We start from the raw sequence: 288,358 nt of genomic DNA, 5'->3' as shown, positions 1-288,358 counted from the left end.
AAGAAGTTTCATCATCTTAATTTTAAAAGTTCAATAAATCTTTGTTGAATGAGCAAGTCCTGTCTTTTTCATTTCATTATTTCTCAAACATTTAAATCTTGCCTCTATGTAATCCTTTAAAATTTTTCTTTAGAACACCTCAGAGTCTACTAGGAGACACTGTCAAGTGGTCACGTGTGAAAGGAGCATAAATAATCATCATGACACGGCCCCACCAGATTTTTGTCTCACCACTCCATGCTCCTGTCCTGCATGCTTGTCGGGCTTCAAAGATTCCACGCTCTTTCTTGTCTCAGGATATTGCATTTACTCCCTCGGTCTGTAATGCCCTCCGCCCTAGTCCTCAGAGATCTTTTACTGCATATGGCCCATGTCTTCAAGGTGGGTTAGTTTTCCATGTATACAACTATGCCCATAAAACCCTGTGCAATCCCTTCACTATAGCACTTAACCCACTGCATCGCCATATGCCATTTGTTTCTTTCCTTTATTAGACTGAAAGCTTATTAAAGTGGGGACCATGCCTTATTTATCATTGAACTCCCAGTGGACAGCATAGCGCCCAGCAGATAGTAGGCACTCTATACATATTTAATGACTAAATAACAATTGCACAGCAAGTTACATTTTCATGAAATTTATTTACATGTATTGCCACACTGGCTTCTCAGTGCAACTCTAGAACCTAAGTATTATTTTCCTTATTTCACAGTGGGAACCTGGGCACAGATAGGTTAAGAGATTTAGCCAAATTGTCATAGTTGCTTTATCTACAGATTCATTCAGAAATAAGTGGTTATCATGGGTAATTTAGGAAACGATTGCTTTTGGATATCCGGCTGTCTGGACTGTGGCATCTTCCAGAAAGCAAGTGTCATTTCTTTTCCCGATTATTCTAAAAATGTCAAGCATGTTATGATTTTAATTCTCTTGAGAATACTCTTAAACTGTGTCTGCTGTCAAAAGGGGAAGGATAGGAAAATCTTCTAAAGTAAAAGTATATCTCCAGCAGGCTTGTTTAAACCAAACAGTCCCAAGGCAATGAGAGTAAAACGGTGGCTAGATGTTGCCAGAAGTTGAATATTGCCTTGCCTGTGTGCCACCGGCTATGAGCAATGTTGAAAGATAAAGCAAATGCCTACCTACTAAGGTAAATAAATGCTCTAAATAGTAATAAAACAAAATAATTTGGAAAAATTATATATACTTAGTCAATCTTGTATTAGGTCCTGGATCTATTTAACTAAACCAGAAAAATTTTACTGTGCTTTAGCTAAACATATTTTGTGTCAGAAGTAGATTGACAGATGGTGGTAATTAACATAAAGGGAACTGATTTAAATTTGTCTTCAGAATTTGCCATTTTCCTTTCATACTCCCTTTGCTATTCTTTACTATCTCCTTGCCCCTACCTACGGACCATGGACAATTGATAGTCACAAGTAGCTCTGGGACATCCTATTTCTAAGGAAGATGCTGTGGTTTATTTGTTTATTGTGGGTGTAAATGGCCCAATCTATTTCATTTTTTGAGGTATTTTTAAAAAAATTTTTTTAACGTTTTTATTTATTTTTGAGACAGAGAGAGACAGAGCATGTGCAGGGGAGGGACAGAGAGAGAGAGGGCGACACAGAATCCGAAGCAGGCTCCAGGCTCTGAGCTGTCAGCACAGAGCCCGACGCGGGGCTCAAACTCAGGGACTGTGAGATCATGACCTGAGCTGAAGTCGGACGCTCAACCGACTGAGCCACCCAGGCGCCCCATCATTTTTTTGAGGTATTTTAAAGATGATTGCATAGAAAGGCCAATGTTTAACCCAGAAGAATAAATCTCACAAAAGTAGGAAGTTGATTTTCAAGCACTTGCTTTGATAGGTAAGGATATTTTGGGGTCAGGAAACTTTTTGTTGCTCTTTAATTCATACCATGTAAGTGACAGTCTATCCTGAGATAAGACAGGCCCTTTCTGGAGATATAAAATTAGGGCTAGGCCAAGGTGGGTCATAATCTGTGGAGCTGGAGGTGCCTGGGTGGCTTAGTTGGTTAAGCATTTAACTTCAGCTCATGTCATGATTTCACAGTTTGTAAGTTCAAGCCCCACATTAGGACCTCTGCTGTCAGCGCAGAGCCTGCTTCAGATCCTCTGCCTCTCTCTCTCTCTCTCTCTCTCTCAAAATAAATAAATAAAAATAAAATAAACATAAACATAATCTGTTGAGCTTCCAAAAAGCTGGAATACTTGGGGACTACATAGAATTAACTATATTGAGATTGATTCCAGTGTGGCTCAGGAGGTCTAAGATTAAATTGGTCAAGACAGAATCACTTAAATGGTTGTTGAATATGATAAGCTTTTCAGCAAAACAAGTCAGCTTGAATGGGATTGGGGGAGGGACTACCCTGGCCTTTCATTCCAGTACCATGAGCCCCTTTGAGCTGGAATTTACTTGTGGGCAAGTAAATGGTTAAGCAGCAAATCTGTAATCCATTCTCTCAAGTTATAGGAGAGATGATTTGGGGAAGAAATAGGCGACTTCATCTAAAGATAGACTTGTGCAAACAAAACAGTGGTATTTACTAGCAAGAGAGCCTTAACTATGAAATGTTTTTAGCAGAGTGAACCAGATTGTCTGGAATATCTTATGGCAAACCAACCTAGAATTTATGGATTTGGGAGCATGACTCCTGGAAAATGTTATGAGAATAATGTAACTAACATTACCATAGAAATGCTTTTTGGTCAAAATGACTCCTTCTGGGTAAGTGATATGATAATATACATAGCTTAGAGACATCACTTGGTAAATCTGAGCCTAGAGGTCATCCAATGTGGCAAAAAATATAATCTGGGGAACTGAACTGATGTGCTGAACCTGTCCCTGCTTCACTTTTGTCTCACTTGTGTCCTTCAGATTATTAGGAAAGTTTTATACATATATGTGGGTTATATATATTTCATATATGTGTGAGTCTGATTTGATAATCTGATTTTTTTGTGTTATCTCATCTTGTCACTTTTGCTGGTGTGTTACCAGCTGGTGATTTAAAAGAATTTTTTTGTTGTTTAATTGTTTTTGAGAGAGAGAGAAAGAGCATGAGTTGGGGAGGGGCAGAGATAGAGGGAGACACAGAATCTGAAGCAGGCTCCAGGCTCTGAACTGCCAGCACAGAACCCAACATGGGGCTCGAACTCAAGAACAGTGAGATCATGACCTGAGCCAAAGTCGGATGCTTAACTGACTGAGCCACCCAGACACCCTGCCAGCTGGTGATTTTTAAATTAATTTTAGCTCTATTAAGTGATTCAGCTTTTTATATCAATTTAGTATACAACTTAACCTCTGTCTCAGTTTCTCTTTTTGTGAAATGGGATTAATAAATACCTGTACTGGATTCCTCTGACTTCCCCAGGAAAAATCTGTGAAATTGATCAAATAATTATCCTTCCAGTGTTGTTTTGGGGTGGATCCTTGAAAGGAAGGAGTAATAAAAAACGAATGGAGTCGTGTTTTACTAGTGCCTAAGATATCCCCAAGAGGAAGTTGTGCCCTAAGAACTAGATCTGACTCCATTTCATCTTTAATCTTCCATGCCGGAGCTCCGTTTTGGGAAATTTCATAAAAACTGCCTGTTATAGAATAATTCATTTCTAAGAATTAGATGTCCTGAAACATTTCATATACCATTTTCTTAGAAAAGTAGGACAATAGAATTAAACAACTTTAATGGTACGAGAGTAACAGAGGTAATGTAGTTCAATATTCACCCTTTCTGGATGTTGGAGCTAAAGTTCCAAAAGGTTCTGGCACTTTCTCAAGCTTACCTAGCTATGAAAGTTATAGCTGGATTTTGAACCCTCTTTCTGATTATAGAACTCACCATCCTTTTCCCTTGAGGGAACTACCCACTTTCCATTCTCACTTTATGTGGTGCTGATGGGTTCCAAAGGTGGGTATGTGGCCAAAATCTAGCCAGTCAGAATATTTTATCATCCTGTGGGTTTAGGAACAGACTCATGACCAATGAGAGGCAGATTAGGACTTTTGCTGCAGCTGGTGTCGAAGAGGAGTTCTGTTTATGCAGGGGTTATTTGATGGGGTGGACAAGAGCCTGGAGTTTCTTGATGCTGGTCCATGGGGAGGACAGGCTTGACCATGAATGAAGAGGGAGTGACTCAAGGAGAAAGAGAGAGGTACGGTCATTGTTAAAGCAGCTGAACTCTTTGATTTCTCAGTTACATAAGGCAATTGATCCTCTTTTTGATTTGAATTTGATTTGAGTTTCTTTTCCACGTAAAAGAAGAGTTCTAACTTACGCATCATGTATTATGATCTCAAGTTTTATTATAAACATTTCTACCCTTTTGGGGCACCTGGGTGACTCAGTCAGTTAAGTGTCTGACTGTGGCTCAGGTCATGGTCTCAAGGTTCCTGAGTTCGAGCCCCACATCGGGCTCCGTGCTGACAGCTCAGAGCCTGGAGCCTGCTTCGGATTCTGTGTCTCCCTCTCTCTCTCCCCTTCCCTATTTGTGCTCAGTATCTCTCTCTCTCAAAAATAAATAAACATTAGAATTTTTTTTAAATTTCTACACTTCCTACTGGTGTGAAAATATTTCAGTTTTGCAAGGAGAAGACCCAATACAACAGCATATGTTTAACTGTAGATTCAGATATAACTGTGGAAGCACAAAATGGTTTCAGTTTTTTCAGCTGATCCTGGCAAGAGAAGGCTGCATCTCTACTCCATTATTATATAGCTTTCTCTTGTAGGAATTATGTGACTGATTTCCTCTGTTCATGTGTCCTCCTCACATTAGATTGTAAGCTTCTTGAGGACACGGGCTCTATATTTGTTTCATATCTCTAGTAACCAGTAAGAACAATATCGATAGAGCGCAACACTTGTTGAGTCTTTACTGAGTGTGCCAGGCACAGATTCACAAATTTGACTCATTTAATCCTCACACCTTAGGAGGTGGGTACCATTTTATAGATGGAGAAACATACTCATGCGCATAACTACTAAGTGGTGGAGCTGGGATTCGAACCTATACAGCATGTTCCTTAACCGGTGCCCTGAACTGCTTCTCCTGATTTATAGTAGTGCTCAGTAAATACTTGTTACATGAAATGATATAGAGCTTTGACGTTGGGATGAAAAACTTTTATGATGCCCATTTTACATTTGGGCAAACTGAGTCACTATTGAGAGAAGTGAGAGCTTACAACTCTTGCCTCCTACTGGGGCACTCTTTCCATCAGCCAGTGCTTACCTGTGAATCAAAGAGATAGGCAAGTACTTTAACTGGAAGCTCCAGGTAATATTTTGGGTCCATTAGTATAACTCATATTTTCACAAAGGGCCATCTTCTACATGAAAACATTTAAAAGAAGTATCTTCTTATTTGGTAAACAATACAAAACTAATAATGAGAAAATCAACTAAAATACAAAAAAATTTCTAAGCATCTTCCCAAAGAACGAAGAAAAAAATGAATGTGGTTGAGGGACAATCAGTTCTCCATAAATATAGCAGGTGGCATTACTTGTGTTGTTATATATCATGTTAATAACCTGAAGATAAGCTAAACTGAATATAAACTATTTCTTTTATTTGTAATTTCGAAAGCCTAGAATAAAGGGCTCTAAGACAAAGATAGGCCATGTTCTCCATGAAAGGTTCCTGGAAGCTGAAAAATAAGGTCTTTTAACATTTTGTGATATAACTGTTTTTCTTGGCTTAAGCGTAGGTTTTAAAAAATGGTGCTCATTGTTTTGCTTCTAGTTCTTTTATGCATGGACAACCGTGCTGATGATGCATTCAGTTTAGGAGAATTTTCCAATTGAAAAAGTGCTCTGGAGAAGTTTAAGCGCCATGAATCACCCAAACCTCATCTAAGTCTCGTGAAGGCAAAGGCTGTGAAAGGCAGTCACAGAGAGAAGACATATTGTAGTTGTGCTGCCTGATTCAACTAAATAGAAAAATATTTTGTAAAGACATGAGAATTTCAGGCCTCTGACAGAGTGGTAAAGATAAATGTCACATTCTGTCAGAAAGGCAAAAACGAGTGACCTGCCACTCACCCTCCTGCCTCTTCTTTTCCCCCTCGAGAGGGGCAGACCTGGAGTCCTGGTCTCACGCCTACGTAACCTACGAGAGAAACTCAAGTCTCTTGGTTGCGCTTAGGAAAGCGTTGAGAATGCAATGGGGCATTTCCCCTGAATTATTTCCTAATGGCTTTTGGACATCCAAAACGGTTTTGATCAGATGAATAAGTCAATACATTTCTCCAGTGTGAAGGAAGGAAGTAGATTGCTCATAATAATAATAATTGTAGTAGCAGCAATAGCAGCAGCAAAGATCTTCTTTTCAGAGTGTTTAGCTGTCTCTATCCCCATTTGCCCAGTTAAGATAAGGAGCAGAGAGGGGCAGGGCTTTCCTATTGGCCTGCATCTTTAAACTGGCATTGAATTCTGAACAGAATACGTATCTTACTATTTCTCCATTACGAAAACATAGTAAAAATGCCTGATGTCCGGGCCCTCTTCTTCCCAACTTTGCTAGTGCCTAATTTTTCCTTAAAAAATATTCTCCTTTAGGGATTTGAAGCCTTTACCTTCTCATGCTTCTGAGTCTTAGCTCCATCAGATGGGAATTTTCAGCCCATAAAAATATCTATAATTCTGTGGGAGCATCGATGGCCTCTTGTGTCTGCATCTCTCAATGGGGAAATACATAGCAAAGGGCTTCACTTGTTGGTCCAAATTTCTGTGTCCACTGTTCTCCCAGTTGTAAAGAAGGGAAATGTGGACAATGTGATCTCTTATGAAGGTGACCTGAGGACAGATTTGGGGGTCTTTTTTTTTTTACATTTTTCTAAGACATTGCGTTCCCTGCCTCAGCAAGGAGGCTGATGTATCCTGGGGGATACTTTTCCAAAGTGTCCAGTACATTCCCCAGAATTTGAAATGTACTGCTTTGAAGGGGTGTATGTATTACACGGCTCTTCTGAGCACCAGATCACTGGTCAGGCTGAACTCTGGCCTTTTAAAATCCTGATATCTAGTAAAGCCTTATCTCTTTAGAGGCACCTTATTTGGGGGCTGGAACAGCCAATGGAGTGGCTAATGAGTGGAGGCTGTCATACTTGGCCTTCTTCAGTATGATAGGCATGAGCTCATGTCTTTGTTTATTCCATAGGGATGCTTTTTGTTTGTCATTAATAGCTATTTTTGTATTATCATCTCTTAATTCATAGCAAGTAATTTGATCGTTTCAGAAAGGATAAAAAAAATGGCATTGCTTTAAAAGCTAAAGTAGGGACTACAAGTTCAAATGCAGGTTTGGCTGGCTATAGACAATCACTGGTCAGGTAAATGTGGTCTTAAGTCCACTCAAGGTAACTTGGCTCCCTCGGCCTACTGGGGTACCTCACTAGAACAGTTCCAAGGCCTCCTGAGGTATCTAAATGTCCGTCGATAAAGCCCTGGTTGAGTAGTGATTGTAAGCTGTGGTCACAGGCAGTAAAAATGATATTGGGACTATTTCTTGATGAGGTCTCTACTGATTTCCTTAACCCCTCCATCTTTTGGAGGGCACTTTCGGCACGATACGGTGCCATGGCTGTAGGGCATACTGATGTGTAGATGCACTCCAAACTAGAAGCTTCCTTTTCTTTTGCCAACAAACAAATCATAGCTCTCTCCAGGTTGCACTACCAGTATGCCCCAACTGAAATGATTTAAGTGGTGATGGTTTGATTACACATCAGAGTAACTAATGTCACTCAGTTTTATGTGTATGGATTTTGTTTTCCCAGATAAAATTTTCTTGACTTTCCTGTTCACGTTGTCTGGAGTTGGGCATACAACCTGCCCTTAGTAGATGCATATTGAACAACAACACATTTCTAAGTCACTGTGTGTGCAGCCAAGACAAACACATTTTAGTTTTGGGGCTTGTTTTTTAACAATGATTTAGCCTAGGGGTGCCTGGGTGGCTCAGTAGGTTAAGCATCCGATTTTGGCTCAGGTCATGATCTGCGGTTCATGTGTTCGAGACCTGCGTCAGGCTCTGTGCTGACAGCTTGGAGCCTGGAGCCTGGAGCCTGCTTCAGATTCTGTGTCTCCCTCTCTCTCTGACGCTCCCCTGCTCACACTCTATCTCTCTCTGTCTCTCTCAAAAATAAACATTAAAAAAATTAAACATCAATAATTTAGCTTAATGGATTATGAAATTGAGGGTCAGGAATATGCACTAATAAAGGAAAGAGCAAAAATCGGGTAGGAGAACCGCAGCTTGCCTGGAAAGCTGTGGTATCTTAGCAAGAGCAAGATGCATCCAAAAGTCTGGTTCAACTCTCAGTTATGCCATGGATAAGTGGAGAGACGTGCTCCGTCTGCTTCCTGTTGAAGCTTTCAATTCTTCCTTAGGAATAAGGATAATCCCACTCCTTACTTATCTCATAGTGTGGCTATAAGTGCAAAGCAAATGAAATAATGCCCATGAAAATACTTCATAAAATGTAAAGTGCACCACAAGTGAGGTGGTTGTTAAGATGATTATTACTGGAATGTTCTTAATTGTTCTGTGACTCTCATTATGCCCTGGGAGCAATATTCTGTGGTTGTATTCAGAACTTGGAAAAATTCAAAGGTGATTTATAACCATAATTTTCCCCCATTCCTCTTCACTAATATCTATTCCTTTCCCCTTATATCTGACCTCTAAAAAAAAAAAAAGAAAGAAAAAGAAAAGAAAAAAAGAAACCAATGTGAGCCTGTTTGTTTTCTCTGATAACAGATGAACAATGTACCAGCATGAAGAAGGACAGTCAATTCCCATTATTCACAATAGGTATGTTCTGTAAAGTTTCCAAGAACACTGAATTAATTAATACTGAAATCATTGCTCCTGGGGGAAATATAGGGTTAGGCTTCTGGGAGCTTCTGGTCAAAGCATATTTATCAACCAATCAACACATAACCTCATTTTATGTGTGTTTTTGTTAGACACCTTTTAAAATATATATTGTTGGGTTCATTAACATTGAACTCATGGCCAATAGTGCTATAACTCATTCCTGAACAAAGCTTCTCTAAAACACATGTTTTCTCTGTAAGGCATATCACAGCCTTCTTGCACTTTGGAACTCTGGACTGCAGTATGCTTAGGGGCCATTTTAAACAGTGACATCACCAACAAAAAGCACATAAAAATGCAAAAAAAATGTGGCATCGATAGATTGCAAAAAGGACACTTGCATATTATATGACAGCTGAAACAAGAAGGCAGAGTGTCCCCTTGTTTGTCTTTAGCTGGGAATGTGTGTGTTGGGTTACTCAAAATTTTCACCCATCTGCATGTGACCACATGTCTGCAAGTGACCACAAAAGTGTTGGGAGTACTGATTTTGGGGATACATTTTAGCATGTAGGTGAATTTGCAAATATGAATCCACAAATCACAGGGATCTGCTGTATCTCTAGGGGCAGAGTTAAGATTATCTGGTGGAAATTAAGCTTTCAAATCACTTCCAAAACAGGTTTCTTGATAATTATAATTGTCCAGCAAGAGAACAGACTGGCCAGTGAGCATCTGTCAGTAGAAAGGCCATGATTTAGACCGACTTGGGAAAAGAATACAGGTCCTAACGGGAGGCCACAGTTCTGGGATGAGCAATGATTGAAGAAAGAATAGAAAAAAAAACCCAAATATAGTTACCATTGTTATTGATTGTTCCCTAAAATCAATCTCCATTCTTTTATACCCCGAATGGGATTTCAACCAGACCAGTATCTAGTACTTTAGAAAAAGTAAAAAGCAACTCTTGATCTCAGGGTCATGAGTTCAAGCCCCAAATGGGCATAGAGCCTAATTGAAAAAAAAAGAAAAAGTAAAAAGCAGAGCTATTTTAAATGCGGATTTGTGCATAAAGTAACCTTTATTCTTGCAAGCTGTCACATGTTAGAAGCTACAAGCAGCTTTTAGTAGATTACAGAACAGTGATGAGGCAAATGCTAAGAGATAAGGTAAGGTCATTGAACTGAAAGAATATGTTTTTCAGTAAGTCATCAGAATATAAAAGACAGATCTTGGTGAGAAGTCACTTTCAGAAATGCCTAATCCAAGCGGGAAGAGAGGGTGCATCTCCATGAAGGACTGAAAGATCCAGAGATCTACATTAATAGGAAGCAATCTGTGCCCCTTTGCTTATAAATAAAAAAAAAATGGCATTACCCCTTCCAAATAACACTGATTGTTTAATAATCAGTAACTTGAAGGCCATGCAGAAAAATTCGATGCTTAGGGTTAGAATATATTTTCAGAGGCTGGGTTAGGGAGGAGAGGCCACAACCACTGTCAGGTGTCTTCCCTTCTTTAGTTCCTGCAAAGAAGCAAGGGAAATTCTAGGAACACTCAACTGGGAGCTGAGATTTTTTTTTTTTTAAGCAGAACCAAATAAAGTAGCAATAAATTCCCTTGTTTCTGCCACAGTCTGGCTTGTATTCTTGCATTGAATGGTGAAGGTTCTCCTGTGGGGCTCATTCCTAGTCCTAGTTTGCCTAGTTTGGGATTTTATAGATTCTGGACTAGTGGGGACTTGGGTCCTATGCACTCATGGGGCTGGGCTAGGGTTCTGCTTTCTTTCTCCCTTTCCCACTCACATCTCTAGACAGAGAGCTAGCAGCCATGTAGATTCTGTGAGGGTGAAGTGCTTTGTTGTTTTAATTTTAAAAATTCCACATATGGAGAGGTGCCTGGGTGGCTCCGTTGGCTAAGTGGCCAACTTCGGCTCAGGTCATGTTCTCATGGGTCGTGAGTTTGAGCCCGGCGTTGGGCTTTGCACTGACAGTGTGGAGCCTGCTTGGGATTCTCCCTCTCTGCCTCTGTCTGCCCCTTCCCTGCTTGGGAGCTCTCTGTCTCTCTCTCTTTCAGAAATAAACATAAAAAAAAATTCCATATATGAAGAGTCCTTCCTGGTTTCCCAGGAAGTTAGTTCAGCTACCCTCTTCACAGGAACGGGGGAATCATTCTCTTCAGCCTCCAACATCTATTCCTGGTTTGGATGTCCTCTGTTGTTCAGTTCGGCTTCTATTCAACATTTCCCTTTAAGTTCTGTTCACTTCTGGAACGTGAGCTTCCTTTTTCTTACTTTCAAGCCTAGCCTTGTATTCAGGGAAAAAAAATTATCCGGCATTTTTATATATTTAGAGTAGGGACTGGGAGGTCTTCTTGCTCCTGTCCCATTTGCCATTAATGAACAAAAGTCAGCAAATGGTACTTCTCAACCCAGATAAGTTAATTTTGAAAAAATGTCAAAGTTTCAAAATAGTTGAACAAATTGGTTGAATGACTACCCATCTACCTTTCACCTACATTCTCCAATCGTTAACATGTTGCCACATTTCTTCTTTCTCTGTGTTTGTATTTTGCTGAACTGTTTGAAAGTAATTTGTAAATATCACACCACAATTCATAAATACTTTAGCATATACCTACTTCATAACCACAATACTATTACCACCAATGTGACAATAATTCTATATATTCTTAGATACAATCCATCTTCTAATGTCCCCAATGATCACCCAAATATCTTTCCTTTTTAAAAGGAAATTTAGGATTCAATTAAAGTGCACATGTTGTGTTTAGTTATGCCACTGATCTAAGTCTCTACAACAATCCCTCTTTTTCTATTTTTCACAACACTGCTGTTTTTGAACACACCAGGCCCATTGTATTGTAAAATGTTCCACATCTGAAATTTCCTAATTAATTCTTCATGATGAGATTTTTTTAAATTGTCACAGAATATATATATAAAGATAAAAGTTAACATTTTAATCACTTGTGAGTTTACCACTGGGACTTTAGTGCATTAAGCACATTTACATTGCCATGAAACCGTCATCACTTTCTCCATAACTTTCTCCTCATCTTAAACTGAAGCTGGGTACCCATTAAATAATAACTCCTCATTTTGCCCCAACCCAGGCCCTGCTAACCAGCATTTTACTTTGTGCCTCCATGAATGTGATTATTCTAGCCACTTCATATAAGTGGAAACACATAATATTCAAACTTTTGTGTCTGACTTATTTCACTTAGACAATGTCTTCAAGATTCATACATGCTGATGCATGTGTCAGAATTTCATTCTTACTAAAGGCTGAATAATATTCCATTGTTTATATATACCACATTCGGTTTATCCATTTCTCCACTGATGGACATCTGGGTTGTTTCCACCCTTTGGTTATTTTGAATATGCTGTTATGAACATTGGTCTGCAAATACCTGTGTGAGTCCTGGCTTCCAATTTCCATGACTTGATCTGTATATTTATGTATTTGTTTTTGTCACAGCAGGGCTTAGGTCAGGTTGTATAATTCTTACTGCATCACATTCATGTTGGGAGGCACATAATTTCAGTTTTCCTGTATTAGCAATGCTAGCTTTGACCATGTGTTGAGGGTGGTGACTCTCCACTCTAAACGTGCTTTTGTCTTTTTATAATTTGTTGGGAATTTATGGGGTAATGCTGTGAGATGTGTCTATACTCTTCATTCACTAATTTTATCATTTACTAATGATTGTTACCAGAATTAATCAGTATAGCAGTGGTTACAAAACAGTTATTTAAAAAAATTCAATCAAGTGTGCCTGGGTAGCTTGGTTAAGCATTCAACTCCAGCTCAGGTCATGATTTCATGGTTGGTAAGTTCGAGCCCTGCGTTGGGATCCTCTGTCCCCTTCTCTCTCTATCCCTCCTCTGCTCTCTCTCTCTTCCCAAAATAAATAAACATTAAAAAGAATTTTTTAATTAAAAAATATTCAGTCATTCCTTTTACATTTATTATTGATATTTTTCTATAGGGGGAAACCATTTGAATAAGTGTACTTCTCCTCCTAATCTATGGAGGCCAGAAAAAAAAGGGGTCATTTTGAAGTGCTGAAAGAAAAGAGCTGTCAACCTACATGAAAGGAAACTAAGAAAGTTGATCACCAACAGACTGACCTTAATAGAATGGCTGAAAGGAAATTTTCTAAGCAAAAGGAAATGATAAAAGAGAATTAGAACATCAGAAAGTAGGAAAGAACAACTGAAAGAGGATAAAAGGGGGCTGTAAAACAAACCTCAACAAATTTAAATTAACTGAAATCATGCAGATAATCTGCTCTCCAATAGTAGTGGAATCAAACTGGAAATCAGTAACTGGAAGATAACAGGAAACTTTCTAAACACTTGAACACTAAACAGGTCACTTCTAAATAATCCATGAATCAAAGAGGACATCTGTAGGGAAAGAAAAACATTAACTGAATAAAAATGAAAATGTAATATACCAAAATGTGAGGAGCACAGCTAAGGTAATGCTAAAATGGAAATTAAAGATAATAAATGCATGCCTTAGGAAAGAGGAAAAGACTCAAACCAATAATCTAGTTCCCAGTTTAAGAATTTTAAAAAGGAGAGCAAAATAATCTCAAAGCAGATAGAAAGAAGGAAGTAATAAAGATAGGAGTAAAAAAATCAATGAAACTGAAAATAGAAAGTGATAGAGAAAAATCAGTGGAACAGAGTTCTGGTTTCCTGAAAGATCAGTAAAAGAGAAATCTCTAACAAGGTGGATGAAAGAAAGAAAACAAGAAAGCAAGAAAGCAAGCAAGCAAGAAAGAAAGAATGAACCAAGAGAAAAGATACAAATTATTAATATCAGGAACAAAACAGTGCATACCACTACAGACCCTGAAGATATGGAGAGGATAATAAACAAATACCACAAACAGCATGACGCACATAAACTTAACAACTTAAATGAAATGGACCAATTCCTTGAAAGCACAAACTACCACAATTCACCTACAATGAAATAGATTTTTGAGTAGCCTTGTAACTATTGGATAAATTGAATTTGTGATTTAAAAACTCCCAAAAAATAAATCTATAGACCCAGATGGTTTCACTAGAGAATTTTATAAAATATTTAAAGAAGAATTAACACCAACTCTGTACAATCTCTCTGGAAAACAGAGCTAGTATTCATACTAATTCATTTTAAGAAGCTAGTATTACCTGACACCAAATTAAAGACAGTACAAAAAACATACAGAACAATATCCCTCATGAGCATAGATACAAAAATCTTTAAAATATTAGCCAACAAATTCTGCAGTGTAAAATAGATTGTACACCATGACCAGATGGGGTCTATTTCAGGGATACTAGGTTAGTTTAATATTCAAAAGTCAATAAGTGTAATACACTGTATTAGTAAGCTAAGGAGTAAAAGACACATTATCATACATGGATGCAGAAAAAGAACTTGACAAAATTCAATACCCATTCATGATAAAAACTCTCAGAAAAATAGGAGTAACGGGAACTTCTTCAATGTGGTAAAGAGCGTCTACAAAAAACCTGCAGATAATATTATAGTTGATGGTGAAAGACTGAATGTTTTCTCCCTAAGTTTGGGAACAAAGCAAAGATATTTGCTTTTATCACTCTTACTCAACATAATGCTGGACATTCTATTCAATTCAATAAATCAAGAAAAGGAAATAAAAGGCATTTGGGTCAGAAGGGAGGAAATCTAACTGGCTTTATTTGCACGTGACATGATTGTATCAGTAGAAAATCCAAAGGAATCTAAAAAATAGCTGTAAATAATATGGCTATTAGTGAAGTCATGGAGCACAAAATAAACACACAAAAGTCAATTGTACTACAATATCTTAGCAATGAACATATGGACACCTCAATTAAAAATACCACACCATTAACAATCACTCAAAACAACAACAACAACAACAAAACAACCCATGAAATCCTAAGATGTATCTCTTTTAAAACATGTACAGGGTTTGTTTCCTAAAAACTGCAAAATGCTAAGAAGAAAATCAAAGTAGATCTAAATAAATGGAGAAATAGATTATCATGTTCATAAATTGGAAGACTAAACATAATAAAGACGTCAGTCTCCCTAAATTGATATACATGTTTGATGCAATTCATATTCAAAAGCCCAGCAATATCTTTTTTGTAGATATAAACAAGATTATTCTAATTTTTACATGGAAAGAGAAAGGAACTGGAATAGCCAAAACAGTTCTGGAAGAGAAGAATGAAGTGGGAGGAACCATTCTATATAATTTCAAGACTCACTATAGGGCTATAGTAATAAAGACTATATTGGTAGAGGGAGAGACACTTAGACCAATGGAACAGAATAGAGAATCCAGAAATAGACCCACACAAATACGCTCATCTGATTTTTGACAAAAGTGCCAAAGCAATTCCATGGTTGATGCAGCTGTACATCTGTAGGCAAAGAAATAAATCTTGACCTAAAACTCAGACCTTATCCAAGAATTAAGTTACAGTGCATGACTGACTAAATATAAAACATAAAACCTTAAAACTTTTAGAAAAATCATAGAATAAAAATTTCAGCATCTTTAGGAAAAGTGTTGTTAGACTTGACATTAATAGCAGAATCCAAAAAGGGAAAAGTAGATAAATTGGACTTACCAAAACTAAAACCTTTTGCTCTGCAAAAGACCATGTAAAGAGAATGAAACGGCAAGATACAGGCTGGGAGAAAATATTTACAAACACCATTTCTGACAAAGAGCTAGTATTTGGAAGTATACAAAGAATTCTCACAACTCAACAGTTAAGTAAAAAATGCTTTCTTAAAAAATCCGTAAAATAAAATGGGGAAAATATATGAAGAGACATTTCACTGAAGAGGATATATATATGGTAAGTACATGAAAAAATATTCATGTACTAATATTCATTAGTCATTAGAGATATGCAAATTAAAACCACAATGACTATCAGAAGGGTTTTTTCACTAGAAAATAGTGCTTTCAATAACACCAAGTGCTTTCAAGGGTGTGGAGACACTGGATCACGTACATTGTTGGTGAGAACATAAAAAGAATACAGTCTCTCTGGAAAACAGTTTTTGGTTTTTTTTAATTAAACATGGGCATATATCCAAGAAATTACACTTATGTCCACACAAAAACGTGTACATTGGGGCGCCTGGGTGGCGCAGTCGGTTGGGCGTCCGACTTCAGCCAGGTCACGATCTCGCGGTCCGTGAGTTCGAGCCCCGCGTCGGGCTCTGGGCTGATGGCTCAGAGCCTGGAGCCTGTTTCCGATTCTGTGTCTCTCTCTCTCTCTGCCCCTCCCCCGTTCATGCTCTGTCTCTCTCTGTCCCAAAAATAAATAAACGTTGAAAAAAAAAAATTAAAAAAAAAAACAAAAAACAAAAAAAAAAAAAAAAAAAAAAAAAAAACGTGTACATCAATGTTTATAGTAGCTTTATTGTTAATAACTTCCAACAGGAAACAACTTAGATGTTTTCAAGGGGTAAGTGTTTAAACACACTTTGGTACATCCACGCCATACGCTATTACTTAGCAATAAAAAAGAATGAACTATTAGTACATATAGCAACATGGATAAATCTCCAAAGAATTATGCTAACTGGAAAAAGCCCATTCCAAAAGGTCATAATACTGTATGAATTTGTTTCTAGAACGTTCTTGAAATCACAAAATTATGGAAACACAGAACAGAGTAAGGGTTGCCAGAGGTTAGCAAAGGGGGAGAGTTAGGGATGGGGGGAAGAGAACAGGACGCAAGTGGGTGTGGCCATGAGGAACCCTGGAAATGATGTAAATATTTTGTATTTTGCCTGTATCAATGTCAGTGTCCTGCTTGTGACACTGTATTATGGTTTTGTAAGATGTTAGCATTGGGGAAACTGGGTAAAGGGTACGTGGGATCTCTTATTCCTTACAATTGTGTGTGAATGTATAATTATCTCAATATCAAAAGTTTAATTAAAAATTTATTTTTTCAGATTCTACTCTCAGTGATTCTAAGTAAATCTGTCAGTAGGCTTAGAAATATGCATTTCCAAAAAGTACCTTATATGATTCTAACATAGGGAAACAGAGCTCACTCTGTGAAACACTATTCTATATCACTTTAATGGAAGTAGGTAAGAAATATCCTTGTGAAATTTCGAATTTGCATTTAACACACAGTATCATATTCTTTACCATCTTTTAAGTTTGTACAGCAAAAATCTGTATTCCTGATAACATTAATGGATTTCCTTATTTGCTTTCTTATAATATACATAAAATGATTAGAAAATTACAATACCAATATCACTCTAAATCCACAAGTAAATCATAAGATTACTTTGTAGTTTTTTGTCTTTATAATATATCCCACAAAAATTTATCGTCGGTACACTATGTTTAAAAGTTATTTGAATTAATTCTTTTCTCTGTGATGTTTGTTTATTTTACTATTTCATCAATTTGATGAGCATTTGCTTCTTTTGTTTTTGTTTATATTCCAGCACTTTTTCATACTTTTTGATTTAATTTTAGTTTTTGAGTATGTAAAATATTTACATAATTGAAAATCCAATATAATATAAAAAGGTATACTGAGTGAAGTCTCATTCCCATTCCTTTCCCTGACACATCCTGTCCCCCACCATTATTATGTCATAAAATTTATTAGTTTCTGATTTATAATTTCTGTGTTTCTTTTTGGCAAAAAAATTATATATTCTTATTTTCTCTTTTTATCACACAAAGGTAACATACTATATGCATTCTTTTGTATCTTGGTTTTTAAACTTAAAAATATATCCTGAAAAATCACTCTGTTTCACTTCATAGAAAATACTCTTTTTTTTAAATATAATTTATTGTCAAATTGGCTTACATACAACACCCAGTGCTCATCCCAACAAGTGCCCTCCTCTATGCCCATCACCCACTTTCCTTTCTCCCCCACCCTCCCATCAATCCTCAGTCTGTTCTCTGTATTTAAGTCTCTTATGGTTTGCCTCCCTCCCTGTTTGTAACTATTTTTTTCCCCTTCTCTTCCCGCACGGTTTTTCTGTTAAGTTTCTCAAGATCCACATATGAGTGAAAACATATGATTTCTGACTTTTTCTAAAAAGATATAGTCCTCATAAATATTTGATGATTGAAATCTGAGTGAACATTATCACTCAGCGACTTAAGCCAAAAAATAATAATAATAATAATAAAGAAGGATGAAATCCAAACATCTTTCATTGGCACTCTGGAGTACATTTGCTTATTCTCTTCTCTAGTCCATAAAAATTTTAAGGCAGTTAACACTATGGGATAAATTTTAAGGAAAATGCAGTGTCTCCTAAGCTATGGGGTATCCTTTGCTCAAAGAAGCTTTCATTTTAAGGCAAATGAGGTTTACACAATTTGGGTTTCATTATTTCTTAAAGATCTAGGTTTTTTTGTTCAGAATGTTCAGGCAAATTCTGGAAAATAACTTTCAGCCTATTATGGATAGTTTTTCGGTTTCTGTTTAACTTGCATCTTTAGGAGTATCTATTCCTGAGCAGTGAAATCCTCCCTCTTGGTGCAAACCCTAGGCTGATCTCAAAACTCTTTTCATGGCTGGCTTGCCTACTCTGGGGACTCTGCAGAGAGAATTGCTTCACAAAAGCCTCTCCCTGCATGAGATCTCCTGGGAAAACTGGATACCACTCACAGTGGGGGTGGTTACAAAAGTAGTGGTAAAACTTGTATAGGATCAGTTTTGATTGTGCTTGCTTTGCTTCAGCTTTTAAAGCATAAGAGCCAGATCTTGCCAGTGGATGTAAATATGTGTCCATTCATAGGAGTATGCTAATTGATCACAGTAGCTTTCAAAAACCCTTGTACAAAACAAGACATGTATCCAAAGTTCTAAAATTACATCTTCAATTGAATTTAGCCAGATAAACACGAAAATTTTTAAAAGATAGTTAAAATCAGGAATATTTTTCTATCTTGAACATCACTTGGTCAATCACAGGACCTTGTTGCTTATGTAATGTGAGGATTCTGTTGTGCTTGCAGAGTCCAGATGCAGTGCTGAAAACTTTTGAGTAGATGTTTATGAACAAATGCATGTGATAGTTAAACAATTATAATCAGGAACAATTTTTCTAGTAGCTATTTTATATTGATGGTAGGGGTACCTGGGTGGCTCGGTCGGTGGAGTGTTCATATTTGGCTCAGGTCATGATCTCATGGTTCGTGGGTGTGAGCCCCGCGTCGAGCTCTGTGCAGACAGCTCGGAGCCTGGAACCTGCTTCAGATTCTGTCTCTCTCTCTCTGCCCCTTCCCCTCTCACACTCTGTCTCTCTCAAAAATAAATAAATATTAAAAATTTTTTATATTGATGGTCAATACAAACTTCTATTTATCTCATATATTTTCTCTAGGATTTTACACTTTGATCCTTTCCTTCACTAGTATGTTTTGGCTTTGCATACACGTGGAGCTAAAATCCATAGTCCCACATTTAAATTGTGCAAATTTGTCCAGCTGCAGCCAGAATAAAGATATTTATTTGATAGGCATTTAAGTCAACCTATAAAGCAGTGGGGTGTGTGTGTGTGTGTGTGTGTGTGTGTGTGTGTGTTTAGCCAAGGGCAGAAAGGTTAATAGTAATAAAAACAAAATTTAACAAACTCTGCATTAAGTGCTTTATATTCATCTTATTTAATCTCAAGTTTACCCTCAGATGAGCAAAGAGGCTCAGAGAGGTGAAATAACATGTCCAAGAAGTTGAACACATTCACATGGCTGTAAGAGTCTGCACTGAGATTCCAAATGCCTGAAGACAGACAACTATCTGAGAGCTCCAGACAGGTGAAGTTGACATATTCTTTAGAATAGTCATTCTTTACTATGCATACTCATTACCATTATACAGTTTAAAGGATAATTGTTTCTCAAAAATGTTTTAATATAAAGATAGCTGGTTCCAAGGAGTAAGCTGTGGGAGACCTGATCTCAATCAGTATATCATTTAGCTCAATTCGCTGACCAAGCCTGGGAGAAGGGGCCAATGCAATGACCAAATTTATGAAAAAGCCCATAGGCAAAAGCAGAAGTGATTTTCAGCTTTTTTTAACTAGAAAACTTCTCCAAACTGAAAAAAATATATATATTCCAGACAGGATGGAGTCACTTCCCCAATTACTGTCATGCTTGTTCGCATTCCAGTCACATTACAATAACTACCACAAATTATTCTGGTAGTTGTTCTAGTCATCTCCTCTCTCTCTTATGTTGTGATATTATTTGCTGTGAATAATGAATGGATAGAAAATAGTGCTTAGTACAATGTCTGAGACACACACCTAAAAAAATATCTTCATCAGGCTAGAGCTTGTGCTTAGGGAATTGAAAAATGGATTCAAGAATTGAGAGCAGGAAATCCAGGCAGGTGATAAAGTTATTTAAGGCATGTGATGGGCAGCAGGTACGAGTCCTAGAAGTTGGTATCCATCAGAGTTGACCAGAAAGGAGTCATAAGTAAGCTGAACAGAGCATGATGTCTGCGAGTTTTGAAACAGGAAGTGTCAGACCTAGAATCATTTATTTACTCATTCATTAAGCATTAATTAAGTGCCTTCTATGGGACAACACTATACTATGTGCTATGAATATAAATGAATAAAACATGGCCTCTTCCTCACAATCCTGTGATGGAAGCAAAATCTAAACGATTATAATATAATGGGTTGTATTAGAATATAGGTAAAGAAAAAGTTTTATGAATCCAGTAGAAACAAATGACAAAATCATATTGGGAAGCCGGCACAAATAAGGTAAATGAGGTAGAAGTTGCCTGTTCCTTGAAAGGTTAAGGTTGAGGCCAGGTTAAGAAGGCAAAACATTACAGATACAGGAACAGCTTGTAGAAAAGTATTGGGGGATGAAAAGTCATCTTGTATTTAGAGAATGGTAACACTCTTAAGAGATTGGAATGCAGGATATGTCACAGGAAGTGAAAAGATATACAACTGTAGTGATAACCAGATAGGTGTTTGCAAAATACTTTGAATACCATCCCTTTGCTACTGGGGAGCCTCTGAATGTTTTCATCGTAGGATTGGCATTTGCTGGACATACATGCATTTATCATGAAGGTAATGATGTTAAATCTTCAGAGCTCCTCATCTGCATAGACCTTTCCAAGACCCTGGGAAGGTCCTGAGCAATGTGCCCAAGCCCATATGTTTTGGTCAAGTTTAAGAAAGAAATACTTTATTTTATGGAGGGCGCTCTTAACTGGAAAATCTTCAGCCTCCCCAAAACGTGGATCTTCCTGTGGCATGACCTGTGACATATGACTCTGACAACAAGATGGAGGATGAAATGGGGCGGGGGGGAAGAGGCTGGTAGGAAGCTCTTGCAAAAGTCTAAGAACTGAAATAAGGCAATGGAGGAGATGATCAAGAGAAGGGGCGGGCTCCCAGGAGTTAAAATCAACAGGATTTGTGACGGATTAATATGGGGATGGACTGGATGGAAGGAATTCTTGGAAGACTCAGATTTTTAATGAGTGCCTAAGAGGATGGTGTCACTATAATTGCAAAATGAAATATATATTTGAGAGCTGGAAAGACAGTGAATTGTCTACGGTAGGAAAGAAGATCACAGAAGAGGGGTGTTCAACAATGTTAGATACTGAAAAAAAGACAGAGGAAGATGAGAACTAAGGTTTGTCTGTGAGTTTGGTAAATAGGGAGACACTGGTTTCTCTAAAACAAAACAAAGGATGGATCCATTGGGTGGTGTGGGGGAGCTCAGCAAACAGATTGTAGCCCTCCAACCTCTCACCACTTACAAGTGTCCAAGGCAGAACAGCAGTGGCTTTTGGGGAGTGGATGAGAGATGAGTTACAGAATGAAAGACAATCCCAGTCAAGAGGGACCAAGAAGGTGGTCAGGCTGTGAGGAAAGGGATTCAGACACAGGGGAACCAAACAGACTCTAGCATAGCTTGGGACTTTTGGAATCAGAAGCCAACATACTGGGACACACGGCGCTGGGAAGACTGGAAGTTAGGCTGTGTTAATGCTGAAGAATTGCAGTATTGCCCTAAAATGCCCCAAATCCCCAGGATGAAGATAAGGTTGTCTCCAGAGTCCAGGGAATATCTGAGCCAGCAATTATCAGGCACGAGAGCTCAATGATACAGCAGGCAGGATGTGGGGGATCAGGGAATCAGGAAGAGCACAACCAGAAGCACGAATTTATGGTTGGGGAAGGGATGCGAGGCAGCTTCTCTTGCCTCGGGCTCTAGAATCTGAAGTCAGCGCTTCCTAAACTCAGAAGGGAGATCCAGGCCCATTGCCCTTTGTATTTCTAACAATAGCGCTACAGTCTTTTGAATTTATCACGTGATCCCTCTGAAGTTTCAGAGAGGAAAAACTGGAGATTTTGCTATAAAGATTCCTAAGGGGAATCAAGAAAGACATAGTATAGGTCTGGGACTATTCACTGAAGTACTCCTAGCAGCAAAAACTAAAAGAAACACAGCTGGAATCATTTTATGAATTGCAGGGAAATAGTAAGATTGAATTTAGTCAAGATAATTGGTTTTTAAGTATGTCCTTTTCTCTCTTTCCTATTTGATATTATTAACATGAAGTCTTTTTAAATGTCAATAATTTAAATGTAATTTAATTTCTTTAATGAAATTGTTTAATAATTGGAGAATATAAGAATGGCTTTTGAGCAGCATCAGCAGGGGAGGTTGGTGAGGACAAGGGAGAGCGCTCAGCCTTGGAGGGGAAGGAAGGTGCCTTCCATCCCTCCAGGGTGACTCTGGTTGATACCAGTGGAATCTCTTTGAAAGGCCTTCTGTTTCAAGTTCCCCTAGCTGAATGCAAGGGGACTGCTTGCCAAATGCCACTCAGGAAATGTAAAGTGTATTAAAATAGGCAGCAATCGAATAGTATTAGATATGGTTCCCCTGCACAAAAAATTTCTAGGATTTAAGTAAAGTTGGAATCTGGAAAACAGATTGGACTGTCACAGCCCCGTAGCCTGGTATTTAAAGACTTCCACAGTTTACTTTTTGCAAAAACACTGAATCGTATTCAACTCTGAGTCATATTCTACTTTTTTTTTTTTTTTTAACACAAATCTGAGTTTCTCTATCATGTAATTTGTAGAGTTAAGCTTTTGGAACCTGGAACCAAGTAGAGGACTTTATATTTATCTCTATTTAATGTTATCTTGTGATTTTGAAATAGGCCAAATTTCCGACGCTGTTCAGAGTTCTTGATACTAATTTAGCCATCCAGAGTATTACCTGTTTCGCCCAGCTTTGTGCCACTGACGCCTTCATCCAAATAATTGATTGGAAATGTGGAGAGGATGGGGCTGAGAACAAAGCTCTCAAGCCTTGAAGAATTTCCCGTGGGATGATATGGATCACTTAATGGGGGAAATAGAAGGAAAACAACTTATGGAACATCTACCAGGTACCTGGTATTACAAATGATTCTTTGAATGTATTACCACATTTAACCTTTAATGACGGAAACACAGCTAGCAAGTGATGGTCTTCATTTTTAATTCCACATCTAACTCTATGCTCTTACCCAGTAAGAGCCTCTAATTACTTGAATGGCAGTACCAGTAACCCAGTTGCCTCTAATTACTTGAAGTTCTTTGCTTGAATGTTCAGCCTCCCACAAAGCTACCAACCTGCTTTTTCTTCTGGGCCAGATTTCTTTCTAGACAAGACTTCTGCATCTTGTCCATAAGGACACCAGGACAGAACCCTACTGAGTACTTGGCTGAAATTCAAATACACTATGTGAGTTTCTCTCAGTCTTAGTATTGGGTGTGGTGGCAGAGGAGGAGAAAACGTGATAGGGTTTGGTTTTTCTACAAGATGGTACTTACTTTGGGTTGGTTCCTTTTTGATAAGAAATATATTGTATATGACACTTAAATGTTATAATAAATTGAACTGGTTTTTTCATAATTCATGTAGATCATGTATCATGTTCTGTAATTTTTTTTATAGTTGCATTTTTTTTAGGGTCTGGAAAATTTAGGGGCCTATTATAATGGGGAATTCTGTGACATCTGAGGATATTCCCCTCAATACTCCTGGCCGTGGTGATAACAGAAATGTAATAATAACATTTAAATGCTTACTCTGAACCAGGCATTATATAAAATGTTTTACATGTATTAGGTATTATGTCATTTATTTTGCACATCAACCCTCTGAAAGGCTTCCTATCATTATCTCCATTGTATGGATTAAGAAACAGGTGAAAAGGTTAAGTAATGTACCTAAGAACTGTGGTTTGAACCTGGAAAGACAGTCTCTTCCACTGCCTGTAGCCCTAGTTATTGTTGGGAGAGAATCCTCCAAGGATCTCTTGCGTTTCCGTTTGTCTTGTGAGCAGAGGCACTGACTACCTTGTTCTGAATTATCTTTTCAAGAAGTTTATATAATGGTGCACCTGGGTGGCTCAGTCAGTTGAGCATCCGATTCCTGATTTCAGCTTAGGTCATGATCCCAGGGTCATGGGATGGAGCCCCGACACAAGCCCCGCATTGAGCCCAGTGCTGGGCTCCTCATTGAGTATTGTGGAGCCTGGTTGGAATTCTCTCTCTCCCTTAGCCCCTCTTCCCCACTCTCTCTCTCTCTCTAAAATAAAAATAAAAATTTTAATAAAAAATAAAATAAAAGAAGTTTAATGAATAGCCTTAGAAGATGGTAGTGTATCTCTGTTAGATAGCAACTAAAATGTATACATGATAGCCTAGAAATGTAGTTCTGATGAGGTTTTGGAATGGTGGGGGTCTGGAGCTGACAGCCAAGCCAAGAAAGAATTCTTGAAGAAATCTTTGGTGTAACAAGGTGATTTTATTAAAGCACTGGGACGGGACCCGTGGGCAGAAAGAGCTGCACTGGGGTTGTGAAGAGTGACTGGTTATATACTATGGAACTGGGGGAGGTAAAGGCAAAAGGGAGGCCTCCAGAAGGACTTTGATATGCTAATGAGGACTCATAAGATGCCTGGGGTCTTGCTATTATCCAGTAAGGTTGTTTCCCCCCCCCCCCCCCCCCCCCCCGCTCTAGTAAGGCATTAGCGTTAGGACAGTAGAAGGGTCCTGCAGAAATGTTATACTCTGTATTTGACTCAAGTATTTGTCAATGGGCTGCAGGTTATAAAGAAACTTAATGGTAACTGCCATTTCCTTCTTGCTTTTGTTCCCCACATCACTGTGGAGGTGAAGGTGATATTGGGGCTCCAGGAACTGAGTCTATAGGTTTCCAGAGATTAGGCTATTGATAAGATTGCCTTTTTCTTGTAATTTACTAAGACATCTGTAAACCAATACTCATGTCCTGCATGACTGTGATGTCTATCAGTTTAACCATTTGTTTTCTTTCCTTTCCTTTGTTCTGGGCAGCTGGGAGTGTCCGAGAAATGTCATGAGGAATATAACGCATATCCCACCTGCAGGGGTTGGAGGGAGGTGTTGTTAGCTTGTGAGTTGCTCTCAGCTTGCCTTATGGTCCCTCATCAGTTCTTTTTTCTCATTTTTCTTTTCTTTCTTTTAAAATGTTTTATTTATTTCTGAGAGAGAGTGCACGCGAGCTGGGGACGGGCAGAGAGAGAAGGGGACAGAGGATCCAAAGTGAAGCTGGCTCCGTGCTGACAACCAGCCTGATGTGAGGCTTGATCTCATGAACCGTGAGATCATGCCCTGAGCCAAAGTCGATGCGCCCCTAGAAACTGGTTCTGATTAAGAATACCTTGAAGTAGGGCTTCCAACTTAAGTTTGCAAAATAGAAGGGCACTTTGCTGGGTTGTCTTGGTTGGTGCCCTTAAGGGATGTGGATTCATTTTAATGGATACAATAAACACAGGGCAAGTTCACTCACTCTGAGTTTGTTGTTACTTTCGTGCTTGACATGTGTCTATTAACACCAGAACCTATCTAGTGTCAAAAGTTATGGGATTTGAGAAGAGGAGCCATTCTGGAATAAGTGACACTTGTTTGGGAGAATCTTAGAAGTCTATTGGGGAAACCAAGCTTTTAGTTTTTTAAGAAAAAGTGATTATTAGAACGTACAAAGGGTAGTAATTTTACTTAAATAAAATGATTCTGAATACTATGTGTTCTCAGAGTTCAAAGAATTTGGGTTTTCCACAATTTTCAGTAGATTTTAGGAATGTTTACCTAATTTCATGCAACAGGCATACACTCGAAAGGTTGAACCCAAGGTTTTATTCAAACTATTTAAAATTTCAGGCACATATTTAATCTCTCCCTAAATTTTCTGCTTAGCAGCTCAGGCACAGGGCTTACTCAGGACACTGTGTGAAAAAGTAGCCAAAATATGCAGGCTCCCAGGCAGGGTCTGGTCAGTGGCGCATTAGAGCACAGATTTCAAATATGAGTGCATGGATTTCCTTCTTTTTAATTTTGCAATTGGATTAATGGTAACGGTTGCAGAGAACGAGGTAGCTGGTTTCAAATAACGGCAATATTGGCTTCAGCTGGGCCAGTCCTGGCGAATTTACTATAGACTTCCATAGACCAGTAGTTCTCAAACTTTGGTGAACATCTGAATCCCCTGAAAGGGTTTGCTCTTTTAGTCTCACAAGCCACCCCAAGAGTGTCAGGTTCATTTGGTCTGGAGTGTGGCTGAAAATCTGCACTTCTGTTTCCAGATAACACTGATACTGCTGGTGTGAGGAGTGCACTTTGTTACCCACTGCCCTAAACCTGTTCTGTGGGATTAAATAGGCCTCTGACTGGGGAGGGAGAGCTCATTAGAAAGGTAAATATTTAGGCTATTTTCTGTATTTGCCTTAGGGAAGGTAAGAACTTTTATTTCCCAGGGGACCTCCTTCCACTTGCTGATTTTTTTTTTTCTAGTGTATTCCTACTTTACATAAGTTAAAATGAAACCCTGCCTTAGCCTGTAGTGAAGTCAGGTGCAGACCTCCCTTCCTTCCCACCTTCCTTCCTTCCTTTTTGTTTTTCTTGCATCATCTTTTTTCTTTCAAGTGTGAAGCAACACCCACTGATTTTTAGGTGATTTTTCTGGGCAAAATAATGCATATTATGCAGTCCTCTTCTAAACTGCAACAAATGACCATTATGTTCCTTCTGGAATGGGAAGGAGCCAATTTTCTTTTCCTTTTAGATTTTACCTATTGAATTTCTGAGTGTCGTACATCATCAAATTGCATAACCTTTAAGGCCAAGAGACAGGGATACTGAAGGGACCCCATGAGAGAAAAAGCTGGGGTTTTTTTTCCCTTTGCTTCTTCTCTGGCTTCTATTCTTGTTAAGACCTGCACCCCCACCCCGTTCTACACAGGCCTCAGAATGCAAATAGTGTATGTCCTCCTTATAAGAGACAAAGAGTTAATGATTTCTCTAGAGTAGATAATGTACATCTAAGGAAGGCCCAGGTGAGAATGGCCAAATGAAGCTGTCATATGCATATTTTGGACCACTGGTACTAGACATCTCGTTACCAAGACCCCTGGTGTCAGTGACTTATGATTGACAGTTTGACCTTGTCCTCATTCTGACCACTTCCTGGGTGCCTAAGAGGGCATGTGCCCCAGACCACAATCGTCAATAAAAACCTCCGGACCCTGAACAAAGATGAGACTCCCTCTTTTCCTTTCTGAGTCTCCTGATTGCTATGTCCGTATCTCTATATCTTTAGTAAACTCTGCTGTCACCTCCTGCTGGCTCACGTTTGATTTCCATCCTGCATGAAGCCAAGGACCTTCTTTTTTTTTTTTTAATTTTATTTTTAATCTTTTAAAATTTACGTCCAAATTAGTTAGCATTTGGTGCAATAATGATTTCAGGAGTAGATTCCTTAGTGCCCCTTACCCATTTAGCCCATCCTCCCTCCCACAGCCCCTCCAGCAACCCTCAGTTTGTTCTCCATATTTATGAGTCTCTTCTGTTTTGTCCCCCTCCCTGTTTTTATATTATTTTTGTTTCCCTTCCCTTATGTTCATCTGTTTTGTCTCTTAAAGTCCTCATATGAGTGAAGTCATATGATTTTTGTCTTTCTCTGACTAATTTCACTTAGCATAATACCCTCCAGTTCCATCGACGTAGTTGCAAATGGCAAGATTTCATTCATTTTGATTGCCGTGTAATACTCCATTGTATATGTATGCCACATTTTCTTTATCCATTCATCCATAGATGGACATTTGAAGCCAAGGACCTTCTTGACTAGTCCTGTGGGAACCCCCTCTGGGTCCTCAGACCCTACCTGCCAGCATCAACCCCACCTGGACTTATACTTTCAGTAGATGTTTACTTTTTGTATAATAATGGTGTTTTACTTGGTTGTTGCACATTTTTTCTCTTCATAGATCCTTTGTCAGTTTATTCATTCTAACTTAACTGTATTCATCACATCTGAAATTTGTCATATGCAGTTCAGTGTATGATTAATATAAACAGATTAGTAACCAAAGTTGGTTACTAGGATGACAAATTGGGCTATTCTTTTGGTCAATTGATAGGTATACAAGGGCTGCCTAGAGTCCTAAATTGAAATGAATCTTGACTGCATCTGCGCTCAGTGGGGAAAAATGCCATCCTCAGTTATGTCTATGTTGGGCCTTGTGGGGGAACGTGGCTGCATGTGAGTCCCACACTAGTGGACTATGTTTGCGTAATCTTCCTGAGTTTTAATTTCCTAATTTGTGAAATAGCAATAAAATGACTACTTCATGGGGTTTTGATAATTAAATGAGTTAACACATGTAAAGAGCATGGCTCATAATAGGTATGCAATAGAGGAGGCCATTACGAATGAACTGCTGGCATTTGGGTGAAGTGGGTGAAAAATATGATGGACGAGAGGATGTGAAAAACATAAGACAAATGAGAGGATGGACATTTTCTGTGCAATAAGTGAATTAGGGCCAGAGGACAAATATTATACAAAGGAGAATTACCCTGAATACAACAAAGAACCTGCTAAGAAGCAAACCTAGGCAAGTAATGGAACGGGTTCCTGTGTGAGGCAGTGAGTTGCCTAACTCAGAAAGTATTCAAATGACTCCCTCCTTAGGTGGGAGGTTGGAGTCTATGATGTTGGAAATTTCTCAAATTCAATTATACTGTGAATTTGCCCCAGCGACTTTGGAAAATCACCCTCTCTCCTGTTTTACATTGTCCCCAGTGATGACCAGATATTCCAAAGAATTTAGATTTCCATAAGGACTCATGGGATTTGAGAGATTACTATAAGGAAAACTCATCAATCCCAGTGTTTAAAATCCAACAAACAAAAGGAAACAACAGCAGATATCCATTTCTTTTCTTTGTTTTAAATGGATTAATAGGTGCTTTGCTTACCCAAGGGCTCAAGTACTGAATATACCCATTTAAACAGTCGAAGGTTGACATTACTAACAAGAGGACATTCTGAAAAAGCACATCAGGGCATGGCAATTGAGTCCGGCAGCCCCAGGAAGAAGCATATTACTGTGGCTGGATGTTTCTGGTACAGTGATCAGCAGTGAAATGATTAACAGTGTTGGCATTTAAGTGATCATAATTAGGTTTCAAAGTTAACAGCCCATTGAGATAAATAGTGGAAGTTCACACCTCTCTCAGTGCTATTGTTTATCAGACTGTCAAGTTGCAGATTCAGGAAGACAACATTAATGTGGCTTTGGACACTAATTGCCCAGAGCCAAGTTACATCCACCTGGGAGGGTCCTGTGGGTATTTGTTCAACTAAAATGTCAGGGACTATGCAGTGCTGGGATTCTGCATTGCCTAACAGCATACAGCATTGCACTGATATTTCGATGCAGAGAAGGCAAATGATACAGGAATATGTTGTAATGTTTGGTACAAAGCTCCTGGCTTAATAGTACATTTGCCTCAGTTTATCCTCTCGAATGGCAATGAAACCGCTGACGTGGACAGCATGGTTTCTGACAGGGGTAAAAAATTAAATGATTTAAACGACAACAACCAAGAACTTTTTGCTCCCATGACTTAGACTTCACAACTCCTGTTATTATCCTAAAGAACTTATGTACACATTCCGTCAATAGAAGAACATTGAGAGCATAATTAAATTAATTTTAATAGAATTCTGAATTATTTGTTCACAATTAAGTTTACACGCATGACTGCATGCTGTCTGATGCTCAATAAGGGTGGAGATTGTACAGTTTCAGTTTGCAAATTATTGATTTTTTTCAAAGACATTCGATAATTAAAGGCAGCAAAAATGGGGAAAAGGAACTCGTAAGCTTTAAAAAAATATGCTGCAACATTATAGTAGTGGTTGTCTTTTCATGAAGTTTCTTAAAAGAATGAAGTCATTGGTGGTTTGTGATTACATTATTGAACATCACTAAAAAATTACACCACCAAACTAAAGGAAAACTGAACTTTAGGACTTCCCATTTCTTACCACGTCACCTTGAAGAGCGTTTTTCTTTCCTTTTCTTTGCTTTTTTTTTTTTTTTTTTGATTTTCTTTCCTTTACCCTTCAGGTTAGAGAATGAATGTGGCATTCTCTTTAACAAGGAGTGTGACGGGGAGGTTTAACAATGACCACAGAGAGATGAGGGGCCCCAAGGCATGAAAAGGCAGGAGGAAAGGAAAAGAGGAGAGGAAAAGAGAGGTATAAAAGAAGGGAAAAGAAGCACAGGAACAAGAATGTACGGAAAGGTATGAAATGCAGCCAAGGAGATAAATAGGTCGGTATCATCAGTTACCCCAGGTGTCGGGACCATTGTTTTCTTACATCTCAATTAGAAACAGATGTCTAGCTTCTGCTTCTTTGAAGGAGTTCTGCCTTGGGAAGCTTTTCATGGGAAGAATTATACCAGAAAGAAATGGCTGTAATCTTTCTGAAAGGGTAAGATTTCCATTTCTTACTATTGAGTTTTCCAACTCGTATACCCTGATGCCTAAGGTTCGGAAGCCAATGGGTACAAGCTGCATCACAGACATCTGAACCCGGGTGGACTGTAGGGCAGACCCGGTCAATGGAGTCCAGCCTCTACTGACTAAGAAAGAATTGCGTTTCACTGTTACTGAAATAGGAGTAAACTCTCTGAGGGCAAGTGTTGTGCCTTATTAATTTTAATATCCTCAACAGAAGCTCAAAGCCTGGTACAGAGACTTTATTTTAAGGGCAAATGAAGAATTTATGGCAGACACTTTAAAATACATTAGTTCACATCTTTTGTCAGGGGACATTAAAAGCCACTGGGTAATTATACTAATAATTTTCATATCACATGTTAAAAATCATTTTATATTTTTCAAAATGCTTCCATAGTACTTTTGGATTCTATTGAACCCTGTTGAGCTTGCAATTTGAATGCACATCGGTGTCAAGGACAGGAGGGAGATGTACCCATAACGTAAACCACGATACCATGGTCATTTACATCTGTCAACTTGGCTAGGCTACAGGCAGTTATTCAGCTCAAACAGTAATCTGGTGTTGGTGTGAGTGGTGTTTTGTAGATGTGACTAAAATCTATAATCATGTTACTTCAAGTAAGGAAGACTGTCTTATATAATCTTCTGGGTGGGCCTGGTCCAATAAAGTGAAAAGCTTTAAGAGCAGAACAGGCTTCCCTGGAAAAAAAAGGAAATCCCTTTCCCCTCCCCCTATGGATAGTGGCATCAGCCCTTGGCTGGGAGTTCCAAGCTGCCCTTCGGAAGGGCCTGCACCCCATTCCAAACTTGCCCAGTCAGCCTCCACAAGTGCACAAGCCAATATCTTCAATAAATCTCTTAAAACCACCAGCTTTAATGAGATATAATTCACATACCAAATAATTTCCCTCATTTAAAAGTATATAGTTCAATGATTTTTATTATATTATGAATTTTTAAAACTGTGTAAAATACATATAACAAAATTTGCTGTTTTAATAATTTTAAATGTATGATTCAGTGGCATTAACTGCACTCACAGTGCTGTGAGACCATCGTCACTGGCCATTTCCAAAACTTTTTCACCGCTACCAACAGAAACGAACCATTAAGCAATAACTTCTCTTTCCCCCTCCTCCCCAACTCCTGGTAACATCTAATCTTTTTGTCTATGAATTTGCCTATTCTAGATATTTCACCTAAGTGGAATCATATATTTGTCCTTTTGTGTCTATCTTGTTTCATTTAGCATAAATTTTCAAATTTCATCCATGTTATAGTATGTATCATTACTTCATTCCCTTTCATGGCTGAATAATATTCCAAAGTGTGGATGCAGCATGTTTTTTTTTTTTAAATGTTTATTTATTTTTGAGAGAGAGAGGATGTCAGTAGGGGAGGGGCAGAGAGAGGGGGGGACAGAGGATCCAAAGCGGGGGTCCTCTGTGCTAACAGCAGCAAGCCCCATGTGGGGCTCAAACTCACGAACCACAAGAGTGTGACCTGAACCAAAGTTGTATGTTCAACTGAATGAGCCACCCAGGCGCCCTGGATACAGTATATTCTGTTTGTCTAGTCATCCAGTGATGGACACAGGTTGTTTCCATCTTCTAGCTATGGTGCATAATGCTGCAATGTACATTGGCATACTAGCTGCCTGACTCCTGCTTTCAATTCCTATGGGTATATACCTAGGAATGAAATTACTGGGTCATACGGTCAATAAAAAATACATATTCTATTGGCTCTCCTTCTCTGGGTGAACACTGGCCGATGCAAAAGCATGGGACAGGGGAAGGGAGAGGAAGACCCTGACACGTTTGCAGAACTGAAAGTAATCTCTGGAGAATGTTTGCTATATTTGCACCATTTAAAAACTTTTTGTTATAAAGTATTGTTGATACCGTTGAAGCTCTTACAATCCTAGTCTTCACTCCCCCATTCCCTGCCGCTCCTCTCCTAGGGTAAGGAGCATTCTGCAGCTGGTGCATAGCCTTCTGATCTATGTTTACACATTTTCAATATATGTAAATGAACAAACTGCTGAGTGTTGTATTTTGAGTTTTAGAAATTTACATAAATGGCATAATACTTCATCTTTTTTGTAACTTATGTTTTTCACTACTTAATGTATTAAACATTCATACAAATTTGTAGATGTAAATCTGGTTCATTTATTTTAACTTCTGAATAGTATTTTACTGTAAAAATACACCGTTATATTTCATACACTTGCTATTGATTCTAGTGTTTCACTATTTCGAACAGTGTTGCAGTGGATCTTTTTGCATGTTTCCTTATAAAAAGGTACAAAAATTTAAGATGGAATTAAAAATGGAATCTTTCTTTTTCTGTGTCTAAGCTGATGTTTATGATATCTATTGAGTTTTTAATTCCAAGACAGTTTTTGAGGTTTTATTGGCTCTTTTTTCAAATGGACCTGTTCTTTTTATGTATTTTCCTATCATTTCATTATATTTCCTCCACTCTGTATAAAGGCAGTGATGTGAAAAAAAAGATAGTTAAGTAAAGAAAGAAGGTGGGTGTGCCTGGCTGGATCAGTCAGTGGAGCACGTGACTCTCAATCTTGGGGTTGTAAGTTTGAGCCCCAAGTGGGGTGTAGTGATTACTTAAAAATCTTTAAAAGAAAAGAAAGTTAAAAAAAAAGAAAGAAAGGAAAGAAGGTAGTGTTGTCAGGACTTGGGAACTAACTGAACATGGGAAGTAAAGAAGAAAGAACACAAGATGAGGGGCTCCTGGGTGGCTCAGTCGCTTAAGCGTCCGACTCTTGATTTTGGCCTGGGTCATGATCTCACAGTTCGTGAGTTGGAGGCCCGAGTAGGGCCCTGTGCTGACAGTGTGGAGCCTGCTTGGGATTCTCTCTCTCCTCTCTCTCCATCCCTCCCTCCCCCCGCCTCAAAAATAAAATAAACATTAAAAAAAAAGGAACATAAGATAAAACTATTAACAGCTAACATTATTGAGCACTTAGCATGGTTGGGCATTGTGCTAAACATGTTATATGCACGAACTCATTAATTTTTACAATGAGAGATTTGGCCCACAGTAGTTCCTGGTAGTAAACCTATAGGCCTGATAAGAATAGCTTTGTTTAGGAGAACCTAGATGGCTCACTCGGTTAAGCTTCCGACTGGCTCAGGTCATGATCTCGTGGTTCATGAGTTTGAGTCCTGCATCAGGCTTTTCTGCTGTCAGTGCAGAACCTGCTTTGGATCCTCTGTCCCCCTCTCTCTCTTCCCCTTCCCTTCTCGTGACCCCCCCTTCTTAAAAATAAAAAATAAAACACTAAAAAAAAAAGAATATCTTTGTTTAATGAAAGGCCTTGGGCCATGCCAGATAGTCTATGCTAACAGAGTGATTTGTGGTGAGGCTTTGAGCCACACAGCATCAGCCTGACTCTGGACGGACAGCTGACAAAAATCAGCCACATGGGTGGTCAGCCATGTCTTTGTGACCAAGGCCATTAAAAACTCTGGACACCAAGGCTCGCAAAAACTTTTCCAGTTGGCAATACCCTATGCGTGTTGCCATGTGTTGCTAGTGAGAGAAGTTAAGTGCTGTCTGCATGACTCTGCTGGGGGAGGACAACTGGAAGCTCTGTGCCTGTCTTTCCTGGACTGTGCCCTATGAACCTTTTCCTTTTGTTGATTTTAGTCTGTGTCTTTCACTGTAACAAACTGTAATTGTTAGTATAATGGCTTTTCTGAGTTCTGTGAGTTTTAGCCAATTCTTGAACCTGAATGTGGTCTTGGGGGACTCTTGAATTGCAGCCTCGCAAAAGTCTTTTCAGGTAGATATTATGATTTTTTTCCCATTTTTAGGGATGAAGACATTGAAGTTCAAAGAAATTAAGAGATGATGAAACTTGACCTCTGTGATTTCTGTTGCTGCAATCCTGAACTTCCCAAACCAATGCATCCTATGCTTCTGGCTTAAGTGACTGGATACAGTTCACCAAGAGTGGGAATTGAGAAGGAATAGACTAGGGGGAAAATGCTAACTTTATTTCTGTGGCAGTTGGATATGTGTTTAGAGTCCAGAAACCAGGTATATTCGTTTACTAGTGCTGTCATAACAAAATACCACATACTGGGTGGTCTTAGGCAACAGGAATTTATTTTCTCTTGTCAACGTTCTTCTGAGACAACACAGTGACTCATTTTTGTCTTTCATTTTTACTGTATAAAATAAATGAGGATTTAAGAATACTAAAAACCGCTATGATTCTTGGGTAATTTGAATCTGCTTTTATTCAGTGAAGTTGCTGCTTAAGTTTCCCCCCTTTGAGTAAGGGAAAACCTGATAAATTTGCATGGTATGCGATCCACGCACGGTTATGCTTCCTCAATATTTAGCTAGCTTTCTCTTTCTCTCTCCCCACTGCCCTGGAGCAAATGCTGAATTTTAATTTTGTAATTTTATATCTAAATTTTAGCTATAGCCCATTCACAGTTATGAATATGTGAATTCTCCCCCAAGCCCACCTCCAGAAAAGAAACATCAAAAGTCAAAACAAGCTTTATGTAAATTTGCCTTCTCAACTTTATGCACCTGAGTTAAATGAGGCTCTTAAGAACGGTTGCAATTTGGTTAATGTTTTCCTCCTGACGCAGAATTTTAATTTGGAATTGTATTTCTGAAAAGGTGGTACAATTTAGGAGGCTAACAATTTAGGAGGCCATTTAAAATGATGCCTTCTCTATTAAGGATAGTAGGAGAGCTTCTTTTGGGGTATTAACTGGGCCAAAAGGTCACCAAGGTCAGGGAGCAACAAATGTCCTTGACACTGAGAAGGTCTGTTTGGAAATCCAGGAAGTATTTAAAGCCCTAGTTGTTGTTTTTAATGTTGTTAATGGGTGACAGAATGCTAATTAGTCAGATTAACTAAGTGGCTGAGTCATACAGTAACCCTTCTCAAAAAAGAAGTGCCCATTTTGAGATGCTAAATGAGGCCATAAAGGCAGCCAACCATACCATTCTTGAAAGATAAGAGAGTACCAGTGAGGCTGTTAACATAGCAAGTGAATTAAGTTTCATGAGTGTTGTGTGTGCATGTGTACCTGTATTTATATACCTGTATACATTAATATACATATATAGAGAGGGGATAGTTTTCATATCTAATAATCACTTAAATAAATGCTGCAATAAGCTTAGGTTTCCAAGATATTTAATCAGATCAATTTACTCTTTAAGGAAAATATATTCACAATGTTCATCTGAAATAAAAACTCTAAAACATAAAAACTGAATGATTTTCTTGAAAATCGTGCTTTTGGGATTTTCAGTAGAGGGGCCAGAATGGTAGAAGCGGGTTCTGAGGCAGGGCTGGGTCTCAGATAAGGGAATTTTAGGGGTTGGCCACACCTTCTTGGGAAGGTTACCTTTGCAAGGATTTCTTAGACTTCTTCAGGAGAATCCAAACTACTTAATTGTTTATTTTACAGTTTGCCCCCCACCTTCTCTTAGATGTTTCGGTGGTTACCCAAACAAAAGGTCTTTAGCTAGAATTTTTTCTGGAGGCATTTGGTGGACAACCCTGAGGTCATGTTTGTTCTCCACAGGTGGGGCTAGGTTTCAGTTTCTCCTACTCCTTGCAAGGTAGGGGGGTTAACGGGACCACAAATGGAGACTTACCGATGTCTCCCGACTGGAAAAAAAAAAAGAGGGAGAATAAAAGCCGAGCTTTGAAAGGAAGACCACGTGATCAAGTGTTCCCAATCCTCCTTGTCTACTGACAAGCAACACTGGGGAACAAATATTTTTGCTTAGGATGACCTAGGCTAAAGGTATGCTTAATAAATACTTTTCCTTCTTTTCCCCTCCATAGCTCTAGCACCCTCTTGGGAAAGGAAATGCTTTCATTTTATCAAAAGCGAGTGAGAAAAGGAGAAATCATGGAGCAAGGACATACTAGTTTTTGGGTTTTTTAAAATTTTTTTTCAATATTTATTTTTGAGAGAGAGAGAGAAAGAGAGAGAGAATGCGAGCTGGGTAGGGACAGAGAGAGGGGGCAACATAGAATCTGAAGCAGGCTCCAGACTCTGAGCTGTCACCACAGAGCCCGAGGCAGGGCCTGAACCCATGGGTCTGTGAGATCATGACCTGAGCCGAAGTTGGACACTTAGCCGCCTGAAACCACCAGGTGCCCCAAGGGCATGCTAGTTTTGGTGAGAGGAAGACAGTAGCGTGTGCCGTGGGAGGGCGTCTTAGTGAAAGGTGAACCAGTAGACAGAGTGTGGTTGGCAGTGTCGACTCATTGACTTCCTGATAGGACTGGCGTGCCCCGGATCATCTTTAAGTCTCCTCTGATAGGTGGAAAATGAAGGCCTGGAGAGAAGGTGTGCACTCGCCTGCATTGATGCAACTGGGGGCTAAAAACAAAACAAGACAAAACAAAAAACCAAAACAAACTAAACCAATGTGGCCTGCTATACTATGTGTTTCTTGTGCCATGTTAAGCCATTTGGATTCTGCTGTTTGAGGCCAACGTGATTTTGAATAAGGAAATGATATGCTCTGGTTTTAAAAAGATCATTCTGGGGGCGCCTGGGTGGCTCAGTCGGTTGGGCGGCCGACTTCGGCTCAGGTCATGATCTCGCGGTCCGTGAGTTCGAGCCCCGCGTCGGGCTCTGTGCTGACAGCTCAGAGCCTGGAGCCCATTTCAGATTCTGTGTCTCCCTCTCTCTGACCCTCCCCCATTCATGCTCTGTCTCTCTCTGTCTCAAAAATAAATAAACATTAAAAAAAAAAAAAAAAAAAGATCATTCTAGCAGCCAGCAGAGTAAAGGAGCTGAAGCAGAGAGCACTGAGGGAGAGAGAGACAAGTGGGGAGGAGATTAATATTGCATAGGTCAGGGGTCTCTGACCACAGTGTCTGCTGGTACTCAAAGGGTGATGGTCGCTGCCAGCAGCACAGAAATTCCTGGAAGCTTGTTAGAAATGCACATTCATAGGCCCTGCCCTGCCTGTGACATCCAAATCTCTCCAGATGGGGTCCAGGAAACTTTTCACATGCCCTCCAGTAGATTCTTAGGCACATTCAAGTTTGTGGACGTTGCTCTAAGATGCTCATGGGGAACTGCTGTGTTCTTCTCTGGTCACCTGCGTGGGCTCCTCGTTCCATCCCTGTGCTCGGGTTCCACAGAAGTGTACTCTTCAGGGTTAACTTTCCATTCTCATGCGATGAGGGAATGCTTTTCAACGATCAGGGTTCCACTTGGAAAACCACAACTTCCGGGGAATAAATCAGGCCACCTGGGAATAGTTTAGTCTCTTTACTTGAGAGGAGTGTTTCATCAGCTTTGATTCATCAGAGGATCTGGCCTGCATAGTAATAATCATCATTTCGATGACAACCAGCATTTGTTTAAGGGGGAATGGATGATGGCAGGGCATGGAGGCCTTAAGTGTTGAGCAGCAATAACTCCTTTCTCTTTGTCTTTGTGGGCTAGGATAATACTAATCCTTCTCTTCTTCCTTCCCTCAGGGCTCTGCCTAGGCAGTAAAAAAGCAGACAGCAGCCCAGGGAGGGTGATTTCAAGGGTACTACAAAGACCTCCAGGAAGGCCTAAAATCTCTCCTGTCTGCCAGTGTTCATCATATACTGGTTACTCTGAAATTCTAGTACTTTCCTTTATTATTTAAACCCTAGTTACTTAAAATATGAATTTCCTCTGAAGAGGTTTGTAATTTTATGGTGCCTTTCAATGAATTTGAAGATGACCCCAAAATATGTGTCTTGACCTTAAAATATGCATAAACGATTATACCAACATTATATATATTATACTAATGCAAAAATAACAATAAAACATAAATGTGTACAAATTTTACATTTTTTCCCAATCCCCAGTGGATTGGGTGATAGATCCTGCTTCATAGATTCCAGCTCTAAACCTGGGAAAATCCATGGGTAGGCTCCAAATGGTCAGTTGGTCCCCTGAAATTCTATGTGAAATTGATAAGCATTTTCTGGAGAGGGGTTTTCAGCTCAAAAGCTATTGTATCATTACAGGTAAGGGAAAGAAGGATCTACAGATAGGATTTTGCATGGGAGTAGGAGAGAAAGACACGAATGAAAGAAATGAAGTTAATGAGAAGGTAATGCAAATTAGACATTGTCTCTGAGATTCTGACTTACCTTCTCTCACTTGACTTGCACAAGTCTTACTGAGCTAGGCATTACTATCTCTATTTTATAAATAGGCAAACTGCGACTCAGGAAAGTTAGATGATTTCCTAAGATTTACTCTGCAGGAATGGGATGTATCTGGTTTTGTAGAGAAAGAGCAGTGGGCCCCTGGAGCTAAAGGGCTTTGAAGTGGAGAGGGGAGGGATTAAGGCCCTTCCTTGCTCAGGTCTCCAGGAATATGGAGGCCCTGCACTTACCCAAAGCTAACCCCTCCAAGTATGCCATTTATTCTTCCTCCTCTTGCTTCTCCTGTGACCATCTCTCTAAAATATTCCCCTCTCTCACTTACAGCTTCAGTCTCTCCTGTTGCACCCGTGGTCCTCAACGGAGCTCACTCTCAACACAGAGGGTCAGCAAGGAGCATGGGATGTGTGGTTAAAACAAAGCCAAAACTTCTCTAGGTGATTCTACCACATCCACTTCATTCTCTCCTCCCCAACTGCAAACTATTCTCTTTTCTCTGCATTTATTCTCCATCCTTCTGCCTGTGAGCATCTTTAGCGTTCCCTATTATAAAAAAAAACATTGTCAGGAAACTGACCCCATGCTTCTCTTTCTCTCAGTCTCCCTCCCCTGCATTGGATTCTTAATACTCCTAAAGCACAACCCTTTTCCTCTAACTCTGGCGCAGAAGCACCTTCCATTAAAGTGCATAGCATATAATGAGATAATTTGTTGTCTGCCTCTCTTTCTCCTTCAATAGACCATGAGGATCCGGAGTGGGATGTTGTTCGGTCTCCTTGGGCCTGACATAGTGCTGAGAATGAAGCATGATAACACATATACAGTGAAGGAATAGCTGGACTCTATTGTTTACAGTTGCAAATCAAACTCCGTAGGGTATAAGATGAACAGCTATTCTGGTTTGCCCAGAGCTGAGGTGTGGCACTCTTAGTGCTAACACTGGGCTGAGTTGGTCACCCTATGCCTTACCCTGATACTCTAGACTTAGTGTGATCTGGCCCCCAGAGACTTTTCCAAGGTCAACTTGCATTACTTCCTCTCAGACATCCTATGTTTCAAAAAAGAAAAGAAAACGGAATATGTCCTGGTAGTTCCCTGAAGGTGGATCATTTGCTAAGCCTGTGATGAGAATGTGGGGCCCCCGCTGAGTAGCGTGAGAAGATGGGGTGCTACTTTGAGTGCATTTGGTTCAGGTTGCAGATGGAGGTCATGTAAGTGGAGCCGACCCAGACTGTACAGAAACTGGTATAGCTGGATGGAGTAGAGGGGAGTGTGGGATGATGAAAAAGACAGGAGTCTGGTGTAGTGCTGGGGTTCTCAAACTGTGGTTCTTGGACCAGCAATGCTAGCATCACCTGGAAAATTATTAGAGAGAGATGCAGATTCTCAGTTCCTATCCCAGATCTATTGCATCAGGCATTCTGGGGTACATCCAGCAATCTGTGTTTTAATAAGCCATCCAGGGGATTGTGATGCACGCACCAGTTTGAGGGCCATTGTCTGGTGAAATGGACACCTTACCAAGAGTCAAAAAACCTGGATTGTAGCACTGGTTCTCATGGATTATGAGTGAGATTATGAAGGCCCTGTTTCTCTATTAACTGAGGAGGTTGGTAGAGATCATCTCTGAACTGTCATCCTCTTTACAGAAAGTCTTTCATCACGAGTACCCAAGGATACATTAACGAAATATTCTTCATGAAATAAAGGCTTTCACGAAAATGTGAAGGCCAGGGTATAATTCTATTGTGCCAAACCTGATCAAGACTGGGATTCAGTCTCATTATGGCTCCAAAGACTGCTTGGAGAAGACAGTGGCTGTTCTCTCTACTGTTTGGGGGAACAGAAGTACCTTTCCCCAAAAGTCTCTAACTTCCTCTTATTAACCTGTATGCACCTATAATCCTTTATCTTACTTTGTGTCAAAACATTAATTTAATTAACAATTCGACTGTCTACCCACTGCATGTCTATTGCTCTGCTGGCACGATGCTGGAGGGGTGTTGTGAACTGACTTCCGCCAATATAATCATCCACATTAAGCTTTTGGGGAAGGATATTGGCAGCCTCCATTAGCCGAAAGTTGGGAGGGTGATAGATGTCTTAGAGTAGGACAACCATGACATCAGGTTTTAAGGATGGGGCTTAGATCGAATTCTGCTGAATATACAAACATTTTTTAGCCAGGAGACACAAAAGGAGTCCTATAACCTGTTCTATAAGCTTGATAAAGTCCCAGCTCTAGGTCCCTTTGAGTGTTGCAACTGCTCCTTGCATGGATGGTTCACTAGAGGCAAAGAGGCAGTAATTTAGCAGCAGGATTCAGCTAACATTCCAGCCAGATTCAGACAAGGCGAATCCTCTCAGTCAGCAGCTGGACCCAGGACAATTTCCGAATCAAGCCTCGGGCACCGCTCCTAATTGCATAGGCTGTTGGGCTCGTTGGATTCTTACGCCCTGTTCACGCATGAGCGGGAATGCCTGTACAATATTTCGGTCGATACACACATCTTGATCACCACTCATTTCACCAATGAGAAATCATTTCTCACATCCATTACCCTAACAAAGAAAGTCTCTGGAGCTGATCATCCTAGAGCCTCACATAGAAGGTGAGGTGTCCGTTACAGTCTTTCAAATTCCGACCGCCTCCAGAATGAGTATTCTCAGGCCTCCATCCTTGGAGCTAGATGGAAACTACCTTATAAACCCTGTTTATGGGAAAGTATTTTAAAGTAAATCATAGGTCACATGCCTGGGAAATAGAAAGAAAGGTAGTATTACAAATTTCACTGTTGTATGAAAATGATGTATTTTTAGGTCAGAAATTTCTGGTTGAAGGTTGGTAATCTCATAGGCTTCATCCTCGAATGTCTCTAAGTACATTGTGCTGTCTCTTTGTTTCTCTGCTCCATCTTTGCTGCTATCCTTGAATGCCTCACCTCCCCATAGACATTGACCTTTGTGCTCTGCCTGAGATGGTTCTGTCCCAGTCCTTTTCCTGCTAACTGCTAGTCATACTGTTCATCCTGAGATATTGTTACAGGGAGCTCTGGGCTCTCCAAATAAGCCAGGTGTTCCCCTAGGACACCTTAACATCCTCTGCTATCTGCCTTCTGAGCAGTATGTTGTGGATCCTCTGTTAACTCCTTCTTCCTGGCCCCTAGGTCTTGAGCTCCCTGAGAGCTGGGCTAGACCTTCTTAAGTGACTGATAAGAGCAGAAGGCAGCAGACAGTGCCATATGCTCGGCAACATGCATCCGTGAGAAGTTGTCTTGGGAGGTGATAAGGTTAACCTGTGAGAGAATAATGTCTGCAGTGGAAAATACAGGACACAGTACTGTTAGGTGCTACATGTTGAGATACAGTCTGTAAGGGTCATGAGCAGTTAGGGATGGAAAAATGAAGGTGAGGCTGATAGAAAGCCAATGAAAGACATTTCAAGGATGGGGAGATGAGCCCCTGTCCTAAGTCTCCCAGTCCTAAGGGACTGTGATTCACCCACTGGGCTCCAGGGGCCAGTCTCTGCAGGACAGTGGTGCTCCAACTGACCTCAGAGAGAGCTCTGGGCATCACCAGAACTGTGCAAGGGTGACAAACAGAGGGATGAGGGAGGAATAACAATAGCAGTTACACCAATTAAAATAGAAATGATATCAGCTGGGATCACTCAACCAATTAGCATACAATTTAGTGTAATAAGAAATCAGAGATAGGGAGAAAGAGAGAGAATGAGAACAAGAACACATACGCCTACCAAGAGGAAGAGAGGAAGCAAAAGACCGAAACTGCTGGATTTCAATGTTGGGTAGATCTCTCTCATTTGCCAGCAAGAATTGCCCCCAAGAAGGAAGATAACTGCTTCTCTGCCATTTTGGAGTCCAGCATATTATCTATCGGAGATTTTGACATCTTACTTAGACCTGTGTCAGTCTGATTTTAGGAAGAGTGTACATTATTTACATGAAAACAAATATGAGCATTAGGAGGCATTTTTCCCCTGCGTGCAATTCCTACTAAAGAATTTACATTCTTCTAATTTGCTGCTTTACTGCACCACTTAGTACCCGCCTGAGATGAGCACAATGTCCTCAGTGAGGAAGGTGCTGAGGAAATTTACCCTTTTTGCACTGAATCACTCGCTCTCCTCCTTGAAGCCACCAAACTCTCACTCACTTGAAATTCCCCTGCCTAAGCATCTCTTTTGTTTTGTAGGTATCAGCTGATCCCCTAGTCATGATGCAGCCTTGGGTACATGCTTGATTTTGACGTTTAATTCTGAGCTTACTGTTGCAGTATTTCTACTCTGATTGAAAATGGCCTTTGCAATAACAAATGCAGAGGCATGTGTTTTATTTACGTTGCAATTGATGAATTCTTCTTTAAAATGGGGACTCTGAATGTATTTTAGCGACACACAAACATGAATACCATATGGTGAGCTGCTTCCCGCAGAGTTAGGATAAACATCATGAATAGCATTAATGTAAACCACATGTATTAGTTGTACCCACCCTACCAGCTCGATACACTTATAGACCGAAACCGAACCAGGAAAGTGTCTTAGAAAGCCAAGCAGTGAACTTCTGTGGGGTCTGGAGACTGTAGTGTGTTTTCCTCTAGGAAAAGGAAGACAAATCTAGTCTTGCTTTAAGCACACAGGAATACTAACGTCTATGCTTTTGTTTGTTGCGTTTAGATTTTTAGGAGTATGAATGCTCCAAGAGGCAAACTTTGAAGGAGGCTTTCGATGTGATTGTGGACTTGTGTCACTCACAAATTCTATTACATTGAGAGAAATACAGAAAACCTTTGAAGGTCTCTCAGGCACCGTAGGCCTGTGCATTGGTAGCTGTGTTCATTGCACTCAACCTGAAAGAGTAACTCACTGGCTCATGAAGGGTTTTTGTGCTTATTGAGGACGAATTGTAGAGGCGGTGCTGATCTTCATCAGGACGGAGCATGGGGTGATGAAGAGCCGGCCGGGGTCCCATTAATGGAGACTGATCTTTGTAGCTGAGCTTTATTTTCAAATGCCAGCAGGGAGCAAACTTCTCTGCTGTGTTGCTTTTGCTCAACATTTTATGGATCTAATGTGGCTTGGCCAGATTATTATAATCTATGGGGGCTGTATCCGTTACTGCAACCTAGATTTTCTAAAGCGGGAAGTCTTCTCTGTGGTGTTTGTTCTTTCACTGTGTCTGTCTCCTGCTGGGTAAAATCCCCCACAGACATAGGGAGATGGGAATAGGATATCCCTTGCCCTCTACTGTCTATTCCTCTCTGCCTTCTTATTTATCGAGTCTCTACTACATGCCAGATGTTGTGTTGGCTGATTCCCATTGTTCCTGCGTTAGCACCATCCTTGTTTTGAATTTCACCTCTTGTATTTAGTTGCACTGTTGCCCATGGGGAGGAGGCTTCCCATCCTTTTTTTTGTTTTGGCCACCTGCTCCCACTTTCCTGTCTCTACACTAAGACCTCCCAATGTCTTGGTGATGTTAAAATTCATGAGTTACTAACTGTTGGTGCTGGGTTAAAGGTATATTGGGATCCATTATACCATATTTCTACTTTTATGTAAGCTTGAGATTTTTCATAATAAGAAGTTAAAATAATCCATGTTGAGGACCCTTCCTGAATTCTGGTTTTACAATTCCTGAATATGATCTTTATCTTCACTTCTGGACTTCAACATCACTCAGATTATTTCTCCCTCAAGATCTCAGACCATGACATTTCCTTATCTGGACTCACTTTCCACATTCCCTTCTCCAATCCATTCACTGACTGAATTCGTTACTGACCAACATCCAGATCTCACACCCCTTTAACACACTCAGTTCTCAAAATCCATTTGTTTTCCTTTTGGCTTTAGTTAAGTTCCTGCCCAGCCTAGTTCCCTTGGATTGGGCAACGAAATGATTCTCATAACAGCATACTTAATTCCCTACCCACCTATCTTTATATGGCACCTGCTCTTCCAATCTTCATTCCGTGGAAGCCCCACTACACATTTTTCTCTTGTTTACTTGCATAGCAAATATACCCTAGGCCACATTACCTGAGTGCAGTCTTTATGCCAGAAAATAACAAATTCCTTCAGGGAATATTTTATGAGTTGTCATCATTCCATTATTTTAACTCACATCTTAGCCATTTACAGCAGCACTGCCCACTAGAACTTTCTATGATGACTGAAATGTTCTGTGAATCTCTACTGTTCAAAAAAATGGTAGTCACAGGCCACATGTGCTGTGGGACACTTGAAAGGTGACTAGTAAGACTGAGAAACTGAAATTTAATCTTATTACATGTTCATTGATTTAAATTTAAATAGCCACATGTAGCTAGTGGCTACAATGCTGGACAGTGCAGCTTTAGAGCTGGGGCATTGCCCTCATTCCAGCATCATTGCTGCTACCTGGAGAGTCTTCCTGCCAAAGTGGTATGTATCCTTCTCTCCATGGGACCAGCCCTTCTGTATTGTGCATACTTTCTCTCTCTGTGCTGCCTTTGTTGTCTTTGTGATAGGCCGACTTGATTCTGGGTACAAAGATTGAAAAGTCTGGGTTGTTTGCCCTTGCTCAACTCTCTCCTTCTGCCAGGCCATCTTTTATGCTTTATTTCAACACCAAATGCTTGGAACTCCATCCTTTCTTTCCTGAACCCCTGCAGTGGCCTCTGGCTAGCTTCCTTGCTGCGATTTTTGTTCCCCTACTGTCCATTCTTCATCCAGCACGTAGAATGAATGCATTAAAATGAAATTCAGAGTTCTTCTCCTCTTGCCATTTCAGGGATGTTACAAATGGTTTAGCCCAGGGTGTTCCCCTTCTGCTCTTTTGCACAGCTAGCTTTCTATCCTTTCTCCTTAGAGAGGTCTTCTCTGACCAGGCTAAAGACCATCCTCATTTCATTTCCTGTCTCTGTTTTTTTTTTTTTTTTTTTTGGCCTGCCTTGTTTTTTTATTTTCTCATGTGCAGTGTTTGTTGCTGTTTTATTTGTTTAATTGTCCTCTTCTATAGAATGTCCAAGATATCAAGGATTGCAGTGGTTTTTGCTCTCTCTTCATTGGATTTCTAGTATTTAGCAAATAATAATCACTCATAAAGAATTGTTGGGTGAATTATTGAATCATTGACATTTTCTTTCTTTTTTTTTTTTTTTTGATTTTTTTTTATTTATTTTTGAGACAGAGAGAGACAGAGCATGAACGGGGGAGGGCCAGAGAGAGAGGGAGACACAGAATCCGAAGCAGGCTCCAGGCTCTGAGCTGTCAGCACAGAGCCCAACGCGGGGCTCGAACTCACGGACCGTGAGATCACGACCTGAGCCGAAGTCGGATGCTCAACCGACTGAGCCACCCAGGCGGCCCAAATAATTGACATTTTCTAAGAGAGTCTGATAGGCTGGTCTCTTCCTTTTCAAAGTCTGGTCAATGGACCAGCAGCATGACACCATCTGAAATTTTGTTAGAAAGGCAGAGTTTTGTTAGAAATGCAGGCCAATTATATCACTGTATGAGTCTGAGCAGCCCTGCTCCAGCAGACTGAGAGAAAGAATGGGTGCCTCTGTGAGTGCCCTCTGTGTTCTACCCAGTAGTGGTTGTCTCTCTATGCAAGGGGAATAAGAATTTCTCCCCAACAACAAAAATGTCCAGTCTACTGACAATTCCCTGGAAGTGAGGCTGTGTTTTTCATGTCTTAGTGTGTTAGCCAGCTACATGGGCTCATCCAGGCTGGACTACAGGAGTGCTGATGAGGGAATCACGAGTTAATGTCCTGACTAGTTACTTATTGGCCATATAGGGTTGGGCATATTATTACCTCTCTGTGTCTGTTTGACATGTGCATTAAAAATATAGCCAGGTGGCACAGCCAGGCAATAGTATATTATTCAACACCAAAAAGAAATGGGCCCTCAATCCATGAAAAAATATGGAAGAAACGTACATTAATAACTGAAAGAAGCCAGTCTGAAAAGGCTACCTACTGTGTGATTCCAACTACATGATATCCTGGAAAAGGCAAAACTATGGAGGCGGTAAAAATATCCATGATTATTAGGGTTGGGGTGGAGGCAAGGGATGAATGGATGAAGCACAGAGGATTTTTAGGGCAGTTAAAATACTATGTATGATCCATGATGGGTACATGCCATTCATCCAAATCCATAGACTTTGCAAACACTAAGAGGGAGCCATAATGTAAACCGTGGACTTTGAGTGATTATGAGATGTCCTTGTGGGTTCATCAATTGTAACAAATGTACCACTTTGATGAGGAGTGTTGATCATGAGGGAGACCCTGTGTGTGGCGGGTCAGTGTGGTGGGGGCAAGGGATATATGGAAAATCTATGTGCCTTCCCCTGAATTTTCCTGTGAATCTAAAACTGCTCTAAAAGTTGTTTTAATAGCAACAAACAAACTTAGCCAGCATTTATGGAGTACTTACAGTGAATGAGGCACTACACTAAATGCCTTACTTAAATTCAAACTTAATACTCACAGTGCCCTATTAGATCCCCTTTTGTGACCCTTATACTGTAGACAGAGATTTGGGGTTTAGAGATGTGGAGTACTCTGCACAAGGTCACACAGTTGGCAAATGGTTAAGTTGGAATTCTAACCTAGGAATGCCTGTCTCTAGACTCCGGTCCCCCAGTGCTATGCAGTTCTTAGATGATAGTGCTTGAGGTTCATGTGATAGCCCAGGGGAATAAAACAGTGTTTATAAATGATTAAGCCCTGTGTGAATGCTAGTTAACATAATTGGGAGCAGGGACAAATGGCCGAGTCCCTCAGCACATGGCCATCTTGTACATATGGTCCCAGACCGGGCAGGGCTCCCCTGGCTACACCCTATCTGCTGGTGTCCAGAGACCCCAGCTTCTCCTGGGGAGGTACAGCTCAATAACTGCAGGGATGTTAGTCCTCCCCCTGTGCTAGGTTAGAAGCAAAGGGAGAATTGATGTCCTCTGGGTGCTGCATACAAGTTCGAGATTGGACCAGTGCAGAATGCTGGCTGCTCTGTTGATCTGCACCTTGTCAATGGGAGGAGAGAAACCAGCGTCAGCAACCAAAGTGCTCAGGCCCCTACAAACAAGGTCTCAAAATGCTCATTGTGTATATATTCTATGCACTTCTGTCATCTCTGGAATCAGCACAGTATCAAAAATTTATCCCCTTTCCACACCTGGGGAAACAAGTAGAAAGAGGTAAAATCATTTGCCTAAGGTCACGGACTTCGTCATTGCTAAGAACAAGGACCAGGCATTCAAATATTTCTATACTCCAAATTCAGAATTTTATCTAGTAGATGCTTCTGCAAAAGGAAAAAAAAAGCTGGTGTTTCAGTTCTTTTATGCTAAGCTCCATTTCAGCGTTTCTTCTGATGTATGGCTCAAATTCTGCTTCAGTGGGTCTTGTTCAAAACTCATTTCTTTGGTGAACCAGCCTCTAATCTCATATGACCACAGGCTCTCCTTAGACCGAAGCTCCCGGACATGGTCTTTGAAAAATGACATCATAATCCTAAAAAGAAATGAAGGAAATTGAAACCACTCTTTTCGACACACTATTTTTATTTGGTTGCTTGTGCTATTTAGATGAAGAGGGTACTGGATAGGGACTATATCTTTTCCATGTTTTATACCATGCTTAATAAGTTCTCAGAATATAACAAATGTTTCACAGGCCAATGAAAAATTCCAAAGCACATAACCTACTGGGGAGGTTGTAAAATTATTCATGGCTGACACTGATGAGATCAGAGTTTTTACCCTACAGGGAGAAGACACTGTGACACCCAGAGAAGCCAGGAGTTATTCTTGGGAAAACCAGATGTATACAGTATTTCAATGCAACCTGTTTTCAGAAGGAATGTTAATAAGGCATATACAAGTGTACATAATAACAATGTACTAATTTATGTTACTCTAGGATCAAACTATAATTGGTGCTGGTTATTTATCATGCGATGCACTGATTTTAATATGGATTTTATTTATTTATTTAGTTAGTTATTTATATTTTTTTACATGTGTATTTATTTTTGAAAGAGAGGGTTAGAGAGCGGCAGAGAGAGAGGAGGGGGGGAGAAAGGATCTGAAGTGGGCTCTGCAGGGCTCAAACTCACAGACTGTGAGATCATGACTTGTACCAAAGTCAGACGCTCAACCAACTGAGCCACCCAGGCACTCCTTCACGTAGGTTTTATTTTTTTTTTTATTTTTTTTTTCCACGTTTATTTATTTTTGGGACAGAGAGAGAGCATGAACGGGGGAGGGGCAGAGAGAGGGAGGCACAGAATCGGAAACAGGCTCCAGGCTCTGAGCCATCAGCCCAGAGCCCGACGCGGGGCTCGAACTCACGGACCGTGAGATCGTGACCTGGCTGAAGTCGGACGCTTAACCGACTGCGCCACCCAGGCGCCCCATCACGTAGGTTTTAAAAGAGGACCTTTAAAATGCTATATTGCTGATCAAATGAGATCATATATGTATAGGAGAGCATATGTATATGATCTGTTATATAAATCTAAATTATTATTCCTAATGATGGAATCATTTCAGTTGTCTGAATAAGTGAATGTGCTTTGTGAAATTATTGGGAAATAAATGTGCAAAGCTGTTGGACCAATACACTTTGAAATGGAACCATCCACACTGTGTGACAGTTACGTGGGATGTTGGAGATAAGATTACCTGGAACAAGAGGTAGGAGAAAAGATTATCTGGAGTAAGAGAGAGGAGAAAGTACGTTAGTATAGTACATGGATGTTGACAGCCACCATTTTTGAACATTTGAACATATCTGTTGTAATGTCCTGGTATCGATATGCACTGCAAATAGAACGTTGTACTAATGTGTATGTGTGTTACAGGAAGTCGTAGTACTTATGTATATTGTAACACTTTAAGCACAACCATGGTAGAAAGTCACTGTCTAGAAATTTTGAAGTCAGTGAAGGAGTGGGTACCTGGAACCACTAGGAAGCAGAGGCTATGACGCACTCAAGTCCAGGTCACTGGTCAAGGCCGGTGGTCAAGGCTGGTAGGAGCTGGGTGGCAGCAGAGTGACCTGAGTAGGTTGCGTCCTGTGTCCTTAAGCAAGAATGGGGCAAGAGGATGGGATCTCAGTCTTGTAAAGAGATTGCTAAATTAACAGATGTGAAGAGTTAGGTGCTATGATGATGATGTGTTTTGAGCACTTATCGGGTGTCAAGAGTATATTACATGCATTTACATGTGCCAAACATTTTATCTTTATGTGAACACTCTGATAGATAGGAGTAATTTGATATGCTATGAAATAGCAAGATACACAAGAGGGGTATCTAACCTGGTCTAGGAGGATTATTTTAGGTTTCGAGGAGAAGGTGCATTTCTTAAATGAGGAGGGGTGAGCTGCAGTGTGAGAGGAGGGCATGCAGGTGACACATCACAATGGTAAGAAGAGGCAGCCGATTTCCATGCCTCCACACTCTAGTGCTATTCGTCAGGTTATGTATGAAGTAATCCCTGGCAGGAGAGCTGGCCTAGATGTAATCAGAAAAATGAAATCCCTCCACTCCATAACCTGATTTTACTATTTGTGGTTGATATTGTTCATGTTCACCAATATATCTGGTGCCCTCTCCAGTCACATAGAAGATTAAATTTCCCTTGTCCCCAAAGACACAGCCGTGGAATTTGCTTTGGCCAATGACATGTGAGCAGAAGTGAATTGGGTGGAGGCGCATAAATGTTAGCGCGCTAATCTCCACACTCTGCGTTGTTCCACCGGACTGGAAGATCATGTGTTCCAGAAGGTACGAATGTAGGAAGGTGGAGCTTTGGCCAGCCCGGATTAGTGGATTGTTTCACTGAGTTTCCTCACTCAGTGTCTGAGAGAGATTCCTGAGGGTCACATTCAGCAAGTTTTGAGTGACAAATAAATTTCTGTTCTGTTAAGCCACTAAAATTTGGGGAGGGGGGTGCTTATGACTGCGACATAACACTGTCTGTTCTGTTTGCTTTTATTTCAGTTGAAAACTTTTTTGTTTTTAGATTTGGGTCTTTTTGTAACTTTTGACTTATTTTTACCATAAAGTGTTGTCTATGGACTCTTCATGGCATCTACCTTTTTGCTGAAATAAAATGACTTTTTAAAATAACATTATTATTTATGAATCTTATGAATTTCAGATGAGAGCTGAATTCAAAATATAAGAAATGCCTCTATTAAAATCCTATATGGGTAATATTCTGTAAGACATACCCAGTACCGTATTACCGTCAATGCTCCAATGCTTTTTATTTCTTTTTACTGGCAAAATACAGTCTACAGTTTTCCTGTTGTCCCTAATTAAAGTAAATTTGATTTTCAGGTAACATGACATTTGTATATTTATTAGGAATTTTTTTTTAATTATAGGTGTGAGTTAAAATTATATATTCTTCTGGAACTATTTTTCTTTTCTTTCTTTCTTTTTATTTTAGAGAGAGAGAGAGAGAGACTGAGCGGTGACAGGGGCAGAAGGAGAGGGAGAGGTAGGGAGAGAATCTTAAGCCTCCATGCAGGGCTTGATCTCACAACCCTGGGATCATGACCTGAGCTGAAATCAAGAGTTGGACTCTCAACCAACTGAGCCACCCAGGTGCCCCATCTCTCTTTTAAGTAGGCTGCATGCCCAATATGGGGCTCAAACTCATGATCCTGAGATCAAGTCACATGTTCTACCAACTGAGTCAGACAGGCACCCCACTATTTTTCTTTTTAAAGGGCTTATTTCCACTAAATTGCTAAATCTCAAGGTTTGCATTAATTACAATATGCATTAATACATTCACTGTAGCTGGAATTTCAATGTTAGACCCTTTTGGATGGTAAGGAAGTTGGACCAAAACTCACAGATTTGGACCAGTTTATTGCTTATAATCTACTGTCTGTTTTGTTTCTGTGAGTAATTCACATGCTAAGTAAAAACAGATTAATAAAAATTCAGGTTCCACTATATCATCAGTAGACTGGATGACTAAGATGAAAGGCTGACCCACAACAAGAGCCAAAATTTCCAATGAGATTCTGTTTATTATGTAATTTACAAAGAGTAAGAGGAGCAGAGTCTTTTCTGGGGTGTTTTTATTTGGAGACCCAGAGAAGGAGGGTAGGAGATTGTTAAGATTTTTCCTGTAGAAGAGCTCCCCTCCCACCAAACACAGAAAAGATGGGTCATTCAACAAGTCTTTCTTTCCTCCCTCCCCCCCTCCCTCCCTTCTTTCTTTCCTCCCTCCCTCCCTCCCTCCCTCCCTCCCTTCCTTCCTTATTTCCTTCCTTCCTTCCTTCCTTCCTTCCTTCCTTCCTTCCTTCCTTCTCCCTCCCTCCCTCTCTTTTTCTTTCTTGCACTTGTCAATGAGTAAGCACAATGCTATGCTCTGCACAAAACCGTAGAAGTTAATGTTGAGATTACCCAAATGGGGAAGAAATTGGTTTTATCTCATAGTCATGATGACCAAAAGAATGGTCTTTGTCCTGATTCTGTTTACACTTTCTTCTTCCAGGTTCTGTCTCTTTATTGCATTAGTCCTCCTTCTTATTTCTGTCCTGCTCTTTCCCCTTCCTTTTTCTTCCCAATGCAGCTCTGCCTGACATTCACTTTCATGCTCTTCCTACCTCTTAGTTTCTTGGGGGAAATAGGATGAGAAGTTTTAAACTTCTCTTTGGCAGAAAGAAGCATGCTTTCTGAGCACCCTTTCCCACCCTTTGACATAGCAGCTTGTTGGGGGCTCTGAACAAAGAGATATATTTTAAAAATGGGAATGATAAAACATACCCCAGCAAAATAATTTAGCAACAGACTAGTTTATGTAAGCATATCTTACTGCTGTACACAAAGGTCTACATTACATGGTAAGAAAATTAGAAATTAAAAATTGTTCCTTCAAGATAGTATGTACAAAATAAAATGGAATAAAGAGTGATTCGCTTGAGAGCAGAATTACACCATTACCAGAAAAATTAAATTCTAAACCTTTCAGCTTTCCCTTGGGTTCATCCTGAGTACACTTTTTCTCTTTCAGCTGATTTCTCTTTCCTGCTCAGTGTCCTCTGAGAAATCACTTTCTTCAGGTAGTTTGCTAGTACAGCCATTGACGCTTAAAGCAGGAAGTCAAAGTCAAGTGTAGAAGTTGGGTTGTCAAAGATGGGGCTTGTGGATGGTCTCCAAAATTCCCCTCCAGTGTTCTTTCCAGTACATCATGTGGTCTATAATGTCTACTTGGTTTGGAATATAATTAAAAGCTTTAGGCTTCTCCACAGGTGCAGGTATGCACCCACACACAAACAACAATCTTTTGTATACACATGCACATATTCCATTACTTCAGGGTATACACATGTTCACACACACACAGGATACACACACACACACACACACACACACACACACAGTATTTTGTTACAAGGCCTCTGTGTAGGGGCATAATTGAATCAGGCAAGGAAGGACAGAAGGTCCCAGGTGATCATAAACACTACTTTCAAAACATGGGCAACCCACTTACTATTAGGTAGGATTAACATCAATTTTTCAACTATTGGGTTAAGTCCCCAAATGAGAATAACTTATATGTTTTCGCCTTTGCAGATTAGTTGCTTCATTAATGGTTTCTTTCTATCAGTTTAATATGCATCAAGATAACAGAGCAAGAATTCTCTCAGACAGCTTACATTTGGATTTAGAATGTACTATAAAAGTGTACTTATTTTGTAAAACCTGTGTAGCATGTTTCCCATTCTAGTTATACATCATTTTCACCGACGTGAAAATCAGATTATATTTCCTGAGCACAATTACCACCTGAAATTGGAGAGAGGTGGTCCAGGATTGTATTGAGTGCAATGGGAAAACAAAGGGGATAAAAACATTGCCTCAAACAGAAATTTCCTCTTTTTGTGGTGGTTGGAAGGGTACTGAGGAGGACTATGGGAACACTGATAACTTTTTTAAAATTATAAAATATGTACTTGTTTAACTGATTTTTTATTATAGGAACACTAACTTATTTTCAACAACTTATTTTCATTAGAAAAGTAGCATGTATCGTATAGAAAAAAATATAGTATATATGCTGCCGAAGCAAGCACTAGAAAAAATATAAATAAGCACATCTAAAAACTCACCTCAGTTAAAAATATACTGGAATTAGGTATGCAGTGAAGGATTTGTACCATGTATTAAAAGTAACTGTCCTGGTGGAGGGATTGCTAGTATGGTCTCTCTTTGGAGAGATCCAAAGAGTTGCTTTCAAAGTGCTATTGAATTAGACCTCTGTGGGGCATAACTAGAAAACACTTTAAAAAGAAGAAAAAACAAAACACAACACAAAACTGAAAGCCTAGCAGTGAAGTACTTGGATCGTGTCTGAAATTCTTTAAAAAAATGTTTTTTAATGTTTATTTATTTTTGAGAAAGAGAGAGAGAGACAGAGTGTGAGCAGGGAAGGGGTGGAAAGAGAGGGAGACCCAGAATCTGAAGCAGGCTCCAGGCTCTGAGCTGTCAGCACAGAGCCCCACGCGGAGCTTGAACCCATGAAGTGTGAGATCATGACCTGAGCCAAAGTGAGACGCTCAACTGACTGAGCCACTCAGGTGCCCCATCATGTCCCAAATTCTTTAAGCTTTTTTTTTTTTTTTTTTTGCTTTAATGAAGTGACCTGGTGATGGTAGAGAGCACATTGTAAGTGCCTGCTGCCACACGGAGCTCTGCCAGGTCCTGATACTCAAAGAACAGACTGTGATGTCATGACAGCAGATTATCAAATAAATGTAGGTGTGTATTTGAGTTAGGATAAAATCTTTAAGATAGTTTTGTGTTATCCTTTTTTTTTTTTAAAGCTTTAACTGACTTTTTCAACAACTCATCCTAAACTTTCTTTCCACTTTTATTCTATCGAATGGTAAGAAAAGAACTCTAATCAACTCCAGGCAAACTTCACACCCTGGTTTTCTTACACTATCAGATTTTTGTCAGTGAAATGTTTTATGGTGAGGTAATTGTAGACTTACACGGAGTTGTAAGAAATAATGCAGAGAGATCCTGGGTAAAGTATCCTGGGTATCCTTTACCCAGTTTCCCAGCAATGGTAACATCTTGTGAAAGTAAAATATCACGGCCAGGATACTGACAATGATATAGTCGAGGTACAGAATATTTCATCACCACAAGGCTCCCTCATGTTATGTTGCCCTCTCTCCTCCTTCTCCCACCTTCTCCTTAACCCCTGACAACCACTCCTCTGTTCTCTAGTCTTTAATTTTGCCATTTAAAAAGTGTTCTATAAATAGATTCACATAGTACCTAACCTTTTGAGACAACTTCTTTCACTCAGCCCAATTCAGTGGAGATTTATGCAGGCTGTCACATGTACCAATAGTTCATTCCTCTTTGTTGATTCCAAGGCATGGATGTACCACAGTTTATTTAACATTACCTCCTGTGAGACATTTTGGCTGTTTCCAGTACTGGGTTATTATGCATTATGATGCTGTAAACATCAAATTTCAATGAACAGAGACAACACAAAGGCTAACTTTTGTTGAACACCTAAAATATTCTAGGCAATGTTCCAGGAGCTGACCCAGTGTCTTGGTTTGCTTATGCACTTGCGGTGGTAAAACTGTAAAGATCCCAGGGAAATTGGGACACTTGGTCACCCTGTCACATCATCAAGTCCAAGCAATCTCTAAAGTAATTTACAGCCATTAAATATAAAACACTGGGACTTATTAAAATATTGTCCTCAAATAATAAGAGTACTTAAGAAAGTTCATTAGCTCTCTTTAATACCACTGAGTCCCCAGGTCTTCATAAATTCCTTTTAGGGCAGCACGTTCTTTAAAGGTGCTATTTATTTATTTATTTAAAGTTTATTTATTTATTTTGAGAGAGACAGAAAGAGTGCGAGCAGGGGAGGGGCAGAGAGAGAGGGAGAGAGAGAGAGAATCCCAAGTAGGCTCTGTGCTGCTGGCACAGAGCCAGACGCAGGGCTCGAACTCACGAACCATGAGATCATGACCTGAGCCAAAACCAACAGTTGGGTGCTTAACTGACTGAGTCACCCTGGCATCCCAAAAGGTGCTATTTAAATGACAAAATCTGTGTTTTCTTAAACTGTACAATAGGTCAGGATTACAGAGCGCTAAATTTACTTCTTTACTTGGGAATAGAGTTACTATTTGTTGAGGTTTCTCAGGCTATTAAATACATCACCTCATTTAATTTTGACAACAAACTTTTGGAGTAGAAATTGCTATTCTCATCTGTAGATGAGGAAATTGAGGCTCAGGAGAGTGAAATAATCTACTTCAATTCACAAATAAGGGGTAAGGCAATGAACAGTGCGATTGCATTTCCTTTGCCCTTTGTGAGGCTGTATTAAAGGTGTCTCTCAGTAGAGCGATCTGATGTGAGGAAGGTGTGTCTAAAACATATATGTCATGGTTCTTCAACCAGAATCCTACCTTCAGGCTTCCCCAGGTTGAGGGAAGGTATCGTTGCTCTCTGTGGTCCCTATCTCAATGGTGACATGCATTAGGTTCTCCCAAGGATGTTCTTGCTTTCTGCTCTGGAAGCAGTGTTTTACAGCAGGCACGATAGCTTGGGGTAGGAGGTAGGGATCTCAGCTTCTACTCAATCAGATGATTCCAATTTCCATGAATGTCCGAGGGGAGATGAAATGCCTCAGCACTCTCTTGCCTACAAATTCCCTTTGAAGATCTCCCTCTAATTAATTTATAGTCCTTGCTTTCAGAAGTGCTTGAAGGTTATAGTCACTGGATCAGTAAGCCTCCTTCTGAGTAAGTCCTCTGGGGATATGACACGCACATATAGAAAATGTGGTGCAGCGGCCATAAAAATGAGCCACTCAGATCCTCCCCTGTAGGGAGCATACTTGACTGACAGGCCCAGCTGCTGCGCTCTGAATCTATCACTGAGTTTATGCCAGAGCCACACTTCCCACAGATTGCTTCCAGCCAATGACCAAGTGTGTCAGGGATGCTCATATAGCCTTGTTCCTATGAGGCGGAGAACTTTTCTACAGTAATTTTTGGCTCCAGAACTTCCCGTTGGCCTTCCTCAAACCTTAGACCTTTGCTGTGGCCGAGGATCTTCCTGCCCAGCCCTCCTTTCTTCCCTCGCTCCTTCACGGGAGTTAGATCTGAACTGTAGTCTCAAGTCCTGTCTTCATTGGTGCTCTCCCCTTTTCCCTAATAGGCATTTACCTCAATACATCTCTTTCATGTCTACACCTGTCTTGGTGTTTTCTTCTTAGAGAACCTAAACTAACACGTATTTGTACTAAATACCCACTGTCTTCAGTTTTGAGGATTTAGCCGAAATTTTCATTTGAAACACCAGAAAAAAATCCATTTAATATCCCGCTACATATCCCATGGGTTCGAATTATAGAAGATTTGATTTAATGCCAGATATCTGAAACTCAAACTTTTTTGGGGGGGGTGGGAGAGGAGGTAGATTTGAATCAACAGAACGTTTGAAGAAAAATCACTTTAGTCTAGATTCCTGGGATAATTTCGTAGGTTTCTAGCTCAGTTTACATGTCTAAATGGAAACAGAGTAGTAATAGAAAAGGATTGATTTGAGGCTCTGAGCCCAGTTATGTGACTCCTAAATTTATCTCTATCTCTTACTAATGCCGGTCCTGAATACAATACTTCATCACTGTAAAAATAATGTTATTACTCCCATTTTGCAGGTAATAAAACTAAGACTAAGAGAGAAGAATTCAACTGGCCCAAGTCAACCTAGTTAGGCAACAACAGAATCTAGATCTGGATAGGACGGTCAATGGCTACAGTCTTGACTCTTTTCATCTAGTTAAAACTGCATCCAGTCATCTTTAAGATGTCTCCAATTATTAACTCGATGGATTTATACACTTGAAATTAAAAGATAACACTTTGTCTAAATTCATATTTTAACTGCATGGATTTTCTGTCAGCGAACAACCCTACCTTATTGGGTGATTTTAGTTTATTTTTCATTGGCTGCTTTACTGAGCTTCATCAAATGTATTTGCTTTGCAGAGCTGCAGTGGATTAATTCTGAATAAGTAATTTGGAAATGTTTTTATTCATTTCTGTGGAAACCATCTATTTGGATTTTCATATATCAAGATCATAGAGATTTGTCCCAGTCCAATTGCAATCTTAGTTACAGCAGTGCCGGCTTACATATTAAGGGCATAGATTTGCTCTGATGGCCCTTCAGAAATCTGTAATTGGTGTGGAACACTGACACTAACAGAATGTGTCTTATGAGGTCCTATGAGTTCGGCTTCTGCGGATTAAAGGAATCTTTCTTGATGGAACAAGCCCTTTGGAATTTATTAACACTATCTGCCTCTCCCATTAACTACTCACTTCTCACACAATTCATTTGATCTGCTTCTCGTGGCATTTTAGAGTCAAACCTGAATCTGAGAGTCTAACTGATATTCGAAGTAATATATACCAGACACATTCCTTGACTTTTTACCCCCAAACAGGACTTTTGTTTGTTTGTTTGTTTTTGTTTTTGTTTTGGGATGAATAATGCTTCCTTATATATTTCCTTTGTACAGAACAAGATTCTTTTTATTCTCAGGAAATGTCATCCTGTCTCCATCATTACTTTATGCCCGCCACCTCTACACTCAGTTTTGGGATTTTGGGGGGCACATGGTACCTTTTTTTCCTAAACATTACTGAGAGGGCTGTGTTTGTATGTGGGTAGATATTGGGGAACAGGCAGTGCAGACCGTCTGGAGACTAGGAACCATGTTTAAAAAAAACAATGCTGTGGGGATGGTCTAAAGATCTAAATATCATGTTAGAAATTTAAGTTGCAGATATAAATTCTGAGACAGCTTATAATAAATATTTAGGATCTCTTTCTCTCTCTCCCTATTTATCTATCATCTATCTTTTTTCCTGTCTCTTTCTTTCCTTTTTTCTTTCATGTTAAATAATTTTTGTACACAAATTGTTTCTTAAAACACTGATTAGTTACAATTAATTAATACTATGTAAAACCATTTATCTAATATGGCAAATATCACTAACCCAGAGGTGCTAGGCTTACCCATTTTGATGAACTTTTAAAATTCTGCTTATGTTTATATTATACCTAGTGGTATTACAGCTATACCAGCTTTCTTTTGGTATATTCTTACATTTAAATTTTATCTCTTGTAAGCGTTATGACAGTCATATTCTTTTACTTAGAGTAAATTTAGTCCATTTACCTTTAATGAGATTACTGATATATTTCATTTTTTATCTCCCATCTTACTATTTACTTTTTATTTCTTGTTTTCTATCCACTTTTCTCTCCTTTCTTGCTTTTTCTTGAATTAAATATTTTCACTATACCATTTTTTGCCTATTCATTTGTTATTTTACATTTTTTCTTATTCTTTTGATGGTTAACCCAGAGAGACCACATGTCTCCTTGACTTATTATAAATGATTACTTTTATCTCTTCCCTAATACTGCTAGAAACTTAGAACATTTGAACTGTATTTACCATTCCTTTTTGTCTTTCAAATTATTCTTATTTTACAATTTAGTTATCTATATATTCTAAATTTCCTAAGAATTCACAATTTTTTTTGTATGGTCAACATTCATTTATAGTTACCTGCATATTTATCAATACATATGTATATTACCCGTATATAAACTTTTTTCTATTCTTTTTTTCTTTCTTCTCTCTGTGCTTCATTTGGATATTTTCTTTTTTTTAAGTTTATTTATTTATTTTGAGAGAGAGAGAGAGTGGAGGAGTGGCAGAAAGCGAGGGAGAGAGAGAATCTCAAGCAGGTTCTCTACTGTCAGTGCAGAGCCTGATGCAGGGCTCGAACTCACAAACTGTGAGATCATGACCTGAGCCGAAATCAAGAGTCAGATGCTCAACTGATTGAGCCATCCAGGCACCCCCATTTGTATATTTTCTATTAATCTTTCAGTTTACCAATCTTGTATTCTGCCAAATCTAATTTGCTAATTAGAAAATTATCTAATTAACTCCATTCATTGGGTTAATTTAAGATACTGTATCTTTTTTTCTTTTTAGTTTTAGACTAGCTATTTGATTCTTTTAAAATACAGATTCTAATATTTTGGTGAATTTTCCATCCTTTCATTTATATTGTCTACATTTTCCTACACATTCTTTAATATATTGATCAAAGTTATTAGTTTGGTAACTCAAAAATCTGGATCAATAGTGCATTTATTTGTATTCTCTTTTTGTCTTTTTTGTTCTATTGATTATAGATTATATGGTCTTGTACTTTTTCTCCTGTATAGTAATTTTTGACTTAATATTGCTTTTTTGTATAAAAGAACTGTAGTGGCTCCATATAACTTTATTTTCCATTAGGAAAAGTTTCCTCTGAACTATTTTGTGCAGACAAAGTGAGGAGGTGATTGTCTCAATTCATTCAGGAATTGAGGTTGGCTGGGGCTCATTTCAGGATTTTTTTTTTAATGTGTACTGATTTTTGAGAGAGAGAGAGAGAGAGAGAGATTGGGGCAGAGAGAGGAAGACACAGAATCTGAAGCAGGCTCCAGGCTCTGAGCTGTCAACACAGAGCCCATTGTGGGATTTGAACTCACGAACCAGGAGATCATGACCTGAGCTGAAGCTGGATGCTCAAACAACTGAGCCACCAGGCACCCTCCACTTCAGGATTTCTTAGTCTACCCTTAGTTCCTGTTCCTAGGGCAGTGTCTCCCAAACTCTTGGCTGAGAGTCTGGTCTTCGTATCCTCAGTCTGAAGTCTGATGAAGATTCAGTTCTTTCTTCTAGTGGCTTTCGGCTTTATTTTTTAATCTTCTTGACTCGTATACCTTTAAAATTCACAAATGTCTTAAGGGAATGAGGAGTCATATATTTTAGACAGTTCTCTTTACCTGGCAAATCTTTAATTCCTAAGCACCGTGAGATTGTGGAAACTTTTTCCTGTCTTCTAGAAGTTTTTGGCCTAGTTCCCTATTCTCCTGAACTCCAAACATTTCCTGTCAAGGAAAACTGGTTGTGCGTTTAGGGTTAGGGTTGTGCGTTAGTGATAAAAGTTTTCATTTTGTCACTTCAGTTCTGTATGACAGCTAAAAGCTTGCTTGTTTCTCTTTCCCACAGCGGATTCTCTGCCTGGGCCAAGGTTGATCAACCTGTGTCCAGGACTTGAAAATGTCCCAGGGAAAAAATTTACTGGTCATCATCAGCTCACTTTAGAACACTGTTCCCCTCTTTGGAACTTTAGTTCATTTAGTCTTAATTGCTTTTAGTGTTCTCTGATGCCTCACAAAATATTTTAAAAAATTACCTGATTCATTTTTTGTTAGTTGCCACAGTGAGCGTCTTGGATACTGTGGATTACTTCATTCTATGTAAACATTAAAAGTCCTTGCCCTCACACTTTTTCATTTTCTTCATAATTTATGCCACCATTCAGTACTCTACTCTGGAGAGGATTATAATATATTTTATCTAGCAGTTTTCCATATGAAACTAAATTAGTTGTTATTTACCATATTTTCAAGAGTTACCTCACAAGCATTAATCGAAGAAAAAAATTCAATTTATTTTCTACCTGTTCTTTGGACTGACTTTATATATTCCCTCTGCCCTGTCCTTCCCTGATACCCCTAGTTGGACATAAACTCTTCCTTCCAGGAACTCTCACATCACCTTATTTATGTGTCTTTATTGCACATATATCTTGCATCATAGTTATATATATATTCTTTATAGGGCACATCACACAGCTTTGTCCATCCCAAAAGGAATAAATGAGGAAAAAAACTGACAGCATAATACTGGAGATGCTCTCTGGTATACCAAGAGAATTATTACCTATCCATCCTCATAATTTGTGAAGAGATCCCCTAAGAAGCAATATTTGTGAATGTTTTCTGAACAGAGGCCAGAATTGCACCAGCACTATCTTATTTGTGTACCGGGGCAAAGATTTTTATAAAAGTAAGGGTTTAATGCAACTGAACAAGGGTTTTTTCATTAAAATTCTGGCTTTCACAGTCATTAAATAGAGGAAACATGGTTAATATGACAAAGGCAATTAGCTCGCCCACACTTACAAACAGAGGCCATCGTGGAGTTTGTCATAGTGAAAGCAGTCAGAATTGTCCTTGAGAAAATCATGTACAACTTACATTTTCAAGATTATGACCATAAAATTTCGGAGTCAGAAATGACTTTACTACTCCACAGATTCTAATACCTCAAAAATCAACCTCTTCCCATTTATTGAGCACAACTGTGGGCAAAACACTGTGGGGAAACACAATATTTCAGGCATTGTCCTTTCTGCACCAAGGAGATTAATTAAAACAAGGCATAAGTATGTCATATAACACCATCAATATAATAAAATATACGATGGATGCTATATGAATGTATGTATAGGTAGTAAATATTCTAAGGATTTAAAGGATATGATGACCAGCCTATGAATGGTTTAGTCAGAGACTTGAATTATATTTTCTCATCGGACATGTAGCCCCAAGGGCCTTTGGTTTTAAAGTTCTTTCTTTTCCTTTCATTTTTTTTTCTTTCCTGTGAGTTGGATTAACATGGCCAATCATGTTGGAAAATAAACAAATACATTTAATATGGCACCCTATCTCAGCTGGTTTTAATAGTCTGAATTGCTTTTAAGAAGTACTTGTGAGACAAGTAAAGATCTTCCTGCCAAACTATATGAATACCATGTGTCCTGAATTGGGATGTTGGTGGCTTAAGTCCATTTGCAAGGAAAGTATAAGTTACCACAACTATTCTGGAAGAGCCTGGAGGTGGGGGGGTGGCTGGGTGGGGGGCGGGCAGCAGCATTTCTCACTAGAAATGTTACATGAAGAAAAGGAGCAGAGATGAGCTGAATAAACAAGATCTCTGGAGAGCCAGGGCTTTTATGTATTTCAAAGTGTTTGTTATAGTGAAACAATATTAGCAGTGGGTGGAACTGAACTGAGGAGTGAAATTGGTGGGAGGGAACCAGAAAGAACACATAAGAATGCTGGTTGAGGATCCTGTGGCACCAGTACCTAAATTGAAACTTGCCAATGCTTGAATGTTCTTCTAGCATACTATGACCTTATTAAAAATTACCATAAAGACCACTTAGTCACATGGAAACGGGCTTGTGAAATGCTAAAAATTTAAGGCATCAAGATGTAAATTTAGTTGCATAGAATGCAAAATGTCAAATGAAAAAGACATGGGTAAGAGTTCAGACCCCAAAAGATAACAATTATTGTGTTGTACGGTGGACTAAAGGTAATCTTTTTTCCTCCTGTATTTCCCCAAATGTCCATAATTTGGTTATATTACATTGATAATTAAAGAAATACTACCTTTCTTCAAAAAGTATTTTATGGCATTATGTTTTTTCAAAGGCACATTGTATATTATCTCTACCCTCAAGGAACCCCGAATCTAGTAAAAACCTCACAAATAGTATGGAATAGATAAAGTAAGAAAGCCATAGTAAGTCAGATGAAAAATATCACACAAGACTGTTGTGATCATGAAGGCTTAATGAAAGCAGTAGAGGTTGAACGGGACCTTGAAGGACATGATTTTAATAGATAGTGTTGAGCATGAAATGGCATTCTCTGTGGAGAAAACGCACAAGCGAAAGGGCAAAGATGGAAAAGCATAGCTGTGTTTGTGGAAAAGCAAGGATTCACACTGCTTAATGGACACCGTAGTAAAGAAAAATGTGACCTGAAAGTGAGGCTGAGGCCAGATTTTGAGGTATCCTGCAAGGCAAGTTGAAAAGTTGGACTTTGTCCTTGCATCCTGATAGTTGATCTGCGTATTTTACTTTGGAGTTTACCAGATGCAAAGCATTTTCACATTCTTTATCTATGATTTTCACGATAATGCTTTGAAGGAGAGATTGTATCACCCTAAGTACAGATGACAAAGTGGAAATTGGAGAAGCTAAATGACCCTCCCAGGTCACAGAGCAAGTTCCTTTTTCCCATTCTTGCACTTCCCTGTAGTTAATTGACACCAGTAATGTGGCATTTGTCATGCTGCATCACCATTAATTGTTCCCTTTCCCCTCTAGCACAGCCTCTTCTTATATGGCAAATGCAGACCATTCACCTGGAGTTTCTACATGATTTCAAATGGTCGACTTAAGAAGTTTCTTTGTTGTCAGGAGAAAATGGTGGTTAGAGGATGACTATTCTATTCTAATTGATCAATTAATTAATTATTTTTAAGTAGGCTCCATGCCCAGCGGTGTGGGGCTTGAACTCATGACCCTGAGTCAAGACCGGAGCTGAGACCAAGAGTGGGAGGCTTAACCGACTAAGCCACCCATGCACTGCAGATGATGACTGTTTTAAAGCTTTGGTTTGAATCCTAGCTCCACTACCTATCGGCTGTCTAACCTTATCAAATAGTTTACCCTTTCTGAGCATAAGTGTCCTTACCTTTAATATGTGAACAATATTTACCTCATAGAACTTCTCAGAAGAATAAATGAGAAAATATGTATAAAGTATCAGCATAATACCTGATTCATAATAAGCATTACATTACTGGAAGTGTTATGTTGTTATGTTATAATATTGTTGACATAATAATTTTGAATTAATAATTAAATCCTATTTCTTTTATTCCTTCTTCCTAATTTAATTCAATCAGTTCCCAAATGTCTTGAATTTGAGTGACTTGATTGGAAGCCAGAAGCCTGCCGTCTCTCTAAATGTAGGACGACTTTGTCCTGCAGTCAAATGTTTACCTCCCCCTATCCTCCCCACCCCCTGCCTGCCTAACCCTGTGTGTCATTTTGTTGTACATGGGGGTTTGGAAGGTCAGAGAGGAAGAGTCAGCCCAATACATAAAAACAAAACAAAACAAAACAAAACAAAACAAAACAAAACAAAACAAAACCAGAAGGGGAGGTTAGAATCAAGGATCACTTTACCTGAAGTTATATAATTCTTCTTAGACTGAGGAGTAGACAGTTCTACTGTCTACATGTTAACTCCCTCCAGTAATCTTGTTTTTAGCATCATTAGTGAGCCAAAACACTAAAGTAATATTACTCCTGCTAATGTTAAGAATCGACATTTAGTGAGTCCTTAATATATGCTGGGCAATAACCTGGAATAAAATAAGCCACTCAAACTTCAATTTGTAGAAACTTTTTTTTTAACGTTTATTTATTTTGAGGGAGAGAGAAAGCATGAGCAGGGGTGGGCAGAGAGGGAGGGAGAGAGAGAATTCCAAGCAAACTCCATGCTCAGTGCAGAGCCCAGTTTGGGGCTCTGTCTCACCACTGTGAGATCATGACCTGAGCCTAAATCCAGAGTTGGACACTTAACCAACGGAGCCTCCCAGGCACCAGAACACTTTTGTCTTATTCTTATGCCATTGTGTTGCATTCTTGAAGCACGTTTTTCGTATGCATCTGTAGAACTGAACCTTTTGTTATTGCACCATGCCTGAAAACGCAACAAATGTAGAATACTCCATCAAGAAACCCCATCCACTACTTGGCCCATGTTTATTGTACTAGCCAGGGCAGCCCTATACAGCTATAGCTACACAAAGCAAACATACTATTTAGATTTTTTTTTTTATTGACCTTTCTGTTTCTTATTGCCATTTTATTTTCTATCACAGTTTCAACATCCTCTAGGTCAGGTGCTTCTAGGAAGTCAGGCTTGATCAGTCATGATCTTCCTGCTACCTCATCTATGGGAACTCAATCTATCAAGGGCTGCTTTACCAAACTTATTTTAGCTCATTTGCTATTTCACCTAAAAAATGCTTTGACCTAGAGAACCGAGTTTAATAAGAACTCTGGCATTTATAGTGATGCCTTTTGGGATATGTTCAATAAATACTTGATACTTACAATGTCAATAATGATGACAATTTTTTAAGTGATGTGAGTGTCATGCAGCTGGGAAAATATAAATTTGGCCCTAACCGGGAAGCACAAATGCAGGCACTAATTTTTAGCCTATAGACACAGCTTAACTGAAAAACCTGGTCCCTACGCTCACTCTCCCAGTTTTTGCCAGTCTAGTTATGGACTTAAGTAGGTGGTTTCATGGGATTAAGAAAAAGACAAATTTTGTTTAACTGCCCATGATATTTGGTTAGTACTGGAGCTTTTGGGGATTCAGGCCATTTGGAAGAATCCCTACAGCAACTAGCCAATTGGCTCAGGAGAAGATGGTAACAGAGGCTACCTCACAGCAAGCATGGAGAGGTGAAGATTCAGTAGACGAACACAGAAACCCCATTTCTGTTGCTTTCATGGAATACTAGGAGGGATCAAATGACCCCCAATTGTGAGTTTAGTCATCAACAAAGGTACATTTGGCTGGGAAAAATTAAAGTAGGTTCTTCTAACTTGCAGGTTTCAGGAAATAGCTTCCAACCCTTCATACCTCTTTGCCTAGAAGGTTGACCAACTTCTACCTTCAGTGACATGCCTCAGTTTCCCCTACTGTCTCCCACACCCTTTCTTTGCACTGCACTTCTTTCTCAGATTTTAAAAAATAAAACACAACTAGATACTATGTATTTAGATAATTGTTCTAATTAGCGTGTGATTCACTTATTCTTTAGAAAGCGTGACAGTGCTGTTTAATACATATGGTACTTCTAGTAATTTACACAAAGTGTTATTAGATCTTAGATAACTTATGCCACTCTTGCAGTGGACAAATCAGATTCTAATCATGATTTTTTAAAAACGTTTTTTTTAAGTCAGCTCTACACCCAACATAGGGCTTGAACTCACAATCCCAAGATCAATAGTCACATGTTTTACTGACCAAGCCAGCCGAGCCACCCCTCTACTCGTAATTTTTAACACAACATTTTTTTCAGAAGCATTCCATAATTTTTTGCATTGTCCATACTGTATACATTTATATATTCCAGGAAGCTAAATGAACGTATAAAATGTATCAGCAGAATAAAAATATTTAGGTATTTACATATTGTAAACCTTTAAACAATTCAGTGTAGAGATTTATACATATGCCTTATAAGTAGGAGTATGAGACAGTTGAATTAGTACATAAAGTTTTTATTTAAAGTTTTCCCCTTTCAAGCAAGCTTCATTTACACATTCTAATACTGTACAAAATTTACAATCTCTGTGACTTACTTACTCACTATTCACTTCTAATAGTTTGTGCCTTTCTGAAATACAGAAAGCTTTACTTACAGTTCTCATAAATGCTCTTATTTATTTTGGCTAGAAATAAAAAATAAATGAAGAACAAGTCTAAGGAAAGTGAATATCCTTGTATAAACTGTGACTTTCAGAAGAAATGGTGACAGTTGACAAAAAAGGTTCTGAAGCAGACCTTGTTCTCTTCGTGACGTCAGCTGGGATTTTTTCCCAAGTACTGTAACTTTTCTTTCCTATATATATGTTTTCAAGGAAAAAGAAATGAAAGTTGATTGCACTGAATATATATATATATTTATATATATATTTTTACAACGGATCCTTTGGATCTGAACATACAAATAAATACAAAAACAACAAAGATTGCACTTTACTGTAGAAACGGCATTGGATTCCAGTACACCCATCTATCTCGACATGCTCCACGGTGAAAGTTTATCACCAAGGCATTTTTAGTCTGTGGCTTCCCCATGTTGTTGTTTTGAATGACACTTTTGTGGAGGGATTCAACAACACCTCTGGGTGATTAAAAAATATTTTAGGCTACAATTTAGTATTAACTGTTGTTTCAGCTCTGAAGCGCTTGAAAATCAAATTCATGTTCCTTCCAGTTTTGCTCTTTTGATTGTTCACATTGAAAACTATCTCATGCTCTCCTGACCTTCTGCTCCTACATTCCTCATGCTTCTAAAGACAACTAGCAATTGTTCAGCTAACTGATCTCAGGCATCTTTGGTGATAACAAACAAATATGATGAGTTGGAGAATAATCAGGGTAAGTCATGTGCTTTCCTAGAGCCAAATCCAGAGCCATTTCTAGAGCCAAAGGTGAGGAAGAGGGAGACATATTTGTTAAGAGCTAGAATTCGTTCTTGTGGCTCTTTTAAGTGGTGTGTTTTAGGGACAGAGAGACAACTGGGATGGCACTTAAAAGAAATTTTTTCTTTCTTTTCATCCCTGAACTCCTGAAAACAATCTCCCAGTTTCATCATAGGTTAAGTTTGGGTCAGACGTGTTATCCAACAGAATCTCTTCAATATTGTACGAAAACTTTGTCAGTCCTACCTTTTGAAGGAAATAACAGATGTGTTCACTACTTTTTTATATACTGTAAAAAAAAAAAAGACAAAACATGAGCTTCTGTGGAATGAATAGTGACATAGTATGTTTTGTCTTAATCTTTCATATAAAATTGAGGACACAAATTATGACTGGCTAGCCTAGAGCCCACAGGGCAGAAACCAATTGCTACGAGAGCCAACATCTTCCTCTTCTGTGATCCCGTGAGGTGCTGTAAGGGGCAGGCGGCACGTGAAATGAAGTTATATAGAAACAAACATGTTCCCCTTTAATCTTATATGATTTTCTATAACTGTGTTGCCTATGGAGTCTGTGAAGGAGCCACAGGTTAGGAATATAGAATCGAGTGGCAATTTCTGTAATGCAGTGTAAGTATTTCAGTGGGTCGAATTCTGGATCGTTCATGAACACAATATCCCCAAAACTTCAACATAGGTCACATGCAGGTAGACTACAATGCACAATACTGATCTTAGGTCTGTCTGGGGCACTCTTCTGTATTGTATCTTTCTCCTTTTGAACGTTAAGATCCACATGAGGAGTTTTCGTAAAGCTGGGACAAGTTAAAACCAGTCTGAAATGGAAGAGTCTGTCACCACAGGAAGTTTGGTGTGATCCGAGTTGCAGACACAGTATCTGTTCAAGAACAGGTCTTTTTCTTTTGTCATTACTTGTAAATCATTAGAAACCAAGGGCGGGTTTCGGCAGTTGTGCCATTAGATGCACTGTTCCTAGTACAATAGTGATGTCAGCTGTCATTGTTTCCTAGAATGTGAGAGTGTTCATTCCAGGGTTCCCTGGCGTTATTTGTTGTAAGGTACACAGGCGGGCAAGATAACCGGTGCGCAGGCGGGACCTGCCAGTGGCTCTGCTACATCCCCTTCCAGTTCTGTCCAGGTGCCTTTTTCCGGGCAGTAGCATATTGTGGATGACTTGTACGCCCCCTGTAATGGCAGAGGGGGGGCGTTTAGGGAAGAATGTTCTGAGAAGTGCAATGGCAATCCTACTTCTCACATTTACATTGGAAAGAAAATGTCAATTCTCTGCTCTTGCTAAAAAGTTCCAAATGAAAGCGGTGGATTTGAAACTGTTTTTTCTACAGGAAAATCTGAGATTCACAAGATTGCAAAATCTGTGTGTGTGTCTGTGATTAATAATAAAAGTCGAGCGCCTTCAACACCTAGATGATCAGCAAAATCCTTTAATGGACCAAAAATTGGAATTTATCCAGCTGGTTTCAGTTAAAAAAAATTCATCTTAGATTTTCAAATAATATGGGTCAAACAATTTGGTCAATTTTAAATCATTGCCTCACTTTTCCGGTTTTATTTTACTACTGTAGGGAATAAGAGATAAGATTCAAAACTAGTTCAAAATAAGCCGGACAAGAGGGCTTGTCAAATTCTTTGCACATTGATTTATTTTCAAGTGGCCACGTGAGAAATTAAACAAAAAATGTCTTTAATCTCGTTACCTTTGTCAACCTCTGGGGGTAGTGCTTGTATGACATTTCGCTTCTAAAACCAAAGCAATTTGGCTTTTAGCATAGGCAAAACCCCCAAATTCCAACCAACCTGGTCATCATTTTTTGAAAGTGTCCTCCTGGTACCTGGTTCTAAATGTGCCCACTCTTGCAGCTAGTAATGTGTACCAGTGAACAAACCCCTTATGAATATGTAGTTCAATGTATATTTGCCTACATATAACTAATACCTTTTTAAAACTCCCCCCAAACGTTATACAAGAACCTCGTTTGATGCAAAAGAAATAAGCTAATATTATTAATACCCCAAATTAATATTAAGAAACCAACACCTATAAATCAACAGTCATCATTTAAAAAGTGACCGTGTAGACCATGAGGCCATACGTGTCTATGTGATGTAATGTGATGTAATTCGAACTGCATGGCCACCTCCTCAAGTGTTCTTAACAAAAGAGAAGAAATAAGGAACACAATACATTTAAAAAAGAAACAGGCCGAACTTGTGTTAAGTCCTTATGTCTAACTTCCAGTTTTAGAGAAAATATGGAGACAGAGACTGTATTAAATGATATTGCAAGGTAATCATTAGCTAATTCCAGAATGTCAGCTTTTCTCTCTAATAACTGACCCTGTTTTTTTCAACAAGTTAATGGCATGGACGAAGAAGTGGAGTGGGGTGATTTTCCAGATTGCAAGAGATGGATGAGATATAATAACCAAATACAAGTGAGGGTATTGGATTCTGACTTGAACATATCAACTTAAAAAATATATATATATATATTTAAAAATTTTTTTAAAAATGTTTATTTATTATTGAGAGACAGAGAGAGGCAGAGCATGAGCATGGGAGGGCCAGAGAGAGAGGGAGACACAGAATCCGAAGCAGGCTCCAGGCTCCGAGCTGTCAGCACAGAGCCTGATGTGGGGCTCGAACTCACAAACCACGAGATCATGACCTGAGCTGAAGTCAGACGCTTAACTGACTGAGCCACTCAGGCACCCCGAAATATATATATATTTTTACAAGTGAATAGGAAAACTTTGAATGTAGAATAAGGGAATTATAGTTAATTTTGTTGGGTGAGATGACAGTGTGTTTACATAAACGAATACTTTTTTATTTTTTTAATTTTTTTTTTTTTAATTTTTTTCAATGTTTATTTATTTTTGACAGAGAGAGACAGAGCATGAATGGGGGAGGGGCAGAGAGAGAGGGAGACACAGAATCGGAAACAGGCTCCAGGCTCTGAGCCATCAGCCCAGAGCCTGACGCGGGGCTCGAACTCACGGACCGCGAGATCGTGACCTGGCTGAAGTCGGACGCTTATCCGACTGCGCCACCCAGGCGCCCCTAATTTTTTTTTTTAACATTTATTCATCTTTGAGAGAGAGAGAGAGACAGAGCATGAGCGGGGAAGGGGTAGAGAGAGGGAGACACAGAACCCGAAGCAGGCTCCAGGCTCCAAGCTGTCAGCACAGAGCCCAACGCGGGGCTCGAAGTCACAAACTGTGAGATCATGACTTGAGCTGAAGTCGGACACTCAACCGACTGAGCCTCCCAGGCACCCCCATAAACGAATACTTTTTTAAAGATAAATACTGAAGCATGTAGGATGAAATACTTCAGCCAAAAGTTTTTAAGGGTGAATAGATGAAGTATGCCAAAATTTTGATGGATGTTGAAGCTGGATGCTAGGTTAACAAGAGTCCATTGTACTCTCAATTTTTGTGTAACCTTGGAAATTTTCCTGATAAAGATGGGGGAAAGTGAAAAGCCATGGAAAATTATATATCCTAAAGGGAATTTGTGGATATTTAACAGGTTCCAGTGTTTATGCCTTACTGGTCAGAAACTTTTCAGACAATTCAAACAGTTCAACAAACTATTCAAACAATTTCAACGCAATATTTGTAAAACCACTTCAGTATCTTTACTTCAGTTGGAAAGCCAGAATCCCAAAAGCATGGCGAGAAGAGAGAAGCAGAGACCTACTGCATTTGGGGATATAGTTGATCAGACAGCAAGACAGCTCAATAGCAACCACACCAATTCTATTTTATTACTTAAAGTAACTTACTCCTAGCATACAAGCATGATACTCTTAAAAGGTTTATGTGTGAAAATAAATTCAAAATGGATGAAAGACCTAAATGTGAGACAGGAAACCATTAAAATCCTACAGGAGAACATAGGCAGCAACCTCTTTGACCTTGGCTAGAGCAACTTCTTACTAGACACATCGCTAAAGGCAAGGGAAACAAAAGCAAACATGAACTATAGAGACGTCATCAAGATAAAAACTTCTGCACAGTGAAGGAAACAACAAAACTGAAAGGCAGACTATGGAATGGGAGAAGATATTTGCAAACAACATACTGATAAGAGTCAGTATCCAAAATCTATAAAGAACTTATCAAACACAACATCAAAAAAACAGACAACCCAGTTAAGAAATGGGCAGAAGATATGAATAGATCCTTATCCAAAGAAGACATCCAGATGGCTAACAGGCACATGAAAAGATGCTCAACATCACTGACCATAAGGGAAATCAAGATGAAAAACATGATGAGATATCACCTCAGACCTGTCAGAATGGCTAAAATAGACAACAGGTGTTGGAGGGTGCTGAGAAAGGGGAACTCTCTTGCACTGTTCATGGGAATGGAAACTGGTAGAGCCACTCTAGAGAACAGTATGGAGGTTCCTCAAAAAAGTGAAAATAGAATTACCCTATGATCCAGCTACTGCACTATTAGGTGTTTACCCAAAGGATACTAAAATACAGATTCAAAGGAGTACCTGCACTGTTTATAGCAACATTATCAACAATAACCAAACTATGGAGAAAGCCCAAATGTCCACTGACTGATGAATAGATAAAGAAGTTGTGGTATGTATATACAATAGAATGTTACTCAGCTATCAAAAAGAATGAAATCTTCCCATTTGGAATGATGTGGACGGAGCTAGAATGTATTATGCTAAGTGAAATAAGTCGATCAGAGAAAAAGAAATACTATATGATTCACTTATATCTGGAATTTAAGAAACAAAACAGATGAACATATCGGGGTGGGGGTGGTGGAAAGAGGAGAGAGGAAAAGATACCACAGAAGACTTTTAATGATAGAGAACAAACTGAGGGTTGATTGAGGGAGGTGGGTGAGGGATGGGCTAGATGGGTGATGGGTAGTAAGGAGGACACTTGTTGTAATGAGCACTGGGTGTTGTATGTACGTGATCAATCACTGAATTCTACTCCTGAAACCAATATTGCACTGTATGTTAACTAAATACAATTTAAGTGAAAAAAAAAAAAAAAGGTTTATGTGTAGGTGGTAACATTTAGAGGGAAACACAAAGTAAGCACAAACAGAAGGAGAGGATGAGGAAATGTGGACACATACCATACTCCAGCTGTAGCCACCCACAAGGTAGATGCTGTCATCAAGCACTGCACAGCCAGGGCCACTTCGACCTTCCAAAATGGGAGTTTGGAGAATATTCCACTGGTCACCTTTTGGGTCATAGCATTCCACAAGCATTACGTCAAGGTGGGAGAAACCTAAGTGACATAGCAAAATGGAACCACATAAGAATAAACTCTCAGGGTGGCTGCCTGAGTGGTTCAGTCGGTTAGGCATCCGACTTTGGCTCAGGTCATGATCTCATGGTTGGTGAATTTGAGCCCCACATCAGGCTCTTTGCTGTCAGCACAGAGCCTGCTTCAGATCCTCTGTCCCCCTTTCTCTGCCTCTCCCCCACTTCCTCTCACATGCTCTCTCTCTAAAATAAGTAAACATAAAAAAAATAAAAAAGAATAAACTCTCAGGGTCCCAATTCAGGGCTAGGGCTTCTCCTTCTCCTCCTCCTCCTCCTCCTCCTCCTCCTACTCCTTCATCTTCTTCTTCTTCTTCAAGTTTATTTACTTATTTTGAGACAGAGAGAGAGAGAGCACAAGCTGGGAGGGGCAGAGAGAGAGGGAGAGAGAGAGAATCCCAAGCAGGCTCTACACTGTCAGCACGGATTTCCGACACATGACTTGAACTCACAAACTGTGAGATCATGACCTGAGCTGAAACCAACTGAGCCACTCAGGTGCCCCAAGGCTAGGAGTTCTTTTAAAAATAGCTCTAGGGCTACAAAATCGATAATTGTGTTTTTAAAGAGACAAAGGTATAAGTTTACTAGTGAAATAGGGAGACATGTTACGAGAGACCTAAAACAAACTCTGGGTATGTCCAATTCATTCAAAGCAAGAATGTCTGACTCAATGTCATTGGTAAATGTTGATTATATGGGGGTATATCTTATTTTAAAATGTTTATTAAAACCTTATTTAAAAAGTTTAAAATAATTAAACGTAAGCATTTTATAGAGTGCTTACAATAAGCTGGTTGTCTTCCAAATGCTTTCTTTCTGTAGATGAATTCACTTAATTCCTCTCAACCACCCCATGAGATAGTTATGCCATTATTTTCATTTTAGAGAGGAGAAAACTGAGAGCAAGAGAGAAATAATGACGAGTAAGTCACACAACCAGTAAGTAGATAGGTTGAGGTTTAAACTCAGGCAAACAGGCTTCTGAGCTCATATTATTACAGGCTAAACTGTATTGCTTTTCCTAAACGAATATTTAACTCTCAAAATGTTTAAAAAAATTTTTTTAATGTTTATTTATTTTTGAGAAAGAGAGAGAGAGAGAGTGTGCAAGCTGGGATGGGACAGAGAGAGGGACACAGAATCCGAAGCAGGTTCCAGGCTCTGAGCTGTCAGCACAGAGCCTGATGTGGGGCTCAAACTCACACACTGTGAGATCATAACCTGAGCCAAAGTCAGATGCTTAACCAACTCAGCCATCCAGGTGCCCAATCAAACTGTTTTAATTAAATGGTGTTCAGAATCTTTTACCTTTTTCAACAGTTTATGTTTATAAGCAACTATGATGAAGTGAATAGTTTCCAATATCTACTAAGGATCAAGGTCAAGTAGGGGGCTAACTTTCACTGAGGGCTTCTTCTCTCACCTCTGATGCAGTTTTTCAGTGACTGGGGCAGTAAGTGGGTTGCAGAGAACAACTTAAATTCTTAGACTCCACTGGGGCCCTGCCTTTAATTTAGAAAGTCAAAAATCTGGAGGGGGAGTGCTTCCTGGTCACTGAACAGACCAAATCCTTGATAATATTTTTCTTCTCTTTACATGTGTGCAATGGGTATTTGCTAGCTGACAATTACAATGCATACACTCAATCAAAATCAACCTACTGGACTCTTCAAAGTAATTAAAAAGATAGACCAAAAAGTAGAATAATTTTCATTCTTGAAGAAGCGGACAAATTATTTCAGGCCACTAACTTCTTACATAAAATAAATCACATAGATCTGAGAACAGTAGAGTGAAGGATTTACTGGAGTTCTGTGGTATATTCCTTTCCTGTAAGATTATTGATGATAATTTCTGAAGCATGGATAACTGGAATGAGGACTGGGGAAAATTTCCAGTTCTGAAGTTCTAGTGGCATCATAGGAGGATATGTATGTCTTCTTGGTGCCCACTACACATATGACATATGTTGATGATAAGCCTCAAAAACTATAAGGAAAAGATAATTACCCCTCTTTTATAGACATGGGATTAAGGGTCTTGAGTAAGACCACACAACTACAAGTGCATAACTGGAACCCAGATCCATACCCTTCTCTCTACACCATAATGCCTTCCTGAGCTGACCTAACTTTGATGTGTGTGTGTTCTCATTTAGGTTGTCATTACCCTGTCCAAGTATAACCTGAAATATTAAAGCTTCCTAGAATGTGGGGCAACTGGGTGGCTCAGTTTGTTGAGCATCTGACTCTTGATTGCGGCTCAGGTCATAGTCTCATGGTTCATGGGGTGGAGCCCCATGTTGAGCTCTGTGCTGACAGTGTGGAGCCTGCTTAGGATTCTCTGTCTCCCTCTTTCTCTCTGCCCCTCCTTCACTCGCATTCTCTCTCTCTCTCTCTCAAAACTAAATAAACATTTTTTAAAAATTCCTAGAATGTTTAGTCATCATTATGCAAAAGAAATTAGTAGAAATCACATTTTAATGTAGAAAGCTACAAAGTTAATACTGCATACAAATATTTTTATGAGAAGGAATGGTGTATGGCTTGAGATGAAAGAGAAGCAATGAAAGAGAAAAAGAATAAAAAGGGAAAAGTTGCAGCAGCAAAGGTAATCAATCCCTTCCCACTGGGGAGAGTACAAAGATGAGCAGCATAGACTAGGGTATTGACGTTTCTGATTGAATACGAACTTGGAAATATTTACATAAAAATTACACCTGTGTGGTCTTGATTATGTTAGAGGTATATATGTATTGGGAGAACCAGAAGGGAATGTCTACATCTATCATTTTTTAGATGGTTGTATGATGGAAAAATAAATGCATAGAAGGCCTTATCTACCATACTTGGATGGCCTGTTTCACATTTGGTTCAATTTCAAGGATCATGGCAGGTCAGAGCTAGAGGAGATTTTAGACATCATCTATACCAGTTTCTTCATTTTTAGGTAAGAAAACTGAGGCCCAATGCAGTTCAGGAATCTTAACAACACAGTTCTCTCTGCTTTCCTGTCAAATTCAGTGTGATATGCATGTAGATAGTTATACACATGCACGTAAACTACAAAAAGTTGTAGTCAGGGGCAGCTGGGTGGCTCAGTGGGTTAAGCATCTGATGTGGGCTCAGGTCATGATCTACAGTTCGTGAGATCGAACCCCACGTTGGGCTCTGTACTGACAACTCAGAGCCTGGAGCCTGATTTAGATTTTGTGTCTTCCTCTCTCTCTCTCTGCCCCTCCCCCACTTGCGTGCTCACTTTCTCTCTCTCTCTCTCTCTCTCTCTCTCTCTCTCAAATGAGTAAACTAAAAAAAAAAGGTTGTAGTCATACAGATATATGGAGAGGAGAGGAGCCCAAACAAAACTCTAAAAATATCATGTGGTTTTTTTTTTTTTTTTTTTTTATTAAAAAAGCAAGTAGAATTTGAGAAGCATAGGTTTGGTGTTCAACTCTTAAAAGAAATAATTCCAAATTTAGACATGAAATTCTACTAAATGTTTTCTTTAAGAAAAATCACGTATTAGCTTCTTTGTGCAGCTATGACTGAAGTTCTTTATGATCACTACAAAAAACAATTTTCTGGAAAAAATTTATTGCTATAACTTTGGAGATAGGGTATAATTTATTTTACTGAATTCATTGTTACAACAAATTGTTTGTGCTTTCAGTTATTAATGCTTCCGTTTTTTACTTTCTGTTGACATCATTATTCATTTCTTTAATGTGTGTGGTAACTTAAAAATAATCCTATCTGCAGAGGAGCCAAAATAAATGCCTGCCCAAGGGTACAGCTAATTTACACAGAGTAGATTTTATTTGGTCAACATGTTTTTTACTTGGTTAACTATGATTATCTAACGAGAAACCCCCTTAGCAAGAAACATGAGATGCAAATGATATTGTGATTAAAAAAAAAAAAAAAGAAAGAAAAAGACCTTTCAAATGATTTCCTCCAATTGCATACAAGCGATCATTCATTACAGCCAAAGTGTGGATGGCGCGTTTTGTGTTCATATCTTGTTTTCGAGCCCAGACATCCATTACAGGGTCATAGCAATATAGCCATGGGACATATTCTCCATTGTGTACACCCCCTGTGAATTAAACATATACATACAAGTCAAGAAAGTGCCTTGGAACTGAAGTTTGGAACAGAAAGTGGAGGAATGACTTGCCTGAAATGTATATCTTCCCATTGTGCACTGCTCCTGCGTGAGCAGCCAGAGGCTGGGGCAAAGAGGACACATAACGCCATTCGTTCGTTTCTAGGTTATAGCTCTCCACGCTGGACAAATAGCCGGTTTCGTTCCTTCCACCAATAACGTATAAATGCTTGTCCAACCGGCATGCATAGAAACTGGCTCTTCTACAATGAAAACAACAACCCACCATAAATCACAAAAGGGGCTCCGTCAGTCAGGGAAAAGGAGGTACATCCCGCTCTAGAAAGGGTTGCAGAAATTTGGAAATAACACACACAGCTCCCTTCTAAATCTGAGACCTTTACAGTAATTGTACGCATTGCCTGTTCTGGTTAGCAATTTCATATTAAAGTAACAGGAGAGGAGAAAGTCACCAACCCTGTTTCAGCTTCTTTTATTTTGCTTTTTTATACACTGTTAAAGTGTTCACTAATGTTTGGGATATTTGGTACCTTGTACAGATATCACAGCTCAGTAAGACAAAGTGAAAAATGAGGTAGATAATGTAACAATAATAAATTATCTTGACATTCACTTTTTTCATGGTCCTTCAAGGGTCATTGTTCCCAATTTATAAGAGAACTACATCATCAAAATTTTTCTTCAATTATCATTTTTTTTTCTTCCCAGTACTACCACAAATAGAGAAACTTTTGTGAACTGAATAGAGTGCTGAAATTTTGCTCTTATACAAACCAATCGTAGGAATTTCACTGATAGAGCTTTTAGTGTTGTTTCTTACAAAGCTACAGGATATTTTTTAGTCTCTTTTCAAGAGAGGCAATTCATTAAATTATCCCATTATGCCTTCAAAGGTAAAAGACACAAGCTGTGTTGAAAGGGAGACCAATCCTGAGGTAGACCATAGAATAAGAGTAAGATATTGAGGACCTGAAGTAGAGTTTTATGGAAGACACAGAAGAGCTGAGCAAAAGATATTTTAAAGGACGATGTAAGACTCAGTAACTAGTAAGACATGAGAGCTGAGGGAGAATAAATGTTCAAAGGGGACCTGAAAATTTGGAGTTAGGATGACTAGGTTGATATATTAAGCAAGTCCTTGACCCTTTGCTTCTTTTTTTCTCATTGATGCTACTGGAATAAGACACTTTATGAGGATAAGATACGAATAAGTACGATTGTTAAGTGCCAGGCCCCTCAGAGGATATAATTTATGTTTGATAAATGTATGGTCTTCATAAAAATAAGGGCCAAGACTCTTGGGCAATGTCAGTAGCAAGATCAAGAGTCCTAAAGATTTTTATCAGGAGATTTTCCAAGTTGTGTTTACAAAGTGCCAAAACCTCTAGGAAGCAGGAGACGGCGTCTTGATTAACAGTTTGGTCTCTGGAACAGATTGCGTGGCTACGTGATTTATTGGATGTGTGACCTTTGACACATTAGTTAACCCCTCTCAGCCTCAGGTTGCTCATTTGTAACAGGGGGATGCTAATGGTACCTTTTTTTACAGGGTTATTTGCAAATGCATATGTAAAGTGCTGTCATAGTGTCCAGCTTTTTGTTCATGTGTCAGAATCATCAGTTACCATGACCCGGGTAAAAATGTTATTAAAAATCAGCCATCAAGATGTTTGCATATAAACTTTGCCTAGCCATATTTTAAATGACAGTGAAATTTTTTAATGTTTGTGTAGGTGATTTATTACCAGTAGGTATGGTATATGTTATAGATGTTGATGTATTCAGTTTTATTTTTTTCTAGCTTTTTTGAGGCATAATTGGCAAATAAAGTTGTAATATATTTAAAGTCACAATGCAATAATTTGATATATAGATACATTGTGGAAGGATTCCCACAATCAAGTTAATTAACACATGTATCACCTCACATAGCTATTTTTTTTGTTTTTTTGTTTTTGTTTTTTGTGTTTTTTTTTTTTTTTTTTTTTTTGGTTTTCTACTCTCTTAGCAAATTTCAAGTATACGCTACAATATTAACTACAGTCACTATGTTATATATTAGATACACAGAACTTCTGCATCTTATAATTGAACGTTTATACCTTTTGACCAGCCTCTCCTCATTTCCCTCATCTCCTGGCCCCTAGCAACCACCATCCATTGTTTCTTTAAGTTTGACTTTTTTCTTTTTTTTTTTCCAGATTCTACATATAAGTAACTGTGTTTCTCCTTCTCTGTTTGGTTTATTTCACTTTGGAAAACGACCCTTAATTTCATCCATGTGGTCACAAATGGCAGGATTTCCTTTTGTTATGGCTAAATAATACTCCATTGTAAAGATATGCCCCCTTTTCTTTATCTGTTCATCTGATGACAGACACTTAGGTTGTTTCTGTATCTTGGCTTTTGTGAATAATGGTGCAATGAACATGAGAGTGCAGATACCTCTTCAAGATATTGATTTCATTTTCTTTGGGTATAAAACAGAAGTGGGATTGGTGGATCATATGGTTTTTTATTTTTTTTTTTAATAGTCCTGAAAATCATGGATAATTTTAGAGCAAAATTTTGGCTCTGTTTGTATTTTTTCCTGTATTTTCCTGATGCTTTTGAAAGAAATATGTGCTGTAGAAAATTCAGAAGGACAATGAAGAACAGCAATGATGGAAAAAGAGGAAGGAGGAAAGGAGGAAGGAAAATAAAGAGTAGGTGTGGCAGATTTCATAGAGTGAGTCTGGTTAACCTGGGTCTTCTGAGGGGTTCATGAAGCTCTGAAATTGTAATAAAATTGTAATGAAATGTTGCATATATAGGTCTTGCACGTATGCATTGTTTGGAGAATATGTTTGGAGAAAGGTATTAGGAAGAAGCTTTTTAATCAGATTAATCTAAAAATTTTGAGATTTCCTGTTACAGAGAAGTAAAACCCATTTAAATATAAAATCAGATTAAAAACAGTTGCAAAATTAAGTGCCTGCAGATGTCCATTGCTTCCTTCTATTTCTCTAACCAGATTTCAATTGCTTTCTCATTGAATAAGATAGGTCAAGGTTGTCTTAATAGTGCTTTTACCTTCTCAGTTAAAATGTGTCATTGAAAAGCCTGACATTCTATAAAAATAGATGAAAGTAACAGATATTTCTTCGCGCCATCGACACAATCCCTCTTCCATATGATGATTCTATAACAAGTCTTAGAGCCTCTGAAATAATTAATTTACCAATCCTACTAATGGGCCATCTTTAAATAATTTGGACTATGTGAGCCATAAGGTGTTCAGTTCTTCTATGCGCTAGATACTGGTCTACAAGAGAAAATGCCTACTAGTCATGACAAGTATGAAAACCCTCCACCAAATAAGTGTAGATAATGGAGAATAAGAGGAAAATCTCCTTGTAGTAGTGTGCACTCCTTTCATCTAGTCTAAATTTCAGTTTTCTCACTTTTTTCTATCCTGGTTCCTTCCTTCCTTACTGACACTGAGTGAGCCTGTCAGAACTTGCTATCTTTCTAGCCAAGATTTTCTTAATTTGATGCTTCGTGTGTACTCCTAGCTTTATCCACACAGTGTCACTGTTAGGATCTAAATGGAAAAAAAAAAAAAAAATCAGTAGGTTCCGCTTCCTGACTAAAACTGCATTTTTATGTAGAAATTCCAATAGTGAAGATTCTGAGCCTATGACTTATTCCCTTGCATGTCCAAAGTGAGAATTCATGAGATACATTATAGGAACACTGGATAGTTAATGGTCTGTCAGCAACTGTGAACATTTGCTCCAGGCTAAAATTTTACCATACCAGGTCTCTCTTGGGAGTGCTCCCTGCCCCTCCTCCCCACATGAAGAGCACACATAATTAGGCTATTTGGGTGTTTTGTTTTGGTTTTTTTTTGGAAAGTAAGTTCAAGATTACTGAAAATTTTTAAATGGGATTACACTATTTGTGTTGCAAATTGTTCATCTCTCCCTCCTCCAGCCCCTCCTCCCCCAATGCCAGAGGCAATAATAGTCAACGTATTGTGAGAAGTTAAAAAAGACTACCAGTTGCTGGTAGTCAACTTCCACAAACACATTGTGAACATTGCATATTGTACAGGTCTTTCCTAGTTCTTTCTGACCCTTTGGGTGGTCAGTTTATATCCTAGAGCATGAGATTGAATTACTATAACCTTATCTCAGCTTGAAATCTTGACTTTCACCATCATGTTAAAAACAACAAAAGATTTTTTCAGACAGAATATTGTCTCACATTGTTTCTTAAGGCTTGTAGTAACCATTACAATTTGGAAACATTTTTTACGTATTGCTTCTAGCTTTTGTCTTACTCTGTGATATAGAAGCTTTGCTGTCCGTGCTTTCCAAACTGCTTTTTCTTTTTCTTTTTCTTTTTCTTTTCTTTTCTTTTTTTTTTCTAGACTAGCTAGGGGTAAGAGCTCCAGATGAATCACACCTACAATGTTTATTTTTACTGAAGAAAAATGTAAAGTTACCAAAGCATTTCTATTGATCTTAGTTTTAATTTTTACCCTCTTCTTTTTCCTGAAGAATCAAATCCTACATCTGAGACCACAACAACTCAGTAGCATTACATTTAAGCGTGTATTTTCCTGTAATCATTTCACAGATAGTAGGGATGCATTTCATGAGTCGGTTGAGTAAGCCTAGAAGCAGTGTGCCCATTTCCCTGCTGAACTGGGGGATAGTCTGCGCTTTGATTATAGCACTCCTTTAGAAGCTCTGATTAGGTGAGATATCCTAAGAATCTGTCCAGCCGGCTCGAAGAGTGGGTTATCCTAGAGGTGGTTTTCAACAGGCTTCTATTATTCTCGGTTTGGTAACTTCTCAGCAGTTTGGTACCAAGAATGGAAGGAGAGAGGTGGGGGAACTTCTGGTGAGCCTGATTCATGATCTATACAATGTACAATTAATTCAATTAAATGTTTCAAGAAACTTCAGATCTGAAGGGTGTCTCATATATATTTTTTTTCTTTTTTTCTTCTTCTTTGTGTGCTCACCAATTAAGCCACGATGGTAACTGACTGTATTTGCTACTTAGAATGGAGGCTTGGCAATGACAGAAAAATTTCATTTTAGGTTATGGATTGTTGCCAGGGTCAACCAACCCATAGGAGATAGGGAGCTAGAAGATTGACTGGGCATTTGTGAGATCTGCCTTTTCCCACTCAGCTCTGTAAGGAGCTCTTTATTTGGTCTATCGAGTTGATTGTTCTAAATCTAAAAAAAAACTTCTTTTACTAGGGACCTGACATGATATACCATAATGACTTAGAAAGAAACGTTAAACAGTCCATCCTGTCAACGGTGGCTGCCGGGCGCCGACAGACCATGGCAGGTCTTTTTATCAGGTCAATGAGCTGCTAAAAATTGTCTAAGTAGGACCCTGCCATGATAGGCCATAGTGCCTCAGAGGAAGTCATTATAGAATATCAAGTAAACAATACACATTTAAAAAAATTACTAATTAGGTTTTGCAGCAATACTTCTCATCCTTAGGGGCTCTAGAGTGAGATAATTGACCGCGACGTGAGTTATGCCTCCCAAACGGAAGGCGTGAAGGTTAATTATCGTGGTGTGCAGCCCCCCAGCAAAGGGGACCGCGGTGATGAGATGCTGACATTTCCGATAGATTATTGATATTCATTTTTTAAATATGTTTCTTAAAGAAAACTTTTTGGAATGGTTTTGATTAAAGGGTAGAGTGACGCAGCCACAATAGGAGCAACCAGGAAATAACCCCAAAGGGAGAGAAACAAGGTGCAGTGGAGAGGACATCAGGCGGCTTTTATGCAGGCATGTATGCATGAGAGGAGGACTGAGAACTTTGTCTGGATATTAACTGACTTAGAATCATTTCTTCAGGTACCTTGGAACTGCACATTCCCAAAAGTGTCTGTGGTTCTTACATTGTGCCTCATCGTTTCCAGTGTATAGCTTTTAGTCTCCCGAAAGAGGGTTTTAATATATTTATAGAGAAGAGAGGGTTAGATAGGGAGTTTTCTCATACCATAGATTCATACTGTCCTGCTGCAGGAATGCACATTTTTGAATAAATGATATTATCCGAAAACTTCCTTTTAACTTGGAATTTATGAAGGACCCGATTGGATCTTAGTGATGTAATTCAATCTAATCGAATGTTTATAAACGAGATGTTAAGGTGACGAATCGTGAGGGAAACAGGAAAGAAAGGTATTTCTTAAATACTTCAGTTGAGAAAAAGCAATAGGTTGCAGCTTATTGTAATTATATCGGATACTTTGCTCAAGAGGATGCTGAAGTATTATTTGAAAAGAATCAAGGGCTCAGAATTTAGCCTGAGAATTTGCATATGCATATTAAGGTGTGGCCTTATGCAGGTAACAACCAGGAGAGGCAAAATATGTATAAATATAGTTAATAGTCACTCGTCCCTTGGCCGCTAGGAGACTGGGGTGAGATGAACACCAAATATGTAAAAAACTGAGATGATACTTTGCAAAACTCTTTTTTTTTTTTTTAAAGCTAACAAATGACCTGTTCTTGAATGTATAATGGGAGGATAGTTGAGAGGGCAAATGTACAAGATTTGAGTTAGTGAGACTTGAAAATTTAAGACTGAAATTTCTGCAAAAAATGCATACCATTGTAAGAATGGTGTTTTTTTTTTTTTTCCAATTATAGGATTTAAATATATTATCACCAAGAAAAGTAGGATAGGCAGTGAGATTTTAGCTCCACTTGCCAACAAACCAAAGTAATGTAATAATGGAAGACAATCATACATTTTTTCCTCTTCCTACATTAGGACCAATAATTGATTTACTTGATTAGTTTTCCCCATTGAGTTAACAAAGGAGTTATTCCAAATGGGCCAGGCCAAATTTTGTATTTTGACTCGTATATCTTTCCTTGGCTCCATTTAGCATAATTTGTGATAGGAAACCATTCAGCATCTGTGCTTCCTGTAAAGTAGCCACAAATGTTTCAGACATAAGAAACAAACACTTACCTCTCTTGCATGGGTGGAAGTTGTATCCAGCTATTAAATCGAGGATCATATCGACTGACAAAATTTGTACTGTGTTTTCCTGTAAAAATATATGTGAGACATTTAAAACTTAGTTTCCTTTGTTGTTTTGAACATCTAATAGTGTTTGTAAGATGTGTCTGTTTTCAGGTTTAACACACACATGAATTAAGTAGGGGGACTAGTTAGCCCAGTCTGAGAAGCAGTAAGTCAGTAGAAGAATAAATGTGCCACCTCAAATATTTTTCCTTTTTCTTCTTTTCCACTCCATCTTTTCTTTCTTTCATTTTTTGGAATGAGTCAGAACAAAACTAAATCAGCCATTATGATAAAAGCAAGTATGTTTACCAAACCAGTTTTACCACAAAGTTAGGGGGAAATTTTCTGAATTTTGGTATTTTTGTGTTTTAAAAATAGGAACTTATTGTCTGTAAATAATCAGTTCCAGAGACTTTTTAAGAAGTTTTTTTTTCCCACATTTATTTATTTTTGAGAGACAGAGCATGAGCAGGGGAGGGGCAGAGAGAGAGGGAGACACAGAATCAGAAGCAGGCTCCTGGCTCTGAGCTGTCAGCACAGAGCCTGATGTGGGGCTCGAACCCATGAACCGTGAGATCATGACCTGAGCCGAAGTTGGACACTTAACTGACTGAGCCATCCAGGCACCCCTGTTCTAGACACTAACTTGTGTAATATCTGTGGTTAGAGCCTTTTTTTTTTTTTAAATGATCCAAGAACCTAGCAGTGGTTGAGTCAGCCCTCTCCCCATGGAAATAACAACCAATCACTTCAGTGAGAGTTTGCATTAGGAAATCAGTTATAGTCCATTCACATCACGTAAGTTCTGTGTGTGTGTATTTGGGGGAAGCATGGTTGCAGGTACATGTGCTGAAGTGGGAAACATGAGTCCTCAGAGCTGGTGAACCAGCTTTTCCCCTCTGTTGTGCCTAGGAAGCACAGCAGTGCCTTTAAGGTATTAAAATGAATCCTATTTTACATATAGATTGATACCAAAGCAAGAAATGGAAGTGAAAGACTGTATTCCATTTTCTGTGTAGCACCTGAGATGACAATCATCTATAACACTTGAAGGTTTAACTCTGAAAATGTTTTTGTTCATATATGTAAAACTAAACATTGAAATACAGGTACTAAACTTCACAGGAATAAACAGATAGGAGAGTGTGTGTGTGTACATGCTTGTGTCTATCCAACACAATTATTAATTGCATAAATATATTTTGAGCATTTATTGTATGTCTTATGTGCTCTAGGTTCTGAGAATATATTGGTGAACAAAAAAGGAAAAGTCCCTGTTCTTGTAAATGAATAAAGAAATATATATTTTCAAGTAGAGACAAATGTTATAAAGCAAGGATTGATAGGGGGCAGGCTAGTTTAAATAGAGTGGTTACCTGCCTACAGATGTTTTCTGCAGAATGAGCCTCTCACACAGTGGGCTTGGTGAGTAGAAAGTCCCAGGGGTTGGCCATGAGTTCAAATCCAGCAAGAATACTGGGGTGACTTAGACAGAAGTCAGAAGCATATCAAGGACCAGAATACAGTGTGCCTTGTGGACTGGTACAGGATTGTGTCTTCTGTTATAAGAATAGCAGGAAGTCGCTGGAGGGTTTTGAGCAAATAAAAAACATGGCCTAATTTATCTCTTACAAAGATCACGCTGGCTATTGTGTGAAGAACAGACTGTAAAGGGGCCACTCTGAAAGCAAGGGAGCTATCAGGAGGCCATTATAAAAGTCAAGGCAAGGGGTGCCTGGGTGGCTCAGTTGGTTGAGCGGCCGACTTTGGCTCAGGTCATGATCTCGCGGTCCGTGAGTTCGAGCCCCGAGTCGGGCTCTGTGCTGACTGCTCAGAGCCTGGAACCTGTTTCAGATTCTGTGTCTCCCTCTCTCTCTGACCCTCCCCCGTGCATGCTCTGTCTCTGTCTCAAAAATAAATAAACGTTAAAAAAAATTTAAAAAAAAAGTCAAGGCAAGAGCTGATGGAGGCTTGAATGAAGGTGGAGGCATTAAGATATGTTGGGATCTATTGTATGGCCAGTGCTGACAAAATTTTCAGATAGACTGAATATTGGCATGAGAAAAAGTAAGCAATTAAGGATGGCTGCCAGATGTTGAGCCTGAGTAACTAGATGGAAGGTCATGACATTTGCTGAAGTACAGAAGACCAGGCAAGAGGAGTTTGAGGATTAGGAAGAGAAACCATTAGTTCCGTTGTGGACTTAACCTTGAGAGACCTATAGGGTCTCAAAGTAGAAGTATATGGTAGGCCACTGGCTCAATGAGGCTGCAGATGCAAATTTTGGAGTCATTAGTCTAGAGATATTACTTAAAATCATAGAACAAAATAAAACCCTTTAGACAGAGGGTATGGGCATGGAAAATAAGAGTCCTGAGAAAGAGCCCTGGAGTACAAGAAGAAAAACCAGCAAAGGAAAGGAACTGTCAGAGCCAGGAGCGAAAAGTATGATATTTTGGAAGCCATGTCAAATAGTACTTCAAAAAGAGGAGCGAACAACTGACAATTGAGCATAGTATTTGGCAACATGGAGGCTGATGGTAGTCTTGACAAGATTGACTAAGATCTAAGAAAACAGATGCAAGAGGAGGGCAATGCTTCTTAGGATTTGGCCACGAGAAGGAGTAGATTATAGCTGGAGGATGCAGCATCAAAAGTAGGTTTTTTTGGTAGTTTGATTGTATTTTTAAGTCCAGAAATACTGGAAAGTCCTTGAGGGAAAAGACAAGAGGGAATGAGAAATAGACCTTAGGATGGAGCAGAAACAAAAATAGGAGGGAAGATAAATTACATGGGTAGCAATGGTGGTAAGTGAACAGATTTGGTAGTAGCAAGATGAAGATTTTATCTTCTGATTGCTTCTATTTTCTTTGAATTAAGAGGCAAGGCCATCAGCTGAGAGTGCAGAGAGAGGTTTTGGAGAAAGAGGCATTTGAAGAGAGAGAAAGTGTGAGAGAGTTAACTTGGAGGGTGGAAGAGTATATTGACCAGGGAAGTTTGGTGGAGTTGGCCAGTAGTGAGCATGGTTCATTAGTAGCCAGTGTGGCTCTGTGGTTTTCTACATCCAGATTTAGTTGCTCAGGAGAGGGAAGAGGTGGAAGGGAGTTGGGTTTAACCAGGGCCAGGGCTTTACCAGGAGAGTATAATGAAAGGAGAGGTGGATGCAAGGACTGCAGGCACACACGCTAAGGTGATCATAGGAATGGGCACTAGACTATAAACCCAGTAAGGAGGGAGGTAAGGACATCAGGGGAATGACGGACAGTGAAAAAGTAGTAGGGTAGAGTGAAGGAGGTGTCATTTCCAGGATAACTGTGGCTAGCTGCCACATGAGAGGGCAGAAGGTAAAAAAAAAACCCTGAAGATATTCTTTACAGTGATGGATTTTAAGGTTATGGGAGTGACAATAAAGAGATAGTAGAAAAGCTACCTGCCTCCAATAAGAAGAAGTTCTGGGCTCAGGTGGTGGAGCCATGCAGTCCCCATTAGAGAGGGTGGCTGGGAAAAGAGTATTCTCAGAAGATAGCCAGGTTTTGATTAGAAAAGAATGGAAGTGATCATTAAGAGGAGAGTTGAAGGATTCTGAGGATTTTGTGGACGTGATATTATGAGTTCTAAGGATCTTGTGAGAGTCTGGATAGTGTGATTGGATGGTAAATTAAGTTTGATTTGGAGGTATACAGAAAGAGTTAAGAGTGAATGACCCCCAAAATTTGGATTCCACAAAGAGAGGCTCCAGCTCAAGGAAGAATTATGTCTAGAGTTGGTTTATAAGGGAGTTTTTGCAGAATTTGTAATCACTTTATTCTAGAAAAAAATATTCTTAGTAGGTTTCAAGGTTCCAAAAGAATCTGAAGATAAATGCTGTTAATAGGAATGTAGAGCATACCCGCCATATATAAGAATGTTTCTTTTTGAAGTTTGGTTTAGAATTTCCACTTAGAGGAAGACATCTGCCTCCTTTTAGCAATGGGGCAGAGTGCCTTCACATGCTGAGCAGTGGTGGCAGAAATTAGCAATTGTGCTTTGGTTGTATTGGTAGTGGCCTTCACTCAGAGAAAAGGCTAAGCAGGGACTGGTGTGATATGGATGTGGATGTGGATGAAGAATTTCCAGGGGCAGAGTCATTGGTGTGAAGGAGAGGTAAGGATGGAGGACTGGGGACGGAAAAGAAGGAAGGCATTCTGGAGATGGCAAAGGATGTGGTGAGGGGTAATGAACCTCAGAAGAAATGAATGTGGTAGAGTGAGGAAGGTGAGCTCAAAAAAAATTACTTGTTCTTTCTTATGGCTTCTATTGGACTCTACCAGCAGCTTAAGAATTTTTGGTTACTTCACTCCTTTAGTTCCTTCTCATCTTTTCTACTTTTTCCTAATTATTCCCCCAATTCTTCTCTTTTTTTTGGTGATGCCCTGTCACCAGACAGGTTTGTTGACTACCCCTTAGGTGATAGGTAAAATGGAGCATGGGTGGCAGTTTTCAGACATGGGGGAAAAAGAAGGAGGGGGGAGGGAAGGAAGTTCCCTACAGGCAGTGTTTTTGGGAGCCAATCATCAGTAAGTGACAAATGTAAATTGGTTTTCTGTAAGCTGGGGCAGTGAGAGGATAGATGCAGATGTATTAAAATATTATAATGCATTCCTACCACTAATGATGTGAAGGGAGTTAATAGGAGTTAATATCTCTAGCTGAGTAGAAAAAAAAATGGGAGCACCTGGGTGGCTCAGTCAGTTAAGTGTCAGACTCTTGATTTCGGCTCAGGTCATGATATCACGGTTCGTGATTTTGAGCTCTGCACTGATAGTGTAGAGCCTGCTTGGGATTCTCTCTCTCTTCGCCTCTCTGCCCCTACCCACCCCTGTCAGAATAAATAAACTTAAAAACTTATGTATCCTGCTTAAACTTCTAGTAACTAATATGTTTTATGATTTCAAATTGTCTTGTAATCAAGACAATAGATAAATGAAATTATATTTGTATTTTATGAGTACATACGTATTTTATGAGCATGTGTTAAATTTAACAATTTTGAATTTCATTCAAAGACATGCATCTCAGGCACCATTTTTGTAAGAACTGAAGTTTAACTTAAGATTTCATCTTTGGAACTGACATCCAGAATATTTGAATTCATGGATTTTTAATTTTTCCTCCCTGGTAGCAATGAAATTAAAGCATGTTATATATTATCATCGGATTGTTATTCTTTATAAATTTTGGTATTAACTGCTTACTTTTTAATTGCAAGATGTATTATAGTATGAAAATCCTATTTTTTTGAGATGATTGAGCCCCTTCGTGGTTCTTTAAATCAGAAGTGATGAAGATTCTTTGAGAATAAGGGCCCTTTCCACTGCGATACAATACTGACTTTATTTCAAAATATCAAAGGCAGAAACATGATTGTTCTTTAATATTAAACAAAATCCGTATGTTTGCGTGAGGGGGAATTGTCATGCAATATGGCTCTGGAGTCAGACAGACCTACACTGGAATCAGCCCATCTTCGTTCAAACTGTACGTGCTGGCCAGTTATTTCCCCTCTTCAGGCTTAGACTCCTCATAGTAACACTAGAACAATCATGGGACAGACCTCTTGGGATGGTTGTGAGATTCGGTAAAATGGTGCAGGGGAGTGCTTAGCAAATTTCTGGGAAATAATTAGTACTCAACAAATACTACTGCTAATGGTTTAAAAAGAAAAAAAAGAAAAAGAAAAAAGAGTTGGCTATGGTTGACCAGACGGTTGTCGTCCAGGTTGCTCATTGTCACCGCCGTTCCCTCTCTGGAGAACCGCTCTCAGCTGTACAGGCCATGTCCCTGCCTGCCCTCCTCCCTGACGTGGGGGGAAGGCCCCCGCCAATGACTGAATGATTGACGGGAAGGCTTGCCTGCTTGCCTCCTGATGTGACCAATTCTCCTCTGTTTAGGGGAGCCAAATCAGTGGTTCATCAGCATTTGCCCAGCTCTATACAAGTGACTTCACATGCCACACATAGCAGGGACAGAATGACTCAACTTTGCAGGTAGGACTCCCACAGCTCTAAAAGGGGGTCTTACAGACACAGAGTTAGCTGCTAGGCCCATATTGAGAGTAAACATAAAATTAAAATACAGTAATGAAAGTTTTACTAAAATTCAATTCTGAGTCTCCTAGTGGCTAAAGCAAAAGAGGAGGGACACGGTAAACCATACAAATGCATTAGTGGTAATTTTCAAAAGCACACAGTGACTCGGTATTGTGGTCTGGCAAGAATTTGTCACATGGGTCTCCACATGGGACACGCCGAGTGGTGAGTGACAGATGTCCCTGCAGTAAATGCGATGCTGTGTTTTCTACAGTATTTTGTCACAGCATATTCACTGAGGCCTTTAAAATGAATTCCTGTTCATCTCAGGCATGGGGGGAGGCAAGTCAGTGAAGTCCAATGGCACAGTTTTGTGGGACTCTGAATTAGTTCAGAGATAACACCTGGACTCTCCAGCCTAGAGGAAGGAATATGTCCATGGTGCTATTTCTTATCACCCCACCCAACCTCTCAGCTATGTTTGATAGAAAGTTGAACAGTAAGCAGTTATAGGTTATTCTGAGGAGGAGAGAGCATAACCCGGGGAGCAGATTTTCTGTGTTGCTGAAAAAGTCTGTCTTAGAGGAGTGGGAAGTTCATAGTGTTTTGTGAAAACTAAATGGTCGCACCAAGACTGGTACCTTTTAATTTAATTTAATTTAATTTAATTTAATTTTATTTATTTTATTTTATTTCATTTCATTTCATTATTTTATTTTACTTTATTTTTATTTTTTGAGAGACAGAGAGAGAGAGAGGGAGCAAGTGCGTGAGGGGCAGAGAAAGAGAGAGAAGTGGGGCTCCCCCAAAGTGGGGCTCGTGTTCACCCGAAGCAGGGCTTCGATGTGGGACTCGAACTCACGAACCGTGAGATCGTGACCTGAGCCAAAATCAGATGCTTAACCCACTGAGCCACACAGGCACCCAAGACTGGCATTTTAAAAGAGACCTACAGGGTCTGGGAAGGGAGATGGGCTAAGAGAACATTGTCACCAGAAAGAGGACTTTGCAGCCTTCTCTTGTCATGTGTTCGTTTTAATCTGGCCTTCAAAAAGAATGTTCTGTAGATACTTTGCTTAGATAAACCTGATGGCTGTGCACTGTTGACTTACAAAGACTCTATTCAGTTCAAATTACGTTGGAGGGAGAACAGGTGAAATAGTTATGGGGAGTTACAGTGGATTGTATATATGCCAGTGGTGTTTTGGGGGCGGGGAACGCATCAAGCCTGTCATTGCAAAGGTAAGTTAGAGGAGAGATATTAAATATCATTTTTGCTCCTGTTCTAAACCTGTGTCTCACAAAGCCCAGGAACTGTCCTCTTTGGATAGGAACCAATAAAGCTGCAGGTTTTGGGAAAGAACGTCCTGCTCTCTTCAAAGAAATGTTCTTGGAGGGTGGCCGGGTTGTTTTCCTTTAAGATTTTCTAGAGTGAACAGATGTAACAATTTTCTATAATTTGCCTTGGTGCAGATGCTGAAAGAGAGCATTCACAATAAAATATATGCAGTATATGTAATTTCACTTGGATGTTCTGGGGTTTTAAAGTAAAAATGTGTACCTGCAAGCTGTTTTACGGTTTCTCAGTCATAATAATCTCTGTTACACAGAAGGCTACAACTGCAACCCCTCCTTCACGTGCAGGAGTTCCAAAAATATCTTGATAATTTTGCGCATTTGTCAAGGCACGGTGTTCTCCCTGGGCTGGCTTGGGAGTGGTGCTAAACGTGTTCAATTTCTCTTTGCGAGGAATTTATCAAGTAACCACATCCACAGGGAGGATGGTGGATAGTCTTCGAAAGGAGCCCCAACTAGAATGGGTCTCAAGTAAGAAATGCTGCAAGAGAACTTGAGCTGTGAAGTTCACTTCAGTTCGGACTGCACATGACGCTTATCTACTGAAACTGCGTTATTACACTGATAAAACGGGAGGAAAGTGGTGGAGAAGGTGGTGAGAATTCTTAATAGCTGCAGCTTGCTACCTGCCTCTGGGGAGTCTGTGCTTATGTTTGTGACGTTCCTCAGGGGACGGATAAGGAGAGGGGCCGGGGCGTCACTGCAAAGCCAAATCCCCAGACGGTCCATGAGCGAATGCTCCACTGCGCGCGTCCTCTGCCAGCTCAACGGTTGACCCTCCCTCCAATCGTCAGCCCAATTTACCGACTGCTTCGTGTGTCCCTGCGCACAGAAGTGCATTTCCCACAGTAATCACAAAACAGGCTGCCACCAGTGCCTTCCACGACGCACATGCTCGTTGCGCACCTACTATTGAGCAGTTCAATAGTTACCATTGGGGTTCCATTGGTCCTCTCCACCCAGCACAAACAAGAAGTTTTCTACCTCCACAACGCAGTGGTGGGCACTGTTGTACGGCATAACTGGAATGGAGGGGGGAGAAAAGAAAAGACGCATGAAATTCTCCACCTTAGGACTTGAGACCTTGGCTCACTAGTTATTTGCTTCCACCAAAGGGTGTCAAATGTGAGAGTAAGTCGGAAGGAAGAAGACAGCAGCAGCCGCAGAGGGGACACCCGCCGGTCTCCAGTGGTTCAGCCGTGTGTTCACAGCAATTTCAAACCCAGCCCCTTTTGATTAATTTTACATAATGTTATTCCACAAATTAGTCAAGAACAACCTGTCTTGCGGCTTTCGAGTCTTAAGTTGTCCTCACCTGCCTGATGATGGGGATCGAATTCTAAAGCAATGACTGATAGTCCCAAATGGTCAGGGCTGGGGGTTACTTCTTGGAAGAAATAACCCTGCACGCGCTTGGAGCCGTTAAGATGCTCTGCCCAAACTTGGTTTGCTGGCAATCTTTCCATAAACAGACTCAGGGTGCTTGGTAGCTTTCTATTCCACAGCAATGAGCAAGCTGAATTTCCATACAGTTTTAAGTTTTTAAATTAAGGTCCTGCTGATTTAATGCCTTCTCCAAATGTATACGCTTAATTTCCTGTACAATGTCATTAGCAGCACAATCACACATTTTCTATCTATCTGCTTAGGAGCTCTTCTGTGACGAAGATAAAAACTGTCAGGAACATCACAAATATCCATCCGTTCCCCTGGTCTCGCCCTTCGCCCTGCCCCAGTGTGGTTGGTGTCAGGAGGGGGGTGTTATTGAGAAACCCACCAAAGCCCCGGTTGCTCTGTGTTTGTTTGTTCTCATTTACATTTTCTTTTGGGAGACACACACAGTATGAATAGGACAGCCCTGTCACCCCATGTGCTGTGCAGTGTTGGTGGCTGCTATTGTAATATCATATGGCAAATGTAAACTCGAGCAGAATTAGTTATCACATCACATGCAGTGGTTTGGACCCAGTGACACCCAGTAGGAAAAATGATGTCCTTGTTCGGCTCATCATATGGGCACCTTAAATCTAGGTGAGGACAAATGGGGAGGTGATGTGCATGTTCAGGCAGAGAACTTATTGCTTGACACGGATCAACAGAGCACTTAAGAAACCAGTGCAGTGGGAAATCAATATGAGTCAGGGCCAGCTCTTCCTCTGTGCTCTTTTGCCAATGCCGAAAGAGACAGAGCCTATCCTAGACCCAACTTATTTGGGATGATATATATCTCTCATTTCATTTTGTGTTCATCATCTTTTCTTTTTCTCAGAATGCACTTATGCTGGCTAACATATGTAAATAAAATTAACAAGGGACAGGCACAGCTTCGAAATCTATAATACAGCTTCGGAAAGAGCGAATCAGATCATTTAAGCTTCTTACTAAAGGATTTTAGGTGTTTGGGCTATTTTGAGTTATTTATTTTTTACTGTGCGTATTCATTGTTTTTAAACTTATATTTCTAATGCTAGAGGCCTTGGTATGGAAACCCCTGATTTCTGGGACAATGTAGAAATTGGATGTGCTATGGATTTGTGTGGTCTATTAATTAGGTCATTGACGTAGGGAGTCATCTTGGGGATGCCCTTTTGCCCCTCAACCCTCAGTTATCTCTTTGGAAAATGCTTTTAACCACATAGCTCTGCAGAGATACCATATAGTTTCTCAGAATCTACTGGGGCAGAATATATGTTGAGTTCACTGGCCAACTAAAATCAAATACATTTTGAACACCTTTTTTTTTTTTTTTTTAAGTTAAACATCATTGTTTGGATTATGATGCTGGTTCCAGAATAGCAAATACAAAACTATGCTGCTCATGTATGATGTATATTGTGTATATTGTGAACAGCCTGGTGCCACTCCAGTTCACCATCATGTCAGCTGGGCAGTGTAAACTCACAGCATGGGTTATCATCTGCATGTGTCTATTCACATGGGACCTGAGGATAGGAATAGGGCCATTGACTATCACCAATGACTTTATGACTGCCACTCTTTCAATATTTAAATTTTTGGTCAGTTCAAGCCCCAAACCTTATAAAAATGAAAAACTGCATTATCATCTGTTCCACCAGAAGTCCTGCTTGGTAATGAAGCACAATCTCTGAGAATATAACAACACTTGTGTTTTGTTCTTGCCATTTATTTGCTCCCATTCAGGCAAGCAGAAATTAAGTGAAGGAAATAATACATGATTTATTCTTAAGCCTCTTTCTCATTTGATTACCCCTATTGTTATGCTTTATGCAAACAAATGAAACTATTGCACTAAACTAACTATTGGAACCTTCAAAATAAGAGAGAAGGTCTTTGCAGTCCTAATATAAAGGCTGTTGAAGGCATCCTCATTTTTTACTCTTGTTTTTAAACCTTGTATGCTGTATTTCTTGGCTGCGTATTTTAGTATTCTCGTTCCTGAATTATTGTCTTTTCTAAATTATTACCGTGAATCGAGGCTATAAATACACACAAATAACTCTTTGAAATGATTCTGAATGTGAAACGTTCCAAATTTATTAGAAAAAATCTATATTAAATCAATGTTTGAGTTTTGTAAAAGACCTCATTTGACTTCGGATTAAACCTGAAGGAAAGCAAAATAAATAGGGCAGTAAGCATGAGCAAACATCTGTTTAAAATGGCGCTGGTACTGCACGTATATGATTACCTTTTAAATAACAAGGGATACATGCATGACCCTTTCCAGATTTCTCGAGAGGTGGACACCAGCCTCGCCCTCACAAGCAGGAATTGGAGGAGAAGTTTGTACTCATGTTCATATACAGCCCAGTGCGAGTTTTTAGCGTGTCAGTCAGTGAGTTAGAGGGAAAGGGTAAAGAGAAGCTAATCAGGATGAAATGAGATTAAAGGCTGTCTAATTTTACAGCAACTGTGATCCATCAGCCACTGTGAAAGTGACAGTGGAAATGAATGATGGAGACAGACAGGTGGGGCTGTACATTTCACTGATTTATCCTCAAATGCACTGGGCCTTATTTTATTGAGTGAACATGACCGCATTTATCATGACTGTCATCTAAACCCACTTCCCTCCATTTAAAAAGGTCACTTTACTCGGAGGGAGTAGGAGAGAGGCACTTTCAAATCAAATTTAAAATCTCATAACACGTGTTTATAAGGCCCTTTGTGAGAATTCTAAACTTTATTAAACAAACTTGAAATGCCAGAAGGAAAAGGAAGGAAAAAAAGTCAGAAAACTGAAAAAGAAGAAACCTTTGGTCACCTGAAGGGACACGTTCATTTAGTCTCTAAATTGGAAGCAATTTGTATCATTTTCCCCTTTCCCGCTCCAAACACGTGATACTCTATTCTAGTCTGGGGAGTTAAATAAAACATTTACATTTAGTATTTTTAATTAAGAAAGTAGGAAGCAGGTAGTACTATAAAATTAACTTGGAGAGGATATTAAGTCACAGTATTTACTCTGCAGAATGATTAATCATCACCCACACAGTAGATGTTAGCAATTGTTACAAGCTGTCACAATTTACTTATGTACCTGTTAATTGTTTCCCCATAATTTTAAGGCCATAAAAAAAAATCTCAGTTACACAGATTCTTTTACCCTTCCTTGTACCAGTGCAGTAAAATGTCCTGGAGTGTTATGTACAGAGTTGGTCTTTGTGGATATGAAAATGGAGAGTCAAACCCTCAGAGTATTTTGTGTTACCTTTCATAATACTAACCACCATTTACCAAACATTTACCATGTGCCAAGCATGGTTCAGGTGCTATAGATATAGATAAAGAAATGAAATATGTTATGATATTCATGTATAGTTACCTATATTGTATCTCCAAAATATAACACTTGTGTTTTGTTTTTGCCATTCCCTTGTGTCCACTCAGGCAAGCAGAAATTAGGTAAATGAAATCATATCTGATATTATAATGCATGATAAAATATAATTCCTGATAAAATGTACCAACATTTTATTTACTGATATCTTTGATTTAATAAAACTAACTCCAAGGGAGGCATTACTCATTCACTTTATGAAAAATACTGAGGCCTTGAGAGGTTAAGTCACTTGTTGAAGGTCATACTCAGCTAATGAACAGCACAGAGAGAATCCAAACACAGGGATAACTGGATCCCAACCCACGTTCTTGTCCATTTCACTCTACTGATTTTCAATAGGTATGTTCATCCAACCAGCAAGTAATTACTGAGTACCTGTGTGTTCAATGATGGTGTTCCTGAAATTTCTGCATAATTTTTTGCATTGAATCATGTCTTAAAAGTTTATTATTTTCGTATTGGAAGGAACCCTTAATTAGAGCAAGTGGATACTCCTACAAAATTTTCTTTTTATAAATCCAGATATTCAAATAGTTGGTTTTCTTAAAATAAGATATCGTTGTTTGATAAAGCCAAGAAAACACTGAACAAGTTAGCCAGTTAAGGATTGGTAGAGTCTACTGGCAGAGAGCTTTTATTTTTTTAAAAAACAATGAGGTCATAGTTTAACCCTGTAAGCAGATTCAAAGTATCTTGGGCACACAGGCCCTTTTCCTGACATGCAAAACATGTAGGGGGCTTGTATTTATGAAGGTCTTATTCTGTTAAGAGATCCACACTACTCTGTTTTCTCACATATATGTCAAAGCAATATCTATCTCTTCCAGCAGAAAGTATAGGTATCATTCTCAACCACAGATGTTCATGAACATCCAAAGAGATTGCATATGGCTAAGCCAAGTTTAAAGGATTGCTAAATAAATAGTTACTGAATGCTTATCATTTTGCTGTAACATTTATGGGGGCCTTGGTTTTCTGTTGGCCTCAAATATATAGACTTGCAAAACTGTCAACTATGACATACTTCTTAGGTAAAAAAAAATTAATGCCCATGGTAAAAATACAATCTTATAAAAAGTAAAGATATGCAGGACCAGTAAGTTTTCCTCCTATGCCTGTGCTTCCGGTTTTCAGTTCCTACCAGAGAGACTATCACCATTACTATGTTCTTGGATTTTCCTTTCAGAGAGTTTATATAGATAGGAGTCATTTCCTTTAATACAAATGGCTGCAGCATACAATGGACATACTGTTTAGTACCCTTCTTTTTGCACTCAAGAATGCATTCACTTACTCTTTCTCCGCCAATCAAATATTTGTCCAGTTGCTACTCTATGCCAGGCAATGTCCTACCTGCTGGGGTGGTCGTAGCGGAAAACAGTATCAAGGAACATGCTAGTCAGGGGAAGCACATAGTGAACAAGTACACAAATAAACAGACACTTTTGTTTCAGATGATAGGTGCAATGAAGACAAGTAACGCAGGGTCAGAAGAGAGAGAGTGACAGGGTGGGGGGATGGTGATAGTGGTTAAGGAAGGCCTTTGTGAGGAGACTTTTGACTCATCTCAAACTGCCTGAGGAGAGCCAGGAAACCATGCAGGGTAAAGGTGCAGGAATAACAAACACAAAGGCCTTGAGGCATGGGCGTGGAATGATTCCAGAACACAAGACCAGATCAGAGAGGCATTCAGTAACTATTTATTTAGCAATCCTATATACTTGGTTTAGCCGTATGCTATCTCTTCTTTGGATATTCATGAAAATCTGTGGTTGAGAATGATACCTACTTTCTACTGGAAGAGATAGATATTGCTTTGACATATATGTGAGAACACAGAGTAGTGTGGATCTCTTAACAGATCAGACCAAGATGAGGTCTAGGTGGGAGACCAAGGGCAGGCCAGGTGCAAGGATGCAGGCCCCCTCTGAAGAGAATACTTGGGTTGTCCACCACTGCATTCTTTTTTTTTTAATGGCCGCACAGTGTTCCGTTTGATGGGGATCCTATAATGTATTCCATTCTTAATTCATTCACCAAGCATTTATTCAACACTCATTATGTGCAGACACTTTTCTGGTTGCTGATAATGCAGCAGGGAACTAAGCTCGCATAGAGCTTACATTACAGGGGAAAGAAGTATGTAAACAAATACATAATGAACAGGAACACGGCCAAATGAAAACAGATGACATCAGGAGAAAGAAAATGGGATGATGTGTTACAGAAGGAGTGCCTGGTTATTGTTCCACCCGGGGTGGCTGGGGAATGGCATTTAAGATAGAGTATGAAAGGTGACAGGGAGGCGCCACTATAACACAAGGGCCAGGAGTCCATGCAGAGACCCCGAAGCACAAATGAGCTGGATGTGCCTGAGAGGCCCACAGAAGCCTCTGTGTCTGGAACTCTGAGGTTATGGGATGGAGTCAGGAGGCAGGCAGAGGCTGGGTAGATAGGTCTTCATAGGCCAAGGTAAGTGGTGTGGATTTCATTCTTAGCATGATGGAAAGGCATTGGGGGGTGGGGGCGGTTTAAGCAGCTGAATGACATAATCTGGTGTATGTTTATAAACATTACTCTGGCTCCTGTAGATATGGGAGTGAAAGAGGGGAAAGAGGGAGACTGGGTAGGGCACCCTGTCTGTCATCGGGGTGAGAGATGACAGACACCTGATTGGGAAGCAGTGCTAGGGATGGAGAGAAGGGACATGTATTGAAGGGTTTTGCTCCAATGGTGCCCTGCTATGTCCTTGTAGGTACACAGCATGCATACACAGGGGTTCATCTGTAGGACTGATTTTCTTCCATGGAAATTTCTGGGCCAAACTATGGCTGCATTTTAGATTTTGTTGGATATTGTTACACTGTACCCCTTTTTACATTTGTATCTTTGCCAATATGGTAGGTGAACAATTGATACCAAGTTAAAATGTAAATATGTACATATTTCATTATGCTAGAGGTTGAACATCTTTTCATAAATTTAAAATCTGTTTTTCATATATTATTTTTTCTGCTGAGTTTTCCATTTCATGATATCAGAATTTATGTTACTTACAATTATGTGATTTGTGTTTTTGATGTGTTCTTTTCTATGGAGCTATCTAGACTGGCAAAATAAATGATATTCTGGAAGGATGATGTTGCTAGAATATATATTTGTAAAATATTTATTCCTTGAAGCAAATTCAAATAGCAATTACATGCTGTTGAAAACAAATACAACATAAAAGAAAGATGCCCCACTTTAATAATATTGAATGAGTATTCCTTCCTTGCCATAGGATCATATAGGAATTTTTAAAAACAATTTCTTCAACTTTATCATAAATGTAATTGGGAAACATAAATAATTTAAAATCTTATTAGTTTAATCCTACCCTCTGTGAAGAGTTAGCAACTTGGCCAATGACTCCCTGGTGACAGAGAGAGATACATAATAAAACATCTTGGATGAAGCAGGTGTTTGATAGATACTATTGAATAAATAATCCACAGAAAAGGCTCTATTACTTTTTTTTATGTCATATTCGGACTGTTCTATTTCTGTAAACTACCAACAGTAGTTTGTGAATTTGGGGAACACTTGATCACTGTGGACAACTAATCTGGAAAATTAAGCCCCGTAAGAAGTCTACATGGTCTGAGTTCAGTGGTGAGTTGGTCGATGCTCTGAATTAACCCAAAGGTTACCAACACTTTCTCCCTCATCCCCAACTTGTTCTGCACACCCTGAGCCAGGATCCCATAGTCCCATAGGAAACAAAATTATTGGAGTGAGTTATTTATATTTATACATACTTTTTTTTTTCTGAAGAAAGTATATGTGTATTAGGTTTTGGAAGTTGTGCAGGAACCAAGAGAGGCTGTTTTCTGTCTTACAGTTCAAAATTATAGCTCAGGTAAGAGTTTTCCTGACAGTGAGCATTGCTTTGTTACTTCCCATACCTTGCAACAATGGTGCTAAACGCATGCCTTTATTGTACACTCGACAAGTCATGACACAGTATATTAAAATTGCCTGTCTTTTGTTTGTTACCACTAAAGGATCTGTGAGCAACTTGAGGCCAGACTGTGTCATCTTTATAGCTTTATGCCCAATACATAGTACCCAGGCATTGCTATAGCTTTTATACCTAACACATTAATTAGAAACGCTGGTTAATCAATAAATGTTAGCAGCATGAATGAATGGATGCTAACTAAAGGAGATGGTGAAATTTACTTCTTTGGTGGATGTGAAAAATGTGAGTCCCAGAAGATGTGGAGGAGAGAGGGGTTGAAGGAAGAAAGGGAAGAGAGAGAGGAAGAGGTGCCTTAGATCACTTTTAGAAGAGATGTCACCCTATAAGTAATACTTATGTTTTACACAAAGAAGGTTCGTAAGTTCCTCAAAAACTGTGACATATTTCTTTAGGAGCTATCATAGATTTAATTGTGCCAAGGTCAAAGGTTTTCAATAAATCCTTGTTGATTTACGGTTTTAGTTCTGAGCTCTGGGGACACACTAACAACCAGCTTAAAATAAGACTTCTATTATCTATTTAAGCAAAACTGACTTTCAAAGCCTTATTTTTATTTTAATTAGAATATTTTCACTAATTTGTTCCTAAATTATGACTGTGTTTTACCATATCAACTATTCAATTTTGGATACTTCCTGGCATGTTAGTTAGAAATTAAATGTAGTTTGATTTTCTCTTTTTGGAAAATAAAAATATCTTTGGGAATAAAAGTTGCAATCTCTTCCAATAGTTTTGTGGGTTTTTTTTTTCTGTTTTATAAAGTGTCGTGTTTTCAGGGACAGGTTGATGAAACATGTGTGTGCCTTGATGTTTACCCCTTCCTATGAGCCAATGCAATGGTTTCCTGATCTTATCTTTCGGGGTGGGGGGAGTGAGAAATTGCATTTTTCATTCTACACCTAAAAAGTCTCACTAAAAAATTAGTAAACTCTTTAAATGAATTAAAGTAGCAGAGCACCACATATTATTTCAAGCTGTGAATATAAGACCTTTGATAAAAATCAAGGGAGCCACAACTAATTACTTTGGACAGTATGACAATAGGGTAGCAAATATGATTGTCAAATAATTTGAAGTCTTTTAGATGATGGCCCCCTTGTCCCAAATTACTGAGGGCAGGAGGAAGGGAATGGGTGTGGTCTGTATGATGAGGATTTACAAAGAAGAGTGTTTTTGGTGTAGATCACATAAACTCAATATTGGAAAGTGAGCACTAGTGGTTCGCATTAAAACCCATGAGATATCAAGATCACTTGTCTATCAACTATTTTTTCGTTGATTTGATTCAAAAACATGTATTAAAGAACTAGCAGTTACTGTGCTAAACTCTGGGACGCCATTCCTGTATTCCAGATCTCACAGTGTAAGAGAACATACGAACAGGGAAACAGGACACACGGTGCTCTTGGAGAAGAGCAATAGAAGTTCCAGGGAGGAAATGACTAAAACTTCAGGGAGAAAGAGAGGCTTAAGCTAAATCATAAGGCTAAAAATGCATTTTCCAAGTTGTCACAGCAGCCAAAGTCATTGTCAGAAAAAGGAACATCGATTCAAGAAATATTTATTGAGCTCTTCCCATGTGCCAGAACTTGGACTAGACGCCGGTGACATTATTTTTATTTTTGTTAGAGTATTTTATAAAAACTGATTATTAAAATTAGATCAATTTCCAAATTGAGGAAACGTGTTTGGGGAATGTGGGAACAAATAAAAGGGATGGACCATTATCTGTGCTGTCTTTTTAGGCAGCTGTCCTATGGCCCAACTCAGATTCCCTCTGCAGCACTCTCTCCTTAGACAATCGGCAGTAATGGTCTCTGCTCTAATTAAGTCTCTCCCAACATTTGCAGTCACCTGCTAGTTCCAGAAGCAGTTGGTAGGATTATCAGGACAGCCAACAATACTTTTGTTTCTTGCAGACCATCCTTCACTGCATTTGCTCTTGTGTTATTATGCTATTGCACTTATTTGACTTCAAAGGAAATTTCACTGCAAGGATTCAGAAGGATTTGCTATACATTCCTTCCATGGCCATTTCATGGTGTGTGTCTGTGTACATTCACACAAGGTTGTGTGTGTCAAATCTGGGAAATACTAGGGCAGTTGAGCCTAGCAGTGACAATTATACAAAGTCAATAGCTTATGACACACAAAAGAAATTAAAGTGCAGCCCATGGTCTTAGGAGATGAGCCCAAGTTGGGAGGTATTTGCCATGGAAAGGTACCTAGAACTGTCTTGAGAAAGTTCTGAAATCTTTATCTCTGGGGAAAAGTGGAGAATTGTAACAGTGTGGATCTAAAGAGAGAGACAGGTAGGGAAAAACTATGAATACTGAAGTTGCCTTTTCACCTTTTTTTGGCACCATTTTTTACTGGCAAAACTAGACAGTCATTGGATGCTAAGTGATATTTACTTATAAATATATTTATGAATGTGCATGAATATTTGGCACCTTTCCTGTCTTGGAATTTAGGCTGATACCCTAAGGCTAATCTAAAGATATATTCCAGGCCATCTATGCAGGACTAAACTTGTTCTGTCTGGTTACATGTGTATATACACACACACACATGCACACAGACACACACATGCACACTTGGACACCCCTATTTAGCCTGCATGTACAATGACGTGGAAGACTGTTATCAAGTGGGGAGTTTTCCTTGAGAGAATGTTGTGGGAATTTGTGGGAACCTTGGACATTTTCCATCTGCAGGGGAACAGAATACTCCTCCCACCTCCACCCCAAACACAAATCAAAGACTGGTGGAAGATTCTTGGGCCAGATGTTTCTTTGTGTCTTGGGGTTTGGCAGGCACAAGGAGAAGTCTGAAGGCAAGAAGCTGGTAGGAGCCATCTGGGATGGGAATGTGGCGGGAGAGAGCTGGGTCAGAAGGGGCCTGCATTTGTGGATTTGGGGGGGCAACAGTACGTACTACCTGCCTGTGCACTGAGCTGGTGCTTGGGAAGCTTGCTTGGCTAAAATTGCCATGCAAGGATCCAAGAATATTAATTTCCAGGTCAAGGTGACCCTAATAGAAGCTGTGTGGTGGACAGCTCATGGTATAGTGGAAAGTCTTCAGAAAGAGGTTTATAACAGAACCCATAAAGACAGCTCATCAAAAACAAAGTCAGCTTAAAGCATTTGTCTCCTGAAAGCCAAGTTCTAAAAACACTAGGCAAATAAGAGCTTTTCTCCCTGTGCCTTCCCCTCTGCCAGATCTATTCCTGGTAGAACCAGGTTACTCAGGATGGCCGAGTTTTCCTCCAGGGCTGGTCAGCCTTTCTCACCCTCATGTCAACGTTGGTACAGGAAAGGGCTAACCCAGCAGACCTGAGACTGCTACCCATAGAAAAGCCTGGCCTTTCTTAGAAAAGTTGACCTTTGGCTGATATCAGGGAATTTAGATTTTAGGGTTGTTCCCACTACCTTAACTAAGAGTGGCTATTTGTGCCCAAATTGAAAAACAAAGTGGTTTATCCTTAACACCTGCCTTTTTTCTGGGAGTATGGAATTTTGGAAGTCTAGCTGACCAGCACTGAGTCTCTAATGAGCTTCACTGGTAGACAACATTTCACCGTATTACTGTAATTGGATGCTGGAGGAAATAAGTGTGTCCAGGGGGACTTTACTGGGAGAGGACTCTTGGAAGCTTGCACCTGGTTTCCTCCAGACTTTGCCACGTGCACCTTTTTCCTTTGCTGGTTTTGCTTTATATGTTTTCACTGTAATAAATCACAGCTGTGGGTACAACTATATGCTGACCCTGTTAGTTCTTCTAGTGAATCACTGAACCCAAGGGTGGTCCTGGAAATATCTGATACAATAGGAGACATAGAATCTTCAAGTGTATTTAAAGAATAAGGTTTTGATTTAACATCCGGTATAACTGAGGAGGCTTTAAGAATGTCTTGGGGCGCCTGGGTGGCTCAGTCGGTTGAGTGTCCGACTTCGGCTCAGGTCATGATCTCACGGTTCGTGGGTTCGAGCCCCATGTCGGGCTCTGTACTGCCAGCTCGGAGCCTGGAGCCTGCTTCGGATTCTGTGTCTCCCTCTCTCTCTGACCCTCCCCCGTTCATGCTGTCTCTCTCTTTCTCTCAAAAATAAATAAACATTCAAAAAAAAAGAATGTCCTGAGGTTGAAGCCCAAGGGAGGGGTGTGACATCCAACAGAGAGGTTTTGAAAAATCAGTGGTTGGGAAAAATCAAGCTGCTTTTAGCGAAGTTCTTTCAATAAACTGATTACGGATGCATATGTTTATGATAAGACTGCTTCTGGACTTCTGAGGATCCCTCTTGGCTGGAGAGGCATGGGTTCCATATTTCCTCTGGTTGGAATCAATGTGTAAATCTCTCCTGAGGATCTACTAGTGGCCAACTCTGTCCTGTCAGAGGTGCTGGAGGATTTGTCAAAGAAATCGACACTATGGCCCTTCTTAATTTCCTCAGAAAATTTACAGTCGAGTTGAAACACTGCATAGACATATTTGAGACCACTTGGAAGGAATAATGCAGTGGTGAAGGAGCTTTATGTCAAAGAAATATGAAGAGGGAAGAAGTCCCTGAGCCTTGGCTTAGGTGGTGATGTGCTTCTGCCTTCCATGTCTCTCTAGCCATCACTTCCTTCTACATCTTCACAGGGTGCCTTTCATATCTTTAAAAAAAATCCAGAAATGGGCACCTGGGTGGCTCGGTTGGGTAAGCATCTGACTCTTGATTTTGCCTCAGATCATAATCTCATGGTTTGTGAGTTTGAGCCCCATGTCGGGCTCCTTGCTGACAGCCTGGAGCCTGCTTGGGATTCTCTCTCTCCCTCTCTCTCTCTTTCTCCATCCCTCCCCTACTTACACGTGCGCATGCATTTGTGCTCTCTCTCATGATAAATAAATAAACTTAAAAAAAAAAAAGAAAAAAACCCAGAAAATGCAAACTTCTTTCATCCTGCTGGCCCTTCCAGCTCTCCTTAGAGCAACCCAACTCCCTGGACCACAAAGCTGGTGAATGAACACAGTGAATGATTGGTCCCCTGTTGGTCCCACGACTCAGCCAGTCCCTTCAGAGGGGTTTTCGAACTGGAGCTGACAAGAGGAAACCTTTTCTTACTGACCACGGATCCTGGAGCTGCTTGTGGCAACAGAGAAGCAGTTCTGAACAAACGAGCTTGTGCAGTGAGGAGGAAAGAGACTTACAGAGAAAGAATCCTGATAAGATGTCAAAGTTTTGTTTCTGAGTCATGTGTAAGGCCATGTGCTTCCCTGCCCTCCTGGTGATGTGGACCCATGTGGTCTCTTTCCCCTGGGCTTTTCCAGCATCCTCCTGCCTCCCTGCTTTTGCTGTTGTTCCTTTTTGGCTTAGTCTTTCCAGAACACTCACAATGATCCTTGCATCTGAGTCAAGTCAGATGATGACACTCATTTCTATTAGGTCTTTTCCTTACATCTTGTCACCCTTAGAATAAACGTTCGAGTTTTCAGAATGGCCTACAAGGACCATATGGCTGCTGGCCACCTTCCTAACCTTCTTTTCTCTCACTCTCCCCTCCCAGGGGTGCTCCAGCCATACTGCTTCCCTGTGGTCTCCCCACCACCACAAACACATTCCTGTTTGAGGGTCTTTGCACTCTGTTCTCTCTGCCTCTATGTTCTTCCTTTGTGTATTCTCACGGCTCGCTCTGTCACTTTATTCAGGTGACTGCTAGAAAGAGAGACCTTCCCTGACAATCCCATTACAAAAGGACTCCCTTGTTGTTCACCACTTCTTTACCCGGCTGTAATGATCCTGATAGCACTCGTTAATGCCTACCATGATATAGGTTTTTTGTTTGTTTCTAAACCATTTCTATACCAACAAGTAGGCCATATACTAATATACTAACTGCATGCTGCATGACTGTCATACTCATCACCAAATCCCCAGTGCCTAGAACAATGTCTGGCACATTGTAGGCATCCGGTAAATATTTGTTAATGATGAAACAGTTTAAGTTATGCTGAACTGTATTTCTGTGACTCACAACCAATACTTCTAAATTTCAGATGGAGAACGTAAAGCAATATGGTTAAGGTGAAATAGTAATTCAATAAGCATGTGGCTTTAGCTACTGGGTTCAGTAGTGGAGACTTATGTGCAATTTACATTTTAAAAGGGAAGATGGTACATTGTCACACAGATAGGTTTTATATCATTTAACCGTGTGAGCTTAGGTGGCTTGATTTCTCCATCAGTAAGATGTAGATTATAATATCTACCTCAAAGGGCTATTGTGAGGATTCAATTCAGTTGGATAACTTACGTAAAGCGCCAGGCTCATTATCAACAAGCTATAAAAGTTAGTTCTTTTATTGTCCCCTTTCCACTACCAAGTATCTGTACATTGTTTAATTTTACAAAAGACAAAGCATTTCCAGACAAGCAAAATTCCATTACTTGTGATATTAGCTACCTAATAAAAGTATGGAATTGTTAAAGCATAGATTTGATATAGAATTGACTTAAAATGTAGTTTTGACATATGGGAGTCAGAATGTGTGGTTCTCAGAAAATCACATCTGGATATGTGGATAGGATGAAATGGTCCAGGTCTCCACATTTTCAAGAGTCATATCGGTATGCTTACAGTGGTTTAAACTAACTTCCTAAAAACACACAGTGCATGAGGGTAAGAGATTTCAGTTAGTTTTTACTTAACATGTATCACACACCTACTATGTGCTGTGTGTGAAACAGAGAAGAACATGAGCACAGACCCTGATCACACCCATCAGAGGAAAAATTTACACACATATGTACATTTAGTGCAAAGCAGACTATAGTTAATGATATGACAGAGGTCCAAAATTCAGGGAAAGACAAGACAAATGAAGAGTAATTATTTTAGTTGTCCTGGAAAATCCACGCAGGTGGATGTGTGTTGGGTCTGTGCAGGAAGAGTGGGAAATGAACCGGTGGCGAGGGGCTCAAGGAATTCCAGTCAATGCCATCCGTGTGCAGAGAGGCATGGTGGCTGGGGAACCGTTAGGCAGTTTTGTGTGGCTAGAGTGTAAAGTTTGAGCAGCAATGGGATGTCAAGTTGAAAACTTAGCAAGAGACAAGGTCATAGAGTTCCCCAAATACCAAAGAGTCTACCACTCTTACCAGGGAAGCACGGAAGGTTTAGGGAGGGGAGTAAAGCCTGAAGTGTGTGAACAGGTAATAGATCCTCTCTTTCAATCTTGCTAACATCCTTGCCCCACTTGGGTATATATCTGCTAAAATAAAAACAGTCATCATCTTAAATCTCATAAATCCAACGAAAGAGAGAAGGTTCTATAGGGGAAAAAACATGAAGAGTAGGAACACTTTCAAGTGTCTACCCAGAAAAAGTAAAACATAATCACATGTAAAGGCTAAGAGGCAAAGCGAGACATCAAAAGAAAAAAAAAAGAAAGACCACTAACGATATAAGCATTATTTGTGGAGAAAGATGAGGCAAGAAAATTTTTATACAATAAAGGAGAAGAAGAGAGGAAATAGTTCTAATAACTAAGAAACTAGGCATAACGGTAAGCAAGGTTGTCATTCAAACACTACTTCCAAATTGGATTTGCATTATCTTTCCCCTCATGTTGATACAATAGGGAGTAATATTACATCTACCCTACAGAATGATGACTGCTCTGTGCATTGTGACCCAACAAAGTTTGAATCACTATTTAGCTCTGACTCTTCACTAAAATAGCTAATGAATTGTCCTCTTTCCTCAGAAGGAATATCTCAGCATCAAAGATTAATAGAATGGCCTAAATCCATTAAGCCCACCTCCTTCTCACTGTCCTTCGGAGCCCGTTCCCCTCATGTCCGCACCTCCCCCCTGACTCAGCTTAGACTTCATTGCTCACCTCCATAGTCATTTTCTGGCTTATGTACTCAACTCTCTTGTTCATACTCGCGGTGCCAAACCAGATCTTGGTTATATCCAGCCCTATGTCAACACCCACACAACTGAATGTGACTGGAGGTATTTATACCACCACGTGAACAGTCCTCATTTTATTAATTAATTTATTTTTTTCTTTGCTTAATTCACCCTTTGTCTTAGAAACTTAAAAAAGATATACAGGAAGGGTATGTAAAAGGAGAGGCCTCCTTTCCCCTTCCCCCAACCCTCCCTCTCCAGAGGTGGTATCCAGACCAGCCCTCCCACCATCCATTTTCAAACGTATACATAAGTAAGAGGCCAAGTTTGGGTTTGTTTCTTTTAGTAACCAAAACCATGCTATATGTATTGTTCTTCAATGTGCTTGTTGAAGATGTTCCCAACCCAGCACACTCCTTTTTTTTTGTTTTTTTTTTTTACTTTTTTTAATGTTTATTTATTTAGAGAGAGAGAGTGTGTATGAGCAGGGGTGAAGCAGAGAGAGAAAGGAACAGAGAGAGTTAGCAAGAGAGAGAATCCCAAGCAGGCTCCTTGCTGTCAGCACAGAGCCCGACTTGGGGCTTGACGTCATGAATCATGAGATCATGACCTGAGCCGAAATCAGGAGTCAGATGCCTAACCCACTGGGCCACCCAGGCGCCCTTCCCAACCCAACACACTCCTTTCATCCATTACATGTTCCCCCAAATTTGTGTCACCATTGGGGTTGCTTCATTCTGTGGTTTAAATTATGCCCACTTTTCTGCACACATTTAAGTACAGGGGCTGGAATCTGAGGGAGAGTCTCAGTTTGAGCCTCTGTTGATCTGAGGTGAAGGCATGTTGACTTGACGTTAAGTAGGTGGCAGGCAGTGCACACTGACTTGGGCAGGAGGGTGGCTGGACTGTAGATTTGGGACCGATAGGCTGATGGCACCATGTGTGACAGGGAAGTGGCTGGTTTTGCTCTGGGTTTAGAACCGGCCTTATTTTATATATATGTAGATATATACACACATATCTATATCTATATATATATAAGTTTTTATTTAAAACGTTTATATATATATATAAATAAAACTTGTTTATATATATATATATAAGTTTTATTTAAGTTTTTATTTATTTCATGAGAGACAGAGGGAGTGAGTGGGGGAGGGGCAGAGATCGAAGGAGATCATGAATCCCAGGCAGACCACACAGTCAGCATGGAGCCCTACAGGGGTGGGGGGTTCACATTCACAAATCCAAGAGTTAACTGACTGAGCCACCCAGGTGCCCCAGAACAGACCTCATTTTAAATTCATGATACTGTTGCCTGAAATTCCTACCATGTTTCTCTAGACTATTCATGATCTCATTCTTTTAGGTCAAGGGTTAACAAACTATGGCCCTTGTGCCAAATCTGGCCTACAGCCTCTTATTGTAAATAAAGTTTATTGAAACACAGTCACACCCATCAGTTTATATATTGTCTATGGTGGCTTTCCTGTTGCAATGGCAGAGGTGAATAGTTGTGACAGCTACCTAACGGCCTGCAGATGATAAAATATTTATTCTCTTGCCCTTTACAGAAAAAGTTTTCTGACCTCTGTCCTAAATGATGATTGCACATCTTGTTCTCTCTCCAACTCTTTAACATCTGCTCCTTGACTTGCTTTTAGCTGATAACCTTGTTTTCTATTTCGCTAAGAAAATAGAAACATTTAGAAAAGAACTCCCACAGGCTCCCAGCATCATACCTACCAAATTACCTATACACTGCCTTTGCTTTTGTTTCCTTTTGTTATTAAGGATGGATGGGCTGTCGCTGCTCCTTTCTAAAGTCAAGCCCTCTTTTCGTGTAGTGAGTTCCATTCTCTCTCAACTACTCAAGGATATTTTCCCAGCAAGATTATCATGTCTCATATCATCGGTCTTTTCCTGTTTATCAGATCTCTCCTGGCAGCAGAGAAACATACTGGTAAATTGCCACCTTAAAAATTTTCCTTGGATCAGTATCCTCTTCTTCCTACCCATCCCATTTCTCCGTTTCTCTTTACATAAACAGTGCCTGAAAGAGTTGTCTTTACTCAAAGTTTCCAATTTCCCCCTTCCATTTCTACCTAAACACTTTCCAGTTAGGCTTTTAGCTTCATCATTCCCCTGAAACAGCTGTTTTTGCGTTAACATCCAGTGCTCATCTCACAGGATCGATCTGCAGCATCTGACACAGTAGATCACTGCCTCTTCCCCATGTATCCTTCTGGGAGACTATTCTCTCTGGATCCTCCTTCTACCCTCTCTGCCATTCTTTGGTCCTACTCCTTACTGCTTTCTTCTCATCTTCTCAGTGTGTAAACGTTGGCATGCCCCAAAAGTATGCCCTTTAAATCTCCTCTCACCTCTACCCATACTCACTACCTCGGTGGTCTTCCAGCCACATGACTTTATAGCTCCACGTGGGTATCAGATGGGCTCTCCAACGTCACACGCTCCCAAACAAATCCCTGGTTTTCCCCTCCAAACACTCTGCTTTCCAACTAAGTCAATGTCAACTCTGTCCTTCTACTTGCTCAGGTCAAAAAACTAAGCGGGCATTTTTGACTTCTTTCTCTCATATTATGCTTGATAAAATACAGTATTTATTCCCCTTGGGATTAAAAATATCCTTTTAGACTTTTTCTTTGCCTACTCACAAATAGATAAAGGTGGATCATGACATATATGCTTTTCTAATCTGCTCTTTTTCACCGTGAATATATGGTAAACTATTTTCATTTCAAAAAATATAGATCTTCATTAATAGTTTTTAATAAACTATTGGTAACTGGTAAACTAATGGTAAGCTATTGGGGGGGGGGAACAAATAAACTAAAATTTATTCAACAAACCCTAACTGTCAAGCAGAATTTTGAGCCCAGTTAATTGCTGTGATAAACAACACTGAAGTGACTATCTTTGAACATGAATAATTATCTCCTTAGAACAAATTTTTAGAAGTAGGACTGCTGAAATCAGGACCATTATATTTCTTTAAAAAAATCTATCTTTTTTTATGTAAATTACATATAAATATAAATATTTTTTCAAGGTCCCTAGGTGAGAGTGATATACCTGTATTTATTGGTGAAAACTGTATAACACCATAAGCAATTGATAATTTAGTAATGCTCTTTTACTAATTACATTTGAATTGCAATTATGAGTCCAATGTATGCAGATGACATCACAGATTCAGTCTACAGAGAAAAGCCTTGTGAGGTGAATTCAAGGACCCTCTGCAATGATTCCGTGGCTCTCCAGGAGTTCACAGACTGGCAACCACAGCTTTGGTTGATGATGATTTAGACACGCGATTCACTTAGCATATGATCACAAATGGAACCTATTTCCTCTTTCATCCAAGTTGCTTACTTCATGCTGTAACAAAGTATTACAGGAGTAATATTAATTCCAGTACTAAGCAGGCAAGAAAAAGTTCTCATTAAAGCAGAGTAATTATAGATACATATCGGAGTAAAGTAGGATTTTAACTGTGGGCTATTTAAATTAACTTCCTAGATTGAATCTTTTTATGTGCGGTGAGGGCTTCCCCCTGGAATTCACGGCAACCACTTCGGTGTTCTTCAGGCTCTCGGAAATGCTGAAGAAGAACTGCCTGTCAATTGCCATGGCTGCAGACACTGCTGCTTCCTGCTCAAATTCCCCTTCGACTGTTGCAATTTTGAGCGGAGCCACTAGATGGCGTACACTGTTCTTTGCTTGCCCCCCCGAAAAAGCACCAAGAACTATGCTCAGATATGGGGCTCTAAGTAAGGCCAACAAAACAAAGAGGGAAACTACAACAGTAAGCTGAAAATGCAGAGAAAATTCTGGCGTTCAGAGTAATCCATCTTTAAACTTCATACACCTCAGTGCTGAAGATAATGTGGTTTACGTCCTCTTTCAGAAACTTACAAGGACAAATACTTAGCAGTGATACTCTATGGTAATAGTATTAAAAGGGGATATTAAAAGTAGGCCAGATTCTCCAATAATTAAAAGATCTGCAGATAAGTCCTGCGATGTTTATGTGGCACAGATGTAATGAATTAGAATTTACTGCTGTCCTTTGGTCTCCAAGAAACTTTGATCCATGCATCAGTATAAACTTGTATTTCTGTATATGGTGTACACATGATTGGGGAAATGATCTGATTTTCTTTGATTTTTAGGGAATAAATCCATACAACATTTTTAAATGGTAAATTGCTGTAAGAAGGAAACTTTTTAGAGAAAGTGAAGGAATAAATAAAGTCCTTTGCCTTACCTTAAAATTCTCTCTTGAGCTTCTACAAATACACAGGCATTTAACTATGGATGACATTTTTTTTTAAGTAGCTTCAATATTTATTTTACTCTTTTAAAACATATGTTTATTTATTTATTTTGAGAAGGGGGAGGGGCAGAGAGAGAAGGAGGGCAAGAATCCCAAGCAGGCTCCACACTACCAGTAGAGCTGACAGAGCTCCTGATGTGGGGCTTGAACACAAGAACCATGAGATCATGACTTGAGCTGAAATCGAAAGTCAGGGGCTTAACCGACTGAGCCACCCAGGCGCCCCTCCTTTACTCTTTATTGAATTCATTAAAAAAATTTTTTTTTAATGTTTACTTATTTTTGTGAGAGAGAGGCAGAGTGGGAATGGGGGAAAGGCAGAGACAGAGGGGGAGACACAGAGTCCAAAGCAGGCTCCAGGCTCTGAGCTATTAGCATGGAGACCCACGCGGGGCTTGCACGCATGAACCGTGAGATCATGACCTGAGCCAAAGTCAAGCGCTCAACTGATTGAGCCACGTAGGCGCCCCTATTGAATTCATTTTTTAAAAATAGTAAATTGCTTTCAGTTAGGAAGCAAACATTCTAGGGGTGCTTGGGTGGCTCCGTCGGTTAAGCCCCCGACTCTTGATCTCAACTCAAGTCATGATCTTGCAGGTTTGTGAGGTCTGCACTGTTAGTTAGCGTGGAGCCTGGTTGTGATTCTTTCCCCCTCTTTCTGCCCCTCCCCCGCTCACGCTCTCACTCAAAATAAATAAACAGACTTAAAAAAAAGAAGCAAACATTTTCGTGAAGAAAACAAACAGGGTTGCTAGGGGGGAGGTGGGTAGGGAGATGGGCGAAATGGGTGATGGGCAGTAAGGAGGACACTTGTGATGCGCACTGGGTGTTGGTATGTAAGTGATGAATCACTAAATTCTACTCCTGAAACCAGTATTACACTATATGTTAGCTAACTGGAATTTAAATGAAAACTTAAAATATTAAAAAAAAGAAAGAGTAAAAAAAAAAAGTCCTCCCCCTCACCTTAAAATACTCTCTCAGATTTTTACAAATAACACATGCATTTAAACTATGTTTGATCCTTTTCTGATTAAGTCGTTTCAACATATCTCCTACTCTTTCTTGTCGTATTAACCTAGGTCCTCTATGAATTATAGCTCCTCATCTCAGTAGCAGTTAACTTTCTGAATCCTTAATAGTCACAGATGACTATAGCAAATCAGTAGGGGCATCCTTTGTGGGGAAAATAGTCTTCAAACCAATCAGGGCCCCTGAGCTGACAAGAGCTGCTCAAAGTTCATTTCCTCCACACAGTAATGAGATGAAAAGAAAGGTCTATAGGTGGATCTTCACTTGGAAAATCTAAAAAGTCAGTGAAATTACTAAAAGGCCTTAATGGTGCTTCTGAAAACAGATACTAATTTTATGTTCTCATCTTTTGAATTACAGTCATCTGACATTTAGAAGTAATTTTAAGGAAAATTTTTTTATTAGCTGAGAGACGAGATTTCTTGGACTATAATGATAAACGATGACTGCATTTTAGGAATATGGTCAACTCATGATTATTCAGTGACCGGTGGTCTGGTTCATATATTATTCCAGTATTATTATTTCTTCTGTTACCTCCTTTCAGCCTGTCCTTTGGTCATTTAATTCTTCAGAGAGTGGGTAAAGCCAAAGGGCAGTGGTAAATGCAAATAAATTGATCATGTATTAGCTATGAAAGACTTTGCTCTTGGGCGGGGGCGTGTGGTGAAAAAATAGGATAAGGTTAACATTTTATAAACTGTGAAGTTTTTAGTTTGCTGGAATTTTAACAATCAATTTTAGACTTTTATTTCATATAATTAGTATTTAGAAATTATTTTTTCATGTTGTTTTGTATCTAGTTTGTACTTTAATTTTTTTTAAATGTTACTTTTATAGATATGAACCTTTTACATTATAACTCCTGAAAGCTTTAGGTCTAATTTATTATTTACATATAGTTTGTCCCGCTGTCCTCATCTGCCAGTCTATGCTGAGCCTATAAGAGCAAAATCAACTCAGATTGAGATTGAAATGTCCTCTTTCTCCAAACTGGCCTTCCCTGTGATGGTCAAGGTATTGGACCAATAACTCCAAAACCTCTTATGCATCATGTTGCATATACGAGTCATAGTAAATGAAGTGAGTGGAGTGAATATTTTGGTTCTATTTGGCCCACTTTTAGTGCATGGAAAACTGTTATGAAAAGTTCCTGTCACTGGTGTAGTCTTAAGGAAATAATAATCTGTTACAACTGCAGTTTGATGATAGATTTCAGTAACTGGAAAGAAAACATGTGGAAGTGAGAAGGACAAGGGGAAGAAATTCCTCATGGTGGCCTGAAATTTAGGCATTACAGTTCATGGTTCCTCATGGAGCCAGAGGATGAATTACAGAATTAGTCTATGGGATTCAGACAAAACACTTCAGACCAAACAAAGGGCTATTACAAGACTCCTAACTGTACTTCCTTTACTCCTGAAAAGTTGGTATTCATTCATTCCTCCATTCATGCATTCAACAGATAGCTCTTTATTGAGCCCTACTCTATATGCATTGGACACACATAATCCTATTTTCTTAGAGTTGAGTAATTAATTCTCTTTTGCCTCCAACTCTTCTCCCTTTCAGATCTCAGTGATGCTATTTGCTTAATGCTGACTTCAGAATTTGTATTTCTAGCATTCTCTTCTCTGTCATATAGACCAATTCCAGTCCTCTCTGGATACCTCCCCTTGAATATCTCCCAGTCTTTAATTCTCCCATTCTTCATTGATATATTCACCAAAAATGTATTGAACATCTATAATTGTACAGGCACAGGTCTGGATATGATAAATATAGACACCACAACATGGATGTTCAAGACCGCACTGATTCTCCTGTAAACTTGCATCTTCTTGGTTTCCTCTTTTGACCAAAGGCATCAGCTCAATTTGAGCAAGCCCCACCATCTCTTATCTCCTATTGCCCAGCATTACCAAACGATGTTTAACTCTATTTATAAAATGAGTTCTAATTTTACCATTCTTTCATTGTTTCCATAGCCATTGCTGTAAATCAGGCCCTTATTATGTCCTGCTTGGGTTATGCATAAATGATTAGCTTGTCTCCAATCTCTCCTTTTCCAATTCGCCCCAAATTAGCTTTTAAAATACAGGTTTAATTATGTTATTTCCCTGCTCAAAGATTTTTGGTGACTCCCCACTGACTGTAGAATAAGATCTAAATGGTTTCCACTTGACCCTTTACACCTGTTCTCAACCCACCTTTCAGCAGTTCCCAACTCTTTGCAGTTTCCTCAATTTAAAATGAAGTGTCACACACCTTTGTTCATGTTGCTCTCCCTCTGGCCAGAATAAGAACTCATCACCTTTGTAGGTTACTTGACAGTTTACAAGGGACTTTCCCAGGCACCTTCTGTGAGGTAAGGCAGGGATTATTTTCTAGAATTTAAAATGGGAAGAACTGAGACAATGAACACGTAAATCGTTTACTGACGGTCATATGATTAGCAAGAAAGCCCAGATACTAAACATCAATGGACACTAGCACCAAAAAAAAAAAAAAAAAAAACAAAAAACAAAAAACCAGATTAGATTCAGGTGTAGCATTTTACTGAACAGAATGAATTTGGAATATAGGTTTCCATCAGTTTTGGGTGTCATGTATTTTATCTAAGAGCTTCTTTTACACAGAAAGCCAATTCTCACATTCCGTACTATATCTTTGGATTTATTACACTAATCAGAGCTAAAAAATAGTTTCAGTATTTTATAGTCACTGTAATGAGCTCCCGTCTATTTTCATCTTTGTGTATTTTTACAGTGATATAGATATACTCGACAACATTCCTAGAGTTTAGCTTTCTTGAACATTTTGTAAAGATAGCACTTGCCAGTTTCATCAAAATTGATAATACCTGGTGCTACAATTTGTTGGAAACACACTATTTCAACAAATATTTAGCTAGTACCTGTTTTGTGCAACTATGGTAGGCACTTAGTACACAGTCCATAGGAAAGAACACATTTTCTTTTTTTTTTTTTTTTAATTTTTTTTTTTCAACGTTTATTTAGTTTTGGGACAGAGAGAGACAGAGCATGAACGGGGGAGGGGCAGAGAGAGGGAGACACAGAATCGGAAACAGGCTCCAGGCTCTGAGCCATCAGCCCAGAGCCCGACGCGGGGCTCGAACTCACGGACCGCAAGATCGTGACCTGGCTGAAGTCGGACGCTTAACCGACTGCGCCACCCAGGCGCCCCAAGAACACATTTTCAAAGCTTGCCCACAATTTTTGAACTTGAGCTATAAACAAGGTATCTGTATCCCTTAAGTCCCTGTTCAAAGATCTGGATAAATGAGATATTTTTGTCTTCATTAACAACTATAAGCCCTTTGGGGCCTCACTGTATAGCATTATATATATGAATATATACGTATATAACATTATATACAAATGTATGCATGTGTGTGTGTCTGTGTGTGGGTATGTGCGCGTAGCTCAAACAATTTGATGTAACGCTCCTCCAGATTGATCACTGTAGAAATAAGATGTGAAGGTACAACTGGCTTTGATGTCTGTGAGTTTATTGGCTGCCGGGGTTGCTTAAGCTGCTATTGTTGTTCAGGCACTACTCACTCATTTCTTCAATAATCACTACATGTGCTTGACATGGTGGCTATCAGATAAATAAGGCACAATATTCTTGCTTTCAATATAGGAAGGCAGATATTTAAACACCGACAACACAAAACAATAAGCTTCCTAAGGTAAGCGTGGGCAGCGTTCTGTGACAACACAGAGGAGACAGCAATTATTTGTCAGAGGTAGATCAGGGGTGACTCTGGCACATGGTCAGAAGGAGGTGCAGGGCCAAGTAGTTGTGACTCTGTATGCTCCCTTAACACCCTGTACTTCCTTGTATCTTGGCCTATCATATTATATAGAACTATTTCACTGTGTTTCGTATGAAGATTGTGGAGACTTTCAGAATATGGTGTCTTATTTGTATCCCAAATTCCTAGCACAAAGCTTGAAATGCTGGAACAAGTGTTGCACAAATTATGTGTGGAATTAGAACTGAAGAGCATCCGACTCAGAAGAGAGGGCAGGAGCGACGGTCTGGGTGTCAGAAGGATGACATTTCAGGGGTCTGCATGTAATCTGGAAAAGCTGGAGGAAAAGGTGTGGGATGGGAGAAAGAACAGAAATGAATCTGGGAAGGCAGGATTTAGAAGCCGTGGCGAGGAGGTAGATTTCACCGGGTGTGTTCTGGGGATTCATCAAAGATTTTATACGAGGGACTGACAACGTGAGTGGAGAGCAAGAGATGGGTTAAAACAAGATAATAATGACAGCGCTTATTCACAGGATGAAGGAGGGCTTAGAGGAGAGGGACAGGACTTCAGTTTTCAGGTTGGGGAGACGAAGATGCCATTTACTGCAAGAGAGAACAGCCAAGATGAGTCTGAAGGCAAGACAGTGGTTCGAAGGCCAAGTGGAGATGTTCAGGAGGCAGGTGGAAATACAGTCTGGGAAGGAAACAGAGCTTAGTAGTCTGTCACCATCTAGTACGGATGCCACAGAGCAGGAAGGGTGCTCAAGATGAGAAGAGGGCTGGCATGATGTTTTGCCAAACACTAGTACTTAAAGGGTAACTAGAAAAGAGGCATCTAGGAAGGTACCCTAGACATTACATTCTTCCCAAAGCTACATTTTCAGAGTAAGAAGATGACTTAGCCAGATAGATACAACCTTCACTGAGGCGAAGGATATATTAGAAGTGCTAGAAGTGCAGAATGGATACTCTGTGGACCAGAACTCACGGCCAAATAAAACCCTCCTTGTTCTTCGTGATTTCAATACCAGGCCCACCAAGCTTCCTCACATATTAACAATTTAAAAATTGTCATTCCCGGGGCGCCTGGGTGGCTCAGTCGGTTAAGGGTCTGACTTCAGCTCAGGTCATGATCTCGCAGTTCCTGAGTTCGAGCCCCGTATTGGGCTCTGTGCTAAAAACAGCTCAGAGCCTGAAGCAGCTTCAGATTCTGCGTCTCCCTCTCTCTCTGTCCTTCCCCCATTCATGCTCTGTCTCTGTCTCTGTCTCTCTGTCTCTCTCAAAAATACATTTAAAATGTTAAAAAAAATTAAAAAATGTCCTTCCTTTCCTATTCCTCAAGTTCTTCTCCTTTCCTTTGGAAACACAGGTACTTTAAGATGATCTTCTTCACATTGGTTTTACTACATGGAAATATGGGAGACGGGCGATGGCACATTGGCAAGGTGAACCGTAGGGTTGTGGAGAACAGGGTGTGTTCTCTAAAGAGAGGGCTCTTTGCCCCCACGTTGGCCATCAGGGTGCTGGGGCTCTGAGGCTGGTGAGTTTTGAGCCACTCTGACAGTTACGTCCTCAATTCCATGCCTCTAGACATTTTGGTAACATTTGTGGGCAGGGGACAACAAAAGTGGCCAAGTCATATTTAAAGTCCTATTCACAGAAAACTTGGGCATTTCTCAGTAGTCCGGTGTGGCGCCCACCTTTGGGAAGTTTTGGAGAGATCTAGGCCAGCCCTGACGCCCTGTGCCGTGCATCACAAGAACAGGTAGAGATAAAAGGTAAAAGGTAAGCTCCTCCTAAGGGGACCCATCTATGTAAGGGATAAAAGAAAGGAAAAGAATGACTTTCAAACTAGATCTTTATTGAAGTTAATAATACTCATTAAGAATGATTCCTTATTGACATCTACATTCACTGAGCATTTGTTCAGACTTGAGTCCCATAACATTTACATTTTTACCTGTTTTTTGGTCCACTCAGGGAAGGCCTCCTCTCCCCCAACCTTGACATATTTGTTTTAAATGGCTAATTAATCAAGCTCTTCTTTTTCCCATGACTGGCCTTCCTTAGTTACCAATCTAAAAATCTTTATGTGGTGAAAAATGTTAGAACGCTTCATTCTCACCCAAGTTTGGGGAAGCCTTCTCCAGTAGCCTCTGTCTTCAGATCACAAGCACAGTGAACTCACTTGCCTGACTCACCCATTGAAATCTGCAATTACACATCTGACCTTGAAAGATAGCCGGCGTGACTCTCCCACAGGACCCTCCCAGGAATGGCTTTTCCTTCGGCATTTAGTGACAATCAGGAGGCCCCAGCTCAAACCTACGCTGTCCCTCAGACACATAGTGCCTTTTCTTTATCAGAAACAGAGCCTCCAGTCTAACATGATAGGACCGACAATGACAAAAAAAAGAGAGAAAAGTGTAAAGGAACCTGGGGAAATGGAAAGAGGCAATACAGCAGCAGAGCTGTGCTCTGTAAATAAGGGACCCACAGAGCCCTACAGGAATCCACACTGTTGAAGACAGCGGTCTCAGGTCTCACGACAAACACCAATAGTGCTTTCTGATAAAGGTGAGTCAGACCACGAATTTTTACTTTGTAACTTTAAGATGTGAAAAGCGCAATGCTGTACCATGCAGAATGTCTTCGATTTGCAAAGAGAATCATAGGGAAAAAGAAAAAGTAATCCATCTTTTAGAAGTCAAACAAACATTCACGGTTATTCTTACTGTGAGCGACGGGCCTGGGATAATACTGGTTACAGGCTTGAGCTGTTAGTTGTTCCTGGTGGACAGGCTTGCTGGTGTCGTGTCGCTGTCCCTTTGTTACCTGCCTCCACTCCAGATTGTTAATTTGGTAGTGAGCCAGTTAGATCCAGTAGAAACTATAAAACAGCTCAGGTTTAAAGGAACTTGGGTAAGCCAAAGTAGATATTACAGTTCCAGAGAGCTGAAAATGTATCTGCATTTTGCCATTTTCAATCATCAAGTTTGGTGGTAAAAAAAGGCAGCTTATGAACAGCCGGGGGGGGGGGCCTTCTGATTGTCCCTGCAGATCTGCCCCCCACCCCCAGTTCTTCAAAGGGCTGATGGTACTGCGCACATCTAGCCTCCCTCTCCTCTGGCTTCTGCCCGGATTCGGTTTCAGAAGACTGAGGGGAGGAGGAGAGGAAGGTCAGGGTATTTCTTCCCCTGGCTTCCTTCCTGTGGGTCAGTGTGGGCCGCTTCCCTTGTATGAATGAAGGTCCTGTTAGATGATCTTCTCAGCACAGCCCCTCTGTCCCTGGTTCTGCTAACTTCTCCCTCTCCCTGCTTTTTTCAGGCCTGGGTGGGAACAGTGCCCCACCGTATCGGCACCAGGGTGTGGGAAAGAGGGGTGCTCCACTCTTAGCCCTTGCCCATGTCTCTCCAAGAAGCTCTTATATCTGCTTCCTGTTGGAACCCTGTGTCATTCATCAAGTATGCTTCAGCTTTGATAGGGCATCTTGTGAGTTCCCAGGTCTGCATTGTTTGCAACAAGGAGTTAATTATTTTCCATTCAAAATGGCTCAAGTGAGTTAAAGGCTTCTGATACATACTTTACTAAATAATCCAGTTGGAAAAAAAAATACCATGTTAGAGAGAGATCAAATAATGTCAGTTACAGGTCAAAGAACTCCTAATAAGGTTTCATAGAACATGGCTGAATAGAAAGAACACTGAACGAAATTAGGTCAGAAGCCATGGGTTTGAGTCACAAAGTCATCAATTATTGCATGACCTTGACAAGTCACTTAACCACTCTGAACTTTAGTTTCCTCATATGTCAAACAGTAATAATAATGCCTGACCTGTTTATCCCACATGATTATTATGGGGGACCCAATGAATGGCAGACTGGAAAGTGCTTTACAAATGTGAGGACTGGATAGAGATATTACCCAGGGTTGTTACGAGAATAAAATGCATCCAATAGATACACTTGTAAAGTTCCATTATCCTGGAGAGCCCTTCATACATGTCTACTTTTATCCTTAAAATAGTACCGACAAGATGAAGGCGGTAGTGTTGAGTTTAAGAGGTAGAGGCCACTGCTTGGGGGGACCTGGGTGGCTCAGTCAGTTAAACGTCTGACTTTTGATTTCGGTTCAGGTCGTGATCTCATGGTTCGTGACATAGGGCCTTGCGTCTGGCTCTGTGCAAACAGCATGGAGCCTGATTGGGATTTTCTCTCTTCCTCTCTGTCTGTTTTTACCCCGCTCACGTGCGTGCGTGTGCTCATGCTCTCCTTCCCTCCCCCCACCTCTCTCAAAATAAATAAATGAACTTAAAAAAAAGACAGCTGCTTGGGTTCATAATCTGGCTCCACCCTGAACTTTCTTAGAAACAGTCCTTGACCTTGGTTTCCTCATTTTTTAAAATGTTTATTTATTTTCAGAGAGACAGAGAGAGAGTGAACAAGCAGGGGAGGAGCAGAGAAAGGGCGACAGAAAGAGAGAATTCCAAGCAGGCTCTACACTGGCAGGGAGCCCAATGCAGGGCTCAAACCCACGAACTGTGAAATCTGAGCCAAAACCAGGAGTTGGATGCCCAGCCGACAGAGCTACCCAGGCGCCCTGACCCTCATTAATAAATGGAGAAAGTAATGATCTCAACCTCACATCGTTACTCTGAGTATTTAATGAGATAATCCATGTAAGGCATGCAGCACACTGTGTTACACAAACAAGTTCCCCATCTATGTTAGCTTCAAGCCGTGGAGCATCTCAGCGAAGGCAGTGTCATACAGTGGTTAAGCATCCAGATTTTGAAGTAAAAAATTTGTACCTTGGAATATTAACTATAATTTTCAACAAGTTATTTAGTCATCCTAAGCCTTTGTTTCCTGAATCCTTATCAGGGTAGTTGTCTCTGCCTTAAAATGTGATCTAAATAAGAAGATGTATGTCGTCTGTTCAACACGGTGCTGGGCACATAATAAATGCTCATTAAAATGTTCATTATCGTTTTGGTGTTGCTAAAATCAAAACTCTCTTCCTTATCCTTTTCTCCTTTACTTCTTTTGCATAGATAGTCTGCAAAGAGGCTGGTTTTCATAACAGATACTTGCAAGTTCAAAGACAGAATAAAGACAAGCAAAAAATATAACCATATACATGCTGGACATGTCCTTGAGAGGCCGACACTGTGTCAGCCTAAGCAGTATACGACTTTCTGGAGGACCCCATGACTACTGAGTCAATGTTTAGCTACTTTGGGGACTGGCCTGTGGCCCTGGCAAGCGTGAGAGTTAATCCCCTGATGCAACATTTGCCCAGTGTCTGTTGGCTATGTCCGGTGAGCCAGGCAGGGGAGTGGAGCGAGTCAACAAGGTAGATGGAATGTCTGCCCTCATGGTGCTGGCGGAGAAAGTATCTCATTCATGTTCACAACAGAGTCTGTCTCCAAAGTTAAAGAGGAAGATCACAAAATATTCCCTGGGAGTCAGTATGGCTTGTGACTTAAGAGCATGATCTCTGGACCAAGACTACTTGAGTTTGAATCTTGGCTTTGCTTCTTACTCAGGGCATCGAACAAGTTATTTTATCTCTTAACGCCTTGGTTCCTCTTCTATAAAATGGGAGTCGTGATAGATCTTGCACCATGGGATTGTCGTGAGGGTTAGATGAGCTAATGCATGTAAAGGGTTTTGCCAGTGTCATAAATGTTAGTTATGAGACCGTAAGTATTGTTTTACTACCGAGAGGTGTGATTGATGAATAAAATAAATAGATCCTTAGATTAGAGTGCAAAGGTTGGCCAATTACGCGCTGCAGGTCAAATCTAGCTCTTCCCCTAGTTTTATAAATAAAGCGTTCCCAGAACACAGCCACACATACTCATTTATGTATTGTCTATGGCTACTTTCATGCAACAACAGCAGAGCTGAGTAGTTGTGACAGAGACCTCATGGCTGCAAAACCCAGAAGATTTACTATTTGGCCCTTTACAGAAAAAGTTGGCTGACCCCTGGATAGACAACTTCTACTAACAATATTTCTTCTCAAAAGGAAAAGGTGCCGCAGGAATTTTTTATTCTGGGAAACATGTTCATTTTCATGTGTTTGCATTCTGGCAACTGACACATTATACACTGCAAACAAGTGAAACTCAGAAGACCTCAGAAGGTACTGCTCTGTGCCCTCCCTGCCTTCATCAGTTCTGCTTAAGGAAGCAACATGCATGAGGATGATGCTACTAACCTACTTTCAGCAGAATAAATGTCCTGTTATTTTCCAGTAGTGTTAATGGATTTGCACTGTTCCATCTCTCTTTCAGTGGGCTGGCATTACCAGCGGTCACATATGCCCCTATGAAGCCGGTGGGGCACAGCTTGTGGCTTGGGAAAAGAATTCCTTCTATATGAGGCCAGCTGGGCTGTAAAGAGAATTGGACTCTTATCCTTGGTTTTCCTCCAACCATGATAGACTAGGGATTGGCCATTATATTTGTAAGTGACTACAGTTTACTTGGTAAAAAGAACAAAAGTTGCTTCTTAAAAAGATATGTGTTTGATGTTTCTGTTTTCTTTTTGAAAACGGAGTCTGGGAAACGTCACAATTTTCCAAAGGTCAAGAAAGGTTACTCTGTCCAGTGAAAGCGCTTGGTAGTGCTACCCTTCTGGCCTCATCTTCTCCTCGGGTCTACCAAAGCTTTTCAGTTCAGGGCTGAGACCAGCTGGCGATGAAACCCTAATGCTGCGGTTAGCAAATGAACTGGACAGTAGAAATATATATACACAAAATATGAGAACCATCTTGGATTATTTTCTGAATTAGATCTAGAAACCCACTAACATGTATTTGTTACAAACACAATGTAAGATATCCGACCTTGCAAATTAAAAAAAATTTTTTTAAATGTTTATTTATTTTTGAGACAGAGAAAGACAAAGCATGAGTGGAGGAGGGGTAGAGAGAGAAAGGGAGACACAAAATCCGAAGCAGGCTCCAGGCTCTGAGCTGTCAGCACAGATCCCGATGCGGGGCTCGAACTCATGAGCTGTGAGATCCATGACCTCAGCCAAAGTCGGACACCCAACCGACTGAGCCATCCAGGCGCCCCCCACCTTGAATTTAATAATAAGATTGAAAGCACAAAACCATTACACTTCTCCTTAATTCATCTGCACATAGATCTTTTGATTATCACTCAGGTGGGAAAAAGGACTTGGGTTTTTGACAAGAATAAAGACAAAAAAGGAAGCTCTATCATTTTTTTTTTTAAATGGAAGCTCTAAAGTGGAAGAAGTAATTTAATCCTAGGAAATATTTATGCACACACAAGAGCAGCTACTGGTATTTGGTAAACTTAGTGATTACAGTAATGAAATACTTCAGACAAATTTATGAATGGACAGGGAACGAAGATCTGAGATTTACCGATACACTACAGACGAAGGAGGCCCTCTGTGTTACTAATACAAGATAAAACAGACAAGCAAGGAAGCATACATGCACAGTTTTTCCCTCGTTAGCGAATCACGTGTCGGCACACAGATCTTACATGGATCTTTCTGCAAGTGAGGAGGTACACACAAAGCAATGGCAGGAGTTGCAAGTCCCTTAGAAGGGAAGATCACCTCATTTCTAGGATGACGTTCCCCTAAGAATAACTCAATCCAACATTCTTTAATTAATAACAAAGGAAATACTGGAAAGTTCAACAAATAGATATGCATGATATCAATGATATTAATATATTCAATTTGTGCAGAGAACATTCCATTCTATTCTGCATAAAATGCTGAAGTGACCCGTCCAGTGTTGGTTCACCTTGAACTTTTTTTTATGATATGCACTTGGCTATTACTTGAGTAATGAGAAACAGAAGAGTGTAGACTCTCGAGCTTTATTTGGGTACACATTTTGGCTCTGCCATTTACCATCTGTGTGATCTTGAGCGAATTACTTGATGTCTCTGTGCCTCCATTTCTTCATCTCAAGTAGGGATCATCATGGCGCCTAATACCATTGTGTAAGAATTAATGTATAAATGCAAGTGCATACATGCATAGCTGTAAGAATTAAATGAATAAATGCAAGTGAAGTGACTAGGATGTGTGCCTTCCACACAGTAAGTGTCTAACAGCTGTCTGTCTGGTTGTATGTTTTCCTTATGTGTATCGTTTGCTAGGGGTTGTGAGGTAATTGTGTCTCCCGATAAGATATGTTTAAATCCTAACCCCCAGGACCTGTGAACATAAACCTATTTGGAAATAGGGTCTTTGTGAATGTAATCAAGTTAAGATCGGGTCAGACTGGATTAGGGTGGGCCCTAGAGACAATGACAGCTGTTTTTATGAAGGAAAGGGAAGAAAGATTTGGATACAGAGGAGTGTCACGAAGAAGGAATCTGTGTAAAGACAAAACAGATTAAAGTGATGGAAGCTACAGACCAAGGAATACTGAGGATTTCCAGGAGCCACCAGAAGCCAGGAAGAAGCAAGGAAGCATTCTCCCCTACAGTCTTTGCAGGGACCCGTGGCTCTGCTGATACCTTGATTTTAGACCTCTAACCTCCAGCGATGTGAGAGGGTACATTTTTTGTCAGTTTAAAAAAAAAAATTTAATGTCTTTATTTTTGAGAGAGAGCAGGGGGAGGGGCAGACACACACACACACACACACACACACACACACTCACACACACAGCATCTGAACCAGTCTCCAGGCTCCGAGCTGTCAGCACAGAACTCGACACGGGGCTCGAACTCATGAACCACAAGATCATGATCTGAGCTTAAGTCAGATGCTTAACCAACTGAGCCACCCAGGAGCCCCCAAATTTTGTTGTTTTAAGTCACCTAGTTTTTGGTATTTTGTGACGGCAGCTCCAGGAAATGAATACACCAGACTTAGAGAGAATGTGAAATTAAAAGGTGAAACTCTAGTACCTAGAAAAGAGCTCACATGTGGTTCATTGGGTGTTCTTTGGATTTACTTATTTCACGGGGTCACCTATTTTTTTCTTTGCACAGAGGGGACTAGGTTTGGGCCAGCAAGGTTGGGGTGGCAGACAGCTCTCCAAAGTAAAGCTGGGTATCGCAAAGCTGTCATCTAGAGCTTGCTGTTGGTGCAGAAGCCACTTACTATGGGAGGTGACTTAAATGTAAATTTATTAAAATTAAATAAAATTGGAAACTCATTTTCTCTGTTTTAGCCAACGTGTAAAGTGCTCAATAGCCACATGTGGCTAGTGGCTGCTGTATTGGACTTTGATGTTAGAAAGAATGTTTCCATCACTGCATTAAATTCTATTGGATAGCACTAGATGATATTTTTGTTGTTTAAGATTATTTAGGAGGTAGTAAAACAAGCATACAGGTTATGTAGCAAAAAGGAAAGTGGCAGGGGCGCCTGGGTGGCTCCGTCGGTTAAGCCTCCAATTTAGGCTCAGGTCACGATCTCACGGTCCATGAGTTCCAGCCCCACGTCGGGCTCTATGCCGACAGCTCAAAGCCTGCAGCCTGCTTCGGATTCTGTGTCTCCCTCTCTCTCTCTGTCCCTCCCTGGCTCATGCTCTATCTCTCTCTGTCTCTCAAAATTAAATAAATGTTAAAAAAAAAAAAAAAGGAAAGTAGCATACTCTTGTAATAAGGGTAAACAACTCCATCATTTATTAAGGAAAAAAAGAAAAAGTGAATATGGTAAAATTGATACTTGGGCAGCTGTTCACAAGGCAAGTCTCACTTGTTGAATGAGCTATTGTTTCCTTCATAAAGTCACTTATATCACTGCTTTTCTGTAACTTGGACAAAGGGTATCTTTTAGACTGAAAATTAGTATAGCCGAAAACTATCCTATATCCAATGCCAGGCATCACCAAGGCAAGGTATGGCCTGTTTTTATCTTCATCTCTGGTTGAGATACACCTTGTATAAAATTGGTTAATATTTTGGTCCCTTAATACTGTGAAGGAAGTAAATGCCATAAGGCGACAAATGAGATCAAAATCTGTGAGCCACAGTCTCTCTCCTCCTCTTCAGATCTAATCATACAGATGAATAAATTGCTATAAAAATACCAAAAATAAAACTAAAAACAATGACTGAATCATTTTTTTAAAATCTCATGTACTCTGTGTTCAGGTAGCAAGAAATTTAATTCCAGTCAGACCAGTCTCCTGTGATTTTTTTTTTCCTTTTCATCTAAGATATTTTTAATGCTCAGAGGCATTATAATAGAAAAGCATGTATTTTTGCTTGGTTTATACCCATCATCCTTACCATTACAACAAGACAAAAGCATTAAAGTAAAATTAATCATGTCAAAAGATTTTAGCAAAAACAAGTGAGACCATGCATAAAGCATCGCTTTGTCTAGTGTGAAGTCATGCTCTGATTAAAAACATATAATGAAAGCAAAAGCGATACATCATTGCCTTAGCAGTAGGGTTTTCTGAAAGTGCTTTGCGGTTCTCAACATAAAAATGTGGGAAGATTTTGGTCTTTGAAATTCACAATGATTATTGTTCTAGCTAAATAACTGGAGTTCAATCTTATTTTTTTTTTAGAGAAATTAAGACTTAATGACAAAACAAGGCATGCCAGTAGGATTAATAATTAGCACCCGCTATAAGGAGCAATTGTTTGCCTTGGCATCCAGACACAGAGGTAAGAACATGTCTGCTCAACAGTCCCCTTTCGGCAAAACCATTGTTGAAGCCAGCTAAATGTGGCCAGGCTCTTAAGGTATCTTCTAGGAAGCATGACTGTTTGTTCCATCAAAAACAATATAATTAACAAGTACAAAGGTGTGGTCAGAGAGTGATCATTTGTATATGACACACAAAACCAATTTCTAACTGGCCACAGAGTCATGAAATACACATTTACTTCCTAACTCCAGCACAAAGTGATCTTGAGAATCTGAAAAGAAACAGTTTGCTTATTTGCACTTTGCCTTAATTACTGCTTTATTTTGACGGAGGTATTTGCATAGAATAATCACTCACCCCAATTATCTTTCCATTTTTTGTTGTAATTTTGAAAGTCATTTTAAGCCTTTTTTTAATGAGTTCTTTTAAATGATAAACACCATTCTGGTCTATGGGAATTCTGTGGATCAATGCAATTTTTATCTATATACATGTTTGCATATCTATATTATAGTTGTGTAGTAGTTTACATATAACAAGCAGTAGAAATAGTTAAAATTACATAAACTCAGACATAATTAAACTATTTGAGGGGAGTCAAAATTTTATTTGTTATTATTATTTTAATGTTTATTTTTGAGAGAGAGAGAGAGACAGAATGTGAGCGAGGGAGGGCCAGAAAGGGAGGGAGCCACAGAATCCAAAGCAGGCTCCAGTTTCCCAGCTGTCAGCACAGAGCCTGAAGTGGGGCTTGAACCCACAAACCTCGAAATCATGACCTGAGCCAAAGTCAGACACTCAACTGACATAGCCACTCAGGTGCCCTGAGGGGAGTCAAAATTTTAAAAATTCCACCCCAGGGGCACCTGGGTGGCTCAGTTAGTTAAGCGTCCAACTTTGGCTCAGGTCATGATCTTGTAGTCTATGAGTTCAAGCCCCACCTTGGGCTCTATGCTGACCCCTCAGAGCCTGAAGCCTGGTTCAGATTCTGTGTCTCCCTCTCTCTCTGCCCCCTCCCGCTCGTACTCTCTCTCTCTGTCAAAAATAAATAAACATTAAAAAAAATAAAGATGATAAAAATTCTATCCCAAATGCATTGTAATATTTGGGATTTATTTATTTATTTATTTACTTACTTATTTATAATACCTTTCTTCCAAAAAAATTTTTTAAATCCTTATTTATTTTTGAGAGAGAGGGAGAGAGAGAGAGAGAGCACGAGTGAGCAGGGAGGGGCAGAGAGAGAGGGAGACACAAAATCCAAAGTAGGATCCAGGCTCTGAGCTGTCAGCACAGAGCCCAATGTGGGGCTCGAACTCATGAACCGCGAGATCAACTGAGCTGAAGTTAGATGCTCAACTGACTGAGCCACCCAGGTGTCCCTCTTTCTTTTTTTAAAAGTTTATTTATTTATTTTGAGAGACACACAGAGAGAGCAGGGGAGGGGCAGAGAGAGAGGGAGAGAGAGAGAGAGAGAGAGAGAATCCCAAGCAGGTTCTGCACTGCCAGGGTGGGAGCTTGACGTGGGGCCTGAACTCAAAACCACGAGATCACAAGCTGAGCTGAAATGAAGAGTTGGACGCTTAACTGACTGAGCCACCCAGGTACCCCTGGAATGTATTTTTAAACATTTCCTTTAATACAGAGGTGTCTAATCTTCTGTGAATAAATATCAGTCCTGTCAGCAAAGTCACACTGATGCAGGAACAGATAGAAAGATGCATGAAGCAGCTCTCTCTTCTAACTCATCACTGTTCACAGAAGGAAAGAGGATAGTTTGCATGTGACAAGAGAGGTTCAAATATTCACTGAACATAGGGTGCACGGTTTGTAATCATCAGGGATATTCGAGAAATATTTTGATAATCCTGAGAGCTTGGGAGGATTATATTTTTCCACCCACTTTGAAGTTAGGTGTGGCCAAGTGACTTATTTTGCCAATAAAATGTGCTAAATTCAGAGCAGGAGCTTAAAGAGTCCGTACAAAATTGTCCTCTATCTTGCCATGGCAACAGCGACAAGTTGAATCATGGAGCTATCATGAGCCTGAGAACTGGAATAAGAAGTGCAACAGAGATTCCAGCAAACCTACCAGAGACAGGTGACTTGAAGAGAAATGAGCCAGTGAGATTTTGGGATTGTCTTTATGACTCCTTAGTCTAGCCTAACATCGGGTTTGCTATCAGTGGCTGATGACAATGAAGTTGAGACTGGAGGGTGGAAAGATGAAAATGCGTGTTATGGCATGGAAAACCACTTGGTAAAACTGCTGTTTGGTCTTATTTAGATAGCTGATTCGTTATTTAATAATCTTTCACCTCTGGGCGCCTGGGTGGCTCAGTCGTTAAGCGTCAGACTTCGGCTCTGGTCATGACCTCACAGTTTGTGAGTTCAGGTCCCACATCGGGTGAGCATAAGCCCCACTTTGGGTGAGTTCGTGCCCTGCTTTGGGTGAATACAAGCCCCAGCTGAGCCCCACTTCTTTCTCTCTCTCTTTCTGTCTCTCTCTCTGCCCCTCACTCTCTTGCACCTCCCCCTCCCCCCCCCCCAAATCTTCCACTTCCAAGGCTGGAAAACAGAATGTTCACAATGTTCACAATTGTTTACTGTTGGTAGCACTTGGCAAGATCTACAAAAAAAGAGGTGATCTCACCAACAAAATTGGCTTATTTATTTATTTATTTATTTAAAGTTTATTTATTTTGAGAGAGGGAGAGAAAGAATCCCAAATAGGTTCTGTGCTGTTAGCACAGAGCCTGACGTGGGGCTCAATCTCAGGAATCATGAGATCATGACCTGAGCTGAGATCATGAGGCAGACGCTTAGCTGACTGAACCACACAGGTAACCCCAAATTGGCCCATTTATGAGCAGGATTAAGGAAATGGAGTCCAGAAATTTAGGAGTGTGCAGCATTGAAAGAAGTAATTTTTTTTTTAAATCTCATCTGGTAAGAGCTTTTGGTTTTGTGTATCATACACAAAATGAAGTGAATCTTGAGCAAAAAGTGTAAATTAAAACTCAGCTGACAGAGACAAAGTTAAAGATATGGTTTTCACAGTAATTCCACCACATTAGAGTATCTCAGAAGAAAGTTTGAGTGAAGGGCGAGATCCCCAGTAAATTCTTTTAACTCAGGGAAAAGAATAAAAAGGGAGCTTTCCCATTAAAGACTGATAAGTATACAAATAGAGAGAGTATTAGAGTGTGTGTGTATGTGTTTGTGTGTGTGTGTGTATGCGTGCATGGATGTGTGAAAAAGAGAGGAAAAATGAAAATTGAAAAAAAAAGAAGGAAAAAGCAATCTAAGAAGTATATCGGAAAAGAACTGTGGGCATGGTCACTGGCCATGGAGTGGATGTAAACATAAGAAGATAGCTAAGTTTTCTAGGGAATTAACTGCCAAAAAAGCCACCAGCCTGGATTAAAAGAGGCTGTGAAAATTAGAGACTTAAAATAACCACCGTCACCTAAATGTCTACAGACATGGAAGATACTTAAAAACTCTTCGGCTTCCAGGAAGAGCATAGTCTCAGGTTCACTTCAGATATGTCCAAGGAAGATAATGGAAAAAGATAATGGGATCTCCCATAAGGTGGAACCAGGGGCTGTGGGGGACAAAGGACAAGGAACAGAACTAGGGAGGTCCCTAATCAAGGAACACAAACTTGGATAGGCACCCTTCAAAATGTCTGTTTGGTGGGATTGCTAAATTGTGATGCTCTTTCCAGATGAAGATGTTGATTGTGCTGATCCTGTTCCTAATCCATCACTGTGCACGATGTGGGAGGAGACTACATAATTTGATTTTTTAGTTTGTTTCCAGATCCAGATCAAGAACAAATGAACCTGATATTGAGATGATTGTCCATCACCCAGAGATCATCACTGAGCTTGATGATTTAGGGTGATCTCCCCTTGTGGGGAGGAGTGAATGTGCTTCGAGCATGGCAAGGAGGGTACATGGAATATTTAATGTCCAGTAGGACAGATTATAGTGGACACATTGCATTGTTCACCAGGTACTTGGATTCTCTTCTTCCTGAACCCTGGTAAGATTGCACTTCCCTGCCCACTTAAAATGGGGCGTGGTCTTGAGACCTAGCATAAATGCTAAATGTCACTTTTAATTGCCAATGCAAGACATTGCAGCACATTCTTCCCCCATTGCATTGATGACAGAAATACACGTTAAGATGCAGCCCCATATGCCTGGATCCTTAATGACTGATGAACAGTTGCTCTCTGCCAACCCGTGTTGGACACATAGCATGAGTGAGAAATAAATTTTTTGTTGAGATCTTGGAGTTGTTTCTTACCACAGCGTAATCTAGTCCATCTTGATTGACACACATCGTTTCATGCTAGAAACAGAAATTTCGTTCTGAATCAAAGGTGTATCTTATTTCTCAAACCCTCGATGAAAGACAAGATTCAACCTTTTGGCTTTCTCTGTTTGATTATATGCAAAACTAACTAAATAGACTAAAAATTTATTAAGGAACAGCTATCTTCCAGATACTGAGCCTAGAGCTTGATTTCTATGATTTGACTTAATTCTCACAATAACTAAAAAGGTGGGTATAATTATATTCACTTTGCAGATGAGAAGGATCAGTGAAAGCAGCATTCCAAGATCTCACAGTCAGCAAATGTCTGGGGATATATTTCAATTCAGATCTACCTGTCCTGAAAGATGTCACTCTGTGGTGTGCGCGCGCGCACGCATGTGTGTGTGTGTGTGTGTGTGTGTCTGTGTTTGTGTGTGTTTTGTTGTTTCATTTTTGATACTGCTTCAAAGACAGAGTGAAAATGTTAAGAAACCTGCATTGAATTATGGCTTGTCCAGTAATATGAAATGCAAATTTTCATAATTTGCAGTTTAGTCCATAAACCAAGATAATATTCTTAACCTCTAGGAGTAGAATATTCATTCAATTAACCTATACCCGTTTTAGTCTCTGAATGAGGTACTACGACAAGTACGTTGGATCCATTTAGATTTTCATGGGTGAAATGGGTCAGCACAGATTAAATCTCATTCATCTGCTTGGGCTCTTGACTAATGGCACTTGTTGGTGAGACAGATTGGTGTGGTACATGAGGCAGCACTGTTTGATGGAAATACAGAGGCCAGTGTTCTCTTCCTCATCCTGCCACTAAATCATCGTGTGACTCTGGGTATGACACCTTCTCTCTTTCAGTCACTTAAAGTAAAAGCCAAATTTGTGAACCTGCCATAGAAGTGCCTCCATGGTCTGGTTTCTGCTAATGTCTTTTGCCATATGTCATATCTTTCTCCCCTTCACTCTTTGATTTCAGCCATGCATCTTCTTTCTGTGGGGTCTAAGTACTATTAATTTATCATTAACTAACTTGGAACAATCTTCTTTTCACATCTTTACCTGGCGAACTCTGTCTCATCCTTCAGTTCTTAGCTCAAATGCCTCTTCTTTGGTGACATTCTCTAGGAAAGCTAAACTAGATCAGCCGTCTCTGTTACAGATCTCATACACCTTTTACACCTTTACGCTCTTCCTTCAGAACACTATCACATTTTATTATTATATATTGCTATCTGGGATTATTATTATTTTCTATAAATTAAAAAAAAATAATTTTTTTTTTTTTTTGAGAGAAGGAAGAGAGAGAAAGACAGAGCACGAGTCGGGGAAGGACAGAGTGAGAGGGAGACACAGAATCCGAAGCAGGCTCCAGGCTCTGAGCTGTCAGAACAGGGCCCGACGCGGGGCTCGAACTCACGAACCGTGAGATCATGACCTGAGTCGAAGCTGGACCCTCAGCTGACTGAGCCACTCAGGCGCCCCTATCTGGGCTTATTATTAATGCTGCCCCCCCACCCCCCGCACCACCAAAATCTAGGATTGGTGTGATAATATTTGCTTTGACTCAGCACTGTTTTCTCTGTATTGAGAACAATGCCTGCTGCATAGAAGATCTCAATTACATTTGTTGAATGAATGAAATTAATGTGTAAAATGAGAGGGCTGGGCAAGGAGATCATCTAATCTTTTAGTATTCACATTCATTGGCTTGCCAGACTTAGTCTGCAATTTGCCTAGGAATGACACAGAACAAATTTAAGCAGCCCATGTGACTCATACCTCCTTTCTACCAGACTCAGTAGCAAATACTACAGCTTGTGTGCAAAGAAAGCATCAAAATTATTCGTACACATGCTGTTCTCTGGAGAAAAAGCAATTGCTATATTCAAGGGAGGTATAAACCAGAAATAAAGTCAACTACTTTTTCCAGGCACCCAACTTTCTTGAAATACAGTATTTTGGAGTGACCATCACACATATTTTTTAAAAAAAAAATCTATGAAAAATCCACTAATGCACTGGGGCATGAATACACAGTAGCAAATAATTCAAGATATATAGCAATGTGCAGCCAAGTATCTCAAATTAGAATTGAGCTCATTGAAGGTAAAATTAGATGCTAACATATTTAAAAAGTCCAAACACAATTCTCTCTCCTTCTTCTTGTCCAGAGTCATGGAAACAACCACTCCATGACCTGAAATAAGTTCCAAGCTAAGAGACGACTGCCATGCTATTATATAAAGTCTTTAGATCACTACGTTTTCACTAACACTGAAAACTAAAATTAGAAGAGTATTTCTCCTCAGTTCTTGCTTCTTAAACCTATCTTAACAATTCCTTGAAATAGTCCCATATAATATGGTTCGTGGTTAACCCTCCAGCCCCACCATATACTTTCCTAGCCTCAGACTCTCCAAAAGATGGATAAATTCATTTCAGTTTCTAGAAGGCACCAGCTCTCTCTTGCCTTTTGGCATTCCTAGTCCTAGACCCTCCTACTAAAATACCTCCTCATCCACTTCTTTGCCTTAATAATTCCTACCCATTTTTTTCAACTTCACAGAAAGTCATTTTGAGGAAATCTTCCCTAACCTCTCTCTCCTCTTTATTTATTTTATTATTTCTTTAAACACTTATTTATTTTTTTTTAACGTTTATTTTATTTTTGAGACAGAGAGAGACAGAGCATGAACGGGGGAAGGTCAGAGAGAGGGAGACACAGCATCTGAAACAGGCTCCAGGCTCCGAGCTGTCAGCACAGAGCCTGACGTGGGGCTCGAACTCACGGACCATGAGATCATGACCTGAGCCGAAGTCGGCCGCTTAACCGACTGAGCCACCCAGGCGCCCCAATACTTATTTATTTTTAAGAGACAGAGAGAGACAGAGTGCGAGTGGGGGAGGGACAGAGAGAGAGGGAGACACAGAATCCGAAGCAGGCTCCAGGCTCTGAGCTGTCAGCACAGAGTCCAACATGGGGCTCAAACCCACTAACCGTGAGATCATAGCCTGAGTTGAAGTCAGACGCTCAACTGACTGAGCCACCCAGGCAGGCGCCCCATCCTCTCCTCTTTAGACTAAGAGCCCCTTCTGTGTTCTTCTCTAGCACCCTGAGGATTCCTTCTCTATCCCTTAGCACATTCTATTATAATTGCCTCCTTAGGTTCTCAAGAGATTATCTTATCTACATTCTATCCTCCCACCCAGCACAGAGTGGGTATTTAATAATTGCTTGTTACATGAAGGAACAAAGTCTGTAAACAAGTCTAAATTTTTCCCAGACAGCTTCAGAGTCGTTCTGGAAGCACCTAATTGTTTTCTGAGGTTCTTCTGCAATGAGAAATGCACTATCTATAGAGTCTACCTACCTGTCTAGAAATGAAATGAAATGAAATAAAATTAAATACTTTGTGGGGTTTGGGTCTAAAGATAATGTAAATAAAGGAAACCCTCAGGTATAAAACCCTCAATTTAACTTACTTTTTATTTCTTGCTAAATAAACAATCATAAGAAATGAATATTAGCTTTTGACTAACTTGACTTTCCCTCCAACACATCCTCGAAGAACAGAAATAAACTGAGGTCAAGAAACAGAAGGGCTAAGGAAAGAAGTCCAGATGAAAGTATCAATACACAGGTTTACGATTTTCTGAATAATCAGCAATTATTGGATATTGGATATGATCAACCCTGTGTTTATCTTTTGGGACTGAAGTTCAATGTCTTTTATAAAATTTGTTTTCTTGGTACTATTCCTTCAACCTTTATGGAAAGTATAGTTAGCCTCTGATCTTTGTGACGTTCCTAAAATTAATCGCTGACACCCTGCCCAGGGCTGCCCCTGTGTGGATGGAATCAAGTTCAGTGTCCTCCAGGGATCAGAGGAGACAACCCAGGAAACCTGGGCACGGGGGTTTCTTTTATTTCCCGTGACTAAAAAACACAAGGCCCCAAAGCCTTGCATTACCAGGTAGAGTCCAGAGCTGCAAATCAACCGAAAGGGAGGGGGCAGAATACGCATTTCTTCCTACCTCTGACAAAGGGAACCCAGTGGCCGAAAGAACGAAGAAACCTTGCTAACTTAATTCTTCTAATTTTCATTCTAACGTTATGAAAGGGGAGTCGTCTTTGACACATGGAAGGACAGATCTGTGTTTTGAACTCCTTTCCGTCTCGTTGCTTACAGAAGGCACCTAATAAGTAGACTCTCTCATCCAAAATGTAGGAAAAAGGAAGCCAGTCCCCAGGAAACAGCTTTCCCCACCAGTGAAGGACTTGGCCAATGAAGAAGACAAATAAAATAGACGGCTCCTTAGTGCTGTCTCTCAGGGTGGGGGTGGGGGAATGCAAACCACTTCTACGTGTGGGCTTCATAAAAACTTTGATCTGTAAGCAATGTGCTATCAAAAGTACAGAGTAACCACAGGAATTATTTTGTGTGATCTCTGCACCAAGGATTTGGGGCCTGCAAAGTACAGGAGGCATGTTTTTTTGCACTGGCCATTTTAGTATTCATGTCTCCTGTACTGCTTTCTAATAAGTTAAGAATGAAACGGGAGACTGCGTGCAGGAGTGAGAAATGCAGGAAGAGCAGAACTGTAAAATAAAAATGAACAAAAGTGCATCTCAACCTCCCGTCCGTTATTAACAATCAAGAGGACAACAATGCCAATTTTACTGTTACTACTTAACATTTTGCACTGACAAAGGGACTTTATAGTCATTTTTGCCTGCTATTTCTCGATACTTTTTTAAGAGAGACCACGGAGGTCTGTCACCATTCTCAACGTTAATTATATAATGCTATATTAAATGATTTTTCCGAAGGGGAGGATGAAAACGCAATCTGTGCCAGCATGTTCCCAAAAAACAGTCTTTTCAGCGAGAATAATTGTTCCCTTTGCTGTTCAGGTAGACCAGGCTGCTGACTGGCTGATGGTTGGATTTTGTTTTCTTTATGTTCTGTAGATCCACTCTCTCACTTTTACTCACCCCTCCTCCATTCAACTTATTATTTGTGCACCCCTTCAACTGTGATTCTAAAACGTAACATAACAGGGTGAGAAAAGAGAGAGAGGATGACTGCCTTTCCTCTTAATTCTTCTTTGTTATATAATTCATGTAAGCCATGGCTCCCACAGCGGTGGTCATGCTCCTGTCTGTGGAATGGCATCTTTCTCAAAGGAGCGTATTTGGGAGACAGGCTGAGAAATGCGTGCTCGAGCCAAGTGGGCGAAGGAGTCTTAAGATTCAGAGGCTTTGGCTAGCCTCAAGTTTGCTAGTTAAGCTTGTTAGTGTGTTTGTATGGAGACAGCCATTTAATAAATAAGCAGACCCCAAACCAGGCACCGTCTCCTAGCCTTAATTGTCGTCCTGGTCCCCCTGCCAGAAACTTCAGCAGTTCATCTGGGTCAAAAGAACGTCAGTGGGCAGCTTTGAAATCCATAATGCTTCATTGGATTTGGGGAGAATGTGGATTTTTGGTTTTTTTATTCCACTGAGAAACATTTCTTCCTTTATTGTTAGATGGCCCAAATAGTGTGGAAATCTTTTAGTGACCTGACTTATTTATTAGTCAAATAAGATGCCTGGATTAAAAAATACAGACCAACAGCAGAAATCATCCAGGTAAGCTGTCTATATCTCTCCAACCAACCTGAAAAATATGCCCTCACTTGGGGCCACGCGGTCACAGCCCAACAGGTAATAAACTCTATTTTTTAAAGTACAGGTTCCAGTGAAATGAAGAGTGTAAGTGGAGTAGACATTATTTCAGAGCTAGGAGTGTGCCTGACTATAGAAAAAAGGTTCAAGGTCTTGGAGTATTCTCCCATTATAAGAAGTCTATACATTAATGTCTTTGTTTCTTTCCGTGTCAAACCTGGTGAATGGAGTCAACAGATAGATACCCATTTATCTTTACTTCTTGGTCTGTGGATTGCCACATCCAACATATGAAAACCATGGAACACAGGCTCCTGACTCGGGCGCAGCGGGTCCAAGTGTTGTACCTGTGGCAGTGCAATCTGTCTCTCCTCTGCATGGAGAGCCTGAGTTGACCGATACCTCTAGGGTACAAAACTACACACAGTCCTATACACAAAACTGTACACAAACTGCTAATATTGATAGTGATGTTACAATACTAGTCATGATACCTGCAATTTGTGGAGCTCACACAATGTCAGATGACTTATAAACACTTTATTTTAAAAATACTCAAATGGTGCTGACAAGAATGAAGAAGCCATGAATTGGGATATTTACATGCCTCGCTCAAGATCATAGACATGGATTTCAATCAGGTCTGACAGATTCAAGTTCATGCCTTCTTACCAGTTCCTTCTAAGTAAAGAGCTAAATCAGGCAACGTGAAAGATTTGAGTAGGGTGACCTTATGTTTCAGTGTATACCTATTGTCCCATCAGTAGGTCCCCATTTCATGCTCTAAAGTGTCCCAATTTGGAGAATAAATTGGATGACCACCCTGTCTCCGAACAAGGTTTAAAACGAACATAAGACTTTTCTTAGGTATTACTCATGATGCTTTAGTGAATCTTTTTGCCTTTAATGAAGGGCTTCAAACCAATAACAAATTGGACCTTGCCTGGTGTGTCTGGGAAAACAGACGGATTTGTGAACGAATATCACTTATTGCTTGAGTGTGATATCCTTTTGCCTCTGTCTATCTCCGTCTGTCATCGCTCTTCAAGAATCTTTGTCTTTCCTTTTTCTCTCCTCCCCCTAGTATCCTTGTCTTATGCTGCCTAGGCTTTCTCTATTGATCAAGTGTCAGATAATTGATTCTTTGGTTTTACTTTAAAAATACCAGTTGGCAACTCGTTGTTAACAGTACTTTTGTCAAAAAGAGAATAAAAACCATTTGAAGACATCTCTAACTTCTTTTTCTTTCTTCCTTCTCCTTAAGCTTGCGGCTATTATCCCCTCACTTCTTTACTATAACCGTGGTGTATAGGCGTCCAGGGAGCTTCCGCGTTGTGCTCGCGGACAACGCTACTGGTAGTTTCGCTGGGGTAAGCCAGCTCCGAAATGTATTATTTCAAGCACCACCTCACATGTCTGTGCTCCTCTTCTGCTCTTATGGGCAAACTGTTGTCCTGTTTCTATTCTTTTAAAGGGCTTTAGTAAGAGGAAAGGAACTGATTTAAAAAAAAAAAAAAACAAGCTGATAAAATATATAACTGCTTCAAAGACACAATGCTGTAAGAAAATGTAACTTTTTCTTTTGTCGGTTTTAAATGTATGGCTTTGATTTATGGATCAAAATTACTCATTTATTATTTTATCTATACAGCTCTGGGCAATTTTGACAGTTAAAATTTAGTTTTATTGACCAGTGCAGCCACTGTGCCCATGAGGGGCCTGGTGCACACAGCCTGCTGCACTCAAGAAATGATGATTTTTGATTCCATGACTGAGTCAGATTGGGAATCATAACCAATATAACAATAAGTTCCAAATCTCGGTGCCCAAGGCAAGAGGTTTGCTGTAAAACACAATCACCCTGTAAGGAGGGGAGGAAGAGAATCTTGGGCCGAAGTCTGCAAGCACAATTTAATGCAGCTGGGACAGGCCCTGGGTATCTGTCCACCCAAACTGTGGAGCAACAGAAGGGAGTGCTTCTCTAAGACCCAGTTCCACAGACTAAAGATTAACGAGCAGAAATGCTTAAAAGGCACAATACATGTTAGTTACACAGAAATGAACTAAACAACCATCAGGATATGAGAAAATTTAGTGCTATTCACCAACCTTTCACTTTTCAAGAAACCAAAAAAAAAAAAAAAAAAAAAAAAAAGAAGAAGAAAGAAAAGAAAAAAGAACGGAAGAATTTCTTTTGGAACATCTCAGTTACTACCCCCTCTCTGTCACAGAATCACAAACTCATGCAGTGGTTAGGCCAGTTTAATTTAGGCCTATTCCACGACCAAATTGGCCACCTCTGCAATGTTAATTTAGTCTTTTACTCTAAATCCCCTGGGATACATAAACAGACCTCCAAAGGGTAACAAATCAATAAAATGTCTAATTTGATTAACCACGTTTTCGCATCCATCAGGACAGCTCTGCGCGGAAATAAATAGGTGGGTAAATGAATAAAGAAGGGCACTCACTTGTGAGTATTTTCCACGTCTTCTTGTCATCATCATAGTACTGGACCAAATTGCTGGGGAGCCGGTCCGGCCCGGGAGGCAAGCCTCCAACCAGTAACAGCATTTTCTTGTTAGAGCGAATTCTTCACCCAAAACAAAAGAGGAGATGGAGAACCACATTATTGTAGAGCCTCTTTAGTGGCAACGAAATCATAACCATCAAAAGAATGTTCCTTGCTTGCAGATTTCTATTTCATTTTTTCCTGTTTCTTTTCCCATTCATGTCTCAACAATTTTTTTTTTGAACCAAGCAGAAAAATGATCAGAAGAGCAGCATATCCCCATACTCATGGAATAATAAGCTCCCTTTATGCAATTTGTTAGAGGTTCATTCTAGAACGACCTTTTTCTTATATTATCCCTTTAAATCATCACTCTTTACAGCTGAGTACACATGAAATGCTCTGGAGTTGTACTAAGGTTAAGCATTAAAGTTGCATGTCAAAAATCGTATTAGTCAAAATCATTATTATAAGCCATTCTCCACTCAAAGAACCTTGAAAAAATTAAGGTTATGCAGAGAGTTTGTGAGCCAACTCTTTAATCACCCAGGGAACTTCCAATACCAGTTTGGTACAATTAGTAGCACGGGGCTAACTGGGGTAGGTTAACCGGTATCGAGGAGACTTTTTGTTTGTTTAATTTAGCTGAGACTTCTGCCTTCATCTCCTTCCCAGCGCCCCCTCCCTCCCCAGCCTCCCCCCGCCCCCCACCCCATCCCTGGGCACCACTGGCGACACAGCAGCACCAATTGGTAAAAATGAGACTGTGAGGTTGTTTTGAGCCTCCCCAGAGTGGAGCCCTGCCAATGCTTGCCACTGATCCAGCGGCATGAACCTGCTCGACTGTGCAAAGTCACTCTAATTCCCTCCCTCTGTTTTTCTACCTTCTCCCCCAGGGGGCAACCACTGAAAGGAGTGACTACCCACCCATCAAGAGCTGGCAATTCGCTGCTATTAACCGTGACTGTGATTCCCAGTCTGCCTGGCAGTTCCTGAGAACAGGCCTGCAACGTCTCATATGCAGTAAAAGCTATAAGATGCACCCTGGCCAGCACACTCGACCTGATGGATGTGCGATCCTCAGGAAGGGTAATGGATTGAGCACACTTGCGATTGGAGCAGGGAGGGGAGGCCCAGACCCCCACAAGGGGCCTGCTGATTTAACGGTCGCTTTACATATAATTGAACTTTTCATTTACCTGAAAGGCTGAAGGTGGTGGTGGCAGAAAGGGAACAACCATGACTGAAGGAAAACGTCAATAAATACGAAAGGGTTCCCCTTAAATATGATCACAACCCGCGGTGGTGGCTCTGAATCTATTATTACATATTCAGCCTGTCGTTCTGATTCAAGGACGCTTGGCAAAGTACGCCCTTGTGGAGAAGCACTGTTTGTTGGTTAAGAACCTAACATTCGGAGAGTTAACTTAATACAGTTAATGACATTTCCATGTGAAGGAAGGGAACAAGAGAATTCCTTTAATGAAACTCTGGTGCCATTGAATGCATTGTATATGCCTCAGTAGAAAAAAATACCTTCTGGAGAAACTCCTATCGGGGAATCGTGGATAGTAAGTATAGCCATACTTACAGAAGAATGCATACTGTGATAGCAGCTTGCAATATTAATTTTGTCACAAACAAAGAAAACCCCTCACTTCTTTGAATTCACAGTACTTTGGAACTGTACCCATATGCCTCATAGACCTGTAGTTGTGAAACAAAAACACAATATGATAGCAAAGAGCTCCATACTTTGAGGATTTCAGTGATCGGGGTGGTTGGTAAGAGGGGTTATGGGAACTCAGTGCAGTAAGTACCTTTCTTTTATTTTGAAATGAGAGCATACATGACTGATGTGCTATATAATCTCTTAAATGCATGGTTACAGAACTATTATAAGAGGATTTTATTATTGTAGTTTTTGGGTCCAAATAATCAGCCAGCCTGTGAGTATAAGAGGAATCAAGATGAGAGCAGATACTCTTTTTTAGGTTTCTATCAGTTACCACGTGTCGACATTGCTGTTCAACTGGAAGGCACCATTCTGTGGTTTTCACGATGTGACACGCCTACCTGCTGCCAGACCTCTGGTGGTGGCAGATAGACCACTATCTACGGTTAGAGGTAAGAGGAAAGGACTCAGTGAGGTGGTAGTGTGACCAAAGCAATATAATTAAATTTCTGTTATGATATTTAAATAAAGGTACTCCTTTTAAAATGTGTTTCACGAATGACACATGGAGATAAATGAATGGCTTACATTCATTTGTAAGGTTGTTGCATTAATTGATAAAGCCCGCCTCCCTGGACCAATCCACATTGGTGATTTTCAACAGCGATTTAGATGGACCATCTCTGCAGATGAGGAGGGGATCTAGAGTCTTTGTTCTCTCTGCCTAAAGAGACGCTTGCTGCCATCTGTCCCCTGAGAACTGGCCTGAGACTACCGATCCTAAGCCACTGAATAGCTGGCAAATGACAACAACCCTCACCCCCGCCAAGGATGACACGATTCAAAGCTAGCACAGCAGCAGCGACGGCCTCCACAGAAACTAAGACGAATCTCTAAACCAGCCAGCCTCCGCAGGGAATGTGACCAGGAATTCCTCGGAAGGAAAGGAAATCCCACCTACCCTCAGCGGCTGCGTGTTTCCTGTGAAGGCGAAGTGTTTGAAGTTCATCATGCGCGGCCTTCTTAGTGAGTGAAGACACATTTTAAATCCCGTATCACTACATTCATATCATCATCTATTTCACTTATTATGGCATTGCGCTTGGAGCATCTTGTTTCTAAAGCTTGTCGTCACTCACTTCTCCAAACCAGTATCGATATTATTTAAGTCTAAACAAAGTTTAAAACTCTACCTGGTGAGGGTGAATCACACAGAAGCCAAAAATAGGATAAAGCGTGTGAGAAGTAACAGAGTGCAGACGAAAGAACACATAGACTAACAAAACACGTTGGAGTGGTTCCTCACCATTTTCTCCATGGACTGTCAAAACAGCCTTACGTCCCAGATAGAGATTCATTTTACAGGGAGGTGAGAAAGTTCCCATAGTCAAAGCATACACTGTGTTGAGACCTAGGCCTTCATATGCTACCACGCCTGTGATCTTTTTACAATTCAAATTTGTTTTTTTTTTAATTTTTATTTTACCATAACTTCTGACTAAGACCCAGATGACCTGGATTCTAGGGCTAATTTTGCCATTCGACAGAGTAACTTTGTATAAATTACTTGGCTTTTTGGAGCCTCTGATTTCTCATAATAGATGAATAGTATCTGACTTGCCTCTTGAAGGGATTGCCATGAGGATTATCCAAAATGAAGTGAAAAGTTCTACATAAACTCTAAGGTAAGTGATTATTGATCTGTAGATATTGGCAACACAACGTGGGCTTCATTTCAACATACCAAGCCCGATTAAATAGTTAAAAAAGAAAAATAATATTTTTCTCTGAGATTCTTGTTGAGTTCATGTATATAAATACAAGCTAATGAAGAGGACTTCACTACCCAGCTCTTATCTTATGTGTTCTTAGAAAATTATCACTTTAATTACATTGGATATCTTTTGAGCCTTGTTATAAGAAAACATACATTTGGACAGTACATAAAACTGAACCTTTCTGGATCCAAATAAAGGACCCTAATAGAGATCACTCTACACTTCTTATTTCATAAGAATAAAACAAATGAGACAAACCATCACATATTTTACTTTGATTTAAATGCAATGTCAACTATTCAATTACTCCTAGAAAGTAATACACGTGAATAATTCCTGTGGAAAAGCTTCCATTCTTTTTACAATGTGCAATTATAATAGTGACAGTGACAATAATGACAGATAATAATGCATGTGTATCGGATATTGAAACCTCTGATTATCATGCTATTTATTTGATGTGTGTGAACTTCAATTTGAAAACACCATGATAAAAAAGATACCTTGTGAACCAGAAAAGTAAAATTAGGAGAATCTGAATTAACTTGCTGAAGGGGGTTTCAATTACTCTTTTCTAAATAATTCCAACAGAGCCTTACAGGTTTCATTTTAGATTAGCAAAATCTACAAATGTAGCCCTTTTGCAGAGATTAGAGTTCCTTCATATGGCTACCTGTATACCTGTTAGAAGCCCTTTATATAGGGAACCAATTTAGCCAAAATTAATATGTTCTCTTCAAATTTGTTAATATTTTTAAAATACATGTACTCCTTTTTACTCTTCAACTTGACACCACCTAGATCAAACTAATGTGTTTAAAAGACATGGAATTAGAGACAAAGAGCTTAGTATGTCATGATTAATAATATTATTTCGATGCCTTTGATTTGGGCTCCTAGATTCTTGCATAGAAAAATATAAGGTTAAAAAGGCGATGGAATTTGAAGGTCCCCTTTGTTCCATCTCAGTAATTGCCCAACATTTACCATGTGTCATATTTGTGTGTGTGTGTGTGTGTGTGTGTGTGTGTATACGCATGTGCTCGCGCGCATATGTAGTTTGGTTACGGGGATGAATGATTGAAGGATGACCTAAAACCTCCTGGTGTAAACAAATTTTTCATCATACTGGTGCTATAAGTACAGTAAAGTCTCATTTATTTATATTTCAGTGATTTGGAACTTTAATTATTGGGAAACAGGCCAGATAAAGTTTACCTTTCCATGATACATGAAAAAAGTTTTCATTAACTAAATTGCAAGAAGAATTTTAACCTGTTTAACATCAGGAGGTCTGCTGGCATTTTAGAGCTACCTATGTCCATTTAGACCAAATTCATTTTACAGACTACAAATCTTTCTCATTTATGTGGTAAAGAAAATATTCTATAATCTTCTAAGACTCATTAAATGAGGGAGTTAGAAGACAACTTTGAAGTAATCTAGTTCAGTGATCCCCAAGCCTGGTGAGTCACCAGAATCGTCTGAGGGGATTACAAGATTTAGATTCTTGATACGGAATCTCCAGGCTCCACTCCCAGAGATGATGATTCAATTGGGATGAGGCCTTAAAAATCAGTAATGTTTCACAGTCTTCCAATTGATTCTAACTAACGTAGAGCCAGATTTGAGGTCACTGATTTGGTCCTGCTCTCTACCTGAAGTAGAAATCTTTTCAGTAGTTTTTTTTTTTTTTTTTTTTTGTAGGTAATTATTCTTATCAATTATGCGATTTATTTTATATTTAAAAAAAATTTAATGTTTATTTTTGAAAGACAGAGAGAGAGAGAGAGAGAGAGAGAGAGACAGCGAGTGGGGGAGGGGCAGAGAGCGAGGGAGACACAGGATCTGAAGCAGGCTCTGGGATTTGAACCCTCAGTACAGAGCCGGATGCGGGGCTCGAACTCATTAACCTGTGAGATCATGACCTGAGCTGAAGGCAGATGCTCAGCCGACTGAGCCACCCAGGAGCCTCTCAATTACGCAATTTATAACAAAATGGACCTTCGTTTTTCAAAACTGCTTTATTGTGGAAAGATGTCGGACAGTTGTGTTAAATATCTGTTCTTCTCCTTATGCTGAGCTGAAAATCTACCCAAGTCTTTTAGAGAAAAAAGAGCAAGCACTTGTGTCTGTTCTGGCAGGCTCCAAATATCGCAAGATAGTTGCCATGAGTCTTTTCTTTTCTGTGTTAAAAATCCTTTCTTTCTGAGAAAGTTTCCGTTTTCCCGAGCATCACACTCACCTCCTTAAAATATTTCTGCACCATCATTGTCCCCTTTTAAATATGTGATCAGAATTGTATACAATATAACAAATGTGGTATGTGATATGATGTATACATATGCATATATGTAAAAATACATGCTATAAGGTTTTCTAAAATTACAGTAGTCTTTTAGCAGCCACAGTGCAGTGGTGGATTCCTGTTAAGCTTCCAGAGGACTACAAATATAAAATTTTTTTTAAAACCAAGAGTTTTCAAGTCAGGTTTTTCCTATCCTATACTTCTTCTAGTTAAATATTTTAAACATCAACACGTGATTATTTTTAAATGTTTTTGTATCTTCTACTGATTTAGGTATTTTGTTTCAACTCACTTATTTTTTTTAATTAAAAAATGTTTATTTATTTTTGAGACAGAGAGAGAGAGAGAGAGAGACAGAACATGAGTGGGGGAAGGGCAGAGAGAGAGGGAGACACCAAACTTGAAGTGGAGTCCAAACCTGGAGCTGTCAGCACAGGACCCCACGTGGGGCTCGAACTCACTAACTATGAAACCATGACCTGAGCTGAAGTCAGATGTTTAACCAACTGAGCCACCCACGCACCCTTGTTTCATTTCCCTTATTATTTAGCAGTTATTAATTGAGTTTGTACTATGTTCCAGGCACCATTCTAAACACTAGAGCTAATGATGGGAATGAGAGGTATAAATTCCTTGTTCCTCATGGCACTTACTTCCATCCTAGAGGGAACATCTATTGAAAATATCATGGTTCTTGAAGTAGAGAGCCTGCTTGTTAAGGGCATAAGCCTTACAACTTGGGCGAGACCCCTGCTTTCAGTTCTTTCAAGATGAGTGACCTTGGGCTCTTTTCCCCTTTTAACCTTATTTATAAAAGAGTGATAACAACAGACGTAAGGCATAGTTTTTTTTTTTTCAGGAATAAATTAAACAATATATGCACAACATTTATAAAGTGCTAGATAAATTCTATCATTGCCATCCTCCTCTTCTTCCTCATCACCATCATCATCAGTATTAGCTATTTCTTTGTGTAACTTGCAGATTTGACAAGGTAGTGTGGCCTATGTCCCCATCCAAGTTTTATTACCTAAAAATAATAGTGTTGTATTTCTTTTGTTCAGGTGTTTTAATTATCGTTACTTGTTCACAATACTAACTCATTGGGGTTTGACTCTGGAGTTCCTCATATATAGCCTTTAGGAGTATATAGCTTTTTTTTTTTTTTTTTTTTTTTTTGAAACATAGAGATTTGACGGAAAAACTAGGCAGTTACAAAGTAGCAAAGTAAACTGGGATAGATAATCATCTTCCCATCCTCTTAAGGCCAACTTAGTTTTAATGTAAGAGTCAGTCACACATGAATTTAAATTCTCTTTCTACCACTTCATAGGTTCATACCCTTGGGTATATTCAATCTCTTTACACCTCAGTTGCTTCATCTGTAAAGTGGGGGTGCTGTGAGGGTTAAGTGTAATGGGAAAATAAATGGTTGTGAATAAAATCACCTTCTAGAGCCAGTCCCTTTAACAAATGAAAAGTACTTTGTGCTGCTGATGCCTTGAAAAATAAGTGTCTCTGCATAGTGAAGGAAGAGAAAAACTGATACCTCCAACATAATCCAGTAGGGAGAGGCTGGAGAAGATTGGAAGAAGTTTTGACTCATTCCCATTACTTTCCAATTTCAATGGACTTTACTAAACCTATGACGGCTTGGTATTTTCTACTAGCAGGGAGAAAGGACAATTTCACATCTGGTGGTACAGCAGGGATGTACAGTGTTGGTCTGGAAGGCAGGAAAAGCCAGAATGAGGCAAGCCCCCAGGGATTCACAGAAGTGACGATGGTTTTGGGTTTCCACCGGCCATGAGATTGGTGGGGTTTCCAACAATTTTACCAGATCTGGGAAGCCACCAGCTGACATTTGGCTCACATGTGGAAAATATTTATGTCGTTCCCATGGTAATCAATTGATTAATGATAACAATTATTATTATGCATGATTATTAACTTTACAAATCACTCATGTGAAAATCAATCATTGGCATTTGACTTTTTCTTCTATTGCTTAGAAGCCTTTCAGAAACCATAGGTCGTGCTGTTTATAAATAGCCAGAATCTTTACTGCATAAGCAAGTTTCACAAAAATATAAAACCACTGGGCTTCCTACAGTGGTGTGGATCCAGATCTCATTAACAAATTCAACCTGCTCACCCTTTGGTCTGCCATCTCTCTCTGTTAAAGATGTCACCAAACCCTATCAAAGTCACCAATTAAAAAAATTTTTTTTTGATGTTTATTTTTGAGGGAGAGAGAGAGGGAGAGAGAGAGAGAGAGAGAGAGAGAGAGAGAGAATCTGAAGCAGGCTCCAAGCTCTGAGCTGTCAGCACAGAGCCCCTGGCAGGGCTTGAACCCATGAACTGTGAGATCATGACCTGAGCCAAGGGCGATGCCTAACCAACTGAGCCACCCAGGCACACCTCAAGTTACCAAGTTTTATGATAATCGTGACCCTTCTGCCATTTTCTTGCTATAGTCGATTTTTTGCCAAGTCCTATAGATTCTAGAGCCGTAAAGTTTCTTCGGCCTGTCTCTTCATCCCAGTCAGACCACTATTAGCCTGATTCAGCTGGGTTGGCTCTCTCCCGAGCTGATGTAGCAGTGGTGTCTCTCCTTTCTGCACTCCCATTGAATCTCCCCTCAAATTTGAATAAATTTGTCAAATTAATTTCAGCAAAGCCTGATGTTAACTATCAACTACTTCAGTCTTCTTTTGAAAAACTATCAAACAATTCCCCATTGCCTATCATCTACAGGGGGCACATTTCCCCCACATTGTAACTTCCCTTTTCTCTTTCACAGGTAAATGCCTTCCCTGAGATTCTTTTCAGGGATAAAAGAGTTTCTGAGTTAAGGTCTGAAAAAACTTGAAAGAGGAATTTCAGCTGGAAATTGCTTAGACCATGGGGAAAAGTAAGCAGAGGAAGATCCAGAGTGATTGGCCAGGAGGAGACTTTGAAAATCAGCTAGCCTTCCCCAAACTTCCAGCTAGAACAGTTCCCAAAAGTCCCCAGAGGACAGCTGCTACCCTTTTCTTAAATTTTTCCAGAGAAGTAAACTCCCTTGAGAATTTGTTCCAGCTGATTTGCTGTTGTATTTAGGTTTCTTTATCATAGCTGTTCTTGGTAATTACACAGCAGCTTTCATCGGAAGAGCCTTTAAATAGACCTGATAATGCCTCTCTGAGGTAGGTAAACACAAAGTATCATTATCCCCATTTAACAGATGAAAGAATAGAGGAAAAAGGGCTTGGGCATCTTTTCCAGTGCCTCGGGATGGGTTTTATTTCCTCTATTTCACAGAGGAAATGTCTCTAGGGTTTTCTCACACCACCCTTCTGTGATTCTCAGGGTCAAGTGTAATTGAAAATGCCTTAGCTTCCCATCTTCTGACATTGGTGCTGCCCCTCTTCCTACCACCGTGAGTCTGGCTGCATGATGACAGGGGACTGGTCAGTTGTACACATTATTCAGTTTTTCTAAGATGGAAGTAACTTTAAGATTTGCTTGATCATATCATAAAGACAATTCATGCTTGCTGAGAAAAATTCTGTCTATACTTATAAGCAAAAAGGACTTAGTATCTAATAGGTGGTCAATAAATACTTCTTGTGTGAATGAGAAAATGATAAATTAAAGAACGAATGCGTGAAAAGAGTCACTGGTAATCCCACCTTTGAGATACACATCATTACAGATTCTTTATCATCTTTTTTCCCCCTCTCATCTGTTTTAACTTCCAGTCAGTGAGTGTGGTGGTGAGGACATGAGAAGGCAGAAGGGGATGAGGAAAAGTCATGTTTCTGAACTATAAGGTGGGAGAGTCAGAGAGTAATACTTTGGGGTACAGTCTTATTAACACACACCCAGATCTAACCTGCCACCTTTACTCTGCACTGCCCCAAACCCTTTTGTTTTTTACGCCTACTTGCACATGTCCAAATAATCAGTCTTATCGTTACCACACATCCATGAGTGTTAGTGGATACCTCTGTCTTTCTCTTTGTTCTTTGAGATTATTATTGTCTCATAGAAGGGGAGCTACCCCGATAGAGAAATGTTACCAAATTTCAGTTATTAGCACAATATTGAACCTTCATGATATTTGCTATCTTCACACACTGATATTATTTAATATTTTATTTAAAACTGCTCACTAAAAAAAGAAAAAAAAAACCGAAAAACAAAAAACATAAAACTGCTCACTTAAAAAAATGTGTAATACCATTCTACTCTAAGGTTCCCAGGGCTGGTTGCTCCCAGAATCACCTGGGAAAGCTTTTACAAAGTATCAAGAATGGGGGCAACCTCTCAGAGATTCTGGTTTAACAACCCAGGGTGGGACCCAGCACTGGTTTTTGTTTGTTTGTTTAAAGCTTTCTGTGGGATTCAATTGCACAGGTAATACTGAGAATTACTGCTCTAAGCAATTGTATTTATGAATTATGGGCTTCATGGGTTAATTGTTTATTTCCAATACATGCTCAAATCTAGTAATACCTCAAAAATAAATAACCATTTAAAAATTTTTAGAAACGGGGGCGCCTGGGTGGCTCAGTCGGTTAAGCGTCCGACTTCGGCTCAGGTCATGACCTCACGGTTTGTGGGTTCAAGCCCCGCGTCGGGCTCTGTGCTGACAGGGCCTGGAGCCTGCTTCAGGTTCTGTGTCTCCCTCTCTCACTGTCCCTTTCCCGCTCATGCTCTGTGTGTGTGTCTCTCTCAAAAATAAATACACGTTAAAAAAAATTGAAACGCAGTATTACCTAACTTGCTACGAGAAATTTAGAAAGGGCTTTTTGTGTACCGTCTGAAATTGCCTCACGTCCTCCCGGTGGTAGGTCATCATAGTTGAGGACACGCTATAATAAATGGAAGAAACCGGGACTTTAAAATTTGAATCTCTAAACATTGGGTTACATTCCACCCCTGCCACTAGTTACGTGTTTGGCCGTGAGAAGATCAACCTCTTTGCTGACTATGGCTTTGCACTTCGCAATCCCAGATGACCACCTTCACACCCCTCACCTCAGCCACTGTAGCTCGCCAGGGTCTCCCCCAATTCTTCCCTGGCACATACGAATTCTGGGTGAGTTGGGAATGTGACCATGTCTTCCTGTGTGTGGATGGGGTAGTTTGCTCGTGCCTTTGCCTCTTTCCTCTGGAACCAAACCTGTAGACTGGTTAATGGTGGTAGAGGTAGATGCGACAAAAAAGCGTTCATCTGAACCCATGAAATGCAGGCCTCCCCGGGGCTTAGCGCATAAGCCTGAAGGGCCAGAACAGGGCCATGTTTACGCTGTACAGAGCACTTCACACTCCATCCCTGGTCCTTTACTTCACGAGGGACCATGGCTTCCGGCCAACTTGACACCCGCTGCATGCCCTGCCCTGCTCCTTCCACACCTCCCAGATTAAAGCTTCCTTTAGCAACTAGAAGCAGCTGAATATCTTCTTTGCTTGATTACCTATATAATCCCTAATTCTAATACCTAGTACTTAGTGCCTTTCTTCTGAAGAGCATAAATTGCAATGGAAATGGCATCTCATTAATCCTCCTCACATCCCTGTGAGGAAGTTGAGTGGCAAGTATTACCTCCTAGACTAATCCTCGTGCCTGCGCGTGGGACACCGGGTCTCACTGCTCACTAGCACGGATGCTTGCTACCGAACGAGCTGGCAGGGACAACCAACGTTTGTGTGATAGGAGAAAGCTCTTCTCCTTGTTCAAGGGAGAAGTGGTTCTATGCAGCCTGTCACAGAGGAGCCATTCGAGCTCTGTGTAGCTCGGTGACAGGGGGAGATAGAGCATTACTCACGCTAGTGATGGACTCATAAGTAATGCCTGCTCTTAAACTCCTAATAAAGCTCAATTTTTAGACTCTGCTGCCTCCTGAGAACCAGTCTCATTATTGAGACTTCTCTTTCTTTCTTTCTTTCTCTCTCCAGCCCATCTGGCCCGCTTTTTGAAGAGATAAAGTGACTTCCTGACCTGAGGAAACTGGTACCTGCTCACTGCCCAAGAAGAAGTGCAGAAAGACACAAGGATACTGTTGAAAATTCACGTTCGGGATATAACAGACCTGGCTACAATTCCTTGTCTCTGAGAGTCTGGGACGCAACGGTCAAAACGAATAGATTAACAAAATCAGCATTCCGAAGGAATCAGCGTTCCTGATGCTGAGGGGGACCATGGCTAGATCCTACCTCATGATCTAGAGCCTGATTTTATCCATTACTCTAACTCCAGGGAGAGATTTCTCTTGGGGAAGCTAGGAAGCTTGTTCTGAGGAACTGGAGCCAGCCTCCCGCCAAGCGGGCTGTTTCCAGTTGGAGAGTCACTGCAGGAGTGGCCATACAGGAAGACAGTGAGAAAAGTTAGTTAGGAGCCGAATATATTACTCCAGGCTTCTCTTGGAATATTCATGGCAACACATAGGTGTCCATCTTCAATTCAAGAAAAGGGAGTTTCGGCTGATACCTTCTAAACGGGCCCAGAATTTGAGTTTAGGGGAAGAATAATTCTATGAAACCATCCTGGGGTTAAGACAAATGAAGAAGGTTGCCCTTACTTTTGGGTAGACACATAGCAAGGGACTGAGGCAGGCCTGGGGTGTATCTGTGTGTGTGTGTGTGTGTGTGTGTGTGTATGCTGTGGAGACAATGAGGTGTGGCTTGTGGGATCCAGCTTAGGGACACCCTGCTGCTGTGGGTGAAATAGGAATCTCTTATCCTCCTCCTCTTTTCCTCTCCCTCCCTGTGGGGAGCCAGTTCTTTCTGTTCTTTGCTGCTTCACCAACCCTGGAGGGCCTAATGCTAAAGTAAACCCTAGCTCCAGGGCTCTGTGAGGCTGAGAGACTCTCCAGCGTTCCCCCTGCAAAGGGCATCTGTGTGGAAGGCTCACAGACCCTCCCAGTCGGCCAACGCATGACACTGCCCTCTTCAGTTATCAGATCTTTGCCAGGCGGAAACAAATTATCTTGGGAAAATTGACCACATTCTCTAAAACTGAATTGTGAACACTGTACTGTGTGGCTTGACTTATTCTGAAAATTCTCTGGTGCAGTAGGTACCCCAGTCTCATCATGAGGACATAAATCCCTTAGAGTCTGGTAATTCCAATAACCTTCTCTATCACCCATTTCCCCTCTCCTCATGTTAGTTTACCAGAGTACTTTGAATTTTGCAACACATTTCCCTCAGACGTATCTTTCAGTAAATTACTGTTCGCATTTTCTCCCTTCTTCTATCATAGATATGTAGCAAATTGGAAAACAGAAGCAATTTTTTGTTTAGTCTTATGATTTTCGAAGTGTGGTCCAAAAGCCACCAGTAGCAAAACCACCTGGGATGTTGCTAAATATGTAGGTTCCTGGGTCCACATTCCTGATCAGTTCATGAAGAATCTCTGAGGTAGGGCTAGGGAAGATATATTTATTTAAAAATCTCTATTGTTGATTCTTAAGAGAACTACTGACTCACGCAAGACTTTCTGAGGTCGAGGAAAGAGGATATTTTTCTCTTATAAAGGCTTTGTATTGCTGGAAGAGCTATTAATATATTGCTGACTTGGATCACTGCTCAATTGCCTATATAACTTTGCCGTACAGACTTAGTTGAAAAGTAACAATTCAGTTAGCGTCCCTAACCTGCTTTCAGATGCCTGCATCCTATCACTGGCTCTTGTTATAAACCGAATTGTTTCTGCCAAATTTATATGTTGAGGGTCTAACCCCCAATGTGACTGTACTTGAAGACAGGGTCTTTGGGAGGTAATTAAGGTTAAATGAGGTCATAAGGATAGGGCACTAATCCGATAGGACTGATGTCCTTATAAGAAGAGGAAGAGACACCAGAAATCTCTGTCCCACTCTCTCTGCCAGTACACCCACAGAAAAGGCCATGTGAGAACATGGTGAGAAGGCTGCTGTCGGTAAGCCAGGAAGAGAGGCATCACCAGAAACCAATCCTTCCGGCAACTTGACCTCGGACTTCCAGCCTCACAGAACTATGAGAAAACAAAGTCCTGTTATTAAGCTACCCAGTCTGTGTGGCAGCTCAACCAGGCTAATACAGACTTCCTTACAACTGTCCAACCAACAGGACCACAGGGCAGAAGAGACCAATGAGGCTCACACTCACTTTTGGGAACTAAGCCTCGAGAAGGGGCCTTCTATGGTCAAACTTGCACAACTACCTCGAGAAAGGATCTTTCTAATTTCACCACAAAATAACCATACCTTATAGCAGCCTACCAGCTACACTCTATATGGAGAATTTGGAATATGGGGAGGCAGGCTCCTTATCTAGTCCTGTTTGGTGCCCAAGCACCGTACATATGCAGTAAATGTTAATGGATAACAATGTTCCAGTAGAGGAAGGGCAGCTAGTAGGGATAATAACAAATACGGCTAATGGAGAGAAGTGATTCGTATAAGCTTTTGTGGCGGACTCTAATTAGTGGCTATAAAGCCATAGACACGAATTTCTTTGTGCTTTCAGAAATTCTAAATGCTTCTTACGCTCTGAGACCCTATAGTTTCCTTGCCATAAAAAAAGTGAAACATTTTCCAGAAAAATCTTTCAGAGTTGAGAATTATTCTTTCTAGGTCAAAAAGACTGTTGTTTTCTGGAGCTCGGGCTCTCAGTTTGACTAGGCTGATGGAAGGCTTGAGGGGCTCCTGTCTGTACAGGGGGTGCTTCTTCCCTGGAATAGAGTTTTACTTAGACTACCTGCTGCTGGTTTCGTTTGCTGTGTCCTAAGTCTGGAGAAATCACAAGCCTTGACTTCATGTGAGTGCATTACAGTGATGTTGACATAATTCCATTTTGCTTCATCTGCTTTTGTCTCTTCCCAAGTGTTTACTCTCAGAATGTCTGAGTGACAGCTGAAGTTTGTTAGGCTTCTAAGGATACTGAAGTGACTGCCTAGAATGAGTACCTTCTCTCCGTGAGTAAGACCTCCACAGACAGAAGAAGATGCCTGCCTTCTAAACACACACGCGAGTGACCGATTTGGAGAGGTTACCTGCTTTCTTGGGATCTGTTGGCAGTGCATACTAAGAACTGTAAAGTTATCATATTTTCTGAAAACATTTTGTCCCCTTGAGTATCCAGCTAAAGAAATCCACGTTAAAATTCCTACCACTTTGCACCCAGATCTGTGATGGCCTGGAGTCTTCTTTGTTATGTAATGGAGACATAAACCTTTACAGAAAGCAAAAATTTGATTGCTCAAACAGATGCATAATCAAAATAGAAACCGTCCACCCAGAAGCATAAACACTCAGTTTAGGAAACAATGTGCTGAACATACTTCCGTATCCACACGCTCAAAGCAACAGTTAGTGAAGTAACATGCCTAACCTACTAAGAGTAGTAAACGTAATTTCTTGTCAAGAGTACCAGGTATTTTTTGTCCCCGAGGAAAACTGCCAGGAGACTGTAGCAAAGGAAGATGGAAGAGGACAAGTTACTCTCATGCTGAATTTAGCTTTTCCACGTCAGAAACTGCCTCGGTGATATGTGTGTAGTGAAGCCCTCAGCTGAAACCCAGCCATGACTGAAAATTCTGGGCTGTACTATTTCCTGCCGATCCCCATAAGGAACACTTTTGCCTCCCCTTCCAATGGAGAGCACTTGTTTAGCAGTTTTGTTTTCTTTTTACATATGTCTTCTTCTTCTGCAGTGGCTCTTCTGCATTAGCATTGTCTTGGCAACCAAAAAATTTCACCTCATGTCATTGTCTCGGCAACCAAAGAGTTTCCCCACGTTTCCCTAAAATAATTATTGTGTAAACAGAGTTTGAATAAAAATGTCTTATGTACCTCTAAGAAAATTTAAATAAATAAATAAATAAAGTACGTAACAGATAGTTTTTTGAATACAATTTTTGCTTCACCAAGTCCAAACTATTGGTTGAGAAATACAATGCCTAAGTAAATATAAAGCCAAAATCATCACACGAAGAAGAAAACAAACAACAAAGTCAACCACAGATATTTTCTCCTGTCGTACCCAACACCAGGAGTTTTAGTAATAGACATATGTGTCATACCAGCTTATCTTGAGAGTTTTCCACTGTACGTCAGCATGCATTTTCTTTGCATTCTCATCGGCTGCAACACCCAATTCCTGCAGAAGGTGGGCCCTGGGGGTGATGCAGGAGCCCTAAGAAACACTACTAAAGATGCTTCAAAGGCTCATAACTCAATAAGAAGGAGACAACCCAGCTAAAAAATGGCCAAAGGCTTTGAATAGACATTTTTCAAAACAAAAGGAACACGTGGCCAATACGCATGTGAAAAGAGGCTCAACATTGTTAGCCATTAGGGAGATGCAGACCACAGTGAGCTAGAACTTCACAGCCACAAGGACGGCTATGGTCAAGAAGATGACAACAAGCATTGGTGAGGATGTGGAGAAATTGGAACCTTTACACCCCGTTGGTGAGAATGCAAAGTGGCACGGCTGCTTTGGAAAACAACCTGACAGCTCCCCAAAAGGTGAAACATTTGTTCCTTGTTTTCTAAATACCATATGAGCACTTCCACTCCCCAGTATACATATATATACACATCCACAAGAAATGGAAACATAGGTCCATACACAAACTTGTACACAAATTGCCCATAGCAGCATCATTTATAACAGCAAAAAGTGGAAACAACTCAAATGCCCACCAACTGATGGGTGAATAAAATGTGTTATAACCAAACAATGAAACACTATTCAGCCATAAAAAGGAATGGAGTACTATTCCGTGCTTCAATGTGGATGAACTTTGAAAACATTTTGTTACATGAAAGAAGCTGGTCGAAAAGACCACGTATTGTGTGATTCCACTTATCGGAAGTGTCCAGAAAAGCAACACTATGGATCTCCGGAGCCAAGAAAGTGGATTGATGGTTGTCTAGGGCTGAGGGGAGCAGGGGAGAGATGGGGGCTGATTGCTAACAGATATAGGGTCTTTTGGAGGGGGGTGATAAATGTTCTAAAATTAATTATGGTGATGGCCGCACAACTCCAAAACTACTGGGTTTTACACTTCAAATGAACGAATTGTATGCTATGTAAATTACATCTCAAGAAAGCCATTCGACATGAATCCACCATGGTTTTTCTAATGTTTCCAATTGCTGACATGGATGGATGAGGAGGACAGAACAGACTCCAAGCCTGGCCTAAGCTCTGTAGTTCACTCGAAGGTGGATAAAACGGACACTTTTAGCAGAAACGTTATCACTATCAGAGCAACACTTGGGATTCATGCCATGAGAATCCAGCTCTAGAAAGAACATATCGTATGGTATTAGGAGTCCTAACAAGTAAACAGAAGAGCAAATTAGATATAAATAGAACTACTCTTGTGAAAATAAAATCTATCAATTATTAAGTGTTCATAGCCAGGCACTATGTTTAGTGTTGTACCTACATTCTTCCAACATTCAGAATTGCCCAGATGAAGTGGGTATTAGTATGTAAACTTTCTAGGTAAGCAATCTGAAAACAAGTAAATTACCTAAAGAAAGCCAGCTTATAAGTGGTCCAGGTAGGATCTGACCCACGTCTGTGTGACTTTTGGGTCTTAATTACTATGCCATAGAACTGTTTAAGATATTTTCATTATAACATAACCATTTCATTGGTACCTCCTCTTATGCCATACTCTCTCCCTTATTCATATATGTGTATTTCCTAGCTTTACTTTGTAGTCCCTAACTACAAATGTCATTTTGGATGAACACTCGGGAAAACCTTCAAATAGGGAGATTACAGGGATTGCCACTGACAGTCGTGGTGTAGTTGTCATAGTTACCAACCCACCCAATTGGTCTTTGCTATGAGGCACACACTTCTGCCTCTATATAATACACCAATATTGGCTGGGTTCCATCACAGTATCACTGAACCCTGTTAATGCATACGAAGTAGAAAGTGCTGAGGTTCTAGTGTGCATAGTAAAGCATTAAAGTTTTTCCTTCAAAGTTTCCCTCTCGGACTCACAGGTATTACATTCTCTCTTCTAACCCCTTCCATTTGCCCAGGACGTTCTGGTGTGGTTGGTCTTGAGGGGTGCTGAAAATCAGGGCCACACAGCGGTCTGCTGCTTTGTTCTAAGCGGGATTTACATACACAGTTATTTTCTTTTGGTGAAAAACTGATTCTCCCAACCCAGTAATTCCTCACTCAGAGCCAGACTGTGAGTTGTTGACTGAGCTGCATCCACTCCCACATACAAAATAGACCTTCCGCTGCTAAAAACACATGTCGAAAATCTCTGTACAGAAAAACTTAAAGCTGGCAGCCGGCAATGCGCACTCTGGCTGTGGATACGCACACAGACACGCACACACATCCATCTATCCGCATTTTTCCACAATGCCTTTACATTTGCAAGGACTCTTTCTTCTCTAATATTGGTGCTGTCTCTCTTCCTCCTCCTCTCCATTTCACCGGCCTCGCCTGTCTTCAGAGGCACCTGAAGGCACATAAGGCAGGGAAGTGAAACCGACTGTAATTCTTCAGTTCACTTCTCTGCAGCCTCCAGTGAGCCAGTCTCCATACGGTGGCCCAGCTGAGCTCTGAGGAAGTTCAGAGTCCCTGCGCAGGTGCAATTTACCAACCGCTCACAGGCGCGCTGGGAGCCCAGGACCTGACATATGCATGTGAGGGGCTCAGGGACAGCAGAAAACGAAGCCTCCAAGCTTGACTTTATGAGATTAAAAAGAAAACGGACTCTCCTCTATGAATGGAAGAAACCGAAGGCTTTTATACCTAAAAAGGCCATCATTTTCCCTTTGAAGAATTATATATAAATTACTGAGAGTAATCAGAAAGTCTAATCTTCCCACTTCCTTCTGATGCCCTTGTGTTCACCTTCGGGTTCCCTCTACTTCATTCTTCTGGTCTTAAGAGTCTCTGACTAATTCTGTGCTCCAGTGAAATCACAGATATGTTCGAGAGGTTTCTTGACAGGCAAAAATGTATTCGAGTAAATTTTGCTTAATGTATCTTTTAAAATTAGTAAGTTAATTTTAAAGAGCATTTTCTGTTTATATATGTATAACACACATATGTGTGTTATATGCATGCACATATACATATATGTATATATACACACACATATATCTATATCTGTATATATCTATATATCTATGTTTTTGTTTGTTTGTTTGTTTGTTTGTTTTCCTTCATTGTCTCAGCCTATCTTCACCAAAACCCTGGCAGGTAGAACTATAATTATTAACCCATTTTACTGATGTGGGGTTCAGCTAAAGTGGAGCTAGGACACATATTTAGGTTTATGACTTCAAAGGCAATGTTTCTACCATATTATTGCTTATTGTCTCAGTTCAAATTAACAACAACAACAAAAAATGCTGATTTTTTCCACTGTGGAATTCAGCCATGTACTTGATAATCCTTGACAGGTCCTTCCTCTATGATTTGGACAATACTTCCCACATAACCCCTAGCTACACACACTTTCTTTCTGGCTCTGGAAGGTACCAAACTTTTCTCTGCCTGGTGCTCACGTGTGTTCTCTTCTCCCAGCACGTTCTTTCCCTGGGAGGCACACCTTGCCTTCCTCCAGACCCATCACTCTGGATATCTTATCTTTCAAGGCTCATCTTAAACTTCTTTGTAGAGAAAGTCTTCTGTGGCCACCCCGATGAGGTTATAGCACTTGGTTATGTTGTCCCACTACATGGCAGTTGGCTACTCTATAGCATGTATTACCGGTATGACTGATTTATGTAATTCTTTATTCATTTTCCTTACACTGTAAACTACACAGAGTCAGCAATATGCCAATACCTACTTGGGGGATAGTCCACATCAGAACTTCTTGTTGGTGGTTTATTGCAACGCATGATCCCAAGTTCCCACTGTCGGGGTCGGTTGGTCATAGGCATGGGTTTAGAAAAGCTGCCCAAGGTTGTGAAGGTCCCCTCGCTTCTCAGGTCTCCTGCCAGTTCCAATTATACTGAATTATCAAGATGATTTTCCAAAGAATGCGCTATATTTTCATCTCCTCCTTTGGCATAACAGACTGTCCCCTTTGAACTCTGACACTTCTGAAAGTACTGCATTAACTAGCACAAGAACACAGAGGTTTTTGTTTTTAAGTAGGCTCCACGCCCAATGTGGGGCTTGAACTCATGACCCTGAGATCAAGAGTTGGATGCTCTACCAACTGAACCACTCATGCACCCAAAGAACACAGAGTTTTTAATAAAATGTCTTGATTAACTCAGATTACAAATATATGATTACTGAACTGAACTGAATCATTAAGAGTGAAATACCACGATTGACCTTTTTTTCTTGGGGAAACATTCTTTTTTTTTTGTTTCTTTTAAGGACTGACTTTTTTCTTTTCAATGGAACACCATCTATAACCTTGTAAACTATATAAGTTGGGTATGTAGTGACTTAAATGCTTCTAAATTTGTACTTCTTTGTCCAATAAATATTGAACACTTACTTACTCTCCAAGCTCTAGAATTTCCTTGCCCATCTTTCTATACTGCTAGTCCTTTTTTTCTTTCTTTTTCAGATGCTTTATCTTTTAATAATTTCTTTGATTTCCCATATTGCCTTATATTTTCCTTACTGCTTCTTTTTCTTCTTTTTCACTTCCCTAGGATTTATCTTCTCTCTTTGCATCATAAGTATTCACTACTTTCATTTCCCCACTATTGTAGGCTTTCTATACTACCTTTCTGCCTTAATTCTGATTTTGCAAATAGTCCTAACCCTATTTTCATTAATATTATTTGTGACTAGATAGACTGTTTTAATATTCACAGTGAAACAGACATATTCACTGGTTCATCTGTGTTACAACTGAGAGTCCTTCTTCTGGTTAAACTCATTCTCCTGCCTATATCATAATAGTGTTTCTTTTTTTAAAGAAATCATCATTAGTAATTCATGCATCATGAATTATCTTGGAAGTTAATGGAAAGGACATAACAATGAATATATTTTCTGAAAGTCTAAGTGAATGACAGAAGGTATAAACATTTATGGCATAACAATTGTTAAAATGGTTTTCTTGAAACAAAATATAAACAGAATAAATTTCCAATTAGAGTAATCTTATTTTATGTTATTAGAATATACAGGCTTTTTTTTTTTTTTTTATAATTCTGGCTTCTACCTGTTGTATTCATCACCTATAAATATCACCAGTGTGAATAGCTCTCTATTGTCCTCACAGAAACAAAGCGATACCACTCTAGTACTCAGTGCACAGAAACCTAGAGGAAAAAACCTCTTGGTTCTAATTCAAGCACCTAGGCTTTGTTTTAGTTTGTTCCATTTTCACAGTTATTTTTCATAGTTAAATTTAAAGTTCTTATATTTATTAATTTATTTAAAATATATTGGCTTATTGTATTTTTAGTACGTTCGTTTCATAGTGATAAATCCCAGCAAACCCATTACATAGCTTTTTAATCTCAGAACTGATAATTAGGTATGGTAGACCAATGGTAAAAGATTTCAGCTTTCCAATATATTCCTCTCACTCCTTTTCATTGTTTGGGTGGGTTGAAGAAGCATTAGGAAGTTGTAACTTTTAATCTCTTCTGTGGTGTGATAAAACAAAGATATGGAAGGCTTGGATTAGAGTTTGCTTTCTGTCCAAGCCATATTTATAATATACACTCATAACAGGGGAGTATTCTTCAAATGATGATGACCGACTTCCAACTCAACCCTATCTAGATAATTAGACAAAATTATCTAGCCTCAATTCTGAGCCTCAATTTTCTAATAGCTAAAAAGATGAAAAGAATGTTACAAGGACTAGAAAGAATGTAAGTAATATGTCAAACTCATGGTACGTACTCAATAATGATAGCTACTATCACTGTTGGTAAACAGCAGTGTGTGTGTGTGTGTGTGTGTGTGTGTGTGTGTGTGTGTCTAATAATCTTCAAAACAACCTTCATTTTTAGTTCAGCATCAGCTTTGTCAATTCACACTTAACTGAACCAAATCCTAAGTGTTCACTTCAATTATATTTAAGGCCAATATCAATTCCAATTGAACTCACATTTCTAGATCAAGGTCAGGTGCTTGATCTACTGAGGGAGACAGACACATGAACCAAACCTACAAACCTACAACAGTGCTTCTTCAGAGAGTAGTCATTTTTGAGAAGGCAGGGAGGTTCTATAGGCATACTCAATCCAGTAAATTCACTCCAAAGTCAAGAGTCCTGACACCACTTACCATTTGATCAAAGCAGCTGGAGATCTGGGATGGCACTTAGAGAAACAATTGTTCATGTACTCATTTATGTGCCTTGATTAGCCTGCTGGATATGTGCACGTCAATCTGAGCAATGTGTTAAATGTATCTAATTTCCTACTGGAAATCATTTAAATATCATATAAATGATATTTAAACCTCTTCTGAATAATGACTATGTTAGTTGGTTCTATATATAATATGCTTGATAAAAATGAGCAGCTCATTCACTTTTTAAATTAATTACTATTTACCTTCTTAAGATTGCTACTTAAATTCTTAAGTTTTATTATGGAAAATTGAAACTAATTTGGCATTGGTAGCATTATTGAGACTTGTATTCTTTCCAAGCAGAGAAAGAAAGATCAGTTGGATTCTTTCCACTAGAAGAAGGACAAAATTTTGTGTCCATTTTGGTCACCGATGTATCCCAGGTGCCTAAGACAGAGGTTTCTAACTATGACTCACAGAGCAAATCCAGCCTGCCTCCTGTTTCTAAATAGCCTCCCCTCCACTCCCCCTGCCCGCCAAATGGTTTTTACATTTTTAAATGGTGGGGAAAATATTTTAAAAAGAAGAATATTTCTTAAGATGTGAAAATGATATGAAATTTCAGTGCCCACAAGTGACATTCTAATGTAACACAGCAATGCCCATTCATTTACATATTGTCGTTGGCTGTTTTGTGCTACAAGGGAAGAGTGGAGTAGCTTCAACAAAGATCGTGTGACTTCCAAAGCCAAAAATAATTACTGTTTGGTCTTTTACAGAAAAAAAAAAAAATTCTGACCCCAGAACTAGAACAACATCTTTCCTTAATTTTTTAAAAAGTGAGATCTATTAATACTTAACCCTCACATGTTTCTTTCCACAAGGAAAGTCTTGAGTCTATGTATAACTCTAAGAATGATCACTAGATCATATCCTCGCATGGAGAGGCTCATAGCAAGAAGCAGAACACTGTGGATGAGAACAGTGCCATAGTGCCAGGGCTCAGACTTTGGCTCCATCACTTACCAGCTGTGCAAGCCTGGGCAAAATGCTTAACTTCTCTGTGTCTCGGTTTATCCATCTATAGAATGAGGTTAATTATGGTACCCATCCCTTAGGGCTGTTTTGAGCATTAAATAAGTTCATGTTTGTAAAATGCTTAGAACGTCCTCGGGTATGAAGTGGCTGTTGTAAATAAAGGAACTTTTTTTTTTCTTACTGTATTTTTAAGTTAAGAAAATAGAGATACTTAGAAATCAGCTAAGGTAATGAGTAAACCTCCACATGTTCATAAATATGGAATAAATACAAGTATGAATTAAAATTTAAACATGTCCACTTTTTGTCAGTAAATCCTCTAAGCCAATACAACACATTAATATCTACTCTAATTGCCTTTTGATTGTAGGATATAACTATTTGGCTCCCATACCTGTGGTATAATTTTGTAATCAATGGTCCTGTTTCACATAATAAACAAATTGTGTTCTGAATGGTTGAGTAACTTCTGATACAAAAATCTAACTACCTAACAACTTCTAATTCGAGGGCATCAAATTGATATAAAAGGAAGTAACAATTTAGAGAATACATGGATAAAAGATTAGTTTGCTTTGCTCAGGTTGTTTTTCAGGCCTTATGAGGAGACCCAATCGAAAATATTGTCCTACATTTAAAGAGACACTTTTTAAGCACCAAAGCCAGGAATCAAAAAACTGTGTATTAGGAAAGCTAATGGCTTTTTAATCATTACAAGTCATTTTAGCCAATAGATAATTGTCCTTCTGATGTTTAAATAGTTTTTCAAATTAATTTATGTGAAATCTTTAAATAGACTTTTTTAGAGAGTGAAATCTTTATAAGGTAGGCTTCTGTCTTCTATAAAATATAATCTCTGAAAAAGTACACTTCAGTACAGGACTGTAAAAGGGACTGTAATAGCTGATGGTTAAATGTTTTACAAAATATGGTTATTTTCACTAATGCTTTTCTATGACAGGTGTTTTCCTGTAGGTTCAATAGGCTTTTGTTATGTGCGTTAGTAATGTAGATTGAGGAACACATTGGTGAAGTGCGACACTGAAGCTTTCTTATTTTATAATCTTAATTCTTTCAACTTTCAATGAGCATTTACTTATACATCGTGTGAGATGCAATGAAAATGTGAACAGGAAGGTAATGAATGCAGTCCAAATGGACTTATTTGAACGACTACTAAATTATGCATTCAATTTTTAAAAATACAAGGAAAAAAGAAACTTTGGGGATTACTTAAGCTAAACTTAGACTATATGTCTTCTGATATTTACTTTTTAATGCCTTAAACATTGCATATTATGTCACTTATTAAATTAAATTTTCATGCTTTAGAAGCTTTCAATAATGACTTTCCCAGAAACTTTTTCAAGAACTTATTTTTTAAGTTTTATATTTCTTGAAAAAAAAAAAAACAAAAAGAAAATAAGAAATAAGACTTCAAATGTCTTAAGTTTTGTCTACCCAAGTCCTTTTCTCTTAAATTAGTTATGCATATATTTGCATATAAGATAATAAGTCTCTTATTTTTAATTTATCATTCTCAATGCTTAATTTGCTAAGATAAAATACAAATTTGAGCATAAATGGCATATTTGGAAAGACTAAGCAACTAAAACAAAGATTAAAAATTAATTTGGGTATTTATAAGGTCTGTAGGCTTGGGTTGCTTTATTTTTCTAGATGTAATAAAAATTCAAAATTACTTAATAATCTTTAAAAATATTAAAAATATTGTTATTACACTAATAGCCTTACTTTCTATAGAGAAAACGTATTCTTAAACAAGTAAATTCTTTGTGAAGTCATTCTATTTCCTTATATTTTGTACTTTTTCTAACAGAGGAGTCAATTTTAATTTTTCAACCCCTTGCCTAAATTTGAGGATTTCTTTCATATTTAGACCTTAAGAAATTTAGGTGGATAAAAAGTAATAAATATTGTGCATCTCTAGTCAATTGTTTTCAATAAGTGATGCGTTTGCAAAAGCAATTGTTCAACACATTTATCCTTCTGTTAAACTACATGTAAGTCTAAGAGAACATTTTTATATTACGCTGACGCTATAATAAATGGGCCAATGTGATACTATTGGTCGCAACTTATAGCATCTTTGTCTACATTGAAGTTAAGATCCTGATGGGTAGCCTTACATTCTTTCTGCACATTAAAATGAGAATAATGTAATTAATCCCGAAAAATTAAAATGCCACAGTTATCAATAATGGAACAAAATCGAACTTGTATTACTTTGAGATCATCAATAGGCTCACATGAACTGTTTTCTTCTCTGCATCTTCCGCTTTTAAGGAAAAATACAGTTTCTCTTCCTACCGCAGAAGTATCAGATTCTTGCAGCATCCATGACACTTGTAAGCATTTAGTGGTCAGACGCCACTACATATCCTTCAAATGATATGGCCCAGTGAAGCTGGAAGGTGTCGTCACGGAGCCGGGAAGCCTGCTATCTTAGCCACCCGCCAGGGCAGAGCCAGCAGGCCCCAGCTGGTTACTGAAGCCAGGCTAAGGTGGAAAATGGATTTTGCATTTTGACAGTCAACTGTCCTAACACTGGACCCTGGAAGATACTTATTAGACAGAAGTGCATCAAGGGCTTGAGAAATTCTTTATGAGATCAGATCTGTAATGCTCCTATCCTCCAATCATTCTTAAAACAAGTTAAGCCTTGATCTTATTATCCCTCTGGATTTCTGAACTTATGCTAGATTTTACATGCTTTTAAAAATATGAACAAATACATGTTCAGGACTATAGCTGTGTTGTCTGTGAATTCTTTGAATATGTATAATATATGCTAAATTAAGTATACTTGTAGGTCATTTAGAAGTGATAAAAGTTAAGATTACAGAATATTAATCAGCAGTGCCCATTGGTGTGGTGACATCTGCCCATCACATTAAGTTTTGATCTTTAGACGAATGAAGAACTCTTACAAAATAAAAATACATTTCATGTTCTTGTCCATACTTAGACTCCTGTGCTCACTATTCAAGTACCCAAGGGTTTGGGTTCTTGCTTGTGTTATTGTCCTACTGTCATTTCTTGACACATTTCATTAACTCATCTCTCACAAATACTAGAAAATCAACTTAGAAGGTTTGTAAGTCCAAGGTTTCCCATACCCCTGTGGGCCTCACCTGAACCCCAGTGCTGTCTAAACTGTCTTCCTTCTCTTAAAACGTTTCTAGACGTTTTAGAAACATCCTGACTAAAAATAAATATTTAATTCCATAAAACTGCACATAGTGACCCCCCCCTCTTTAGATATCCTTCGGAATGGGAAAATGCCAAGATGGATTTTTAAACCATGTAACACTTTGCTGGATTAGGCTGGGGTCGCCTGACCTCTGAAATCATGATGTTTTATCATGAGAAACTGAGACGATACTGCTTCTCTTTTCTAAAAAGAGAAAGAAACCCTCTGCTAGGGCTCACTAAAAGGGGTTTTAAAATTGGAGCCAACGAAACACGACTGTCAATGCCTACAGTTAAAACAAACCAACAAACAACTCAGCAACATTTTAAGCAGGCGTCATTTCTCTCTCCCCTTTGATGTGAAGCCCTGTTTACAGCACACACAGACACATTGCAAAGAGCAACAACAAGTCCCCAACTTCTTTGTGACTTCAGAGCAGGCACGAGGACCTAACTGGAGCCAGATGACAGCCCTCCTCCCAGTTTTCAGCTGTTTCCCCTTAGAGATGGGAGCTACAAGGCATGATTCACTCCGACACCCTGCAACCTCTTGCTTTGCTCTCCTTTAAAAGTGAAAAGGAAGGGCTTTTTCCTCAAGATAGAAAAGTTTGCCTGGGTAGGTGATGCCAGAATTTCCAGTAGTGACCCTAATAGACAAAACCCTTGGGAGCTCTAACTTCCAAAGGGAGCAGACCTCAGTCACTAAACAACAACAACAACAACAACAACAGCAGCAGCAGCAGCAGCAAACCTTGAGTGTCTGACAGAAAGAATGAAAGCTCTCCTCATGGAGCATCCCCAGGGCGCTCGTGCTCACCCAAGGCAGGGAAGAGGCGGAGTGGGCTGGGGACTTGTCATCGCAGGATCCTTTTCCTTAAGCAAGCTCATTTTGAGATTTGGAGGGAGGATTGGTTAGAGAGGGTTGCAAAGCTGCACTTCTAACTGCCCCGGCCTGTGGCCCCACCTGCCTGTCAATTTCAGTCCACAAGTCCCGCATTTCTTGCTCTGGGGATGTTGAGAGAACACAGGCTTTCTAGCGCTCAGGGATGCTCTCAGGCCAGTTCCCTGCTGACCTTTAATGGACTCAGAAATCAACTTTCCCCACAGTCTAAATTGTTTGTTTGCGTTTGTTTTCAGCTTGCCGGAGCCTCCCACACAGCCCACCCCTCTCCCCCTCCCCTCTGCCCCCTCCCCTCCCTCCGGCCTTTCGCGCTCACCAGCCCCCCCCCCACACCCGCCCCCCCGTCCTCCTCTTTGTTGTCTCCTACCTGCTGGCCAGGCTCTGCCTGCAGTGCTGCCTGAAGGGCATCAGGTGGTAGTTCATGGCGTCCAGCAGCAGCTTCTGGCAGACCGGGTCGGTGCGCATGAAATCCACTGACTGGACCCGCTCCACCAGCTCCGGGGCCGGGATGAGCGCGAAGCGGAGGCGCTTCATGAGGTCGGGCGCGTACTGCATGCGGGTCTCGCGGTCGTGCTCCAGCCACAGCACGGACATCTGGAAGAGCGCCAGCTCCGACTCCACGGGGGGCGGCAGCGAGTCCAGCAGGGCGCGCATCTCCTCGAAGTTGAGCAGCAGCACATCCTCCACCAGGTACTTGTTGGCCAGCTTCTTGGTCTCCTCCAGGCCGTGCAGCGCGGCGATCTTGCACACCTGCTTGTAGTTCTGCACCGAGATCTGGTCGTTGAGGAACTGCACGCAGAGCTTGGTGACCTGGGGGATGTGCAAGATCTTGCTGACCGACAGCACCTCCTCCACCGTGTCCAGGGAGAGGGTCACGTTGGCCGTGTAGAGGTACTCGAGCACCAGGCGCAGCCCGATGGACGAGCAGCCCTGCAGCACCAGGTTGTTGATGGCCCGGGGACTGGTCAGCAGCTTGTCGTCGGGGGAGGAGGAAGGAGTCCCGGGCTCCTCCTGCGGCGGCGGCGGCTGCTGCTGTGGCGGCTGCTGCTGCGGCTGCTGCTGCTGCTGGTCCTTGGGGGCCCCCAGGCCGTCCTGGCCGCCGACCCCTCCCCCGAGAGGGGGGTGGCTGGAGAAGAGCGATCGGAAGTACTGCGAGCAGGAGGCCAGCACGGCCTTGTGGCAGTGGAACTGCTGGCCCTGGGCCGTCAGGGTCACGTCGCAAAACAGCTGCTTCCTCCACAGCAGGTTGAGGCCGTGCAGCAGGTTGTCGCTGTGGCTGGGGTCGAAGGTGGAGGTCCTGTCCCCGGATCTGGACATGGCGAGCTGACTCGGCGCACCTGGCTTTAAACCCTCCTCCAACCTGGCACACAGGGGTGGGGGATGGGAGGGAGGGGAGAAGGGTAGTGGAGGGGATGGGGTGTGGTCAGGGTGGGGAAGGGTGTGGAGGGGAGGGGAGGGTGAAGAACAACAATCAGTGCTCAGCTCGGCTCCTGCCCGGCGCGCCCCAGGACCCAGACCCTAGGAGTAAGGTCGGAAGGCAAGGAATCCGTGAGCGCCACCAAATGGGCCCTGTCTGGGGTCGGGGCGCGGGTTCAGCTCCCTGCTACTCCTCTCGCCACCGCCCACACACTTCGTCCCTCACTTTCCTAAAACCACCCCGGCTCGGCTCTTGGCAGCGACAGCGGTGGCAGCAGCGACGGCAAAGTGGCGGCGGAGGCCGAGACACCTCGTGGGCTTGTGTCCATGCCGGGCCTGAGGAAGGGAGAGGCCAGGGAGTGGGGACCCGGGGGTTCCCCGAGAGCGCAGAGGCGACCGTCGGCGGAGGTTCCAGGTCAACTTGTGCCTGCAGCTTTGCTCTTCGCAGTTGGTCCAGTTTGGGGGGGGGGGAGCGAAGGGGACCCGACAAGCGTGCGGGTGGGCGATTCTCAGCCCTCCGAAAGCTGGGAACCCCCTCGATTATCCGTGCTGCCCCGAGAAACTCCTAGGCTAACAGTGTGAGGTAGCAGATAAAGCCCTTTCTTCTCCCGGGAAAGTGCAGCGGAGCGCGGTGAGGACCAGCTCAGTGGACTCGGCAGAGGCGGGAGCTGTCCTTATCAATTCTAGCTCATTTCCCTCACCCCGGCCCTGCCTGCTTCCCTGCTTCGCAAACTGTTGGCTTCCCCGTCACCGCTCAGTTTTGCTCATTTTCCAGAGACGCCTTCAGACCTGGCAGGAGAATCCTTTCAGCCCCCCACCCCCGGCCTCCTCTCTCCCGCGCCCCCCCCCCCCCCCGCATCTCAAAGCGCGGAAGTTCAGACGTGTATCTCCCCTTCCCTCGCGGGGCGGCAGCGGGGAAGGCGAGGAGGGAGCCGGTGGGGCCACTGGGGCGGCTTTAGAGCCGGAGCCCGGAGGCCCCGAGGGATTCACGTGAAAGGCTGCGTCTCCCAGGGCAGCAGGAACACAGGCTTTAACTCCAGCAACTGTGAGAAGTTCAAGTTAACTGGCAGGTGTTGGGGGAGGGGGTGGGGGCTGGCCAACGTTGGGGGTGGGGTGGGGTGGGGTGGGAGGTGGAGGTTCCGTGCGGGGTCTCCGCATCCCACCCCGCGTCGCCGCGCGAAGCCGCAGCTTCCTTCCGAGCCCCTCCGTACAAGCCCCAGCGGCCCCCCACTCGGGCACCCCCACTCTCCTGGCCCTGGAACTACTTCTGTAAAAAAAAGTCTGAGCCGCCCGCATCCAGGCGGAGGACGGCAGGCCGGGGGAGGCGAGGCGAAATCGATCCGCCGGGTCCTTAACCTGTAATTGCACCTTCCAGGGCCGAGCAGAAAGGGACCCTCTGCCCACATCCCGCCCGCGCGCCCGCCCGCACGCCCGGGAGAGCCGCCGCCGCCGCCGCCGCCGCCGCCGCCCGGCTCCGAGGGATCCCGCCGGACCTGCCCCTTCCACTGCGGCTCACTCTCTGCCCTGCCTGGCGCCAGTCCTGGATCGCCGGCTTCCTATTTATATCACACTGGGCTCCTCTCGACTCACTTTACCATCCCGTTCCAGGTGGACCCTAACCTCCCTCGAGCTCCCTCCCCCGGCAGGACCCCCTCCCCCAACGGCCCCCCAAAGCTCGGGCTTTCCTGAAACATCTCCCAGAGTCTCTCCCTTTAACTGGACCCGGTCATACCTCTCTCTCGCTCTCCCCGCTTCGTTGTCTCGCTCCCCACCCCCCCCCCCCCCGCCCCATTTTCCTGTTCCCCTTCCTTCTTGCTCTCCTCCTTTGCCTTTCCCCCTCATCTGCTTTTTTCTTGCCATAGGAGTTTTATTCTTTATGAGCGTTTGCCACACAACCCCCCCCACCCCCACCCCGAAACACTCCCTCCCCGTCCCTTCCCCCGCCAACAACCCAAAAGACAGAACAAAATACACACAAGGCAGACACAAGGCCAGAAACTTACCTGCTTTCAACCAGCTGCAAAGTCAAGGCTCACTTAAGCTCCCCCCCAAAAATCAATTGTCCTTCCTTTTTAAAGGTTTGCTCTCTCCTTGGGAGGGGGAAAACACCTTCTGGATCCCAACTCCAGGCAATCACTCTTTACAATTTATTTTGTCGTACATCATTTGATCACCATGAATTAGCAACAGCAAGAAAATGTAGGAGAGGGAGAAAAGAGAGAAAGAGAGAGGGAGAGAGAGGGAGAGAGAGGGAGAGAGAGAGAGGGAGCAGAGCTTTCTGCAAGAGAAGAAGAAGAAAAAATGTACGTGTGACAAATTATGCTACCAAGAAACAACACATCATTATCCTTGGGCCTGGGGCTCAGTGAGTCGTAACGAGAGTAATAGGAAATCCACGGTTGGGGAGAGAAACGGTCGTGCTTGGCCAGTAGAGAGAGACCATACAGGGGGATGGATGCTGGAGAGACTCGCAAAATTATGGCTCAAGGCTATTGTAAAAATTGTCGAGCGTAAATGACTGCGATTTCAAACATCTTTGGAAGAAAGAAGGGGAAAAAGCGAGCCCCCCCTTCCTCCCTCTCCCTCTCTCTCCCTCTCTCTTCTCTCTCTCTATAAAGAACCGTCAAGTTTTAGTGCGCATTGCTAATTAGTCAATTTCTCTCTGCCTTCACAGGCTGGCGACTTCGCTGCTGAGCTGAAACTGCTAATTTCTGTGACCAGCTTTTTTCTTAGCTGTGATCTGGATGAATGAGTAGCTGTCTCACAGAGATGACAAAAATAAACTCTAATCCCCCCCAAAATTTCCACTACATCTTTCTCATGCATAGATTTATGATCTTCAAGCGCTCTGTGCAATATGCAAACTTTTTTTTGTGTCTGTATATATGCTGTTGTTTCCAGATTTCACTACATTGGTATGCTGCTCCCCCACCCCCACCCCCACCCCATGAAATGCAGAAACCGTCTGATCTCAAAGTATGCCAGGATGCCACTTTCTAGTGTCTTGATATTTGGGGTTTGTGTCTGATTTGAAAGACACTAGCCCTCGCCTAAGAGGTGAGTGGCTGAGTGTACAAACTGGGGGGGGGGGGGGGGGGGGGTGGGAAATTAGAACTAGTAGGACGGAATAGAGGACAGCCCTTCTCTTTACGTGTGTTTCCCTGTACTATTCAAGCTTTCTGATCTTGTTGGAAAACATATTTTCTCTATTATTTTGTCTGGTTAAGCAACCATCTCGGAACTTCTGTGTCAGCTCTTCAACAGATAAGGGTTCAGAAGTCACTTTTTTTTTTTAATTGAAAGATTATCATATTGTCAGATATGTCTTTCAATTAGGAGTGTTTGATTTGCAGGAGCTAGAGAGTCAAGTGCTAGGAAGCCCAGCTGCAATTTCACAAATGTAACCTTTAAACTTTGGACCTCATCTGGTATATAAGGATGACCACATAAAGCTCACATTTTTGACCCTGCTTAGCATGCAGAACGAAGCCCAGAATGATTCTGGAATTTCAGCTGTACCAGAGATTCATGTGTATTTTGGTAGAGGACACGTTCTCTAGACTCATTTCATGATGTATTGCGCCCTTACATTTATAGCCCTGCATTTTGGTTGTCAATGGGGGTTGGGGTTGGAGGTGTCCAAGAAAGAAAGAAGGGGGGTGGAGGGAAGAAGAAGAAGAAGAAGAAGAAGAAGAAGAAGAAGAAGAAGAAGAAGGCATGCCCTTGAATAAAAGGAACATGAAAGAAAGCTGGATATGAGTTAAATTGAGTTTTCTTTGCCATTAAAGATATGAATATGATTCATTCTAATTCATATGTGCTCTGATTAGTAAACTTATTAAAATACACGTCAGGGCACCACTGAAAGGCTGTCTTTCCACCTTCCCTTTTGATTTGTGAGAGATGGAAAGAAACCTGCTTAAGGGGGGGGGGGAGAAACTGAAAATTCTTTGGTTTAGAAATAGGGAATTCCCCATTTAGAATAATAAACATTAACATGCATGTGGGATATTTGCTCTTCAATAAATGGAGAAAGATCCAACTGAAGAATTTTACTCCTCACAAAGGCCCTTCTCCATCAAGGTCCTAGGTTGTCTGAGAGTAAGATACTTTATTCAGATCTTGTTGAGATGCTGCATTTGATATTCGTATGCATAACAAAAAGCTCAAATACATGGTAAAGTAATAGAAAAGGATTTTTTGTTTAGAGCAGGGGAAAGAAAGAGAATAGATTATCCAAATATTCTGGCCCTACTATTTGTTTTGAATTTTTCCTTTTTGAATTTCCCCTATTTAGGTCCTGAACAAGAAGATTGTGTAAATGTAATATACAGTCTTTTTGTTGAGGGCGGGGGGGGGGGGGCGGTCTGTGTCATTAGCAATTAAAGCTATCAAGTATGTGGAGTATCACCAAATTCTCATACATTGAGAATATAATTTGTATAGTATGCTTTTGATGTTTATCTTGTATGAGCTTCCATTAAAGTATTTGGAACTAAATTCAAAGGTCAATAAGAGTATTGATCATTAAGCTATTGTCATCTTCCCATTTTATCAAAAAGGAAGTAAGATGTGCTTTGTAGATCTCAAAATATCTTGATTTTGAATTTATATGTGTTTTTTACTGATAAGATATGTTGACCACTAGTTATGATTACAAGGATCTTTGCTGCTCCCAAACAATATGAAAGGGACATTTCAAAAATTTTAACTATCTATAATTTTGATGCCTATTTAACAACCAGAGTGGAAGGGAAAAAGAAGAATTGGGGTTCTTGCAATTCTAAAGCAGCTGTTGAAATCAGTGGCTAGCCTGTTTTCTCCTGGGTTTTAAAGTTACACAATTTGAGAATGTGTAAAATTTCAGAGAAAAAATTACAATTGTGGCCGTTTTGTAAGCAATTAAAAATAATGTTGATAATAAAAAATCTCTTCATAATCTATGTGTAAACTAGCATATCCATCATGTAAGACTCACACCTCCAATATCTCGTACTGGCTCTGAATGAAATTGTTGCAGAACTCACAAATGATATGACACTATTTACAATAAATCCTGTTATGAAAGATTCAATTTGCAGCAATCAGATGCTAGCTACTAAGCGATTGTAAGTATTTGAATTTTATCCTACTTCGCTGTTCAACGTACGGCAATTGCATCTGTGTGTTTGATCTGTCCTGCTGAGCACTATCAGCCGTTTGCTTCTCTGCCACTATTGTTTTTAAAATGGCAGGAAGGACGTGACTAGTCAAGAGCACTCAGCAGGATGGATTTCACATGGCATAAGAGAAGCCAGAATTGTCTTATCAAAAAAAAAAAAAAAACAACAACTAAATATGATCATGTAGTCATGTAATTCAAGCAGTCTTCATACTTCGGCAGAATTATCAAAATTATTCATCGGTGAATCGGCATTGAAACCACGTACAGTGGAGAGATTCTGAAGCTAGTGCCACTGAGCAGTCCACTAGAGCAGCCACCAGCTCTGAGCAGTCTGGTCAGCCTTCAGGGTGGCAGGCACCCGGGCGAATCGGTGGGTCTGGTAGCTTAGGACCATCTCGCTGGACTGGATGAACTTAAGATTCTCTTCAGAACAGTTCCAGAAGTCTTTCGCTGCTTCACATGAAGGGGCAGCCACACCGAAACCTTATTTTCCTCATTCTTGACTCTTCTGCTTAAGATGTATGATTATCACCAAGTTATATAAACATCACAGCCTGGCGTCTCCTGTGTTTCTTTGGCTTCGTGAATACTACTTCCTGTGGCCTGACCTTTCTGATTGCCACCATTTGTAAAATGGATGAGGGGAAAAATTTTCCATTTTTACCATAAAACTGAACAAAGAAGGACCTCCTAGATCCCCAAAGCCAGGGAGAGGCATGACCCAGACAAAAATCATAAGTTTCTATTTTACATCGTGAGTAGATATGGCCAGAAATATCACAAAACCATCAGCATCAAGAAACTTATTGAGGGACAACAACAAAAAATAATAATAAATAACTGAAGTAGAAGTAAAAGATAAGAAATGGCGCTGTTGGCTAGCATTTAGTCAAAAGCCAGTGGTTTACTGTTACCCCAGGGTCAAGCCCAACTCCTCGGCCAGTGTTCCAGGTTCCTAGGCTCCTGTTCTAGCTCTTCTGGGAAGTCTGCCGTTAGCTGCTTTCTGAATACATCCCACTTTCATACCACACATTCAAGTTGTCTCCCTACGGGAAGCCTTGGCTCTCTACATATAGAAATCCTACCTATTTCACAAGATTAAACTCATTCCTTTCCACACTGAAACTCTTCTTGGCAACCTTGAACAGAATGATCATAGCTAATTCTTACTGAACTCATTACTTGTTTGGTGCACACTAGCCGAAATCCTTTAGATGTTTTATTTTCTTAATCCTTTTGCTAATCCCATGACAGAGTATGGTAGATGGTAAGAATGATTCCAACTCTTCATCCTTCCTGGTATAAATACCCGATTATAAAGTGGCTTTGCTGTTCTCCCCATCAAGAGTGAAGTCTATTTCCCCACTCCTTGAATGTGAGCTGGCCTTAGGACTTGTTTGATCAATAGAATGTGCCAGAAGTGACTGTGTGTCAATTCCAAGTCTGAGCCTCAAAAGGCCTTGTATGCTTCAACTTGCCCTCTTTGAGTCCTGCCAGCTGCCATGTGAAAAGTCCACGTTAGCCTGTTGGCAGATGAGATCCCATGTGGTCCCAGCTGACCTGATAACTGAACTCAGATGTATGAATGAGCCAGCCAAGATAGGGGAACCAATATAGCCCAAATTTACTGACACGCAGAACTCTTAAGGAAATAAATGGCTGCTGTTTGAAGCCATTCATTTTTGGGGTGACTTGTTCCATAGTAAAGTTAGCTAATAAAGAAAGGGATCATTATTTTAATCTTACCAATGAGCAAAAGGAAGTGCAGAGAAATCAAGTAAAATTTTCAGGGCCATACAGCTTTTTAAAGGTAGAGCCAAGATCCAAATCAGTACAACCTGACTCCAAGATTAACCATTCTGCTACACTAGCCACAAAAGAAGTGCCTGCCTTCTATGAACGTCATTCGTTTATTCACCAAGCATATGCTGAGCATTTATTATATACCAGACGATGTGCTGAACATTGAAGATACAATGAGGACTAAAACTGCATCCTTGCCCTCAAGGGGCTAACATTCTAGTGGAGGAGACAGGCAGGTAAATTAGACACAGCATGTGAATAATTACAAGGTGATAATTGCTCTAATAAGGGTATGTGTAATGAACTACTGGAGCAGAAAGAACAGGCTCCTACCTTCCTTATAGAACTTATTACCTGTAATACTCTTTTGACATTTATTATTTACTGCTTTGCATTGTTAGTTGCTTGTTTAGGTAAATATATTTTAGGATGTCAACTAGATTATAAGCTTCTAGAGGAGAAAAAGCCTTGTATCTGACAAAATCTCCCATGGTCCGTAGCTCTGTACCTTGTCCATAATAGTTATTCAATAAATATATTGATGGACTATGAAAGATGAATTTCAAATTTATCAGGGGAACAGCAGAAAGAACAAGGATGTATTTTATAATCAGGGACTGTGCTGGGCATATAACTAAAGTGACGTTACTCAATTTCTTGATTTTACTCATCTACTGCCTAAAAATTAATAAAATCTTCATAACATTGTTAAGTAAACATTTATTGTTCATAGCACATAGGTAAGAGTCTGATAGAACCTTATGAACGCTTCCTTCAAATCCTTCACTTACGGCAACCATCACCAACAAAGTGCTCTAAAAATTTGAAGAGAATAGGTACTTTTATGAAAATACTGATTAAACTAGTAAACAAAGGTAGCAGAGAGCCGTGATTCTCAGCCTGCATTCCGGAAGGAGACCACTGACATTTGAATCCCAGCTTTGCAATACTTCCCTTCTTTGGACTTTGGATAAATAACATTTCTCTGCCCAGTCTCTGCATCTGAGAATGGGGATAATTATAGTGATTTCTCCTAGGGTTTTATAATGCTTAAAATTTTGGAAATATTTGTAAACGTGCTTAGAACAGTACTAGATACCTAGTGAGCACCATGTCAATGCTTGCTACATAAAAAATGCACATATGTAGCTAAAGACTTCTTAGCTTTCCTTTTATTTTTTTTCTTTTCTGCACATTATATCTAGTCCTCAACAACTATGGGACAGAAGGAATAAAGAAATCTATATTTCTCAGGTTTGCAATAATCCGTAATGCTGTTGAAGAGATAACTCGCCACTTTAATAACAGAACAATGATTTTTTTTTTTTTACTTTGTTCTTTAGATATTTTGTGTTTCAGTTTGTTTTCCTATAGTTTTAAAAACCACCATTCTTTTACCTTGGGGAACATTTGGTCTTTGATGTGTGTGTCTTGGGTAACTGAGATTCTAAAAATGAAGGGCATTTATTATTAATAATGGTTTAACGATAGGTTGCCAAATATATACCCGACTCTGAAAAGTGCCTTTTTGGCAATAGGCCTTCATGCCAACGACTGAGCAGAGAGAGGATGTTGTTGGGCTACAGCTTTTGCCTTTGACATTACTTGTGACCCTGGACAAATCACTTTTATTCTCCAGGTCTCAGTTTCCCCATATTTGGGGAAAAAGAGGATTTTATTCATTTAACTAGTATGAAGCTGCACTGAGACAAGATTAGAGTGAACATTTCCCAAAGACCAATTGGGAATTTTCTTCGTGACTTGTAGACTAAAATGAAGGTTTAAACAATACAAGAAGAAAAAAAATTCTTCTTCCCCTGAAAACTGGTCAGAGGCTTGAAGACAGAGTATTTACTCAGTCATCTTTGTACAAATAGTCAGATACAAACACATAAAAAATTGGAAGGATTTTAAGTGTATCAACAGAGACACTCACAAATAAATTATTTTATATGCATCAAAGTTTTTGAGGAGTTGGGTTTAAGGGAAAGTATTTGCTTTACTATGGAAATGCCATATTCTGAATGGTGAGTAAAGGAAGGCCTGGAAATCATTCCCTGTTAGCAAGACAATGCATCTTTACCACGAAGGGTTGTCACCCAGATTTGCAAATTATCCTAACCACCTTCTCCACCCTCAAAGTTTTCTCTATTTGTGGCATTTTTTTTTTGTGCTCTTACTAATTCTTAAAAATAAAAATACGTATTGCTGTGTTGGAAGATTCACCAGCTCACTGAAATTTTTTATAGTTAAATAGAAGGATGTAAGTTTGTTAGTCAAATACTTAGATGCTTTTTTTAAATTAAAAATTTTTTATTTTATTTTTGTTTTTTTGAGAGAGAGAGCGCGCGCGCGAGCATGAGCCGGGGAGCGGGAGCCAGAGGCGAGGCTGAATGCGAGGGATATGACACTCCATGATGTGGGGCCCGATCCCAGGACTCTGGGATCAGGACCTGAGCTGAAATCAGTAGTCGTGTGCTCAACCAACTGAGCCAACCATGCCCCCCAAATACCTATGTGCTTAATCAGTAAATATTATTGTATCATTACAAGGGCATACCATCTTGAATGAGGTCTAATTTCCTTTACAGATAACCTGTTTATATGTTGAAATATCTATTTATTTCCATTCCCTACTTCTTTGATATTAGTGCAAGTTTCTCCAATTGTCCATTTTCAGAATAGCCTTTCTCCATTGCTCTCTTATCTTTTTCACCATACGCTTTCTACTCCTCTATCCCACACCAGTACACTCAATCCTATTTTTACATATGTTTGTTTAAAATACAGTGTTTCATAATATTTCAGAAAAGTTGTTCAAATTGTTCAAATTCTATTAATTGATATGGTTATATTGTTAAAGTATCATCTGACAGTTTGGATACGTTTTGGGATTTGGTTGGCTGAGGTGACAAAGAATTCTGTTGGGGATTTCACTGCATTTTATTTTTTAAAAGACAACTGCTCAACTAAAGGATATGTTTTCTCAAAATCTGATGTAACATGCAGCCACTGCTAATACAACATAGTAAATCTAGATTGGAAACTTTCACTTTGTCTTTATATATTATTGAACTCAACATTAAAGTAACTTGGGTCAAGATAAGGACTGATTTAAGTTCTCGGTGGGGACTTGAATTTCATCTGCAAGAATATTTTGTCCGGTTTTATCTTGTTTTATATCAATATCAATCAATGTGTATCAACTGGCTTTCTAACAACAGTCAAAGGAAACCAAATGCTTCAAGAGAAAAGTGTCAAGAAATGCTCTTATTGTATAAGTTTAAGATGGAGCTCTTAGGAGTTCTCATCTTTTAAAAAAAATTTTTTTTTCAACGTTTATTTATTTTTGGGACAGAGAGAGACAGAGCATGAATGGGGGAGGGGCAGAGAGAAAGGGAGACACAGAATCGGAAACAGGCTCCAGGCTCTGAGCCATCAGCCCAGAGCCCGACACGGGGCTCAAACTCCCGGACCGCGAGATCGTGACCTGGATGAAGTCGGACGCTTAACCGACTGCGCCACCCAGGCGCCCCAGGAGTTCTCATCTTTAAGAAGGGCTGTCGGGGGCGCCTGAATGGCTCAGTCAGTTGAGCGACCGACTTCCGCTCAGGTCATGATATTTCGGTCTGTGGGTTCGTGTCCCGCGTTAGGGCTCTGTGCTGACAGCGCGTGCCTGGAGCCCGCTTCAGATGGTGTGTCTCCCTCTCTCTCTGCCCCTGCCTTGCTCACACACTCTCTCTCAAAAATAAAATTAAAACATAAAAGAAAAAAGAAGGGCTTTCAATTGTAACTGTTTTTGCAAACCTAAAATGCATATGCTCTTGACACAAAATTGTACAGCATCTCTAAAGTGGGTAAGAATTGTCAGTTGAATCTCAAATGTAAATGCTTATTTGCCCATTTAATGGACATGTGCTATAGATGCTTGGGAAAAACTCAAATATAATGATTTTAGGTAACATGTGCAGTATTTAATTTTGAAGGTAAAATTTTAAATGTGTGTGTATATTTGTTCTTGTTCTCCAAAGTTACTACTCTTACATGGGTAGCTGTCAGTACTTGCCAAGTGTATTTTCTCTTGAAACTATTATTAATGTAATATTTTATTTAGTTTCTTTCTAAGCTACAGAGGTACTTTTAAAATAACATTTTTATTTTAAAATAGATTTAGATTTACAGAAAAATGGAAAAGATAGTACAGAGAGTTCTCATATACCTGGCACCCAGTGTCACTTATTATTAACATCTTACGTTAGTATGGTACATTTGTTACAATTACCGAACAATGATTTAAAAAAATTTTTTTAATGTTTATTTATTTTTGAGAGAGAGAGAAAGAGAGAGAGAGAGAGAGAGAGAGACAGAGTGTGTGCAGGGGAGAAGCAGAGAGAGAGGTAGACACAGAATCCAAAGCAGGTTCCAGGCTCTGAGCCGTCAGCACAGACCAAGCCACCTAGACTCTCCTTAACGAACAATATTGGTGCATTATTATTATTAACTAAAGTCTATAGTTTTTTACAATTTACTTCATTTTTACCTAATTTATTTTCCAGGATCCCGTTCACGATATCACATTACATTTGGTTGTCATATTTCCCTAGTCTCCTTTTGGCTTTATGGTCTCTCATACTTGTGTTTTTGTTTTGTTTTGTTTGTTGTTGCCGTTGTTTAAATAGATTCCACACCCAGCACAGAGCCCAACGTGGGGCTTAAACTCATGACCCTGAGATCAAGATCTGAACTGAGATCAAAAGTCAGATGCTCAACCAACTAAGCTACCCAGGTGCCCCAGACTTTCCTTGTTTTGGATGACCTTGAGGTTTTAGGGATATTGAAATGATAACTTGTAAAATGTCTGTCAATTGGCACTTGTATGATATTTTTCTCATGATGAGACTGGGTTTATAGGTTTTTAGGTGGAGACCACAAAAGTGAAGAAAGTGCCGTTTAAATCTCATTGTATCAAGGGTACATGTGATCAATATGACTTATCATTGTTGATGTTAAACTTGATCACCTGGCTGAAGTAGTATTTGCCAGGTTTCTGCACGCTAAGGGTACCCCCCCTCCCCGCCCCCCGCCTTTCCCCCTTAAATTGTACTCTTCGGAAAGAATTCATTATTCACAGGCCACACTTAAGGAGAGCAGAGTTAGGATCCAACTAGTTGGGGTTAAAGTATGTACATAAAGTACAATGTCTTTAAAGGAGATTTATCTATTCTCCCCTATGTATTTATTTAATCATTTCTCTATATCAGTTTGGATCCATGGATATTTATTTTTGTTCTTTGGGTTATAATCCAGGACTACTTTATTTTGTTGCTTGAACTGCTCCTATATCCCCTTGACATACTTCTATCATTACTGTCCTCCTTTCCTTCCTCCATTTTATTCCCTCCCTCCCTTCCTTCCATCCTTCCTTCCCTCCTTGGCACGGCAAGATATTGCATGCTCACGTTATATATTTAATGCCTCAGTCCTAGAATCAACCATTTCTCTATGGTATCTTCCTTCCTTTTATTGGAGGCAGGATTAGAAATGAAGATCCGAGCATTAGGTGTGCTAGCTGCTGCTGGGGTGCTTCCGTTAGAGCTGACAGCTGACGGACAAGGAAATATACGTATGTATAGTATCCCGTATGTACACACGTCTATACATGTTTCTATATGGAGCCATCTGTATCTGCATTAAGCTAACCACAAGTTCATGTTGAAGTCTCCAACTCTAATCCATTATTAACCTACTTTATTTTAACTGAAATGGCTTACATGGGAAAAACATGAAGAGAAGGAAGAACAGGCAAAACAATGTCCCTACTTTGGGGTTGAGGAGGCCATAGAGCACACTGGGCTCTTGCAGAATGTAAACAAGTGCTCTTGTGCAGGAATAAACTACATACTTGAGTAACAGTCTTTAGATTTATCATCTAATAAGGTTATACTTTAAATGTGTAACATGCAGAAAATGAATATTTGCAATTGAAGCCAAATAAGTTTTTTAACTGAACTTTTCCAAGGCCAATATTTTGTCAATAACTTTTCAATAAGAAAGGTGTCAGAATTCTGTAACTGTAGAGGAAGAATTCTAACACAGGCCTATTGAGAAGAACGTTAAGAAGGCCTATTAAGAAAAACATTCTGGCTCTAGCTTGGTCTTGTTTCTATAGATCTGATTTTGCTTCTATTGATTCTGATGAGCACTAGAAGTTCCATAACAGGATGGTTGTAGATATAGTTGGTCTAATGGTTCAAAGTCCAAGGGGAGTAAGAGAAAAGAACACAGAATTTAGGATCGAAAGAAATGGATTTGAGGATCACCTGCATCATTCATTGACAACATAAATATCCTGATGCCTCTAACCTTTAATTTTCTCATTTGTAAAATGGGATAATAATAATTTGTATAACATTTATTTCTAAGAGCAGTATAACAGTAAAGAAAACAAATATATGTGAAAATAATTTTTGAACTGAGAAAAACAATGTAAAACTATTATGGGAGGAAATCGTACCCATGTAGGTAGTTGGAGGTGATACTGCATAGTGATCAAGGATGTTGGTTTTGGAAAGAGATTGTTTGAGTTAAGACCCCAGCTATACAGTTTACCAAGAAACCTAATGTCTCAAAGGATCAGTTTTCTTATGGGTAGGATGGGATTCATTTGGATTTCAGTTTAATCATCTATGGAAGAGAGAAGGGCATTATGTGGTTGATAATATCCTTTTAAGCTCTAAATATCTAAATTATTTCCTTGCAATGCTGATTGAGGCATTGGATATGGGATCCCAGCTCATAATGCAGAGTGTAGGTAAATTCTCTTGAAGTAAGCAGGAAGATTGGGCCTCCAAAGCAAGCCTGAGGGACCTCAGATAAATGATGCCTGCATTCGATGATCAGAGGAGGCTATACTCTGGGCAGCCTCCTCACTTGCAAGGGCCCCTTCCAAGCCTCTGGGAGTGGCCCTTGCAGTGTGCAAAAAAATTTTTTTAAAAAGGATGTTTTAATTGCAACCAATTAAAATTTCTCTCTATTTTCACTTTGAATTTCCCTCATGTCAGATGGTATTGGGGGAGCCATAAACGTTTTTGAGATGTGATGGAAGGGAAGTTGAACAGAGAGTGTAGTGTGAATTGAGTAGGGTGTATTTATGTGTTCACAATTACTTTCGTGTAGAATTAGGTTATTATTAGCTGCCTCAGTGAAAAAATGACTACCAGGAATATTCTGGCTTTCCATTGTAATGACTCATACAGCGTCAAGGAAAAAAAAAAGTGTAGGATTGGAAGTTCTATTGTGATAGGAATGTGTACACTTGAAACAGTCCTTAAAGAATATGGGGGTATTTAAGATGATTCCCTGCACAAGAAAAGTGAAATCTCATAGCTTGTAGATGAAAGAAACTTAAGAGTTTTCCCCAAAACATATCATACATGTTGGGAAACTGAAAGAAATGTGCTATGCTATCAATAATATTTAAAAAAAATTGATCAATCATGGTAGAAGAAAGACTAGAAAGACGGCTCTTTTGTCCTCTAAACAACTATTACAAAATTTTTGCCATCGTGCAATTGAAGACTATGAAGTCAAAATTTCATGGAAAAGAGCATTATAAAGGTATGTATTAGTTAATTAGTTAAAGTTATGTTATTTTTGTGGATTTTGCAATGTTTGTAGTAATGCTGCCTTTTAAAAATTTGTCATTTTAGGCACCAGAGAATGTGTATCTACTCATGTTTCCTTCTTTAGGAATTCTGCCAAGTCTGTGCAAATAGCTGTGGTGGTAGATGGATTTCTCTGATGCACAAAGATATAGGCTGAATGTACATTTCCTTTTAGATCTTTTGTATTTCAGGAATTCCCACGAAATGAACAGTTGAAGTTCCTGGAGTTTTCTTCTGTTTTTATGGCCTCTCCCTGCCGATCTGGAAGAATCCTATGGCTTCTGAAGGCCCAACTTGCTACCTGGAGGCGGTTAGGCAGTTAACTGATCACCACTGGGGATAGAAGCACCAGACTTGTTTGTTTCAGTTGTGCTGTATACAGATGGGTCTCACTATGTATTCATTCGTTCATTCAACAAATATTTGATGCTATTTGTGAGGTGACTTTTGCATTCACATGTTGTTTCGTAGAATAAATGCTTTGAGGTTCGTGCAACAGAAGAATTGGTACTGTGAGATCATCTAAGCACACCGTCACTTATCAATACGGTTCTGAAATCTGTAGAAACCTAAAAACTCTTCTGGGATCCCAATCTGGATTTTTTTGAACTCATACAGATACGTGGTGGCAATTCAGCAGCTTTCATCCTCAGTTGCTTTATTCTAATGGCCAACATGTCAGAATCTGATAGAGTATTTGTGCTAAATAAATTTCTTAATAAAAACGCAATGATTTAAAAACAGCAAATTATTTGGGAAAATAATGCGTTGTTGATTAAAACATCTAAATAACAATTTAAGTAGTCAGTTCTCTATCCCAGGGTGATTTTGCGTGTAGGTTTATATGCATTCATGAATGTATCCATGTGTGCACACACACATATGTGTGTGCACACATGAATTATACTTTTCCATAGATGCACATCTACATACACGTCCATAGATACTCATAGTGTATATAATGTCTGCGTGTGTGCACTTTGTAAAGCTTAAGAATTGCTTTACCCATTCTTGGAGGGTATGGTCTATTAAAATATTGTTTTAAGACCAATGTAATACCTTTAGTGTAGTAAGAAATATTACCTGTTTCCTATGACCCATGTGGATTCTGCCATATAAGAGTATATACATGTTTGCTCAGTGGCCTTGTATATTTCCCAAGAGTGGGGCACCAGGTGGCAGATGCCAACATTAAGCAACTAAAAAAATTTCGCTCTATTCTCTAAATATTTCAAAGTCCCCAGAATCTAAATTTTTGTACAGCTCAGCCCCACAGCATGGACTGAATGGAAGGCATATGTTTTAAGTGAAGGACTTTCTGAGCCCATTTCTGGCACCCAAGCAGCAAATACTGGCACATGAATCTGAGCTATAGATCATTCAGAGTGGAGTTGGTCATTTTACCCTCTACTATCTGCAGAAAACACCAACCTGTTATCACAATATCCTAGTCAGCAATTAACTGGAGGCTGTGCCCATCCTCCAGGGTCCCCTTCACATTGGAGACACTCTCCTATTTGCTCTCTTCCATACCCTACTGAGAAGATATGTGGTTCCACTATGAGGGCCCAGGGGTAGCTTAAATAATTTCTGAAGTTATAGCTTACTGTAAGCTTTCATGCACTTACTCTGCTGAAGAAAATGAATTTACTACATGGAATCACACTTCTCCCACAATATCCCTGGGTCTCCACAACCTACAGACATATAACAGGCAAAAGAGTGCTTCTGGACACTCATCTATTAAACCATTTTCCTAAAATACCTACAATCTTTTCATATGAAACAGAAAAATACAATCATTAAACCTATGGTTTGTCAATCACTTTGTCAAATCTCAAGAAATTGCATAATAAATTGCATACCTGCATCAAACACGAACACCAGAGGAGTCTAACAAGCTATGTATTTCCAATCTGCTTGTTCTTGTATCCAAACGGTAGCTTTTGTTTTCAAGAGCAAGTCTACATCCTTTTGGAAGGCTTTTACAAAATATGGACATACATTTATCTATCAAACTAAGTAGAAATAATTGAAACACTTAACATGCACAGTAATGGGGAAATGCACGAATAACTTCATTATTAATGTCTATTGATTATTTATGTTTTCAAACAGGCAAATGTGCTGCTAGTATTTTTATCATGTAAATCTATATGTGCATTTTGGTTTTACCTGTTTATTGGCAAATTTACAATCCACATTATGGGCATTTTTATTGCTTTACACACTTATTTGGTATGCACATAACCAAGGTCAGTTTACAAACTGACTGGTGTTTACTCAATTTGATTACTATGTTACATTTCTGAGCAAATTTTCCCTTTGGAAAATTAACTGTACAAGGAAGCCCAGTAAATCTTTACTTAAAAATTCCAAACTTTAGATTGATTTCAGCAGTGAGTTTGTATTGATCTCAAAAGCTTTGCGTTCCTAACTAAAAACTAATCTTTATTTCACCCTTTAGTGACTGCAGCCATAAATATGCTCACTCCTACCAGTGTAGAGTGGATTAATGGTTATTGGAGATTGGGGCTTCCAACTGAGTCTGGGAAACCTTAACCTTTGGAGGACAACATGAAGGCATTTACCCCTTGTCAGCTATAATCCCTAGGTCCACTTTTGACATTTACCTGAGTGTTAAAGAGGAAGCAGAGCAGGGACTGGGGAATAAAGCTCCAGAGATTCTGCGTGGCTATTAATCACTCACAGTTAGATTGACTGCCGTGCCTGAAGCGGCTGCTTCCGGCCATCAGAGTCACGGGAAGGCAAGGCCCCCCGGCTCCACTCTGGAACCTGGGTTAACTCCTCCTGGGAAGACTTGTACCGCGTGCCTGCAAGGAGGGGCTCCCTGCAACGCTGAAACCCATCTGTCACTATCCTTCCTACTTTGCTGTATTGATGGAACTAATATTCTGGGGAGTGTGTCCAACCCATTTGTATGATCTAATTATAGAGAGTTAAAGAGTTAAAAAGGAACAAAACAGGATTTGTTATCGAGGGATGATCAATAACATTCCGGGCAGCAGCAGATGAAAGGCTGACAAATGGTAATGAAGCTGTAAAGCAATGTTTCTCAAAGCGTGGTCCTGGGTACCTCCTGGATCACAATAACTGGATGAGATTGTCAACGTAGAACCTTCTGGCACCAGTGTTCCGAACTTCAACAAGCACTCCAAGGAGTTCTTATGTCCCACAAAGTGTGAGACACACAGTCACCCTTTTCCACTTTATTTTTATTAAAAATTTTTTCTTAAATGTTTATTTTTGAGAAAGACACAGAGGGCAAGCAGGGGAGGGGCAGAGAGAGCGGAGACACAGAATCCGAGGAAGGCTCCAGGCTCTGTGTCAGCACAGAGCCCTACGCTGGGCTCGAGCTCACCAACCGTGAGATCATGACCTGAGCCCAAGCTGGACGCCCAACTGACTGAGCCACCCAAGCGCCCCATCCCTTTCTGCTTTCTACGGTGGAAAGTAAAAGTTTTAATTTTCTTGGAAATGATGGCAGAAATTACTATTAGCTAACTCCGTACCCATATTTGTCTTTCTTTTTTATAATGCAACCTTAATTTTCACCTGAGCTCCTTGTTGCACAGTTATTATTTTCCAGCCTTCCTGACAGCTAGATATAAGAGGGGCTTTTGTGTAGGCCTCATAAAATGGCTCCTTTAAAGGGTTGGGGCATGCCCTTTATCTTCCTTTTCTTCAGTGTGCTGCCTAAATGTGTGTCCATATTAACTGGAACCTCAGCAGCTCATCCTGGACCACGAGGACAAGGCTGACACCTGAGATAGGTGGGTCAGAGAACTTGAAGGGGCTTGGGTCCCTGATGATTTCATGACAATGCCACCCTGGTCCTGGGCTGCCTATGACTGGATCTCTTTTACATGGCAGAATGAAACCTGTGTGTTTAACCCTTTACTGGGGGAGGGATTCACTATAGTTCATAGCTGAATGAGATTAGTAACTGCTACAGATCCCTTGACGATTATGGGTTAACTTCAGGCAAAATCCTCCCACTTTGGATGACCCAACTTTTCCCAAGCTTTATTATTGCCCGTGACAGTGAGAGTGCATCTGAATATTAATCGTCATTTTGTTACATTTCTGTGGGCTCAGGAGTCGGGAAGGTACTCCTAGAATTTCAGAAAGGTCTGTGTGCTGTTAAAAAAGCTGAGAAGCTGTTACAAATGTAAAGTCTTGGACCCGGTCCTGGATCTACTGATCTGTTGTCCACAGAAAGGTGATAGGTTTGCAGTGGCTAGGTGGCTGGCCATGGGGGTTCTAGGGAGGGCGGCAGCCCCAAGGACAGAGGAGCATGCAGGAATCTAGATTGTCTGTTAGAGCAATTGATCACTTAGTGGTGCCCTCCATGCTCCATGAAGTTAACCTTTATCAGACTTAAGGCTAGGCCTGTTACATATGGATGAAATGCAGTGTCTTAAAGACATTCGAAGCTTACTTAAAGTGTTCCTTTTACCTTGAGGAAGAAAAGATTGTATTTCTTTTCTCCCATTAGTATTTTTACTTCTTCTGTTTCCAAATCTGATGCTCTCAAGTCGTTATCTTTGCGTAGGGATAACACTTCCAACCCTTACCGTCATGACTCTTAAGACAATGTGCAAATACAGCAAGCAAAGATTCTCTATTTCCGTCACTGCTGCTGGCGCAGTTATTGAAGTCATTTATTAGAGGCTTTGTCCTTTTTTTCTTTTCACCTTCATTCTGCCACAGATGCAGTTACAACCTTTAACATGATTATCTTTATTGATACATTGATTAATGAAATGGCTACAGATTCACTTGCCCAAATTCATTATTAAATATCATAGTCCAACATCTCATATGACTCTAGTTATATTAGAACAGGGACAAAGTGTGGTCCCCGGACCAGCAGCAGTAGCATCACCTGAGAAGCTGTTAGAAATGCAAATTCTTGGACCCAGACCTAGATCCATGGAATCAGTCTTACTTCCTCTGGAAGTAGGGTCCAGAAATCGGTGTTTTTACAAGCCTTCTAGATGATTGAGATGCCTGTTCAATTTTGAGAACCAGCGTTCCAGAGTGAGTCCAGTCATGTCTTCAACCTAACCCACCAAGAATAATTAAAGGTATATTCCTCAACGTTTCCATACAAGTGAAATCTTAGATTCCTATATATGGGAATTGAACATTTAATTATATTGCTTTCATCTCATCTATCTTCAGTCTACAAATAACTGGGCCAGGCAATAAGATGGTTCACTTTGTGCTAAAATAACACAAATAATAATAACAACTTACAACGTATAGTATTTTTTCAGTCTTCAAAGTGCTGGCACATTTAAAATTTCATTTGATTGTGCAGCAGATTCAGATATACCGTCTGAGTTAATGCAATTTAATTGTGGGACAAAACTATAAAAACAAACCGTTGCAGGGCCATGTTTTATTTTTTTCTTTGTCCCTATCGCTGAGCTTTATGGCATTAGAAACTATACTTGGTAAAATAAATATTACTTAGTGAATGATCACCTAAATGAACAATTTTTAATAATACTATTTGATTGGTATTTGCTAATGAATAAGAGGGAAAATCTATGGAGCTTTAGGTCAAGTCCATTTGGAAGGAGAGATAATTTATGAAAAACATTTCAATTTTGTAACCATGTATTTGACACTAAGACCTTTGACAGAGGTTAATACTCACTGACCTACAGATTACACTGGAAAGCTTGACTTACTGTCCTCATTTCAATGGAAAACACAAGCTCAAGATGGCTATTGGATCACACTCATGGGGCAAATATTCTTTTTGTGTTATTATGAAATATTGTTAGATGGGAGAATATAATTTTTCAAGAACATAAATAAAATATTTAGGAATTTGTTTTAAATCATTCTTAAATCCATTTTCCTTATACCTATAATATAAATTGTGCTTTTATGCTCCATTAGTTTACTAAGTATGGCTTAAATAGTATTTTTAAAAATTATATTAAAGATAAAAGTTAAAAATTGCCTTTGAAAATGGGGAGAAATAAAGCAAAGAACTTTAAAAAAAAAAAGCCCAGCTTCTAGCTAAGTGCTGAGTTTATTTAAAGGCATTAACCAAGTACTTTTACTAATATTCCAGGATTGTCATCCCAACCAAATATTTCAGGGTTTGATAATATTCTCTCTTAGCTCTGAGACTCTTAAAAAGTAATATCAATCCTAAAACCCTTAATCTTTTCGTAAGCTTTCCAAAAACAGCAAATCCCAAACCACAGTGTTTTGAAGCAAACTTCTGATAAAGAATTTGGAGTATTTTCAATAAGAATAACAAAATTAAATTTCCAGGAGCGTGCTTTAGTGGAAAAGATTCAAGCTTTGGAGTTAAAAAACTGAGCTCAATTTCCACCTCTTTGACTTACTAGCCCTAAGTCCCAAGTTAGTTATCCCACTGAACATCAGTTTCCTCATCTATAAATTGGGACTTATAATAATATCTCTCTCATGGAATTTTTGTTAGCATCAACCAGAATTATGTGTGTTGATTTTCCAGCCTACAGACTGTCAAATAGAAAGTCCTCGATATACAATAGCTCCCGTTATGTGAAAAAACAATGCAAATGTACATGAGATAATTTGTAAATGTAAAAGGATTCATCCATGTTGGTTTGATATATTAGTTTTTGCGGAAACAAAGTGAAACAGTTATAGTTGGGGAATCACTATTTCTAAACACACACTTGGAAAATTCAAACCTGTTTGATTTCATGACTTTGTTCAGTTAGTGCACTAAGGACTCACGTAAAATCTGAGGAAATAGCAAAGTCTTCTATCAACGTGTATGAGGGAAAGCTATGCCCAATTTCCTAGTAATTCAAAAAGAAAGCTGATCTGGAATTCTGGTATGCTGAAAGGCAGGGAACTCAATAGACACATTCGGATAACCTGCATGCTTTTTTAGTAACAAGAATATAGCGCTGAATTTTTAAAGAGAAAAATAAAGATGACAAAGTGACTGACAGCATCCAGAAATGATCCTATCCCGTCTTCCATTCTTAAATAATTTTCACATCGCCATCTACCACTTACCCTAAATGTACAGTAATAAAATAAGGGTGAACAATATTACGCAGGAAGACAACTACCCTGTTGTCTTTTAATTCACTGAACCCCCAGCCTCTCCTGAACACTTACAAAGCGTCATGTGTTATGAATTCCAAAATGAAAGAGATACAATACCTGCTCTCGAACAGTTCAGCAGTCCAGCTCCGCAGAACGTAAGTGAAGGACAGATATCTCAAAGAACCTTAGTAATTGTCGAATATGGGGGTAAAATCAGATGAGTGAAAATAGCCAACAGACGAAGCACTAACTAAAACCCACTCATTTTGAGGAACTTTCATGATAACGCATACATAGTTATGCACACCTTACAAATAATACCACAGATAAACCAGTGAGAAAAGGCCTGAAGGCGAAGATACAGAGTTTCTCATAGCTCTAGGATGCTCCATTTTTTTCAGTCCTAAGCACAAGATTATTTATACAGAGCAACAGTTCTTAAAGTGTGGTCCATAGACCCCTGATGGTGCCTGAAATCCTTTTAAAGGGCGCACGAGGCCAAAACTATTTTTAGAATAAACCAAGACGTTATTTAAACTTTTTAGCATGTTGACATGTCTCCTTAAGTAGAAAAGCCGTGTGATAAAATTGCTGGTGCCTTAGTAAAAATCAGGGCAGCAGCACCAAACGAAACAAGCAGTCATTGCATTCTTAAATGCTACACCCTTTCAGGTTAAAAAAAATTGCCAGTTTCATTTAAGAATGTCTTTTTTTTAACGTTTTTATTTTTTTATTTTTGAGACAGAGAGAGACAGAGCATGAACAGGGGAGAGGCAGAGAGAGAGAGGGAGACACAGAATCTGATTCCACGTTGCAACTGATTCAAAGGTAACTACTATTTGTTGAATTGATGTAATATCCAAAAAGAATATCAAAGTTATCTGAAATGGGTACACAAATGCCCTCCCTTTTCTCTCTACCTCTCTGTGTGAGTCTGGATTTTCTTCACATGCCTCTGCCAGAGCAACATATCATAGCAAATTGAATGCAAACGTAGACATAAGAATCCAGTTGTCATCTATTAATCCAGGCATTAAAATGATTTGTAAACATATTTTTTAAATGACAGGCTGTTCACTAATGTCTGTTTGTTTAGGACAATATAGTTACTTTTCATAAAATTATGATTTATAAACAGGTTTGTCATTTTCAAATGAATGAATATACATTTGAAACGTCTGCCTTTTCATTTCTAGCAAGGTAAATATCAATAGGTATGATTCATGTAGTTAAAATCTCTTTGGACTATTACATATTTTTCAAGAGTGTAAAAGTTTCCTGACACAAAGGGTATGAGAATCACCAGTGTGGATTATAAAAAAAATAAGTCTTGGTAAGGTTTTGATTTCGTAAACATACTCAATTTGGAAGATCTCAACAACCTTGGTCAAATGCAACATTTGAGCATGAAAGGCCAAAGTTAAAACTGCTGTGTTAATGCCATAGAGGGATTCTTGTGGGGGCTGGGAGTTGTTAATGGACTTCCAGAAGAACCACAGGAAGTGACTCTCCCTTATAAGCAAGTCCCCCTGGTAAGATCCTCAGGGCATTTATTCTCTGAAGGCCAAAATACTTCTAGCACTGGAGCATATGGTACTTTGATTTTGTGATACCCCAGGATGTAAAAAATAATCTCAAGGGATGATTATAAAAAACCTTCAGTGTCAAATAATTTTCATTTGCTTTAATTTTTAAAAGCCTTATAAATATTGAACTTATGATTGCTTTTTAGAGATATGTTGTATGTGTGTATACCTATGTATGTGTGTGTATGTATGTAAGTGTGTGTGTGTGTGTGTGTGTGTATGTGTGTGTGTGCTAAACTTGGAGTCTAACATTTACTACCTGAGGGATATGGATATTAAAACACTAAATGGCATCCATGGCTATGATGACAATGCTTGTGATATGAACTAATATAACCATGACTGAAACTCACCTGTTAAACTTTTCCTTCAACTCTAGCCACTTCAGTCTTTTGTTTTTCCTCTTCCTTCCCAACGAGGTTCTAGCTCAGTACCCTCATTGTAATTGACTCCCCCAGGCTCTGTCCATTTTTATTAAGCACCAAAATGTCAGCTAGTTAGCCAAAAGATGTTGCTGAACTCTGCATGGTGCATTGCACACACTCATATTTAAAGATATACATGAGCAGGGGAGGCCTTCTGCAGAGCCAGAAGCAGGTCACAGGAAAAGGAAAGCCTCTTCTGCAGTCACTCCTGCCTGCCGGAATTTCCTCTTGGAACAGAATCCCTTCCGTTTAAAGCTGAAAATATGGGGGAGATCCAGATACCTCCGATGTTGTACCTTACTGCGAATGAAGAACTCCAGAATCTGTTCAGCAGGTATCTGGAAGGAGAGGCTAGCGGAGGGCCTTCCTGTGGGGGAGGAGAGCTGAAGGGTGCGGGGGCCAGAGACACCAACGTTAGTTTCCGCGGGAGTCCAGGTGGCGTGGTGTCAAGACCATGAAGGCTGGTGCCAGCCAGACCTGAGTTTGAATCCCTGTTCACCCACTCATTTACCAGCGGAGTGACTTAGGGCTATCTGCTTAATCTCATGGAGAATCAGCCTCCTCATGTGGTAAATGAGGACCGCCGTATCTACCTTGCAGGGCTGAGTGAAGATTCAATGAGAGCAAGCGCATGACATGCCTGGAACACAGTAGGTGTCCCATAAATGCCTATTTTCTGTTTCTGTTTTAGAGGTTTTCACATACATTTTGGTAATTCGTTACCTTTTGAATGGGCGAAGGGGCGCATTTTTCAGGGAATAGCTTGACATATCTTAACGTCTTCCCCATGTCCTAATGAGTTTACCTGTTTTAAAACTTTTCAAAGTATTTAACACAGACCAATATCAAAAGCTTTCTTTAAAAAAATGCAAAGAATAGGGTGTTCATTCTATTCTCTCGGTCTTCATGGTCAGTTGTGTCTTCCAGAAATTCCAAGAAGTTAGTGAGGCCCGACCTTCCTCTTTTTCTTCTTTTCTTTTTGTAAAGCATGCCAGCAATCTTTAATCATGCTGTGATTTTCTAAATGCCACCCAGGTTAGCTTCTGAAATAGTTTCAAAGAAAGATCTAACCCACAGACACACAAATAGCTCATTTGCAATTTTTAGAGAGGACTCAGAAACATCTTTTTTTAAATAGTACATTTGTCAGTTTTCTCCCTTTATTTTCCTATTCATTTCTAGAGGGAAGCATTTCCTTTGTCATATAAATTTTACTAAAAATTCAAGCCTGATTACAGTTTGGTGTGTGTTATGTGTGCTTTTTGTCAGGGTGATTAACATGAAACTGCTTTATAATGTCTTTTTCTTTTAAAAGAAGAAAAGTGGGTATGTAAGGTGGATGGAGTTGATCTATTAGCTGCTTCCCAGGTCACCTAGTTTCTGATTGTTAAAAACTAATTTGATCAATAGAATTTACTGTTCAAAATGGGAGGCTTTGGAAAGGAAGATTAGTATAGAGAGAATAGGCTAGAAGGAGGTCGAACCAAGCATAGCAAGTGCTCTATGTATTAATAGAGAGTGTGCTGTTGACCTGTCTTATTACAGGCCAAAAATTAGCCATCCAATCACTCTGATGGAAGAGGAGAACAGTTTAAAAGTTGGTGTGAGACGAGTACAAAGGGACAGAGGCAAGACACAAACAGCCGGAAAGTCCAGTGGGAGGAATTTCATCAGAGATGTGAGTACACCTTACAGAAGCAAAGCTCACATCAAATGGTTTCTTTGAAGCAAATGTTTCTCTGCCTGCTTTGACATGGCAGTGACCATACCTGAAGTCACGGTTCAAAGGGACAATCTCAGAATGAGGAAAATGGTAAACCGGACTTAAAAAAAAAATACGGTGATCTCCGAGATGTATAAGAAGCACACAATGGCAAAAGCTTCCTTTAAAGGAGCTATTTTTCAATGGTATTCTTTTCACTGATGACAGACAAATCAGGATCCTTTCACTTGATGAAGTGTTATTGCCAACAGGAAACTCTTTAAAAAAATTTTTTTTAATGTTTATTGTTTTGAGAGAGAGAGACAGAGTGTGAGTGGGGGAGGAGCAGAGAGAGAGGGAGACACAGAATCCGAAGCAGGCTTCAGACTCCGAGCTGTCAGCACAGAGCCCGAAGCGGGGCTCGAACCCACCAACTGTGAGATTATGACCTGAGCTGAAGTCAGATGCTCAACCGACTGAGCCACCCAGGCGCCCCCAAGAAACTCTTTAGTGTCGACACCCAGGGATAGCTTGTCCGCCTGGGGTTACCTACCCCTCCTATGCTGAGCAATGATCAGATGAAAATGTTGGAGCTAGTTTTTGGAGTGAACTGAAGCGTATGGTGTGTGATAAGCCAAAAACATCAGTGGCATGCAGGGATGAAGGCATAATCAACTGGACTTGGGGCCTGATGTGGTATGCCTTCTTGCATTTCCTTCTACCTTACATTTCTGTTTGAGAGATTTGCTTTCATTCTTTTCAGACCTCCAGTGCGTGCAGTGGAAATCCTCCTCAAGCATTCCTCTCTCGATTTTGTTTTCTCTCCCGATAGATTGCATGCTTCCTTCCCCCTGTGAGAAATAGGTCTGGCAGCTTCGAGGCGGGTTTCTTAAAGTGTAGTGGGAATGCCTTGCGCTATTTGTTGAACTTCTTACAACGGTTCTCCTACATCATGCCCAATGTGCTATTTGCAAAATGCACGGCAAATAACCATTCATCACTTGACATCACTGTAGCACGCCACCGCTTTATTTCTTCTCTAGGTGAGGGGAAATGATGATCTAACTGAGATCACAATCATTGCTGATCAGTACCCGGCCTCCTGCAAAGGCCCGTGTGAGCACACAGACTTTTTGTAAGACGCCAGCCTCTGAGCAGATATCACATGGAGAACCCTCCCCCATCACCTTCTCGCTGCTGAGAAACTTACTAACTTGGTATTGTTCAGGGAGTCACTCAAGCGAGGAGAGTGGAATTCTACCTGTTCCTCAAGGTAGAGTATCTGGTAAGCTGCTGCAGAGACTGTAAGGCACTTACAGCTCTTTCTACGTATAAAGAGCTCATGGTTAGGTGAATGCAAACCTTGAGTGAGAGCTTTGTAACTTCCTGTGTTTGTCTGAAGTCATGCACAAATTAAGCCAGTGTTGTAAAACAGAGCCCAACAAATATAGTCCCCTTTTTCAGGGGCTGTATATTTTTTAAAGCTGTATTTCCCCCCTCCACACACACACACACACACACACGCACACACACACACACCGGGGAAAGGTGTCCTAGAAACAGATCAGAAACACACGGAGCTGAAAACTTTAAAGAAAACTTTCATAAATGCCAGAAATGCTCATGTAAAGGTTTTTTTTTGTTAAAACATTGGTTGTAATTTCTACTAGGTGTCACAACTCAGTGAACCATTAAAAGTGAACCGGCTCACTGAACCGAACTGAACAGATGGAATCCCACCCTCGCAATGCTTGAAAGAGTCTGTGAACAATGCGAAGTCTTCTCTTAAGCTCCCTCCTTGCAGGTGCTTACCTCACTAGTGCACACGTGTGGGGGGATCTAAGGCTAGAACACAGCCCCTCCGCCCTTTGTTTGGTTGTATGGTGCCCTTGTTCAAGTGGCAGGGAGGGCGGTTCATTTGAAATCCTCAGGGCCACCCCCATCATTTTCAAAGTCCCAGTGTTATTTTCCATTTGTTTCCATGTGTAAGTTTTAGGAGGATGTTTGGTTCTCTTTTCATTTTGCCTTCAGTTGTAATTTGCTCTAATCTGTCTGGATACAGATATACCTCAAAATATTTTTTGAAATATTTTTTCTTTTGCTAAATTGGCCTGAACGACACGGACTACTGTTGTTATTATTATTATTATTATTATTATTTGCTAGTCTTTGGTTTATTATTTAAATATTCTTTCTTTTCAGAAAATGCAGTTGAATGCCAGACCATGACACAGGCAATTTTAGGCTGTTCTTGACTTCTTTTTTTTACGTTTGTTTATTTTTGACAGAGAGAGAGAGAGAGAGAGAGAGCGCATAAATGGGGAAGGGGCTGAGAGAGAAGGAGACGCAATCTGAAGCAGGCTCCAGGCTCTGAGCTGTCAGCACAGAGCCCGACGCGGGGCTCGACTCCCAAACAGTGAGATCTTGAACCAAAGACAGACGCTCAACCGGCTGAGCCTCCCACATGGCCCTGTTCTCGATTTCTAAAATCCTCATGACAACATGGGGGAGGTAAACTGATCAACACAGTTATAAACGTGTGTACTGAAGTGCCAAAGGTAGTCTTACAGGACCAAGAGATCAAAGGGCTGTTTTTAGTCAATTCGTTAAGCATTAGTTATTCAATTGATTAGTTCAATATGTACCTATGAGGGCTAACGAGGCCCAGGCATTATACTGAACATTGTGTGGGATCTAAAGTGGAATGATGTTCAGCTTCTGCTTTTAAAGAGACGTAATTTAAAAGAGAGAAGCTAGACAACAATTGTGCATTTGAAAATTCGTACCCTCAAGTGACTCCTTCATTTTTATATTTTTTCCTGCTCTCCTTCTTTTCTGGGCTCATGACTGGTGCAATGTTCTGCTGCCGTGTGATCAGCCCATCAAAATGTTCACTTTCGGGGTTTTGTAGATACGTTTATTTTCAAGGCTCGTGTTTTGTAAGGCTTCAAGATGATTTTGCTTCTTTGAAAGTCAGACTGTTCCTTCAAAGCATGTTCTAACAGGGTTTGGGAGACAATGGGCCAGAGAGAAAGCCGGAGACCCAAGACTGGGAGCTTGGTTAGGCACAAAGGTTACTGGCAGGTGGATCATTGATTAATTCCAGAGAGGTCAGTTGAGGGAGAGATTAGCAAGTAAGAGGACAAGAACCAGGGAGAGCGGCGTCAGGGATCGGATACCAAGGTTAGGATTCTGCAACACACAAGGTCAGAGGGTGAAAAAGAAGTTTTTGGCAACATTGGGTCATGAGTCCAGGTCACAACCCCTCAACAACAAGAGATTAGGAGCCGTTCAAAAGGTCTGAATAATAGGCATAGGATGTAAACAGAAAGCACAAGCTTGATGCTGACGGATCCTGTGGCTCTCAGCCGTTTGATGTGGCTCTTGAACTCAGGCTGGAGCTGGTTACAGGGGCAGGCATGTCTGTCTGAGTCTACAAGCAGACAGTTTTTTGATTCGACGAAGGATGGGGCAAAGAAGTAAGTATTTTGTGAGAGCATTAAAATATTATATTTGGAATCTGTCGGTGAACCTGGATTTCTGAGTTTACATACTCCTTCAGGATTAAATCTGCCATCTAATTTTTACACAGTAAAACATAACAGTGAAGTTCAGCCTTTCACATTGTAGATTTGAGCTTGGGTCCATGTCGTACATTATGAACTTATGTAGGGTACTTAACCTCTCAGAGACAGGGTTCCTTCAAATGTGAGATACAAATGACACCTATCTAAGAGTGTGAAATATTCTCAACATTTAAAAATAATAGATATAAAATTATTAGTTGCAGACATTCTTATTATCATAGTCCTCATTATTACAAACCTGGATTTTTTTACTCAGGAATCTTATCCTTTTCCCTTTCAGAATGCAAATATTATGTTCTATGAAATTAATAGTTTGGTTATTCTCATTGATTTTTTTTAAGCCAGTGACTCAATCTTCTTTTAAAAAGTCTTTGCCTATTTTTTATGGGTCCTGATAAGCAGCAATAACATAAGCTTATGAGGAAATGTAGTTTAAACCCTCCTGCCTGCCCTTAAATTTTCCAAGTTTACATCCAGAGGTGCCCATCTAGGAACATGGATCGTAACACCAGGAGAAGGACTGAAAAGCCTAGGAAGAGCAAATATAAGTCCTTCTCTATCTTGTTCTCATGAGGCAAACATTTTACAGTGTCACTACCCCAAAATCACACAAAAATGAGTTCCTATGTGATTCCTTGGATTTCCCACATAGGAATCGAGTTAATAAGGTTTTCTTTTGCGTGTGTGGTCAGTACTTAAACCAAATGGATACTCAACTGTGGAATAGTTCAGAATGTGTTTAATTTAAATCCTTTTTTAACGACTCCCCATGAATTACCATAGAGGGGAAAATACCCGCCATAAATGGAAGACTCCCAAAGCGGAAACCGATGGGTGTCATTACAAAGGAAAAAACAGTTTTCTTCCATTCTTCACATTGATCTTTCATACACGTTATTTAAAAATATTAAACTAACATCAAATAAAGGGCAAGAATTTTGCTTTTTTTAGGCTAGGTCGATCCGAACCTGGATTATCATAGGCTCTTGAGAAATGTTTTTGAGGGGAATTTTTTCTTTGTCCCTGATGCCTGCTTGCGTTCTCATTCTTGCTACTTACTCCCTCCCATCATTTTATCTTCAGTAGTGTTTTCACATCCATTTCTGAACCTTAACTCATGTGTGTTGCCTGAATGTTGGTGTCACACGCAGTGTGGCATCAGTTTGGATGTTGGGGACAAGAAGGCCATTGTCCTAAAAGCAACCATCAGTCTGTGGCTGATTCCACAGTCAGACAGAATTCACTCATCTATAAATTAAGCATACCTCAGAATTTTATGCTTTCACTTGGGGAACAAACTGGTCACTTGGACTTTTTGCTTGATAGGAAGTTGGCAATATCTTTGCAGCTGTAGATTCTCACTACCCCACGGGCTTTGGGCAGGAGGACAGAGGAGTGAGAAGGCTATGTCCACATTCAGATTCTGTGGAGCCATTGAAAGATCTAGGAGCGGATGGATCCCTAGGAAGGAAGAAGCCAACTGTACTACGCTCAAGCCACACTGTGAGGGTTCTTTCCCCTGTACATCTTCCAGATTACAGGGTCTTAGCTCCATGCTTCTGCCTCTGGAATGCCTGTCTCCATCCCTTGTTTGCTTCCAAGTTCATATGTTGTCTCTTTTGCGACACTTCCTCACACACTTGTGTCCTCTGGCCCCAAACAAATTTAACTGCACATTTCTCTTTACTTCCATAGCAGTTATTTATGAATCTTCTTCCTCCATTCACCCATGAACTTCTTCACAGGAGGTTCCATCTAATCTCATTCATCTTTGGAAGGCAGAGTAAGTTAGTGGTTAAGAATATGGACCCTGGACTTAGAAGGTTTGGGTGAAACTTTTGTTTCTTCCACTTACTAGCTGTGTGATCTTAGAAAAGATGTATGGCCACTCTGAGCCTTAGTTTTATCATCTGTAAAATGGCTGTTTGTTACGCCAGAGGGGTTGCTTTTATAACTAAAAGAAAAATCCACAGAAAGCACTTGGTACAAAGTAAGCCCTAAATAGCTATGAACCCTGATTGATCATGCTGTTTAATATGCTTAGTGCCGAGCAGTGTCTGGCTCATAGCAGGGCCTCAGCACCTGTTTTGTTTCATTCAGCCCATGTCATCATTAAATTCTGTGGTAAAAAAAATATATGGCTTCAAGAGGTAGCCTATACATTTCTTTCACTACAGGATAGGAAAGAGTCAGGATAGAACCTTTCCATGAAAGACGGTAGAATGGAGATGGAAACTGAACCAACTAAAACCTATTGAACATTGTGAAGACTATTGCTCAAGCAAGAGATTGGGGAGTTAGAGATCACTTTTATATCACTTCTCATTTACTATATGAATATAGAAATATCTTTGGATTTTTTTTTTGGTAGCTCAGTTTCAATATCCACAAAACAGATATCGTAGTGCTAACTTGCCTTCTCCAGATGTAAAGAAAACAGAGCACAACACTCAACCAATTTTATTACAAGCCCCCTCCTGCTCTTACAGCAGGGAAACTGAGATACAAGTCTGGGGACTTGATCAAGGTCACAGTCAGTGGCAGAACCAAATTAAAATTCATGTTCCCAGAGTCCTTTCCATGCCATTGCTTCACCTACTGACCCATGGTGCTCTACCAAGAAGTACTTCTGATTAAGTGAACTTTCAGGTTTCAATAACACAAAATCTTGGCAAGGACTTGAGGTAACAATCTCATATCATACACCCTGGTCACTTTTTGGCGAGAACCAGCTGTCTCATATATATGTTGACTTAATTGCCTTGTACAGGCTGACATTGACAAAAGGGGTGCATTTGCAACGTTGAACCAAGAGTATAAGAGTTTATTAAAGTCTCTATTTGAAAAATAAAAAAGGGCAAATAAAAAAGGGGACAGATGCCTTCCTTGTAGACTGCATAGTCCATTATCAGGGACCATGACTTTTTTGGTTCTCTATTGTGGTTTCAGACCCAAGCACGGTGCTCACATATTATGCTTATTCAGTTAATACTGAAAAATGAATGAACGAGTGCATGGAAGCCTCAATATTTCAGGTGTGGTTAAATGGTCACCCAGACTTTGGTGTAATATTGCCCTGATACTAAAATGCTGGATATTTCCCTTTATCTAATGTTTAAAAAAATTTGTTTGCGTATATGTATTATCATGGTAAAATCTAACACCATACAATAGATGTGGCCCACCAAAGTGAGGCCTGGATCAAAATGCGCATATTTTAAAGCAAAAGGTTAAGAGCTGGTTTTGCAAATTTGGAGCTTGACACTAGGGGAACACTGACCCAAATGGAGGGTGTGAAAATGTTAAGAAAGGAAAGGGGAAAGCGTTTGAGAACCATTTCACAAGGAAAGCTGCATTGAGAACTTCCTCTTTCCCTAAGGGACGAGGGCTGGAGACACAGCTGTCCTCTGTCCAAGAGATTAAGGGAGAACTTCAACAACTGTCCAGAGAGCTTGTCATTCCTCCTCTGGGTTTGAGCCCAGAGTGAACTGAGTCTGACTTCCTTTCAGGAAGAGTAGAGATGTGTTGGAAAGCTGGTTTGGCAGCTATGCGGAGGTGAGTCACCCCTGCATCCTGAAGGTAACTGCTCTCTCTTGCCAGGTTGGAGACTGAGAAGCAAAACCCCAGGTACCAGAGAGGGATTGATGTAGGAATGAATGGCCTGAAGCTATTTTATGTCCTACCTGAGAAGCTGGCCTGGAAGAGACAATGGGACTCCCGCAGAGAAAAATCTCCATAGAATGGGTTGTCTAAGAACCAGGGCCTGAGAGGGGAGGTGGACCAGTGAAAGGAGAAACACAAGCTAGACCTGTAGTTGGAGGGGACCAGCAAGGGACCTCCAAATTTAGCTACTAAAACTTCCATGAGAGAAACAATCAGCTTAACCAATATTCTCTGCCCAGGTAGCATAAAGTCAGCTTAGAACAATACCAATTCCCTGCCTGCCTTTCTGCTTCTAAGCTGCCTGTGTTTCAACCCAGGAAGAGTTAAAGACCACAGATAATGAGTAGGGTAGAAGAAAGAGAAGAAATAGGACAAAGAAGATGAGTGTCCTGCCTTCCAGGTGGCAGGAACTCTCCTGAGACTGGGAGGCTGGTGGATAGAGGAGGATTTAACTCCAAACCAAGTTCAAATATTTCATAATTGCTAGCAATGGGCATATGACTATTGATTTGACACTGTTTTGAACCTAAGGAGAATTTGGGATCATTTATTACTAAACAGTAAACAAAGAACCTGTTGAAAAGGTGTTTGATTTTTTAATTTCTTTTTTAATCTTTATTTATTTTTGAGGGAGAGAGAGAGAGACAGACAGACTGTGAGCAGGGGAGGAGCAGAGAGAGAGGGAGACACAGAATCTGAAGCAGGCTCCAGGCTCTGTGCATAGAGCCTGACACTGGGTTCGAACCCATGAGCTGTGAGATCACGACCTGAGCTGAAGTCGGGCGCTCAACTGACTGAGCCACCCAGGAGCCAATGGGGCGTTTTAATGGCAGGGGAAAACCTTCTCCATGGAATACATTTTTTTAAAAAGTTTAATCAATTTATTTTTGAGAGAGAGAGGGAGGGAGGGAGGGAGGGAGAATGAATGGGGAGGGGGCAGACAGAGAAGGGGACAGAGAATCCCAAGAAGGCAAGGAACCCGGAAGCCAGGCTTGAGCCTACAAACTGTGGGTTCATGACCTGAGCTGAAACCCAGAACTGGACGCTTAACTGACTGAGCCACTCAGGTGCCCCATCCACCGAGTACATTTTAAAGGAGGAGACACTGAAGTAAAATTACATTTTGAGGATGTCTCATAAACTGAGCTTAGCCCAAATAGCAGATAGATAGATTTCCCTTGATTTCATATGTACATTCTTTTGTAAATATGGACAGAGCTCTCATATGAAAGATGCATAATTTTCATAGTTTTCGAGAACAATTTCTGTGTGTTACCTCTGTGTACCCAAGGGTGCACTGCCTACTTTTAGGGGGTGCAGATCTGAGGAGGCCATGGGTCACCAAGCCTGCTCCTTGGAAGCCAGATTACAAACATGTCAGTCTGACTAGGATCAGAAGAAAGGGCTTGAAAGAGACTTGAAAGTATTTGGTTTCATCCATCTAATGTCTGCATTGTCTCCATTTTACCCTGAAAAAAACAAGTCCATTCTCTGCTGATCTGCCATACTTAGTTCATATTTTAGAGCTACCTTAATCCAGGTCAAGGTTTACCGGCTGGTGAAAAGCACTTCCTATAATGTGGTTCCTCTATATGTTTCATTCTCTCAAGACCTCTCAGACCATTTCTACTCTTCCATTTTTTTCCCACTGGCCCAGTAGACTTAGAGAGTTGGCCTGGAAATGGGGATATGAGCACCTTGGTGGAAGAAGGAAGAAAATGAGAAAGGGGAGCTAATGACCGGTAGGTTGTTGCCCTGGAAATGAAGGGGGATGAGGAGGCGACATTTACTGAGCAACTACCCGATGCCATACGCCGCGGGAGGGCTTTCACATGACTGATCTGACTTTCCGGGAACAATAGCTCTTTTAAAGCAGGTATTCCTGTACCCTTTGTGCAGCAGAGGAAATGAGAGAAGTGACTCGCCTAGCATCATGAATTCAGGCCAGTCAGGCTCCAAAATCCCTGTTCTTTCTGCAATTCCACACAGCTTCCTTTGAAACTGTGTTTTAAATACATTTTGAAGCTTGCTTGTGACTTCTCTCATTCTTTTTAATCTCCAGAATCTAATCCCATATCACAGCTGATAGTATTTTTAAATAAGGAAATTGTTTTTGATTTCCATTACTACATTTTTATGAGACTACATTGACTTCTGTTATTAGAATTGAATTTCAGGATAGCAAATGTCATATGTTCTTAGCACTGTATACCTTTCCATTATAGTGCACAACAGTTGATTCCAATCAACTTTTTTTTTTTTAACTCATTCCACATTTCCAATATTTTTGTACTTCTATTACCATTCACAAATATTCTCAGAAGTGTGTTCCAATCTGGTGATATTATAACTTTCCCCTAGGGGTTTATTAGCTTCCATGTTACAGTATTCATTTCACCTACTTTCATTTCCTTGGACTAAGTCCAGAATAGCCCCTGGTCCTGTTGATTGCTTCACAAGCTGTGTGAGGGAACATTTTCGTAATGCACTCAGAGACAAGCATCCATCTGACTCCATTCCTGCGATCTATCCGTCATTGTCAGGGGATTGAAATTATATCGCGTTGACTACTTTTATTTCTCTAATGCCTTCACATTTTTTTCCCTGTTCATTGCCTAGTTTTCTGTTACAGAAAAACACATCTCCTCACATTAATATTTGTTTTTATGAATTTGGTTCTTTTCCGAAAAGTGGTCTTTCTATGCGGCCTTGCTTTTTTTTTTTAAAAAAACCAAGTAGACAAGGGGTTTCAATTTGAACCCATGTTGCCTTTACCAGGAGCCCCTAGAAGTCAGGCTATTGCCCTCTGGGATCAAGTAACCTCTTAGGAAAGACCCTTTCGAAGGAAGTTCAAAGGCAAAATGTACATTTCAAGTTGGAGAGGGGATTCTAAGTACGGCGTGGTGCTTCTCAAGTGGAGGGTCCAACAGCCTAATTGTAGGATGTCAACTTGAGTCCTTAGGATAAAGCACATGGAAAAAAGCAGGCCAAGTGAAGATAAAATGAGCAATTTCTCCACCTCTGAGGGACAATAAGAACACAAGGTATAAGCAGCATTGACATCAGTGGCCAGGTGTGGATGGCCTTACGTTGCCCTGGAAGGGGCAGAGCTGGAGACAGCCGTACAGCTGGGGTTGGCAGTGGTGACACTGGTAATGGTATGTCCGTGGTGTGTTTTGGGGCCCTCGAAATTCGATATTAGAAGTATCGTTGTGTGTATAGGCATCAGCAACGACAGAGCTTCTGATAGGCAGCAGTGAAGACCGCTTACATCATAAGACTTTGAGAAAGGGGCAGGATTGGACATCCTGATAGCCCAAGGAGACAGTACGTGGTGATTTCCAGAATCGTTTGGCAGCTTGAGGAGGCCTGTCGAAATTCCTGCAACGTAAGCTGGAGATGGAGTCACAGAAATACCGTTTTGTAGCTTGTATGTCCATTTTCTTAGCCTCAGGTTGACATGATGCGGGAAACACAAGAAACAACAAGGCCAAGAATGACCTGAATGACAGCTGACGCCATGTACCAGGTGCCTTCTCATTCCTCACTGCCACGTGATACTATGACTGCCCCCATTTTGCAGATAGTGAAATCGAGGCACTGAGAAACCACGTCTTGTCCAAGGTGGTATGACTCCTAAATGCTGAAGGAACTCAGGAAGGCTAGTGCCGGAGGCCGTGCTGGTAGCTGTCGCACAACAGACTGGAACCTCATTCCTTTGGTCTCAAGATTTAAGTAGACTCTTACTTACGATCTACTTACTTAGGATCTTAAGATCTTACTTAGGATCTTTCGGAGAATTTTCTGAGGCTGGCGGAATTCTGTTGAGAAAAACCACTGAATACATGAACGCAAGATTGGAAAAGGAATATTAAGCTTACTTGAAAAAGAAATCTTGCTTTTGATAACTAAAATATCTGTGTTCCAGAATAAAACTCCTTCTCCTGATTTTCCTATTTCTCTTGGTATTTCAATTATCTTGCATTTCTCTTACATTTTTCTTTCGATTACAGTTACCATTGCCCTCGACCAGACCCTCATCACATCATGCCTGGACAATTACAACGGCGCCCCAAGGAGATGCCCCGACTCTTGTCTGTCATTGAATATATTGCATTAGACAAACGTCACTAAAAAAGCAACCACTTGTAACCTGTTCAAAGCGTTTATTGGCTCTACATATCTATAATATAAATCCTGTTCTCTTTAGCCTGGAGTACAAGGCTATTCATGTATACATACACTCATATAATGTCTTCCCCATAAGTTTCCTTATCTGTAAGCACTCCCCTTGTAAACACTTCACTCTCCCCACACTGGTGGCTCCTAAACATACTTTTCACCTGCTGGATTTGCAGCAAATGACACTAGTTCTCCAAGACCTTGTTTAAATCTTACAGCTTCCATAAAATTCCTCAGTTCTTGGCATAAATAATATCTTTGTGTGAATCATAAAAAGGCCCCTCCTATCCTGTCTGAAGCAGGCTGTATCTGCGGAGATGGCTTGAGTGGAATTGGGGTTGAATTTCAGCTGCTTCACTTCCACCCCACCAGGGTTTGTGTGCGGAACACGTATGTTCTTCTGCTGGCGACAGCCCCGTTCATGCCACCCCGGTGCTCACACTGCGTCCACTTCCTAATGCAATGCTTGCCTCTTTAATTCATTAGGCAATTCATCATGTAATGCTTGGTGACATTCCTTCAACTTGGTTTTTAAAATTATTTTATCCATATTTTTATTGTTAACGTATTACTGTCTTAAATTCTCAGAATGTACCTTAACGAGGGCAGGGTTAACATATTATACTTTTTTGTCATTCTCAGAATGCACAACACAGTGCTTTTCATTGTAGAAATGCAACGAAGATGTTTGTTGATTTGAATTGTTTTTGCGCAAATAAACATAACTAACTACAAATGAAGGATGAATTTGTTGGAATTAATGATCAACAGTTGGCTGTCCATTGCTAGCTGGACAAGATAACGTTTCCACCACCACACAAACGCACACACACACACACACACACAGACTCATACACACACATACACACATGACAACTTTAGTGTGATTATACTTTACCTTAATTGTTATTATATATCTTTCACATTCTGGTATATTGTACTACCCACAACTATAGGGGAGAGGATTTTCTGGTACTTTGATTTACACTGAATGCTATATAGCCCTTCATTAAAGCAAGGCCGTTATTCTCAATGTCGTTATTTTGCCAACAACTATTTATAAGTACAAAGTAGTTCAGGGGAAACGATGGAGACATTTCAGTCTCTGTCATGACTGAGATTTAATTCTGAGTGGGAGAAGACATTCATTAATAAACACAATGTTAGCAAGACCAGTGGAAATTCCATAAAAGCACCCTAAGAAACGTGGATTAGGTGTCTGGAGGACTGAAGAATCTCTAACATTTACAGTTGAGCTGGAACTTGCAGCAGGGCACATACGTCACATAGTCGTGTTGATGTGAAAAGAATACTCGCGGCACAGGCGAAGACTGGAAAAGGGTACATCGAAGAACCAACCTTGAAATCACAACACTTTTTTTCCTCTGGTGCAAAGTTTCCTCGTCTAGCACCTTCCCCATACCGCATCCAAACTCCTCCCAGTCACTACCGATCTAATGTATGAGGTCTGCCGGGGCAGACTTCACAGCATTATCACAGCATTACCTGTTTCAGTCCTCAGCAATGATACCCGTACAGTGAGAAGCATTACGTGCTAGCATATGTTTTCTAATACTCATTACGCTCTAGAAGGAAAATTTCTCAGGGGAAAGAGATGGCTGTAAGACTCACGACACTCAAGTTTTCCTTAAGAGTTTCCTTTCAGGGTTTTCTTACTTGAACCAAATTTTTCATCACCTCAGTAAGACGTGGGAATATTCTGCAATACTCTTGGGGGAAAAAAACCCCAAACAGTCCTTTTGTATTTTCCATTCACCTTGGCACAGTTAAGAGAGATTAGAATTTTCTAGAGGAATGTTATTTCAGAAGCGTGTGAATGGAATTTCTACCTCTGGTTATGACAGACTTGTGTGAAAATAATTCTCCTTCCAAGTACAAGTAGGAAAGCTGGAAGAAGCTTTAGAAATCTCTGGTTAGAGGCAATACCCCTCTGACTTGAGGGTTGGAATTAAGGGCTAGCATTAGGGCTAGCAGGGGCTTTGAATACTCGAGACGCCATGAATTCAGGGAGAAGTGTATTGAGGTTATCCCAATACCTTAGGCCACATTTATCCTCAATGCATATGCTGATTCATAGGTGCGCAGGCTTGAGAGCAGAGAGAGAGTTTTTGGCAGTTCTACAATGTGGGGAGATGAAAATTGGAATTTAGGGATATGAGGGCAGCCAGAATTTTAGGAGTCAAAGTCCTGAAGAGAAGTGGCATTTGTTCATTTATAAGCATCAACTAAGAGGATGGCAAGCCCAATAAACTTTTATCAGTCTTGTGGTCCTGGGGAAACAAATTAAAATTCAGGGCCCTTCAAGAAAGCAGGATGTAGGAACATGACAGTTTTTCAGCTGTGACCCCTGAAGTCTACACTCGATCGGTAGAGGTAGACAAAAATTAGCTGTCACAAAAATAGAAATTCAGCTTCAATTCAGTTCAATCCAAATTTGTACTAGTTAATACAACTCCTATTCTCACTTCTTGCCAGAAGCGAAAATAAATAATCTCTCCAGGAGGACAACATCGTTCAGAGCTTCAGACTATCATGCACAATGTCTGGTATTCACCACCAATGACAACAAGTTACAAAGAAGGAAAACACCAGGAGAAACCATCAAGTTGCAGAAAGCCAAGAGAAGACAGCAAACACAGTAGAGACTGACAGGTGAGTCAGATAATGGAAACAAAGTACACGGACTTTAAAATAACCGTGATTATAACACTGTGCCAATGTTAACCAAAAAGAACAAACAGCTGGAGTGGCTATACTCATATGAGACAAAGTGAACTTTAAGACAAAGTACTTTTAAGATAAAAGTACTGCGAGACTTCATGCTTGAGGGTTGGTTCACCAGGAAGAAGTAAGAGTCCCAAATCTATATGCACCAGATAGCAAATCCTCAAACTGTGTAAAACCCATTTGATGGAATTAAATGGAGAAACTGACATGTGTATAATGATAGTGATAGATTCAAACACATTTATTTTAATAACTGAAGGCGAGCATAAACAAAACTTAGTGAGGATGTAGAGAGTTTGAATAACACAAAAACGTTCTTAACCTAGTTGACTTGTATAGAACATTGCTCAAAGCAATCACAGAATATGCATTCTTTGAAGTGCCTGTAGAACATATCCCCAAATGAAACATATGTTGGACCATAAAGCAAACCACTACTAAATTGAAAGGTTGAAAACATACAGAATACATTTCATAGTTAATACTTTGCTGTTGTACACAAATATTCATTAAGAGCGTAGATCTTATGTTAAGTGTTCTTACCACAAAAAACAAAGGGCAGCAGGAAACTTTTGGAGGTGATGGATATATTTCTTTTTCTTTTTAATTTTTTAATTTTTTGTTCTTTAGAGAGAGAGAGAGTGGGGAGAGAGAGAGAAAGAGAGAGAGAGAGAATCATAAGCATGCTCTATGCTCAGCATGGAGCCCCGTGTAGGGCTCAGTCCCACCACCCTGGGATCATGACATGAGCTGAAATCAAGAGTCAGACACTTAACCAACTAAGACACCCAGGAACCCCATTTATTTTATTTTCTATTTTTTGGAGGTGATGGCTACATTTCTAACTTTGACTGTGGTGATGGTTTCTTTCACAGGTATATGCATATACCCAAACACATTAAATTGTTTACATTAAATATGCCCATTTCTTTTGTATATCAAGTAGGACTCAAAAAAGTTGCTAAAGAAAAGAAAATTTCCAATTATTTAGAAATTAAGAAAGTGTCTTGTGTAATTCACAAGGAAATGCTTGCAGTGGAAATGAAAAACGTTTTTAACTTGATAATAAAAACGTGATATTCAAAACTGGATTGTAGCTACAGCTGCAATGAGAGAGAAGTTTTTAGTCTTAAGTGCATGTATAGAAAAGAGGAAAGATTACAAATTAATGATCTGAGCACTCATATAAAGAAGTTTAGAAAAGACTGGCAAACAAAACACAAAAAATAATATGGAGAGGATAAAGGTGACAGACAGAAAACAAATGTACAGAGAAAATCAAAGAAGCAAAAAGTTGGATGTTTGAAAGATTAATAAATTCATACAACCCTAGCAAGACTAATCAAGGGAACGAAAAGGAGGATAAATACAGAATATCAAAATGGCAATGCAGCAATTCCTCCAGATCCTTCAAACAGTAAACATATAATAAAAATATGTTAAGAAAAATTTAAAGCTATGAATTTGAGGATTCAGAGAAAATGGACAAATCCCTCTGAGAAATACAACCTAATACACCCTATATAAGAAGAAATAGAAACGCCAAACAGTCCTATACCTATTAAAGCTATTAAACCTTCAAAAAACAGCTTTTCACACACACAAAAAATGCAACGATGAGATGGCTTTATCAGTAAATAATTCTTTCAAATAATTACAGAAAAAGTCTTTAGAACATATCTCTGTGACTTAGCAATTCCACTCCAACAGAAATACATACATGCACTCACCAAAAGATGTGTGTGTGTGGGGGGGGGGGGGGGGGCGTGAGTGCATGTATATTTGTATGAATGTTCACAGCAGACACTTCAAACCATAGCAGATGGTTCAACACTGGTAACGACCCAATTGTCTATCATCGATAGAATGGATAAATTCTAGTATGTTCACACAATGGAATTCCTCATAGAAGTAAAATTAATAAACCATTGCTATATGCAATAACATGAATAAATCTCATAAATAATGTTGACTGAAAGAAGTCAGACACAAAAGGTTACATACTATATCATTGCATTTATACAGAGTTAAAAATCAGGCACAGCTAATCTCTGACATTACATGTCACCAGAGTATTACCTTTGGAAAAGGTGATAGAGAGGGTCCATGGAAGGCCTCCGGGGGGGGTGGGGTGGGTGGGTGACATTTATTTCTCTCTCTGAGTGGTGGTTATAAAGGTGTGTTCATTGTGTAAAAATTAATTGAGCTGCACACTTACGATCTTTGCATTTTTTTAAAAAAATTTTGTTTTAATGTTTATTTATTTTTGAGAGAGAGAGAGAAAGAGTGTGAGCAGGGGAGGGGCAGAGAGAGAGGGAGACACAGAATCAGAAGCAGGCTCCAGGCTCTGAGCTGTCAGCACAGAGCCCGACACGGGGCTCGAACTCACGGACCGTGATATCATGACCTGAGCCGAAGTTGGACGCTTAACTGACTGACCCATTCAGGTGCCCCTGTGCACTTTTCTTATATTTGTATTGATAAAAATCTTTATTTGAAAAAAACAACGTGTAGGAGTGGGATAGGGAGAAGGCAAATTGATGCAGAAATAACAAAATATACTTTTTAAAATGCATATTAGTGTTTCCAAGATAAAGATTTCTGACCCTAAGTTTCCTGTACAAAATACTAGAGAATTACATAACAAGTTTTCTCAAATTCCCTTATAAAATAAGTTGACACAAACTGCTAGGTTTCTTATCAGGTTTCCCTAGTTGTGTGTTTGTGTTTGTGTTTGTTTTTTATTATTAGTGTAGGAATGAATTAGACAAACGTTCTCCTTTCCCTCTCTCACCTTGTTCCATCCTGCCCTCAGGGCTGAGTTATAGCTGTTGAAACAGTCTTGGACCTCTCTTGTCTTCGCCAATATTTTCCTCCTGAAAGAGCTGTTGGAAAAGCAGGGGCCACTGAGTAGCAAGGGAAACTCACATCCTCATTTTTCAGGACTACAATTTGGCATCTGTTTGTCACTTCAGACAGCCTAAAAACAGATGACTTTTTATATATTTTTTGACCAGTTGTGTTGATAATGCATTATTTTTTTAAGTTTATTTATTTTGAAAGAGAGAGAGAGAGAGAGAGAGAGAGAGAGAGAGAGAGAGCAGGGCAGCAACAGAAAGAGAGGGAAAGAGAATCCCAAGCAGGGTCTGCACTGCCAGCACAGAGCTCGATGCAGGGCTGGAATTCACAAACCGTGAGATCATGACCTGAGCCGAAGTCTGATGCATAACCGACTGAGCCACCCAGTTGCCCATATTGATAATTTTTTTAAATCGACACACATATAAGTGACCTCCACAAAGTAAATTTGCTGCTCAATCTGTAACCTGTTCATTGAAAATTGTTTTATATTTGGTTTCCTTCTATACCATAGCTATATTATTTCAAGATACGTTCAAACACAGCGTTTCATCTTCACTAAGGGAGCTCACTATTTAAGAGAATGTAATATTTTGAAATTAACGAAGCTTCTAACTGATCTCGATAATACACTCAAATTAAATTCCATGCATTTCCCTAAACTGTTGGACAGCAAAATTTGGAGTTGATATGGTCTATTGCAGTTATCCACGGACTCAAATTCAGTTTTCAAAACTATTCTACAGGTTAAAATATTCTCACTTTAAAATTCTACTTCTAGGATCCAAGGCACCTTTCTGATAGTTTATTGACAAAAGTGATTCCAGAGAGAAAAATGGAGGGGAGACCATGTGAGGGCCCTTCATGCCCCGAAAGAGCCTCTTTGAAAAACTCGTATCTCGCCATGACATACTGTTGTTTTAAACAAGTCCTGCTGGAATTATTGCTGCTGTGGGGCGGATGGCAGAGAAGGACTGTCCCTGAGGATGAAATAGAGCTGAAATTCTGCACTGCGGATGGAGCTGTGAATGCTGTGGGAACAGGACACAGAGGGACTGAGAAATAAAGGGGAGTGAAAATCCACCCTTCGTATAAATGCTGTATTTCTGGATGTCTGAACTGTGATTGCTGAAGGATTCGATAAAGGTATTACTTAATTGCATACACTTAATACTGTGAATACTGTGAATACGGAAGAGCTTGGAAATAAGGGAAATCGGATCACGCTGTGAGGGTCAAGCTGTAAAATCGGCACGCCTAGAATGAATCACACGCAGTCATCTGAATGAGACCAGTTCTCACTTCCGAAGGAGCACCCTAAATGCTGCTCTACCTGTTCTCTGAGAGTGTATTCCAGATGCTTCTACCCCAGCCTTCTCAGTTGCTGCCATGCAGGTACTTCTTACTCCGTGTTCCTTCATGAGACCGTGGATGCTCTAACGACTATTAAGTTCACTCGTGGCGGCTACACCTGCCATCCTTAGCCCATCCTCAGGGGAGGACCACTGTTTTTCCTGTATCGTATTTGCCCAGACCCTGCCCCACTTACAGTATAGCGCTTACAAATATCATGCTGTAAATTGAACAAGGTTTTACTTAAGGCTTGGGTACAAAGGAATGGATGTGAAATATGGAGAAGTCATAACTTGTTCCTAAGCCCAGACTCTTAGATGCAGTTGAGGTCTCTCCCAGGCTCCTGCAGGGTGGCTCGCGTCCACCTACTTTCACTTTCAGATTTCTCCATGCACCTGAACTCCACAAGAGCCTGTCTCTGGCTCCAGAGAGAAACTGTTGCTTTCTCCCATCCCTTCTACGGCTCTTTGTATAAAGAAATGCGTCTGTCTTGATTCTAGTTGCACCTTCGGCCTAAGACATAATGGGTCTTCAATAAATATCGTGTGAATTTAAAATAATGGTCACTTAGCCATTGTTTATTGTCCTGTGGAGATTTGACAAATATGATTGTATCATGCAAATTAGCTAGCGTTTCCAGATAACCTATTGAAAGTTAGCAGGACCCCCCCCCCCTGAGATCTTTGAGGACATACTTTGTAACTGACATAATTTATAGACCAGATGACAGCTATCATTTCTTTGTCTTCTTTTGGATTAGGAGTTTGATAACACACATTCTTCAAAGTCAGCCTTGAAACTCCTGCCTTCTTAAGTAAGCAGTTAAGTGAATTTTGATCCTAGGGTTCAGTGTACTGATTTTTAAGATGGTTTTGTAAACTGTTCGTCTATGACAGAGCAAGATTTGTAGTTAGTTTTCTTAAAGCCTTGCTTGAGTGTGACAGCCCCAGACGGAGTCCCCGCATCACCTGGGAGTTGGAAATGCAGAATCTTAGGCCCTATGACTTCTGAATCAGAATCTACATTCTAATAAGCTCTGCAGGAGACTCCTATGCGTATTAAAATTTGAGAGCACTTCTCCAAGGGGTCATGGTTCTTGCTTCTCTTGTTTTAAGTGGTCTGTACTGAGCGGAGTTCATCTTCACTGAGGAAGAAAAAGTTCCTCTTGCTTTGGGTTTTCCTCCTCCGCGTCCTTCCTATTCAGATAGCACAACTCTCTTAATCTAAGAGACTGGCGTAGGAGATGGTGAAACATTTGCTTCTTGCCTGCCTCTATCTTCTGGTAAACTTCTACACATAAGACATGGATAGGAAGAATATCCATCTGGATGTCGTGTCTGCAGCATCAGCTAATTCCTCTGAAGAGACTGGAGTTTATTGCCATCAACTCAACCACTGCTGTACCCGTCTCCTCTTGAACCTGTCCAGCCTTTAAGAAGATTCCAACTTTAAAATCACTTATCTAAGATAACTGCAGGTTCCTGCGCCCAAGCAGCACAATTGTAGTCCATTAAACTCTTATTAAGAAGATGGCTCTGTTTTTCTTCATTGTAGAAAACTTTAAAATTAAGACCACTTCTAACCCTCTATCCAGACCCTGAATATAACATCTATTTTATTAGGATTGCCACCCCAAGCTCCATGCAACAAACATTAGAGATGATATGTTCGGGATAGTTTAAGTTCCTGGTCTGTCTTTAACCTCGAGAATGGTACAAATGGGCTTTCTTCTTGGCAACAATCTTTGCGCTTATGGCTGTGTGTGTGCGTGTGTGTGTACACATAAAATTTAGTTCTATTACATTCTGCCTCGTCTCACATCATCTATATTATTTCAGTGGGTAAATTTCCTTTTTAATCCCCTTTCTCCACCAATACTCAGGGCTATAATTTGCTGTTACATGCTTATGTTTTCTTTTGCTCCTTGTGGTTATGTCAGATGTTCTAGAGTCCTCCTTCTGATGAGGGAGCCTTGACCCCTTGGTTTTCGTTTCTCTATTAGAATAACTAAAAGAACCTGGACGGTTATCTTTGAAGTGGTAGCTGCAACTTGGACTGGAAAGTTCTCCCTGGGATAACACTGGCCTTCCTCGACCTAGTGGGCTTCTCTTTGTATGACCTTCCTTGACAGGTTTCCAGATTGCAGTACATGGGTCAAAACCATTTCTCCTGTTGCTTTCTGCTACACGGTAAGTTATCTGGCTCCCAGAGTCTCGGGTTTCCAGAAATTTTTATCTCTAAAGGCGGCTTTGAAATTCTTCAAAGTCTAGATGTTAGATAATAACCTTGCCTACATCAAGAGTATAGTGTGGAAAAGTAACAATGAAAGGAAGGATATAAAACTGTTAATGCAGTTAAGTGGAATGCTCCATATGACATACTTTAAGCGGAAAATATAAAATTTTACTCATAATGTTCTGGAAAATATATACAATTTGAACATGTTGCTGTATGTGAGCAAACGATTTTTATCGAGAACAGCAGCATAATTATGGAAGATAGTTTTCCTGGATATCTGCTTTATTTTGAACTCAGTAAAGTGTTTCTTAAGGGTCTCAAACATTTGTCATTATAACTAAAGAATTATTAGGGTTGAGAATGTAAGTGATGAAATGCCTGGTGTCTAAGGTTCTGTATTACCTGGTCCCTCTTCTGTCTGTAATAGCTGCTGTTCTTGAACTTCCTAGTGGTATTCTTCTGATCAGAGTTCTAATGCCTCCCAGAGAATGCTTTCACCTTCTGGAACCTTATGATTCCCATCATATAGTCTCCCCTACCCGCTGGCTCAGTAACTGGCCAGGTTGGGCTCTAACCCATCCTGACACCCAACACTCTGACACTTCCAACAACTATCATTTCTTGTGCAGTTTTTGAGAAACTCCATGTTTAAAAGGCAGGGCTTAAAAGCAACCACATTTCACACACTTTTCTCTCTGGACACTTTCTGGAAGATTGCAGAGCAGCATTTTCACTGCATTCTAACGTTCTTTCCTCAAACATGTCCATTTTGCTCCTGTCAGTTTTGAGTCGTGTTTATGTTTGCTGCTTCTAATGATCTTTCATCTCTGTATGTTCTTCATTTTCTTTTCTATTTCTGATTCTTCCACCAGCTCAGTTTTAGCTTATCCGTTTCTCTTAGTTTTGAATCTCTTGTGTAATTACTACAGATAATACAGAACCTGTAGGTTTTCTTTGACTGCTCTTTTTACTATTTATTTATTTATTTATTTATTTATTTATTTTTGAGAGAGAGAGACAAAGGATGAGTGGGGGAGGAGCAGAGAGAGGGAGACACAGAATCCGAAGCAGCTTCAGGCTCGGAGCTATCAGCACAGAGCCCCACATGGCTCTCTGAGAGATCACGACCTGAGCCAAAGTCGGATGCTTAACCGACTGAGCCACCTAGGTGCCCCTTGTTTGGTTTCCATGCACATGTTCCATAGTGTCTCTAGTCTTATAATTAGCTTATAGTTGTATGTGCTATACAATATTCGAAAGAGGGCAGAGATTTGGGATGGGATAAAGGTAAGGGGGCAGGGGAACACGAGGTGAGATTTACCAGGTCTGTCTGATTCACTGAATCAGTTACATCCTCTTCTGGTGCCGTGTCTCTCATCTGATCGTTAGCATTCATAACATTGGCTCATCATGTTTCACTTGACATTATCCTGTGGATGGGTGTCCAGGTTGTAGACCATAAAAATGATGGCTAAGATAATTCTTCCTTTAGTATGGTCCTCCTGTTGCTCCATGACACCTCTATGGGGGGTACCCTGGTCTCCTAGATCACATCTCTCTCTTCAAATACCCACTTGCTTAGCACTTAGGGAAGTGATCACTTTCATTACTTTAATTAATTGAATAATTTAGTAAAACTCTGTATTTTGATACAATATTTGGCAGGGACACTTCATATTTTGGGCTTTGGCACTGTGACTATTTTCTTGTTTCAGTGAAGATTAATTCCTCTCCTTGTGTTTCTTAGATTTTGGTGAGTGCCTTTACTCTGCCATCTCTCCCTATATCCCCAGACTATACGTTTTAAAATTAGGCCTCCTTGATGTCTTAGAAAAAAGCCAAACGGAAGATCAGCACGGAGCATAGGCTGTGCCTCCTAAACGTAAACTTAGTTTCTTGGCGCTGGCTGCCCTGTGCCTCACTCCCATCCTGTCTCCTGGACAGCATGTTCCTTGTATTGGGAAAACTGTTTTCACTCCTGATCTTTCTCCTGAGTTTGTAGGGGGAAACCCAGTTCTTCCTCGCTGTGTGTTTCTTCCCTGTGTGTCTCCTTTCCTCTCACAGAGAACACTTCCCTTCTGGTCACCAAAGGTATAGTGTTTTGTCCCCACACGTAGCAATTCTCCACATCAGCTGGGCATCCTACAGTTTAACTCAGTTCTGACGCTGTCTACCTGGAGATAGTGTCAGATCCCAGAAGTTAAAAGCTCAGTCCCTCAGGACTGCTTCCATCCCACTTCAGATGCTAATCTCAAGTCGTAGGTCCCCAGGTTACCCACAACTTCTGACCTTGGCTACCAGCTGGAGATTCCCATGACCCCCACTTTGGGTTTGATTAATTTGCTGGAGCAGATCACAGAACTCAGGGACATACTTCTTATATTGACCAGCTTTTTAAAGGCTCTGATACAGAATATCGATGAATGGCCAGATGAAGATATACATAGAGCAAGAGTCCCAAGAGCAGAGGCTCCTTTCCAGCAGAGTTAGTATACGTCACCCTCCCAGAATGGGGTTGTATTCACCAACCTGAAAGCTTCCCGGGCCCTATTCCTATGTGAGGAGACTTCCTCACACAGGTGTGATCAATTATTAGCTCACTTTCCGGCATCTCCCCGCTCTCTGGAGGACGGAGGTCGGGTCTAATCATGGCTTGGTCTTTCTGGTGACCGGCCGTCATCCAGGAGCCCACCCAGAGTTACCTCATCAGAACAAAACATGCTCCTAATGCTCTTATCGCTTAGGAGCTCACAAGGGTTTCAGGAGCTCTGTCGTTGGGGGGGTGGGGAGGGGGGGTGGCAAAGGCCAATATATATTTTTTTCTGTTGTCTCACAGCCATCCACAGAAAGGAGCTCACTCGGTCCTCTTCACCACCCCCAGGACTTACTCCAAACCTTTCCAGGCCTTGTAGTCTGGGCCGAAGCAACCCTGCTCTCCATGGTTATTCTTCAGCTTCCATTCGGGAACTCTCCCTCCCAGTGCTCACTTCTGTGGCGGCATATTGAATGCCTCTTAGAACGAATAACAAAAGAGACATCCATACCTTTCAGATGGTAGTTTTTTCATACATATAGGTTTGTGGTTTAGACTGACAGTCAACAAGATGAACATAAAATAGTGTAGTGTTGGTACGCTTCCAGATTTCTTGGTTATTCATTTATTTCCCAATTTCTATATTACACAAGGAAGAGATGTGGCAAATAGAAGCAATGTTTTTCCAGCAATCGAAGGGCAGAGAGAGGCTACTTAGAAGGGCGACTTTAATTAGGGCACCCCAGGTCTTGTCCCTAGGAGATGTATTCTTCAGTTAAGTAGTTATTTTGTCTGTCTATTGAAGAGCCAGCTGCAACCCCCTGTCAGAACCGATGCTATTAAATACAAGAATCACATAACTTCCTTATTCTGATTTCATTCTGATCCTTTCATAATTTGATTTTCTATAAGCTTGTCTGTAGGGAAAATATATGCTCATTTAATCTGTCGATTAAAGTTCTCCTCAGCAGTGAAACGTCTCCTTATGAAACAAAAATGAAAATTCTGAATTTACAGGTGAGTCTGTTGTCAGGATTGATAGCAGAGTTCAGTATTCCTAAGTCAGACGGTCTTCAGAACAAAGATGAGGTGGAATTCTGGAATATGCAAGGCTTATGGCGGCCCCTGGGCTGTGGTCAATATTCCAGTAAATGCGCCTGATGGGGGAGGGGGGTCAGCCTTGGAAACAAAATACTTCCCTGAAAAGGCTGCTTTAGAAGGACAGAGTCTGCTTCCTTTCGAACCTCCATAGTATGGACACTGCCTAACTAGAGAAAACATCAATCTGATACCCAAACACTCGTAAAATTAGACTTATTTAATGAATCTATTGTCACAGGTCAGCCCTAAAAACAACCCCAGGAAAGTTTCAAGCCCAAAATAATTTTAACCAATATACCATCCCTTGCAGAAGTCAAAGCTTTAAAAAATTACATCAGAGTTCACCGAGCGGAAATAATTTCTCATCCTGGGAAGGTAAATACATGTTTATAGTCAAGATTAGTTTCACTTATTTAGGTGAGTGTCAAATGTAAGATACCTTGGGATATTTTAAATTTAAGCAAAACTTGAAGTGATTTCCTGGTTTTTGTAAAAATAATTTTTTATCCTCACTGAGATAAGAAGGAAACCCATATGCTGAGCATCTTCTTTGCTCAAGGCAGTGTAATCAGTGATTGCTAGACATTATCTCATTTAATTCTTACAACTGCCTGATTGGTTATGATATTGTCCTATCTTTTTTTTTGTTTTAATTTTTTTTAACGTTTATTTATTTTTGAGACAAAGACAGAGCATGAACGGGGGAGGGTCAGAGAGAGGGAGACACAGAATCCGAAACAGGCTCCAGGCTCTCAGCTGTCAGCACAGAGCCCGACGCGGGGCTGGAACTCATGGACCGCGAGATCATGACCTGAGCGGAAGTCGGCCGCTTAACCGACTGAGCCACCCAGGTGCCCCGATATTGTCCTATCTTAAAGATGAGGAAATTGAGACATTGAGAATTTGTTTCTTAGCCAAAGTCATACAACTCATAAAGAGCCAGAATTATAACCTAGGTCTGTGTCCCTACTGGAAAAGAAAAAAACAAAAGATAATTATTACTATGCCCATGCTTTCCAGCCAGAGCCCATCAGAAACACATCTGGGGCTGGGTTTGGGGATTATTACCCATCGCAGAGAGGGACAACACATACCATGTGGAAATGTGTGGCATCTGAGTGTGTTAGAAAGACCCTATACGGGATTTGGGGGTTTGGTTGGGTGATTTGGGGAGGGGTCTGAGGGAGTGGGGGTTTACTCCAGATTGGATAGAAAGCAAGAGTAATTCTAAAAAAAAAAAAAAAAAAAAAAAAAAAAAAAAAAAAAAGAAAGCAAGAGTAATTCTATAATTAGGTATCTCAATTAATCTTAACGACAGGAAATGTAACCTTCAGTATAAGGCATAATGGTAAAGAAGTAGCACTCATTCATATTAGCCTATAGAGACGCAGGTTTGGTGTTTTGTGGGTGGCACAGAGACTCTGTTTTTGTCTGTGTTCAGGTGACACTATGAAGTGACCTTGTCTGGCGTTGGTGTTCTGCGAGATTTTTTATGTTTAACAGAGGAATGTACATGGCCTAGTTGTGCACACCATGCCAGCTTCCTGGTGTCAGACCAGTTCCTGGCTCTCAGGGGCTGCTTTCTGTTTCTCAGCTAGAGCCGTGAAATGACAGCAGAGAAGTAACAGTAGCTGAGCTTTGAAATGATGAAACTAAGGATTCTCTATTGGTCAGAATGGTTTGTAGGATTTGGATGAGTCTAAGTCATGATATGACACCAGAGAAGGGTCTAAGTTTGAAGTTGAGGGATAGATTATGCAGTTTCCATAGGATCATTCCCAGGACACGGTTTGTGAGAAAGAAATGGAAGAAGGAAAGAAAAAAGTGATAGATTAGAGAAAGAGAGAGAGAGACTGCATCCAAGATGGAAGCTGCAATCTGTTAAAAGCACACCATCCTGTTTGCCATATGATATTCATTACAAATGTGTCACTAAGCCCAGACCACACTTTACCTCCTGAAAGGAGATGAATCAGAAAATTTGTGTACATATTTTCTAAACCGCCAAAAGTACATTTGTTTTAGTTATTGTGATCCCATGAAGTTTTTTATACTATGCTTTATTTAAAACTATATCATGTTTTTAAAAATTATCATTAATTAAAACAAATTGCATATTGCACATTTTAACTTCATAAAATTTACTTAAACACAATCCATATGAGAGACAGACATGAAGAGAGAGAGAGAGAGAGAATACCTATTTAAATAGTGCTGGGGAAGGGAAGCACAGTGCATGCGACTTAATTGGATTCCAGTTGAATTAACTAGCTACAAAAGGTATTCTGAGGAATACTACAGGAAATTTGAATACGCACTGAATATTAGATGATATTAAGAAGTTACAAATTCTGTTATGTGTGATAATGACATTAGGCCATGAAAGGAAATGTCCTCTTTGGAATGAGGTACTTATATTCAAGTTTTTCAGGTGAAATGTAATACCTGTGTTTTATAATTTCAATCATTCCCCCAAAAGGTAAAGCAAATAACGCCCAAATTAATATTTTCACAACTTAGTAAAGGTGTATGAATGTTCCATATACCATTCTTTGTACTCTTCTGTGTTTGAATTTTTTTTATATAACAATTAAAAAAAAAAACAAACCCAGTGCAGGTGAGTCAGAGCACAGGCAGAGAGTGAGGAGAAGGTAGGTGGGTGGGCTTTCCATAATGTGAGTTTTGTGCCACATGGAGAGAAGATCTATCACAGAATGGTGTTTTATATGGAAATACTTGTTTATAGACTGTGTATTATAAGTTTGTGTACAAAAAATTGCTTATATCATACCCCACGGGCTATTTTAATATTTTGAAAAACTACTTTGACATCGTCTGACTTTTGCCTGTTGTGATGTTGTTACGACTGAGACTGGGGGGATTGTTTTTTTTTTTAACTTATATTTATTTGTTTATTTGCTTATTTTTTAATTTATTTTTTAAATTTACATCCAAGTTAGTTAGCATATAGTGCAACAATGATCTCAGGAGTAGATTCCTTAATGCTCCTTACCCATTTAGCCCATCCCCCCTCCCACAACCCCTCCAGTTTGTTCTCCATATTTAAGAGTCTCTTATGTTTTTGTCCCCCTCCACGTTTTTATATTATTTTTGCTTCCCTTCCCTTATGTTCATCTGTTCTGTGTCTTGAAGTCCTCATATGGGGTGATTGTTTTAATAAGGGTGTTTAAGCATGTTTTTGTCTGTACGTTCCAGGCAATGGCAACCCAGGATTCCCTCTGGTTCTCTGCTCATGGCCCAATATGGTGCCGTGGGTCGAATGTGCGAACAAGGGCAGCCTCCAAGTTGGGCGATTGTCTATCACGATTCATCTTTCCCAAAATGAGACAGTTTCAAAGTAGTAGCTTGGGTTTTGCAGTGCTTGTAGCTTACATCTCCCACGTTGAAGATTTCACGTTGAATCCTTCCAGCTATGAGAGTCGATCTGCCAGAAATCAGTGTCTGACACTGCAGTTTGGGTGGGAGAGGCTGCGAATACTGTGGAAGAGGAGAGCCTGCCAGAGAAAAGTGTGACAGAGGGAGAGGGGAGCCAGCAGTGAGGAGACCCGGATGGCAGAGGCCAAGGTCTGGAAGAGAGCAGGGAAGAAAGGTCTATTGCAATTGAGGACGGAGCCAGAGACCATTGTTGGATTTAGGGTCAGAAAAATCTGTTGTCTCGGTGAAGAATTAAATAGAGCAAAGACAATTGTTGCTCCAACTCCAGGTTTCACTCATAAAACAACGTGGGGTAGGTCTGCAGTTACCGAGTGGTGGAAACCTTGTGTCTAATTGATCCTTTTGAACATTTACCTGTAATGATGGAATTAAAACATGATCTGTGCAGCACTCCTGCCGAAATGCTTCAAGCGTACAGCGCACGGGGGGCCAATCAGATCTTGTGCACCCTCCCACTAAGGCGACATTCAAATCTGTCATAACCACCCTCTGAATTCCGTCGTGGAGGGAGCTCATTCCATCTGTCTGCCACGATGGCCCGTTTGCAGCCACGTGGATTGCAGCCCTTAAAAATGATTTCCCCTCCAAAGCCCTTCCTTTGTGTGTGCTTGTGTGAGATTTCCTGTCTCGGATCAAAGTTCACCTCGCCAACATTACCACGTAGTAACAAATGTTATTTAAACATAGTCCCCCTCACGCCTGCTCGTGACAAAGTTGGTTCTCATTCATCTCCCAAAACGCCGTCATATTCACCAGCGTCTTACAGTGGCCTTGCCCGCTCGGCAGTGTGCGCCTCGTATTTTTATCTGTGTCTGTCGGAGACCCAGGGTTCAAACTATTGGAGGTCCAGATGACATCTGGCTTCCCAGCTCCCCCGGAATCCTGGCTGCAGTGCTTATCAGTGCATTATTCATCAAAACTGATGATGCAAGGTACAACATGCTGTCTGCAGTTCAGTGTATGAGTAGAAAGGAGTTGGCAGAAACGCCTGGTGTTCTGTGAGCAGCATGTAATCAATAGTCTGGGTGCTTGTTCACTTCGTGTTGATGACTATTCCCTCTGGTACATTTCTGTATATTTTTGGGTTCACTCTACTACCAGCTGTGCCATTTTTCTTCCTCCTCCATTCCTCATCTCAGCCCTGATAGAGCAGAAGGAACAACCTTCCTGTGTGGTGAGTGTCAAATCAAATAATCTAATGACCAAAAAGAGGGCAGCAGGCATAGGCAAAAAAGAGACAGCTCTAATAATTTTCAAGTGTACTTGGTAATAAAATCAAATGAGCTGCGTTTAAATTCAGACTTTCTGCTACTTGACTCAAATTAAACAATACCAATCCTCCCCTGTGCTTCATCTTAAATGACAAACAAATCATTGGTTCCCCCCTCCCATTTTCTCCTTTAAGTGTGTGTGTGTGTGTGCGTGCGCGCGCGTGCACGCGCACTACTGTTTGTAAATCTGTTTCCTCTGAGAGGGAACTTAGTCCCTCTGTTAAGGACAAATGCTCAACATTGTCACCAACTTGAAGAGTGTGAGAGTTAATACCCCAGCCCCTCCATCACCGATGAAGATCTCAGGCATTGTGTAAGATATTCTGGAATCAATACTGAAATCCATTCAGTTACCTCTGAGGTGAAGAATTTAATTTTCACTTGCAAGTTAAGCAGTTATCCATCTTGTACAGTTTTAAAAATGTGATTATTTATTATTGAGAGAAAGATATATATCCTTTATAAGACAGAAAAAAAATAGAAATCCAAGTGCAAAAATCTGGTTTTAACTGTTTCTAATCAGTCTCAAATTTTAGTCAACTTAAACTTAGCAATTATCCTAGAATATATTTAAGATTTTAATATCCTCTGCAAGTCAGAGTTTTAAAGAGCTCGGTCAGGGTCCCCATGGTTTCAGGCAGGGTCCCCATGATCTCAGACTTTACTAAGTATGTTTTCTGGGACGGGATTTGAAGGCTGGGAGGTCGTGGCCAATGTGTACCCTGATGTTGGTCCCATGTCCGTGGTTTAATAGCTGTCTCCATCGTTTTTGTTAGGCCAGATGGTAATTATAGGACAAAACCATGATCACTAGAAGACATTAACTGGTCTCCCAGGTCTCCACACATCTTCAGCATTAAAAAAAAAGTTCTTTATTTTTATAGTAAGTCTGGTTAGACTGATTCCTAGTTGGCAGTGGTATTACGTGGATGCAGTGAAGACCTCAAGTAGGAATTCCAAGTTCTGAGATGTGTTCTGGATGCAGCCCAGCCAGCCACTCTGAACAGATATGACGTTCATCTCCTGATAAAAATGAATCTCTGGCTTCTGGGTCTTGCCCAGAAACACAGCTTAAAGTGGACACCCACACAGACAATATCGTAGGATGTCGCCAGCTGTAGACAGGATTGGAGTGAAAGAAACAGCCATTACGGTGGTTATCAAAGTCACAAAATTCAGGTTTGGATAGTGTTGCAGTTCAGTCATGGGGGGCCGGGGGGGAGGTCTCCATGCCTGGGTTCCTATCTTGCCATTTCCTAGCTCTGAGGCCACCAGTTAATTAACTTGTCTGTCATTCTGTTTTGTTCCATGTTAAATGTGAGTAATATTACCCAGGTCATAGGGTTATTGTGAGGAATAAATTGAGATATATCATGTAAAGGATTAGCAAGCTCCTGTCACTGGGTAAGTGATCAGTGAAAGCCATTATTATTACTGATGGCTAGCTACTAGGACTTTGTAGCATTATTTCCATTCACTTCTCTTCAACTGCACTAGTGTCTGAGCATCTAAAGGCACTATCCTACGTGTTGAAGAGTAAAAATATGATGAAAATATGGCTTGGACCTTAAGTTGCTTAGAATTGATGGGTGGAGTTAGACATGCATACGCCTAACAACAATAAATGTACAGAAATGCCAGCGTAGAGGCACAAATCATGTCCAAAGCCACGAGGCTGAGAGGGAGGACAGAGTCTCTGATTCTTACTTGAGGTGGGGAGGAGGGTGGCTAAGGAGAGCCAGGGGATCATTTGAGCTAGCCCTGGAAGTATAAATCAGAATGTAAAAAAGTAATTGGGAATGTGAGAGGATATTCCACAGGAATATCAGAAGCAAGAATGTGGAAAGTTGCGGCGATTGTAGCAAATGGCCTGGTGCACGTCAGGTATCTATCTTGTTTCATCGGGAACCCACGTGAGGTGAAGAAGAAAGTATGAGCTTTAGCGTCAGGTTGACCCGTGACTGGATCTTGGATCTTTATGCCCTGGTTGTGTGACAAGAAACCTCACCATACGTGAGCCATAGTGACCTCATTTATATGTACAACAGTGATGATAATAACCACATATATCCCATAGTACTGTTGTGGGGACCTACAAGAATAACATATGTAAAACACCTGGTTTATGATAACCACCAATAAATATTTCCTTTGAGGGGTAGAGAGTGGGAGGTTTGTTCAAGCCCAAAATGCACTTTCTGGTGTGTCTGTGCATCTCTAGGGCACTCCTGGTTCTAAGCCCCCCAGGCCGCCTCTAACTCTCCTTTGTGCTCTTGCTTGCCTTCCAGAAGCTGCCGTTGTCCTTTTCTGAATAGCTGTGTGGACATTAGTCCAGGAAGAATGGATAGTACATGCATAGACCGTGAAGTAAGAGTGTGCGTGCCTTACTCAAAGAAGAGCAGGGAAGTCCTAGGGCCAGAGCAGAGGAGAAAAAGAGACCGTGACAGGAGATGAGGTCAGAACAATAGTCAGGGAGAGATCATGTAAAGCCCATAGACTATGGCAAGGACTTCAGATTTTATCCTGAATAAGATGACAAGTCTTTGAAGGGTTTTAGTAAAGGGAGTAAGATGATCTATTTTATGCTTAATGGGGACCATTCTGACAGTAAAAGGGAAAATAGACTACCGAGGCGAAAGAAGCAGGGAAACCGCTTAGGTGGTTTTCAAGAGCTGACAGTGACCTGGGCTAGGGTTGTAACAGTGGGAGTGGTTAGAAATGCTCTAGGGGGAGGGGACATGATCCATCCATGGTTCAGATACCAAGATGAGAAAAAGAGGAGTCAAGGGTGAGTCCAGAGGTTTTGGCCAGATCAACCAAGGGTTAGTGTTATATGCCAAGTGGAGACAGATTGTAGGAGGAGCACGTTTTGGGAGGGAAAACCAAAAGTTCTGCTTGGGACATATTAAGTCTGAGACATCTTTTCCTATTAATCGTCTACCAAGTGGAAATGCAAGCAAATAGTTTGAATACATAATTTTGGAATTCAGGGGAGATCTTAAGGCTAAAGATTAAATTTGGAAATGCATTATCCTCCATTGTTAGATGAGAACATTGCACTCATAGCTCAGAACTAACATGGATTTTAATTTTGACCAGAGATATGAGTTTTGTTCCAAATCGGTTTGCCTAAAACACCATCAAGTACCTTGCAGTGCCTAGGAGGTAGGGTGCTGGGAGCAAGGCCAGTTTCCTGCATTGGCTTGTGTGGGGTTGCACAGTGAGGGCACTGGTGAGCCAACAACAATGAATGTTGCACACAGAAACCTAACAGGGGGAGAGGGAAGCAGAAATCCAAATTGTTCTAGAACACATCCAGAGTAAACAAGTAAAACTCATCGTCCTTTATTTTGTGTTTTATATCACTGAGCAATTTGATTAAAACAAATCAGCAGGACAAAAAATGAAGTTGCTTTTCTGTGGGGAGAGAAAATCAATGAGAAGAATCAAGGTTGAGTAAATGTCCTATGGATACTCAGGGGAGAGAATAAGTTTTCCAGAATAAGAAGGGAATTCTTCAGAATTAGTTTTCTAAAAGACAAGGTTGTTTTCATTTAGTGCTTTAAATGGGGTCGGGGGCAAGGGGCATATCTAAGGATAAATATCCCATGACCTGAGAGAATTTCAAAAGTGTTCATGATACATTTTTGACTTGATGTGGAAAATTTTCACAAAGGAATTTCTTTATGAAAGTAATTGGGAAAGTCATTTGGATAGAGTATCCGTGCACATTAAATCTGGCAACACTGATGTAATGACCTGGTTGGCTGTCATAAATTTCAGCCCATGCAACCACACTGGAAGGGAATCTGTGTCTGCAAGTGGATCGCCATTTAGCGATTGCTACAAGATGCGCGTATAGCCTACAGACTTTGGCTATAGGTGACGTGGGGATCTGTCCCAGCTGACGACTAAGCAAAGCTTCCGTACAAAGGCTTGTAATTCTGGACAGTGGGGGACTGCTCTCTGGGAGCTCATTATGCTGCAGCTCCTCATTGGCTGATTGAGCCTTTCCTGCCCAATTCCTTCCTTCCCTAGTACTTTTGCAGGTGTCAGACCTACATCAGAGTCTGAAAGTCTCCCCCAACTGCTCTTCTTCCTTTTCCCTTTTATCTTTCATAGGCACTATCTCCAATTAATATCTTGCACTTCTAGCTCTGTCTGGGCATCTTCTTCTGGGAAGACTCAACTGACATATGCTGCATTAACTTTCACTTTGTAGTTTTGGGGAGCTCACAGATAAGATACAGGAAAACAATAAATAAGCCTACTTTTATAACTTCTCATTTATTCATATTTTCCCCACTTATTTATTTATTTAATAATTTTTAACATTTATTCGTTTTTGAGAGACAGAGAGAGACGCAATGTGAGTAAGCGTGGGGGAGGGGCAGAGAGAGAGAGGGAGACACAGAATCTGAAGCAGGCTCCAGGCTCCGAGCTGTCAGCACAGAGCCAGATGTGGGGCTTGAAGTCACTGATTGCAAGATCATGACCTGAGCTGAAGTTGGACACCTAACCGACTGAGCCACCCAGGCACCCCATATTTTCCCCATTTATATCAATTTTTAAAAAATGTGTATTTATTTATTTTGAGAGAGAGAGTAGGGAAGGGGCAGAGGGAGAGAGAGAGAATCCCAAGCAGTCTCCACACTCAGTGTGAAGCCCAACATGAGGCTTGATCTCATGACTGTGAGATTGCGACCTGAACGGAAATCAAGAGTCAGACACTTAACGGACTAAGCCACCCAGGCATCCCTATACCAATTTTTGATGTACTCTGAGACATTCCTTGCCTCTAATGCCTGATTTTCAAGTTTCTGCTCTGATTAGGCCTCCGGGACTCTTTGTCAGAGAGAATTTGGCATTTTTTTGAAAGAACACTAACATTTTGGAAAAATTAACGTTAAAAAAGTATACATCATTTAAAAGATAAATTTTTCTCTTGACAACTAAAAAATTGGAAACTGTTACCAAGTATTTTCCAATCTTCTTTGGAGTTCTCTGACACAGAATTTATTCCCATCAAGTATAAATGCTTATTCTCTAACTCTAGCAGGTTTAGGGAGGAAAGGCTATGATGGCAAATCTGAAAACAGTTGGAAGAAAGTTGGGATGGGTTGACTTCCAATGAGTGTCTCAATGGAGGGTTTCTTTTGAGTAGTTTGCCTGTTTTCAATATATCCTCACCATCCTTAACCCTGTAGTGCCATGCATGATTCCTGTATGAGAAAGCCTGTAAGATCAATTATCTTTCTTTCTTTTTACTGCCGAAAAGAACCCTGCCATGGGTTTTGGATCACGAACCCATGACATCAACATAGACAGGCCAGGTATGAAGAACACTTCACTGCGGAGGCAGAGCCTGGTTTCTTACTCTGGTTCAGCCGTAACTCCCTGTGTGACCTAGGCCAGTTCACCCAAGCTTTCAGAGGCTCCCCTTCCACGTGCGTGGAATGAAGGGCTAAGACAGCAACCTCATGTATGACCGCCTTTAGCTCTTACTGTCTATAATTTGATGAATTTGAAAAGGAATAAAATGTACTTAGAGTCATAGTGTTGCACTGTTTCTTCTTCTCTGAAAAACAAAACACTAAAACATGTTTGGTTTTGCCAAGACCATTTTTGCCATATTTAAACCCCTTCCCCTGCTTTGTGGGATAATCTCGACAAACTTAGAGGAATCGACAAGCCCAATTTCCAAATCATCTGGAGTAATTAATTCCAGTGGTTGGAGTTAATTATGATGAGGCAATTCATAAAGTATACAGTAGAAAAAAAAAGCAGCAATTGATGAGACTTCATCAGCAGTGGGATTTTTTTCAAAGGCATTCTTCTGGCAATGCATTGCAAAGTTAAACATATGTGTGCTTCAATGGCGGGAAAATAGTTTATGAGGTTATCATTAGGTATGGGTATGAATTATGTGCACATGGCCCAGTGTATATTTTTGCAGATAAGATACAATTTAATTGGTGTGTAACATGGGAGAATGAATGACTATAGCAGAGACCATAACTCCATCATAGTTTTTATGTATAAACTATAGTATATTTACCAAAAAAATCCATTAGTAAAATGGCATGATATTATGAAATAATATTAATATCAATATGAAAAATTAACAGGAACATATTGAGTATAAAAAGGGCAATTTGGGAAACACTCTCAAATCTGTATTATCAAAATAAAGAATTTGCAATAATGCAATAACAGACTATATTTCTGTTTTATGATTCTGATAATAAAGCACTTAGGTTCCACTTTCATGGTTTATGCTGTTATCAGAACCCCCCGATATAATTAGATGGCCTTATTTTAGATAATTACTTATATTTTCTTATTGCATAGTGAAAATCCCACTGGTAACAAAACCTCTATATCTTAAATCTAAGAGCTATGTTGCTAAAATAAGCCAGGAGAGCCCTGCGATCAAGTTCACTCACAGTAAAGGAGCCAGGATTTTTGTAAGCTCATTAATAATGATAATATCACTCCCTTGCATTTTACATTTTTTTTTATAGTTCACAAATTGATTTTACTTTTGTGATCTCTTTCGTTTTGTTTTCTTAGCACCCTGTGAGGCAGGTGTTATTATTCCCATTTTATAGATGGAGAAGTTCATGTTAAGGAGTTATGGGCATGTTAAATGGCAGAGCAGAGACCCACACATTTATCATCCTGCTCTTTTTTTAAAGCCATTCTACTCACAACCTTTTTAACGCCATTCTGCTCACAACCTTGGAAATTACAAGAAAAACCATCTAATTATGAAGCCTCACGTATATGGTGTGCTTTGCAATGTTGCGTTTAAAAGCTGATGATTAAATTATTATTAAATCTATTCCTGACCCTTTCTCAGAGGTGCCAATAGTTCTACCTTGGAGCTGGATGCCTGAGTTTTTCATTTTAATTTTTATTATTGAAGTATAATTGGCATACGGTATTATATGAGTTTCAGGTGTACAATGTAATGATGCGACAATTCCATAATGTTTACATTATGCGGTGCTTATCATGGTAAATGTAGTCACCACCAGCCACTACACATCGATACAGTTATTATTGACTATATTCCCTATGCTGTACTTTTTATCCCCATGACCTATAAATGGAAGTTTGTACATCTTAATCCCCTTCACTTCTTTCGCCCAACCCCCCCGCCACCCCCCATCCTGTCTAGTCTGGCAACCACCAGTTTGTTGTCAGTATTTATGAGTCTGTCTCTGTCTTGTTTCTTTGTTCATGAGTTTTAAACCAGGCTTTGTTGTTAACTGGCTTTGAATCCTTAGCCACATAGTTTGCCCTCTCTGTAATGGTTATAGGATGTAATCATTGGCTCAGAAAGTTTGCTTCTATAAGAACAAGCTAAAATAAAGCTTGTGTAAGATATTTCCTTTGAAAATTATTATATCTGAAAAGTTTTTTCCTCTAACTTACATAAATCAGGCAAACAGCCTATTTTGTTGAGGTAAGGAGAAAAAAAAAAAAAAAGCAAAAGCCTCAAACTGAGATTAGCTTAACAATGTCTTACTAATTTTCTTATTCTTTATTTAGGAACCAGAGCTACAGAAATGTTTTATTTATTGTGAGCAGGGAAACAATAAGTGTGTTTGTTCACATATACTATGCTAAATTTATAGAATTACTTACAAATGGTACAAATATACATACTTACCACTAAGAATGTGAATGGAGCTAAAAGAAACAAAATAATTGTTACAATGCTGGCCACCCCTCATGAAAATATGGATTCAAAATAAATTTCAAACTTTCTTATGAACATAAGCATTCACAATTTGCTTTTGATTTTTGTCACATTTCAGATAAGAAGTTGTCAGTAAAAACGTCGCTACTGTAATGATGTATTTCAGCTCAAGTACATACATATCTTCTTATATATTTACACAAGCCTTCCCCAATTTTGCCCCCCAAAAATCCATGTCTTAAAGATAGCTATTGTTTATTATGGATCGGGAACTTGTGTATATTATTTACTTTTGTCTTGTAAACAAACTTGCAACTGATATATTCTTATCTCAGTTTTGCATATAAGGAAAACAAGATCAGTAGTAAATCCAAGTATACCCGCTTCTCCAGAGAAGCTGGTTTCATTAACCCAAAACCTTTGGTCCAATTTGCAGTCTATTGCTGTAGCCTAGCCTAGTTCTAGATAGAGAAATATCGATGCGCTAGGAAATAGGAACACTAGTGTGGTAGAAATTTCTATGTAATGGTTCTTTCTGGAGAATAGGAAAATCCTGGGAGTGTTCATGAATAGTCCTCAGAAATGACAATTTTCCCCCTAAGAAGACAATTTCTTTTATGGTTGGGGACAGGCATCAGTTTTCTAAACTGATGCGCCTTTGTGTTTGTTTATGTATTCTGTATCTCCGTCCATTGGCAGACACTTCTGGGCTTCCCTTCACCCCCCAGCACATGATCAATTTTTCATGGGAAGAGGCATGACCTAGGACACTTGCCTATTTTATATATAGAACTATAAAGATAACGATACCCTCCAGCAAATGAGGAAACCTGTGAGCTGTAAATGCCTGTGTCTCCAACTAATTCACAGAATTCCCTCCAAGGGAGGGACTTATTTTGCATTTGAACTCCAAAACACCTTTCAAGATTGTTAAACTTAACACCAGCCTGAAAATCCCAGTCATGCTGGAGATCAATTAACTGCATCTAGTGCTCGACTAGCTCCCCCTTAAGATGTTTGCATTTTAGAGTAAGTAATTTGGCCATTATCACATTTGCACCGAATAAAAACACATTATTATTTTGTATGATAGAAAGGTCATTTTTAATATTCAAATCACCAGAAGCTTGCTCCTTTACTTTCTAACCTGATCTACTAGTCAGATATCATCATATTTTTCCTCTTTATCAGTTTCAAATCTCAGCCTGTCTTCCTCTCCACACTTGTTTTATTTGATTTCATTCTTTCCATTACACAATTGCTTTCCTCATTCCCACATTGGGATTTAAATGCTCTGATACTCCCCTTTTACATATATCAAGCCAACTTTCTCAAATTGCATCAAAATTCATTACTTCACTACTTGATTACCTAATTATTTGCCATTAACTTTAATATTTTAAAATAATAATCTCTTATGACAACAATTGATGTTCATTGTGGAAGATTTATACAATTACATAAGGGAAAAAGAGAAAATAAGAAACACTGCAGTATCATCAACCAGAAATAACCACTGTTGTGGTATGTAGTTTTTCTTTATTTCCATGGATACTCTTATTTACAAATAGTATAATAATGAATCAGGCTATATAAACTATTGTGTAACCTTTTCCCACAATATCACGTGAATATATTTCTATCATCCTAGATATTATTTTTCAATCTCATTCGTAATGGGTTTATAATTTCCCATTATATGGATATATACAGTTTATTCAATCATTTCCCTATTGTGGGTTTGAGGGTATTTCCATGTTTTTGGCTATTTTAAATAAGCCTATGATAAACAATCTTGATAGATAAATCTTTGGCACGCCTATAATCATTTGTACATAGTTTTAGGATTACAAGAATTGATATATTTTTCCAAAGTTTCATCTAGCATAGTTGTACCAGTTTATACTCATTGAGAGTGTTGATGGTTCCTTTAATACTATTTCTTCATCATCCCCCCAAATTATCAATTTTAAAATAAATCTGCTAAGTAAAACTCATTGATTAAATCAGGATCTATTTCACTAGCTGAAAAAATAGAACTGAAAACATTTTCTTGGTCTATCTTTAGTTTGTGTGTGTGTGTGTATTTTATTGCCTGTTCATATTCTTTGCTCATTTGTTTATTGGAATACTTCCTTTTTTTAAAAAGTAACTTGTAAGAAACGTCCATGTATTAAAAATAGTAAAAATTTGATGTCATATATGTTATACTTTTTCCAGCTTTTTAATTTATTTTATTATTTTATTTTCAAATTTTAATTAAATCATTAATTAAAATTTAAATCCAAATTAGTTAATATACAGTGTAATAGTAATTTCAGGAATAGAATTAGTGATTCATCACTCACATGTAACATCCAGTGCTCATCTCAACAAGTGTCCTCCTTAATGACCTTCACCCCTTTAGCCCTTCCCCCCACCCAACAGCCCTCCAGCAACCCTCAGTTTCTTCTTTGTATTTAAGAGTCTCTTATGGTTTCTCTCTCTCTCTCTCTCTCTGTCTCTGTTTTTATATTATTTTTGTTTCCTTTCCCTTATGTTCATCTGTTTTGTATCTTAAATTCCTCATATGAGTGAAGTCATATGATATTTGTCTTTCTCTGATTGACTAATTTCACTTAGCGTAATACCCTCTGGTTCCATCCATGTAGTTGCAAATGGCAAGATTTCATTCTTTTTGATCACTGAGTAATATTTCATGGTAGGTATATGTGTGTAGGTATATATCTTCTTTATCCATTCATCAGTCAATGGACATTTGGGCTCTTTCCATACTTTGGCTATTATCGATAGTGTTACTATAAACATGGGGGTGCATGTGCCCCTTCGAATCAGCACTCCTGTATCCTTTGGATAAATACCTAGTAATACAATTGCTGTGTCACAGGGTAATTCCATTTTTTTATTTTTTGAGGAGCCTGCATACTATTTTTCAGAGTGGCTGCACCAGTTCGCATTCCCAGCAGCAGTTCAAAAGGTTTCCTTTTTCTCTGCATCCTCACCAACCTCTGTTGTTGCCTGAGTTGTTAATTTTGCCATTCTGACAGGCGTGTGGTGGTATCTCATTGTGGTTTTGATTTGTGTTTCCCTGATGATGAATGATGTTGAGCATCTTTTCATGTGTCTGTTAGCCATCTGCATGGCTTCTTTGGAGAAGTGTCTCTTCTTGTCTTTTGCCCATTTCTTCACTGGATTATTTGTTTTTTGGGTGTTGAGTTTGATAAGTTTTTTGTAGATTTTGGATACTAACCCTTTATCTGATATGTCATTTGCAAATATCTTTCCCATTCTGTCCGTTACCTTTTAGTTTTGCTGATTGTTCCCTTCACTGTGCAGAAGCTTTTTATCTTGATGAGGTCCCAAAGTTCATTTTTGCTTTTGTTTCCCTTGCGTCCAGAGACATGTCAAGTAACAAGTTGCTACAGTCGAGGTAAAAAGCTGACCTGATTTCTCCTCCGGGATTTTGATGTCTCCCTGTCTTCATCCATTTTGAGTTTATTTTTGTGTATGGTTTAAGAAAATGGTCCAGGTTCATCCTTCTGCATGTCACTGCCCAGTTTTCCCAATACCATGTGCTGAAGAGACTGTCTTTTCCAGCTTTTTTTTTAAAGGCTTTCAATCATTTTGTTTCACACAGTCCAGAAAATATGTGGAGTTCATATTTTCTTTTGAAGTGTCTTTGATGTCACAGTTGCTAACACATTTCAACCCTAATATTATATACCTTTTCAGCTATAGGACAGTTTCTAGCATTTTTATGATTTTATTTTAAAATTTAGATTTGCATTATTTGAAAGAGTGCAGGGACTAATAATAGATTCAAAAGAAAACAGAGGGAGAGACACAAGAATCCCCCTTAGTCCCCTCCATCCCACAAGGATCAAGGCTGATAGGTAGGGTTTGATGGTGAAGGGACATGACCTTAGAGAAGGTCAGGGTTAGAGACTCATATTGTGGAGTCATATGGAGAGAAATTGCATCAGTACCAAGGGAGGACGTGCCAAGGAAGGGCGGTGAGAGCCTGGTGAACACCACTTTGCCTATTCCCCTGACTGAAGTTCATTGCATGGGTGTTGTCCATCAACAACACTCATTTTAGGATCATTTCACGTGCTCCAGATTTTGCTGAGTTCCATCCAGCTGAGAAGACTATATTTTGCAAAGGCATTCTTTTCTTCTTGGAAAAGAGGAAGGTGCCTGATAGCTAGAGGCACAGAACAGTATGGAAAGAATAACAAGATGTGATTGTGCCAGGGTAAAATCCACCCTAGACCATTTATTGGCAGCATATGTCCCCCTCAATAACTTCTCAGGCAAGAACCGGTCTTAGTCATGATTGTATCTTCAATGCCCAAAATGCGGTAGGCACTCAATTTTCATCCAAATATATGAAAAATGGTGTATGAAGGAATTGTGTTGCTTTAATACCTGTAGTCATGTTTTATTTAATTAATTTCTGCTAAATTAAAAATGATGGAAGTCACTGACTATAAAAATAGCATGCTATTTACTTATTTTTAAAAAATAAGTGTAACATTATAATTGAGACAGTGATATAATTTCAGTGTATCATCTCAACCTCTTAATGAGCAAAGATGAGCATATTACTTTAAATCAAGTGGAAGAGGCCAGAGGAAAATCATAGTTATAAAAGTTATATATAAGTATAAAATTATATCAAATAATTATTGGATATTTACTATGTACCAAATACTATCTTATATGCTTTATGCATAATATTTCATTTTTCTTTATTACTATTATTTTAGTTCATATTAAAATTATCAGTTTGCAGATGGGGAACCTGGGGTATGAAAAAGTTCAGAGAAGCATAATAAAATGAAGGGAGTGGATCAGAATTTGTGCTTTAAAAGTGATATGAGACCACCTAGACATAGAAATCAAAGCAGTGGTATCATTCTATTCAATTACACTTTGCACTAAAGTATTTATTGATTATCTGCTATGTGGCTAGAACTGTACTTTGTAGTGAGCAGGGACAACATGATAGGCTGCTATACAGAAGTACTTATGCCATGATTTAAAAGAGCACCACTGTTCTACCCCACCATTCGATAATCAAAAGTTAATGTAGGACAAGCTTGTTCCGATAATCAACAAGAAAGTTAGTGTATATAAGAGTTTGCAATCTGTTTGTGGAGAGTGTATAAAACACACACACACACACACACACACACACACACACAGTTTCCACGTGCAAAAGCCTCCAGTTATTGTTTAGGGAAACTTAAAAAAACCCATAAATCAATGCAACAGTACAGGAAAATCAGTAATGTGATAAGCAAAAGGTACTGGACTGACATGAAATGTTCTAGGCCATCAGGCAAAAACGATGGGGAAATGTTTAAGGGAAGGCTGGGTCTTTAGGGTCTTTGTGGAATTTTAGACATTTCAATAGCAGACAGAAGTTGAAAGAAGCCCTCATCACGTTTACTCTTAGGAAGTTGGAGGGAGATTACTGTTCTGATATGTTGACTGCTTTTATACATACAAGTCCCCCCTTTCTTTATTTCTGCAAAGGTTTCTAAAGTTTGATACCACACTTTAATGTGCTGCATATAATAGGGAAAAAACCAGTAAAGAGTGGCTTAAACAAGTAACAGGGTTTATTTTCCCTCATGTAATGAGAACTCCAGAGGTAGAAGTCCATTGCTGGTGAGGAGGTCTCCGCATATCATCAGGGGCCAAAACTTTTCTACATTGCTACTCTACCATCCTTATAGGGTGGCTTCATTCTAATACGTGAAAAAAAAAAAAAGGCAGCTGGTTGTCAAATCTTCGAGGCAGAAAGAAGGGGGAAGGATAAAGGACAAAATCACAAAGGGAACAAGCTGGCGAAGACTGTCCTATTTAAAAAGACCTGCCCAGAATCCCTACCCAGAAATTTCTGTTTAATTATTACTGGCCAGGAGTATGTAGCAGGAACACCTCTCACCACAGGAGAGACTGGAGTGCAGATTTTTGGATGGGCACCCTCAACACAATGAAGGTTGGCTTTGTAAAGAAAGAAGGGGAGACTAAGTATTGGATGGGCAAATAGCAGTCTCTGTTATTCACTGGGGAGGAATTGGAGGGTCACCGTTTAAGTAAAATGTGCAGATTCCAAATAATAATAATATGTTGAGTAGCATATTAATGATCTACTTCATTACTTCATAGGGTTATTGTTGAGTATTAAATGAGGGAATGCTCAAGAAGTCTTAGCCATGATTGTTAGTTACTATGAATACATTTAATTTAAATGAGGGAATGCCTATAAAGTGTTGGACAGAGCAAATGCTCAAGAAATATGAACCATGATTCTTTGCTCTCCTGAATTCTTATGTAATTCCTTACTTCTGCTTCACAAATGATCTGAGTACAAAGCTAGGCAGAGGTTCTTATTTCCCATCTCCATAGTTATGACAGGTTGAACCTTAAGGAAGATGGCAGTGCTTTCTAATCACGTAGCATAAAACATCACTTACGAAGAATGCTTTGGGAAGCTGTAGCAGGTGATAGTATATATCTGCCTTACTGGGATGTTCTGTTTTATAACAGGTTGATTCAGGAAGGTTTGTTGGAGTAAAAATTGCTATAATGAACACCCAATGTATATGAGACTATTTGAGAATACTTGGTTAATATTAACTGTCTTACATTCTGAAAGACATAAAAAGAATAATGAATATAAAAGAAAACATGCTTTCAAAAACTGATGGGACTTGGAATGATTGAATCATTGAATTTTAGTGCTGGAAGGATTTTAGAGGGGAGACTGAAATTTGGAATGTATGGAGTGAATAAGTGAATTGCAAAAGTTGGCAAATAGATAATGGCATTTATTATATCTTGTCTCATGAAGTCATATCAAAGTAGAACATAAAAACCCTTTGCAAGAGATAGTGTTATGGTTTATTTTTCTCATGTAATTGGCATTATAATAGTTTAGTTGTGATCTCAACTATAACAATGAAAAATATGGATAGTCTTTGTTAGGTAAATTGATAAAAAATAGTGATATGATATCAATAGCTAGGATACAGGCTTGATTTTGCATTTGTTGTTTGTTTGATCTCTGACTTTGTGAGATTTTACTCTTCACTTTTCTTTCAGTTAAAAAGTACGAAAAGTAAGAGTCAAGAATGATCTCATTGTGACTTCATCTTAGAATCTAAGGCACTTTGCAAATGACTATGTGACATTAGCAGGTAATTTTAACCACTCCAAACTTTGGTTTGGCTCACCTTATATGGGAATAAATGTAGTACCCACCTCATTGTGTTGTTGAGACTTACATAAGATAACACGTTTAAATACATTACGGAATATGCACTGTGTGCATTCACTATTATTCGTATGAATGGTAGCGTTATGAGTATAATAAGTGGCATATGCCTGACACATCCAAGAGATTTTGTTGCATTGAAAAGCAATAGATTTTTCCACGGAGGTCCTCATGTTCTGTGAAAGTAGCCATTTTATTACTGTCTAATCTTTAAAAGAAATCCTCTTGACTTAAAGCACAATTTATCTCTTGAATCTATTTTTATGTGGGGATTCTCGATATGTGAGTGTTAGTAGAACACACTCTAATGGCATTTGCAAGAGCACAACTTACAAAGGACCACCTTAGCCTGCAGATCACAGATAAAAACAGCTGGAGCTAACATCTGTGCCTTACAAATCTTTCAAAGTCATGACAAAACCAGCCTGATTTCATACCACAGTATGAATTTCAAGTGGTGGATAGGAAAGATGCCTGGGAACCCCCACAATGCTGAGCACACAAGACCAAGGCCTGCCCCTTTCCCTCCACACTGGGAAGCTCTGATGAGGAGAGACTAAACGGAAATAAAGTGTGCACTTGACAGCTCCCTAAGTAAGCATGAATTTCACCATCCCACCTTGATATAATTTGACAAGTTTGTGCCCTTTTAATGATTCTCACCACTTTCGAATTGTAAGTGGGAGTATGTCTGGCATCGATTACTCTGATTCATAGCCATAAGAGTAACAGGATGAATCAGAAGACCCAAAACAGGATGCTTTTCCAAAAATGCAATTTGTCTCCAGTTCCTTTGGCCACCCTGTAATTGCTAATGAGCTCTTCTGCCAGTTATAAGTCACATGTGCCATGACAGGTTTTCCTATATGATTTTCATTAAATGCTTTGGAATCCTGGGGCTGAAGGAAATTATGCAAATATAAGTTTTTATTACTGTTTTGTTTTTATTACTTTTCTCCTCTGGTTTTTATTGCCTCATATAATACAGGTAAATATGGTGATCACACATTGAGACAGGGGTTTCTGTTCTAATGTCTCTGCTCTCATGCTTTGTATTCAACCCATGTTAATTTAATTATCATGATTTCTTAGGCAAAGAGAGGAATGTAGACTCCATGCTGTCTGCAACTACTTCAGTCATTCCTTTACTGCCCGTGACACCATGTGAGACCTGCAGATGCTAAACAATCCCTCCCTGCACCAGCTCAAACAAAAAATGTTAACCATATGCAACTCCAACCTGTTTATCCTTAAGCAATGCAAAGCCATGCAGTGCTACAGACGGGCAGTGGGGGAGGGCGCGGGGCTGACACTTCATACAGGGTTGCTTTGTGAAAAAGCAGAGCACGGAATGGTGAGAATTTAGGGCAGGGAGAGTTGAGCTGGGCTCCTTTCTTCCAACTCTTCTTAACGATAAACGTAAGGGCTGCTCTGAAATTCTATTCATACGAGTAGAATTGATGAATTGCTTCTTAAATATTAGCCCCCGGATTTCAGATTTGGAGTCTGAGGTACTTTGGGAGGACCATGCATTCTGAATGCCTATGTACCTTGAGACATGATCTATTAGCTACAGGTAAGAACTGAGACATCAGGAAAAAATTGCAAACTTTAATTCATTTTAGCTCATGTTTAATTTGAATGTAATTTTCTGTAGAACGTTATTTTGGGGTACAAGTCTTTTCAAAGCTCTCTTCTGGGCAGCTGAGATTTCTGAGAAACTTCTGAGAAAAAAACCCAGGAGATTATTAGTAACAGGAAATTTAAAGGGCATGGGAAATATGTTAGAAAATAGGAAAGAATAGAACAAAGATTCAAAATGATATTAGAATATAGAGTTATAATCATAGTCTCTTTTTTCCTTCAAAATAGGCTTATTTATTCACAATATTTCTCCCCCTTTGAATTATAAAACAATCTGATCGTACTCAAGAGTATTCTGGAAAAAGAAAACAATGTTCCCTGAATCCAACATGTTATTTCCATTTCTTTTTAAGGCTATTCAAGTCTTGCATATTCCCTTTAAGACTTTGTTCCTCTACAAGTGTGATGCTAAGTGAAATAAGCCATACAGAGAAAGACAGATACCATATGTTTTCACTCTTATGTGGATCCTGAGAAACTTAACAGAAACCCATGGGGGAGGGGAAGGGGGAAAAAAAGAGAGGTTAGAGTGGGAGAGAGCCAAAGCATAAGAGACTCTTAAAAACTGAGAACAAACTGAGGGTTGATGGGGGGTGGGAGGGAGGGGAGGGTGGGTGATGGGCATTGAGGAGGGCACCTTTTGGGATGAGCACTGGGTGTTGTATGGAAACCAATTTGACAATCAATTTCATATATTGAAAAAAAAGACTTTGTTCCTCTACAAACTCTTTATCCTTAATATATCCATTACTTGAGGGACCCAAACAGATCTGGTAAGACAATCTTAGGGAAATTTTCTTTCTAAACACCTGGAACAAACAATCCTACAAATGCTAAAGACAGTGAATACGATATCATTAATTCTGCATTTTAGTAAAATGGATTTGTACATTTTCTAGTTGAATTCAGGGTGTATTTGTGATTTATTTTCAGTCATCCTATAGGCTGTCATCTTTACAAATCATGGTGTATGAGTGACAAACTGAATCTAGATTGAATGAACTTATATACTTCTGTCCAAGAAACAACTCCATCAGTCAGCACTATTTATTCATCTTTATGGCCTGAACCCTGAAAATGACAGACAGATGGAAGCAAAAATATAAAGAAAAGATACAGAAGTATCCATACTTCAATGTATATTCTTAGAATGTGGTGGTTAAAACTCAGTTATGGAGTTAGACTGGTTTAGAATACCAGCATCTCCACTCACTAGTACTGTGACCTTGTGAAAGTTACATAACTTCTCTGAGAATCAGGTTTATAATCTATAAAGTTAGGATAATATTAGCATCTAATTCATTGGGTCAGTACAGGGACTAAATGAGCCAATGGACATCAAAATGCCTAGCACAGAGCCAGACAGGCATATTATTATTGTTGTTATACTTAAGTGTTTCACATTAAATCACGACATTTCCAATAGTGTGCAAAATATTTGATCACAACTAAAATACAAACTGTTAGCCAGCAACATATAAACAAGTTTATACACTATGGCCAAATGGAGTTTATCTCAGGAATGCATGATTGGCTTACCACCTGAAAATCAATCAATGTAATATATCTTAGTGGTAGAATAGAGAATTAAAACTACATGATTATCTCAATAGATGCAGGAGAAGCATCCATTAATGCTTCATCATAAAAACACTCAACTAACAATTAAAAGGACCTTCCTCAATCTGATAAAATGTGTCCAGGAAAAACCCACTGCTGATATTACACTTCTGGTGATGGATAGAACCAACAAGACTACAATATCTACTCTTACACTTCAACACTGTGCTGGAGGTCTCAGGGCAATTAGGCAAAAACAAGAATTGAAAGGCATAGAGATTTTTGTTGTTGTTGTTTTAAAAGGCATAGAGATTTTAAAGGAAGAAGCAAAACTATCTTTGTTCATAGATGACAAAATCTTACTGAAAATTTCCCAAGAAATCCACATGAAAAATATTAGAATAAGTGAATTCAGCAAAGTTGCAGGACAAAAGATTACTATGCAAAAATCAGTTGTCCAACTATCTGAAAGTGAAATTAAGAAAATAATTCCACTTATAATGATATCATAAATAATAAAATATTTAGGAATAAATTTAACAGGGGCGCCTGGGTGGCGCAGTCGGTTAAGCATCCGACTTCAGCCAGGTCACGATCTCGGGGTCCGGGAGTTCGAGCCCCGCGTCAGGCTCTGGGCTGATGGCTCAGAGCCTGGAGCCTGTTTCAATTCTGTGTCTCCCTCTCTCTCTGCCCCTCCCCCGTTCATGCTCTGTCTCTCTCTGTCCCAAAAATAAATAAACGTTGAAAAAAAAAATTAAAAAAAAAAAGGAATAAATTTAACAAAAGAAGTGTAAGACTTGCACCCTGAAAGCTGAAAAATGTTGTTTCAATAAATAAAAGCAGACCTACATAAATGGAAGGACATCCCATATTCATGTATTAGAAGACTTAACATTGTTAAAATGGCAATACTCCCCAATTGATCTACATATTCAACACAATCCCAATCAAAATCCAAGCTGCTTTTTTGTTTTACTTCAGAATTTGACAAGTGGATCTTTAAATTCATGCGGCAGCACAAGGGATTCAAAATAGCCACAAACAATCTTGAAAATCGAGAACAAAATTGGAGGACTCACACTTTCAAAAGTTAGCTCAAAGCTAATCAAGACAGTGTAGTACTGGCAGAGGAAAGACATATAGATCAATGGAATAGAATTGAAAGCCAAGAAATAGTCCCTATTTATAAAAAGATTTGTACAGACATTTCTTCAACGAAGATATACAAATGGCCAATAAGCACAGGAGGACATGCTCGACATAATTATTCATTAGGGAACTGCAAATAAAAATCATAATAAGATGCCACTCCATGTCCACTAAGGCAGCTTTAAAAAAAGGCAAGAAAAAGTGTTGGTGAGGATACGGAGAAACCAAAGCCCCAATACACTGATGGTGTTGTAACATAGTGCAGCTAGTTCAGAAAATGGTTTGGCATTTTCTCAATAATTTAAACCTCTGACTTGCCATTTCACTCTTTGGAATATACCCATGAGAAATGAATACTTCTGTCTAGAAAATACTTGTACATGAATGTTCATTAAAGTATTTATTATACTCCAAATGTTGAAGGGGTCCAGAAGGGGTCCTTCAACTAATGAGTGGATAAAGTAAAAGAGATATATTTGTTTAATATCACCATATAATAGAATATTACCGGTGACAGAAAGGAATGAAATATTGATCCATGCTGCAACATGGATAAACCGTGAAAACATTATACTAAGTGAGAGAAGTCAGACACAAAAGACCAAATATTCCATTTATATGAAATGTCCAGAATAGGCAAATCGATAAAGACAGGAAGTAGATTAGTGGTTGCCAGCAGCTGAGGGAAGGGAGAAAGGAGAGTGACCGCTAAGAGGTATGATGTTTCTTTTTGAGATGATAAAAATGTCCTAAAAGTAGAGTGATGGTGGCTACACCACTCTGAATACACTACAAACCCCTGAATTGTATACTTTAATAGGGTGAATTTTATTTCATTTGAATTATATCTCAATAAAGCTGTTATAAAATTTAAAAAAAACTGATCATAAGTTTTCCTTTATTTTTTCCTTTGCCCTTCTTTTTTTTTTTTTTTTTTAAATTTTTTTTTTTTTACGTTTATTTATTTTTGGGACAGAGAGAGACAGAGCATGAACGGGGGAGGGGCAGAGAGAGAGGGAGACACAGAATCGGAAACAGGCTCCAGGCTCCGAGCCATCAGCCCAGAGCCTGACGCGGGGCTCGAACTCACGGACCGCGAGATCGTGACCTGGCTGAAGTCGGACGCTTAACCGACTGCGCCACCCAGGCGCCCCTTTCCTTTGCCCTTCTATTTTGTTTTTTCCAAGAGTTTTTGTTCAGTCTGCAGAGTCCTGGGGAAATCTCCAGTGACTACTCCTTAAGAGTAGTGTAACATCCTCCAGTGAATTCGTTCCCAAGAGCCAACAGTTTCATTTGGCTTTTGAAATTTATCAAGGCAACCTGTCAGCGTTATTGCTTATCCTGCTTAATCACAGATCTAAGGGCACGCTGAGACTTACCATATTAGTGCTTTTGTTTTTATTTTTTAAAACAATCTGTGGTCAGTTGGAGAAAAAAATCCAGGAGGAAATCTTTCTTTTGATGGTAAGATCTTAGCATGGAAACTTCAGTGCCTTGAACTTCAGGGAACATAGGCTAGGCTGACCAAAGCAGGATATAGGTTCCATGGGGGACCCAATATTATACAGTGTGATATGACCTGGTGGTAGCTAGTCCTGAATCCATTCAGGGTCTTTCAGTAGAAAACTCAAAGCAGTCTCCTATTAGAATGTTTATTTACATTATTTTAATATGGCTTTTTAGAACTAAGGAAATTAATATTAATGAGGCTAAAATATTAACTAGAAGCACTCCCCACAAGAAAAGAAAGCTCAATCATTTTATAGAATGAAGAGGAGAGTTCTTCATATAGACAAGGTAAAATATTTACTTGATGCTATAAGTAAGCTCTAATTCACTAATTGATGAATCAATAACTTATATTGTAATCATTAAATTACAGAATACTTTCATTATATTCACTACTGCAAATAAATGTTTATAAGTAGCTGCTCTGTTAGACATTATTTAATCTGAAACCAAATCAAAACAACATATTCTCAGATTTGTTATTTTTTAGCAAGAAAGTTAGAAAACAAATTTAAATGTTAAAAATAAAAATCACAGGTAAAAATCGGAGAAGGTTGTATGATCATACCATCTCCTCTTCCTCTAGGTCACTTCTAAAAAGATAATAAAAGGATAAAATAGACTTGTAAGAACAAAGATAAAAGGACAGAAGAAAGTAGCAGATAAGGGATTTTAATATATTTTGGAAAATGACGTTTGATGGGGTCATAAATGTGGAGAAGGCTAATCCAAAGGTCTTGTGACAAAAAGTGAGCTGATTTGCACCTGCAAACCTCTAATTACTTGGGATTTGGAGTTCTCAGTCTAGTGCAGGAAATGGTTGAAGATACTCTGAAAATCAGGGCTGGCTAGAAATACATTAACACACACACACACACACACACACACACACACACAGAAATGCATTAATGGTATCAGATTCCAGGAGTCTCTACTTGCCCAGTAAAGTCGGCTTCCTTCACCTTCCCCTTGACCAGGTGGAAGGCTTTGAGCTATTCTCTGAATAAACTAGCAGGTGGAGTCTCAGGGCTCAAGAACATTGCTTGCCAATCAACAACCAGCCTTGTCTAATGACATGGATGTTCAAACATACTTTCCTACCGTGAATCTTAAATGGAAACAGAAACTGAGATAAGTGTAACCCTATTTTTGGTGAAAGTCGAAAAGAGAAATTTAAAAAATAAAACCAAAAATAAACTTTAAAGAAATAGAGATAACGCTTGGGACAGAAGAAAATACTAAAAATCAACCAACCAACAAACTGAACTCCACCATCACCACCACCACCACCACCATTACCATAAAGATAAAATTATGAAAATACTTCAAAAGTAAGATAAAAAGATAAAAAATGGGAAAATATGAGAAAAATCTCTCTCTATAAAGGATCAGTCCAAAAGATCTAACACTCAATCAATAAGACTTGTAGAAAAAGATGGCACAGAAAACAGAGTGAAATAATTGATTAATGAAAAGGCAATTTCTCTGCCCTGAAGAATATGAGATTTGAGATTCAAGACATCACAATGAATTGAACTGAAATTACCATATTCAGGCAAAACATTGGGAATGGCAGACACCCAGGGGGTAAAAGGCTTCAAATTCTTTGCACAATTTCATTTTCAATCCAGAATTCTCTACCTAATCAAACCATCAATCAAGAGCTTGAACATGGAATAAAGCCATTTCTCATTCATCTCCTGTGTACCTTATTTAAAAATCAATTAATTAATTCGTTTTAAACAAATTATCAGAGGATATACTTTGGCAGAACTAAGAAGCAAAGAAAAGGAAGATGAGGGCCCAGGGACAAAAAAAAAAAAAAAAAAAAAAAAAAAAAAAAAAAGAAGACTGAGAAGTCAAATTCCAGGATGCTTTCTTTGTCATAGGCTTAATGAGAAACAAGTCTTGGGATGAAGAAGAAAAACTGAGGGTTCTAGGAAGAAAATTCCCAGAAAAAAAATGGGGCAGGTGAAAAAGGGATTGGTAGAGTTTCAGTTATGTTTAAGCATTTGAAAAAAATACATAACTAGTTTTAAATGTATGGTGACCTCAAAGGAGTAGTTGGAAAAAGTTAAGAATTTGCTTCTACAAAGCCATTCAGGTAAAGGACAAAGGCAAAAATAAGTTCTAGAAGGGGAAATTGTACTAGAAAGAAAATATAATTATAGTAATTATTTCAATCTATAGTACACAGTAATGTGAACACTGATTTTTTTTATTTAGCTATGTTTTTGTTTTAATTATATTAAAATGGGGAAAAGTGGCAGGTATCAGAAAGTGAGAACACATAGACAAAGATAGCAACCTAAGAAAAAAATTATTTTTTTTGTTTATTTACTTTTGAGAGAGGAGAGACAGAGTGTGATCAGGGGAGGGGTAGAGAGAGAAACACAGAATCTGAAGCAGGCTCAAGGCTCTGAGCTGTCAGCACAGAGCCCGACGTGGGGCTCGAACTCATGAATCGTGAGATCATGACCTGAACTGAAGTTGGACACTTAACCGACTGAGCCACCCAGGAGCCCTCCTGGACTCCTCAGAAAACTTTTTACAAATATGGAGGTAAATGCCAAGAGAAGCTGGTAAAAGAGAGAATGTTTGCTTTTAAGGAGAAATGGAGAGAGGGAGGGCAAGTCTTTATTAAAACTCAGTTAGCATTATTATTGGATTAAAATTTATAACAATCCCAAAGGCTTTGGGGGCAATGCAAAAATAAAAGATCATACAAAATCTAAAAAGCCATGAAGAAAAATTTAATTTGCAAAGCTACAGAGAATTACGGTGAAGAAAAAAATAACCGATTAGACCGATTTCATTTCAAGCTGATCATGTCCTTTTCATCTGATATATGATGCACAGTCATATTTTCCTGGCTGTACCTAACAGACCCGATCACATAAGAAACAGAGTAAAAAGATATATAATAACCAAAGGATGACCATAGGTTGTTTGTTTGTTTTTTTCAAGCCCTAGTTCTATAACAGTATTTTAAGCCAAGGTTATCTCAAAAGCTTTCAAGGTGCTCCCTGCCCAGGCTGTCTCTGTTACCTCAGGGATCTTACATTCAGCTATAGTCCTTCTCCCTTGCTTACTCAGCTCCAGTGATCTCCATGCTGATTCTTGAGAATGCCAGTCATGCTGCTGCCCCAGGGCCTTTGCATTTGCCAATGCCTTCTGCCTGAAATACTTTTGGATATCCACAGAGCTGGCACCTCACTACCTTCAGGTCATTATCCAAGTGCCATTTTTTTAAATTTTTTTTTTCAACGTTTATTTATTTTTGGGACAGAGAGAGACAGAGCGTGAACGGGGGAGGGGCAGAGAGAGAGGGAGACACAGAATCGGAAACAGGCTCCAGGCTCTGAGCCATCAGCCCAGAGCCCGACGCGGGGCTCGAACTCACGGACCGCGAGATCGTGACCTGGCTGAAGTCGGACGCTTAACCGACTGTGCCACCCAGGCGCCCCTAAGTGCCATTTTTTTGTGAGCTTCCTATTTAAATTCACACACCCTCTTCTCAGAGTCATTCCCCATTCTCCATTCCTGCTCTATTTTCTTTATATCACTTATAATTATCACTACTTTTACTTATTTTTGTTTGTTAATTATCTGTCTCCTTCAACTAGAATGTCTGCTCCATATGGACAGGCATTTTTGTCTGTTTCATTTAGTGTTATGTCCCTAGTATAGCGCCTGCTACATAACAGAAACTCTGTACATATTTGTTGAATGAATGATGGTGAATCCTACTCCCCATCTTTTTTTTTTTTAATGAAGAAGAGGTGGGAAAGCATCCACCCAAAGTTTGTTTGGCATCTATTCAATTTAATATTAAGAAATTTCTGTTTGATTGTCTGAAGAAATTGAAGGGAAAGATATGGAATGTTGTATGAATCTGTCCTCATAAAAGCCACCACAAAATGGCTTCAATTAAAAATAAGGTTGACAAGTGATTAGTTCTACATTATGGCTTTTTTACGTTTACATCACATTTATTTTTTTCAGTTTTGAGAATGACATTACAAACTGGGTAGGACACTTTTAGTTCAGTTTTGGCAAATGCTTCTAAAAAGAATCATGATACAAATGTTACTCTTCTCTACCTCTCTTCTTAAGATATGTTGCTGATGATTTTAGACGTCGTCTCTTTCACGTAAACCATTTTTAAGACACACACAAAATGGTGATTCTAACTATAGCACTAAGGTTTCTAATAAAAAATGTCTCCATTAACATTCATTTAGTGTTTCATTTTTTTCTTGTTATGGTTTAAATATCTGATGTGTAATTTCTTTTATCAGTTAACATATCATGACAGTTAAGTAAATACTAGACAAAAATAGGGACACCCCTTTATGGGGAATTAATAACTATTAAATAGAGGATGTTAATATGGTTTTTCTACACTCTATGGGATATACAACTTTAAAAGTAATAGTTCCATAATACAACATAACAAAAAAGTCATAAAGATGATAAGGATACCTGGAACATCTCTGGAAGTCTGGAGACCGAGCAGAGCATTCGGGGTTGGGTCGGTGATATCACAGAGCTTAAATTCTTTCCATCTTTCTGGCCTACCATTCTCAGCATAAAATGCTTTCCTCATTAAGGTAATAGATTTGAACCTGTAAAGTATACTAACTACCACGTCCTTTCCACCAACATAAGGAATTTCTTCTGTCCCCTGTTGTTTCCTCCCCTTAGAGTCTCCCAGGTACTAACAGGTGAGTGGAATTCACCAGGAGGCAGCTTACATAGAGGCGGAGAGCACGCGGGGTGGATTTAGTCTGCCGGTGTTCAAACACTGGACCTGGAACCACTACTACTCACGAACTCTGCTATCTTGAGTAATTAACTTCTCTGTGTCTGAGCTTCCTTATTTGTAAAGAAGGTAAGAGGACCTTGCTCAAATACGTTTAAAGTGTTTAAAACTGCGCGTGGCCTATGATAAGTGCTCAGTGAACGGGAGGTCTCATTATTATCTCCCTCTTACGATAGATCTCCCGAGTTCAATACCAAATCAAGACTTGGCCGTTACCTGGACAATAGAGACGATAGTTCAGGCCCAAATCATTACTGCTTCAATTATATGGAGCTTTTAGGAGTTAGGCATTTCATTTGTTTAACTGATCTGAATAATACAATATACCTCGTCACTGCGTTAGTGATGAGGTTACAGTTATGGTGTGAAGATTAAGAGGTATCTAGTAGACAAATGGACTGGGGTTATACCCACCACTGATACCTACTGAAACCATCAGGCAGTCAAACACTGTTCAAACCTACTACGAAGCCATGGTGTGTGTGGATCCTTTGGACAGATTATCCGAGGAGGGAGTTTTATTTCATTTGGTGTTTCACACGTTACCTGATTGAATTGCTTGCATGTACGCAAATATGTATGTATGTTTGAATATCCACAGGCAAGTAGAAACAAGGAGAGAGATAATGAGAGGTAGATTGTAAGCCTGAGAGTATTGTCATTACAGACTTTAACAAGTTAGAGATCTGGTAGGAACTACGTCAGGCTAAAATATTTGTGCAGAAACTATGGAGCGATGGATTTTCCGGAGACAGTCCTGATCAAAACAGCATTCTCTTGTTCGTTGCTTTTTCTTTTCGAAGTCCTCTGCTTGCTATTCTTGTTCCTTGGACACAGAAGTGGAGCTGATTTTACAAATGAGTGTTGCTTCTATGTTTCTTAAGAGCCGCAGGAAAATAAGTCAAATCCTCTGCAGATGACACGAGAGCTTTCTTGAGAACAAACCCACCTGTCCACCTCTCTGATGAAACAACTTTTCAAGCACTTTCCCTTCATTATAAAAGTGAAAGGTGGTGTTCCTACTATACATAATTATCGGGCTATCTGCTTCCTTTTTCTGTAAGAAAAGAGAGTAGGGTGTTCATCTTGTAAGTACCATTTGGTTTTAATAAAAAAAAGTTTCCCTCTTTTTAAACATTTTGGTTAAATCCTGATACATACAACCTTTAAATCACTTATTTGCTGCTGCTGGGAAATCCCCCGAAACCTAGGGCAGTGTGAAAATGAGAAGAAGGTAGTATTTTTTTTTTAAGCAGGTGGTTGTTTTGGCCACCTTTGTTCTGTGATCATAGAGCGATACCCCTCCCCCCCATCCCATTTCCCCAAAGGATTCTAAGAAAACAGGTTAGGGTCAGTTCTCGTGGGCCAGCAGCTGCCCAGGCCCTCTTCATTCTTACAAAATTGGTATTGGTGACCTAGCAGGTTGTAAAAGTGTATTTGCTTTCGTTCTGGGAAAGGAGAGGGGATAGTCACGCATGCTCCGTGTGTGTGCATAGAGTCATGTAACCTCTGTGTGTGTGTGTGTGTGTGTGTGTGTGTGTGCGCGTGCGCGTGCGCAGAAATTGGATACAGAATTTGTCATGGCCTTTGTTTATCAGCAAATAAGCTGTGCCCATTTGGACATTCTATCAGAATTCTGAATTTCTGGTTAAAAACCTCTCTGCTTGAACATGTCTGTCGGAAATCACTGCCGTTGCTCTTGCCAGGGGTCATTAAATGTACAGGGAAGGAGGCCAGGCAGAGATGCTCTTCCTTGTCTTAAATGAGCAAGGGTTAGTGCAGAACACTGGCAGATGAGCAAGTTATATACAATCCCGGAGACTCCGGTCCCCCTCCTGGGGACTGCGAAATTCTATGCCACTGTGAAGCGGCTTAGAAATGAGCCGACAAAGAAGTCCATTGACTTTAACGTGAATATGCTTGAATCACACAGAAGACAAGAATAAATCACCTTACAAATGTGTCTGGTGTAATTTTCTCCTCTCCTTCTACTTCCCCCACCCCCACCCCTTTTGTTCTTTGTGGATGTTTTCGTTATCGGCTGCATCTTTTCAGAAGTCGCCTTTTCAGGATTTTTCTAAGGGTGACTAGGGTGTGGGCTAGGTGCTGCCGCAGTATGAATCTTTTAAAAGCCGCCTAAGAAATATTTAAGACCCTGGTCTGGGAGGAACGGCTCTCCCAGGCATAATTTTTGGTGCTGGTTGCAGCAGGGAGCGTATGCTGGGAGGAAAGTATTATTTTTCTAAATGGAAGGTGTCAGATGGTCACGCAATGTGACTGCATGTTCGAGATCACTGCCTCCCATCTGCAATTTGTGACGTGTGAAAGATTCTGCCCAAATGTGCTCACCAACTGGAAATCCTCGGCACTTTTTTTCCTTATCAGGAGAGACCAAGATAACCAATGGTTTACAGATCATGGATCCTATCAAATTAATATCACTGTAGGATAAAATCTGTTTTAAATACAACTCCTAAACTCCAGCAAAGTTAACTAGTACAAACAAGTTCATTCATCTGATTAAGAACCACTGCTTAGGGAAACAACAGCAACAAAAAATGAAATCTGCTTATCAGTATACCTCACTTCAGAAATAGGCTGGATATAAACGAGGATATATTTTTCCATGCTAATTAATGCCAACCATTCCCAGGACTGCAGGAAAGCAGTTTGGAATCAGGGTCCCTTTTTTCCTTGTCTTATACGCCCCCGGGTCCCTTTTTAATTAAACACAGCATAACTCAGAAAGGACAGACTATTTAGCCTTTGCCTACATAGGGGTTCCACGTTTTGAACTGAGCTCGAACCTTTGAGTTCTGTTTATTCTTGGCTAGGCATAATTCCCAGCTTCTCAGATAAAAGGGTCGTAAAAAGGCTCATAAGGTGCTTCGGACATCAAACAGCTCATACAAAACAATATCTTGATGAGTTAAGTGCAAATGAATCAGAAACATAATGGGCTAAAATTCCCTTGCTGTGCACAGGGGTTGACGGCTCAAGGAGAAAAGTGCTTGGCTGTGCAAAGCACACCTTGGGTTTCATTACCCCCAAACCCTGGGAAGGGAGTTTCTACGTTTGGCCTAAGAGGGGAGTTTCATTTGCTTTGCCGAATTCGCACCGGATAGAGTACAAAAGAGGGAAGGTCTTGCTCAGCTTTTCAATTTCTCAGCTATATCCGGTGGGGAAGGGGACAGGGCTGGAAGGAAGGAAACCCTCAGGTGAGTGCGGAAGCCGTATTCATTCCCCAATCACCTCCTAGTGTGTATTTTGCATCACAAAGCTCTCCACAATCAGTGACGAAACACAGAGGGATTACAAATTCAAGAAATGGATCACTATCACCGTTTTGTGAAGCGGCAGGCTGCCGCTGCGCAGACGACTTAGGGAGTCGCAGAGGGCTGAAACCCTCGGTGCCGAGGCGGCAGGCTGGAGTTCGGAAGCACCGCGTGACGCCTTCTCCCCGAGGAAGGACCTTCCACCACATCTCGGGGGCGGGGGGGGGGGGGGCAAAGGGCAAGGTGATCTGCTCTCTCCCCACGCACACCATCGCCACGGACGGAGGCCTGCCAGGCTGTCCTCGCGGGTGACCCTAGTAGGCCAAGTGCAAAAAACAACAGCAGCAACACAGTACTCCGGGGATGTGAAAAAGAATCTGGCAAAACCTATCCGATTGTGCTGAAGGGAGAAGACATGTGGCTACTAGGAGGCTGTTCCCCAATGACGGATCGGAAAATAATTCACGGAGAAACAGGCCTTTTACTCAACAGTGGCCCTTTGCACTGATTCTCAGGATTCCTGTATCAGTAAAGCCCTTCTCCCTTCTCTCCGCCAATCCAAATCCTGTCCCTTCTCTAAAACCCAGAGCAGGTCCATCCTTCCTGGAAAGTGTTCCCTCATTGTTACTCATTACCCAAGTGAGTAATATGTTGTGTTCTTTCTCCTCTGAACTCACTCACTGAGTTTTGTGTCTGCAACAATTTTGGCAACCGACCGTCTTCTGGTGCTTCCTTGAACTGAGAGTCGATGTCTTCGTGAACGTTTTGCGCATTTTTGTTTTAGTTTTCCATTTAAACTGGAGTTTTTCTGGAGGCCAGGGCTTGGCCTTATTTTTCTTGTATTTCCTTTACAGGAGTAGGGGAAGGGTCCAAGTTTGTGCCAGGCCCTGCGTAAACCTGTCGGAAGAGGCCAGGAAATGCACTCTGAGATGCTGTCTCCTGTCTGTGGCACAGGGTCACTGGTGGAGAGACTTGAAACGCTGACTGGCGACAAAGCCCTCCGGTGGGTGATAAACACGACAGATAAGAAGTAATTGGTTTCCTATTTAACCACGAGAAAAATCACAAAGAATTCTCCTGAGTATGTTCATTCTTTTGTTTCGGAGGGAGAGGATTCCTTTGATATCTCTGCCCTCTAGAAGCCTTGCCTTTGCTTCCTCCGGGGGGCGGGGGGGGGGGGGAGATGGTGTAGCTAGGTAGCAGCTATACGTGTTCCGATCGGAGTTATTGGCTGTGGTAGTTCGGAGTTTGCTACCAGCTGAGGCCTGTGGCAGCCAATATTTCTAGTTGCTGTCAAACTAGAAATCAGTCTCCTCCAGGGCTGAACCTCACTCACCAGCAGCTGTACCACACAGGATTTGTTCCTAAGGTCCTGAGTGGTTCTCAAACCCGGCTGCACGTTAAAATCACAGGGGAGGCATTTTAGAAAAACAACAACGCCTGGATCTGAATCCCAGAGATCTTGACCCAGTTGGTCTGCAGTGGATGCTGCCATCTGCCTTTTTTTTTTTTTTTTTGTAGGCTCCCTAGTTTCTTACATGATTTAGAGTTGAGGCCCCCTGAGACACCATGCTGGGAGACCTAGCAGGCGAAGTATGAGGACGGTCGGAGGAGAACTTAGTGCTGATGAAACAAACCCTTGCGACAGCCCTCGACTTTGCTTACACAGAGCCAGCGCTGCTGTGCACACCTTCCCACTCTGCCCAGCACTCGTGTTGGTTCTGGTCCAGACACGGCACATCTATGGAGTAAAGCCTCGCAGTTTGTTTTCCCCTTTCGTGCTGTGATGCTTTGGGGGGCCTGCTATTGCTGGAAATGTGATTTGTGGCTGGGCATGTAATAAGGATGGTGTGGCAGTACACCAGATGTGCGTCTAAGCCAAGATCTGAATCTGATTTCAGATTTTTCACAATCCACTGAAACCGTAGGAGCTATGATGTCTTCCTACCTATTGCTTCAGAGGCATTGTACTTGCAGGCACCTGCCATCCCTTACACCTCCTGGGCCCCGATACTTCAGCTCGCGTCGCTCAACTTGCAGAAACTCAACACAGAGGATGATGAACTGATATTTTAAACATGCAGAGTCCCCTCTACAACCTTAACACCAGCTTGCGTAGGGAAGTCTTGTCTATGCCTAATCTGTGATAGTCCCGCATGAGGAAGAAGATGGCCCAGCATGGCTCCCAGAGGGGTTCACCTCCTTGCTAATGGGGAATGGAGAATGTTTTACTTGACCTCTCTCCTCTCTTTTGGATTGTTCTGGTGGCTACTACAGAGAAGATGGTGTTGGGGTAAGGGTAAGAGGCAGGAAGAGAAAAGGCTTCTTAACCACCCAGTGTATATTCATTCCATCTGTTACACATTATTCTGGACATTTATCTTTTTTCTGCCTTCTTTATATCTCCTTAGAGATGCCAGATACTCTCAACAGGAGTCTTGGTGGTAGCATTTACTGGGGGTAGTATAGAATCAGTGCTTCCTTAAAGATCAGAGAGAAGTTGAGTAGTTACCAAGCATGGCGTAGAGACTAGGGAAGAAAACAGAACCAATGGGGACTAGTAGGAGGAAATAGGTTTGCCATATTCTTTCTGTCTCTCTGGAATCTTCGACGATTTGACAGAACTTAAAATATTTGTATTCCTCTGTCCCTACACCTTATCTCTTCCCATTTTACATACACTTCTGGATAGATTTCATCTACTTTAAATTGTTCAATTATGTTTTATTTTCCCTCATGATTTCCAAATACACACCTTTCAGTTTAGTTTATAGGTCCTTTCCTGAGCCGCAGACCTGCACATTCACCCATCAACTGACAAACATTGACCTCATTATTCTCCTCACTTCCCCCAAATCTGTTTCTCTGCATGTCCTGTCTCAGAAAATGGAACCATCCCTTCCAATTGATCAAGTTAAAAAACATGGGGTTTTGTTGGACTTTCCTTTCTATTATCCCATATATGCAACCACCCAATCACCAAATCCTAATTCCACTCCTTGAATATCTCTCAAATCTACCCACTTCTCCCAAGTCTCTTTTGCCTGGACATTTTAAAGGCCTTGTTGTCGGCCAAATAATGGCCACTCACAAAGACATCCACATTCTAATCTCCAGAATCTATGAATGTGTTACCTTATGTGGCAAAAGGGACTTTGCAGATGTAATTAAGGATTCTGAGATAGAGAGGTTATCTTGGATTATCTTGGTAGGCCCAATATAATCACAAGTCTTTATAAAAGGGGAGCGGGAGGGCCAGAGAGAGAAGTGGATGTGATGATCGAAGCAGAAGCAGGTGTAATGTGAGGTCATGAACCAAGGTACACAGCAAGCCTCTAAAGCTGGAAAAGGCAACCTGGAACCTCCAGAAGGAGTACAGCCTACCTGACCCATTTCAGATTTCTGAATTTCAGAATTGTAAGGGAATACATTTATGGCGTTTTAAGTCACTGGATTTGTGGCAATTTACAGTGTCAATAGAAAACCAATACAGGCCTCAACTGTTTTCCTTCTGTCCAGATAGGCTGCCTTCTAGTTATTCCACACAAGGTAACCAGAAGAAGGATTCTCAAACACGAATCTGATCATAGCCATTCCAAACACCAGGATGCCCTGTGCTAGAACGTCTTTCTGTTTTATTTTTAGCTCCTCCTCACCCCTCTTCTGGGACAATGTCTTCTTTGTGTGAACGTGTTAATATACCATAAACATATTCTTTTTTAAAATGTTTATTTATTTATTTACTTTGAGAGAGAAAGAGAGAGAGCGAGCAAGCACATAAGCAGGGGAGGAGCAGAGAGAGAGGGAGGGAGAGAGAATTCCAACAGGTTCCACACTGTCAGCACAGAGCTGGGCGTGGGCCTGGATCTCACAAACTGTGAGATCATGATCTGAGCCAAAATCCAAATTCGGACACTCACCAACTGAGCCATCCTGACACCACCCCCCCCCACCCCCCACCATGAACATACTCTTAAAGCATGATATATCCACTCCCTTTTAGGGCCAAACTACACCAATAATGAAGTGGTGCCTGTAGTAAAGCAGTTGCAAGCAGAGAAAGGAGCGGAGGGACTTTTGTAGCATGATAACTCTCAGGGAGCTGCTATGGACTTTCTACCTTGTTTGAGGCCAGACTTTGGAGGATTACTTTCTTTTCCCTCTTTCATCTGTGAAGTGGAAGAGAGGGATGAAGGAAGCTAAGAGCACCAGGGAACTTGAGAAGCGGTAGGGGTAGGACCGGGAGGTACATAACTGGGAGAACAGCTGCTGTGTAATTGAGAAGGTGGCAGGAAAGATACATAGGCACAGGAGGCAAGGTGAGCTGCATGTAGATGGCCATAGAATATTAGATCCTAAATAAATTCTTTTCCTGAACATTTCTCTGATAACCTGAATGCAATTATTAACAGTAAGATACTGTGGTGATGGATTGTTTAGGTCCCATCTCGTCTCCTTTTAATGATGTTAAGAGAGTATTAAGAAGAATCTTGCTTCATTACACCCCCCCCCCCCCCAATAAAAAACTCAACCTTGTAAGATCAGTATAACAAGGCCTTTTTTATCTGGCTCCTGCTTGTTGTTTTCAAGTATTCTCTTTGTTCTAAAAAATCTATCCAATGCACAAGTTTCTCTATTCCAAGGTCTCTCATTAGACATCATGTTTTCTAAAGCCAAAGTTGGATTTGTGTACTATTTAGCAGTGTATGCCCATCTCTACAGACAGATTCGTTACACTGTATTTTAATCATCTTTTTCACCAAAGTATAAAGCATAGCTCTAGTGCATGGAGGATGTTTACTAAATATTTGCAGAATGAATGCATGAATGAGTGAATGGAGATAGGCCAGGCTGTGAAAGGCAGGGAGGTATGATGGTAGGTCAGAGACAGGGCTCTACTTTGCTAACTAGACTGAGAAGGAAGGAGATCAGAACTAACCAAGTTCCTAGAGGAAGACCTTCTACTCATACTTTCACAAAGGTTGAGATTTTGGCCTTCAAAGGTTAAGTATTTTGTGACTCTTCATTGTAATAATTTGCACCTCATTTGCATACTTCTGAGTCACATGCATCCCGTTTCCCTTTTAGCCAATAAGTAACTCAAGAACAGGAATTTATGCTTTATGCTGTCTTTGAAAGTCTACAGCAGTATTACTGTGATTTGGCTCGTGATGGATGTGTTCAAGGCCGGTAGAGACTTGTAAACCAATTCCTGTGCTCTAGAATTTGTATACCAATTTGTAAACCAATTCCTGTGCTCCCTTTTTAATCTTGATGTTTTTTGTGAGACTGCCACATGTGAAACTACTCTATACCTTGAAGTCACCTTGCAGGTCATATACCTTATGGTCTACATTTACAGAATTCCTGCAATTTTTTCCTCATTGTTAGAAACACACACAACATTTATAGTCCTTGTGATTGTTATTTTTTTAAAATGAAATGGTCTTTCTCCCTCTCTCTCTCTCTCTCTCCACACACATCTGGTGCCCTAAACATTGAGATTTCCAAGGAGTATTATGAATGTCAGTGCTACAATATTTAGCAACTATAGTGCTTCATATTGTTGAGTGCCTAAATGCACTAAATATTTGTGGTTTGATTATGTTTAATTGATACAGACTGAGAGTTCTGACAAATTATATGAAGACTAATAATAGTGAGCTCTTGTTTCCTGGGTATTGTTTACAAGAGAAATTAGAAAGGAGAAAGGACTTGGATTTTATTTCTTCTTAGATGTAACGCTGTCAAGAGAGAAAGAGTGTCGTGGTTGGAAGAACTCTGCCCTGGGAGCATTGAGTTCTAGAACAGTTTCTACCACCATCCAGTGCAACTTTGAGACAACTATCACTTTATTTCTCTTGTTCTGTTTCCTCACTAATAAAATTAGAGTATTGGCCCCTTTCCAGTTTTAACAATTTATGATGAAGATAACTGTAACTCAGTATATATAATGCTTATTCTGTATTAAATAAGATGGGCAGAAAACTGCATGAGATTCCTATGCCCAATGATGCCCTCTGATCCTAGAGAGTAAAATCTAAGAACCCTAAAACAATACTGGGGCTGTACCACTCTCATGATAAAAATGAAGCTATAATCCAAATAAGTTCCTGTAAATAAGAAAGGGGCATCTACTCAAGAGAACAAGGGAAAGCCAATTTCTTAGAACTATTTCCTGCAAGATTAGAATACTCTGAACTCAATTTGCTATTGAGGATGGACTTTTAAATCAAAACAATGGATTCCCATGGGAATTAATACACAACTTCTGACCTAACATAAACATTCTAAGGGCCACAAGTTTCTCCCTAAGGCGCTGATTCTCTTAAACATTATTTAGTAGATGCAAATTGGCAATTTTATAACAGTCTTGAACCTAAGTCGGCCATGATCATTTTGCTCTTCATCTTTTGGCATTTGGCATTGTTGTTGATCCTAAAAGAAGACATCATTACATCTGTACGTCAAGGTAGGGATCGAAGGAGTCCTCCAACATGCAGGGCAGATGGTGAGATGTCTTGGTAAAGTCGATGTGACATCCACATGGATTAGGTCTGATGCCACTGAAGCTCTATAAGAGCTATCAGGAAGATAAGGGTGCTTGAAAACTGCTCAGTGAGAGAGAAAATGTCAACACACATTGAAAAGAGCATTTCAAGGTCTTTGGTGGAAATTATTTTATCAGTGGGAGTGTTTTCAACTCCATCCCACAACTCCCAATCAGTGGCAATCTCAAAATCCCTCCAACTTTTTATGAGGTGAGGAAAGCCATCAAGCAGATGAAAAACAACAAGGCATCTGGAGCTGATGGAATCCCTGCTGAAATCTTCAAATCGGCTGAGGAAAATGCACACTATGGCTCCTCGCTCTCATCTTGAAGCTTGAGAATGATGAAGAAATTCCAGATGACATCAGTGATGCTGCAGTTGTGACCATTTTAAGACAAGGACACAAAGATAATTGAAAACGAACACCCTCATGCTTCTCTCACAGGAAAGTTTCTGCTGAAGGGCATCCGTGACCCTTTTTGAAAGGTACACAAACCATGCTTAATATTTAACTTCAGTTGTTTGTAGGGTGTTTCTTTCTTCCTTCCTCCCTTTCTCTCTCCCTTCCTCCCTCCCTTCCCTTTTCTTTCTTTCTTTCTTTCTTTCTTTCTTTCTTTCTTTCTTTCTTCGCTTTCTTTTCTTTCTTTCTTTCTTTCTTTCTTTCTTTCTTTCTTTCTTTCTTTCTTCCTTTCATTTTAGGTTGCACTGATACCAAACACTGCAAGCCATTGCAGATGCCCATTGTGTCATTATTATATTGTTATTTCCACATGTGTCTGATCACGCCTAGACATCTGTCAAGTCAATGATTGCCTTATTCATCTTTTTGTCTCCATATAACCAGTACATAGTAGGTGCTCCATAGATGTTGAATAAATAAATGAATTTCCTGGATGTCACTAAGAGTAAGATTAGTTGCATACCTATAACATTTAACTGATAAATGAAAACAATTGTTGTCATAGTGCCTCGGCCTCCTCTGGCCACCGTGGCAGAATAGCCACACCCAAAAAGATGGAGTCAGATTGCACATGGGCACCGATGGCCACTTTCCTTTATTTGCTACACGAATGAGGGCAGGTGGTAGAGAAGCTTAGAGAGACTGGAGCTTGAGGTTTGTAAAGGATAGGAAAATGGGGATAAGGAAACTTGAAAGCCAACCTTTGCTTTGGTTGCTGCTGACCTAGTTTCCAATCGGAATTGAGCAGTGAGCTTCCTCAGGGTCATAATGAGCAGTACTAACATTCTCATCCTGCAGAAGAGTGAGCTGACATGCAGAGGTTAATTGGCTGGTCATTCCCAAATTCAGAGCCAAGCTCTGATTTGGATATGAAGTTTGCATCTCTCTGCTCTACACCGAAGCCGGAAGGCCAAACGGAACTGGTCCACAGAAGCTACGTGGGGACAGCGTGGGTCCTCTCTCTGCACCACAGACACAGAGATAATGCAGTGCACTATGTTAATTAACACTTAAAGCTGATACAGACGAAAATAAACAAATGCGCACCCATTCTGGTTCCACTTCTAAGACCTCATCCCGAGACCGTAACACAGTTTGTTTTACAGCTTCCCCGGTCACGTGAGAGCCAGCATAATGAAACCACTCTAATCTCTATTTTTCTAAAGTCTGTGTAGATACAGATGGCTCTGTTTTGGTCTCTGGGTTTTATTCTTATTTTGCCACAATTTTAACCTTTTATGTATCTCTTTCTGTGAGATATTCTCACTGTTTCCTCACTGCCTAGAGGCTCTGAGAGGCTTTTCATTTTCATTTTCCAACAGTTGTATCAGGTTGTTCTTCAGAATATTTGGGATTTTTAAAGATTATGGAAGATGTATTGTTGCTGTTACTGAGGATCCTGAGACACGGAGATGCCCTTCTCTGCTTCATGAGAAAGTTTGTATCAGCTGCACTTTCTAACACTAGAGGTTGAAGAATAGATGCTTGATTTTCAAAGTATCCGTGGCAGTTGTGCCTGGGAGGCTGCAAATAGCTTAGGAAGGATGTGGGAAGATATCACCTCTAGGATGTGTTTCCTGCTCAAGGAAGAAAGAGAGACTATGAAGTAAAGAACAGAGTCATAAAATTAAGAGGGCTGGATCTGGACACAGGTTCTGAAAGAGAAAAAGAAAAAAAACCCCAGGACATTGTCAAGCCTTACAATTCAGAAAAATATAAACAGCTTGCAAAGCGCAATATCCAGTCTCATCCATTCGGCACATTCTGATCACCAGCCCCCAGCTTCCAGTTGCAATAAGAGAACAGACACATATAAAAATGACCAAAGCATCCCCCACATGTTTGCATAAATGTGGTACGCAGCTCAGAGGAGGGATTTAAGAGGACTCTGCATTGTTCTTGGAGTCACTCAAGCTTAGCAAGGGTAGAATTCCATCTGTTCAGTTCAGTCCGGTTCAGTGAACTGGGTCACTTTCAATGGTTCACTAAATTCTGACTATCTAAAAATTACAGTTAATGTGTTTTAAAAATCTTGAGCTATATGACAAGAACACCTTATTACTTGTTCTTCCTTGCCCTTGGGTTGATCACCTCGGAGAGTGGGTAAACTGGAGAGCCTTCCATGAGATGGGGGAATTGGGTCCTTGTATCCCATGTCAGGTACTATCAATAGCTCTCCATTAAAACCAAGAAACAAAACTCATTTTCTATCCCTTACTCGATCCTCTCCCTGACTGGAGTCTGGAGGCTGAGGTGACTATTTCTCACTCATGTGTGATCGGTCTGGGAGCATCCTCTCTGAGGTAGAGGAAGGAGACAAGCATAGAACTAGAAAGCAGAAAAACTATTATAGAAAAATAATTACATGAGGGAAAAAAATTGTAATTCATGTTTCAGGGGTAAGTGTGAAAGTCTCGAAGCTCAGGATGCTCAGGGAGATATTCCAGGCTTTTGGCTTGTTCAAGAAGGTGGTTTTTACCCAATTCATATGATGTAAACATTTCCCAGACTTCTAAGAAGCTGTGAGCAAATCTAAGACAATAAAAGATTTGTGTCCCCTGGATCTGTGATGAGTGTGTTTATTATTCTATGAATAACAAAATAAGCTTCTTATCACAAAGCCAAGATAGTTTTTTATCTTGGGTATTATTCAGGGGGGTGGGGACTTGAGCTATGTAGGAAATACCTTTGTGGACAAGATGAAAATGTCAAGAAGTAGAATGAGAAAGAGGGAATGGATTTTTTTTTTCTGTCATTGGACTTGAGTAGCCTTGTTTTATTCTCATGTCATCTTTGCATATTAAAAATATATCTTGCCCCTCCTGGCTTCTGGTCTGCGTGACTTCCAGTGACAAGGTCCTGCTTGATATGTCTGTGTGACGAATCATCAGTGATGGACGAGAGCAGCAAGAGTTGAAAGCAACACCTGACATTTTCAAATAGGAAATGACACAAAACCAGACCAAAGACAGCTGCAAGTTTAAAGATGACACTCTTTCCAAAGATAGTTTTCAAAAAGATAAATATATTTGAAATAAATTGATTAAAATTGGGACCATGGTTACTGAATAATTATGGAGATGATCAATTAAACCTATAATGCTGATGGTATTTTTACTTTTCTATTCAAACATAACTAGCGTGAATTTATTTGTTCGAAATGAAATTCAATTTTTAGAGGTCTAGATATGTGGGTGTAGAGGAAGCGATCCGCATTTGATTCTTAAAGGCACAGGTGTCTTTCTAGAGCATGACAAATTGTATTATTTTTCCACCCAACAAGTGCTGAAACATATAGAGAGCAGAAGACAGGGCACTTCTTCAAGCTTGCGTTTGCACAAAGTGGAGGTACACAGTGATTTGCTGCTTTAGGCTCAGTTTCTCAGGGAAGGGATTGCCCCCACCTCTAGCGTTGCTTTGCATGGTTTTCTCAGCTGCCGGCTTGGGAGGTCTTGTCCACATGCCTCTAGAGATGGTCCATTGACCTCTGAGCAAGGGCTGTGCATGGCTGTAGTCCTTCCTTAATTCCCACTGGGGCTGCTAGTAGCACAGAACATGGCAGAAGGGCCTCTCTCCTTTGATCTAATTACTTAGCTAGTCTCCCCAGCTCTCTCTGATTGATCTAACCTATTCCCTGCACTTCCATCATGGGCATTATTCTCAAACATTAATGTGGTAGAATCTCTCTGCTTAAAAGTCTCTGTAGCTACCTATTGTCCAAAGGATACGGGGTAATTTCCTTACCAGACATCCATCCCTTCATTATAATATTATTCCAATAACATTCTGAGTTTCTTCCCAGATTCGTTACCATTTCTTGAGTTCTTGCTCATCTTTTACGATCCACTTAAGTCTCTTCTTTGGAAGACTTCTGCGATTACTCTACTTGGCCCTTCCATTCTCTTCTGAATCATACCATGGATGCCTCTGTGGGAGCAGCTGTCTCAGGGTATGGTAATGATGTGTCCATCTTTCTTCCTATTTCCCCATCTAGACTGTGTTGCAATCAAAAACAAGAATGCACCCATGCCTAGCACGGTGTTGAATGCTTGTTGAAAAAAAAAAGTGTTTAATTGAAGGGAATTTTTAAAAATGTGATTTGTTCTGTTTTCTGTTCCGGCTCTCCACTTTAATATAGTTCCAAGGTACTATCTCTGTTTCTGCTATTTGCATTTCTGTTACTTTCTTTCATATTATTTATGAATATAGGTTTATTTGAACATGGACTTGTTTACTGATTTTCTCTATTAGTAGAATATGATCTCCATAATGCCAAGGATGCCATCTTTTTTGTTTAAAATGTATCTACCACTCCTGGCTTTGCCTGCTCAGTAGATATTTGTTGACTAAAACAATGAATGAATTAACGAATTTTCCAGCAGAGGATATTGGCATTACAAATAGGTTACTTTCAATTCTTTCGGTAATGACTAAAAATTGCTTTCCCCCTTATTTACTTTCTTCTTGGTTTTGACGATTCTTTCTACAGTTTCCCTACTGTGTAAAACAAAAAATCTTGCAGCTAGAAAAGAATAAAAATGAGTGAGGAATTTACAAAGAACCCCTTTTACATGATGACTATGGAATCCTTTTGTGAATGGTTGAGTTCCCTCAGTTCATGCACCAGCGATTACCCCTTCTCCTTTCTCATGCTTCTTTTTCCTACTCGCAGGTCTGCCCAAAGCTGCTGGCTAAGCTGCCTCAAATACAAAGGGGAATTAATATTGTAAGGACATTTAGAATTCAGTGCCCACTCCACTGTGATGTTTTAGGAAATCAAGGCAGGGTTTCAACCCTGATAGAGAACGGAAATCTCAGTATACTTGGATTTAAGCCCATCATGGTCAGGGCTTATTTTAGGAGTCATTATCTAATAATGCTGTAAAAACTGAAACTCTAAAGCAAATAAGGGTCCCTGAATGTTCACTTTCCTCTTTAGCCCCATGTTAATAATAATAATAATAATAATGATACTTGGTTTGAGTCAAGAGAGAGGAGTTAGGCTCTAATACTGAAGTGTGTGTGTGTGTGTGTGTGTGTGTGTGTAGCTGCAGGGATGCCCCTAAGTTAGATGAGTGGCTTAATCCATCTGATAGACGCTTCACTGTGTAGTTAAGGGGCTCCTGTAAGTGACATGCCATCAGAAGGAAGAGCCTAGCAATCATGACTGTCCCCAGTAACGTTGTCCACTCTAGTTTTGGCTCTCCAGAATGGGGTCTGCTACCAACACACCGTCTATCTTAACTCAGAAGCTGAAACAGCTCAAAACCAGGAAACACAAACTCATAGATAGAGCTCATTTAGTGTCAATATAGGTTCCTTCATCTTTATGAGATCAGCTTCTTCACTGAAATGAACCGGATGGTGACAGTGGCTATTGTATGGCTTGTTGGGAGAATTAAGTAATGTGTAAAGTGCTCAGCCTCAGTCACTGGCACACAAGAAAAATGCTGTTACCACTATTAACATTAGTCCTGTTAACTGGTTAGAACAAACTTAGGTTATCTTTTTCTCTTCTCCACGTGCTCTCTCACGAAAAATAAACAAACGCCAGACTCTAGCATTCAGAACCACTCCTTAGTGGCTGAGAGCACAGATTCTGAAATCCAGCTATTTGGGTTTGAATTCCGGCTCCATAACTTACAGGGTGGGTAACTTTGGGCAAATTATTTGGCCTTTTTGTGCTATCATCTCCTCCTCTATAAAATAATGGCAAAGACTGCACCTTTTTCCCTGGCGTGTGATGAGGAATAAGTAACTTATTTGAGAAGCTTGGAACCGTGTATATAGTAAATATGTAGCACCTGGTAGGATCATTACTAGTATTCTTGTTAACACTGAAGTCACTTGCAGAGTAAGGAGGGGGACTACATCGTATAAACACGCTATAGAACGTCCACACAAAGCTCCCAAACTATACAGCACAAGGCAGCCGGCTGCCCTCTGTTTCTCTTCCAAATCTTCAGAAGACTCTCTTCCCACTCCCAGGCCGAATCTTCTCCCCTATAAACCCTTCTTTTTCCAGGCCACAGGCCTGTGAATGTGTAAACTAGCCTAATCCTCGCTGCCTTCTCTTTCCTACAGAGGAGCAGAGTGACTCATTCAAACTACTAATAAATATACAAATAATTCCTTCTAAAAGAGGGCCACAGCTGTAAATCCTTTATACATCAATAGTCTCTCTAGATCACATGATTACATTAATGATTTATCCAAATACCTATCACCAAGGCTGCACATTGGCTCTTTGGCTCCTATTTCTAGGGTACAAGTCCTCTGGCTTAGTCATGTCTGGGTTGGAAACCGGTGGGAAACCAGCAATCCATGCCACTCGCCTCAACTCACTCTAGTCCTATGGCTGGTAGAACTCTTATTCTTTACAGGATTTATGTCTTAGTTTCCCCCTGACTGTGGATTCTAAGACTAGCCCTTCTAGCTCTGGACTTTATTTCAGTTCTACAGCTCGAGTCCTATCCTTGTTCCTTACCCTTTGAGAGAGAACACGATGTCCTTGTCTGAACTCCAAGGACACTCTTCTGTGCTTTATGCTATCAGCACTGAGGGAAACAGAGCCGGCTAAAATGTATCGAAAACCAGTGTGTCAGATACTTAATATGTATTTGAATTTCACAGTGACCATATAAAATAAGTTGTATTATACCTTATCAGATGCAGAAACCAGGGCTCAGAGAGGTTGAGGGACTTGCCCCAAATCACACAGTAAGTAAGTAGTAAAGATAGTATTTAAACTTGAGTCTGTTTAACTTTCACAGACTGTGTTTGTTTCTTCCATTTATCATGCTGCTTCGTTATTATTAGAAAATGGTGTTTAAAATTTTAATGTGATGATTGCATTTTAATTTTACATATAGTTTTTATACTCTTCTCCTGGGGGTAAGATTATGAATGAGATGGAAAAGAGTAATACCACCATATCCTGACTATTTTCTCTTGTCTCCTCTCTTTTCCTTTTCTCTCACTCTTCTCTACTTATTACCTACATATATATATATATATATATATATATAGACACTTATTAGATACCATCTAATATTTACTGAGAACTTTATGTGAAGCTAACGAAAACCTCTTCACCTTTTTCAATGTGACAGAAACGTAGAAGCTTTATCCTTGTCTTGGGATAGTCAGTGACCAGCACCGAGCAGGGCCAGCATTTGGCAAAGCCTCACTTCCACACCTGCTTTGTGGCCTAACGCTCCAGCTAGGCTGGCCGTGGAGGTGGGCACTGTCACCCATGGAGCTGTGCCACGATAGCCAGTGTTCCTGCAAGGGCTGGTCAGGGAAGGTCGCTTCTGTACTCAGCAACACAAACTCCCCAGTGGGCTTCTCACTGAACTCCTGTTTTGGATTTGAGAGGCAGTTGTAATCTCAACTGATTTGCAGAACTGAGATGTGATGATGAATACTAAAACCCTTCTCCTTGGAGGTTAGCTATTTCCTCCAATCGTCTTATTGGTTAAATTTTCAAAGAGGTGCCTGTTCAAGGACCTACCTCTCCAGAGACGTCAATCACAAGTCTGCCGTGGTACCTACCATTCCCTCTACTGGAGTCACTTATCTTAATTGTTTTAGGTGGTACTTTTTCTTCTAAGTATAGTTGAACATTTATTAAAAATTTACATGGAAACTCCATTAATATGTTATTTGAAAGGATTGCACGTGAATATGAAATATCAGAGGGCAGGATAAAAACTCAGGAGACACTTTGGGTCTGTTATAGCTACCTGAACTCCTGATTAAACAAAGTCAAGCCTGATGTTTGGAAACAGGCAATTAATGGGGGGGTCGCTGTTATTACTGTATCTTCTTTCAAATTGTAAATTTCAAAAACATGCCTAACAGAACATGTAACTACCACGAAATGGGTCTCAGAATAGTGATCAAAAATGTTCATTGTGTGTGAGTGCATGTACATGGAAAGGTAATTTCAAAAGTGGAATGTCTATGATTGGTTGCAGAAGCCTTATGCACACTGGCTCCTACACACAACTTTTCAAAAGAGCATGAGAATTGGCAAACCCACTTAGAAGAATATCACGATATAGCCAGCAGTAAAGAGAAGCCTCTGCAGTAGTACCCTTCTCTAATAATATCCCATTCTTGTGTCCCTTTCACTCATAAACTGCCTAGCCAGATGAGAAGAATGACGAGGGGGCAATGAAGAATGAGAAGAAAAGGGATCAGCGAAGGAAAAGGTGGAGCAAGACAGTGACGCAAAGCAGGCAAGTGGTGGTGGAGTACATGGTGGAGGGCGAGCCAGGGTGGGGAGCTGCCACATGGAAGAAACTCAGGTGAGATCAAAGGGGGAAGCTCTTCTTGAAGTAGGATTCATCTCGTGGTATTTGGATGAATCGTATTTCAATAGGATTGTGTGTGGGATCCATACATCACGGATTTCTAAGATCAGAAATATTTTCTAAAATTGGAAGTGGGAGGGCACCTGGGTGGCTCAGCTGCTTAAGCGCCCAAGTCTTGGTTTCGGCTCAGGTCATGATCTCATGGTTCATGAGTTCGAGCCCCACATTCGGCTTCGAGCCGACAGTGCAGAGCCTGCTTGGGATTCTCTCTCTCTCCCTCTCTCTCTGCCCCTCCCATAGGGACTCTCTCTCTCTCTCTCTCTCTCTCTCTCACACACACACACACACACAATAAATAAATAAACTTAGAAAAATAAAAGTGGAAGTGGGGAAGGAAGGTAATTAGAGCAAACATCTGGCAAGGGAAAAGGAGCGCAGGGGAGAGAAAGAGACACGGTCCAACACGAACACTTCATCTGTTTAGTTTAAGGCCAACTTTGTGTGTACATTTGGTTGTATCATTTAAACAAATGAAAATAGTTTTAGATAATTTGTTATTGCATAGCAGTACTGAGATCGGAAAGGACTCACAGCTAATGTAATTGTTCTGTCAAAAGCTCTATGAAGTCCTTAACTGAGCCAGAATCTTCTATTTTTGTGTGCGAGTACTATTTAGTAACAATAACACACCTCACAGAATACCTCAGGTGGAAGTGAGCAGCCTGACCCTTAAGTGACAGACACCTACCCCTACGTACCAAGAACCAGGCTCCTTGTTCAAAGTCATGCAAGGAGGAAGGTGATGGAAAGTGGATGTGTCAGCTCCAGGAAGAGGGGGTAGGCTAATTTCCCTGTCGGTGTATTCTGCATGTGAAATAGGATAAGGTTTGTCTCCGTTTTTGCCTGTTTTTTCATAGATTTTACTCTTTGTCCTTAACAGAGAGAACGAAACTGTAGGCTTATCCTTCTCTCTGCCCCCGCCAATGGGACCTCCCAAGGAAAAGCCAAAAGGATAATTCTTTTACGATTAGGAAGCAGGAAGTTTGACAGCTTCTGAAAATAAAGGCCTGTGTTCCATTTTCTGGCAGGTTACTGTGGTTCGTCTTCTGTCCGGGACCTGGATGAAAACGTCAGTGAGTATCTCAAAGGTCAGAATTTCAGAACTGCTGCCACAAGTGTATTGTCACCGAGTATTAATGACTCTCTCACTGGTTCTCTTTTTTTAACAGGCCTGGTCATGTCCGGGGGAATGCCAGGTACATTTTTCTTAATGTATGAGCACAAGTTACATATAACAACCTAACAACACAATACTGCCTCTTTAATGCTAATCTATTCCTTGCAATCTACTAGATACATGTAGAGTCATTGGTGTGTATCAAGAGAGCAAAATCAGATTCTGAAAATATCTGAAAGGATGCACTAGAGTGTACATAATAATGTATTTTAATCTGCCAGGCCTTAAAATTAATCATGAATTCCCACAGAGATTTTAATAATTTTGAGATGATGTTTTTTTATTTTTTATAGAGTAATATTCTTGGACAGAGTTTTCTCAATGCTGCGTGGGGGGAAAAAGTCAGTGGGGGAGGGGGAAACGGGGCAATTTCTCACTTGCCACAGCATAGGAGCTATGTTTATTGGGGAACATGTTTTCTTTTGCTCCTAACTAAAAAGCCAGGTAGTGTTTCAAAGAAAGGCTTTATCACTCCATAAAAGCTGGCAAATCGCAGGCAGTTTATTAGGGGTAATAATGTGCATTTGTTAAGCAGGGGAATAGTCCTGAAGGGAAGAGGTCCGCCCTGGCGAGGGGGTGGATGTCTCTACAACATTAGGGAACTTGGCTGTCAGCAGTTTTCAGAGTTGCGCAGGAGGAAAGTCTTGGTAATCAAACTGCACTAGGCTCTAGAAAGGGTGACCGTATTATTTATTGTCCAAACAGGAACTTTTGAGAGCGAAAATAAAAGTAAATAATCACACTGGGAGGGCACGTAGCAGGAGTATAGAGATTCAGTTTTCCAATTTGCCTTTCAAAGAGGGGTGATCATGTCTGCTTCCTTCACCTCACCAAGATGCTGTGGCTGAAACCCATTTAGGTTCTTCCAAGTTAATCAAACAAAGATACTATGTAAACTTATTATATAGCTTTTTTTTTTCTGAAAAGTAACAGTTAAAAATGTATTATAGGCTGATGACTGAGGATTTCCAGAGCACTAAAAGAAATAAACTCCTAGAGAATATGCTGGGCTTCCTATAACGTTTTAACTCTCTATGAAACACCTCACTAAGGTGGGGAGAAGTGAATTGTTTTGTGGTTGATCAAGTACTTGGTAACTTTCCCTGAAATGCAGTGATCAGAACACGTCTCAGTCCTTTTTCTTCCCATCCATTAGAAAGCGGTTTTTAAAAAGTGTGTACTTAACTTACCTCTGTCTCCATCTGAAAACGTTTTCTAAGGACTGAGGTAGATGATGGTTTGTCAGAAGTTGGTGAAATGCTATTATTGGCCTCATTATTTTGGGAGAACCAACTCATTTTTTCTTGGTCAGTGTATGTGTGGAATATGTTTGGAAATTTTACCTAATGGAAATTATACCTATGAGAAGGAGGTAGAGACAGAAGTTCCAGGGAACAGATGTGTGATTATAAAGCCTTGAAGTACATTATCTTCAAATAATGTGCAGCCTGGTGGAATCAGAAATCACACTAGTGGTATGTGTTCCTGTGAGAAACTATTTTATTATTCTTTGGGTTGGGTGGTGGAATAAAATTTGTAAAATGAACACAAAAGAACAGTAAATAAACTGCTGATTTTATAAAATATTATGAAAATATTTTTTAATAATGTTTTCAGTTTGGGAAGAGTTGCTTGTGAGAACTTAGCTTGTCCCCGTGGTGAGTGTGTAGGTATGTCCCTATGAAAGGACCGTGCCATTGCTGCAGTGAGGAACTGAGATGGGGCGAGGGGGAGCAGAGAGGGAATGGTTTACAGCAACTCAGGCAGAAGAACCCCTCAGGGAAGTCCTCCATGGCCCCAGGCAAGAGTAATAGAAACAAAGAAATGGCTGCCAGGAACTCTAAGCATGTCCTGAACCAGCATTTCTTCTTCCCAGAGTTATTCTAAGAAGTGTAGGACAGCTTTGAAGTGCTTCCTGAGGGTGTGGAACGCCACCAAGAGGGCTGGTGAAAGCCAAGGAGCCTTGGATTGAGACGTGGGGACAGAGAGGGACCATGAGAAACTGAGGAGCAGTGGTCATGTGGGCACCCAAAATATCTCCACGCAGCACAATTAGAGCAAAATGGCCAAAGACCAGGTAGAAGAGTGACTTCTCATTGAGAATTTGCAGGGTTAAGAAACGCCTGAATTCTCATAAACCCTCAACACTTCAGTAGGAGTATTGATAGGCCTATGAATGGAATGAGCTTACCCTGAAGACACCATGACAACTCTGAGATGTGTGAAAACAAGCCCCGAGTAGACCTGAGATGAACTAAAGCAAATTTCCTTAATGAAGTGAAATGTGGAGCTAAAATGGAGATTATATGGACACAGAGGAAAAAAAAAGAAAAGATTCCACATTTTCCACACCTGCATCTTTGCTTGTGAGATATCCGACCACTCTACTGGTATTCTCTCTAGCATTTTGCTCACTGCTTGGTAGGCAACTTATAAAAATTTTTCCATTGATTAAATGGAATGAAAACAAGAGCCTTTCAAAAATAATCCAGGATAAAAAAATAAACCAGGAAAAAAAAAAACCAACATAACAACGCAACAAAATCCTCAGTAACAAGTACATGAATGTCAAGTTGAATACTTGTCTTAAAGATTTAAAGAGCTCCTAGGTGAGGGTTGATGAACCAATGCCAACACTCACTGGGGGCAGAAAAACAGTAAAGGAGCTTGAAGCTTGGTATAAACCAAGCTCGTCCTACAGGTGGGCATGCTACTGTGGTTTGCTAACCAAAGGAGGGCGAGACCAGAGTCCCTGGAGATCTTTAAAAATGGGAGCGACAAGGATCTATCTGAAAATCATTTATGTAAACCTGTTTAGAAATAGGGGAACGATGATTTCTTGATTCCCTTTTCCCGAGAAATATAGCTTCAGCTCTAATCTAATCAGAGATCAATTTATCTTCACTTTGGTAGTCTTGGTTATTAATACATTCACAGCAGATATTTTAGAACCAAAGCTGCAGTTTCCTTTGAAGACAGTATTTTAATTTTTGATCAATATTGTGTGTTTGATAACAGATCTGGCATATAAAGCTGAAAATGCCACATGCCCTGTAGGGAGCCCTTTATTTCTAGTGACATATATTGGAGTTATTCTTCTTTGTTCATATGATTTACCTTCAAAAATCTATTGAATGTGCCCCCAGAGAAGTGCAGATAGCTGTTTTAATAATCATATTGGTATTCGGGTGGAATGGAGTGGGGATAGAACTGAAAGAACTTGCAGGGAATATTGTTCCTGGAATCTCTGGTTCCATCAGCCTGCACATCATATTTAAAGTGCAGTAGTATAGCCAGAGTTTGCAGAATGAAGTTAGCATGTTCATTCTTGTAAATACTGATCTTTCACCCTCCTTCGGAGCTTGGAGAGTGACACAATCTTGAAACATATCAGAAGTGCCACAATACGCTGCTAGGTCAACAGATGGCAGGGTTACACTATCTCTTGTCTCTCTCCCACCAAGGACAACAGGGATTCATCCAGACCATTTGACTGCCTGGTGTCCAGTGGTGGCCTTAGGTGAGCTGGTATTCAGGTCTCCAAGTTCTGTTTCTGACCCAGGGATTCTGTGCTGTCAGAAAGAGCTATGAACTGAGGTAGCCCTTAGGCTTGACCTTCACTGGCAGCTTATTTACTGAGTCTACGGAAGCAACGGAAGACTGGATTCTTTAACCATAATATCAAATATAGAGTGTAGAGTAATAGTTTTTTTAATATCTCTTGATCTTTTGCTTATGATATTCTTGGGGTATCACCCATGACAATGAGTCCTGAACTACACTTTTAGTGTAGTATTAGTAGATATATAGATATAGATATTTATAGATATTTATTTGTAGTATATGTAGTATATATATAGTACATATATAGTACAAATATAAATGTATAAATATATATAGTAAATATATGTATTTATAAATATATACTATATAAAAATATATAGAAATATCTATAAATATAAATATATAGTATATAAATATGTACTATATAAAAATATATAGTATAATACATTGTATATATGTTTTTATATAGTATATATATAGCATAAATAGTATAGAGTATAAATATATAGTATAAATACTATATACTAGATATACTATATACATACTATATATATATTTATACTATATACCACATATATATTTAATTTACAGCACAATACCCTAGGAGGCAGATATTATGTCCATTGTACAAATAAGAAAACTGAGATCTAGAAAGGTGAAGTATCTTGCCTAATATCCCATGCATAGTAAAGAGTAGGGTGGAGATTTGGAATCAGGTGTGTTTGTTCCGAAGTCTGTGCTCGCTTTCGATGCATGAAGCTTTCCTAGGGTAGGAGCTACACATTGCCCCTTGTTAATTCATAAAGGGTGCTGGGGTTTAGTTGTGATTAATATGATAACTAGCTTGGAGATGTAGCATTTGTAGTCTTGCCCAGTTTACTTTTATTGAGCTCTTTCAGTTCTAGTGAGCAATCGTGAGACGTGCTCCTCCAAGGCACAGGAGCGTCTCAGGACGTGTGCGTTGCCCAGCAAGACTGGGGCAGTTAGGAAATGAATCCTGGCCCCCGAGTCTCCTGCTTTGCTATGTCATCTGCCTCTTACAATGTCTGAAAGGCAGTTCTTTCAAATTTACGTCTTTTGGCCTAGGTCATTGTGTGGGAGCAATTAATTTTTCCAGGTACTCCTCAGCATTTTTCAGCCACCTTCAAAACCAACCTTGTCATATTTTAATTGAACCATATCACTTGTGTTTCTAACATTGATATGGATTTTACACAGCTGTTTACACTAATATGTGTTAAAATGACTAATTACCGCTGCAATCACAGCCTGGCTCAATAGTCTTGCCAGCTCTTAAATATATGGTCGTGTCTTAATCAAACACAAACGCCAATGAGCATCCTAAACTCCTACAATTTGTAAACTGGATTAAGGGCAATAAATGTGACCCTTCAAACAAGAACACAGAATTTTGCATATTTCATGCTAATATGCTCATCTGTTTGTTTTGCTGTTGTTTCCCAGATTTTCAAAAATGCTTGTTGATAAAATGAGGTCAGAATGTGAGATGAGGTGGGTGTTTATAGTGGGATTGAGGGAAAGGCTTAAAAAGGCCTGAAAAAGCTGTACTATAATAGCATCTTTTATGTATGACTTCATAAACTTATATTAAATTGTTGGCTGACAATTCTTCAGGCAATTAGGTAAATTTGCTATTACTTATTTTTTAACAGGTATTTGAACACCTGATAGTATATGGAATATGAAGTCAGAAAAATCAGAGAACCATGCATGTAAGTTTCTCTGAGAGCACAGAGACGGGAGTGGTTGTATTGAAAGTTCAGGGAAAACAGGGGATCCAGGGTGGTTCAGTCAATTAAGGTCCGACTCTTGATCTCGGCTCAGGTCTTGATCTCACGGTTGTGAGATGGAGCCCTATGTCCAGATTCTGCACTGGGCATGGAGCCTGCTTGAGATTCCCTCTCTCCCTCTCCCTCTAGCCCTCTCCCACTCTCTCTCTTGCTCTTAGAAAGAAAGGAAAAAAGAAGAAAAGAAAAGAAAAGAAAAGAAAGTTACTTCAAGGAAGACTTCACAAACGAGATACATTTGCATTGGAGAAATGGGAGGATTTTCCAGGAGAGCAAGGAAGAGAAAGATAGACAAGAAATAGACAATAGCAGTCATAGTCATCAATGAAATGGAAGAGATCACGGCAATTTGGAAACTACAGTATTTCAGTGTGGCTGGGGAAGAGAGTGCCTCTGGGGGGAACCTAGGAGATGTAACATCAGGAACATTGTGGCAAATCCTGCAGGTGATGGCGTGTCTCCTAACAGTAAGAGGATGTGTCAACTATAACATACCAAGAAAAGAAAGTTAATTGGAGAGCTGCCATTTGGCCCTCGGGAATTTAATCAGTGGTCACCCAACCCATCTTCAAAGAAATATGTGCCCAGAACACCTAACCAGCTTATAGTGCAGAAAACTGTAGCAGTTCGTGGACATCAGCAAGGAACCATTAGGCTTACCTCTCTTTTCATCGCTTAATTTATTGATTGAGCCACGTATTCATTCTATAATATTTCAGCACTTGTGCTAGTCACTGAGTAAATGACAGTGATGCTCTCTTCTATCTGAGAATAAGATATCATGGAATAAAAACATCGTATCTGGCAAAGAATGAGAATGATGTCGCCTTCGTTTATTTAACTGATAGAAACATGCCACTTTCCTGATTATATAGATTCTCTAATTTCAATTTCTACTCAACTCATTTAAGAGAATATTTATTTTTTAATGATAAAATGAGGGAAAGGCTTAAAAAGGCCTGAAAAAGCTGTACTATAATAGCATTTTTTATGTATGACTTCATAAACTTGTATTAAATTGTTGACTGACAATTCTTCAGGCAATTAGGTAAATTTGTTATTACTTATTTTTTAACAGGCATTTGAACACCTGCTAGTATATGGAGTATGAAGTCAGAAAAATCAGAGAACCATGCATGTAAGTTTCTCTGAGAATAAATACATGTTTAAAATAAAAACATGCTTAAAGTGGAGACCGCTAAGAAACATCAAGTATACTTAAAAATCAACACAGGCTGAAAATTATGAATAATGATGAGTAATATAACTTTTGGGGGGCATACACAGACACACACACACACTTATAGCCTCCATAAGGGCAGAAATCATGTTTGTCTTGTTCACAACTGGATCCCTACTGTCTGGCATGCCATGTACTTGGTAAATAAGTTGTTGAATGCATAATGTGGTAGGTTATACAACTGTTTCTAACTCTTCTCCTCTCCCTCTATCCACACCCTTTGGCATGTGCGCTTGCAGTCCCTCCCATCCTAGTGGTGTTGGTCTTGGCCATTTGATTTCCTTTGGTGATGGAAAGTGGCTGGGAGTGATAGTGAAGCAATGCTGAGCTGGCCTCCTAGGAAGCATTCCTGCTTCCACTCAGCCTGGTGCATTTCTGCCCTGAACACAAGGTGTACCTCTGCCAGTCCTTTCATTAGCAGCCCCTAACCATTCAGCAGATGGAGCATGGGCTACCCCAATTCGCCTTGAGCTTCTTTCTTTTTACTACAAATGTAATTTGTACATATCTTAATGCTTGGGGCTTTTATTGTAGGAACCAAGACTAAATGAGAACCTCAGTAAGGTTACCTTGAAGAAGATCCTGAGTAAAGGATTTAGATGCAGGTAGTTTATTGGGAGGTGATCCCTGGAAGCAGTCTTGATAGAGCAGGAAGAAGATAGGAAAGTAGGAAAGATAATACATGTGCACTATTCATTGGTTCTTGCTGTGGGCTACTAGGTCTTAATCTCCATTGGGAGTCTTCTGAGGATTGCATAGAGGGTACACCCCAGAACTTATCTTTCCAAAACATGGGATGTCGGGGTATTTGTCCACTGATGGCTGTATCTCATTAGTTATGGGTTCAGCCCTGCCACAGGGATATTATTCCCTTACTCCGTGCCCACACTTCCTGGCTGTGGTTGTGTTGTGTGGCTTTAGAGAAAGTCTTGAGGCAGAAAAAAGGAAGGAAGTTGCTGCTTGGGTTTGAGCAAGGATGGTGGCAGAGTAAGTCCATGGAAATGTTTACCACAGCTGCTCTGAAATCAAATATGGGCCAAGGGGATGTGATGTGGGTCACCAAAAAATGTCTGCTTTGAGATAATGCTTATGCAAAGTGCTTTGTGGACCATCAAGTTCTAAACAAATGTTATTGGTTATTACTAGTGAAAAAATTCAAATATTCTTGTTTATAATAAAAGTTTATCAAACAATATGGCTCATCCCAATTAATAATATCTGTGATACTATTGTGCAGGGTTGTACAGTCATTTGTTTGCAAAAGGCCAGAGATTGGGTGGAATATTCATACACCCATTGCTACTTTGCTGGCTTACTTTTAATCTCTCCCAGAAGTGTTATCTAGCTACCACCCAGTTAACACACACACACACACACACACACACACACACACACCAGAGATCTAGGCACCCTTTCATTGCTTCCAGATTTCTTTATTCCAATGAGTGTGTGAAAACCCAGATGGGAACAAAGGGATTGGAGAATATTCAGTTCTTCCTTTTACTCTTCCTGTAAATTGGGACCAGGAGATTATAATTGAGAGGTTAATAAAATGCATTCTTTGTAGAACTGCTCTCTCAAGCAGGAATAGTTCACTTGTGTAGCAGGAATCTTACACACTTGCTATGACTTTGCTCCTATCCCACAAACATGTCCAGGCCGTAATTAAGCTGCAGTGTCATAGTTCAGAGTATAGGCCTATCACACCCAAATATGTATGATTATGTCCTCATCAAGGGATACTCAGTAATTGCTTATAGAAAGTGGAATTATAAGAAGATTCCATGTGGCAAGGCCCATAAGGGAGAGGGACTCTGATGGAATGAATCCAACATGCACACCTCTTTGGAGAAAGACATCACTCAACTGTAAAAGATCACTGTGACCCTTGCTTTACATTCCATCAAAAAATTGTTAGGTCCATCAGCTTAGTTACCCTTTAGCCTTGCATGGGCATTGACTCAGAGCTATGGAAAGATGAGTGTGAGTATGAAATTGTTTAGCTTGATTATCATTTCCTTAGAATGAAAAATCCCGAATTCATTGGCAAAAAAGAACAAAACTCTCTGCTGCTTCTAAGTTAAACAAGTGTTGTTAAAGTCAGTCTGCTGTTCTACTAAATAACTCCACAGTATAAATGGTTTCATAAAATGAAAGGTTATTTCTTACTCATGCCAGTCTATTGGATCTGGGAGGCTGGTGGGTTGCTTGTCTAGGCCATTATCCAAGCATCCAGGCTTTTCCCATCATGAGATTTACCTTCATTCAAGTCCTCCAAGCATTCTTTCACTTCAGCTAAGAAGGCTCTTTGGTGGGCCTGGAAGTAGCTCATGTCACTTCCATTCATATCCTTTGGTGGGATCCCTTAGTCACATGGCCATTCCTAACTGGAACAGAGACTGGAAAAGGTAACCTAACTGAATGCCCACAAAGTAGAGGAGAACTCAGATGTGGGTGAGATCTCTGAGTTTCCACTAAGGAATAGAAATGTGGGGGCTAACTGAACAAAGAAACCATAGGAGGCTTCATTTTTTACTTTGTGGGCCTGTAATTAATTTAGTATCCCCATCTCCAAATCCAGGTGAGGTTGGCTATAAGTTTCATCTATTATGTGGATGTTCTACTTCGGACATGTAGACAATCTCCTCTCACGTGGAGACATTTCGCATTTCTGGTTTTGTCCTGTGCCTCTGGTCTTGCTTTGGCATTGTGGACAGAAAAGGAGATTAAGACAACTCTGTTTTTGCACAGCTGAGGCTCATGGTTGGCATTCTGCTAATCAGCAGACTGCTTGGAACAATCACTACAAAGGCAGTTAGGGCTCCTAAATAATAGCAGTTTGGTGATGAATATCTGAACCAGAGTCTGGAAGGGTGAGAGAGGGAGGGAATTCATGTATTATAATCTTTAGGGGCATTTTCAATATATTCCTGTTGGTCTTAGGATGACTCAGCATCAGATGTGTGTTTCTGAGAGAAGGGAAGTCAGAAGTAGATTTTGCAGAAACTCGCTTGTACCTGGCATTGCTTCACCCTCCTGAAAAATTGCTACTTGTGACTCTAAGTTGCTCTCTCTGTGATTGCACCTCTTTCTCCTCATAGCATATTGGTGATATCTTCTCTTTTATGAAGAGCAATTTTCCTTCATGGTAATCACCGAAGTTCCGTGTAGTCGTCCACGAGGACCACCGTAACAAAATACCACAGACTGGGTGGCTTAAACAACAGAAATTTATTCTCACAATTCTGGAGGCTGGAAGTCCAAGATCAAGGTGTTGGCAGGTTTGGGTCTTCTTGAGGCCTCTGTCCTTGGCTTGCAGATGGCTATCTTTGGTTGTGTCCTCATATGACCTTTCTTCTATGTGCAGGGATCCCTACTGTCTCTTCTTCCTGTAAGGACACCAGTCATACTAGATTAGGGTTCCACGCTTATGACCTCATTTCCCCTTAACCACCTCTCTAAAGGGCTTATCTCCAAACATCATTACATGGAGGGTTAGGGATATAACATATGGATTTGGGGAATGGGGCCACGATTCAGTCCATAACATTCAGAATATGAAAAGTTCTCAGGCAACACATCCTACCTTTTAGTTTCTTAAGACTCTGTAGTTTCAAATTTCCTTGAATCTTCTGACTCACAAAAAATCATGAGTGGCAATTGTGCCAAGGATTCCAGTTAGAAAAGCAGAGTTGGTAAGCTGAATCTCATTATGTAAAACTTAGATGAATTTAGTTTCAGAATATTGAGCAGCGCCTAATCCATCTTGAAAAAACATTTCAAGTTTTGAACTGGGAAGTTTGGATGAATTAAGCAAGTTTTCCCCTACTCCCCCTACGCCATTCCTAAATCCCAATCCTATTCTTTTTTCTAAATTTTTTTTAATTTATTTTTTTGAGAGACAGACAGAGAGAGCAAGCAGGGGAGAGGCAGAGAGAGAGGGAGAGAGAGAATTCCAAGCAGGCCCACACTGTCAGCATGGAGCCTGATGTGGGACTCGAACTCATGAACTGTGAGATCATGACCTGAGCTGAAACCAAGAGTCAGACACTTAACCGACTGAATCACCCAGGTGCCCTCCTAAATCCCATTCTTAAAGCATCTCTTTGCTTCTTTTCAGTGTCGTGTTCTTCAGTGTTCTTACAACTGTGTGCTTTGCCCTGAGGCTCCCACATCCCACTATTTGCTCCTTCAAAGCCTATGGATTCTGTCTTATTCTTTCAGGTTCCAACCCTGGAAAAATGGCAGATAGCTCATCTGATAAACAGTTCAGATGACTGTGTAGGTAGGAGGTGAATATTTTTAAGGTAGAGCCACTCTTAGACTTGTATTAAGGAGATGTCTTCTGCCAACTCGAAGCCTTTATCCAGAGGAAGTGGACACTTCACTGGTAGGAACTTCATTGTTCGTGAACCTTGCAGTAACTGAAGTGGGTGAGTGAAGAAGGCTCTCAGCATATTCTTCAGTCAGTCCCTACTCCCTGAGTGCAGAAAAATCAGTCTTGCATTTTCCCTCCAAAGAGCTGACCCATGCAGCTATGTTCTTAGGAATAGACCATCCATTTCAAATGAGTACATTTCATTATGATCTACAGGGCATGGTTTTTCACACATGCATTTTAAAAAGTCTCCTAGTTCCCCCTTCTCTTAACTCTTTCACGATCTACCTATGAATTACGAGATCTGAGAGAGTGGGAGGTGTGTTTTGTCCACCTTTGTGTCTTTAATGCCTGTTATACTATGAATACAGTTGGTGCTTAGTAAATATTTGAATACATTTTCGCTTTAGGACACTTGGGTCTGTCTTTCTTTCTTTCTTTCTTTCTTTCTTTCTTTCTTTCTTTCGAGGGAGAATGGGCGGCAAAGACTACTTTCATTGTCACAGTTTTAAAAATGTGCAAGCCAAACAGAGAAGCGAATGATTCAGGTTTTGGAAGCAGATTTGGATTATATAAATTGGCTCGAGTGCCATATCTTTTCTCAACTCCAAGTGTCTAAACCATTAGGCTTAAACTCATGCTATTTGAGTCAGCATTCCCTTTGAATGGCATTATTATTATTGTTTATCACTGCCTCAGCTTTTACAATATGCTTGGTGCCGCAGAAGACATTAAAAAGACACAGTTCTTGCCTTGGGGCTTACACTCAGATAGGCAAACAAACAAAATGTATTTAAGAAGAGGTAGATTGATCGCAGAGATGCAATTTCCCAGGTGTTTGTATTTGTGCTTTGGGTTCGTTTGTCTTTTAACCAGCTGTGGGCTGAAGAAATCTTGAAACTTTTCAGAACAAGGACGTAAATGACAAGAGTTCGGAAGAAAACGCCGCCTTGGAGTGCAGAACACAGGGCTGAGCATCTAAACAACTCAGTTTGGGGGATCTCGGTGCTGTTGAATTGCTCTCTTCCTTGCTGTCTCTCTCAACACTGCGTACTGCCTGTGCTTGCTCACCAAAAACCAAATCATTAATTTAAAAAAATGGATCACCGGATTTTATGGCCCATTTTCAAGTATTAGAGGCCAGTTCTTTCCTATCAAATAGTGTTTCAAAATTTGACTAGTTCTCCTTAGAGACTGAGACATTTCTTTGTACAACAGTTAGGCAAACTTTTATCCCAAGGAGGAGATGTTACCCTCAAGGTTAATTTTTGAAAATTCAATTCATAAGCTGAAATGAATAAAAACATCACACTTTTCACTTTTGTTCTTTTGGTGCATATTTCAAAAAAATTCTCTCAGGCAGTTATAGAGCAAACAAATATGTCCATTTTGTAGATGCTGTTTAGTGTTCGTGGAAAATATTTGTGCGTGTGCATGTGCGTGCGTGTGCGTGTAGGAAGCGTCTTCATCCTGGAAATCTAAATACTCTATACGTCTGTTACACGCGAGATCAAATACCTGCTTTCGAGAGTAAGCCGAGGCAAAGCTTAGTTCTACATGTAAAGTCCCCGAGGAACACAATCTGCGTGCTTGGGAAAGCCGTAGGGATGCCGGATTGCGCAAGGGGTGGTGATAATCCTTGCGGTGCAGGGGAGAGTCGGGTTCTGTTTCATTTGGTCGCCACGATCTCTAGGCGCATGGAGGGGCTTCTCACCAGGGTCTCCGTACGTGAAAAAGATAGAAGCACCCGCAGCTGTGCATGTTTAGACCTTGGTTTCCAAAGTTTCTGTTTAATTCCACTTTCTCATCACATGCAGGAGTGTGGTATGCCCTTCCAGATGGCCCACACAAATGCTTTGTCTTACTTCACTCACTCCTTGCATGTCAAGCATCTCTGGGACTACATACATCACCAATTAGCATCTTATATTCATTTGAAAGGAATGGTTCTGCAACATTTTATAGTTTTCTTTGATAAAATTTGCATGTGGCAATGTTCTTCTTTTAGAAGAATCAAGGATGTGATTGTGGAATTTCCCTCCCCATCTCCTCCCTACCCGCCCCCCCCCCCTCAGTTTCCCCTATGCAGCACCATTTGATCCATATTACAGGGAAAATATCTTTGGTTTGACATTTCTGGAACCTGGTGAGACCATTTTCATAGTATTTACCAATGCACACTAGACATTGACCATGTCACCTGTCTCCAGATGGCTGGGTTCCTCTCATTTTTCAGATTCTAGGTCATGAGACCTCCTCATTGATCTACAGATTTGGCACTGACATCCTTCAGCCTTTTGCAATCATCTCCCAGCTAGACATTCCTTATCCTGAGCTTCATGATAAGCATTTAATACAGTGTGTTGGCCCTGACAGTAATGAGCCATCCTGACATATGAAAATCACGCGTAGCCAACACACCAAAGAGATGCTATGCGGGGTCATAGTGTCACCTAAGCGGTTACTTTCAAGTTTTCTGATGTAATCATTTTGGCGTGTTGGTGAACAGGTAGGTGGAACACACAGAACCCTGATGGGTAGTGCCCTCTTGACATCTTCACATGAATTCCCACAGCCATTTCAAAGTTTACGTGCTCACTGTCAGTATCTCCTGAAACCGTCCCTCCCTAGTCTCCCTCATCTTGGGAAATATGCTGTTTACTCAGGTATCCGTCCAGGAGTCCCAAGTCATCAGGAGAGGCTTCATTTGTTTCATCTCTTGCTTTCCCTTCTCCCCTCCACACCTTCGCCCAAATTTGTCATTCAGTATTTTTTAGGTTCTATGTCCATATATCCCGGATCAATTCGATCTTTGCAACCCTAATTCCACCTCCTGCCCCAACCCCAGTTCACACCCTAGTTTCTGAAAAGCTCCTACAACCTCCAAACTGAACTCCTTCCTATAAGTCTGATTTTCCTATGCTCCCCTTTTCACTCAAACTGTGGAGTTCTCCTTTGAAAAATTGGAGCAGGTCTCCATGCTGTTTAACCACCTGCATTTGTTTTCTGTTGTGTTTAAGACATGACACAACTCTCCCCTCCATCCCCCAAGGTCTGTAAAACCCTGCGTGTTCTGGGTCTTAAGTACCTGTCTCTACCTCCAGCAGCTGCACTGAATCTTAGGGGGCTCATGAAACTTTTTCATTTTGCTCCCCTACTCCAGGATTTTGTACTGGCTCTGCCTCCATTCTGAGAAGATTTTTCCCTCCAGGTGCTTGGGTGACAGTCTGTTAAGCCTCTGACTCCGGCTCAGGTCATGATTGTGTAGTCTGTGGGTTTAAGCACCTTGTCAGGCTCTGTGTGGACAGCTCAGAGGCTGGAGCCTGCTTCGGATTCTGTGTTTCCCTCTCTCTCTACCCCTCCCCCCACGTGCATTCTTGTCTTTCTCTCTCTCAAAAATAAATAAATGTTAAAAAAAATTTTGAAAAGACTTTCCCTCTGGCTCTTCACTTGCTTGGCTTCTCCTCAATCTTTAGGTCTTTTTTTGAATATCTTTTCCTCAGAAAGAAAGGGCTTCTGTGTCCACGCCTTTGGAGTAAATGTTGTTATCTGCTGGTACAGCACCCTCTTTATGTCCTTCAAAGTACTAATCATAGTCTCAAAATATTTTGGTTGTCTATTCACTTATTTGTCTGCTGTCTTCTGTTGTATGGGATGAAGTCAGTGTTCTCAAGGCCAAGTTTGTTCTTACTTAATTTATATGCCTGTTGCCTAGCACAGTGCCTGGCACATAGAAGCACCCAAAACATATTTGTCGGGGTTCCTGGGTGGCTCGGTTAGCTAAATGTCAGGCTCTTGGTTTTGGGTCAGGTCATGATCTCATGGTTCGTGAGTTCAAGTCCCACATCAGGATCTGTGCGGACAGTACGGGGCCTGCTTGGGATTCTCTCTCTCCTTCTCTCTCTGCCCCTCCCCTGCTTGCTCTCTACCTCTTTCTCTATCAAAATAAATAAATAAGCATTAAAAAAACATATTTATTGAATCAATGTTTCTAAAGAATTTTCATGAGAAGGGTTGACTGTGTGTATGTGGAATGTGGTGTGTGTGTTGTGATGGTTAAGTGAAAGGAGGTGCTATTGCGTGTATGTTTGTGTTCCCCCAAAATTCACATAATGAAACGGAATCCCCAGTGAGGTAGCCTTAGGAGGTGGGGCCTGCATGAAGTGATTAGATCATGAGAGTGGACCGTTCATGAATGGTATTAGTGCTCTTATAAAGGAAGCCCCAGAGAGCTCCCTTACCCCTTCTGCCATGTGAGGACACAGTAGAAGAAAGCATTTATGAACCAGAAAGCAGGTCCTCATAAGACTCTGAATCTGCTGGTGCCTTGATAATGGACTTCCAGCCTCCAAAACTGGGAGAAATAAATGTTGTTTATAAGCCACCCAATCCATGGTATTGTCATAACAGCCCTAATGGACCAGGAAAGGAAGGAAACATATTCTAACTGGGAGTGGGAGAGATAGGAAGGCTTGGCATCAGGGTTGCAGGAGGATAAATCAGCGGAGAGGGTCCCAGCACAAGACTGATACATGAAGCCTCGGTCAATGCAGAGATCAGGGGCCTTGACTCACAACCCTGGCTGTTCATTGGAGACCACTCTGATTTTCCTATGCTGATGGGCACCTAGGAAAACAGCACAATGTACTCATTCACACAGAAAAAAAAAAAAAAAGAGACCACAGCTCCAGGGTAAAACAGCACAGATTTTCCGAGCAGTCACATGATGTTTCTGAGGACACACTGCATTCAATGAACGGAACAAACTTCCACTTCTACAGGTAAACAGATACGTGAATACTTTTGATCAAATTCATCACCCTCATAACCTGTTATTTAATTTTATAAATAAGGAGAGAGCAAAATGAACTAAAGGAACATATTTACCAGACCAGAATAGAAAACTGAATATGGCTCCATTTTCACAGAAGAAAAACACAAAGTGAAGTTAATTAATTATTTTGGTCTAAATCACACAGCAAGTATGGGAGGCACGATATAAACCCTTATCTGTTTAGATTTAGAGCTTGAGCTTTGTTATCTCTGGGTGAGGAGGACTGCTTCTGCCCTGAATGTGTGATGGTCCACAGTGACGTTCTGGATCACACTGATTTTCAGGAAAAATATACTTCCCAATTATATACCATAGAGCATTTCATATATTGTGCTGTAATTGGCTTTTTTTACTTGCCCATTAGATTGCAACCAACTTTAGTTCCTCATATTGGTCTCCTTGGCCCTAGTACCTAGCACAGTTTCTGCAGCTCAGCTGAAGGGAGAGGTTTGGACCTTGTCCTGAAATCTTGATCCGTGGGAGTTGTTTTTTATTTGATTACTTTAGTCTTCCATTTACATGAACTAGTTTAATAAAACAAGTGATAGTCACTCATGAGTAAATATTTTTGAAAAGAACTTGCATTGTCAAGAATAATTTGCATTCTTAAATATGAATGATAAATAAACCTGATGGGGAGTGTCCCTAGCTAAACACAGCTAAATCAAAAGAATAGGAAGAATATGCTTACAATTCCAAAGAGAATAATCTTAATTTTAAACATTATTCAATAATAAAGGGTTAATAAAACAAAGATACACCCAGAAACTGAAAAAAAAAAAAAGAATGAAAGAAAAGAAAAAGCAAAAGAAGAGGGAGAAATTGATTCGCTTTTGAAGTTTTCATGGGGGAGGGGAGATTTCAAAACAGAATGTGAAGTTTTTACAAAATTCATCATTCTCATTATTCCCATTTTCAGGTAAAATGCAAACTAGATGCAAGCAGGTTTTTAAAACACTGTATTATGTGTCTCAGAGGCCAGAACTACTGAAGCAAATCAGATCTCTCATTTTAGCATGCATTTACACATTTAAAAATTTATATTATTGACTATGTGGAATGCCGTGACTTCTAGAGAACCATTACCGCTCACAGGATAGCTTTTTATTTGGCATTGTATCAATTTGAAGCCCAGAATGTCATGATCTTAACGCAGAGAGCAGATATGCGTGGGTAGAGTGGTATGGAGAGAAAGGTAAGGTGCACATGCAAGAGGCAATTTTCAAATGTCATTGTTTCAGCCCTGAAAAGGGAACGCACACGCGGAAGGGAACGTTTTGCTCCCTGGTCTGTGCCAGGCACTTCCGCTCGCACGTCTCGCGCTTCTTGCTTCCGCGCCGCCGCCACGCTGCAGCGCGTGGAGGACCGTTTGCCCCTTAAATATCACACGTAGCTTATTTGCATTATAGACTATGGGCCCAAGAGGGAAAAACACTTAATTTTATTAATAGAATGGATTTTAAATCTCTCTACAGGAGGCCACAGAACACCCCAAAGGGCTAATCTATGTTATGGAGGGATGGCAAATCGGAAAAGCCCCAGTGTGTTTCTTCCCCCCCCCCCCCCCCTCAGAAATTGTTCCCAGTGAAAGCTACCACTAGGCCGACTGGCTTTGAACATCCTCTGTGCGGACACTGCAATGGTTCTACACCTGATGTACAAATACCTAAGCCCCCGAGATTTACAATAGGAATGCTAATGCATGGCGTAAGCCCCACTGAAACAGACAGAGCCGGGATAATAATTTTGTAACCTCGTGTTGACATAACCCACCAGCTTGCTGAAGAGCCCCTTCATGTAGAGGAAACACAGAAACTATAATGATTTTCAGATACAGTTGACAAGAGACCATTTAGTAAACTTTTATTTTTTTTTAACTAACAGTATGCGAGGATGTTGTATTCTAGGCTGCTACTAATAATCTCATCAGAATGCAAAAGCAGCGACTGTGTTATAAAACCAATGATCTGTTATATTCTGCAAGAATTTACAAAAGCCTAATGTCATTTACTACACCATGAGAACCATACTTGGATAAAAAAAAAAAATAAAACACAACAGAATTCAAAAACTGATTACAGCTGACGAAAAAATAAACTGTTTGCAAATGCAACGTTTTAAAGGTAGAACAGACCAGAGTGAAAGACATGAAGCCCCGTGACGACTTCAGAAGGGGAGAAATTGGTGTTGGGGAACGTATGAACGGGATTCGTCACTTAGGGCCCTTTCGGAATCAAGGCATCCGTTCAAGTCCAGGCTTCTCCGGTCCATGGTTACTGCTGAGTATGTGTGGCCGGCTCAAGCTGCAGGAAACTTGCAGTCTCAAAAGAGTTGTCTTTTTTTTTTTTTTTTTTTTTTCTCAGCAGCATTCTTGACAAAAGCATATCTCTAAGCGGTCTTAAATATACAAATTAAATGATTTTTAAAAGGGAAGACTTTTCTTTGGGGACATGTGGAATAAAGTCAACTGAAAAGTCAGTGGCAGAGGTCTGTTAGGATCTCTACGTAGCTGGGACTCAGATGGTCTCTTCTTTCTCTCAGCTGGGACCCTATGATGGGTGGGAGAGCGGAGGCAGGCTTCTCTCAGACCATATGCTTGCTGCTCTTAAAGGCTTCATGGATTTAATTCTGGCAGTTAATTTTTAATGGTGTTTTAATTTTATAAGGAAATAAATGTATTTAAAAATTTTCTTTTGAGGCCCAAACCAATTCTTCTGCATTTTATTCATGATGAAAAAAAAAAAAAAAAAAACAACCCAGCTTTCTGAAGGATGATGTCTACCTTTCTTTCTATCTCTATTGCTGTCTATAGCACTACATCTATCTATCCACCTCTAATTTTTCCATCTATCCATCCAGAGACAAAGGGAGGGAGAGAGACCCTTAAGTGTTTGGAAG

At 40.1% G+C, this 288,358-nt stretch overlaps 2 protein-coding genes across 2 annotated transcripts; one reads left to right on the top strand and one right to left on the bottom strand.

Annotated features, from left to right (window-relative positions):
• Nucleotides 1-67,554: 67,554 nt before the first annotated feature.
• KLHL14 (kelch like family member 14) lies at nucleotides 67,555-171,737 on the bottom strand. Its single transcript, XM_030336764.1, has 9 exons — nucleotides 171,686-171,737; nucleotides 168,634-169,626; nucleotides 141,059-141,180; nucleotides 92,966-93,055; nucleotides 84,553-84,631; nucleotides 77,596-77,786; nucleotides 77,356-77,514; nucleotides 73,224-73,381; nucleotides 67,555-69,267 (listed from the first exon to the last, which is right to left on the bottom strand). Exons 2-9 carry the CDS (start codon nucleotides 169,581-169,583, stop codon nucleotides 69,127-69,129), a joined length of 1,890 nt encoding a protein of 629 aa, XP_030192624.1. The 5' UTR covers nucleotides 169,584-169,626; nucleotides 171,686-171,737; the 3' UTR covers nucleotides 67,555-69,126.
• On the top strand, nucleotides 169,679-173,430 carry LOC115528022 (serine/arginine repetitive matrix protein 1-like). Its single transcript, XM_032595329.1, has 4 exons — nucleotides 169,679-170,230; nucleotides 170,370-170,727; nucleotides 171,058-171,290; nucleotides 172,357-173,430. The coding sequence occupies exons 1-4, from the start codon at nucleotides 169,679-169,681 to the stop codon at nucleotides 172,432-172,434; spliced, it is 1,221 nt and encodes a 406-aa protein (XP_032451220.1). The 3' UTR covers nucleotides 172,435-173,430.
• The last annotated feature ends 114,928 nt before the right edge of the window (nucleotides 173,431-288,358 follow it).

The sequence above is a fragment of the Lynx canadensis genome, chromosome D3, assembly GCF_007474595.2.
Source record: "Lynx canadensis isolate LIC74 chromosome D3, mLynCan4.pri.v2, whole genome shotgun sequence".
Classification (NCBI taxonomy): Eukaryota; Metazoa; Chordata; class Mammalia; order Carnivora; family Felidae; genus Lynx; species Lynx canadensis.
The sequence above is the reverse complement of the archived record's forward strand: the minus strand, read 5'-3'. Positions and strand labels throughout refer to the sequence as shown.

Excerpts from the sequence above, each read along its gene's own strand:
- KLHL14 (XM_030336764.1), bottom strand. The coding sequence starts at position 169,583 with ATGTCCAGATCCGGGGACAGGACCTCCACCTTCGACCCCAGCCACAGC. Across the intron at positions 93,056-141,058 it reads GACGTGGAAAATACTCACAA|TTATGCCGTACAACAGTGCC; the intron begins GTGAGTGCCCTT and ends CCTCCATTCCAG. Across the intron at positions 77,787-84,552 it reads CTTCCACCCATGCAAGAGAG|AAGAGCCAGTTTCTATGCAT; the intron begins GTAAGTGTTTGT and ends TTTTCATTGTAG.
- LOC115528022 (XM_032595329.1), top strand. The coding sequence starts at position 169,679 with ATGGGGTGTGGTCAGGGTGGGGAAGGGTGTGGAGGGGAGGGGAGGGTG. Across the intron at positions 170,231-170,369 it reads GAACCCCCTCGATTATCCGT|CTCATTTCCCTCACCCCGGC; the intron begins GCTGCCCCGAGA and ends TATCAATTCTAG. Across the intron at positions 170,728-171,057 it reads AGGCTTTAACTCCAGCAACT|GGCCGAGCAGAAAGGGACCC; the intron begins GTGAGAAGTTCA and ends TGCACCTTCCAG.